The sequence below is a fragment of the Anabrus simplex genome, chromosome 1, assembly GCF_040414725.1.
Source record: "Anabrus simplex isolate iqAnaSimp1 chromosome 1, ASM4041472v1, whole genome shotgun sequence".
NCBI classification, from domain to species: domain Eukaryota; kingdom Metazoa; phylum Arthropoda; class Insecta; order Orthoptera; family Tettigoniidae; genus Anabrus; species Anabrus simplex.
The window spans coordinates 666,030,171-666,318,528 of record NC_090265.1 but is presented as its reverse complement, the minus strand read 5'-3'; the positions used below and the strand labels follow the sequence as shown (position 1 = coordinate 666,318,528).

The 288,358-nt window shown below is 41.0% G+C and overlaps 2 protein-coding genes across 2 annotated transcripts; one reads left to right on the top strand and one right to left on the bottom strand.

Annotated features, from left to right (window-relative positions):
- The first annotated feature begins 57,680 nt into the window (after nucleotides 1-57,680).
- LOC136871823 (serine protease 1) lies at nucleotides 57,681-224,305 on the top strand. Its single transcript, XM_067145444.2, has 6 exons — nucleotides 57,681-57,803; nucleotides 189,891-190,034; nucleotides 204,071-204,189; nucleotides 207,131-207,298; nucleotides 214,029-214,185; nucleotides 222,557-224,305. Exons 1-6 carry the CDS (start codon nucleotides 57,767-57,769, stop codon nucleotides 222,835-222,837), a joined length of 906 nt encoding a protein of 301 aa, XP_067001545.2. The 5' UTR covers nucleotides 57,681-57,766; the 3' UTR covers nucleotides 222,838-224,305.
- Nucleotides 224,306-239,407: 15,102 nt separating this feature from the next.
- mRpL23 (mitochondrial ribosomal protein L23) lies at nucleotides 239,408-243,783 on the bottom strand. The gene is made up of 4 exons (XM_067145430.2): nucleotides 243,610-243,783; nucleotides 243,325-243,530; nucleotides 243,096-243,169; nucleotides 239,408-239,655 (listed from the first exon to the last, which is right to left on the bottom strand). The coding sequence occupies exons 1-4, from the start codon at nucleotides 243,621-243,623 to the stop codon at nucleotides 239,500-239,502; spliced, it is 450 nt and encodes a 149-aa protein (XP_067001531.2). The 5' UTR covers nucleotides 243,624-243,783; the 3' UTR covers nucleotides 239,408-239,499.
- Nucleotides 243,784-288,358: the final 44,575 nt, after the last annotated feature.

Below are 288,358 nucleotides of genomic sequence, written 5' to 3'. Positions count from 1 at the left end.
GATTTACAAAGGCGCCCACGTTACTAATGTTGCGTTTAGGCAGATAGTCAAGGAGACGAATCTCCCAATTTCTTTTACAGGATCTTTAAAAGACAATTATCAAGAGCACTTTGCTCCAAATGTTACAGGTTTATGGCCTTCCAAAGGTATCACTCAATATTTACACAAATATATTTTACCTTTGAAAAAACGAGCCTCAATGTTCTACAGTTCTACCAAGGAGACTATGCTCCCAAATCTTTACAGCCTACTCAAGGCAACCATTAACTTTTACAATTTGGATTAGAGCGTCTTTGCTCAATAAAATTACAATTTCAGGCCTTTCTAGGCACAACCTACAAAATACAAGACCATCTTAACTACCTTTTTAAGTTTACACAGGGGTATCAAGTACCCATTCTACCGGACCTTCGTGGAAAATAACAGGTTCAATTACTGGCCCAAAAATCAAAATGTATGGAGGCAAACACTTGCGCTCCTTGAAACCAAAGATTAAAACCCTACTTGGGCTTGTGGCCCGATGATGCAGAGGCTAATCCTAAACTACCAAGATGGTCAAGAAAAGTTACAAGGCTACAGATAGAAAACGGTTACAAAAACATAGTCACCTCAAATACAAGTTGAAAGGGAACTCGAGAGGATATCGCACTCTCTATTCCCGAATATCAGTTAAGTACTCTTGATTTACTCGAACTTTTACTTGAGAAGAAAATTTTAGAAAATTTATGGTTACATTACTAAAGATTAGAACCTTCCCCTCGAGTTTAGCTGGCAGAGATATCTACAGAGTTAGAAATATGGCCATTACCTTAGCTGATGTTCTGCTCACCGACGGATGAGGCCACCGCCTCCTCTCTAAACACTCACACTCAGTAACACGAGGATAAAAAAGACCAGTTAACTCGAAAAGGTGTCAACTTTTATACCCGAGAGGAAGGTTCGAGAAGGTTCTGGGCTGAGACCAGACACACCCTCTCATTTTTATTGGACAATCGGAAAGTTACAAGAAGCCTATGATTGGCTGAAAAACAAATACACAAAATTTCTGATTGGCCAGAATCCAAAGTTGGTGGGATGAGTAAGAAGTGTTGCAAACCTTAAAGTGTCAAAAACAAAGAAAGTCAATTCAGTTCAGAAAACCTATGAACACAAAATTTCTTTAAATTTCTAGTTATTCCACTTTGCACCAGAGTGTATGACATTAGTTCTTAAATGGAGACATCTCTTTTTAAATAGTTGTTGCAAACTGTGATACACCAAAAAAAAAAAAGAGAGGGAGATCCAGTCAGTTTAGGAAACCTTAAAACAACACATTACTCCATCACTTTAGTAGTGACATCTGTTGATCAACGTCCCAACTTCTTGCACTAGTTTTTTCAATTTTTATGTGAGAGATAGCGTTCTTCAAGGCACTTCATTTAAATGCATGGGGTTGAAGTGTACCTCCCAGTATAATAATTATTATTAGAATAATACCTAAACAAAAAAACAATTAAATTAGGAATAGTGAAGAACCTAACAGTTATAATTTAACTGAGTTGAAAGTGAAAAGAGATGGCTTCAAAACAATTTTCTTAGATTACAATAACATTAACATTTTTTTTTAAATAATGAAATCTTCTTAATTTTTTAAATTTAAAATAAATTAATGTTATTTTAATCTAACAAAATCGTAAGATTTTAAAGTGGTGGAAACGTGGAACTTCCCAAACGTGCAAGTTGGAATTTGTTATATATAACAACTTCACCACAGATCAAGATGAAATTTATTACTTGTAAGAAATGAACTTGTTGAGGGCTTAAAAAATAGATGTAGAAGAACTGGGATTGATGAGGAGACAGTCGAGACTATCTGCGTGAAAAGTAAATAGAGAGATGGATAATCCACCTAGTCAGTACTATGTATTTACATTTCATATTTTGGAATATATGGTACATGTTTCGAGAAATATGTTAATTCTCTTCTTCAGCTATATAGGTTAAAATTCATATATTACATTAAGACCTACTGGCAAACTACTGGGAGACTACTGGCAGACTACTGGCAAAAATGAGTGCAATTGGACTAGACAAAAGAGCGACTGAATGGGTTGTTATATTTCTAGACAATAGATCTCAGAGAATTAGAGTAGGCGAAGCTTTATCTGACCCTGTAATAATTAAGAGGGGAATTCCTCAAGGCAGTATTATTGGACCTTTATGTTTTCTTGTATATATAAATGATATGAGTAAAGAAGTGGAATCAGAGGTAAGGCTTTTTGCAGATGATATTACTCTGTATAGAGTACCGTAATAAATAAGTTACAAGATTGTGAGCAACTGCAACGTGACCTCGATAATGTTGTGAGATGGACAGCAGGCAATGGTATGTTGATAAACGGGGTTAAAAGTCAGGTTGTGAGTTTCACAAATAGGAAAAGTCCTCTCGGTTTTAATTACTGCGTTGATGGGGTGAAAGTTCCTTTTAGGGATCATTGTAAGTATCTAGGTGTTAATATAAGGAAAGATCTTCATTGGGGTAATCACATAAATGGGATTGTAAATAAAGGGTACAGATCTCTGCATATGGTTATGAGGGTATTTAGGGGTTGTAGTAAGGATGTAAAGGAGAGAGCATATAAGTCTCTGGTAAGACCCCAACTAGAGTATAGTTCCAGTGTATGGGACCCTCACCAGGATTACCTGATTCAAGAACTGGAAAAAATCCAAAGAAAAGCAGCCCGATTTGTTCTGGGTGATTTCTGACAAAAGAGTAACGCAAAGTTTGGGCTGGAAAGAATTGGCAGAAAGAAGATGAGCTGCTTGACTAAGTGGTATGTTCCGAGCTGTCAGTGGAGAGATGGCGTGGAATGATATTAGTAGACAAATAATTTTGAGTGGCATTAATAAAAGTAGGAAAGATCACAATATGAAGATAAAATTGGAATTCAAGACGACAAAGTGGGGAAAATATTCATTTATAGGAAGGGGAGTTAGGGATTGGAATAATTTACCAAGGGAGATGTTCAATATTTTTCCAATTTCTTTGAAATCATTTAGGAAAAGGCTAGGAAAACAACAGATCGGGAATCTGCCACCTGGGCGACTGCCCTAAATGCAGATCAGGATTGATTGATTGATTGATTGATTGATTGATTGATTGATTGATTGATTGATTGATTGATTGATTGATTGATTGATTGATTGATTGATTGATTGATTGATTGATTGATTGATTGATTGATTGATTGATTGATTGATTGATTGATTGATTGATTGATTGATTGATTGATTGATTGATTGATTGATTGATTGATTGATTGATTGATTGATTGATTGATTGATTGATTGATTGATTGATTGATTGATTGATTGATTGATTGATTGATTGATTGATTGATTGATTGATTGATTGATTGATTGATTGATTGATTGATTGATTGATTGATTGATTGATTGATTGATTGATTGATTGATTGATTGATTGATTGATTGATTGATTGATTGATTGATTGATTGATTGATTGATTGATTGATTGATTGATTGATTGATTGATTGATTGATTGATTGATTGATTGATTGATTGATTGATTGATTGATTGATTGATTGATTGATTGATTGATTGATTGATTGATTGATTGATTGATTGATTGATTGATTGATTGATTGATTGATTGATTGATTGATTGATTGATTGATTGATTGATTGATTGATTGATTGATTGATTGATTGATTGATAAAATAAGTGGCCCCCACTAAGAAATCTAAAACTGTAACATATACAATATGATATATTAAAAATTGATAAATAATGGCACAGAAGTAAAGTCCATCTTCTCATCTCCTTATAAACACAACATTAGGGATATGTCTGTGTAGATAAAATGTTGAGCACTGTTGTGATATGACGTCAAATGTGTCCTTCTTAATCCAGTACCGGTACTCCCTTATTGAAATAAAATTGGATCATATTAAAAATAATATAAAATGGTGTATTTCCATGCTGTGTTGTGTTCTAGTTTTCTCAGTGCCCCCCACCTATTTCATTAGGTCTTAATGTAATATATGAAATTTAACCTATATAGCTGAAGAAATTAACGTATTTCTCAAAACATGTACTATATATTCTAAAGTCTGAAATATAAATAAATGTTTAACCCATAGTACTGACTAGGCGGATATCCCTCTCTCTATTTACTGTTTACTGTGATTAAGTCAATATGGACCCACCCCCTGGCCATTATGGTCAAGATTATTAATATCTGTGTGAAAACAACAGTGTGTGAAGATGTGGAGATTGCCCTTGTACTACTATATTTTTATATGTCAATCAATACTGATCTGCATTTAGGGCAGTCGCCCAGGTGGCAGATTCCCTATCTGTTGCTTTCCTAGCCTTTTCCGAAATGATTTCAACGAAATTGGAAATTTATTGAACATCTCCCTTGGTAAGTTATTCCAATCCTTAACTCCCCTTCCTATAAATGAATATTTGCCCCAGTTGGTCCTCTTGAATTCCAACTTTATCTTCATATTGTGATCTTTCCTACTTTTATAGACGCCATTCAAACCTATTCGTCTACTAATGTCATTCCAAGCCATCTCTCCGCCAACAGCTCGGAACATACCACTTAGTTCAACAATGATAAAGGTGTTTTAATTTATTCCACCTATTCAATACTTATATTATCACGTATAGTTGTTACATAATTAAATTAAATTCTAAATTCTAAGAATTTAATTATGTAACAACTATACGTGATAATATAAGTATTGAATAGGTGGAATAAATTAAAACACCTTTATCATTGTTGAACTGTTAAATTTTCAATACGGACCTAAAATGAGGTTTATAACATGTAACATACCACTTAGTCGAGCAGCTCTTCTTCTTTCTCTCAGTTCTTCCCTACCCAGACATTGCAATATTTTTGTAACGCTACTCTTTTGTCGGAAATCACCCAGAACAAATCGAGCTGCTTTTCTTTGGATTTTTTCCAGATCTTGAATCAGATAATCCTGGTGAGGGTCCCATACACTGGAACCATACTCTAGTTGGGGTCTTACCAGAGACTTATATGCACTCTCCTTTACATCCTTACTACAACCCCTAAACACCCTCATAACCATGTGCAGAGATCTGTACCCTTTATTTACAATCCCATTTATGTGATTACCCCAGTGAAGATCTTTCCTTATATTAACACCTAGATACTTACAATGATCCCCAAAAGGAACTTTCACCCCATCAACGCAGTAATTAAAACTGAGAGGACTTTTCCTATTTGTGAAACTCACAACCTGACTTTTAGCCCCGTTTATCAACATACCATTGCCTGCTGTCCATCTCACAATATTTTCGAGGTCACGTTGCAGTTGCTCACAATCTTGTAACTTATTTTTCACTCTATAGAGAATAACATCATCCGCAAAAAGGCTTACCTCTGATTCCACTCCTTTACTCATATCATTTATATATATAAGAAAACATAAAGGTCCGATAACACTGCCCTAAGGAACTCCCCTCTCAACTATTACAGGGTCAGACAAAGCTTCACCTACTCTAACTCTCTGAGATCTATTTTCTAGAAATATAGCAACCCATCACTCTTTTGTCTAGTCCAATTGCACTCATTTTTGCCAGTAGTCTCCCATGATCCACCCTATCAAATGCTTTAGACATGTCAATCGCGATACAGTCCATTTGACCTCCAGAATCCAAGATATCTGCTGTATCTTGCTGGAATCCTACAAGTTGAGCTTCAGTGGAATAACCTTTCCTAAAACCGAATTGCCTTCTATCGAACCAGTTATTAATTTCACAAACATGTCTAATATAATCAGAAAGAATGCCTTCCCAAAGCTTACATACAATGCATGTCAAACTTACTGGCCTGTAATTTTCAGCTTTATGTCTATCACCCTTTCCTTTATACACAGGGGCTACTATAGCAACTCTCCATTCATCTGGTATAGCTCCTCTGACCAAACAATAATTAAATAAGTACTTGTCTTTAGTATATCCCCAGAAATCTTATCAATTCCAGCCGCTTTTCTAGTTTTCAACTTTTGTATCTTATTGTAAATGTCATTGTTATCATATGTAAATTTTAATACTTCTTTAGCCTCAGTCTTCTCCTCTATCTGGACATTATCCTTGTAACCAACAATCTTCACATACTGCTGACTGAATACTTCTGCCTTATGAAAATCTTCACATACAAACTCCCCTTGCTCATTAATTATTCCTGGAATGTCCTTCTTGGAATATGTTTCTGCCTTAAAATACCCATACATACCCTTCCATTTTTCACTAAAGTTTGTATGACTGCCAATTATGCTTGCCATCATGTTATCCTTAGCTGCCTTCTTTGCTAGATTCAATTTTCTAGTAAGTTCCTTCAATTTCTCCTTAATTCCACAGCCATTTCTAACTCTATTTCTTTCCAGTCTGCACCTCCTTCTTAGTCTCTTTATTTCTCTATTATAATAAGGTGGGCCTTTACCATTCCTTACCACCCTTAAAGGTACAAACCTGTTTTCGCATTCCTCAACAATTTCTTTAAACCCATCCCAGAGTCTGTTTACATTTTTATTTACCGTTTTCCACCGATCATAGTTACTTTTTAGAAACTGCCTCATACCTGCTTTATCAGCCATATGGTACTGCCTAACAGTCCTACTTTTAAGACCTTCCTTTCTATCACATTTATTTTTAACTACCACAAAAACAGCTTCATGATCACTAATACCATCTATTACTTCAGTTACCCTATAGAGCTCATCTGGTTTTATCAGCACCACATCCAGGATATTTTTCCCTCTGGTTGGTTCCATCACTTTCTGAATCAGCTGTCCTTCCCATATTAACTTATTTGCCATTTGTTGGTCATGCTTCCTGTCGTTCGCATTTCCTTCCCAATTGACATCTGGCAAATTCAGATCTCCCGCTACAATCACATTTCTTTCCATGTCGTTTCCCACATAGCTGACTATCCTATTAAACAATTCCGAATCTGCATCAGTGCTACCCTTTCCCGATCTGTACACTCCAAATATATCAAGTTGCCTATTATCTTTAGAAATGAGCCTTACACCTAGAATTTCATGTGTCTCATCTTTAACTTTTTCGTAGCTTACAAATTCTTCTTTCACCAGAATGAAAACTCCCCCTCCCACCTTTCCTATCCTATCTCTACGATACACACTCCAGTGCCGTGAGAAAATTTCTGCATCCATTATATCATTTCTCAGCCATGATTCAACTCCTATTACAATATCTGGTGAATATATATCTATTAAATTACTTAATTCTATTCCTTTACTTACAATACTTCTACAGTTCAACACTAACAATTTTATGTCATCCCTACTTGATTTCCAGTTCGCTGTTCCCTTATCACCGCTCCCTAGGCCATCCCGTTTCCCTGAATGTACCTCCCTATTACCCTTCCAAACAAATTTCCTAACTTATACGTACCACTGCGGTTTAAATGAAGGCCATCCGAGCGCAGATCCCTTTCTCCTACCCACCCATTAGGATCTAGAAATTTCACTCCCAGTTTCCCACATACCCATAGTCTCATTTAAATCCCCAATCACCCTCCAGTCAGTATCCCTCCTACACAGTATTCCACTAATAACAATCTCCGCTTTCTTAAACTTCACCCGTGCTGCATTTACCAGATCCCACACATCTCCAACTATGTTGGTACTTATATCAGCTTGCCTTACGTTGTTGGTACCAATGTGAAACACTACCACCTTCTCCTTCCCCTCCTCCCTCTCTTCTACTTTCCTCAACATCTGCCTCAACCTAATTCCTGGATAACATTCTACCCTGGTTCCCTTTCCTCCACACACTTTCCCCACGTGTCTAACGATGGAATCCCCCATGACCAGAGCCTCAACCCTACACACCTCATTTGATCCCCTCCCCTCCTGGTCAGCCCTATCTTTCCTGATAGCTGCAGAAGCTACTTCCTCCTCCCTTTTCTCCTTCCCATGACCCTGTTCCACCTGTCTTTTCCTATCCTCTACTCTACATTTCCCTTTCCTACCTTTTCCCTTCCTCCTACTTCCACGCATCTCAGCAACAGTTCCCTGCCCCTCATCTTCCCTCTGTTGTTCTACCTGGAGTGACTCGTACCGATTTCGCACAGACACCTGTCCTGAATTCTGATCCTGAATAGAGCCCTTGGCCTGCAATCTCCTTCCCCTTAGAACATTAGACCACCTGTCTTCTACAACTCCTCCCTTTCCTTCCCCTCCCTCTTGTACACCTACTGTAACCTGTACATTGTTTGAGGGAGTCCTATCTTCCTTCCCGTCTTCTGTGAGAATCCTAATTATCTCCCTCAAACTTTCCAACTCCTCCCTCATACCCCTCAATGCCTCACCACACCCACAATAAGTACACTCGCGCTCCTTAGCCATTCTTTACGGGGGAAAATTTTTATTTAAATTAAAAAATAAAATAACTTATTTGCAAAAAAATAAATGAACGGAGGGATATATTGTCTGGGATAGTACACAACAATAAGGTAATTAATATACGACTACACTACAATACTACTTAGTCGTGCTCTATTTTTTTTATCCTACAACCCCTAACAGGATAAAAGCTGCTGTTAATTACTGAATATCGAAAGTAATACACAAGAACTACACAATTCCAAACTGCAATTAAGCCTATCCTAATTTCAACAATATTTTAGTAAGAGTTTCTACGGATACCTCTACTACACCAGTACTACACAAATATTTTACAATAATAAAATAAGCACACTAAATTCTAATAGGATATTACTCGTATACTACTGTACAGTACACTACAGTAATTTTTAAACTACTTTCAGACGTATCCTAATTACGATACCGGTACCGTACCATATGTCACTACTAAGCACAACAGAAATGAAATTTGCAAGAACTACTGTACTCAAAGATTACCAACGAAACTAAATGCTTAGACAAATTATTATTATTATTATTATTACGGTCTAATAGATATACACGAAAGATAACACACGAATATAGCAGGCAAGATATGGCACTATCTAAATGTACTGTATCTATACTACAATGTATGTACACTACACTACACTGCGTTTGGTTAAATACTTAAGTATCAAAAGGATTGCCGTACACGAAGAAAAACACGAATATAACTGGCAAGATACTATCTAATATATTATACCTTATCTTCACTACAATTCTACTGAAATGTGGTTATGTAATTATTACAGCTGGTGGATTACTATTATTTTTCCCTACTCCACGGGACGGAGAAAAAAAAAAAGTGTGTCCTTAATTAGGCCTACTGAAAAATACGAGGTTGTCTACAATAATTCCTCAAATATTTCTATCAAAACTACTACTACTCCAGGGACTTGAACTGCAATTACTGGGATATATGAACTTTATGTGTCCTCATCTCCTTTTTCTGCAGTTCTTTCTTCTCATACTGGCTTGTCATACTGTATATCCTAATATATGTTCCTTTCTATTAAAAACTATGTGCTGAAACATTGTTAGACAGCAAATTTTATGAACCACCCTACAATTAGATTTTTGTCCTTGAGCCTTGGAATATTGTATATGATAGATGATACTACATTCCTTAACAAACAAAAAAAGTTCAGCATATTTCAACACAGGTTTTTGTTTTTTTTGTTTTTTTGATAGTTGCTTGACGTTGCACCGACACAGATAGGTCTTATGGCGACGATGGGACAGGGAAGGGCTAGGAGTGGGAAGGAAGCAGCCGTGGCCTTAATTTAGGTACAGCCCCGGCATTTGCCTGGTGTGAAAATGGGGAAACCACAGAAAACCATTTTCAGGGCTACCGACAGTGGGGTTTGAACTTACTATCTCCCGAATACTGGATACTGGCCACACTTAAGCGACTGCAGCTATCAAGCTTGGTTTCAACACAGGTACCATACTATTAACAGTTAACATCAATCTATCACATATCCTCTGCATATCACAAGAAGTCGCAGCAGCTAATAGGTACAGCACAAGTAAAAGATACTGCACTAAGCTACAAACATTATTCATGATAAACAGTGCGAGTCCTATGAAAGAGATGCGTGTTAATTATTAAACTGTTCATTATGCAGTACTTACAGTAAATGTATAACTAAAGCGCAACTGCATTATCAATTTGAAACTTCACAACAGTACCTTAGTTCACAAGAATCTCCGCGGGCAGAACCAATGTTTGTTGTAAGGCCTTGAGACACATGCACGGCAGCCATGCTTAACCTCTGCACCCCTTACCCTGCATCCACGCGACTTCTTGTCAAGCAATCATCATACATGGAACAAACACATACATGACCTGGTAACCACAGCACTTTGTTTGCACAGAAAAATGGCCCAAACAGCCATACAGCATCAAAAAAGGAAGTCACGCAGCAGGAGCATCACATAACAATGGCACTTGTACATCCAGTGCTAACCATGAGTAAGGTGTTGTACGTTTAAAAACCTGGAGGCACTCTTGCATGTCTTGTGGCTAATTCTCCCATTTTCCTATTGCAGCCACTTTAAGAACCTGACTGGTTACTGGTGGATGAGGACGATTGAAAATGGTTCTTTTTAGAAAGGACCACCCTTTTCCTGTGAAGTTCATGCCTGGGCAAACATGCTGGCCAGTCCATCCTTGGTGTCCCACGTTCCCCCAGATATGCATTTACAGCTCCCACCCAATGTGGTCGAGCATTAACATCCCGGAGAGAGAATTCTTCGCCTATTGCGACTGCAAAGTACATTAGTACGGATTGTAGAATGTTGTGCAAGTTTACCTTTGCCTTCGTATTCCCTTAGATCATTGCCAGTTGTATATGACGACCAATCATGATTCCTCTCTAGCACAGGGCAGAACCTCCTAGCTGATGGTGACTCTGTGGTGAAGGACACTTTATAACACTCCCCTCCATACACAAAGAGAGTTGTCATTAGGGTGCACACCAATGCGTAACTGGTCGGTAAACAGAGTTTGCGTCCATTGATCTTGTGTCCAATTCTTGTGTGTTCTAACCCATCTGATACAACCATCCCTGTGATGTCAGAAAAGTGAAGGCACATGATATGGTCTCCAAGATTTCAATTCCCCATTGTGGAGTTGATTTTGCACTATCTGGGCACGCACAGCAATGTCTATGGCTTCTTGGAGTTCATTGTGCAGAGTGGTAGCTGTTTGTTGAGAGTGTCTCTGTGCAGATATACATATGTATGGGTTATTTTACATGGCCAGCCCCCTTGAGGTTGATCGGCTACTGAATGGGTTTCTTGGAACTTTTGCCACAACCTAGAGACAACACTTTGGTTCATGTTAACAATTTTGGCAACGTCCATTTGTTTCATGTTTCACTTCATCATTGTGATGTTTTTGATGCGATCTGCCATGGAAAGGGCATCCCGAGTCATTATACTGCCCATTAGACATGAATGAAGCACGACAAGCTTGCCTGGCAGGGACTTGTGCAACGGTGTTGTGTATGTGTTGATAGATGTTCTACAAGGATAATCACCTCTGCTCTGCCTACGTCTATATTTCTCTTCAATCGTATCTTCTTTAATCAGTTGTTTCATGCTGCATTTGTCATTTTGGAATATGTGACTGAAAGAGGTTGATTTTCTGCAATTTGTAAGGGTTAAAACCTTGCTTGATTTTCCAACATGACCTTACTGACTCAGTCTACCCATGGGATTTTTAATATACTTCTTATTCTTATTCTATGAATCTGTCTTGAGACAGTAATCAACTGGACATCCCCCATAATTCTCTGTCCTAAGAATCTTGTTTCATTGGTTCATAGCTTCTATCTTGCTTGAAATCTGTTAACATTCAAACCTTCTTCTCTCTCTTATTCCATCTATTTTTGCCTCCATCACCCCCTGTATTTCTGCATAGTAGGTATGTGACCCAACCAGGACATTTTCATCTTCCTTATCATATTCATCAGATGTCTCTTCTCTCCTACTCTTCTTAGCACCTTATCATTTCTCATTTTGGCTGTCTACTTCACTTTTTCCATTCTCCTCCCCAACCGTATTTCAAAACTAAATACTGTGTATCTTTTTTTTATTAATGTCCATGTTCCAGCTCCATATGACACCACACTCCACACAAAACCTTTGCAAACCTTTTCCTTAAATTAATAGGGTTTGCCTTACAAATCAAAAGCCCTCTCACCTTTCTGAAAGCTTCTTTTCCCATTGATACTGTGCTTCATACTTCTTCTGTACAGCTTCCATTCCATGTTAACAAACACTCCAAACATCTGAATGATTTATTTGTTCCAGTTTCTTTCTCTCTAGTGTTATATCCTCTTTTCCTACTTTCACCACTTTAGTCTTGCCAATGCTGACCTTCATTCTGAACTCTTTGCCCACTCTTTCAATATTTTCCAACATATTTTATGGTCTTTCTATTTTTACTCAAAAAAGGGAACCTGAGCTGAGGCTCTTAACAGTGCAATGTAAGGATTAAATATTGGCAGAGTTTACAAAATATTTACAATATAATAATACCTTATTTCTGAATGTGTTACAGTCTTAGAGAAGAGGAAACCCTTACAAATATATAATGCCATTGTACATTACTTGGCTTGTAAGATTTACTGCTCACTTTCTTTTGTCCATTGATTATTTATTTTTTGTTTAAATTTTGAAATTGTTGTTGCCTGTTGTATATGTTTAGGGAGAGCATTGTACACCTTCACAGAGTAGTACCATAAGGAGTTACAACCATATTTACTAGTTTTTACAAATTCAGTATGGACTCTCTCTGCTCCTTGAGCGTTATATGAGTGTATGTCAGAATTTATGATACAGATATTGTTTGTATGAACCAAATTATGCTTAATTTTATATACCATCAAGGCTAAAGTTCTATCACGTAACTTGTGGAGTGGTAGAAGTCTGCATTTCTTATACAAATAAGAAACAAGCATACCTAATAAAAGAAATAGATAGTGTGCAGAGGAAAGCAGCAAGGTTTGTAACAGGGGATTTCAGGAGAAAAAGTGGTGTATCAGAAATGTTAAAGGAACTTGGGTGTCCACGGCAAGAATCCTAACCGTCCAGACTAATCGTCTTGCCACCAGCTATCGAAGCACCTCACTCATTAGCTCCTCCGTACACAGGTTGGCAGCTCTGAGCATAGCTTCACAACATCCTTCCCGAGAAGGCCGCGAGCGTGTAAACAAACGACAGTCGTTCCGCGCGCAGCTGAATGTAGCGAGTGCTGGGCTGCGAGAAGTAAAGCATTGATCTTGGGTGGGAAACTTTAAGTAAAAGTAGGGAGAAAACTAGACTTATAGGATTATATAGAGCCTATACGGGAGAAGAAGCATGGGGAGATATCCGTGAGAGGCTTCAGTTGGAAAATAATTATATCGGCAGGACTGATCACAAATATAAAATTAGAAGAAATTTTAGCAGAAGTGATTGGGGTAAATTTTCATTCATTGGGAAGGGTGTGAAGGAGCGGAACAGTTTACCACGGGTAGTGTTTGATCCTTTTCCAAAATCTGTACAGATATTCAAGAAGAGAATAAACAGCAACAGAGAAAATAAATGAAATGTTAGAGGGCATTTGACCAGTGCAGGTTAATGTAAATAAAAAATGTGTGTGAATAAATTAATTCCATCCCCTGGTCTAAGGAGTCTGGACAACCAAAGTAGGGGACTGCCTGTAGGGGTGAAGTACAGTGGGGACTTCGAGGGCCCTGGGACCGCTACGATAGCTGTGAAGACCCTTCAGGAACTCTGAAAAAGGTGGCAAAAGGGGCTCTGGTTAAGATGCAGCAGGTCGTTATGCTACTTAGGTTCCAGAATGGGTAAAAAAAAAAAGCAATGTAAATTTTAATCTTATACCAGTTGTATAGTATCATTTGAAGTAATTCCACATACTGTATATCAGTTGACTATATTTATAAGTAGAATTTTGTAAGCAATATAAATTTATTAAGGATGAGCTGTGTGTTTAATAGAAAAAATTGTTAGCGTAAATTGTATAATATTGTATTTTGTGAAAATTTTCTTCTCTTTTTAATTTAATATTTAGTGCTTGACAATAATGTGTTTTAGTGTACCATTTGCCACCGAGGTAGACACCTCATTTGCAAATAAAGAGATTTTGATTTGATAATCCTTAGGTGTTAAGGGCGGTAAATTATAAAGGATTTTCAGTGCTCTTTTTTGTAAACAGGAAACTTTCTCAAAGAGTTCCCTATTGCAATATCCCCAAACATGAATCATATAAGTCAGGCGACTTTCAATGAGAGGTTGCATGATAAATAGATTTTAAAAACAATCAATACTGATCTGCATTTAGGGCAGTCACCCAGGTGGCAGATTCCCTATCTGTTGCTTTCCTAGCCTTTTCCGAAATGATTTCAAAGAAATTGGAAATTTATTGAACATCTCCCTTGGTAAGTTATTCCAATCCCTAACTCCCCTTCCTATAAATGAATATTTGCCCCAGTTTGTCCTCTTGAATTCCAACTTTATCTTCATATTGTGATCTTTCCTACTTTTATAGACACCATTCAAACCTATTCGTCTACTAATGTCATTCCACGCCATCTCTCCGCTGACAGCTCGGAACATACCACTTAGGCATAGATATCAAGGATAATTTAATAAAAAACCACCTATTCAATACTTTCCATTTTTTTTTAAATTTATATAAAATAGAAGTACCTATTTAAACGGTATTTTGCCTGGTTGGCTACCAAATTACAAGTAACAACTCTCATTATTGTTTCATACTGAAGATGACGTTAGGCATAGATATCAAGGATAATTTAATAAAAAACCACCTATTCAATACTTTCCATTTTTTTTTTTAAATTTATATAAAATAGAAGTACCTATTTAAACGGTATTTTGCCTGGTTGGCTACCAAATTACAAGTAACAACTCTCATTATTGTTCCGTATTGAAGATGACATTAGGCATAGATATCAAGGATATTTTAATAAAAACCACCTATTCAATACTTTCCATTTTTTTAATTTATATAAAATAGAAGTACCTATTTAAATGGTATTTTGCCTGGTTGGCTACCAAATTACAAGTAACAACTCTCATTATTGTTCCGTATTGAAGATGACGTTAGGCATAGATATCAAGGATAATTTAATAAAAAACCACCTATTCAATACTTTCCAAGTACTTGTAACATACCACTTAGTCGAGCAGCTCTTCTTCTTTCTCTCAATTCTTCCCAACCCAAACATTGCAACATTTTTGTAACGCTACTCTTTTGTCGGAAATCACCCAGAACAAATCGAGCTGCTTTTCTTTGGATTTTTTCCAGTTCTTGAATCAGGTAATCCTGGTGAGGGTCCCATACACTGGAACCATACTCTAGTTGGGGTCTTACCAGAGACTTATATGCACTCTCCTTTACATCCTTACTACAACCCCTAAACACCCTCATAACCATGTGCAGAGATCGGTACCCTTTATTTACAATCCCATTTATGTGATTACCCCAGTGAAGATCTTTCCTTATATTAACACCTAGATACTTACAATGATCCCCAAAAGGAACTTTCACCCCATCAACGCAGTAATTAAAACTGAGAGGACTTTTCCTATTTGTGAAACTCACAACCTGACTTTTAGCCCCGTTTATCAACATACCATTGCCTGCTGTCCATCTCACAATATTTTCGAGGTCACGTTGCAGTTGCTCACAATCTTGTAACTTATTTATCACTCTATAGAGAATAACATCATCCGCAAAAAGCCTTACCTCCGATTCCACCCCTTTACTCATATCATTTATATATATAAGAAAACATAAAGGTCCGATAACACTGCCCTGAGGAACTCCCCTCTCAACTATTACAGGGTCAGACAAAGCTTCACCTACTCTAACTCTCTGAGATCTATTTTCTAGAAATATAGCAACCCATTCAGTCACTCTTTTGTCTAGTCCAATTGCACTCATTTTTGCCAGTAGTCTCCCATGATCCACCCTATCAAATGCTTTAGACATGTCAATCGCGATACAGTCCATTTGACCTCCAGAATCCAAGATATCTGCTATATCTTGCTGGAATCCTACAAGTTGAGCTTCAGTGGAATAACCTTTCCTAAAACCGAATTGCCTTCTATCAAACCAGTTATTAATTTCACAAACATGTCTAATATAATCAGAAAGAATGCCTTCCCAAAGCTTACATACAATGCATGTCAAACTTACTGGCCTGTAATTTTCAGCTTTATGTCTATCACCCTTTCCTTTATACACAGGGGCTACTATAGCAACTCTCCATTCATCTGGTATAGCTCCTCTGACCAAACAATAATTAAATAAGTACTTGTCTTTAGTATATCCCCAGAAATCTTATCAATTCCAGCCGCTTTTCTAGTTTTCAACTTTTGTATCTTATTGTAAATGTCATTGTTATCATATGTAAATTTTAATACTTCTTTAGCCTCAGTCTTCTCCTCTATCTGGACATTATCCTTGTAACCAACAATCTTCACATACTGCTGACTGAATACTTCTGCCTTATGAAAATCTTCACATACAAACTCCCCTTGCTCATTAATTATTCCTGGAATGTCCTTCTTGGAACATGTTTTCTGCCTTAAAATACCCATACATACCCTTCCATTTTTCACTAAAATTTGTATGACTGCCAATTATGCTTGCTATCATGTTATCCTTAGCTGCCTTCTTTGCTAGATTCAATTTTCTAGTAAGTTCCTTCAATTTCTCCTTACTTCCACAGCCATTTCTAACTCTATTCCTTTCCAGTCTGTACCTCCTTCTTAGTCTCTTTATTTCTCTATTATAATAAGGTGGGTCTTTACCATTCCTTACCACCCTTAAAGGTACAAACCTGTTTTCGCATTCCTCAACAATTTCTTTAAACCCATCTCAGAGTCTGTTTACATTTTTATTTACCGTTTTCCACCGATCATAGTTACTTTTTAGAAACTGCCTCATACCTGCTTTATCAGCCATATGGTACTGCCTAACAGTCCTACTTTTAAGACCTACCTTTCTATCACATTTATTTTTAACTACTACAAAAACAGCTTCATGATCACTAATACCATCTATTACTTCAGTTTCCCTATAGAGCTCATCTGGTTTTATCAGCACCACATCCAAAATATTTTTCCCTCTGGTTGGTTCCATCACTTTCTGAATCAGCTGTCCTTCCCATATTAACTTATTTGCCATTTGTTGGTCATGCTTCCTGTCGTTTGCATTTCCTTCCCAATTGACATCTGGCAAATTCAGATCTCCCGCTATAATCTCATTTCTTTCCATGTCGTTTCCCACATAGCTGACTATCCTATCAAATAATTCCGAATCCACATCAGTGCTACCCTTTCCCGATCTGTACACTCCAAATATATCAAGTTGCCTATTATCTTTAGAAATGAGCCTTACACCTAGAATTTCATGTGTCTCATCTTTAACCTTTTCGTAGCTTACAAATTCTTCTTTCACCAGAATGAAAACTTCCCCTCCCACCTTTCCTATCCTATCTCTACGATACAAACTCCAGTGCCGTGAGAAAATTTCTGCATCCATTATATCATTTCTCAGCCATGATTCAACTCCTATTACAATATCTGGTAAATATATATCTATTAAATTACTTAATTCTATTCCTTTCTTTACAATACTTCTACAGTTCAACACTAACAATTTTATGTCATCCCTACTTGATTTCCAGTTCCCTGTTCCCTTATCACCGCTCCCTGGGCCATCCCGTTTCCCTGAATGTACCTCCCTATTACCCTTCCAAACAAATTTCCTAACTTATACGTACCACTGCGGTTTAAATGAAGGCCATCCGAGCGCAGATCCCTATCTCCTACCCACCCATTAGGATCTAGAAATTTCACTCCCAGTTTCCCACATACCCACTCCATAGTCTCATTTAAATCCCCAATCACCCTCCAGTCAGTATCCCTCCTACACAGTATTCCACTAATAACAATCTCCGCTTTCTTAAACTTCACCCGTGCTGCATTTACCAGATCCCACACATCTCCAACTATGTTGGTACTTATATCAGCTTGCCTTATGTTGTTGGTACCAACGTGAAACACTACCACCTTCTCCTTCCCCTCCTCCCTCTCTTCTACTTTCCTCAACATCTGCCTCAACCTAATTCCTGGATAACATTCTACCCTGGTTCCCTTTCCTCCACACACTTTCCCCACGTGTCTAACGATGGAATCCCCCATGACCAGAGCCTCAACCCTACACACCTCATTTGATCCCCTCCCCTCCTGGTCAGCCCTATCTTTCCTGATAGCTGCAGAAGCTACTTCCTCCTCCCTTTTCTCCTTCCCATGACCCTGTTCCACCTGTCTTTTCCTATCCTCTACTCTACATTTCCCTTTCCTACCTTTTCCCTTCCTCCTTCCACGCATCTCAGCAACAGTTCCCTGCCCCTCATCTTCCCTCTGTTGTTCTACCTGGAGTGACTCGTACCGATTTCGCACAGACACCTGTCCTGAATTCTGATCCTGAATAGAGCCCTTGGCCTGCAATCTCCTTCCCCTTAGAACATTAGACCACCTGTCTTCTACAACTCCTCCCTTTCCTTCCCCTCCCTCTTGTACACCTACTGTAACCTGTACATTGTCTGAGGGAGTCCTATCTTCCTTCCTGTCTTCTGTGAGAATCCTAATTATCTCCCTCAAACTTTCCAACTCCTCCCTCATACCCCTCAATGCCTCACCACACCCACAATAAGTACACTCGCGCTCCTTAGCCATTCTTTATGGGGGGAAATTTTTAAATTAAAAAGTAAAATAACTTATTTGCAAAAAAATAAATGAACGGAGGGATATATTGTCTGGGATAGTACACAACAATAAGGTAATTAATATACGACTACACTACAATACTACTTAGTCGTGCTCTATTTTTTTTATCCTACAACCCCTAACAGGATAAAAGCTGCTGTTAATTACTGAATATCGAAAGTAATACACAAGAACTACACAATTCCAAACTGCAATTAAGCCTATCCTAATTTCAACAATATTTTAGTAAGAGTTTCTACGGATACCTCTACTACACCAGTACTACACAAATATTTTACAATAATAAAATAAGCACACTAAATTCTAATAGGATATTACTCGTATACTACTGTACAGTACACTACAGTAATTTTTAAACTACTTTCAGACGTATCCTAATTACGATACCGGTACCGTACCGTATGTCACTACTAAGCACAACAGAAATGAAATTTGCAAGAACTACTGTACTCAAAGATTACCAACGAAACTAAATGCTTAGACAAATTATTATTATTATTACGGTCTCATAGATATACACGAAAGATAACACACGAATATAGCAGGCAAGATACGGCACTATCTAAATGTACTGTATCTATACTACAATGTATGTACACTACACTACACTGCGTTTGGTTAAATGCTTAAGTATCAAAAGGATTGTCGTACACGAAGAAAAACACAAATATAACTGGCAAGATACTATCTAATATATTATACCTTATCTTCACTACAATTCTACTGAAATGTGGTTATGTGATTATTACAGCTGGTGGATTACTATTATTTTCCCTACTCCATGGGACGGAGAAAAGAAAGTGTCCTTAATTGGGCCTACTGAAAAATATGAGGTTGTCTACAATAATTTCTCAAATATTTCTATCAAAACTACTACTACTACTACCCCAGGGACTTGAACTGCAATTACTGGCATATATGAACATTACGGTTGAATTTATACCTTACTCTGTGAAGCACTCCAATTGCTGGAGTAGTTCTTTTGCATATGGTTTTAACTTGCTCATTCCAGTCAAGTATTTCATCTGTTTTCAAATCTAGAAATTTAGTAAATTGTAGTCTTGGTAAAGGATGATCGAAAAATGTTAATGTAAGATCAAGAGGAGTTGCACATGAGGGCTTGTGAAAAATCATGTAATTGATCTTCCTTTTTTTAATTTTGTGTGGCTATTTCTAGCCAAGTGCAGCCCTTGTAAGGCAGACCCTCCGATGAGGATGGGCGGCATCTGCCATGTGTATGTAACTGCGTGTTATTGTGCCGGAGGCTAGTGTTATTTGTGGTGTGTGAGTTGCAGGGATGTTGGGTACAGCACAAACACCCAGCCCCCCGGGCCATTGGAATTAACCAATGAAGGTTAAAATCCCTGACCCGGCCGGAAATTGAACCCGGTACCCTCTGAACCAAAGGCCAGTATGCTGACCATTCAGCCAACGAGTCGGACGTTGGTCTTGCTAAGATTTATGGATAGTCTATTGTTTGAAAGCCAAGTTTGTAATATGCTAATGTCATACTGCACTTTACCTCAAGTTCTTTAGTAGAGAAACCAACACAAAAAACATTTGTATCATCTGCAAAAAGAGACAATTGTCCTTGTAATTTTAGGGAGCCTATATCATTCTTTAGTGGTTCTCCAACCAATACAATGTTTTCTTCCATACATTATATTTCAAGTTGGCTTAGTTGTTATGTTCCGACATAGGCCAACAGTTTACAGATACTAGTTCAACCACACCAAGAGTCAACAAAAACATTGAAACAGAAAGACCTCCAGCTCAAGATTGTTTTAACGATCACCATCTCACAGAGTCTAACTTTCATCATGCTTTTCAAGAAAAAAAAATTTAACTAACATTTCATTTTGTGTGTCCAATGTTTTTAATTCATTATATATGTCTTACTGAGGATGACCCAAATGTCGGATCGAAACATGTCTATGTCTGTATAAAGTTTCGTCTTATTCGGATGTAAACTATTATAGTATTGACTAGGAGGATATGAAAATAATTTTGTACAATTTTGTAAGAAGTTCAACCGTCAATACAGATCTAACATGAGATTCATAGTCTGGTATAGAAATTTGAATTCGGAAACCTTAGCTCAGTTGGTTTTGCAGTACCGTATATCACAATAGACATCTCCAGATTCTTACGTATAAAGGATCGTCGGCTTTCTGACAGCACATAATGAAATGTCGAGAAACTTCTCTCAGTATCAATGGATTTTAGTGTTAATACTTGAAGCAAGTGAGATCTTCCTCTTCAGAAACACTCACGTCATATTTTCTCCTTTTAATATTTCACTTTTCTTGCACAAGGTAATGGATGAATTAATGATGATTCAAATTGAGAATGGGCTGTAAAAATGTAGTCAAAAGAAGTTGAAGTCAGAAAAAAGAAGCCTTTAAGACCTAAAAAGTAGCTAAAAAGGACCAGTAATCAAAAAGGCTTAAAAAGGCAAAAAAAGAAAAGGACAAATAAAACTCACCTTTCTCTGACTCAAAATTACCCAGAATGAACATATAACTATTATGTTGGGCCTCATCTTCATACATTTGAGAAGAAAAAGGATTTTTCCTCAACTTCTGAGCCCTACTGATGACCATTAAGTAAGTAGGCAATTAATCCTTTCAATGTTTGACAGCGTAATTGTGCTGCTATAGCCTCCCAACTTATTGAGTAACATTGTTCTTAGGTTGTTAACCCTAGAACTGCAAACCATATTCCAGGGAGGTGGTGTGCTGTTTCATCAAGTGCAATCATGTCTCTGAGAGACGGTCTCTGAATTCAAATTTAGGTTTAAATTGTAAGTCACCAGATGGCATTAATGTCAAGTTGTGCTGGTTCCAGATAGTTTTATTTTTCATTTTGAAAGACAAATTATGATCATAGACAATTATTTGGCTGCAGAAGTGGAAATAGTTTCATGTTTACAATGAGGTTGCATTGAGCAAAATGGCAGCTTTGCAACAGAAAAAATGGAAAAATGGTTGTTGAGTAATGAAAAAGACAGTTTGAACTTTGCAAGTATAATGTTTTTGAGACACATTGCATGTGAAAATATCTTTTTCTAGAGTATAAAAGTTAACATATTTAAGAAACATTTTACAAAAATCGTGTTTGTGGTTAATTAAAAATAATGACAGCAATGTTTTTTATTTTTATCAAAATTATATAGATCTGTCTTTCAGCTTTATACTGATGTATGTATGATAAGGTTAAATTATGATTATGAAGTGCTCTCAGCAGTAGCGTAGCCAGGATCAAAGGCCGGTCTCCACTGATTAACATTTAGCACCAACATGTTAAATGTTAAAAGTGTTAAATGTTAACTGGTGACACCATCAGCAAGTTAAATGTTAAATGTCAAATACTGTTTCATTTAACATTGTGTCCACACTTAATAAACATGTTAAACTTAACATCCTTTGTTTATATACAGGTAGTTCATCATATCAGTTTATGGTAATACATTTAGATGGTGTCTAGTATTTTTAAATAAGGACAATGGACTCAGATGAAGAGGAATTGGCCTTTGTTATTGCCAATGTTGCAATTTAGAAAAGCAGTTTTATTAGGCACATTTCCTCCCCTCACTCTGCTCATTGCTTCAAAAGCAAACCACTTTGAAGTATAAACTTCGACCGCTCCCGACTACCGAATTTTCTGAACTTTCTGCAATTCTCGACTGTACTGGGAGCGGAGGGATGCTAGTTTTTTTTCCATTTACTCGCGGGAACAATTATAGATATTTTCGAGTTCCTGGAAACTGTCTGCTTTCTTCGCTTTATATCTGTATTCCTCTGATGAGACATCCCACAAATAAGGCCTTTCTATTATATCATTAATTAAGTCCAGATTAATCTTCTTGCTCTACTCCATTCCTGACTATACATTTTAGTATAGTGCAGAGAGAACGACACACGTGCGTGTACTGTATTTGTAGCTTATAACAAAGAGAAGGATTGTTGCGGAGTGTTGTAATTATAATCCTACTTCATGAGGAGCACGTCGTTTGCGTCGTTTAGGTTATGTGTTGGCATGGAAACATCATGGAAGTTGCCGAAGCTGCGCCGACAACGCACGAACAACGAATTGACTTGACATGTTTTCCACTTGGAGCGGAAAACACGCCAACATGTTAAAAGTGTTAACTCAACATTCTGAGTAAACATGCAAAGTCAATTGGAAGACACAATCACAATATACATGTCAACTGTAACATGTTAAATTCAACATGTTGGTGTTAAATGTTAAACAGTGGAGACCGGCCTTAATGGTTACAAAATGATGATAGAACACAATGAAGGTGCTTGTGCGTGTGTGGTGCGCTCATGCAAGACTTGCCATTATAAGGACACTGATACGAGTGAATTATGTTGATATTCAGATTGAATCTTAAATTAAAATACAGAACAAGAACAATATGATCAAGATCAACAGTTTTACAGCAAATGGTACATTCAGATTACAATCTAAAATCCAACATTCAAGACTTCTTAGAAAATTGATTCAAGAGATCTGTTGATTTTACAATTACCGGTATGTCTCTGAGAATGTTCAAAAGAGCCAACCCATTAAATCGACTTTCACTTGTTTATTGTTAGTTTCTGTTTATTTTCTTTCATAAAAATTCTATGGGTGGGGGTGGGGTGTTCTAACCCCCAGTAACCTCCTCTCCGCTACACCTCTTGCTTTCTATTCTATGCATTGTGAAAAATTACTGCAGCGTTTGAAAGATAAACCTGAAGCAGTTCTAGGGTTAAAACTGAGGTAGAACTGGAGGTAGGATAATAACATTAGTATGCCTTCAGCTTCCATGTGCAGGCATTTTCATTTTATACCATCCAGGTTGCCTGTGTGTCAATTTTGATGTTCCATTTAACTCCACCAGATGGCAGAAAAATGGCTCTCTGTCAAGCAAGCTATGATTGAGTTTTTAAGTTAATTTTGTGGGTGAACACCAAATTTAACGCCAGAGATCTTTAACACGCTGACATCAAAAACATGGATTGCCAAATTGACGTTTTCCTGCCTTTCATAGATCTGGCTCTCTTCGCCTGGTTTAAATCCACAATCATGAGATAGAATGAACAGCTAAAAGAGGGTGTCTGGTTTCCATGTCAGGAGTGGTCTAATTATTAAATGAAAAGCACACAATGTGCAAAAACAGTTTTTGTACTAATGCCATTCTTATTATTGAGGTTGTCCTCATTTTGCAGTTTTGTGCATGGTATCTTTCACAATGATCGTTGCACAGGTTACATATACAGTCTTCGTTCGGCTGGTGGAAGTTTTTGGTTTGGCAGAATCTGTGGTGAAATCCATGAGTGGCGTAACATGTAATTACGTGCCGTAGCTCGTAATTTGCTTGCTTCCACTCTTCAGTCATTATGGCGTCCGTGGAATAGAAGTCGGACCAAATAGCATTCCTTTTCTCATTTAAAGTTTGGCGTGCATTCTCGTAGGGCTTGGTGTTTGGTAGACAAAACTGTGTGTTGATTTCGTCAATGAAGTAGTCCTCCTTGGTTAGAACATATGTTAACCTTCTCAATGCCTAGTATTCTCTTGAGATATCGGGCCTTGACTTTTTCTATTGTCATCAGGTCGCTGAGTGTGAGTTTTTCCCAGGTGATGCTAATCCCATAGGTTGCTATTGGTGATATGGCTGTCTAATATGTCTAATCAGTAATGGACGTCAGACTCGAGCGACAAGCCTGTCTGTCAATACCTGTCACAACTAAACTGATCAATTTGTTTCCAGGAAAGTTAAAATACAATTATATTGATTGTTCTGGACTGCAAATGTATTGATCTAAACACTCAGTTTTTACTTCCTAGTTCTACTGTGGAATTTGTGTTAACATTTTCTTCTTTAAAAGTGGGTCCAGACACAAGGAACTGCAGCAGTATGATGGTGTATGTTGCGATGGATGCTGCCATGGACACTAGCAATTTTCGGTCTAGTGTAAAGAGACCACAAGCCGTGAACTCCAATTGAACATGGAGAAGTTGTTGGGAGAACAGTTGTAAATCATTGTTGAGAGGATAACGAACTAAAAGCTGATGTACAAGGAAAGCAGTTCGTTTAGCCTCTTTCTCAGCACTGTGACAGGATGTGGCTATTGACAACAGCGAGAACAAAGCTAGGCATAGCAACACCACCAGCATTAACAACCACCAAGCAGTGTCTTTGAAGCTATATGTGAAAACTGTCAAGAGACCATCAAAGATGTACCCAACTAATGAAAACAAGATGTATGTTAGTAACAAGAGGATCGGCAGTCCAAATGCCGAATTTATAAGGGACCCAATGTGGAATAGCATCAAATGTACGTGGCACAATACACTCACTTTACTGTTATTTTCATTGATCCAAGTGCCTGCAACATTTCTCTTACGATACGAACTCTGTAACATATCAGCATGGGGAGTAATTCGGAACTTTATATGCTCAGTAGAGTGATAATTCCTTATGCCAAAATTGAGAAGCAACTGGGAGTTTAGGAATGAATATCTGTCCTTTAATATGAAAACCCAAGTTACGTACTGACACAGAAATAGTGAATTGATAAAGAAAGCTCCACTCTGGCACAACTCTTCAAGCCTGCCTGAAGTGACTGTCTGAATGGTCGTTGTCAGTGATGTATACAAGAAAATACATACTGGAAGTACTGCACCTCCCCACCATAATTTTCTGTTGAAGGATTGATTATCATAGTTCAAAATGTTGTCTATGTGTAGAAAACTAAGAATCATGGATTCCACAACCTGCTGCTTACCAAGGAAGTACATTCCAATGGAAGCAAGAGTGACTGTATGTACAATACATGCACAGAAGAAATGAGGTATAAATTTCAGGGTATCTGTATATTTATGTACGACTACAAGGTAATACATTATGTCCAAGATGAACATGATGACCATTATGAGAAATAAAAGCACAGAATAGAAGACTAAATACCTTGAAGGCCTTACACTAGGAACTGCAACTCCACCAACATAGTCTGTAGAATATTGGAATGGAAACAAACCAAAGACTCTTGAAATGTAGTTGAGAGGTTTAAGTGCTTCAGTAAGATTCATTTTTAAATAGGAAAATAAAACTGCAACAGCTGGACCTGGCTCCTTGTTCAGAATCAATGTCTCATTTTGTTTGTGAATGGGGTGCAATAGTAATACATGTCACAATAAATGCTCTATGGAAAGCAAGAAACTACTTATGTGGATTAGATTCAATTAGAGTTTCCATTAAATATGAGTTTCAAAGAACAGAATTGTTATTAGAGAACCTTTCTCCTCCCTGAACTTCACCTAAACTTTGTGTTCCTTGGGGACAAACTTCTTTTTCTCTCTTTATAGAGGTTCTAGGTAATATTCAGACTTTCATGAGGGGTTCATTTTGTATTCTTGGCTCAGCAAAGTTCATCCATAAACAATTGTGTTAAAATAGTTGTTACAAGGTGCCTGAGAATATGAAAGTGTGCTGCTGAAAACTGTTTTCTGTACAGCAACTAGAAATATTTCCTTCCACCGAATCACATATAGCTGAAGACTGAATTATTGTAAATAACTTTTTTCTATGCTTCAATCAATATTCAATTGTGTGAATTAGCCTTTTGGCATAATTTACTTTGACCATACTAACACTGTATGTATCTACTACCGTAAATACCGGTACTAGTATACTGCAAAAAGGACTGAGCTCTGTATCATTATTGAAAATGATTCTAAACAGATTCTCATAGCAGTAACTGCAGTACCTTCCAATAGGGAAGTGATATAGTTACTAAAATTATATGTGATATATTCTCTCTATTTTAATACTGGTACACAGTATTGTACATGTTTATTACGGTATATATTCTGGATCACCTGAAATATTGTTTATCCTAATTTGAACCAGTCTTATACTGTTTTGACAAATGAGTTTTTAGTGAATTCACAACTGATTGCATTTTATATCCAGAAAATTTTGCATTTTTATGGTAATCATTTATTCAGAATTTTACTCAAGTCCTAAGTTACTTGTGTGTGCAGTTTGACAAGTTTCTCCTTAATATATATTATTAAGCTCCTTGATAGTTTTTGAGACTGAGAGACAAAATAACCTCAACAATCAAATAAATTCTGATGGGAGCCTATATGTAAACATCACAGCCATTACAGAAAGTATTTCCATCCTTCAGCCTGAAGACTTTGGTACAAAGTAATCTTTTCAACTAGATTTACAAAGAGTGCTCTAGCAACGTCCTTTCCCTTCAATATAATCTATGTCAGTTTGAATTTACTCGCATGTTCCTACTGGCTATTAAATCATAGAGTTACCAATGCTTGCTCATGTTACATGGTCACTTTGTTGTTAACACTGTTATAATTATTGTTAAAACAAAAAATGTAATTCTGTCCATGTAGAGGGAAATTTTATTCTTATTAAATGAAACATCTTATTTGTCAATATCCATTGTCATAATTGTCTAACAATGGCTATTCATAGAGGATGGCCTAGAATTCTCATTTTAATTAAGACTGAAGAGACCAAATACAAGTGTGAAAGGTATGAAACTCTCACTGTCCCATGCCGGAGTGTTTAGACATCCTGCTTTCCAAATTATTGGATTCATTTGAGTGAACTCGAAACTCCGTAACAAGAAAGTGAATTTCTATGTTTCTTTAGAACTAACCCCTACATTAGCTTAGGTATTGTACTAGCTTCTATCTTAAATGAAATTTTACTTTTTCAGAAAGTACTTTGTAATTGAGAAAACTAGTTCAGAGGGTTTGGTTTCTTTCTTATATATTTTGTATGATGATTTTTTGCCTCTATACAGTTGTATGTTCAATTACTGCCTCAGTTATATGAATTTTGGACACTGCTGTATGAAGAGCCATTAGCAAGTTCGATGAAATCAGCTTCAAAATTTCAGCAGAGAAAGTCATTTCCTCACATTAATTTCTAAAGATGCCATGCAGTCTTGTAGTCTTGTAGTCTTGTACAATATCATGGAACACTGAAGGCTTTTGGAGCAAATCTTCCTTATACATCAGTCTTCATTCCTGTAATAAGAAAGCAAAAGTGGGAAGTACAGTTCATTACAACATATGAATATTTATTTATTATTTATTTAAATGTATTTAAAATCATTTAATTTATTTAGTTGTAACTATTGTAATTATTTAAGTATTTTATTTTAGCTTGCCACTGAACAAAGCACTAATAAATAAATAATATTAATTCTATCTTTCTTAATCTAGTTACCCTCCAGGATTGGTTTTCCCCTTGGACTCAGCGAGGGATCCCACCTCTACCACTCAAGGGCAGTGTCCTGGAGCGTGAGACAGTGGGTCGGGGGATACAACTGGGGAGAATGACCAGTACATCACCCAAGTGGCCTCACCTGCTATGCTAAACAGGGGCCTTGTGGGGGATGGGAAGATTGGAAGGGATAGACAAGGAAGAGGGAAGGAAGCGGCCATGGCCTTAAATTAGGTACCAACCTGGCATTTACCTGGAGGCGAAGTGGGAAACCACGGAAAACCACTTCCAGGATGGCTGAGGTGGGAATCGAACCCACCTCTACTCATTTGATCTCCCGAGGCTGAGTGGACCCTGTTCCAGCCCTCGTACCACTTTTCAAATTTCGTGGCAGAGCCTCTGGGGGTTGGGAGCTAATCACACTAACCACTACACCACAGAGGCGGACCAGTAATTCTGTCGCAAAATAATATTTACGCACTTAATAATAATAATAATAATAATAATAATAATAATAATAATAATAATAATTTGAAAAGAAATAATTCGATCATTCGCACCGTTGTCATTGTATCAGCTGCTGAACTTAGCCAATCAGATCACTTTTGCGAGACGATGCTGCAAAATCTTCACGCGACTTAAGACCGGCTTGAAAGCCATGCCGAGAAATCAGCATGAAACATAAACACATCGTGGGTTTCAGCCAGTGTCACCATAGCGCACTTGCTATGGCGCGATCCTTTAAGCTCGGAGGTCCGTGTTCAAATCCCTCCGCTGGCGACGTTTCTTTCTTCGAATGGTCTTCACAAGCCACAGCCTCGAAAAGTCCATTTGAATTCGCCCGCGAAGCGATGCGATTGGATGACTTCAGCAGCTGATGAAATGACAACGTTGCGAGATATCGAATTATTATTTTCAAATTATTCATCAGTGAAATGAAATGGCGTATGACTTTTAGTGCCGGGAGTGTCCGAGGACATGTTCGGCTCGCCAGGTGCAGGTCTTTTGATTGATACACTTAGGCGACCTGCGCGTCGTGATGAGGATGAATGAGACGACACATACACCCAGCCCCCGTGCCAGCGAAATTAACCAATGATGGTTAAAATCCCCGACCCCGTCGGGAATCGAACCCGGGACCCCTGTGACCAGCACGCTAATCATTTAGCCATGGAACCGGACTATTCATCAGTATAAACAACCTTCTAACAGTCATATACTCTGTTAACATTCTTTCCGACCACCCCGTATATTCTTTATATTGCTGCAGTTTTAAATGGAACAATGTAATAATAATAATAATAATAATAATAATAATAATAATAATAATAATAATAATAATAATAATCTCGTTGGCTGAACGGTCAGCGTACTGGCCTTCGGTTCAGAGGGTCCCGGGTTCGATTACCGGCCGGGTCGGGGATTTTAACCTTAATTGGTTAATTCCAATGACACGAGGGCTGGGTGTATGTGTTGTCTTCATCATCATTTCATCCTCATCACGACGCGCAGGTCGCCTACGGGAGTCAATTAGAAAGACCTGCACCTGGCGAGCCGAACCCGTCCTGGGATATCCCGGCACTAAAAGCTATACGACATTTCATTTCATAATAATAATAATAATAATAATAATAATAATAATAATAATAATAATAATAATAATAATAATAATGTTATTTGCTGTACGTCCCACTAACTACTTTTACGGTTTTCGGAGACGCCGAGGAGCCGGAATTTAGTCCCGCAGGAGCACCTTCAAATATCACCGGACTGATCCTCGAACCTGCCAAGTTGGAGTCAGAAGGCCAGCACCTCAACCGTCTGAGCCACACAGCCCTGCAATGGAACATTGTGTTTCAAAGGCATCGATTACAATGAAACTTGGTAGGGTGATCAATTAACGTGTATTGACGTTATTGGTTTGATGTTCGGTTCCTGGGCTGAATGGTCAGCGTACTGGACTTCGGTTTGGAGGACTCCGGGTGCCATTCCTGGCTGGACCGAGGATTTTAACTGCGTACGGTTAATTTATCTGTGGAGACTGGGTATTTGTCTCCGTCTTAATATACTTCTCTTCGTCTACATACAAACACACTATCAACTACCGCAGAGACACGCAATAGTGAATAGATCCCTCCAAATAGGGTTGCGTCAGGAAGGCCATCCAGGCCTAAAACTGTGCGAATTCATATAGTGACGACCCCAATAAAATGGGGAAAATGTCAGGAAGAGAAAGAATAGTATTGGTTTTAGGTACCTCTGATACATTTTTACGGTTATCGGATACGCCGGGTGCTGGAAGTTTCTCCCGCAGGAGTTCTTTTAAGTGCCAATAAATCTACAAGGCCCCACACCGCTGGCTGCGCAGAAGCGTGTGACTGGGGAAGACATGTCCATGCGCGTACCGCCATGTTGCGGGCGCTCCTCAGCTTGACGCGGAGGTCGTATGGAACTCATGCTTTAACTTACATTTCGCACACATGAAAACATTCGCCTTATAAAATTAATGACAGCCTACACCGACTACCGTGTACACACGCAATAAACATGCATAATATCAAGACTGTGGTAATATTAAAATATACTTCTGTATAAAAACTGAACAATCTACACTTTGGATAGCCTATAAGTGGCGCACCTAAAAAATGAAACCTTTAGCAGACTAAATAAGAAGACTGAAAAATACACTACTACAAAAAATACACTACCGGTACCTCGAAAATGATCATGTCGCTCACTTTAAAATAAGGGTCATGTTTGTAACCGATATGTTTGAACATTGTACGCGTGGCAAGAAGGCCAGACTCAAAGGACGAAAATCACGTGGTGATCTGTCTCTTGAGAAACCTAGGATAAACAATTATTTAGCTTTATTGAAAATATGAAGACATGTTCAAAAAGCGGTCTACAAGTTAAGTATGATTACACATCGTGAGATAAAAATTACCTGTCTCTCAGTAGACTGGAGAACACATACATTAAATATTTACACTCTCCTGTACCGATAACAATAATCTTCAATATCATCAAAAAGGAAACCTGTGAAATAAAATATTTCTATGAAAGGTACATAGCTTATGATTCCTCTCAGATAAGTCATTACAGCAAATTTTACTCAATTATCTGAACAGATTGCTTAAAAAGTACATGACTGCAGAAACCTTTCTAAAACAATCAGATACATGTATTTTTTTTATTTTCTGAATATGAAATGCCTGCTCTGCGGTGCAGGGGTAGCGTGTCTACTTCTTACCCGGAGGCTCCGGGTTCAATCGCCGGCCAGGTCAGAGATTTTTACCTGGATCTTTGTGCTGGTTCGAGGTCCACTCAGCATACGTGATTACAATTGCTGAGCTATCTGACGGTGACACGCGGCTGAGAGGATTCGCCGTGCTGACCACATGACACCTCGTAATCTGGAGGCCTTCAAGCTGAGCAGCGGTCGCTTGGTAGGGCATTGCCTTTCGGCCTATTGTGCTATGGGGTTTGGTTTGGTTTGGTTTGGATATGAAATAACGTAATTGGATGAGTAGAAGTTAAATTATTATGTTTGTGTGATTTGGATTTAGGTAAATGCTGCTTGACATTCGTTACACTGATGCTAGTCTTCTATTGTGTATTTCTTAAAATGAAATTAATGTCTAGGGTTAGTTTGAGTTTCTCTGCGTGGTTTAGGCTTAAGTTTAATTTTTTATAATTTGCTTTACGTCGCACCGACACAGATAGGTCTTATGGTGACGATGGGATAGGAAAGGCCTAGGAATGCGAAGAAAGCGCCTGTGACCTTAATTAAAAGTACAGCCCCAGCATGTGCCTGGTGTGAAAATGGGAAACCACGGAAAACCATCTTCAGGGCTGCCGACAGTGGGGTTCGAACCCACTATATCCCGGATGCAAGCTCACAGCTGCGCGGTCCTAACCGCATGGTCAACTCGCTCGGTTAGGCTTAAGTAAGAATGTTTCTTAATATTACTGCTTTTACAAACTCATTCTGAATTAACATTCTCTGAGCACATAAAAATTGAAAGTGCGTTCTAATTTTTCTCTAATATGAGCACCATGATTTACTCCAGAAAGAAAATAAAATGAAATTGAAAGTAAAGCACTTACAAACAAAAAAGATTAATATCATAGTGAAAAGTTAATTTGATTAGCGTTTTGTAATGCAGACTAGGATTGACAAGATTGTAGTGAGCTTTGTTTAGACTTTATATTGTCAGATTTTTCTGGAATAGCGTATTAACAATTGTATTGTAGCAAGTGGGAAAAATTGGAGCAATTAAGACATACGATACTAATAAAGTATTTTTCAGATAATTGATAATTTGAAGCAATACCTTACCCTAATATTAGAAGGTTTTATCAAGTTGAATGAATCATATCTTACGGATTCTAGGCCCAGGTTTATCAAATTTGTAATACCGCTACACAATTTGTATGAAAAATATGTAGTCTTTTTCAGAACAGCTTTTTAAGTTCTAAACAATTATCCCCGATGGATTGGAAAAACGCAAACAAGAAAAAGAAGCCTAAATATTCTAAATTTCATGTCCATGCTTTCTCTGAATCAACCACCCTATAACCTGTTTAGTTCTCGATTATGGTAAATGAAAGTTACTTTTTAACATTTCAATTCCTACTCACATGTGAAAAGAAATACCAGATCGCTTCTGATAGCAGTCTGTACAAATGAAGGCTGCACACGAATTCACCCTCGTGAATATCTTTCCATTCCAGAGGTAATGCCTAACTTTAGGCCTAATATTGCCGATCAATTTAACTAACGTAATGTATCAGCTCCCACAGTCCTTGAAAATATTCGACAATATATTATCACTCCGTCACATATAATACCAAAACCAGATCCACTTACAGGCATGATTCAAATCGAAAACATGCAAGGGTCTGTAAACATTATCACGTGCTAGCCATGCATTCGAAGCTGAAGCGCCCGCAACATGGCGATGCGCGAAAGTGTTCAATATTCCGCTTAACATCAGCGCGCTCTGTGAGTCTAGATAAGTAATATTAAAGTCTTTGTAAATCTACCGACACGAGGCTTATATATCTGACAGTGGCGGCTCGTGAAAAAATCGTCCTACGTGCTACAAAAAACAAGCTAAATACGCTGTTTTAAATCTGCATATTGCCATGATGAACAACGCATACTTCAAACTTGGTAATAATACTACTACTAATAATAATCATAATAGAAATAATAATAATAATAATAATAATAATAATAATAATAATAATAATAATAATAATAATACAACTTTTCTCGCAATTTATTACTCAGAACAAACAAAAACAACATTAATTTGGAAGAAGATGAATTCTTCGACAACTGTCTACGAGATAAATAATTCATTGAAGAAATATTGTTTTTACTAACCTAATGGCGCAACTTACATCAGTGCAAATAGAATCGTGGGTATATAGATCCCCACTAAGAACACTAATTTAATTTCACTTTATATACACTGCAGTGGATAAATAATTTGATAAATCTTCGTATAAACTTTAGCACTAACACAATGCCAGGAAAAACACGCACCAGTAATATAACCGCGAGATTAAAAACTGCACAAAGCAACTGAAAGAGCTGCCAACTGATTCATTGAGACCTCCCCTATTAGGTTACCATAGTAAATGTCCGGCTCCATGGCTAAATGGTTAGCGCGCTGGCCTTTTTGGTCACAGGGATCCCGGGTTCGATTCCCGGCAGGGTTTGGAATTTTAACCATCATTGGGTGTGCGTGTTGTCGTCATCATCATTTCATCCTCATCACGACTCGCAGGTCGCCTACGGGTGTCAAATCAAAAGATCTGCATCTGGCGAGTCGAACATGTCCTCGGATACTTCCGGCACTAAAAGCCATACGCTATTTCATTTCACCAGAGTAAATTACATTGTAATGCGGGATAACATTTAGGGTCAATCAAAGATTCTTTGACTCACCTACGAATTCCTTATTTTTGACACAAAAGGAAGATGGATATTTTAATAAGCATGTGTGAGACAGATTGCCTCCACTTACGCTTTACTTTCGAACCCAGACGATGCTACTCTCTAGTGGCAGATTCGCTTACCACGTTCAACATAGGCACGGCCGACTGGATCCCTCGCTGCGCTCCGGGTAGCAGGAGACATCGAGTAATTCTACCCCCTTGCGGGAGAGGAAGTAACTATAAACGGGATCAGTGAAAGTTGATCCCGTTTTACGGTATACTCCGCCGGCTAGGGGGAGTGTTGCAAGCTTGGCTGCGCCTGCGTATTGCTTCCTTCAGGCTACAGGCAAGGGCTCACTTCACATGAGCACGAGCCTCGTTCCCCGGGAGAACGGCGCTAGGTGTTCGACAGATCTCGTCCTGATCTTCACAAAACACAAATTCATATCGTACTCAAAACAACGAAAAGGCACCAGGATAATTGTACTGTACATAAATAATATTCCTTACAGTTCCAAGCTACGTGCTGGAGCCCGGTAGCACGTACTGACCGGCCGCCACTGATATCTGAGTAAGTTACGTACCTTCAAATGTCACAGGACTCAGCCAGGGTCGAACCTGCGAAATCAGACTCAGGAAGCCAATGCTCTAACATTCTGAGCTTGGCATATTATTATTATTATTATTATTATTATTATTATTATTATTATTATTATTATTATTATTATTATTATGCTAGTGGCTTTACGTCGCACCGACACAGATAGGTCTTATGGTGACGATGGCATGGGAAAGGCCTAGGAGTTGGAGGGAAGCGGCTGTGACTTTAATTAAGGTACAGCCCCAGTATTTGCCTGGTGTGAAAATGGGAAACCACGGAAAACCATCTTCAGAGCTGCCGATAATGGGATTCGAACACACTATCTTCCGGATGCAAGCTCACAGCCGTGCGCCTCTAACCGCACCTCCAACTCGCCTGGTATTATTATTATTATTAATATTATTATTATTATTATTATTATTATTATTATTATTATTATTATTATTATTATTATTATTATTAAGACTTACACTTTGCGGCTGTGATGATATCGGCACTCTCTCTGCACTGCTCCAAGCGTAATGTCACCTCACAGGGGAGAACACCTCGAAATTGTTAGGCAAACAAATGTATGCTGGTGACAGCGAATGATTGATTCACAACCTTAATGTCCATGTGTTAAACTGTAACATGCGATCCCAGGAGAGTTCTAATTACGGGACTTCCACTTAATTAAACACTTGATAATTATAACGAGCTAACGTTCTGTTTTCTTTAGTTTACCGCATGTGTAACATTCAGAAACCTCTGTTGCTGTGCGAGCTTACAGGGGTAGTGGCCCAAAATAACATTTAGGCACTTAAAGTAGCGTAACATATTGTTGCAGTTTTAACTGGAACAATGAATTTGAAGGCATCGATGGAATGATCAATTAACATTAAAATAAATGAAATACATATTCATTGCTTCAGATTTCACTGTTTTCCAAAACATTATTTGAAAGTACGGTACCTATATTATAAAGATCAACTCTGCACATGAGTGTGGTATCTATCCCCTTTATCGGTAATAAACTCCTTGTAGTTCATTCTTATTTTTGAAATGTATTCCGTTCGATATCATCTGCACACATTTAAATGATGTAAGGGTTACTGAAAGTCTGGCCCCGCGGTGTAGGGGACAACGCGTCCGCCTGTCACCTGACGGCCCCGGGTTCGATTCCCGGCCAGGTCCTTAATCTTCCTTTCCTCACACACAACATTCCAGTTACACGCAGGTTCATACAACATGGTGCCAGTAGAGGCAAAAGATCCACATGGGTCGACGCCCCGAACAAATAGCTTTTTTAAAAAAGAAATGGTTACTGAAACTTAACTAAAATACTTTTCCCACTGTAACATTACAATGATAAAGGAATTAGATTTTGAAATATTTTTGCCGGAGGTGCCATTTGAAATATCACTAGATGTTGATGATCATGACAATGATAATATCAATCAATTATCATTGGTCCGCATTTAATAATAACTCTATTAATACTTGTACCACAACTGAATGTTAATTATATCTTGCTGACTTGGAATGAAATATAATGTAAAAAAGATAATAATAATAATAATAATAATAATAATAATAATAATAATAATAATAATAATAACAATTTTTACTGGAATTTGCCGGAAGTCCAGGTAAACGAGTGCTAAAGGTCACCGTAGGGTAACTCAGTTTAGAATTGGGTATCCCCTGCCTGTCGTAAGAGGCGACTAAAAGGGGGCTCTCAACATGGTAGCGTGGAGTGTCGACCACGGAGCCCTATGACAGCCTCCTCACTTTAATTTTTCCTATCCGACCTTCCTTGGTCAACTCTTGTTCATTTCCGGCCCCGACGCTATTATATTTTCAAGGCCCACGGAGTCTTTAATTTTCACGCCCTTCCTGGTCCTTCTCTTCCTTTTGCCGATACCTCCTTTTTTCGAAGTTTCGGAGCCCCTCTTTTTTCCCTCCGGTTAATGTTAATAGAGGATGGAGGCCCAGTTGTAGTTCCTCTTAAAACAATAATCATCACCACCACCTCGATCACCACCAATCTGGTTCTTCAAAAGGCCTGAGTGATGGAGGTTCGTATATGAAGATGTCTAGCTACGCGCAGAGCCTCGCCGTGCTGACATTTCAACTCATACTAGTAGTAGATGACGCGACTACTGCTGATCACGTCATTCGCTTTATGTGTGAGAATGGATTAATCAAGTTCATATAAATTTCAAACGTTCTGTTACTCAGGGAAAGGTTCCCTTTTTGATGCGTTTGTGAACTTTCCGGCTCATTCATATAATTTTTGTTTTATTTTTATCCATTTTCAAATTCCTCCATTGAATAAATATTTTTTATTTATTTTTGTCTCCATTTAATTAGTTCAGGGAAGATGAATACCTAGTTCTACATCCCCTTTAAACAAAAATAACCACCACCTCCACCTCTACCTCCACCACCACCACCACCACCACCACCACCACCACCACCACCACCACCACCACCACTCTTACATTTACGTATACTTAATCCGTGGACGAAATTGGAAAGTAAACCATAGAAAGGACAAGTAATTAGTAGCATTATTTCTTTCATGGCTTCCAGAATCTCCTGAAGATCCCCGCATATTGCACAATTTATGAGATTAAGACGTACACTATCGACTGATGTGGATGGGTCATATCTATCATTTGAAGTCGTCGGTTAATTATTACATTATGTAAATATTTTACAAATGAATAAATATTATCAACATTGTATATAGGCTACATGGCAAGAACTGGATTATAACATTTCCAGAATCATCTTGTAAACGTATGCCATTAACCTCACAATAAATTGTATAGTTAAACTTGTGTTTGCTTTACTTTTCTTCATAATGACGTACTAGGAATTAAATAAGCAGATTTTCTTTTTCTTTTTCTTTCTTTCTTTCTCTTTCTTTCTTTTTCTTTCTTTCTTTCTTTCTTTCTTTCTTTCTTTCCTTCTTTTTCCTTTTTCTTTCTTAATCTGTTTACCCCGTTTACCCGCACTTAGCAAGGAATACCACTTCTACCGCCTCAGGGGTAGTGTCCTGGAGCGTGAGACTTTGGATCGGGGGTATACAACTGGGGACGAGGACCACTACCTCGCCCAGGCGGCCTGCTATGCTGAACAGGGACCTTGTGGAGGGATCGGAAGGAATAGACAAGGAAGAGGAAAGGAAGCGGCCGTGGTCTGAAGCTAGGTACCATCCCGGCATTTGCCTGGAAGAGCAATGGGAAACCACGGGGGAAAATACTTCAAGGATGGCTGAAGAGGAAATCGACTCCCCCTCTCCCCCTTCCTCTACTCAGTTGACATCCCGAGGCTGAGTGGACCCCGTTTAAGCAGTATTTAAAAGTTAAAATGGTTATATATTTTTACCGTCACTTACGTAGAATAACATTTCAAGAGCGTGGATGGATGTATAAATTGTAACTTAAATAGTGGTACCTAATGACGTGGCAACCGTCAATAAAGGCTTCGGTTCTCACGTTGGGTAGAGGTGGTGGTTGTTACTGGCAACCATCCTCTATTAACACTAATCAGAGGGGGGGGGGGGGAAATGGAAGGGATTCGACATTTCGAAAAATGAAGGTATTGGCTAAAATAAGACAAGAGTCACGAAGGGCGTGAAATTGAAATATTCCCTAGGCCTCGTATGCTCTAATACTGTTGAGGTCGGAAAAGAACAAGAGTTGACCAAGATACATAAGATCGGATAGATGAAAGTGAGGAGCCTGGCACAGGTAAGTGGAAGCAATTCCAGGACTCAGCTAAGGGCCCCGTGGTCGCCAACCTACGCTCCCAAGTTAAGAGCCATTGGGGCCTCTTTTAGTCGCCCCTTACGACAGGCAGGAGATACCGCGGGTGTTATTCTACCGCCTCCATCCACAGGGGGATCTCAAGTTGGGAAGATACAGTCCATTTATGCCTTCAATGATACGGTAGGAAGGAAGAGAGTGAGACCCGTTGCCGGCACATAGCCTACTCATATCTAACAGCACCAAGGGGTCCTGCTCAAGACTATACCTCGCCAACCGACGGATGAATCGCTATCAACAGCGTCATATGCCCTTACTCTATATGAGCTGTGCAGAGAGTTTTGGAATCGAATCCAGACTTTTGGCATGCAATCTAATGATGAAAAATTGTACACCACCACCTCTCCTACCCTGCCGGCTAACATTCTGATGGTGAAAATTATTTCTATCAACGGGGTTCGAACCGAGTAACCACGGTGTCGGACCATATAAACTTAACATCTTAATGATCATGGCCTCCAGGTGGGCTGAATAATAATGAAAATGAAAATCCACAGCCTGTTTCCAGTCATTTCGACCGGGTCAGGAACGGAATGAATGAAGCCCCCATCTAGCGGCAAAGATAGGAATGTAATTAATGCTATTTGCTTTACGTCCCACTAACTACTCTTTTACGGTTTTCGGAGACGCCGATGTGCCGGAATTTAGTCCCGCAGGAGTTCTTTTACGTGCCAGTAAATCTACCGACACGAGGCTGACGTATTTGAGCACCTTCAAATACCACCGGACTGAGCCAGGATCGAATCTGCCAAGTTGGGGTCAGAAGGCCAGCGCCTCAACCGTCTGAGCCACTCAGCCCGGCAGATAGGAATATCTGTGGTGTAATGGTTAGTGTGATTACCTGCCACCCTCAGAGGCCCGGGTTCCATTCCCGGGTCTCCCAAGAAATTTGAAAATTTGTAGACGACTGAAACGGGGTACACTCAGCTTCCGGAGGTCAACGGAGTAGAGGGGGTTCGATTCCCGCCTCAGCCATCCTTGAAGTGGTTTTCCGTAGTTTCCCACTTATTCTCCCGTCAAGTGCCAGAATGATACCTAACTTACGGTCACGGCCGCTTCCTTCCCACTTCCTTGCCTATTGCTTCCAATCTTTCCATCACCCACAAGACCCCTGTTCAGCATAGCAGGTGAGGCCGCCTGGGCGAGGTACTGGTCTTCTTCCCTAGTTGTAACCTCGACCAAATGTGTCACGCCCAGTTGTACTTCCTCTTAAAACAATAATCACCACCACCCCCACCACCAAATATCTTAAGACACTGCCCTTGAGGCGGTAGAGTTGGGATCCCTCGCCGAGTCCGAGGGAAGGACCAACCCTGAACTGTAAACCTGAATGACGCCTTATCACGAACTACTGCAAGATTAGGAGTGACTTTTACTCTACTGACGCTATGATCAGCAGAGAATGGTCAGCTTCCAAATATGAGTTCCGTCATCTTGTTAGTAGATTTGTGGTACATGGTTTTCACCATAAAGTTTGCCGCACAACCAAGTTTCATACACCTACCGTGAACTGTGTATGCTCTCTCTGCGATAATACTTCTTCTACTTCTTCTACTTCTTTATCTGTTTACCCTCCAGGGTCGGTTTTTTCCTCGGACTCAGCGAGGGATCCCACCTCTACCGCCCCAAGGGCAGTGTCCTGGAGCTTCAGACTCTGGGTCGGGGGATACAACTGGTGAGGATAACCAGTACATCGCCCAGGCGGCCTCACCTGCTATTCTGAACAGGGGCCTTACGGGGGGATGGGAAGATTGGAAGGGATAGACAAGGAAGAGGGAAGGAAGCAGCCGTGGCCTTAAGTTAGGTACCATCCCGGTATTTGCCTGGAAGAGAAGTGGGAACCCACGGAAAACCACTTCCAGGATGTCTGAGGTGGGATTCGAACCCATCTCTACTCAGTTGACCTCCCTAGGCTGAGTGGACCCCGTTCCAGCCCTCGTATCACTTTTCAAATTCCGTGGCAGAGCCGGGAATCGAACCCGGGCCTCCGGGCGTGGCAGCTAATCACACTAACCACTACACCACAGAGGCGGACTTGTGATCGATACCATCTCGATAAGTGCCCGAAGAGGCGAAGTGCCGAAACAATTATGCGACTAGTTATTTATTCCTTATTTATTGTAGCATATGGCCATTGGCTGAAATAATGTTATTTATTTACAATAATCGTATGGCCTCAGATACGGACTGCAAGCATTGTAATTCTTCGCCATCTGGCTGCCTGCTCGTCAAATTCGACGCTCCGTTATCCTCTAAGCCTACTAGACGGCAGAGTAAACAGAATCTCTTCTCGATGTCAACGGTGAGATTTACTTAATTTTGTCCGGTGAACACCAAATATGTCACCAGACATATTATTTCACATGCTGACATTGAACGACATGAAGTGTCAAATGTTTGCCGTTCTATAAAAATTTGCCCCCTCTGCCGGGCTTCGAACCCGCAATCTTGGGATCCCAAGGCAGACACGCTACCACTGATCCACAGAGAGCGCTATGAAGGTTACAGTTCGAAAACAGAGTTATTAGGTTCGTATGTATCATTTGAATTGTATTCTATTTTAGGAATATCTATACATTAATGTGAAGTGGTTGACGTTGAGTGACGTGTATTTGGTTGACATTCTGTTGTTTTCTTTTGTTTTATTATTATCACCGCCGTCTCAATTCTATATACTGCCTGCTCTATGCTATGCGCTTAACATGCTTCTCAGCGTGAGCTCTTAGTGTCACAAACCTCCGCTAGGGGCGCCAGCTAACGCACCCAACTTATCTCCGTACCCACGTTATTCTCTTCCAGTGCGTATGCATCGAGCATTTATTTGTGTGTCTCTGGTTGTAAAATGATTAATTGTTGTGTTCCTCACTGTATATCAAAACAGGAAATCAAAATTTTTCAGGTGTGAGGATTCCTGTTATCCCCGTTATCCCTGTTATCCCTGTTATCCCTGCAAGTAAAGACTTCGAGAAAATTGTAGCCTTAATTTTAGAGATGAAGATAAAAGATAAAACTAAAAGAAAAAAATATTGAAGCCAGAGAGAGTGCATAGTCGGTCTTCGAATTATCCCCATTACCTTCAAACCAGAAAAATAGCTCCACGAAAGACCAGACAGTGACAAGGTATTTCTTCGGAAAAAATCTGTGATGAAACAAGCTCTTCAGCCGCAGGATATACAATGGATGACGAGTACGAAATTAATTTGAACAACGATTCCAACGAGTAAGAATGACAGCAGTGATCAGAAAATCAGACATTAGAGGCTCCGATCAAGAATTCTGAGACTGCGATAACAGCTGATGACTAATCATAATAAAAGACTACAGAGACAATTCGAAGACAACCCAGAAATTGATCGTCTGAATAAAATAAAGGAAGCAGGCGAACAAAGGAAAAACGACCGTTTTAAAAAATCAAATCCATAATTTTCGCAAGACAAAATACGGGCAGTCAGAACAAATCACGCGGTACTATGTGGCGTGGGGAATAGTATCCCAAACGGTTACGAATATGGCAGGACTGCTGGTCTAGTGTCAGCTCCGTCACAAAGTACTCTGGACAGGTAGCCTAAATGAAAAATGTTGATGGTGTTTGTCGGGATTTCCCAATTAGTGAAGGAGACACTTAGAGCTGAATGTAAAAGTCTTAGACCAACAGATATGAGTGTAACAGTGATCGCAGATTAAATGGCTAATTAGGTACGGCTACTCTACGACCGAACCAGTGACAAGTTCCTTTGCGTAGTCAATGTTGAAGGTGTATTTGGCACAGATATTGTAAAATCTCCTGCTCTCGCGAATAAACTGTTGTGTTTTCTTGTAATCCGACTTTCAAATAAGTTCTCTAGCGCTGCTGCCTACTTCCATTAAAGGCGTAGAGTCTACGATCTATCCCTTTTAGTTCAGAAATGATTACTGTAACGCCTTTCGGCAAAAACAATCCAGACTGTGTGCATTCCTATTCGCAAGCAGATAAAATACTTATAATGGTTGAATGATGATTTCATCGAGTACGTTAAAATAATTCGGTTGGAATCAAAACGTGAAAAACTGAAGTGTCTGATTAATGAGACGGCAGATGCTGTCTCGCGAACGGTGAAATCTATAGTGGAATGTGTGTCTTACCTATTAAAAAATCAGTTATTTAATGTTATCATTAGATGATTTTCTGGAGACGCAATAGAAGCTCTATTTAGTTCAGTGAGATTGGGTGGTGGATTTAATGACATAACGAACGCACGCACTGCATTATGTGCTATAAAACGTATCCTGAAAACTGGTCATGAACAAAGGGTCAACGAAATAGTGATAGACATTTTTTTGCGTCCACTGCTGGTAAATAAGAGAAAGAAAAGGACTGAGAAGGTGCTCCGTTACTCGTGTCGAGAAAATTCTGAAATTTGTATGTACCATGCAGCATAGGATGATCCTAATATATCTACTGTAACTGGTAAGATTTTATATATTTTACGTTTCTAAATCTTAAGCCAAGCTCAAATGTGAAATATTAGTTTCTGTATGTGCATTATCCTCTCAATTAGTAACATGTTAAGGATTATTTTTAATTTTATATTGGTGTTAGGACCAACACTCATTTAACCAACATGTGCTGTGGGTGCGGTAAGTGCTGCCATCTGCAATGTCGCTGTAAACGCAATTCTCGCCGCACAGAGCAGGCAGGATATGTGCAATAAGATTTACGCTAAAGGTTATGGTTCTTATGAATCTGATAATAAATAAAATGGAATGGAGTCGGGTACTTATTTCTACACGTATCTCTATTTTTTAACAAGCGGTGACTACCAACGTGATAGAATGCGTGTGTATTTTGATAATATTTATACACTGTGTACATAAAGATTTTACATTATGTAAAGTTTTCGTCCTTTGCGTGTATTTTAATCAAGGTTTCCTGTCAAAGAAGGGAAGAAAAGGTGAGTGGTAATGTTGATAGTGAAGTAGAAGCAACGACAGAATGTCTAACGACTTAACAAAAGTGGGAATGTTTAAAGGAAAATGAATGGCATTTAGTTGTTTTTTGCAACAGAAATAACCCCAGAGAGCCTTAACTTACTTAGGGCGTTAGGGGCTCTAATGGCTGAGCTCTTCGTGTTGGATGTAAAAATAATGGATCAGTTTACATTAGCCATTGGCCAAGATGACCGAATTTTAATAGCAGAGAGACAATGTACCGAGAAGTTCTATGAAGATTTGGGGGTTATTAAAGTCAGAAAAAATAATTCTTTCGAGTAGTGGTACAATTAGCTCACCTCTCAGTGAATTGGATGTACGGTATTAGAAGGGATGCTGTGCCAGCTTAATAATACAGAACTTCCAAATTGCCTAAAGTAGAATTAAAGATATATAGGCCTAATGGAGATCTCAGAGGGTGATTAGAATTTAATTCTCAGTTTCAGAAGAACCACAAAAATAACACCTTACATGGCAGCCTTGTTCAGTACTTAATTCAATCCATGGACGAGGATACTGAAGGATACCACGTGAGATTGTTCATAGGTAATCGCAGAAGGCAGACAATTAATTATTCCCAGGCTCTGAAACATTGCAAGAGCGGTTTGACAGAGATGATTTTCTATTGCAAGTGTATGTTAGGGAACTTCTAAAAGTGGTCATTTCAAATATTACGCAGCATGATTAACTTCCGCTTTATGTTTTATCGATTAAATTAGAATAACATTTACACTGTTTGAGTACTTTGAACCTGGTTTGTGCTAATCCAAGCACATAGTTGTTCTCTCTTGTATAATCCAGCCTGGCCGAAGAAACTGTGTGAGTATGATAGAGAAGCCCCCCGTGGATGGGGGAGGTTGAAAAACACCCACGGTACCGCTGCTGTCGTAAGAGGTGACTAAATGGGCCCCAGGGGTTCTCAACTTTGCAGCTGGGTTGGTGACCACGGAGCCCTGAGATGTGTCCTGGCATTGCTTCCACTTACTTGTCCTTGGCTCTTCACTTTCATCTATTCTATCCGACCTCCCTTGGTCAAATCTTCTTCTTTACCGACCCCGACGCTATTAAGTTGCGAGGACTAGAGAGTCTTTCATTTTCACGCCTTCCTGACCCTTGCCAATACCTTCATTTTCCGAAGGGTCGGATCCCTTTCATTTTTTCCCTCTGATTAACGTTATATAGAGAGGATGGTTGCCCAGTTGTACTTCCTCTTAAAGCAACAATCACCACCCCACCGCCACCACCACTACCTAAGGGCTCTTAACATGGGAGCGAGGGTTGGCGACCACGGGGCCCTTAGCTGAGTTCTGGAATTGCTTCCACTTACTTGTGCCAGTTTTTTTTTTTTTTTTTTTTTTACGTCGCACCGGCAAAGGTAGGTCTTATGGTGATGATGGAATAGGTAATGCCTAGGGGTGGGAAGGAAGCGGCCATGGCCTTATTTAGGGTACAGCCGGGCTTAGTGGCTCAGACGGTACAGGCGCTCGCCTTCTGAATCCGGCTTCATAGGTTCGATCCTGGCTCAATCCGATAGTATTTGAGGGTGCTCAAATACATCAGCCTCTTGTCGGTAGATTTACTGTCATGCAAAAGTGGGACGTAAAGCCAATAACATTATTATTAATTAAGGTACAGCTCTAGCATTCGCCTGGTGTGAAAATGGTAAACTACGGAAAGCTATATTCAGGGCTGTCGACAATGGGGTGCAAACCCACTATCTCCCGGTTGCAGGCTCACTGTTGCGAGCCCCAAACCGCACGGTCAACTCGCCCGGTGTGTGCCAGGCTCCTCACATTCATCTATCTTATCCGACCTCCCTTGGACAACTCTTGTTTTTTCCCACCCCGACGGTATTAGGTGTCGAGGCTTAGGGAGTCCTTTATTTTCACGGTCTTCGTGGCCCTTGTCTTTCTTTGGCCGATATCTTCATTTTTCGTAGTGCCATATCCTTTCAAGATTTTCTCTCTGATTAGTATTATACAGTGGATGGTTACCTAGTGCTTCCTCTTAAAACAAAAATCACCACCACCACCTCCCTTGGTCAAATCTTCTGACCCCAACGGTATTAGAGCATTCGAGGCCTAGGGAGTATTTCATTTTCACGCTCTTCGTGGCCCTTGTCTTTCTTTGGCCGATTCCTTCATTTTTCGAAATGTCGGATCCCTTCCATTATCTCTCTGATTAGTGTTATACAGAGGATGATTTCTCATTTATACTTCCTCTTAAAACAATAAAAACCACTACCACCACCATATCTCCCTATGTGGGTGGCGGCAGTAGAATAACTGCCATGGTATCCCCTACTCACCACGACAACCACCAATCTTCTAAATGCCTGAGTGAACGAGCTTCATATGAAGGAATCTAGGGATACGCAGAGTTTCGCCGTACTGACACTCCAACTCACACTAGTAATCGATGACACGACAAATTCCTATGTCGTCATTCGCTGCATGTGTGAGAGTGGATTTATCGAGTACCTATAAAATTCAAGTGTTCTGTTACTTAGGGAAAGGTTCCCTTTTGATGCGTATGCGACTTCTTCGCTTTATAATATAATTTCGTTTTATTTTTCTTTCTTTCTTTCTTAATCAGTTTACCCTCCAAGGGTGGCTTTTCCCACGGATTTAGCTAGGAGTCCCAACTACCGCTTCAAGGGCGGTTTCCTGGAGCGTGACACTTTGGGTCGGGAGGCACAGCTGATGAGGAGGACAAGTATTTCGCCTCACCTGCTATGCCCTCTAGGTTTCGAGGCCTAGGGAGGTTTTAATTTTCACACCATTCCTGTCCCTCGTCTTTCTTTGGCTGATAGCTTCTGATCTCTTCAAACATTTTCTCTATGATTAGTGTTATATAGAGGATGGTTGCCTAGTTGCACTTCCTCTTAAAACAATAATCACCACTACCACCACCACCAACAACTGTGGGTGGGGGCGGTAGAATAACACACATGGTATCCTCTGCCTGTCGTAAGAGGCGACAAAAGGGGGCCTAGGGGCTCTTAACTTGGGAGTGGGGGTTGGCGACCACGGGGTCCTCAGCTGAATCCTGGCATTGCTTCCACTTACTTGTGCCAGGCTCATCACTTTCATCTGGCTCCAGGGGCTCCGAACATTGGAGAGTGGGTTGGCGACCATGGGGCCCTTAGCTGACTCCTGGCGTTAGGCCCACTTACTTGTGTCAGGCTCCTCACTTCCATCTATCCTATCCGACCTCCCTTGGTCAACTCTTGTTTTTCCGACCCCGACGGTATTAGAACAATTGAAGCCTAGGTAGTCTTTCATTTTCACGCCCTTCGTGGCCCTTGTCTGCTTTTGGCCAATACCATCATTTTTCAAAGTGTCGGAACCCTTCCATTTTTCTCTTTGATTGGTATTGTATAGCTGATAGTTGCCAAGTTGTGCTTCCTGTTAAAAGAGTAATCACCGAGCTCGATAACTGCAGTCGCTTAAGTGCGGCCAGTATCCAGTAATCGGGAGATAGTGGGTTCGAGCCCCACTGTCGGCAGGCCTGAAGATGGTTTTCCGTGGTTTCCCATTTTTACACCAAGCAAATGCTGGGGCTGTACATTAATTAAGGCCACGGACGCTTCCTTCCCATTCCTAGGCCTTCCCTATCCCATCGTCGCCATAAGACCTATCTGTGTCGGTGTGACGTAGAGTAAATAGAAAAAAAAGAGTAATCACCACCAGCACCTCACTTGCTATGCTGAAGACCCTTGTGAGGTGATGGGAAGATCGGAATTGACAGACAAGGATGACGGAAGGAAACGGCCTTGGCCTTAAGTTAGGTACCATCCCAGCATTTGCCTTTGGGAGAAGTGGGAAACCACGGAAAACCACTTCGAGGATGGCTGAGGTTGGAATCGAAACCTCTCTACTCAGCTGTCCTCCCGAGGCTGAGTGGAACCCTCATACCAATTTTCAAATTTCATGGCAGAGGCGGGAATCTAACAGGGACCTCCGAGGGTGGCAGCTAATCACACTAACCACTACACCACACAGGCAAACTTTGTTTTATTTCTTAATTCGCTGTCAAATTCCTTCGTTGAATAAATAGTTGTGTTATTTTTATTTTGTTGCCATTTGCATAGCAGGATGGTTACCTAGTTGTATTTGTTCTTGAAACAAAAATCACCACCTCTATACCTCTCTTAGATTTACATATACTTAACCAGAGGACAGAGTTGAAACATAAACTACACTATTTATTCTTCTTCTTCTTCTTCTACTTTATCTGTTTACACTCCAGGGTCGGTTTTTCCCTCAGATTCAGCGAGGAATCCCACCTCTACCGCCTCAAGGACAGTGTTCTGGAGCTTCACACTCTGGGTGGGGGATACAACTGGGGAGGATGACCAGTACCTAGCCCAGGCGGCCGCACCTGCCATGCTGAACAGGGGCCTTGCATGGGATGGGAAGATTGGAGGGGATAGACAACGAAGAGGGAAGGAAGTGGCCCTGGCCTTAAGTTAGGTACCAGCCCGGCATTTGCCTGGAGGAAAAGTGGGAAACCGCGGAAAACCACTTCGAGGATGGCTGAGGTGGAAATCGAACCCACCTCTACTCAGTTGACCTCCCGAGGCTGAATGGACCCTCTTCCAGCCCACGTACCAATTTTCAAATTTCGTGGCAGAGCCGGGAATCGAACCCGGGCCTCCAGGGGTGGGAGCTAATCACACTAACCACTACATCACAGAGGCGGACTTGTGATCGATACCATCTCGATAAGTACCCGAAGATGCGAAGTGTCGAAAGAATTATGCGATTAGTTATTTATTCCTTATTTATTCTAACACATGGCCATTGGCTGCAATAAATTATATTTATTTACTGTATAATAATCGTATGGCCTCAGGTACGGACTGCAGGCATTGTAACTCTTCGCCATCTGGCTGCCTGCTCGTCAAATTCGACGCTCCGTTTTTTATCCTCTAAGCCTACTAGACGGCAGAGTAAACAGAACTTCTTCTCGACGTCTACGGCTGAGATTAATAAATTTTGTCGGTGAACACCAAATGTGTCACCAGACATATTATTTTTACATGCTGATATCGAACGACATGGAGTGTCGAATGTTTGCAGTTCTATAAAAATTTGCCCCCCTCTGCCGGGCTTCGAACCCGCAGCCTTGGGATCCCAACGCAGACACTCTACCACTGATCCACAGAGAGAGCTATGAAGATCACAGTTCGAAAACAGAGCTATTAAGTTCGTATGTATCATTTGAATTGTATTCTATTTTAGGAATTTCTATACATTAATTTGAAGTAGTTGACGTTGAGTGACGGTATTTGGTTGACATTCTGTTGTTTTCTTTTGTTTTATTATTATCAAATATGTGCAATAAGATTTACGCTAGAGGTTATGGTTCTTATAAAAATGATAATAAATAAAATGGAATGGAGTCGGGTACTTAATTCTACGATTATCTCTAATTTTAACAAGCGGTGACTACCAACGTGATAGAATGCGTGTGTATTTTGATAATATTTATACACTGTGTACATAAAGATTATACACTGACTGACAGAGCAAATGCAACACCAAGGAGGAGTGGTTCGAAAGGGATGAAAGTTGGGGAAAAAACAGAGTCGGCACGGACGAATAATTGATGTTTATTTCAAACCGATATGCAGGTTACACAATGCGCACGGCATCGACTCAGTAGGATGTAGGACCACCGCGAGCGGCGATGCACGCAGAAACACGTCGAGGTACAGAGTCAATAAGAGTGCGGATGGTGTCCTGAGGGATGGTTCTCCATTCTCTGTCAACCATTTGCCACAGTTGGTCGTCCGTGCGAGGCTGGGGCAGAGTTTGCAAACGGCGTCCAATGAGATCCCACACGTGTTCGATTGGTGAGAGATCCGGAGAGTACGCTGGCCACGGAAGCATCTGTACACCTCGTAGAGCCTGTTGGGAGATGCGAGCAGTGTGTGGGCGGGCATTATCCTGCTGAAACAGAGCATTGGGCAGCCCCTGAAGGTACGGGAGTGCCACCGGCCGCAGCACATGCTGCACGTAGCGGTGGGCATTTAACGTGCCTTGAATACGCACTAGAGGTGACGTGGAATCATACGCAATAGCGCCCCAAACCATGATGCCGCGTTGTCTAGCGGTAGGGCGCTCCACAGTTACTGCCGGATTTGACCTTTCTCCACGCCGACGCCACACTCGTCTGCGGTGACTATCACTGACAGAACAGAAGCGTGACTCATCGGAGAACACGACGTTCCGCCATTCCCTCATCCAAGTCGCTCTAGCCCGGCACCATGCCAGGCGTGCACGTCTATGCTGTGGAGTCAATGGTAGTCTTCTGAGCGGACGCCGGGAGTGCAGGCCTCCTTCAACCAATCGACGGGAAATTGTTCTGGTCGATATTGGAACAGCCAGGGTGTCTTGCACATGCTGAAGAATGGCGGTTGACGTGGCGTGCGGGGCTGCCACCGCTTGGCGGCGGATACGCCGATTCTCGCGTGCTGACGTCACTCGGGCTGCGCCTGGACCCCTCGCACGTGCCACATGTCCTTGCGCCAACCATCTTCGCCACAGGCGCTGCACCGTGGACACATCCCTATGGGTATCGGCTGCGATTTGACGAAGCGACCAACCTGCCCTTCTCAGCCCGATCACCATACCCCTCGTAAAGTCGTCTATCTGCTGGAAATGCCTCCGTTGACGGCGGCCTGGCATTCTTAGCTATACACGTGTCCTGTGGCACACGACAACACGTTCTACAATGAATGTCGGCTGAGAAATCACGGTACGAAGTGGGCCATTCGCCAACGCCGTGTCCCAGTTATCGTTCGCTACGTGCGCAGCACAGCGGCGCATTTCACATCATGAGCATACCTCAGTGACGTCAGTCTACCCTGCAATTGGCATAAAGTTCTGACCACTCCTTCTTGGTGTTGCATTTGCTCTGTCAGTCAGTGTACATTATGCAAAGTTTTCGTCATTTGCGTTTATTTTAATCAAGGTTTCTTGTCAAAGAAGGGAAGAAAAGTGAGTGTTAATGTTGATAGTGAAGTAGAAGCAACGACAGAATTTCTAACGACTTAACAAAGGTGGAATGATTAAAGGAAATGAATGGCATTTAGTTGTATTTTTGCAACAGAAATAACTTCAGAGAGCCTGATTAACTTCCACTTTATGTTTTATCGATTAAATTAGAATGTCATTTACACTGAACCTGGTTTGTGCACGTGGTTGTTCTCTCTCGTATAATCCAGCCTGGCGGAAGAAACGGTGCGAGTATGACAGAGAAGCCCCCTGTGGATGGGGGCGGTAGAATAACATCTACGGTACACCCTGCCTGTCGTAAGATGTGACTAAAATGGGCCCCAGTGGTTCTCAACTTTGGAACTGGGTTCGTGACAACGGGGCCCTGAGATGCGTCTTGGCATTGCTTCCACTTACTTGTGCCAGGCTCCTCACTTTCATGTATCCTATCCGACCTCCTTTGGTCAACTCTTATCCTTTTCCGATCCCGACGGAATTAGGTTGCGAGGACTTGGGAGTCCTTAATTTTCACGCCCTTGCTGGCCCCTGTCTTACTTTGGCCGATAACTTCATTTTCCGAAGTATCGGATCCCTTCCATTTTTTGCTCTCTGATTAGTTTTATGTAGAGGATAGTTGCCGAGTTGTACAGTACTTCCTCTTAAAACAATAATCACCACCACCACCACTATGCAGCCAATCACTGTTATCAATGGTGGCAATATGTCGTTCAGGCCCGGTTTCTCAATGTAGTTTGAACTATAAACTCTTGTTACACAATTTTAACTCTGATTTTGACTGTTAATTATGTTTCAAAAAGGGCTAGTTTTAACCCCAAGTTGTACTTTCTCTTAAAACAATACTCACCGCTATCCTGTGGGTGGGGGCGGTAGAATAACACCCACGGCATCCCCTGTATGTCGTAAGAGGCGAGTAAAAGAGGCCCGAGGGACTCTTAACTTGGGAGCATGGGTTGGCGATCATGGGGCTCTCAGCTGTGCCCTGGCATTGCTTCCGCTTCATTGTGGTGGGCTCCTCACTTTCATCTATGGTGTCCGACCTCCCTTGGTCAACTCTTGTTATTTTCCGAACCCGACGGTATTAGGTTGTGAGGACTGCGGAGTCTTTCATTTTCATGCCCTTCCTGGCCCTTGCCTTCCTTTGGCCGATACATTCATTTTCCGAATTGTCGGATCCCTTCCATTTTTTTGTCTCTGGTTAGTGTTATATACAGGATGGTTGCCTAGTTGTACTTCCTCTTAAAACAATAATCACCACCAGTGCCACTCTTAGATTTTTGTATACCTAAACCGTGGACAGCATTGAAACATAAACCACACAAAGGACAACTATGATTACTAGCATTGTTCATTTCATTGCTTTCAGAATCTGTTGTAGATTCCTGGGAACAGTTACATAACTTCTAGCGATGTGGGTATTAATTCCTATTTTAGTAAACTGTTTCCTGCGTATTACACAATTTACAAAATTAGGAGGTGCACTCGGCCTCTCAGCACTGGGTTACGTGGTTCAAATCCCGGTGAGCTCGCATCCGGGAGATAGTGGGTTCGAACCCCACTGTCGGCAGCCCTGAAGGTAGTTTTCCGTGGTTTCTCATTTTCACACCAGGCAAATGCTGGCTGGGGCTGTACCTTAATTAAGGCCACGGCAGCTTCCTTTCCATTCCTAGGCCTTTACTGTCCCATCGTCGTCATAAGACCTATCTGTGTCGCTGAGACGTAAAACAAATTTTGGGTTCGATTCCCGGCTCTGCCACGAAATTTGAAAAGTGGTACGAGGGCTGGAACGGGGTCCACTCAGCCTCGGGAGGTCAACTGAGTAGAGGTGGGTTCGGTTCCCACCTCAGCCATCCTAGAAGTGGTTTTCCGTGGTTTTTCACTTCTCCTCCAGGCAAATGCCGGGATGGTACCTAACTTACGGCCACGGCCGCTTCCTTCCCTCTTCCTTGTCTATCCCTTCCAATCTTCCAATCCCCCGCCAAGGCCCTTGTTCAGCATAGCAGGGGAAGCCGCCTGGGCGAGGTACTGGTCATACTCCCTAGTTGTATCCACCGAGCCAATGTCTCACGCTCCAGGACACTGCCCTTAAGGCGGTAGAGGTAGGATCCCTCGCTGAGTCCGAGGGAAGAAAAACAACCCTGGAGGGCAAGCAGATTAAGAAAGAAAGAAAGAAAGAAAGAAAGAAAGAAAGAAAGAAAGAAAGAAAGAAAGGATGTAAAGGAGTGGCAAGACCCCAACTAGAGTACGGTTCTAGTGTATCGGACCCTCACTAGGATTACTTGATCCGAGAACTGAAAACAGTTCAAAGAAAAGCAGCTCGATTTGTTTTGGGTGATTTCCGACAAAAGAGTAGCGTTACGAAAATGCTGCAAAGTTTGGGCTGGGAAGACTTGGGAGAAAAGAGACGAGTTGCTCGACTAAGTAGTATGTTCCGAGCTGTCAGGCGAGAGATGGCGTATAATGACATTAGTAGACGATTAAGTTTGAGTGGTATTTTTAAAAGTTGGAAACATCACAATATGAAGATAAAGTTGGACTTCAAGAGGATAAACTCGGCAATATTCGTTTTTAGGAAGGAGAGTTAGGGATTGGAATAATTTACAAAGGGGATGTTGAAAAAAAATTATTTGTAATTATTTAAAAAAAGACTATTTAGAATTGGGAATATGCCAGCTGGGCGACTGGCCAAAATGCAGATCAGTGGTGACATTGATTTAATCCAGCCTGTCCGAAGAAACGCTGAGAGCATGGCACAGAAGTCAGGTTCCCAAAACAACCTGAGAGTGTAGAATGTGGAAATAAACTCGGTTGGAATATCTTATGAAATTTGTCAAATCCAAAGTCCAAAATGAACAGCAGATACTTTTGGCCCAGAAAGTTTTTGGAAATTCGGATGTGAGAGACAAGTAAGGAAAGAAAGTACGTTCCGCAATGTCATAAAAGCAAACCAAATACAAAATGAGTACTCCAACAATTGCAGCCCTCTATAGCAGCTCAGCTGAATCTTGTGTCATTTGCGGAAAACTAATAATGATTAGCGAAATTTTCTTATAAATAAGAGCATGACCCTTGATGCAAAGAGGAGAAAGGCTTAGGGAAAGAAACGCTGTTTTGTGTGTTTGCAACCAATTACTTGTCAAAGAACTGTAAATCAAATGTATATTGTGTTGCTTGGGCTAATACGCATGTTACAGCCATGCGTCCAGAAATATACAAGACTCAGGAGAATGCAAAAAAAGGATAAGGAAGAAAGCCAATTGCACGTAACTCACACATGTATCAGTTAGGTAATACTGCAAACGCTCGTTGTTACCCTGCATGGGACCTGCAAAAAATTGGCGAGGGCTTTTTTGGATCGTGGATTTCAAAGTTTGTGCCCCCTGAAGAAAACTGCTGATGAACTAGAACTGGAATCTTATGCTGAAGGGACTGTAATTCATGTTCTGTTTGGTGGGAGTCAGACATCAGAAGTGAGTCACAAGAGGTTCAGAATTAACTTGCAAAAGCCGAGAGGAAGTTTCAGCTGTGAAGTCGAAGTAAGAAATCAGTCAAGAATTTGTCAATCCATTGCCCGCAGTTGAAGTTTCCCCACTTTGATGAGTGACCTGAGACTGAAGAAAGTTTGTATCAGTGGCATTGGTGATACGTTATGGGGATGGACTGATATGTCAACATTCTCATTGAAAATATCATCGGTTCGAACCCCACTATCGGCAGCCCTGAAGATGGTTTTCCGTGGTTTTCCATTTTCACACCAGGCGAATGCTGGGGCTGTACCTTAATTAAGGCCACGGCCGCTTCCTTCCCACTCCTAGCCCTTTCCCCTCCCATCGTCGCCATAAGACCTATCTGTGTCGGTGCGACGTAAAGCAATTAGCAATATATATATCATCCTACTTACGGTCACCGCGCTGCAATTGAGAAGAAACTGGGCTGGACTCTTGGTGGAGATCTCCATGCGAGTGGGGGCGGTAGAATAACATCCACGGTATTCCCTGTCTGTCGTAAGAGGTGAGTAAATGGGAACCCAGAAGCTCTTAACTTGGGAGTGTGAATTGGAGACGAAAGGGCCCTTAGCTGATTCCTGACATTGCGTCCACTTACTTGTGTCAGGGTCCTTAATTTAATCTATCCTATTCGACCTGCCTTGGTCAACTTTTGTTCTTCGACCCCGAAGGTATTAGACTCGCGATGCCTAGGGAGTTTTTCATTTTCACGACTTCGTGGCCCTTGTCTTTCTTTGGACGATATCTTTCAAGTTTTCGTCTGATTAATGTTATATAGAGGATGGTTGCCCGGTTGCACTTCCTTTAAAACAATAATCACCACCACCATCGCCATCAGTTTTTCCTTCTGAAAGTTCTAATGGAGTGTGGTTGCCCAGTTGTTCTTCCTCTTAAAACAACAATCACCACCACCACCGCTATCCGACTTCCCTTGATCAACTCTTGTTCTTTTCCGACCCCGACATGATTAGAGCAATTGAGGCCTAGGGAGTCTTTCCTTTTCACGCCCTTCGTGGTCTTCTTCTTCTTCTTCTTCTTCTTCTTCTTCTTCTTCTTCTTGAAAGGTGTGGTTGGACTCATGTGTTATCGTCCAGTCACGAAAACATTAATACCCTTCGTGGCCCTTGTCTTCTTTGGTCGGTACTTTCATTTTTCAAAGTGTCGGACCACTTCCATTCTTCCCTCTGATTAGTGTTAACAGAGAATGGTTGTTCAGTTTTACTTCCTCTTAAAAGATCCCCCCTGTGGGTGAAGAACGCCCACGGTATCCCCTGTCTATCGTAAGAGGCGACTGAAAGGGGCCCCAGGGGCTCTCAACTTGGGAGCGTGGGTTGGCGACACGTGAACCTTAGCTGAGTCCTGGCATTGCTTCCACCTACTTGTGCCAGGCTCCTCACTTTCATCTATCCTATCCGATCTCCCTTGGTCAATTCTTGTTCTTTTCCGACCCGGACAGCATTAGGTTTCCGAGGCCTAGGGAGTCTTTCATTTTCACGCCATTCGTGGCCCTTGACTTCTTTTGGCCGATACCTTCATTTTTCGAAGTGTCAGATCCCTTCCATTTTTCCCTCTGATTAGCGTTACATAGAGGATAGTTGCCTAGTTGCACTTCGTCTTAAAACAATAATCAGCACCACCACCTGTCGTTACATTTACTGGCATGTAAAAGAATTCCTGCGGGCAAACATTCCGGCACTCGGCGTCTCGGAAAACCGTAAAAGTCGTTAGTGGGACGTAAAGCAAAATAACATTATTATTATTATTATTATTATTATTATTATTATTATTATTATTATTATTATTAATGTCCGTCTCTGTGGTGTATTGGTTAGTATGATTAGCTGCCACTCCCGGAGGCCCGCGTTCGATTCCCGGCTCTGCCACGAAATTTGAAAAGTGGTACGAGGGCTGGAACGGGGTGCACTCAGCCTCGGGAGGTCAACTGAGTAGAGGGGGATTCGATTCCCACCTCAGCCATCCTAGAAGTGGTTTTCTGTGGTTTCCTACTTCTCCTCCAGGCAAATGCCGGGATGGTACCTAACTATAGGCCACGGCCGCTTCCTTCCCTCTTCCTTGTCTATCCCTTCCAACTTTCCCATCCCCCACAGGGCCCCTGTTTAGCATAGCAGGCGAGGCCGCCCGGGCGAGGTACTGGTCCACCTTCCCAGTTGTATCCCCGATCCAAAGTCTCACGCCCTTGAGGAATAGAGGTAGGATCCCTCGCTGAGTCCAAAGGCTCACTATAAGCTGAAGTAAGCACATTAAGAAAGAAAGCTAGAAAGAATAATAATAATTATTATTATTATTAAAAAGTGAACAAATACATAAATAATGCGTATTATATAATATATGCCTTTGCTGGCAGGATGTAGTGTTTACAGTGCACTATGTCTTCTGTTATGGGCTAGAATAAATTTGTTACTTTCATTTTCCTGTCTCAGTCTCATCCTTGGCTTTGACAATATGAAAGTGACCGAGGTATGAGCGATTCTAGTAATACCGTTCCTTATACAGCCAGTCCCTGTTATGAATGGTGTGAAAATATCACTCATAGGGTCGGTTGGTGCATGCATTTCAGTGGGCATGGCAGACTGATATGTAACAGCAACTTCTGACTCAGTGAGGAAGGCACCGGGAAACTACCTCACTCCACATTTCCCTAGTATGCCTTTTCAGTGACGCCTAGGCTGTCTATGACAGCTGTTGGTGGAGCTGTAGAGGATCAAACCAGCCTTTGGGCTGAATACCCAACATACATAAAATAGTTTAGATATGAAATTAGGAGTCCGCCTCTGTGGTGTAGTGGTTAGCGTGATTAGCTGCCACCCCCGGAGGTCCGGGTTCGATTCCCGGCTCTGCCACGAAATTTGAAAAGTGGTACGAGGGCTGGAACGGAGTCCACTCAGCCTCGGGAGGTCAACTGAGTAGAGGTGGGTTCGATTCCCACATCAGCCATCCTGGAAGTGGTTTTCCGTGGTTTCCCACTTCTCCTCCAGGCAAATGCCGGGATGGTACCTAACTTAAGGCCACGGCCACTTCCTTCCCTCTTCCTTGTCTATCCCTTCCAATCTTCCCCATCCCACGCAAGGCCCCTGTTCAGCATAGCAGGTGAGGCCGCCTGGGCGAGGTACTGGTCATTCTCCCCAGTTGTATCCCCCGACCAAGAGTCTGAAGCTCCAGGACACTGTCCTTGAGGCGGTAGAGGTGGTATCCCTCGCTGAGTCCGAGGGAAAAACCGAACCTGGAGGGTAAACAGATGATGATGATGATGATGATGATGAAATTAGGATTTTTTATTTTTTTATTTTTTCCTCTTTCATGTAAAGATTAAATTAGACTAGATGTGAAATACTGTTCCTTTCTCATTGTGAATATAATATTAGAATAGTTTAGGTATTAGGTTATTAGACTAGTTTAGATACGAAATTATGTTTTATCTACTTGTTTCTTGTAAGGATTAGATATGTAATATTATTTATTTCTCAACGTAAATATGATATTACAATAGTTTAGATATTAAGATATTAGACTGATTGAAACATAAAAAACACGTGTAAACATTTGCCACTGTAATTGGGATTAGAAATCCTGTAGTGCGCAGTAAATAAATAAATAAATAAATAAATAAATAATATCGCCCAGCCTCGTGGGATATATGAGTTTCATAAATGGGAAACAAGCATTTAGTTTAATCACCTCAGTGAAGAACGGTTGGGTTCAACGGAGTAAAAGGTCCTCCGCTGAATACGTCCTTGGCACACTTCAAGCTGGAGTAGTTCGGTGTGAGTTCCCGTCAGTGTAGCGTTGAATCTGTTGAGGTGAAGATACAGGTGGTCATGTGGAGCTCGGTGTTGTGGATCACGTGTGCGGCGGGTAAGTACGGTCTAATAATAATTAAGTTTACTTTTTCCAATTCTTTTTTTGCGGGAGTACTGCCATACAGCCTACAACATCTGTTCTTCTTGCAATGTACAAATACTAACGCCGAGTTTTCTTAACAAGTTACAAAAATTTAGACGGAATTAAAATTTAGTAAAATGCGAATGTTTATACTCCGCGAATACACATTTTATTTCAGTAAAATTTTACGTGCGTAACTCACATCAATTATCGTTTATTGTTCATATTTCTAAATTTAAAAAGGTTCGTAATAACACAGCCTGTAATTTAAAAAATTTGCACGTGAAATTTGGGAGGCCTTTTAGCGTTTGCACTGTGGATAGCTGGGATTCTTTCATTCGCTCCCCATTTCATCCCTACAATATACCAGTTTCTTCGGTTAATAATGTTGCTATACAGGACAAAAGGTGGTCGATAGGATAGGAACAAACTTGTTGTTAGGGTGAAAATGATGACGATGATGATGCTTGGTGTTTAAATGGGCCTAACATCTAGGTCATCGGCCCCTAATGGTACAACATAAGGCGAAATGTAATGAAAAATTAGAAGTCCAAATTCCTTCACTGATCAGAATTCAAAACGTGAGGACGAAGAAGGAATGGATGGAAATTAATTTAAAACAATCAGTGGATTCGACCCGCAAGGCCTCACATTTACATAAACTGACGCAAAACTATAGTATTAATGACCAAGGGACTGCTTCTATAGCATATTACTGAATCGATAATGCTTGCAGTCTAAAGGGGTCCAAAATCCAAGTCATCCGCCCCTCATAATGGTACTTATCGCTAGGAATGGTATTTGTCATGTTGCGGTACTAATCAAAACTCACAGGTAATGAAATTCGCACATGTAATACAGACCTATGTTGTTTCGCACATTGCGGCGCCATTTACAGGCAACGCAAACCTATGGCGTTCATCATAGAAGTGTACTAACCACAGGGACTCGTACTATCCCGTGGTGTTCCTCATAGAGTGGTTACTAATCATAGGCAAGCCAGAACCATGGTGTTGCCCACCCATGGTTCGCTCATATAGTGGTACTAATCACAGGTACTGTAAAAGCCGGAAGCGCACTCTCTTGCTACTAATGGCAAATCTATTTTGTACCTAACATAGTGGTACTACGCGCAAGTAAAAGCGACGCATGGTGTTCCCGCGTGGTGGTACTAATTACAAGTAGTCTCATGGTTCTAATTCGATCATCCCTTGGTCGTCCCTTTTAGTCGCCTCTTACGACAGGCAGGGGTGTATTCTTCGTCTGCGTCCCCCACCCACAGGGAGTTGTTAAGGTGAAAAGGGGGATAGATAAAAATATCCCATGGTCGGAATTAACCAATTTAACCTACATGTCATTGAATTATTTTTCTAAATGTATAACAATGAACTCTAGAATTTCTGAAATTTTCATTCAGAAAAGAAATTCGTAATCGTTACGTTTATATTTTTTTTCTCGCTTTTTGGCAGTTAATTATTTTTTAAAGTTAAATTATTTGCCAAAGAAAATAATGTAGATCCTGTTGTTCATATAAATAAAATGCACTACTGTGCAAAACTACATGCAAATACCTTTTCGTGAACTGCGGTGAAAACCATGTGTGACATGGAAATTACGAAAAATGAATAACGCACATATGACAGAATAGGAAGCAGGACATGGGTATTTTCAAAGATATGTTTAAATAGTCGATATAACTATTATTCATTCACCAGATTAAGCAGGAAAATATAGACTACTATACTCTATAAGGAAAAAAGTTTACAAAACGCAATACTTTGACACACTAAGTTGTATCTAATTTCTTTAACATTTTCAGCACATTTTATTTATGTTATGCCCTTTTAGGTATTATAGTGAAGTTAGGGCACTTGTCCCTCTCTTACACTTAACCACTGTAGTGATGCATCATTGGGAGAAAATAATGTAATATACAGTAAATAATAAATAAAATCCGCAGCTTGTCTCCAGTTTCAACCGGGTCAGGAATTAATTAATGAATGAAGCCCCCATCTAGCTGCCAGGACATGTAGTAAATAATCTGCAAATGTTATAACCATCTAATTGTATTGTTCTTTCATCTTGGCGATATCAAACATTTTACTGTCTCTTAGGCCAATGTGAGCAGTTTCTAATATTCCTTTTAATCCACTAAAATTTGTCGTGAACTCCAGTATGTCAAAATTATGTGAATAGTTTCATCAGACTCTCTTCCCAAAATATGATTCCATAAACTGTATAATGTACACCTTGATTTTTAGTTTTCAGTATGAAAATTTTGACTTTGAAATGTTAGCATCTTCAAGTAAAATGAATCGGACGAGCTCCATGTTGTTCACTTAGTTGGGGGAGAATAAGAAATAAGCTACAAAGTACCGTTGTTGTTGTTGTTTGAGTCATCAGTCCATATACTGGTTTGATGCAGCTCTCCAAGACACCCTATCCTGTGCTAACCTTTTCATTTCTAGGTAACTATTGCATCCTACATCTGCTCTAATCTGCTTGTCATATTCATACCTTGGTCTACCCGTACCGTTCTTACCACCTACACTTCCTTCAAAAACCAACTGAACAAGTCCTGGGTGTCTTAAGATGTGTCCTATCATTCTATCTCTTCTTCTCGTCAAATTTAGCCAAATCGATCTCCTCTCACCAATTCTACCGTACCATAGTAAATTTTAGAAGTGTTTGGGAATTTAGTGAATTAGTCGTCTTTCTTGCACGTTTGACGGAGCAGGATAAAACCGGTAAGATAGACTATTACATTGTTGTTTATTAGTCCTGATTTGATAAGCCAGGTAAACTTACTGGTCTGGAATCTTGTATTGTTGATATTCGGGTGTTGAACTGGCAAGGTCGTAGTGAATTTGGTAGTTTATTTTTCAGCCTCCTTAATGTACACAAAAATTGGTTCCATGTGTGGGGAAGGAGTGTGTATAGAGTCTCTGTAAGAAGTCTTGATGCGTCTTATGACACCGCCTCTGTTTGCCATCAGCGAGTCGACTGTGACGAATAGAATGTAGACACGACTTCCATTCACTCTCGATAGATTTAACCGTCTCCGTGTGTTTATCACGGTGCAGCAAATTCAATGGAAGTGTCCCCCGATGGGTAAAATTGAACTCTTGAGTGTAGATGAGTAAGCAGTAGATTGGCTGAGCTTAATTCTCATGGCTGGAAAAAACAATTTGTGCCGCTTCGTTGTCCTAGCACAAAGTTTCATGTAAGGACGGTGCGTGTGTCAGTGGTGTTAGGGCAGGTGGACTACAGTTAAGACATCGTCTACGGACAGATTTTTCTCCGCGTACTCCGGTTTTTTCCTGTCATATTTCATTCCAGCAAGGCAGCAACACTCCCCAAAATCATTTCAACTGTCAGTCATTAATCACTGCCCTCAGAGGAGTGTGACAGGCTTCGGCAGCTGGAACAATATCTATCCTCGCCGCTAGATTATAGTGATACGGTGGTTCCTGACCCGAATTTTCATATTTACCTTAATAAGGGAATATATCCATGGATTCAAAAATATTAACAGATGACTCAGAAGAGGAAAGCTGCTGTATGTGCTTTATTTCAAACTGAGCTTGACTGAGCGTGGATTGGTGATCAAGTTTGCTATTTTAAGATTTATCTTAAACTATGAAATATGTCGTTCTTCTCATTTTTCGTGACTGTCTGTTGTACACGCACTTTTTAGTGATAGATTTTTGTACTCGTTGGAGAAGTAAGAAGGGTTCCGTTAATACTGCCAACTGAATGGAAATGAAATCTGAATTGAATCGATAATATGATCGATCGATATGAATTTTCTAACCTTTATTATCTTACGCCAACAACTGTGTCACACACACAATATATAATACTATATATCATTTCCCGATGCGAAACGTGCTCCTAGCATGAATTCTATAGTTTGGCTTTGCTGTGTAAACAACAGTACTAGTACATAAAGTGTACGCCAGATGTCGCACAGCGATGACAAGCGATTCTTAGTTTGTGTTTCAAAGGTTACCAATACGAATCTCGAAGATAACCGAAGTCGACCGATTCAGCACTAGGGTGTAAATCTATCGCTAAAAAGTGCGCAGATAATACGAGAAGACCTGGATATTTAACGGTCTCTACTTCAGCTATGCTAGGATAATAATTGGAATCCAGGATACACCGCACATTGCAGCATCGAGTAGTAGGAAAATTACAGGTCGTGGGTGCAACAGAAAGGAAGTCTTATTGAATACTAATAAAATAGAATAGAGAGTATTAAACGTATACAAATTCTTCTGTGAGCAAATTGCTCGAGTCCTGTGGTTATGATAAAGATATAAACAGTCACATACAACTATTTTTCTTGCTTGTTTTCTTAAATTATTAAACAAAAATTATTTGTTATTATGAGTTGTTGGATAATAAAAGTTAAAATGCCTTTTTCAAATTCTGAGAAGTTTTAATGTGAAATAAATGAAGAATTGTAAAGCTAATTCTTGGGCATGGCCGTAACGATTGTTTCAGATATGTTCGAAAGTTATCTTCAATTATCAGAAGGGAATGTTCGAATTTTTAAAAGAGCAGATTTAGAGCGATGATAAAAGTGGACTCTTAATATTTGCCAAGAGTTCAGAGTTCATAACGTTAACTCAGGTTTACTACATTCCATACCGGTACTCATTTTCCTTATATGTAAAATGATGAAAGTCATTCGCAAACTTCAAGACAAATTCTTAAAAAGAGGTAGTACGAATCCCTGCCCCCTTTCACTGTACTGATAATTGGAGAATAAAAACGTTTCTTGACAACAGAGAAGAAGAAATGAAACCTGTAATATCGTTGTTTTGGACAATTAACTTGTTTTTACATAAATATACATCATTAAGGTGTTTGATTTAATGAGGAGTTTAATTTAAACATCTTATAATGAGAAGTTTCATCATAATAATGATTGTTGGAATGTAACTTCCCTGAAGTGGAAATTATTATTATTCAATTGGCTTTACGTTGCATCGACACATATAGTTTTTACGGTGATGATGGTAGACTATACGAAAGGGCTAGGAGTGGTAAGAAAGCGGCCGTGGCCTTAATGTTCAGCCCCAGCATTTGTGTGGCGTGAAAATAGGAAACCACGGAAAACCCATCTTCAGAGCTGCTGACAGTGGTGTTCGAGCCTACAATATCCCGAATGCAAGCGCACAGCTGCGCGCCCTAACCGCATGGCCAACTCGCTCAGTGCCCCTTTCTTAACCCTATAACATCCAGATTAATTGAAGTGTGGTACTGTGTAAAAACGCTTTTTATAAATGTATATTCTATATGATAAAAGGTGAGATGTGCGCGAAAAAATGATCTAACAGTTGGTTGAACTTGTATGTCCGGCATTTTGGCCTGAACGGTCAGCTTAGTGGCCTTCGGTTCAGAGGGTCTCGGGTTCGATTCGTGGCTGGGTCGGGAATTTTATGAGGGGGAAAAACAAACATTTATTATTGTAGAGTCTCATCCTGACGTACGGAACTGGCTCACTACAAGACTACAGTGACTGGTAACTAAAAGGAAAATTACTCGTGACAACTTTGAAAGTCAGTCCAGATGAAGTTACAAGAAAACTGCATAATATTCGTTGTCAAATGAATTCGATGGTTTCACATTTTCAGTCTAGCTCGAGCAGTCGAGGAGAGAGGTTGCGTAGCGAAGTGCGTGCTGTAAACATGGTTGGCATTGAACAGTACCGGGCCGATATTGGGAAATGGCAGGCAAGGCAGAAGAAGGAGGTCAGGAATGGATTGGTGACGGACGGATTGAAAATGAGTGAAGCGGTGCTGGTGGTGACAGTGATAGCAGTGTTACTGGTTATTGGGGGGGTGGAAGTAAACCCAGGCCCAAATACCAGTGGAAAATATAGCACAGAGGATTTGGCCGCACTCAGGGTGGTTGTAAGTGAAGTGATGCAGGAAAAGTGTCAATGGGATAAGGTGCAGGAAATAAAGGACATGATGGAGGAGCAGAGAAGGGAGATAGGGAACATGAAGAAATGGCTTGAAACGAAGTCAGAGGAATCGAGCAGGAGAGTGGTCAATAACGAGAAAGAAATTGAGTTATTGAGAGGGGAAGTGAAGCATCTGAAAGACGAGGTGATGAAGATGAAGAAAGAAGCGGAGGGGTACAGGCAGGAGAGATTGAAAAAAGCCATATTTTTATATGGAATTGAGGAAGGGGCGAGAGAGAGCAAGATTGAGCTGATATTTAAGGTGGTGGAAGCTATACGGGATGTTATGAAGGTAAACTTTAGTGAGGTAGACATTGATGATGTAGAGAGAGTTGGTAGAATCAAAGGTCGGAGGCCAATTAGGGTTACATTGTTCTCAACCCTAATGGCAGATTCTGTGTTAAGAAACAGCAAGAATTTACAAGGGCGGAAAATAGGGGTGAAAGGAGACATGGGAAGAGAAGGAAGTGAAAACGCGAAGATCTTGAATAGGCACCTTTGGAGAGCGAGGAACCAGGGGCTAAAGGCCCGAATAAGAGGTCTGAGGTTGGAGGTGACGAACGGGCGATGGGTCAGAGTTCATTCAGTTTCTAAGCTAAAGGAAATGGACGAAAACGAGAGGGCTGAGAGTGGTGAGAGGTCAAGACAAGATGGGAAGAAGAAAGAAGAAAAGAAGAGGAGGAGGGACGTGGCAGGAGAGCAGGGCATCTCGGAAGAGAATGGGCAGTGCAGCCGGGAGACAGAAGACCAAGATAGTGAAGTGGACGGTGAGAGTGGACCGCAAGAAACTGGGAGAGGAGAGTGTAGTGGTGCAGTGAGTAAGAAAGGACAAAGGGAGATGGATTCAGAAGTCCAAAATAGTGAGGGGGAGAGTGGGGGTGAGCAGCAAGAAGAGGTGAGTGCAGGGTGCAGTGGTGTAGCGAAAAAGAAAGGTCAAGAGGAGACAGATAGACAAGAAGGTAAAAAACTTATGAGTAAAGTCAGGAGTAAGAGCTTAAAAGACATATGGGGAAAAGTACGTAAAGGGATGGAGGATACAGAGGGAGAGAGGTCGATAAATACTAGAAGTAAGAATAGAGTGGGAGACCTAGAAGGGAGGGAGGGAAAGTTATAACAATTTTGGAAGATAGGATGTGTGAATATTGAAGGAGTAAGGAGCAAATTAGGAAACAAGAAAGTTAGGGAAGTAATTGAAAGTTTCGATGTTGTGGCACTCTTAGAGACGTGGTTGGAAACAGGGAGGGAGATTGCATGGAAGGGGTTTGAGATAAAATATAAATATAGAAGAAAAGAGAGGAATAAGGGACGAGCACCAGGAGGGATGATAGTTCTAATTAGGGAAGAAATTAGTGAAAGAGTAGAGGATATAGAGACCGATATGATGGAAACCATATGGCTGAGATTGAATTTGGGAGAGAGAGAGGGACGGAGGAAGAAAATAAATCTAGCTTTTGTTTACTGCCATCCTAGTAATTCAGAATATGCAAATAAATATTTTTTCGAAGAGTTATTGGTGGATATTGGTAGGATAAGGGGAATGTATCCAGGGGAGGAGGATATGTTGTTATTTGGGGATTGGAACGCGAGAATAGGAGAACAGAGCCCAATTTATAGTAAGGAGGATGGAATGTGTTTGTTAGAAAGCAGAAGGAGTGAGGACAAAATTACAAATAGTTATGGAGAGAAGCTCCTAGAGATGTGTGCTGTGGGAAACTTGTATATTCTGAATGGGTGGATAGAGGGTGACAGGACGGGGAAATTGACATATGTTACGGAGAAAGGGGGTAGTGTGATAGATATGGTTCTGAGCTCGGAAGGGATGATTGGGGAAGTTGTAAGTATGGAAATAGGAGATTGGATTGAGTCACACCATTTCCCGGTGAGGGTTATGCTGAAAAGAGAGGTAGAGAAGCGTACAATGAAGGAAAATGAGACAAAGGATAAACGAGGGAGGGGTTATAATAAGTACAAATGGACAGAGAAGGTGGGCCGGGATTGGAATAGGGTAGTAAAGGAGGAGTTACATCTTCTGAAATTTGGGTGGGAAGGGGCGTTAGAAGAGAATGATACTGAGAAAGCCTTGGAATTGTTGCTACATCCAATAAAGATGATAGCGCAGAAGGTGAAAGCTAGAAAAGGAAATAAGAAAGAGGGAGAAGAATGGTTTAATAGGGAGTGTGAAGGATTGCGGAGGAGGGTGATGGACGCTTTAGGAGAATATAGAAGGAAAGGTGGAAGCCAAGAAAGGGAGTTTTTCTGTAGATTGAGGAAGGAGTATAAAAAGAAAATTTCTGAGACAAAAAAGACGTGGTTAGAGGAACAAATGGAAGCCATAAATAATGACTGCAAGACTAACAATTTTGAGAGAGTCTGGGATAAGATTAATAGAATTATTAAGGGTGGAAGGAATATGGAGAGAACGAGTATTGAGGAAGTGCAATGGGTCAGGCACTTCGAGGAATTACTAGGAAAAAAGGGGGGTGATAGATTGAGAGGTTCGGGAGAAGAAGTAATTTGGAGTAATAGGGGAGTGGCAATTTATGACTTGGATAAAGAAATCACAAGAGAGGAAATCCGGGGAGTGATAAGCAGAGCCAGAGCGAAGTCGGCCGGGGGGTGTAATCGTATAAATAATAAGTTTTGGAAGGAAATTAGTAAAAATGAGATAATGATAGAGGGCATGGTGAAACTATTCAATAGGATATTCGAGGGAGGAAATTACCCTAGGGAATGGGAAACAGGAATTATATGCCCTATATACAAGGGAAAGGGTAGTAGGAACGATGTGAACAGTTATAGGGGTATATCTCTGCTGGATTCTCTGAGTAAAATATATACTGGGGTGCTAGCGAACAGAATAAGTGGGTGGGCGGAAGAAAATGGAATTTTGACAGATTACCAAGGGGGATTTAGGAAAAAGAAAAGAACAGTGGATAATATAATGATAGTAAAGACTATTTTAGAAAAGTATAAGAATATGAATAGAAGTACGGTTTATGTCGCAGCAATAGATTTTGAGAAAGCTTTTGATAAGGTAAATAGAGAGGCCCTACGAGAGAAATTAGGTAGGCTAGGGATTTCGGAGAAGATGTTGAGGGCAGTGGAAGGAATATACAGGGATGTCAGGTTTTGTGTAAAATTGGGAGAAGGGAGAATGAGTGGACCATTGGAGTCCAAGGTGGGTTTAAAACAAGGTTGCAAGTTATCGCCCATACTGTTTATTTTATTTATAAACGATATTTTAGAGGGGTTTGGGGCAGGAAATTGGGCTGTACCGGTAATTAATGGTGTGGAAGTGCCAGGACTGATATTTGCGGATGATGTGTTATTGATGACGTTAACTTCAGGGGCGATGAATAGGGCCTTAGAGTCAGTGATGCTATTTGCGAGGAAATGGGGATTGAAAATTAATGGAAATAAGTCTAAAATATTGATAGTACAGGTGAACAAAAGAAGAAAGATTGAAGGGAATTGGGTAATACAGGGAGAAAGATTGGAACAGGTAAGGAAGCTGGAATATCTAGGAGTTATTTTTAATGATAAAGGAACTTGGAGTGACCAGATCAAAAGAATGAAATATAGAGGCTTGGCAGCCTTAGCCTCAGTCAGAAATTTGCTACTCAAGTTCCCGGGGATCAGTTACAAAACACTGAGACTCGTGTTCAGGTCGGTAATAGTGGGGAGGGTATTATACGGAGCAGAAGTTTGGGGGCTGGATGAAAAAAGAGAGGAACTAAGAAAGATTGTTAGTAGTTTTGCTAAGTTAGTGATGGGCTTACCGAGGTGTACAGCAAATGTAGGGGCGGAATTAATGTGTGGGGAGGATTTGGAATCAGAGGGTGTGAAAAGAATAGTTAGATATTGGATGAATTTAAAAAGACAGGAAGGTGGGAGAGTTTTACAGGCTGCATATGTACAGCAATTTAAGAGCATGTATAAGGGTGGATGGTTAGAAAAAATAAAAGGGTATTTAGAGAGGATAGGATTAGGGCACCTGTGGGGGGAGGTTTGGTCAAAGACAGAAGTGAGAGGGATGAAAATACTGGAAAGGAGAATTAGGGATATCCATAGGCAGAAATTATTGGGGGAAAGCAGACTAAGAAATTCGCTGAGTGTTTTGACGAAAATAGAGGAGATAGCAGGGTTGAATATTAGATACGTCGATAGGTCAAATAGATATGGGATGATGTGGTGGCTTTTAGGTCTGCCAAGGAATAAGGGCTGGTTACAGGGCAGGGATAAGACAAGGTGTGTACTTTGTGGAGATGTGAATGATGAGTTTCACTTGCTAAGAGACTGTGAGGGAACGAGGGGGTTAAGACATGGATTATTGAGTGCCGAGCATCGGGAAATACTGGGGAGAGGGGATGAGAACGCAATACTGAGATGGATTCTTAAACAATGGGAAAAAGGGGGTGAATTGAACAGGTATTTTTGTGCGACAAAAAAGGCCTGCGAGAGTAAAATGAAGGAGAGTGAGTTAGAGGGTGGGCAGGGGAATAGGGGGGTAGAATAGTTATCTCTATAAGGGAAGGAGAGAGTAGGTTAAAATTTTAATGGTTTAGTGTATATAGGGACTGAGTATTTAGTTAGGGGAGTTAGGTAAGAGGACAGGAGGGCATGGTCTGTTTGTTTTATGATATGTCAGTAATTGTTATTCATTGTAATTTTATTAGGTTATGATGGTAACTATTTGTGAAGGCTGAAATATGGTAAATAATTTGTGAAGGCTGAGACGTGGTAAGGGTGAAGTGATATATTTATTGTGATATTTGGAGTTGACGCTGATTGGTAAGTTTTATGATATGTCAGTAATTGTTATTCACTGGAAATTTATTAGGTTATGATGGTAATTATTTGTGAAGACTGAAATGTGGCAATGGTGAAGTGGTATATTTATTGTTGATGTATATAAGAGAGAGGATAGCATGATAGTGTGGTATGAGATTGAGAGGTGGTATATGAAGCGATGTGTTGGTATTGAAGGGAGCTGTATTAGCTTTTGGTTAGGTAGGAGGTTTATTTAATGCTAACTAAGTGAGTGTTAAGAGGGACAAGAGTTTTGGATGGTAGAGATTGGAATGTGGTGTTGGTGAAGAGATGGTATATGAGTGTTTGGTATTTTAAGGTGAAGATGGCCTGGTATCTAGATACGATTAAGTTAAGATGTGTCATATTGCTGAAATGAGGTGTTGGAGAAGTGGTGGTATAAAATGGTCGCAGTTATTGAGGACTATGGTTGAAATATGGTGAGAAGCGGTGTTAAGCGGTGTTATCTTTGTAAATCTGAGATGTTGTAAATTTAGATTTAGTGGTGTATTGTGGAAGGTATATGAGGTGGATCGGGAATGGAAATTGTGGGTAAGAGGTGGTATCTGAATCCGGGAGTTTGTATGTAGATGGTTTATTTATTGCTGAATTATTTTAGATTTATCGATTGAAACAAAATGTGGTGTGGGAGAAGTGTTGGTATAGGCGAAGATGGTTTGGTAATGAGATGGTTTAATTTATTGCTGAAACTTTTGGAGTTGGAGAGATGATTGTATTAAGCGCGGGTTGGTAAATGTAGTGTATGATGGATTGAAGGGCGAGTGCGGAATGTTGGTTGTTATGGTTTGGACAGAGAGTAAGTTAGAGGACAATGAAGATGACGTATGTGCTGAATCCACAAGGACACGTAATGAGTGGTGGTTGCGATAGCAAATGTAATGCTGAGCATGGCTTGGGTTTTAAAATGAGATCAAGCATGGCTAAATAATGGGCAAGTTGCAACATGAGAGGTAGTAATGCATTGAAATAAGAGTGGTATTTAAGGTAAGTGTGGAAGGAGACCAGTGTTGAAATTTGATTGTAAGTTATTATGATTTTCTGCTGGGTTAGGATTGTGTTATTTATTGTTGTGAACGTGGAGGACTTTTGTTTGGGTTATGGCTGGTTAGAATGTAAGTGCTGACTGTCGATGTTTTGGTATTGATCGGGAGTATGTCAGGGAAAATGAATGTGACGAAAGTTGCTGTAGGCATAAGGACAAGTGATGAGTTTGCTGGATCCTCGAGCCGAGGACTGCTACAGAATTGTTATCATTTTTGTTATTATTTATTCCTATTATCTCTATTATCATTATTATATTATTATGTATTTAGTTATTATTATTATTATTATTATTATTATTATTATTATTATTATTATTATTATATTATTATTATCATTATTTTATTATTTTTATTATTATTATTTTTTATTATAATTATTAATATTGTGTCTTATTGCTTTGTGAACATGTAATGGGGCGGAAAGCCTGTTTGTTCATAAATAAATAAGTAAGTAAGATAGGTTTCACATTTTCATACCAGGCAAATGCTGGGACTGTACCTTAAGGCCACGGCTGCTTCCTTCCATCTCCTAGCCCTTTCCTGTCCCATCGTCGCCATAAGATCTATCTGTGTCGTGCGACGTTAAGCAAATTGAAAAAAAAAAACAGAAATAAGGAGTGTGAACAACACAAGATTGCAAATAGATTTAGATGACTTCGAAAAAATCGCATGGGAGGTTTTTTTTCGATTCCATGAAATTCGATAGGATATTCTGAACTTGTTACTTTCATTGAACTGTCTGTCTCATCCTTGGCTTTGACAACATGAAAGCGGCTGGTATGAGCGATGGTAGTAATGTCTTTCCTTATGCAGTCAGTACCTATTACGAATGGCACGTAAATATCGCTCATAGGGTCAGTTGATGTGTTTCAGTGGGCTTGGCAGACTGATGTGTAATGGAGTCTGTAGGCTCAGTAACGAAAGCAACGGGAATCCACCCTACTCATTTTCCTTGCACGCCTCTTCAGTGACATCTAGGCCATCGATGACCGCTGATGACTTAGTTGTTGAAGACTCAAGCGACCTTCGAGATGAATACTCACAAATATACATTCTGTATGCGTCCACTGCATTGAGACAATTCCGCGATCAGTAAGTCATATTTTTGCTTCAGTCCGATATGTCTATCTTGAATTCACAAATCAGTACTAGCTAGAGCTCTGTCTAAAGGTCACTGGTAGCTGAGCGAACTACTAGCGCTGTCCTAGGCATACTCTACGGTACCTTCGTTCTACGGAGAGTATACAGGTTGATCGGAAACAACGTGAACAGGGTATATGAGCATTAGAGATTTGGTTTTACTGATAAATAGTCCGGCTCCATGGTTAAATGATTGGCGTGCTGGCCTTTGGTCACAGGTGCCGGGTTCGATTCCCGGCAGGGTCGGGAATTTTAACCATAATTGGTTCATTCCCCTGGCATGGGGACTGGGTTTATGTATCCCTCGTGGGTGGGGGCGGTAGTATAACATCTACCTCTGCCTGTCGTAAGAGGCGACTAAAAGGGGCCTCGAGGGCTCTGAACTTTGAAGCGTGGGTTGGCGAGCATGGGGACCTTAGCTGAGTCCTGGGATTTTTCCACTTACTTGTGTCAGGCTTCTCACTTTCATCTATCCTATCCGACCTTCCTTGGTCAAGTCTTGTTCTTAAGATTCCGACGGATAGAGTGTCTTTCATTTTCACGCCCTTCGTGGCCCTTGTTTTCCTTTGGCTGGTATCTTCATTTTTCGAAGTGTCAGATCCCTTCCATTCTTTATCTCTAATTAGTGTTGTATAGAGGATGGTTGCCTAGTTGTACTTCCTCTTAATTCAATAATCACCACCACCATCCCCACCTAGGTGTATGTGCCGTCTTCTTCATCCTCATCATGGGCGTCAAATCAAAAGACCTGCACCAGGCCTCTCCGGAGGCCACACGCCATTATTATTATTATTATTATTATTATTATTATTACTGATAAATAATTTGAAAAAAATATTCGATATCTCGCGCCGTTGTCATTTTATCAGCTGATGAGGTCAGCCAATCAGATCGATTCGCGGGTGGATTCAAATGTGCTTTGCGAGGCGCTGTTGCTAAATCTGCGGGTGGCTTAAGAACAGCTTGCGAGCCATGCCGAGAAAGTATCAAACACAAACACACCATGGGTTTCACTGGCGTCACCATAGCGCACGTTAGTGCGATCCTGTCAGATCGAGGGTCCGTATTCAAATCTCTCCCCTGGGGAAGTATTCTTGAATTGTTGTTCTTACGCGGTCTTAACCCAGATGCAGATGTAGCCTCGCAAAGCCCATTTGAATTCACCCACAAAGCGACCTGGCTGATCTTCAATCAATCAATCAATCAATCAATCAATCAATCAATCAATCTTTTTTAATGTTTATGAGTATGGCTAACCCCCTAACATTCATATAGCTGGTTCATGTTTCCGACCACCCTATATAGAGTAGCATATCTAGAGAGAAACTGCTCTAGCTAGATATTTCTCTATAGCGTTCAGGTGCCTTAGAACTACCTCCTATAAACTCATCCTCTTACGTTCAATCAGCACTCTTTTAGACACTTTCATTTTTGATGTGGCATATTTGTAACAATGGGTACTGAATGACGATGTAATAATACCTCCACTCAAGAATACTATTAATTACTTCCTTATTGGAATCGTATACTTTCACCACATTGTTTCTGCAACGTGAATGTGCTTTCACGAGGAGATTTAGAAAAATAATTGGCCAAACTGACCTTCCTGTTCATGAAGTCATCCCTACCATCAATAAGCACAGGCTTCAAATTCCGTTCCCCTCCACTGCAGACCGCGCGAAGTTTGAGTAACAATGGCTTCAATGTAACAGACCAATCATTAAAAATAGGCTATGACAGCCTCCGTGGCTCAGGTGACAGCGTGTCAGCCTCTTACCGCTGGATTCCGTGGTTCAAATCCCGGTCACTCCATGTGAAATTTGTGCTGGACAAAGCAGAGGCGGGACAGGATTTTCTCCGGGTACTACGGTTTTCCCTGTCATCTTTCATTCCAGCAACACTCTCCAATAACGTTTCATTTCATCTGTCATTCATTAATCAGAGGAGTTCGACAGGCTTCGGCAGTCATCAGAATTCCTATCCTCGCCGCTAGATAGAGGCTTAATCCATTCCATTCCTGACCCGGTCGATTGACTGGAAACAGGCTGTGGATTTTCATTTTTATTATAGGCTGTGAATACGACATGGCCGCAAGATTTAGGCGTGCTAACGTCTACGTGCCGAATCTAGTGAAATGAAAAGCATGTATAGAGTGTACAAAAGTTGTTTGTAAATCACTGAATCAATTGAATGAAACACAATGTTCGGTCTGTCATTGCAATACCACGGCCGCACTGGACAAGCAAGGCATGTCACATGACGTCATGTCAGTGTCGGACGTACTATGATCATCACCTTGTTGGCGCATTTCTCTTGAACGGATGGAGATATTTCGGTTATACATTCACCATCATCTTTGGCTTGATGATCTCAATCTATGTTCGATATTTCAATTTTATGTATAAGATAGAAACGGAGGCACAAACCTCAAGATTCAACTTTCACGTGGAATTAGTTACACAGTATTGTCACAAGTAATATGATATCACCTCTCGTGGATTGTGCGTCTATTCAGGTTTCAATCAAACAACACGTCATGTAACTTAGAATCAGCGAGTCAAACTGTACCGAGCGTGCACTCGGACGGCACAACGCAAGCCATTCATGCTCACTCCAGACGTTCCCTTCGTTTACAACCTGTGATACGTATTTCCGCTCTAGTGCTGCTGTAAAATGGAGAACGAAAGTGATACCTTTAGTATGGAATTGTTTGTTGAAGAGGTAAGCAACTTGCCAGACATTTGGGACAATACAGCTGCTCCTTACAGCAACCGAATAGAACAGGAAAAAAAATCTGTTTCTATAATAGGATGAATCCATGACGCCCGATTTCGTCGACGTAAGAAACACCACAGCAATGCTTACTCTTCGAAATCAATTTCAGTACTGTATACTGACGGGTGTAGAGTGGTTGGAAATTTTGTGGTCGGTACGAACTTCAAAGAACCACGTAACTGCGGTTAAGAGTGGTCACTTGTAACCACAGCTGAACCACTTAAGAACCACCGTTTTACAGTTGCAAAGTGACACCTGTGAAGGCAGCCTTAGGCTTTCAGCATGTCGCCTCATGACCAAACTTTGTGGTGTCATATGACTCAACGATTTAAATGCATATTTCACGGAAGAGAGAATTCAGTCTCATCCGCTTAACAGACAACTCGTAAATAACGACCCATCACTTGACCCACAAAATCGCCCCTGCTTTGCTTTTCGTACCGTCAGTACTAATGAAGTTAAGGAAGAAGTTAAATCCAAAGCAAGTGGCACCGATGATATTCTTATTACTTTCATGCATAATATTATTGGCGCCATTCTACCCATTCTCACACATACTTTTAATTACTGTCTCAAAAACGGCACATTACCGGAAATTTGGAAGTACGCTCATGTAAATCCTCTTCCTAAAATCCCAGGTTCGAAACTCCTATCCTATTACCGTACCGTTTCGATTCTCCCAGCTCTTTCCAAAGCGTTAGAAACGGTTGGTACATGCTCAAATATTGGATTACCTGCACGCTCACTCTCTTCTGGACCCGCTTCAATCTGGCTTCAAGAAGGGCCATAGCACAGCAACTGCCTTACTCAAAGTGACTAAGGACAACAGACAAGCAATGGACGAAAGACAAGTGACAATACTCACACTCCTTGACAGTGCTTTTGACATGATAAACATCCAGACATTGAAGAAACTTGAATCGTTTTTCGGTAATGAGGATTTAAAATATTTCAGCGCATATCTTGTAGATCTATGCAGCGTGTTATAGCAAAGGATACTGCTTCATAGTGGCGACTGCGGAGGCAGGAACTCCCCAGGGTTCTGTTCTTGGTCCTCTTTTGTTTGTCCGTTATATTAATTACATATCCTCAGTAATAAAACATAATAGATATCACCTTTACTATGATGACTTCATAATTTACTGTCACGTTGGTATTAAAGATATATCAAATGCGATACGAGATATAAACATCGACCTGCAACAACTCAGCATGTATGCCAGTGATAACGCTGTCCTTCTCAACCCCGAAAAGACCCAAGTTATTATAATCGATACGCAGAGATTACCGAGTTTCCTGTCTAAAAACCACACTATTCATCCAGTGACTTTAAATGCAATCGTAATTTCCGTTCAGTAAATCAGTGACGAACCTTGGTATGACTCTGACTGAAACTCTTCATTGGTCTACACCAGGGCCTCTCAGGGTGCATGCGCGTGGTGCATGCACTGTGCACGGTGCAAAAGACGACTTCGCTTAGTTGACCCGAGTGCAGACACCCCACTCCTCTTTCCCTACACCTGCCTCACCCGTTCGGCCTGTCTTCGCGTTCCTCACCTTCACTGCTGTTTCTCCCCCACTGCGAAATGTTTACGTGTGGTGAGCGGAGACGCTCAGTTGTATGGGACAAGGTTACCAGTGTTATTAAAAAAACCTCTTATTTCAGTTTAGTTCGAGGGTCCCATTTCCGAAAGGCGCTGGACCAGGGTACTAAACAACTTTACAGGTGGTGCACGGCATGCTGGATATTTGTCGGCATATACTGTAGATTACGTTTGGTTTGAGTAGTGTCCTTCTCTAGCTCTTCTTTTCCTTTTTCCTTGCAATTACACCAGTAATGTCTGGAATAAGGGATCGGCTTACAGCAATTCTGAGAGCGTTCTTTAAATTACAATCAGAAATACTAGCACGCAATCTAGTTTTCGTACAAGTCAGTAGTATAATGGGAGAGTTCGGTCGCCACCTCCACCTTAGGCTCCCAGTGGCCACCTCCACCTCCACCTCAGCCAGAGGCCTCCCAGTGGCCACCTCCACCTCCACCTCAGCCAGAGGCCTCCCAGTGGCCACCTCCACCTCCACCTCAGCCAGAGGCCTCCCAGATGCCTCCTCCACCTCCCGCGGGAAATCTGAATTTGTAAACAAAGCCACGTGCTTTTTGACAGACAACAACGCATCGCTAACCTCAGTACTGCCATCTTGACGGGCCTAAACCTCAGTAGTGCCAACTTAACCTCACTAGCGCGAGGTAAACAAAGCCACGTGCTTTTTGACAGCCACGTGCTTTTTGACAGATTTGTAAACAAAGCCACGTGCTTTTTGACAGCTGTCATAGACAACAACGCATCGCAAACCTCAGTACTACCATCTTGACGGGCCTAAACCTCAGTAGTGCCAACTTAACCTAACTAGCATGAGGTAAACAAAGCCACGTGTTTTTTGACAGCCACGTGCTTTTTGACAGATTCGTAAACAAAGCCACGTGCTTTTTGACAGACAACAACGCATCGCTAACCTCAGTACTGCCATCTTGACGGGCCTAAACCTTAGTAGTACCAACTTAACCTAACTAGCATGAGGTAAACAAAGCCACGTGTTTTTTGACAGCCACGTGCTTTTTTGACAGCTGTCATCCGCCATCTTTAATCCAGAGAGCACCGTGCTGCCCTCTTTCGTTACCTGTCATCGGCAGTGCTGCCATCTTGGCGGACCTAAACCTTAGTGCTACCAACTTAACCTCACTAGCTCGAGATAAACAAATCCACATGCTTTTTGACAGCCACGTGCTTTTTTGATAGCTGTCATCCGCCATCGTTAATCTATAGAGCACAGTGCTGCCCTCTTTAGCTACTTACCTTTGAAATGTGGTGGCGGATAATTTGAAAAATGCTTTTCGACAAGCAGCCATCTTTAATCCGGAGAGAACAGTGCTGCCCTCTATGTGGTGGCAGCAAATTGAAAAATTCTACGTGCTCTTGTTTGAAAACAAACTCACGTGCTTTTTTGACAGCTGTCATCTGCCATCTTTGAGCACAGTGCTGCCCTCTTTAGTTTGAAATGTGGTGGTGGTAAATTCCACGTGCTCTTGTTTGGAAACAAAGCCATGTGCTTTTTTGACAGCTGTCATCCGCCATCTTTAATCAACAGAGCACTGTGCTACTATCATGCGGGTAATTTCATCACCTGTTATCCGCCATCTTTAATCCACAGAACACCGTGCTGCCCTCTTTATGGCTACTACCTTAAGCACGTAGTAGCGGGCAATTTGAAAAGTTCTGTTAGCTATCATCCGCCATCTTTAATCAAGAGAGCACCGTGCTGCCATCTTTAGCTAGATACCTTTGAAATGTGGTGGCGGCAAATTGAAAAATTCCACGTGCTCTTGTTTGGAAACAAACTCACGTGCTTTTTCGACAGCTACCATCCGCCATCTTTAATCAACAGAGCATAGTGCTGCCCTCTTTAGTTTGAAATGTGATGGCGGCAAATTCCACGTGCTCTTGTTTGGTAAACATAGCCATGTGCTTTTTTGACAGCTGTCATCCGCCATCTTTAATACAGAGAGCACCGTGCTGCCCTCTTTATCGTAGTAGATGTAAATTCGTCACCTGTCATCCGCAGTGCTGCCATCTTTAGCTAGATACCTTTGAAAAGTGGTGGCGGATAATTTAAAAAGAAAAATTCTACAGCAGCCCTCTCTCGACGCTAATTGCGTAAGATGGCGGCTATACATGACTCCTTAAGGGTGCTTACGCAAGATGGCTGCTATACACAGGTTCTTATGAGACGCCCTTGGGATGCTTGCGCAAGATGGTAGTTATACATGGCTCCTTATGAGATACCCTAGGGATGCTTGCGCAAGATAGCGGCTGCTCTTATGGGACGGCTTAAGGGTCCTTGGCTAGAGACTCCCTAAGGATGCTTGCGCAAGATGGCGGACACAAGATGGCGGCTATACATAACTCCTTATGAGACGCTTTAAGGGTGCTTGCGCAAGATGGTTGCTACTCTTATGAAGAATGCTAGCTTAGAGGCTAACGTGTCGTGATAGTTCGATTCATTAAATTTAGGGCTTAAATGCAAAATGTTAAATATATCGAAAACGGTGCACCGTAGAGCAAAACGGACAACATTTTTCTGCCTAATACCTCGGTTCGCAGTATGAGGAACAAGAAAATCATAGTCTAATGATGGGATCAACGGTTCGGTTCCTACTTAGGCCCTTTGGCATTTGCTCTGTTTTAGCTTGTATTGAAGCGAGTCTTCGTAACATGATCAGGTCTAGCTATGGTAGAGAGTATAACGTACCGTGCAGGTTCGATTCATTAAATTTGGAGGCTTAAATGCAAAATGTTAAATATCTCAAAAACGATGCATCGTAGAGCAAAACGGACAAAATTTTTCCGCCTAATACGTAGGTTCGTAGTATCAGGAACAAGAAAAAACATAGTCTAATGATGAGATCAACGGTTCGATTCCTACTTAAGCCCTTTGGCATTCGCAGCTATCTATTTCTTCAAGATGGTGGCTGCTCTTATGAGAAACAAGATGCCTTGAGACGTCCTAGGGATGCTTACGCAAGATGGCAGACACAAAATGGTGACTATACATAGCTCCTTATGAGACGGCCTAGGGGTGCTCGCACAAGATGGCGGCTACTCTTATGAAGAAAGCTAGCTTAGAGGCTACTGCGCAAGATAACAGCTGCTGTTATGCATGTGGTGGAGGGCAATTTGAAATTCTATGTGCTTAATCAACAGAGCACCCTGCCGCCCTCTTTAGCTGAAACGTGGTGGTGGATAATTTGAAAAATTCTTTTGACAGCTATCATCTTTAAAAACAATGGCGACTATACATAGGCTGTTAAGGTCTTATCATTCTCCTCCTCCTCCTCCTCATCCTCCCCCTCCTCCACTTCCTTCTCTACCTCCTCCTCCGCCTCTTATGTCAAGGCATAGCTTTATATCGAACAAGTTTAAACTTGCATCGCGAAGGCAAGCGCGTGCAGCGATAACATTATTGTGCATGTTTAGACTTTCGAAACATAAGAAGAGTAGAATCAAACGCTGTACTCGATACGACATGTGATCAGAACATTGATTGATGCGTTCAGAAAACAAAATAAGTGATCAAGACTAGAATCGAACAATGTACTCAATACATCATGTGTTTAGAATATGTCAGGGGATACGCTTGTTCTAAGAAGATCAGATTGAAACATAACAAGACTAGAACAGAACACTGTAATCGATGTTGTTAACTTCAACATGTGATCAGAACATTGATTGATGTGTTCAGAACACAAAATAAGTGATCATGACTAGAATCGAACACTGTACTCGATACAACATGTGATCAGAACATTGATCGATGTGTTCAGAACACGAAATAAGTGATCAAGACTAGAATCGAACACTGTACTCAATACAACATGTATTTAGAACATGTTAGGGGGTACCGTTGTTCTAAGAAGATCAGAATGAAACATAACAAGACTAGAATCGAACACTGTAATCGATGTTGTTAACCTCAAGATATGATCAGAACATTGTTTGATGTGTTCAGAGCAAAAGTACAATTTTGATGATTTGCGCAGCTAACTCGCTCGGTAAACGATGTGGCCAAAGTATAACTTCAAATTATTTACCTTCCATCATTCGTCTTGTGTGTAAAAATCAGTCGAACAAGTTATCGCTTAAACATGGCTGAAAAAAAATCGTGATAGGGTATGGAACCCAGGGGTTACATCTTATCAGAAGGGCAAAAAGGATGAAAGGACTCTTCCTCCTCCTTACCGCACATTCCTTGAAGGGCTAATGGGCTGAAGGGCTAATGGGCTGAAGGGCTAATGGGCTGTAGGGCTAAAGGGCTAATGGGCTAAAGGGCTAAAGGAGCAACAACCTCGTCGATCGCTATTAGCAAGAACGCTTGTACTTTGTTAAGTGTAGAAAATTAATCTGTATTTGTAAATGGTTTCATGTTCAGAACAAGGAATGGAAAATCCCCGAGGTGCGATGAGTTACGTTTTTCGAACTAGTGTTTGGAACACTGAACTTTTCAAGATGATAGCAGAGAGTTTAGCATGTTCTGTTGTTGTATTTTAAATTCCGCGCTACAACATGCATAAGGTGGTAGCCTTGAGGTTTACCGCCGTAAAGATGGCAAGAGTGAGGTTAACAATGTTCTGTTGTTGGATTTTAAATTCCGCGCTACAACATGCATAAGGTGACAGCCTTGAGGTTTACCGCCGTAAAGATGGCAAGAGTGAGGTTAACAATGTTCTGTTGTTGGATTTTAAATTCCGCGCTATAACATGCATAAGGTGGCAGCCTTGAGGTTTACCGCCGTAAAGATGGCAGCAGTGAGGTTAGCGACGCTCTATTGTCCTTCAAAGTGAGGTTAGGGTTCGTCAAGAAGACAGCTGTCAAAAAAGCACGTGGCTATGTTTACCAAACAAGAGCACGTGGCCGTGACGTCACGGTCACGTAATCAATCCTTAGCTCGACGTCGTTAAGAGCAGTATTAGGGTTAGCTATGCTTAAAAGTCTTGGGAACAGAGCAGCAGTATGAATTGCTATGTTTCAAAGCGTGTACACATGACCTATCGATTTTACATGCATCGACCATCGAACTAAACTTCATCCGCTAGATCGTGCTGCTATCTTAGCATAACCTATACCCATAAAATTAAAGTACAATGAATAGCCATGTTTCAAAGCGTGTACACATCACCTATCGATTTTGCACACATCGACTCTCGTACTAAACTTCTTCCGCTAGATTGTGCTGCTATCTTAGCATAACCTATACGCGTGACCTTAAGGTACAAAGAATAGCCATGTTTCAAAGCGTGTACACATTACCTATCGACTTTGCATGCAACAAATATCGTACTAAACTTCTTCCGCTAGGTTGTGCTGCTATCTTAGCATAACCTATACACATGAACTTAAAGTACAAAGAATAGCCATGTTTCAAAGCGTGTACACATTACTTATTGATTTTGCATGCATCAAATATCGTACTAAATTTATTCCGCTGGATTGTGCTGCTATCTTAGCATAACCTATACCCATGAACTTAAAGTATAATGAATAGTCATGTTTCAAATCGTGTACACATCAACTATCGAATTTGCATGTATCGACTCTCGTACTAAACTTCTGCAGGTAGATTGTGCTGCTATCTCAGCATAACTAAGACGCATGAACTTAAAGAACAAAGAAGAGCTATGTCTCAAAACGTGTACACATTACCTATCGATTTTGCAAGCATCGACTCTCGTACTAAACTTCTTCCGCTAGATTGTGCTGCTATCTTAGCGTAACCTATACGCATGACCTTAAGGTACAAAGAATAGCTATGTTTCAAAGCGTGTACACATTACCTATCGACTTTGCATGCAACAAATATCGTATTAAACTTCTTCCGCTAGGTTGTGCTGTTATCTTAGCATAACTTATACACATGAACTTAAAGTACGAAGAATAGCCATGTTTCAAAGCGTGTACACATTACTTATTGATTTTGCATTCATCGAATCTCGTACTAAATTTCTTCCGCTAGATTGTGCTGCTATCTTAGCATAACCTATACCCATGAACTTAAAGTACAATGAATAGTCATGTTTCAAAGCGTGTACGTATCAACTATCGATTTTGCATGTATCGACTCTCGTGCAAAACTTCTTCAGGTAGATTGTGCTGCTATCTTAGCATAACTAAGACGCATGAACTTAAAGTACGAAGAATAGCCTTGTTTCAAAGCGTGTACACATTACCTAATGATTTTGCAAGCATCGACTCTCGTACTAAACTTCTTCCACTAGATTGTGCTAAAATCGTGTAAGTGTGCTGCTATCTTAGCATAACCTATCGATTTTACATGCATCGACTATCGCAAGCATAACTAAGACGCATGACCTTAAAGTACAAAGAATAGCCTTGTTTCAAAGCGTGTACAGATCACCCTGAACTTCTTCCGCCAGATTGTGCTGCTATCTTAGCATAACCTATACGTATGACTTTAAGGTACAAAGAATAGCCATGTTTCAAAGCGTGTACACATTACCTATCGACTTTGCATGTATCGACTCTCGTACAAAACTTCTTCCGCTAGGTTGTGCTGCTATCTTAGCATAACTCATACACATGAACTTAAAGTACAAAGAATAGCTATGTTTCAAAGTGTGTACACATCACCTATCGATTTTGCATGCATCGAATCTCGTACTAAACTTCTTCCGCTAGATTGTGCTGGTATCTTAGCATAACTTATACCCATGAACTTAAAGTACGAAGAATAGCTATGCTTCAAAGCGTGTACACGTCACCTATCGATTTTGCATGTCTCGTACTAAACTTCTTGCGCTAGATTGTGCTGCTATCTTAGCATAACCTGTACGCATGAACTTAAAGTACAAAGAATAGCCTTGTTTCAAAGCGTTTACACATTACCTAATGATTTTGCACGAAACGACTATCATACTAAACTTTTTCCACTAGATTGTGCTAAACTCATGTAAGTGTGCTGCTATCTTAGCATAACCTATCGATTTTACATGCATCGACTATCGTACTAGACTTCTTCCGCTAGAGCATGTAGCAATCGCTTTTGTGTATCCCAAATCCATGTGCACGAACTTAAAGCATAAAGATGAGCTATGTTCTAAAGCGTGTACACATCACCTATCGATAATGTATGCATCGACTGTCGTACTAAACTTCTCCTGCCAGAGCGTACGACTATCGCTTGTGTGTGCACGAACTTAAAGCATAAAGAATAGCAATGTATAAAAATCTTGTAAACAAAGCAGCAGCATTACGTATAGTCAAGTTTAAATGCGTGCACACATCATGTATCCATGATGCACATAGTACTAAACTTATTCCATTAGAATGTACAAAGTTCGCATGTGTTTGTATTGCTATCTTAGCATAGCCTATGTGAATGAACTTAAAGCATAAAGAATAGTTATGTGTAAAAAATCTTGTGAACATAGCAGAATGTTTCCTACGTAGTTGTAGACATTAAACTTTGCCTGCTGAGGCGGCATACTACGTGACCGTGACGTCACGGCCACGTGCTCTTGTTTGGTAAACATAGCCACGTGCTTTTTTGACAGCTGTCTTCTTGACGAACCCTAACCTCACTTTGAAGGACAATAGAGCGTCGCTAACCTCACTGCTGCCATCTTTACGGCGGTAAACCTCAAGGCTGCCACCTTATGCATGTTATAGCGCGGAATTTAAAATCCAACAACAGAACATTGTTAACCTCACTCTTGCCATCTTTACGGCGGTAAACCTCAAGGCTGTCACCTTATGCATGTTGTAGCGCGGAATTTAAAATACAACAACAGAACATTGCTAAACTCTCTGCTATCATCTTGAAAAGTTCAGTGTTCCAAACACTAGTTCGAAAAACGTAACTCATCGCACCTCGGGGATTTTCCATTCCTTGTTCTGAACATGAAACCATTTACAAATACAGATTAATTTTCTACACTTAACAAAGTACAAGCGTTCTTGCTGATAGCGATCGACGAGGTTGTTGCTCCTTTAGCCCTTTAGCCCTTTAGCCCATTAGCCCTTCAGCCAATTAGCCCTTCAAGGAATGTGCGGTAAGGAGGAGGAAGAGTCCTTTCATCCTTTTTGCCCTTCTGATAAGATGTAACCCCTGGGTTCCATACCTTATCACGGTTTTTTTTTCAGCCATGTTTATGCGATAACTTGTTCGACTGATTTTTACACACAAGACGAATGATGGAAGGTAAATAATTTGAAGTTATACTTTGGTCACATCGTTTACCGAGCGAGTTAGCTGCGCAAATCATCAAAATTGTACTTTTGCTCTGAACACATCAAACAATGTTCTGATCATATCTTGAGGTTAACAACATCGATTACAGTGTTCGATTCTAGTCTTGTTATGTTTCATTCTGATCTTCTTAGAACAACGGTACCCCCTAACATGTTCTAAATACATGTTGTATTGAGTACAGTGTTCGATTCTAGTCTTGATCACTTATTTCGTGTTCTGAACACATCGATCAATGTTCTGATCACATGTTGTATCGAGTACAGTGTTTGATTCTAGTCATGATCACTTATTTTGTGTTCTGAACACATCAATCAATGTTCTGATCACATGTTGAAGTTAACAACATCGATTACAGTGTTCTGTTCTAGTCTTGTTATGTTTCAATCTGATCTTCTTAGAACAAGCGTATCCCCTGACATATTCTAAACACATGATGTATTGAGTACATTGTTCGATTCTAGTCTTGATCACTTATTTTGTTTTCTGAACGCATCAATCAATGTTCTGATCACATGTCGTATCGAGTACAGCGTTTGATTCTACTCTTCTTATGTTTGGAAAGTCTAAACATGCACAATAATGTTATCGCTGCACGCGCTTGCCTTCGCGATGCAGGTTTAAACTTGTTCGATATAAAGCTATGCCTTGACATAAGAGGCGGAGGAGGAGGTAGAGAAGGAGGTGGAGGAGGGGGGAGGATGAGGAGGAGGAGGAGGAGAATGATAAGACCTTAACAGCCTATGTATAGTCGCCATTGTTTTTAAAGATGATAGCTGTCAAAAGAATTTTTCAAATTATCCACCACCACATTTCAGCTAAAGAGGGCGGCAGGGTGCTCTGTTGATTAAGCACATAGAATTTCAAATTGCCCTCCACCACATGCATAACAGCAGCTGTTATCTTGCGCAGTAGCCTCTAAGCTAGCTTTCTTCATAAGAGTAGCCGCCATCTTGTGCGAGCACCCCTAGGCCGTCTCATAAGGAGCTATGTATAGTCACCATTTTGTGTCTGCCATCTTGCGTAAGCATCCCTAGGACGTCTCAAGGCATCTTGTTTCTCATAAGAGCAGCCACCATCTTGAAGAAATAGATAGCTGCGAATGCCAAAGGGCTTAAGTAGGAATCGAACCGTTGATCTCATCATTAGACTATGTTTTTTCTTGTTCCTGATACTACGAACCTACGTATTAGGCGGAAAAATTTTGTCCGTTTTGCTCTACGATGCATCGTTTTTGAGATATTTAACATTTTGCATTTAAGCCTCCAAATTTAATGAATCGAACCTGCACGGTACGTTATACTCTCTACCATAGCTAGACCTGATCATGTTACGAAGACTCGCTTCAATACAAGCTAAAACAGAGCAAATGCCAAAGGGCCTAAGTAGGAACCGAACCGTTGATCCCATCATTAGACTATGATTTTCTTGTTCCTCATACTGCGAACCGAGGTATTAGGCAGAAAAATGTTGTCCGTTTTGCTCTACGGTGCACCGTTTTCGATATATTTAACATTTTGCATTTAAGCCCTAAATTTAATGAATCGAACTATCACGACACGTTAGCCTCTAAGCTAGCATTCTTCATAAGAGTAGCAACCATCTTGCGCAAGCACCCTTAAAGCGTCTCATAAGGAGTTATGTATAGCCGCCATCTTGTGTCCGCCATCTTGCGCAAGCATCCTTAGGGAGTCTCTAGCCAAGGACCCTTAAGCCGTCCCATAAGAGCAGCCGCTATCTTGCGCAAGCATCCCTAGGGTATCTCATAAGGAGCCATGTATAACTACCATCTTGCGCAAGCATCCCAAGGGCGTCTCATAAGAACCTGTGTATAGCAGCCATCTTGCGTAAGCACCCTTAAGGAGTCATGTATAGCCGCCATCTTACGCAATTAGCGTCGAGAGAGGGCTGCTGTAGAATTTTTCTTTTTAAATTATCCGCCACCACTTTTCAAAGGTATCTAGCTAAAGATGGCAGCACTGCGGATGACAGGTGACGAATTTACATCTACTACGATAAAGAGGGCAGCACGGTGCTCTCTGTATTAAAGATGGCGGATGACAGCTGTCAAAAAAAGCACATGGCTATGTTTACCAAACAAGAGCACGTGGAATTTGCCGCCATCACATTTCAAACTAAAGAGGGCAGCACTATGCTCTGTTGATTAAAGATGGCGGATGGTAGCTGTCGAAAAAGCACGTGAGTTTGTTTCCAAACAAGAGCACGTGGAATTTTTCAATTTGCCGCCACCACATTTCAAAGGTATCTAGCTAAAGATGGCAGCACGGTGCTCTCTTGATTAAAGATGGCGGATGATAGCTAACAGAACTTTTCAAATTGCCCGCTACTACGTGCTTAAGGTAGTAGCCATAAAGAGGGCAGCACGGTGTTCTGTGGATTAAAGATGGCGGATAACAGGTGATGAAATTACCCGCATGATAGTAGCACAGTGCTCTGTTGATTAAAGATGGCGGATGACAGCTGTCAAAAAAGCACATGGCTTTGTTTCCAAACAAGAGCACGTGGAATTTACCACCACCACATTTCAAACTAAAGAGGGCAGCACTGTGCTCAAAGATGGCAGATGACAGCTGTCAAAAAAGCACGTGAGTTTGTTTTCAAACAAGAGCACGTAGAATTTTTCAATTTGCTGCCACCACATAGAGGGCAGCACTGTTCTCTCCGGATTAAAGATGGCTGCTTGTCGAAAAGCATTTTTCAAATTATCCGCCACCACATTTCAAAGGTAAGTAGCTAAAGAGGGCAGCACTGTGCTCTATAGATTAACGATGGCGGATGACAGCTATCAAAAAAGCACGTGGCTGTCAAAAAGCATGTGGATTTGTTTATCTCGAGCTAGTGAGGTTAAGTTGGTAGCACTAAGGTTTAGGTCCGCCAAGATGGCAGCACTGCCGATGACAGGTAACGAAAGAGGGCAGCACGGTGCTCTCTGGATTAAAGATGGCGGATGACAGCTGTCAAAAAAGCACGTGGCTGTCAAAAAGCACGTGGCTTTGTTTACCTCATGCTAGTTAGGTTAAGTTGGTACTACTAAGGTTTAGGCCCGTCAAGATGGCAGTACTGAGGTTAGCGATGCGTTGTTGTCTGTCAAAAAGCACGTGGCTTTGTTTACGAATCTGTCAAAAAGCACGTGGCTGTCAAAAAACACGTGGCTTTGTTTACCTCATGCTAGTTAGGTTAAGTTGGCACTACTGAGGTTTAGGCCCGTCAAGATGGTAGTACTGAGGTTTGCGATGCGTTGTTGTCGATGACAGCTGTCAAAAAGCACGTGGCTTTGTTTACAAATCTGTCAAAAAGCACGTGGCTGTCAAAAAGCACGTGGCTTTGTTTACCTCGCGCTAGTGAGGTTAAGTTGGCACTACTGAGGTTTAGGCCCGTCAAGATGGCAGTACTGAGGTTAGCGATGCGTTGTTGTCTGTCAAAAAGCACGTGGCTTTGTTTACAAATTCAAATTTCCCGCGGGAGGTGGAGGAGGCATCTGGGAGGCCTCTGGCTGAGGTGGAGGTGGAGGTGGCCACTGGGAGGCCTCTGGCTGAGGTGGAGGTGGAGGTGGCCACTGGGAGGCCTCTGGCTGAGGTGGAGGTGGCCACTGGGAGCCTGAGGTGGAGGTGGCGGCCGAACTCTCCCATTATACTACTCAAGTCAAAACAGGAAAACCTTTCACATATACATGTGGAACCAAGCATAGAAATAATCTTAGCTGCTTCTCGATGTAGCTTAGGAAAATCTTCCTTCGGTAAATTCTGGTAGAATTCGGGCAAAGTCTTTGTATGGAAAAACAGATCTTTTTGACGATCATCGTTTTGCAAATCTATTAATTCAAATTGCAACTCAGGAGATACACTTTCAACTGCTACCGAAAAGGGCGTTACAAACACATCAAGCATTGGCTGCAGGTCGGTAATATCCTGTAACGAGAAACACACCTTTTTAAAATAAAAGTTATGTTTTTAATATATGAAATTACTTTGGAATACAAAAAGGGACATATTTACATAAAGAGGCATTGTGGACGAATGTTTTCTAATTGCATGTTACGCTTGTACACTTAAAATCATCTACTTTTTTTACAGTTGACGGTATACCGGTACTTTACCCGGAATCGGTCGCTAAACTCGTTTTCAAGGGATTGTAGCACCTCGACGTACTTTTCAAAGCGTGCTCCTTCCCGCACAGATGCTGTCAAACAAAACCATAGTAACGTTTGAGTAAACCACTTTGTAAAACCTAGAGTATTTATTAAAGATTATTATATATATCGCTTACCTAGCTCAGGGAAGTGTTCCGTATTTTTGTCCGAAAGGTTGTGTTTGAGGAGTTGAAGTTTCTGTTGGAAAGCCTTAATCTTGCTGACCATGTCGTTTATTAGATGATTTTCTTTCTGGAGTTTCAGACTTAGATCATTTAGAAGAGCCATAATATCTGCTAAAAATCCTAAGTCAGCTGCCCATTCAGGGTCATGTAAAAGTGGCTCTGGACGTCCTTTTTCCACCAAAACTCAGCAACAGCGTGGCGTATTCGAAAAAATCGTAAAATTACCTTTCCCTTGCTTAACCACCGTACCTCTGTATTGTAGGGGATATCGGGATACTCTTCCTCAAGTGAAACCAAAAATTCTTTGAATTGGCGATGAGTGAGCCCGTGAGAACGAATATAGTTCACGATACGCACAACTACGTTCATCACGTCTTGAAGACCGATAACTTTTGCACAAAGAGCCTCTTGGTGAGCAAAACAATGAATGGATGGCAAATTCAGCATATTAAGCTTTTTCCGCAGTAAACCAGTGAACCCTTTTACTTTACCGCGCATTGCTGGCGCCCCGTCTGTTGTCACGGAAAATAGCTTTTCCCAAGTGAGTCCTATTCCTTCAGCTGCCATTTCGACCGCGTCTAAAATATCCGCACCTGTAGTAGTGTCCTTCATTGAAATCATATCTAGGAGCTCTTCCGTTACATGCAGGTCGTCGTCTACGCCACGTAAAAAAATGGCTAACTAGAATGTCTCGCTAATATCCGTTGACTCATCAAGTGCAATGGAATACGCTAAGAAGTATGGAATACGCTGCCAATTGTTCACGCAAATTCCCTGCAATGTCGCTGATTCATCGAGTTATTGTCATACTGGACAATGGTATTCTGCTGTATGCTGGAGCTAATGTAGAGTTCATTGTCTCTACTACGTCCAAGAAAATACTCTTTATTAGTGGCCCTTCCATAAACGGCTTCCCAGCTCTTGCTAGTCGTAAAGCAACTTTATAACTAGCTTTAAGAGCAGCGTCACTACACACTTCATCTTCCTCGCCCTAAATTAGATATATTAAAGAAGTGAATTAGAAATACAGATACATGTTTGAGAGGAATGTAAACATTTTTTTAAATGCAGAACCCGTAACCAAACTGAAAATGCTACAGTACTGGAACGAACCTCATTTGTGGATATAGAATGCTCTTCTTCAAGATGTTTCAACTCCCTTAATTCTTTCTCTCTGGCGTCTCCTATGATTTCACAATAATTTTCCGAATGTAGTCGTGTCTTTCAATAAACGATTTTCTTACGCACGTAATTATCGTCCCACAGATTAAGCATTTGGCGTTATCGTCATGACAGACAAAAAAATACGAAAGTTCCCAGTTCGATTGAAATGGACTTTCGGCAGTCTTTGCTTTCTTCGAAACAGGTTGCTCCATTATTATGTTGTTGCCGTGCGCTTATCCATTTCATTGATAAACACGTCGTCTACCACCAAACGCTTCGTCGCTCTCAGCACAGGACACCATCCGAGTCAAGCCGAGTTTTGCCGAGGGGGACCGATGCACAGTGCACAGAGCCTATGCACCTCGTTCTGCACGCGTGAGAGTTTCGGCGTTTGAGAGGCCCTGGTCTACACATATCGTATAAATAATACGTGCAGAAGGATGTGCGCGACGCTACACCTACTCAAACGGCATAAGGATATATTGACACAAGACGTGAGGATAAAACGTATTGAGACTCTTATACTATCAATAATTGACTATTGTGACGTGGTCCTCGTTGATGAAACTAGCGATCAAACTGTAAAACTGCAACGAGCATTGAACTCTAGACTTCGGTTTGCATTCAACTTGAGTTACGATTCTCACGTAACTCCTAGCTACAAATATCTTTCCTGGCCGAAATCCGAAGGGCGGCGAAAGTTACATATACTGGCATCAGTATATCGAACTCCAGATGCAAATTTCCCCCTATATATTTCTTCGAAATTTAATTTTCTATCCTCATTCCATAATCTTAATAGTAGATCTGGCCCTTCCCTCGTTATTCCCGTTAACCGCTCTTCTAAGTACAAATAATCCTTCGTTATGACTGGGTCGCGACTTTGGAATACACTTCCAGCTGATGTTTGGAACTATAAGACGTATACGAAATTTAAAACTGCTTGCAGAGATTTCCTTCTGAACACCGCTGACTGTTTCGTATGACTGGTGATGTATGATAGACCGAGTGGTTGGGCTATTATGGTACGTGTCTGTGATTTCGAAATTAAAATGCGCAGTGGACCCCTGCTGCTCCTCAGCATTCGTTATAAATAGGTCAGATAACCCATCTACTTGATTCATTCTTTATGTAGTTTATAACAATTCTTTCGATACAGTATTCTCTGTGCTTCAACCATTCGGCAGTATCTGGATCTTAATATTTTCAAACGATCTTGCCCTAGATAGTGGCCGTGGCTGCATGCTGGTTGAGGTAAGTAGACTACGCATTTTTTGAAGAGTTTGTCCCTGCGCTTTATTAATGGTCATACACAAGGCTAGTCGACTTGATACTTGTTCATACCTTCGCTTCTGTACCTACGTAGACTGTTTCCTCTTAGATGAATGCAAGTTATTAGGAACGTTCTGTGCTATTTGCTTTACATCGCACCGACACAGATAGGTCTTATGGCGACGATGGGACAGGAAATGGCTAGGAGTGGGAAGGAAGCGGCCGTGGCCTTAATTAAGGTACAGCCCCAGCATTTGCCTAGTGTGAAAATGGGAAACCACGGAAAACCATTTTCAGGGCTGACGACAGTGAGGTTCGAACCTACTATCTCCCGAATACTGGATACTGGCCGCACTTAAGCGACTGCAGCTATCGAGCTCGGTTGTTAAGGTTTTGAGATATACTCATTCACCCGCCTTCTCTATTCTTTTCACTCCTTAAGTGGATTTTCGAAAACAAAACAAAAAAGTGTTTATTTTTAAAGGAGGTTCCACATACCAATTTTGACGTCTGTTAACATCTTCAGTTTTTAGAGATTGCGATCTTGTTATAAGTGACAGTTCAATGTTAATATGATAACGTGTACGTTGAATTGATCCGCAAAATGATATAAACCTACTAAGGAGGCGCGCGGCTGTGAGCTTGCATCCGGGAGATAGTAGGTTCGAATCCCACTATCGGCAGCCCTGAAAATGGTTTTCCGTGGTTTCCCATTTTCACACCAGGCAAATGCTGGGGCTGTACCTTAATTAAGGCCACGGCCGCTTCCTTCCAACTCCTAAGCCTTTCCTATCCCATCGTCGCCATAAGACCTATCTGTGTCGGCGCGACGTAAAGCCCCTAGCAAAAAAAAAAAAAAAACCTACTAAGTACTGTTACAAACACCATTGTAACGTTTAACTTGAGTTTCGTACAGTATAAACCAAAAATATACATCATGAATAGTATAAACCATATATTTTTAAAGAAATTGAATCTACAAGTAGCCATGAATGAATACTACTCACTCCCAATCAAGGATAACCACCAACTGCGGGGAGTGTATTTGTTTATTGTAATAATAACTATAAAGTGGAGTTAGTCTTTTTAGTACTACAAAATATCAAAAATATCGAAATTAGCGAAATGTTAAAAGAAATAATTATAATATTATACGCATCCAATAAATATTACTTAGACCAGAAGTATCACGCTGGGCAGGAAGGCGATGAGCGCACAGTCCGCGAAACTTTTAGCGATTCGTTTTACCGGGGCGGGGGGGGGGAGGTAAGGAGGGAGCTACCCCGGTTCCGGTAATACTGCCAACTGAACGAAAGTGAAATCTGAATTGAATCGATAGTATGATTTATCTATATGAATTTTCTAAGCCTTTATTATGCAGTTTTAAGCGAACAACTGTCACACACACATTATATAACATTTCTCGATGCGAATCTTGTTCCTAGCATGAATTTTCAGCAATATCACATGCTGTTCAGCCGCCACAGTGACATTGTGGTTTCGTCACACGCCGTGTCTGTGTGTTTATACCTAGTGAATCACCCGCCTCTCTTTCTTCGTATTTATGCAACCCATAGTTGCAAATCTAACTGGGAAACATTTCCTCTGAATTCCTGTAACTTCACATCTAGGTGAATGGGCTTTAATACGTTATAAATTAATAATGAATGAATGCATAGAACGATAAAAAGATTTTTCAGAAGCTGCATTGATTGAAATATTACTGTACAAATACAGCTGCAAAGGACTCCTTCGGAGCTGAGGACGTTAAAGGGCCAATGTGTCGTGTATTCTGAGGTTCAAACCCTGTGCTAGCAAAAGATGTGTTATTTAGATCTACCAGAAACCAAGTCCAGGAAATATATATCGAGCGCAGTATATATAAAACCGGAAGGTCTTGGAACGGTCGGTATTCTTGCGATTATAGTAGTGTATTTTGTTTGAAATATCGTACCCCAATCAGCATTTCGCTGTGCATTGCAGAAGAGCTTCGTAGTCACAATCGAACGTCAATGCTCCCTTCCCTGCAAAGTGTGTTCGCGCTTTCGCTTCGCTGTGACGCAAGCTGCCCGCATTTACGTCAGGCTAGCCCGGACGCGTTGGGCTCAGCGCCCAGTAATTTCCGGACTTGGACAAATTTCTAGAGTCCTCGATACCACCTCATAAATATTCTTGAAACTACGTGAATACAATCGGTGGGCGTTCGCAGAATCTCTGGTTCCAAAAGAGTTTCATACATAGTTAAGCCCGCGACCCGTTACTGCCTAACAAGCGCCTTCTAAAACAAGTGATGCATGTTCAATTGAAAGTTGGACGATATTACCAGGTAGGACAGTAAACACGATACAAGGACGTTCTAAATTCTGTTCTATGCCAAAATACCGGGTAAGTTGGCCGTGCGGTTAGGGGCGCACAGCTGTGAGCTTGCATCCAGGAGATAGTGGGTTCTAACCCCACTGTCGGCAGCCCTGAAGATGATTTTTCGTGGTTTCCCATTTTCACACCAGGCAAATGCTGGGGCTGTACCTTAATTAAGGCCGCGGCCGCTTCCTTCCCACTCCACTCCCTGTGGGTGGGGGCGGTAGAATAACACCCACAGTATACCCATAGAGTTAGTAAATAACACACTAGAGGTAGCATTGGCGCCACCGTCTACAAGAGAATCACTGTAGCGAGCGGAGCATGTTGAAATCGCAGCTGTTTGGCAAAAAGCTCACTCCGCCGTACTCATCAATGTAAATTGGGGACTTTTAAAACTGTGTGGATGTAGATACGATTTAAATTTCTAACATGCAAACATTCTCAGATACTACAGTATACTTGCGATGCTTCTCTCCAGTAAAAACGAGAGCCCTAAAAGCAAAAATACAGGAGAAATGAGTGATAAAAGAGGACGGTGTTCAGGTGCAGTTAAGTAACACAAAATCAATTTGCTGTTCATATTAAGTCTTCTAACAAAATACGTTTAGAAGGAGGGCACGTATATTTTGCTATCTTTTGTGTAAATGGCCAGGAATTTGCTATAATGCTGCCCAATGACTGAAAATGTCCTCTCTCGTACGAAGCGGATGAGAGTTTTTAGGCCTAAAAACGTTGGCGAGATTTTGGGGTAAACTAGACAAAATATTGTCATCGCCGGTTTAGACGCTGGCTTTCTGAGCCCAAGTTGGCAGGTTCGAGCCTAACTCAGTACGGTTATACTTGAAAATGCTCAAATATGTCATCCTCTTGAAGATAAATTTACCGCCATATGAAAAAACTCCCGTAGGAAAAAATGCCGACACCTCAGCGTCTCTGAAAACCTTATAAGTAGTTAGTGGGACGTAAATCCATTATTATTATTATTATTATTATTATTATTATTATTATTATTATTATTATTATTATCGATGTTTTCTAAATGCGATTACAAGTGGAAATATGACACTCGCTTATGCTTTTAGCCTATTATGGAGTTTTTATTTAGCTTTTCGTGAAATGTATGATTTGCTTTAAGATTTAAACTTGTAAAATGTAAAATGGAAAGGGAAAGTGGTAAATTATATGATTGAAGAGAACTGAAAAAATACAATAATTTTTACAATTTGCTTTACATCGCACCGACACAGATGGGTCTTACGGCGACGATGGGATAGGAAAGGACTAGGAGTGGGAAGGAAGCGCACATGGGCTTAAATGAGGTTCAACCCCAGCATTTGCCTGGTGTGATAATGGGAAACCACGGAAAACCATCTTCAGTGCTGCCGACAGTGGGGTTTTAACCCACTATTTCTCGAAAGCAAACTTAGAGCCGCGTGGCTCTAACCGCATTGCCAACTCGCTCGGTCATTAATTTCCGTATTATGCTTGTATAGGCCTGTAGCGCTATCGCCATTTAAGGGAATAATACTCACGAAAGTAAAGGACTCAGATGTTCACACGGTGTTGCACATTTAGGCTCTAAATTTTAAAGTTTGGTAAGGTATGAACGGGGACTGCTACAGTACACGTACTATACGAAGGGAAAGCAACAAACTGTATACACAGAAAATTTATCCATTAGCTTTTAATACTATAAATACACACAGAAACTAAAAAACGGAGCACAGTTCCAGGCTATCATGTACAACTTTTCTTATTTTTTGTACCGATTTACTTTACGTTGCACCGACACACATAGGCCTAGGTCTTAAGGCGATTATGGGATAGGAAAGGGCTAAGAGTGGGAAGGAAACGACTGTGGTCTTAATTAAGGTGTAAAAATTGCAAACCATCTTCAGTGCTGCCGACAGTGGGGTTCAAGCTGACAGCTACGTGACCTAAAGCCTACAGCCACTCGCTCGGTATCATGCACATGATTTTTCTGCATATTTACTTTCAAAAGCATGGCCATTCAGCGAAAGGAAAATGTCATCCCTTATATTTCCTAAAACTTTATTTTCAGTCTTCAAGGAAAGATCCAAAGAAACTCATTCGCGCCGACAGGGGAATCAGTCGCGAAGTCAGCCCAAGTAGGCCAAAGTATTATTGTATACGCACGGAAATGAATTTCAAGGAAACATACCTGTGAAATGATACGCCACTGCCCTTTATGAACCTCTCTATGCAGCCATAAGCTGCACAGGAGACTGGCATTTTCCTTCACAGAAGTATATACTTCAATTTATCGGGAAGCTCCAGTAGTGACAGTGCCAAACAATACAGCTTTTGCCAAACAGCGCGTTCGTTCAACTTCGCACGCGACTGCAGCGCCAATGCTACCTCTAGTGTATAATATACTAACTCTATGAGTATACCCTGCCTGTCGTAAGAGGCGACTAAAAGGGGCCTCAGAACTTTGGAGCGTGGGTTGGCGACCACGAGGCCCTTAGCTGATTCCTGGCATTGCTTCCACTTACTTGTGCCAGGCTCCTCACTTTCATCTATGCTGTCCGACCTCACTTGGTCAACTCTTGTTCTTTTCCGACCCCGACGCCATTAGGTTTGCGAGGGCTAGGGAGTCTTTCATTTTCACGCCCTTCGTGGCCCTTGTCTTCCTTTGGCCGATATCTTCATTTTTCGAAGTGTTGGACCCCTTCCATATTTTCCCTCTGATTAGTGTTATATAGAGGATGGTTGCCTAGTTGTACTTCCTCTTAAAACAATAATCACCACCACCACCTTCCCACTCCTAGCCCTTTCCTATCCCATCGTCGCCATAAGACCTATCTGTGTCGGTGCGACGTCAAACCAATAGCAAAAAATAGCTATGCCAAAATGACATCAACTGATGTAGCGACGTATCTTTCACGAGGGCCTACAACAGGTTGAATAACAGCGACGAAGACATGAGTTGTTTAAAGATATCGTGGAAACGATCCAGAGGTCTGACTATTAGCTTTACAGTAACAATGGGCTTTTCCAATTTTTTTCTTCGACAACTCATCAGAGCTTGTGGTTCTAGAATGGTTCTTAACAGCCATTTAAGGATGATGACTGTATTGGGCCACACTTCTACGCTTCTCGAATTATTATAAATCCTCCACACTGCCTGCAGTTTAAATCTAGTCCAAACAACGAGAACATGGCTTATCATTCCTAGAATGTCTTGTTCGGGATTCTCAAAGACAGCTTTGGTGAGGAGAAAGCGCGCGAGTGTGTGTGTGTGTGTGTGTGTGTGTGTGTGTGTGTGTGTGTGTGTAGCTAACAACTACGTTATTCATCTTTCTTACCCCGTTCTCATAACCTTGAAGATAAGATGTGTGTACCTTGGCAATAACCTAGGCTACCGTTATATTTCTACTACAGACTCATCTTAGGAGCTAGGTCTGACATTGCTTCAACTTGTGTCAGGCTCCACAACTTTCATCTTTCCTATCAAACCTCCCTTTGTAAAATCATGGCTCAGTACACTGGTGTTTAAAGGTACTCAAATACGTCAGCCTCGTGTCGGTAGATTTACTGGCACGTAAAAAAACTCCTGCGGGACAAAATTCCGGCACCTCGGCGTCTCTGAAATGTTAATGATTAAAGAAAACATAGGGACGAATTAGCTGATAAAAGAACGGGGCTTGTACAAATTGCTTTTTTGTAATAATTTCTAGTTTTGGGCTGCTAAAATGGAATTAAAATGTAATGTTTTCTCCAAATTTTCCCTCCCCCCCTTCACCCCCCCCCTAATCGCCACCGCTTCTTAAAACAATAATCACCAACACCACCATATCTACTACCTACGGCAGAGTGTGTTGCTGTTTTTGTTCAGCTCCTCGCCTGAATGGTCTGCGTAGTGGTCTTCGGTTCTGTGTGTTCCGGGTTAGATTCCCGGTCCGGCCGGGGACTGAAGTCACGTTTGGTTAATTCCTCTAACTTGAAGGCCTGGGGGTTTGTGATCGTCCTAATACACATCTTGCCGGACTGCGTGGCTCAGACGTTAGAGCGCTGGCCTTCTGAGCCCAACTTGACAGGTTCGATCCTGGCTCAGTCCGGTGGTATTTGCAGATGCTCAAATCCGTCAGCTTCGTGTCGGTAGATATGGCACCCAAAAGAACTCCTGCGGGTTTAATTTCCGATTCCTTGGCCTTTACAAAAACCGTAACAAAAGTTAGTGGACGTAAAAACATTATTATTATTATTATTATTATTATTATTATTATCGGCCCCTGTGGTGTAGTGGTTAGTGTGATTAGCTGCCACCCCCGAAGGCCTGGGTTCGATTCCCGGGTCTGCCACGAAATTTGAAAAGTCGTACGAGGGCTGGAACGCGGTCCACTCAGCCTTGGGAAGTCAACTGAGTAGAGGGGGGGGGGGGGTCGATTCCCTTCTCAGCCATTCTCGAAGTAGTTTACCGTGGTTTCCCACGTCTCCTCCAGGTAAATGCCGGGATGGTACCTAACTTGAGGCCACGGTCGCTTCCTTCCCTCTTCTTGTCTATCCCTTCCACACACCCCCCCCTCCGCCCCAAGCCCCCTGTTCAGCATAGCAGGTGAGGTCACCTGGACAAGGTACTGGTCCTCCACCCCAGTTTTATCCCCCATCCAAAGTCTCACGTTCCAGGACACTGCCATTGAGGCGGTAGAGGTGAGATTCCTTGCTGAGTCCGAGGAAAAACCAACCCTGGGGATAAACTGATTAAGAAAGAATTATTATTATTATTATTATTATTATTATTATTATTATTATTTATTGTACATAATGACGCTGGAATTAGAATGTTAAGCTAGTAGTAAGGTCAATCTATAGTATTGTTCGCCGTAGTGTTAAGCACTGGAAATACTTAAGTTGTGTGTGAATTTGTATCTGATGCTGGATTTAGAATGTTAAACATCTGTAGTAGTAATTCTTGTAATATTTTCTTTCCATGTATTTGCTTGTTGTACTCGTGTTTGTTTGTTTGTTTGTTTGTTTGTTGTTGGGTAATTTATTTTATTGCACTACTGTAAGGGACCATTTGCCACCGGGATATTTCCCATTTGCAATGTATTTGTTAATGACAATAATAATAATAATAATAATAATAATAATAATAATGCATATTATGTGTATATATATATAATTATTATGCCTTTGCTGGCGAGATGTAGTGTTTACAGTGCACTATGTCTTCTGGTATGGGCTATATCAAATTTGTTACTTTCAATGACCTGTCTCAGTCTCATTCTTGGCTTTGACAATATGAAAGTGACTGAGGTACGAGTGATGCTAGTAATACCATTCCTTATGCAGCCAGTCCCTGTTATGTATGGTGTGAAAATATCGCTCATAGGGTCGGTTGGTGCATGCATTTCAGTGGGCTTGGCAGACTGATATGTACTGTAATAGCAACGGCTGGCTCGGTGAGGAAAGCAACGGGAAACTACCTCGCTCCTCATTTCCCTAGTACGCCTCTTCAGTGACGCCTAGGCTGTTTATGACAGCTGTTGGCGGAGCTACAGAGGATCAAACCAGCCTTCGGGCTGACTACCCAACATACATATAATTATTATTATTAATACACCATCTTCACTTACATGCAACAAATCATACTACAATCCATCACAGAAAAACGCAGTAGTCGCAGGGGTCTTCAATTATTTTGACCTGAGTCCGAGTTGATGGTAATACTGCAATAAAGCGGGTTTTAGAGTTCAACTGTTTGGTCGAATAAGACAGATACTGGTCTTGCTTACGGTGGTTGTTTACTCCAATTATTACAGGAAGAATTACTTACGGTGTATATTGGTATCAATTAGCACTAGGCTATATTTCCCTGCACTGTTTTTTTTTCAGCCAGTGGAGTGTTTACATACAAAGCTTTCACAAGCACAGTTTTATATAAATTATATTTAAATTCAGTGTGCATAAGAGCCTCCGTGGCTCAGACGGCAGCTCATCGGCCTCTTCACCGCTGGATACCGTGGTTCAAACCCCGGTCACTCCATGTGAGATTTGTGCTGGACAAAGCGGAGGCGGGACAGGTTTTTCTCCGGGTACTTCCCTGTCATCTTTAATTCCAGCAATACTCTCCATTCTCATTTCATAGCATCTATCATTCATTAATAAATTTTGGGAGTGGTGACCCCATCGTACTAATAGCCTATATCTGCTTCATTCATTCCATCCCTGACCCGGTCAATGACTGGAAAACAGGTTGTAGGTTTTAATTTTCATTCAGAGTCCATACCTACTGTACGATTCAAATATGAATATGTGTACAGCATAGTTCACCCAACCGACCTCATTAGTGAGAAGTGGCACGTCTTGTTTTGTGAAATCTTGTAAAGCTTGAAATGATCGACGTTTTACCAATGGTTCAGCAGTACTCAAGTTTTCATTAGTAATTCTGGATATGAAATTATTTTATCAAAAAATTCATGCACATGTTGACCCATAGTCAGCATATATTTTGGAAACGTGAGCAGTTATGGTAAGAATCTCTATCAAGAGGTTCCGCTGTGGGTGGGGGCGGTAGAATAACACCCACGATATCCCCTGCCTGTTCTAAGAGGGACTAAAAGAGGACCCAGGGGCTCTCAACTTGGGAGCGTTGGTTGGCGACCATGGGGCCCTTACCTGAGTCCTGGCATTGCTTGCACTTATGCAAGGCTCCTCAATTTCATCTATCCTACCCGACCACCCTTGACCAACGCTTGCTCTTTTCCGACCCCGACGGTATTAGGTTTGAGAATCTTAGGCAGTCTTTCATGTTCACGCCCTTCGCGGCCCTTGTCTTTCTTTGGCCGATACCTTCAATTTTTGAAGTATCGGATCCCTTCCATCTTTCCTATCTGATTAGTGTTATATAGAGGATGGTTGCCTAGTCGTACTTCTCTTAAAACAATAACCACCACCACCACTCTGTCAGAAGAGAGCCAAAATGACATATCCAACTTTCTCTGACCTTTCTTCTGTCATCTGCAGCTATATCATTTCCACCTGTAATTCTGCCGTGTCGGAAGTTCCACAATTCAGTTGATCTGGTACAACATTCTGTTCGAGAATCGACGGGAAATGGTTTTCCATGAATCGTTCATCAAATTCTCTTTTCAGTTGGTACAAAGAGATTTTAAAATTTTCGCAAGAAACCTTCATTATAAGATATAGAAGAAAGTTTTGGAAGATTAATTCTTTCCTCCTCCACGTCTTGAATAAAGAGATATATGTTATAGTACTCGGCACGCAAGGCTATACACTAAAAAGCAAATATCGCTGCCCTGTTCTCTTTTTTTTTAATGGCTCATCACTGCTGCCAACTCGACTAGTTACATATTGAAATCACGTGACATAACCCTTTCCCAAGTAAATCATCAATCAAGATATTCATAATTAAGTAGGTTTTCAAGCTCAGTGAGGAATTAAGGAAAACACTCTCACTTTCATCATCACTTAATTTAATGTTACGGGTTTCTACCTTTATTTTGATATACGGATTACTATAACCGTATTCTTCAGTGTTTGCCTTGTGTAAATAATTCAGTACCGGGCGAGTTGGCCGTGCGGTTAGGGGCGCGCAGATGTGAGCTTGCATCCGGGAGACAGTGGGTCGAACCCCACTGTCGACCCCCTGTGGGTGGGGGCGGTAGAATAACACCCACGGTATCCCCTGCCTGTCGTAAGAGGCGACTAAAAGGGGCCTCAGGGGCTCTGAACTTTCTAGCGTGGGTTGGCGACCACGGGGCCCTCAGCTGAGTCCTGGCATTGCTTCCACTTACTTGTGCCAGGCTCCTCGCTTTCATCTATCCTCTTCGACCTCCCTTGGTCAACTCTTGTTCTTTTCCGACCCCGACGCTATTAGGTTTGCGAGGGCTAGGGAGTCTTTTATATTCACGCTCTTCGTGGCCTTTGTCTTCTTTCGGCCGATATCTTCATTTTTCGAAATATCGGATCCCTTCCTTTTTCCCTCTGATTAGTGTTATATAGAGGATGGTTGCCAAGTTGAACTTCCTCTTAAAACAATAATCACCACCACCACAACCACCCCACTGTCGGCAGCCCTGAAGATGGTTTTCCGTGGTTTCCATTTTCTCAAGAGGCAAATGCTGGGGTTGTAACTTAATTAAGGCCACGGCCGCTTCCTTCCCACTCCTAAGCCTTTTCTATCCCATCGTCGCCATAAGAACTTTCTGTGTCGGTGCGACGTAAAACAAACTGTAAAAAAAGAAAATAATTCAGCTCCCTTCTTGAAATTTGCTATTAGCCTACTTGTCGGACTGAAATGAAACCACGCTGTAATAATACACAAGCAACCATATTTAATACAAGTACATATGCCGGAAGTCAATAAGAGTACACAAAGACTAAGTCTGTACACCGTAGCAAAGACTTGACAAGAGAAGGTTAGGTTAGGTTAGGTTGATAAAGAAATGTTCTTCCATTTCATCTGAACTGATCTTTATAGAGAAGGTAACGTCACTTTCTTTTTCGGAGCAGTTCTTGCAGATTTTTCTTGCTTCTTGAAATGAAAATCCACAGCCTGTTTCCAGTCATTCGACCGGGGTCAGGGATTGAATGAATGAAGCCTCCATCTAGCGGCGAGGATAGGAATTATGCCGGCTGCCGAAGCCCGTCGGACTCCTCTGCGGCAATGATTAATGACTGATAGATGAAATGAAATGATATGATACTGGAGAGTGTTGCTGGAATGAAAGATGACGGGGGAAAACCGGAGTCTCCGGAGAAAAACCTGTCCCGCCTCCGCTTTGTCTAGCACAAATCGGACATAGAGTGACCGGGATTTGAATCACGGAACCCAGCGGTAAGAGGCCGACGCGCTGCCGCCTGATTCACGGAGGCTCCCTTTCTTGCTTCTTATAGATCCTAATTGTATTCTATACTTAAGAATTGGACGAAATAAGACCGTATTAATAAAATGCTGCTTTCTCCAATTTAACACCAACTACGTTATTAAATACCACAATTCTACTTACCTGGTCTTGCCCAAACAGTTTTACAATCCTACGGAAAAAAGAAAATATGCTTTATATGTGTCCGACTCGTTGGCTGAATGGTCAGCGTACTGGCTTTCGGTTCAGAGGGTCCCGGGTTCGATTCCCGGCCGGGTCGGGGATTTTAACTTTCATTGGTTAATTCCAATGGCCCGGGGGCTGGGTGTTTGTGCTGTGGCCAACATCCCTGCAACTCACACACCACATACAACACTATCCTCCACCACAATAACACGCAGTTGCCTACACATGGCAGATGCCGCCCAACCTCATCGGAGGGTCTGCCTTGCAAGGGCTGCACTCGGCTAGACATAGCCACACGAAATTATTACCTGCATATGTAACACTAGTGATTTTCACAGTACAGCTTTGACAATACGTAATCTCACAAGGCACGAAAAAATGTCAGGATTACATAGTGCCAACATGCAAGATGAACAGTTACTGTAAGACATCCTGTCGGCAAGTAGGGTCCCTAAACTGTATGATTAGTGACAATGAATCACTACCCTCTGCATTAACAAGGGAGAAAGAGTAAGGTAGTACCCTTAGGAGTCGCTTATATGGCAGGCCTACTTTCCCCAAAGACGAAAATTCACTTTAACTCCTTTTTATATTATGCATGCTCCATGATGTTAAGTGAACCTATTCCTGTTCCGTAAATTAATCTTACCTTATAGACAGAGCCGGGAATCTAACGCAGGCCAGGTGAGTGGGAAGCTAAACTCTTAAAGCCTAGACTGTGGTGATGGGCATTGATCATAATTAACATGGAATCAGTTTACCGGAGTCATGTAATTGATAGGCCAGATTTTTCTTTCATCACTGGTTCCAGGCAGATGATGTAAGAGTGAAAACAGATTGTACTCAACAAATCTTATGCAAACCTGCAGGTAACCGATACAGAAGTAGGACTGGTGGAAATTGTCAGGGCTTGTATTTAAGGTGTAAAAGAAATGGGACATGAGCACATCAGAAATTAAACCATAGAGGCTTAGTCACAGACTTCCCACCAGAACAACGGGGCCCTTAGCTGAGTCCTGGTATTGCTTCCACTTGTACCAAGCTCCTCACTTCCATCTCACCCGACCTCCTTTGGCCATCCCCTGTGAGTGCGGGCATTAGAATAACATCCACCGTATCCCCCACCTGTCTTAAGAGGCGACTAAAGGGGCCACAAAGGCTCTTAACTTGGGAGCGTGGGTTGGTGAACAAGGGGCCCTCACCTTAGTCCTGGCATTTCTTCCACTTACTTGTGCTAGGCTCCTCATTTTCATCTATCGTATCCGACCTCCCTTCGTCAACTCTCGTTCTTTTCGAACCCCGACCGTATTAGAGCACTCGAGGCCTTCACTCCCGTTGTGGCCTTTGCCTTCTTTGTCCGATACCTTCATTTTTTGAAGTGTCTGGTCCCTTGCTTTTTCCTCTCTGATTAGTGTTATTAGGGGATGGTTGCCCAGTTTTACTTCCCATTAAAACAATAATCACCACCTTCACTTCCCACCAAGGCGACCGTTGTTTGAATCCTAGCCATTGCATGTGGGATTTCTGAAATTAAGTTACATCTCTGTTCAAATTCCATGTATACTAGCGGTCCCTTAGCTATACATCACGATATCAGGTCTCGAAAAACTACGCGCTAGTTGGTTTGCTTGCTGAAACAACCTTCTTTCCTCATCGTCGCCTTAAGACTCGTCTATGTCGGTGCGACGTAAAGCAAACTGTAATTCTAAAAATTAAAAAAAAAAAGCAACACTAATAACGTGCGCTCAACAAGAACTCCACTCGTAAACTAAATATTCATTCCGTTCCCTTACCGCTAACCATGCTCACTTCGCTGCCTCACCGCGCACTCTATCCCCAGTCCACCCGCGCCGCAGTATCGGCTAAAGTACCACTCAACGACCTATATTATACTACATAGACCAAGGTCTGTATACACAGGTCAGGGCACGCATGTTACTTATGGAGCCGCCGTATTGGGACTAAGTCTGGACGTTCCCCACAGTATTTCCGTGTTGGATACAGGCGAGTTTCGGATTTAAAAATGCATTGAAGAACAAAAAACTGTTAAAATTATTTTGCCTTTTGTTACCGAGTTTTCGTGGTAGTTAAGCATGAAAGAAGGTGCTGGGTGGTGAATAGGTCTCAAGCTACTAAAGAGAAATTAAATTTTAAAATTTAACAAGGTTATATTTTCTTTTCAAAATTAGGTAACAACAAATAGAACAGGTACTTAGTAGCCGAAATACAACTTGAAATGTACAATTACAGGGATTAAAGAATTTGGGCTTCGGGCCCTGAAAACACAATTCTTGAGCAACTAGCTCAACTTTACGATATACCAATTTTAACAAAAGGGGCAGAAGACCCCACTCAAACCCTGGAGCCCTTGCTCCAAATTACACAGCAAAGCCTCCTCGAGGCATACAACTCTCAGTTTTAGAAAAGAGCCACTCGCTCTTAAAGTTAAGCCTCTCCCAGGCCACACCAAACTCAACTTTCAAGTTGTCCTCAAAGGACATATACACAGGGGTAAAATACCCAACCTACTGAGGTCTATTAGGTGAGAAAAGATTAATACATGACCTCTAAAATACAACTTGAGAGGAGGCGAACTTGCACTCCTAATACACTTTGCTTTTAAAACCTAATCTGGCTCTGGGCCACTAACGCAAGGGCTAATCCCATACTACAGAGGTGACTTAGAGAAGAACACTTTACATTACATAAACGAAGAAAAGTTTGAGAAAATAAGTTCACCTCAAAACAAATGTGAGTGGGAGCTCGAGAGGGTTAGCACTCTCTATCCCAATATATAACTTTACAAGAAAAAGAAGAAAAGAGTGGTTACATTTTAGGAAAAGGTTACATGATGGAAAACGCTTCGAACCCGCCGCGAGAGTTAAACTGCCGACCTAGCAAGAAAAGAAGATATTAATAGGCCATTACCTGGTAGTAGATCGCTGCCGAGGAAAGAGGCGCTTCCCGCCTCCTGCTATGTACTTAATACACTGAAAGATGGAACAGAAGTGGCCCGGAGACCCCAAAATCAGCAGTTTATATCCTCTCGCGGAAGATTCTAGGCGTTAGGGGAAATAAAACACCCTCCCACAAAATCTTTATTGGTTCGGGAAAAGAAACCCCTACATAGAGGAAAAAGAAACACATTATTGGTGGAAAATTAATTAAAGAAATTCGGGATTGGCTAGATCCAAACTAAGGGGAAAAAGAGGGGTATACAGCCAACTTAAACAATAACAGAAAGAAATTTAACAAGAAACAAACTTTTGAAATAAAAATTTCTCCAACAAAATAGTTCTTTGATTTCGCACTAGGTTGCACTATTGTAATTCTTCAGTAGTGTCCTCTAGAAGAGAAAGTTCCCACTTCTTACTTCAAGCGAAACAAAAACACATCAAAAGTGACACAGTTCAAAAACTCAAAATTTTCCACGTGGTGACATCTTCTGAGAAAGTAGAGAATTAATAGAATAGATAAAGTTCAACCTTCCTCCAGAAGAGGAGTTTCAACTGGCGCAACTTTTAAATAAACAGAGTAGAGGTGTACCGCCCGGTACAGACCTCCCCCCCCAAAAGTTCCTCCAAGGGGTAACACAGAAGAACATAAGCTTTGTTTCCAAAATAAGGTCCAAGTTTTGATGTTGATATTAAGATTAATTGCGGAAGCATTTATAAGATTTTAGTAATTTGGTTGGTTGCAATTTCAAAATTTTGTTGTTGCCGGTGCAGTAAAGTTTTTATGTTTGTAGAATTTGTATATCTGAAGATAAACTTTTAATACTTAAAGGTGAAGAAAAATTTTGCAATGTCCACCAAATATTGTTGTTAAATTCCCAAATGTAATTATTGCTTATGGTGACTGTCCATGTAGTTGATGTAGATTGAGTCGGATGGCCAGACCGGCCGTTGCAGCTTGCGTCCAACGAAGGCCGCTCGGACCCCTCAAGTACCCTGAGATACCGCTCGCCCGCACTATGAGGGGAGCAGAGGTGTTGAAGTACGCCGCGCCCGCGGTGAACAGATACAGGCTGCGGGCATGTAGCAGGTCGTGCGCCGCACATCAGCCTTGGCCGGGAGGTGAGCTCCGGCTCGCCGTGCACATGTCGTCCTCGCTGGAGAGGAGGGGGCCCATCCCCCTCCCCAGTCGCTGCACGGCGCTGCGCGGCTGCGGGGGCGCTGAAACATTAAAGCTAGGCGGCAGAATTGTGTTGGACAATTATTTTCTTTGAGGGTACAGGCTTGTAGAGAGAGTGAGGGGCCAGCGGCGTGCAGATATTCATGGTATTCATTAAGCCACTGTGTAGAGTGGAGCAGGAGACGGGAGCGTGGTAATGGCCGTGGCAAGAACAGGATGGCAGTTTAACGGGTCGGGGCAGGTTTTACATAAGGCTTACATCTAAAACCAAAATATTACAGAAGGGGCAGAATGCCATAAAAGTGAAACTCAAAAAAAAAATATAACCTTCATATCCTTTCAAAATAATATGGAGCAAGTTAACACAGAAATTACACCGGTTTCACCTGGGACAGGTGAACTCTAAATATCCTCTCGGTGGCTGGATTACTTAGCAATAAGGTAACCGGCGTAAGAAAATCGAGAATGATACAAGGCCCATGAAATCTGGGGGCAAGCTTGCCCGCGGGAACAAAATTTTTGACCATAACCTGGTCGCCTACCTTCAAAGTGGTGGGTCTCCGTCCACGATCATACCTTTCCCTAACCTTTTCATGAGACACTTTAAGATTGGCTTTAGCCTTCTTCCAAAGATCTTTAATGTTATCCGGATCTATTGTCTCGGGTAGAATGTCATTCAAAGACCAGAGGTTAGAGAGCGGCGAGTTGGGAACAAACTTAAACATTAAAGAAGCTGGAGTAAACTTGTGAGATTCATGAACCGCCGAATTCAAAGCAAAAGCTATCCAATGCAGGGACGTGTCCCACCTAGAATGATCTTCATGATGATAGGCAATAAGTGCGGACCTGAGATTGCGGTTAACCCGTTCAGCCAGAGATGGTTGAGGGTAATAAGCAGATGTAGTTACATGAGAGATGGACAAGTCAAAACAGAATTTACGAAACAGATTTGATGTAAAAGCTTTAGCATTATCAGATACAATGTATTGGCACGGACCAAAAGAAGCAAAAATAGAATTTAGGCAAGTAATGGTGGACTGAGCGGTAGCCAGCTTAGTCGGAAATAACCAGGAAAATCTTGTAAAACCATCTACACACACAAAGATGAACTTGTTGGCATTACCCTTTGACTGGGGGAAGGGTCCCACATAATCGATATACAGGCGTTCCATGGGGCGCGACGCTTGATGAGAAGACAAAAGGCCTACTTTAGTGGACATGGTGGGTTTACTGATCAAACAAGATTTACAAGCTTTTACAAGTTCTCGAATTTCACCGTCCATACCTTTCCATATGAATTTCACGAATCTTTTCACGAGTTTTAAAGATTCCAAGATGCCCCCCCAATGGGGTCTCATGATAGTATTTGAAGATCATAGGTACAAGAACCGCTGGAACAACAACTTTCATCAACTTATCATGCCTCGAAGGGCAACATAGAACACCATTCCTCAGAACATAAGGGACAACATGTTCCCCAGAAGAAAGGGTTTCCATTATAGGAGCCAGCGTCGGATCTTCACGTTGGTATTTCACAATATCCCTAAAAAGCATGGGAGCATCTGTTAGGATGGCATTAACCTCAGATAGTATGGACTCGGAAGGTGATGAACTGTCGACAGGTTCATGGGTCTCGACGTCGTTAGAAAACATACGGCTGAGTCCATCAGCAACAACATTTTCAGTACCTCTGATATGTCGTACATCGAATTGGAATGCAGAAATACGGATGGCCCAACGGGCTATACGACCTGTACGACGCGGCCTACCTAAGACCCAGCTTAAGGCTTGATTATCTGTCTCCAGATCGAATTTGACGTGTTCCAGATAGAGACGGAACTTTTCTAAGGCGAATAAGACTGCCAAACCTTCAAGCTCATATATGGAGTACTTGGCTTCTTGAGCCGATAGAGTCCTAGATGCATAGGCGATGGGACGCCTCCCTAGTTCAGTCTCTTGAAGAAGGACTGCAGCTACAGCTGACGACGACGCGTCCGTTTGGACGATGAATTTCTTCGAGAAATCAGGCATAGCAAGTACAGGGGCATTACAGAGAGCTAATTTAAGATCTTCAAAAGCGGCTTGTTGAGAAGGTCCCCACTCGAATTTGATGCCTTTCCTACGAAGAAGGTTTAAGGGCGCCGCTCTATTAGCGAAGTTAGGAATAAACTTCCTGAAGAAATTCACCATACCAATGAATCTAGCGATACCTTTGATGTCCTTAGGAGGTTTAAAATCACGGATAGCCTGTGTTCTAGAATGATCGACTGCTACACCATCAGGTGACACAATATGCCCTAGGAATGACATAGAGGGCTTAGCAAAGGCAACCTTGGACAACTTAACAGTTAACCCAGCCTTACGAAGGCGATTGAGAACTTCTCGCAAATGATCTAGATGTTCTTCAAAGGTTTCGGAAAATACGACGACATCATCCAAGTAGTGATATAAGTACTCAAATTTGATGTCGGAAAAGACCCTATCTAGTAGCCTAGTGAGCACAGCTGCCCCCGTGGGGAGCCCGAAAGGCACGCGGTTGTATTCATATAAATTCCAGTCCGTGGCAAACGCTGTAAGATGTTTAGACTCTTCGGCAAGGGGAATTTGATTATAGGCCTGATTCAAGTCCAAGATGGTGAAGAACTTGGCCTTACGAAACCATGAAAAGCAAGAATGAAGGTCGGGAAGGGGCACAGATTGCAACACCACCTTCCGATTGAGAGCCCTGTAATCAATGACAGGCCTGAAGCCTCCTTGGGGTTTCGGGACTAGAAAAATAGGCGAAGAATACGCTGACTTAGAGGGCCTAATAATACCATCCTTCAACATCTGATCGATGATTTCTTTCAGAGCCTTCATTTTAGGTGGAGATAGCCTATACGGTGGAAAACGGACAGGAATTGAATCCGTGACCTCAATTTTGTATTCAATAAGGTCAGTAACACCAAGAGTATCAGAGAACACCTCGGGAAACGACTGACACAGTTTCCGAATACTATCAGCCTGCTCCTCAGGTAGATGTCTAAGGTCTAACAACATCTCATCCTGGGTAGGCGAAATAGATGAACATGATACAGAATTACACTTTAACAAGGGAATTCTACAATTGGACGCAAATTTGAATATGCACGACCTACTCTGGAGATCGAGCACAAGACCAGTGTGAGAAATGAAGTCCGCTCCCAATATGATGGGGCAAGACAAACGCTTGGCCACAAACAATTTGATCTTCCATGTAAACTTAAAAACCCGAATTTTGACATGTATGGAACCTAGAATTTCTAATGGAGATGAATTAGCCGAAACATATTGAACAGGAGAAGAGACATAGTCAGGGAGTTTACAAACAGATTTCAATTTGGAATACCAATCAGCCGAAATAATGGAACAAACACTGCCTGAATCTAAGAGAGCTGTTATAGGCTCGTTATTTATCTCAATCTTAAGAAAAGGAACAGGTGCGGGGGTATCCGCCGCAATCCTAAGACACTCTTTAGGGCATTCAAAAGATGAATTTGAAGGCTGGTCGTTCTCTGCATTTACAACCTGTTTACTAGGGGCTAAGTCTCGGGAAGATGGATTAGTCGGCTCAGCCGACGCCACTAGTCACTTTTTATTATTGGAATAGCTGGAATTTGCACCAGAAGTTGAGCAGGAGGGGGTGCTATTTGAGTTTGGGCAATTCTTGGCGATATGTGAGAAGGCCCCACACTTAAAACAGCCTCGTGATGACCCTACTCCATTCCTTGTCCCACTTGACTTGATCAGAGGACACTTATTCCGCAGATGGTCAGGCGACCCACAAGCATAACATTTACGGGGATTGACTGGTCGGCGAGGTACACCTTTGATTACATGTTATTAATAGTTTTACCATAACCTGCGAATTGTGAAATAATGCTAATTTATATATTTTGTCATCTATAAGCACTCTGTTTTCATATATATTGTGAGCGGTTGCAATTGCATTAAGAACAGACTATATGACAAAATTATCATAAATTTTTCAGACAGTAAGCCTAAGCATAAACAAAATAATATAATGATTATAGACCTATTATAATAATTATTAAAGCCAGTATATTTGGCTACATTTCTATTAACAGGAATAAACGCGTATATTAGAACTGCCTTCTTAGTGTAACGGTTTATGTAATTAACTGTCCGAGTTCGATTCTCGGTACTGCCGGAAATTTAACAACGATATGTGTTAGAAATGGTATATCCAGCTCACATCTATGAGGGTGTGCCTGAAAAAAAAAAGAGCCGCACCGCCACGGGATGACGACACGATTTACTGTAATATCTTTAGAACAAATGTAAATTTGAATCTTACTTAAGAAAGATCCCAAATTAAATATTTTCAAGTAGAGAAAATTGAATTACAAATATTGCTTTTGGTGGGCATAAGTCGACGTATATAATCATATAATGAAGTGTTATTTAGGTAAACCACCCTAAGAAAAAATGGAAAATACATGTAAAAGGCACTAAAACAACGAATAAACATTAACGCTGTATTAAGGCGACCCTGAATTTTACATCCATCTACTATCGCTAAAGGTGTTGTTCCATATCCTCATTGGATGTTGGGGCTGTCATCAGGGAGATCTGGTTCTTGTTCTCAGCAACTCGGAAAAGACTGGGGATTATTATTATTATTATTATTATTATTATTATTATTATTGTGCCGGGGGTACACCTTCCCCGGCCAGTTAAACTGCGCGCCTTCTATAAGACCATCTGTGTAAACCAGCTTCAACTGGGATACAACAAGATACTTTGGTCTTTAAATGTTAGATGTGTCTATCATCGGTTTAATTGCCCCATCTAGCGGGATGATCTCTAATCAGTTTATAAGGGAATGTTTATTTCTGCAGTTGGCAACCCTTAGGTTTTGAGGATTGTGTGATTATGTATCGAGGTTATCCATACTGCAGCTCGTTCCTTCTTCAATAGTAATCAACCTATCAGAAACTTGTAAATATTTTCTCTAGCCAATTAAAATTGGGGTGTGTAAAGGAATCGAGCCTATCAGTCAAGAGTTCTGGAAGCTTCCCCTTAAAAATACTATAAAAGTAGGGCACTTTAGGGCCTTGTTTTCTGCAGTGTGAGGACGTGAACCAGGAGGCAGGGGCGCTCCCTGCGTGAGGAAGGCCCAGCGACTCAAGGTAATGGCAGAATGGTGATAGCTTTTGCGAATAGTTTGAGGGGATGGTTTCAACCTCTCTTATTTAATGTACATATCCAAATTTGGTGGTTTAAATGAGAATTTTTGGCAAGTCTGAGGACTCTGTTCTATTCCCTACTGGAAAATATGTAATGTAAGGGAACAGAGTGATTACCCTCTGTGGGTTCCCATTCAACTTGACATGAGGTGACTAAAGATTCTAACCTCTACATATCTTTAATCATATTTGGCTTTAATATTTCTTATTTATTCACTCCGATTTAGCCTCTGTATCATTGGTCCATAATCCCAATTAGGGTTTTAACTATTTCTATGAGGAGGGCAAGCGTTTCGCCTCCTATCCTGCTGTTTATGTCCAGTCATATTCAACCTTTTCTTTTTACATTAAAGCCATTTAGTATGGGCAGTCATGGCCCTGTTTAGTCGGTAATTGTTTCTGGTGTTAGTTCCCTTTAGGAACAGTGAATTATGAACTGTTGCGCAATAGATAAGCCCACATCGGGGCTACTTAGTGTAAATATTTTAATTGATGACAACCGATAAGTTGTCTGGTGTAACTTACGTGCGCCATATGAAATTTATGTCTCTGCGAGGCTGGACTATATCTGGAGCGCAGACTCCCCTGTAGTGTAAAAGATAGGAGCAAATCGTGCTTTTGTAAATTTTGTACCTGCCAAGAGCAATTCAGCTCTTTTCTGTGTAAATTAACATTTGCAATTCTCAAGTTTTGTACCTGATATTCGGACTTCTAAGTCCACTATATTGTTCGAGCTGATGCGCTCATTATATGGTTGTTATTCATTCAGATTATTTATTTCTCCAAGTGTAAACTCAAGAAAGAAGGAAAGAAATAAAATTTCAAAATTTGCTGCTTTAAGTTCTGCTCCAGTTAATTCCTTGTCCACCCATTCACCTCAGGCGCCTCTTATCCCTCTGCAATCCACGGATATCCTGGAATAATAATAATAATAATAATAATAATAATAATAACAATAATAATTGTACCGGGAGGTACACCTCAATGCCGTGGATTTAAATCTGGCGCCTAAAAGAACTCCTCTGCCGGAGAAACCGTGAAATTGAAACTGGACCAACTTACAAATTTACTCATAAGATGTCACCACAGAAATTTGATGTAATTTTGTTATTGTGAAGTTTCCTGAACTGACTGCTTTTCTACTTGTTTTGGTTGTCATTTATCAAGAAATTTGGACATTCTTCCATAGATGGCATTGCTAAAAACTATGATCATGCACCCTGGTGCGAAGTGAAAGAACTTTTGATTTAAGGAAATTTTGTATTCATAAGTTTTTTTACTAAGTGATGTTCATTTATCTTTCCTTTCCGCCAGTTTTGAATTCAACCAATCAAGAATTTCTGTAATTAATTTCCTACCAATCACAGTCTTCTTCTTCGATTTTGTGTGTAACTTTAAAATCGACCAATAAATCGAGAGGGTGTGGCTGGTTTATTCGTGAAAGGTGTCTAACTTTCCCCGAGGGTTTATAAACTGCGGATTTTCACGTCTCTTGGCCAATTGATCGTCATCTAACCTAGTGTGTGTGTGTCAAGCAGGAGGCGAGAGGCGCCTCGTTTATCAGGCAGCAGTACACCGACAAGGTAATGGCCATATAACATCTTTATTTCTTGCTAGCTCCGCAGTTTAACCTGAGGGAAAGGTCCGAATCTTTAACTATGTAACCTAGTTTTCCTACAGTTGTAACTTCTGCCGGCTAATGTAAAAACTTCATAAAATCTTTAACTGTAAATCGGGGATAGAGAGTGATGTACCCTCTCGAGCTCCCCTTCATATTGGTTTGAGGTGACTACGTCTTGTAATTGGTTCTCTTCCTTTCCGTAATGTCTTAATGTATTCTTACACGAGTCACCTCCATAGTTTGGGAATAGCCCCTGTTTCATCGGCCTAGTGTCCTTTAGGTTTTAAGTGTTCGTGTCTAGGAGTACAAGTACACGCCTCCATTCAATTTGTGTTTCGGGCCATTTACTTAACCTGTTCTTTTCCGCTACGGCCCAATAGGTTGGGTACTAGATACCCCTGTTTCAAATTTGTAAGTGGTGCCTTCTTGGCAAGGGATTGTAATTTTCTAATATTGCCTGGAATAGGCATGGAAAACTGAGAGCCTGTTAGTTTTGTTTTTCAGAGTAAGATTACTGTATGCCTCTTGAAGGCTAGATGTCGTATTTTGGGAGCAAGTGCTCCATGAATTTAGGGGATTTCTGCCCTTTGAACAAATCTATGCTCGTCTGTAAGAATCTTTTTTTTTACTAGGGGCTTTACGTCGCACCGACACAGATAGGTCTTATGGCGACGATGGGATAGGAAAGGCCTAGGAGTTGGAAGGAAGCGGCCGTGGCCTTAATTAAGGTACAGCCCCAGCATTTGCCTGGTGTGAAAATGGGAAAAAACGGAAAACCATTTTCAGGGCTGCCGATAGTGGGATTCGAACCTACTATCTCCCGGATGCAAGCTCACAGCCGAACGCCTCTACGCTCACGGCCAACTCGCCCGGTCTCTGTAAGAATCGAGCTGGGAGCTCAAAAAATTTTAAAACTAGGGGCTTGAAGCCCAAGGGTGTTAAGGTTCTGAAATCTTGGATTTTCTAAATCTTGTTTCCAAAGTTCTATTTTGTACCTGAAATGTCATTGTTATCTCACTAAGTGAGAATTTGTTAACTTGTTGTTTTTCGAAAATATAACCTGCACCTTAAGTTTAAAATTCTATTCTTGACATTGTAATTGGACCCATTCATCCCGGCACCTTCTTTCACCTCTGCGTTCCACGGGTAACCCCGTAATAATAATAATAATAATAATAATAATAATAATAATAATAATAATAATAATAATAATAATAATAATAATAATAATAATACTTAAATGACTGAGATTGCCTAACCGACAAAGAATATCATACAATATAAATTTAGTATCGTCGTATCGTAATCTGTTTACCCTCCAGAGTCGGTTTTTCCCTCGGACTCTGCGAGGCATCCCACCTCTACCACCACAAGAGCATTGTGCTGGAGCTTCAGACTCTGGGTCGGGGATACAACTGGGGAGGATGACCAGTACCTCGCCCAGGCGGCCTCACCTGCTATGCTGAATAGGGGCCTTGGTGGCGGATGGGAAGATTGGAAAGAACAGGCAAGGAAGAGGGAAGGAAGCAGCCGTGGCCTTAAGTTAGGTACCATCCCAGCATTTGCCTGGAGAAGTGGGAAACCACGGAAAACCACTTCCAGGATGGCTGAGGTGGGAATCGAACCCACCTCTACTCGGTTGACCTCCCGAGGCTGAGTGGACCCCGTTCCAGCCCTCGTACCACTTTTCAAATTTTGTGGCAGAGCCGGGAATCGAACCCGGACCTCCTGGGGTGGCAGCTAATCACACTAACCACTATATCACAGAGGCGGACTATAAATTTAGTACCTAGTCTAATTACAATACAGAATAAAAAACAATTATATTGATAATGTAGAGAAAACAATACTTAGTTACAAAGAAGCAGCAGATAAATATTACTTTAATTGATTTAATTAAGTGGGTGGAGCGTAGAGGTGAAGGAGTCTATATTTATCACTAAGAATGATTTGGCCAATGTGTGAAGGTTCTTCATTTTGGTGTTGTGCATGACCTCTAGCTCTTGGTTCAGGCGTTGGAGTACTTCAGTGTTACATATTCTGTCAACCTATGATATTCTGAGCTGACGTCGATAGCACCATATCTCAAAGGATCGAAGTTTTTTGGTGGTGTTCTCTGTTATGATCCAAGTCTCGGCACCATAAATTAAGACAGAAAATACATCTTAAAGTCCCTGTTGCAGAGAAGTTTGCTCATTATCTTGAATGCTAGGGGCTTTTACGTCGCGCCGACACAGATAGGTCTTATGGCGACGATGGGATAGGAAAGGCCTAGGAGTTGGAAGGAAGCGGCCGTGGCCTTAATTAAGGTACAGCCCCAGCATTTGCCTGGTGTGAAAATAGGGAAACCACGGAAAACCATTTTCAGAGATCTTGAATGCAGTCCTTGTCTGTTCAATCCGGAACTTAATTTCAACAGTATTATTCCAGCTGTGATCAAGTGCACTGCCGAGATACTTGAAGCATTGGACTTGCTCCAGTGAAATGCCACTTATTGCCAAGTTTACAGGTTGAAATTTTAATTTTAATTATCATTCAATTTTGGTTCATGTCGTACCATTAGCGGTCGATCACCTAGATGTCAGGCCCATTCAAACAACAAGCTCATCATCACCCCATCCACCCAGTAGCCGTCATTTTAAAGTTTCATTTGGTGCTGGTATTCTATGTCTGGATTTGAGAGAGAGAGGGAGAGAAAGAGAGAGAATGTATTGTATATATTGAGAAGGATCCATAAGAAAGAACATAACACCAGTGGCTGTGGGGTATATACTCGAACCGGCCGCTGTTCCATAGCGGAGCACCTCAGGCCCGCCGGCCAAGTACGCGGGTGCTCGTTAACTTCAGTATAAATATACAGCAAATAAATTTGTACTTGACAAGACCTCTTAGCCATAGCTTAGTTAAGAAGGAAAAAAATACAAATCGGACTGCTGATTTAGCTCCCAGTAGGCCTTGAAACTTTCATAATCATACGCGTAAACAGACGCCTTGTTTCACTCCACCTCTACTTGAGGCACATTCCACCTGTTAAGAGAACCTGAAGGATGTGTTTTATATACAGTAGTATAGAGCACTGGTGAAGCCTCTGTGGTTCAGGCGGCAGCGCACCGGCCTCTCACCGCTGTTTTCCGTGGTCCAAATCCCGGTCACTCCATGTGAGATTTGTGCTGGACAAAGCGGAGGAGGGACAGGTTTTTCTCCGGGTTTTCTGCCATCTTTCATTCCAGTGACACTCTCCAATATCATTTCATTTCATCTGTCGGTCTTTAATCATTGCCCCAGCGACAGGCTTCGGCAACCGGCACAATTCCTATCCTTGCCGCCAGATGGAGTTTTAATTCATTCCATTCCTGACCCGGTCAAATGACTGGAAACAGGCTATGGATTTTTTAGTACAGAGCGCTGGTCAGTGGTAGTGTCTGCCTCTAGACCCGAAGATCAGAGTGTGGGTGATATTTTTAAGGATGGAAAGAAGTTCAATTGACACTCCACGTCGTACATCTGCATATAAAAGATCTTTGGTGACACAACTGATGTGTAGCGAGCGAGTTGGCCGTGGGGTTAGGGGCGCGCAGCTGTGAGCTTGCATCGGCGAGATAGTGGGTTCGAGCCCGACTGTCGGTGGCCCTGAAGATGGTTTTCCGTGGTTTCCCATTTCCACACCAGGCGAATGCTGGGGCTGTACTTTAAGGCCACGTCGCTTCCTTCCAATTCTTAGCCGTTTCGTATCCCATCGTCGCCATAAGATTCGTGTGTTGGCGCGACGTAAAGCATATTTTTAATAAAATTATATGTACCCGACAAAATTAATCAAAAGTCAGCCATAGATCACCTAAGAGACCTGTAGAGTAAGCTGGAATGTCAAAATAGATTCGCAGGCAGCCTAGATGGCTTGAAATAAATGGCCGACGCACGTAGCTGAGGCCTTACGTCCATCTGTGAATGGGGGGGGGGGTAGAATAATACCCACGGTATCCCTGCCTGTCGTAAGAGGCGACTAAAGGGAGCCGCCAGGAATATCGTAACTTAGAAGCGTGGGTTGGCGAACACTGAACCACTAGCTGAGTCCTGGCATTGCTTCCACGGCGAGGATAGGAATTGTGGCGGCTGCCGAAGCCTGTCGCACTCCTCTGGGGCAATGATTAATGAATGGCAGATGAAATGAAATGATATTGGAAAGTGTTGCTTGAATGAAAGATGACAGGGAAAACCGGAGTGCCCGGAGAAAAACCTGTCCCACCGCCCCTTTGTCCAGCACAAATATCACATGGAGTGACCGGGATTTGAACCACGGAACCCAGTGGTGAGAGACCAGCGCGCTGCCGACTGAGCGACGGAGGCTTAAACATAAGTACAAAAACTAAACTACCAAAAATGTGTTCGCAATTTCGTCCCCTACCAAATTTATGAAAAGTATAATTTTTTCCCCCTTTCTAACCTTTCCAAACACTCCCTATAAGGCCCATTATGTAAAAATATCTTCGTATTCTTTTTAAGGTAGTTTTTCAGCGTTGCTCGTGCGATGTTAAACGGTTTACTTGCACGTTTGTAACCCATTATCTTGTCCCTTACTGCCTTATTAGCGTTTTTCATAGCCTCCTTATTCCACCGCTTGCGTTTTCCCTTCTGAAAATAATAATAAACATAAATAACAAACAACATGAGAGATGACGAAATTACGAACATTCCCTGATTTATTATTATGGCCGCTACAGTAAGTACGTTTATTATACGGGGATTGAGATCGAATTGAGTACACTTACCGTATCGAATACGATCCGCGTTTACAGTAGTAGGCTATTTGAGTATCGTACTGAATTCGCCAGGCAACATCGACGTATACGAACGATGCAGAATTGTAGTAAAATCGATATCACCTCTTAGAATTTAAAAACGCCAAATGCAATAGAAGTCCAGGAGATAATTTTCAGTTTTGAAAGTATGTGTGGTATTCCAAATGTAATTGGTGCAATAGATGGAACGCACATTCCAATTTTACCCCCAGCAAAAGGTTATCGTGATTTTGTTAATCGCAAGGGCTGGCCGTCTTATAATATGATTGCAATTGTCGAACATTTATACAGGTAAATATATTTACTGGCTTATTATGTTTATTTCGTCAGAACAAACGTAAGTGTGTGCGCAGTCGTTTTCAATAAGATCTCAGTACGATCCGCGTTTACATGGAACTCAATCCGAACTGAGTCCCCGTTTACATGGCGTTTTCAATACGAGAAGTGTACTCAGATCGATCTGAATCCTGCATGTAAACGTACTAACTCACGCCAACCACCTCACCATAGCGATACACACCAGGAACTACACCACACGACTGAAATGCAGTCCAGTGTTTCTTACACATCAGTGCTCACTCTAGGAACAACGGGCTTTTAATTTGAATGCTGCACTAAGCTCAGCATGAAAATTAAACACTCCTTGTACACGGAAACTAAACGTGGTGCACACAACCAACTCTCACAAGACAACGGGAATTACGGGATGAGGCTACGCGTGTACACGCGGCTAAACATTAGGTACCAAGCGTGCAAACTGGAAATCCCTAGGGGGACGAAATTAGGTGCAAGGACGGAATTTTGGCCCCCCTAACTTACTGTATAATTTTAATATATATGCATTAAACCTATTTTGTCCGAAAATAGACATGCCATGGTCTCTCAAATAACCGATTCAGTCATTATAGACAGCATTAAAGATAAGCACACTTATTGCCACGTTGAAGCTATTAGCCAAGGAAAGGAAAATCTTGGATGGCATGCATGTCTTTCACACCAACCTTAGGGTTGAAGAGGAGAACAAAACGGAAATTAAATCAATGCATTATTGTTGATATAAAACACTGTAAGTTATATAACATTTCGTTTTGCATGGTGTGGCATTTTGGCATTTACGATTCGATCTGGAGAAGTACTGTACGCGAACCTTTTCTTGAGCCTGAGTTCCCTAGTGCTGAATCGGTAGACCTCGGTTATCTTCGGCATCCATATTGGCAACCTTTGAAACACAAACTATGCCTCGTTGTGAGACATCTGGCGAACACTTTACGAACTAGTACTGATGTTGTTTACACAGCAAAGCCAAACTATATAATTCATGCTAGGAACAAGATTAGCATCGAGAAATGTTATATAATGTTAAATAATGTATGTGTGACAGATGTTGGCGTAAGATAATTAATGTTTAGAAAATTCATATCGATCTATCATATTATCGATTCAATTCAGATTTCATTTCCATCCAGTTGGCAGTATAACCGGAACCGTCAGCGCTCCCTCCTTACTCCTCACCCCGAAAAAATCGGGCTTAAGGAAAGTTTCGCGTATAGTATGTGCCTCCTACATACTAGCAATTCGACCGCTGTTTTCTTGCGAAAGCATGCTATTTCCTCACCGCACAACGAGGAACGTAAACTATTCAAACGAAATTAAATTCTCCATGTAATATCTTTAGAACAAATGTAAATTTGAATCTTACTTAAGAAAGATCCCAAATTAAATATTTTCAAGCAGAGAAACTTGAGTTACAAATATTGCTTTTGGTGGGCATAAGTCGACGTATATAACCATATAATGAATTGTTGTTTAAACCACCCAAAGTGAAAATGGAAAAGACACTAAAACATAAACGAATAAACATAAACGCTGTATGAAGGCGACCCTGAAATTTACATCCGTCTACTATCGCTAACGGTGCCTGTAAATGTTCATAAATGACGGTGGGAGCATTTTGCATAATTCCTTATACCATGCTATCAAGAGTCGATAGTAGATATTAGACTCTTACAGTAACAATGTCTTAGAGGGCCGTTTGGAAAATGTCTCCACTGCGCATGACATATCATAAAGTCTACGTTCTGCTGTGTTCTCTGTACTGCAGACAAGTAACTTTCATCATGACCATGGCCTTAGGTTGAATTTTAATTAATGGTTTCCACAGCAGGTAGTAATGTTGTTTGTCTTGCAGCACGAGTTCGTGTCATTGTCTCGTAGCAGAGGTGTGCAGCTGAGGTCTCGCAAACAGTGGCCAATTTTACTACCACAGCAGAAGGAATGGAAAGACTTAGCAAGAATCCGATTTTCTTCGGAAATAACTGGACAACTTCATAAGATATCAAAACCAAACCAAACCCCGTGGCACAACAGCCCCGAAGGGTCATGGCCTACCGAGCGACCGCCGCTCAGCCCGAAGGCCTGCAAATTGTGACGTGTCATATGGTCAGCACAATGAATCCTCTCGGCCGTTATTCTTGGCTTTCTAGACCGGGGCTGCCATCTCTTACTGTCAGATTGAACTGTAATCACGTACACTGAATGGATCTCGAACTAGTCCTGAGATCCAGGTAAAAATCTCGGACCTGGCCGGGAATCGAACCCGGGGCCTCCGGATAAGAGGCAGGCACGCTACCCCTACACCGCGGGGCCGGCTATAAGATATCAAAGAATACTCTAATATTTGTTGAAAAATAAGATCGAATTAGCAATACAGCGCTGAACTGAGTAGGCCACCGCTTGCATTGGCAGAAGAATGGCGCAGCGGCAGATATCAATCTCATCCTCATCAAATTTAGCCTTTAAAACTGATTTATTATTAATAATAATAATAATAATAATAATATAAATAAACGACTACATCTACTGTAATCTGTTTGACATATTCATAACTTGGTCTACCCCTACCGTTCTTACTGCTTACACTTCCCTGAAAGTTAACTGAACTAGTCCTGAGTGTCTTACGATGTGGCTTATAATTCTATATCTTCTTCTAGTCAAAATTCGCCAACCGGACGAGTTGGCCGTGCGGTTAGTGGCGCGCAGCCTGTGAGCTTGCATCCGGGATATAGTGGGTTCGAATCCTACTGTCGGCAGCCCTGAAGATGGTTTTCCGTGGTTTTCCATTTCCATACCAGGCAAATGCTGGGGCTGTACCTTAAGGCTACGGCCGCTTCCTTCCCATTCCTAGGTCTTTCCTGTCCCATCGTCGCCACCTCTCTGTCAGTGCGACATAAAGCAATTTGTAAAAATATTACATCTACTCTCTTTAAGACATAATTCCCTAATCTAATATTTACTGCATCGGCCGACTTCGTTTGATTGTACTTTTGTTTCATATTTAATTTCGCCTTGTACTCCTTCTCAAAGACTGTCCCCCTGAGGGTGAGGGCGGAAGAATAACACCCACGGTATCCCTTGTCTGTCGTAAGATGAGACTAAAGGGAGCTTCAGGGGTTCTTAACTTGGCAGCCTGGGTCGACGACCAGGGGGCCCTTACCTAGGTCCTGGCATAGCTTCCACTTGTGCCAGGCTCCTCACTTTCATCTATCATATCCGATCTCCCTTCGTTAACTCTTGTTCTTTTCCGACCCCGACACTATTAGAGCATTCGAGGACTAGGGAGTTTTTTACTTTCACGCCCTTCGTGGCCCTTGTCTTTCTTTGGCCGATATCTTCATTTTTCGAAATGTCTGATTAGTGTTGTATAGAGAATGGTTGTCCAGTTGCACTTCCTCTTAAAATCGTAATCACCATCACCACTCTCAAAGACTGTGTCCACACCATTCAGCAATTTCTCCAGATCATCTGCAGACTCAGATGAAATATCATCGGCAAATCTAAAAGTGACTTGATTTCCTCTCCTTGGATTGTGATTCCCTTTCCAAATTCCTGTTTGAATCCCTTTGCTAGCTGTTCTATGTAGCTAAACTAGATGTAGTACCAGTTGCGAACGGGACAATCATACAGCAGGTGCAAAGTTATCTTAACTCCCAAACTACTTTCCGCCAATATTCAGACATGCTGTTTCACTCGGCACTCAGCAGTAAATCCCATATGGCGGAGATGAGATGATATTGTTGATCAATTTTATGAGCTTTCGATAATGAAGGGCTTCACAGCTAGTTTTCTTCCGACTCTGGGATATTAGAGCATCTAAAAGGCAGTCGTTACTTATTTTTTAATTTTTTTTTGCAAGTTGCTTTACGTCACTCCGACACAGGCAGGTCTTATGGCGACGATGGGACAGAAATGAGCTAGGAGTGGGAAGGAAGCGGTCGTGGCCTTAATTAGGTACAGCTCCGGCATTTGCCTTGTGAGAAAATGCGAAACCACGGAAAACCATCTTCAGGGCTGCCGACAGTGGGGTTCGAACCCACTATCTCCCGAATACTGGATACTGGCCGGAATTAAGCGACTGCATCTATCGAGTTCGGGAGTCTTTACTTATGACTCCCTCGTATCTTATTTTAGGCCTTCCCCTAAATTACCATTTCAATCAACGTGAATAAAATTATTTATAACCTACATTGTAGAACCTCATTCCCCTACTTTACATAGCCTACTGATTTTCATTAAATTCTCTCCTGCCATTTTCTTGTGATGCCTAGACAGACAGACAATTAAAGTTGAAAATTAAAAAATGCATTTCTTTGTTGCTGTAGACACGGCCGATAAAGAAATAAAATTATATTTTACATTCTGATCAATGTGTAGACAAAACTCTTATATAATAATAATAATAATAATAATAATAATAATAATAATAATAATAATAATAATAATAATTTACTGGGAGGTACGCCTCTACGCCGCGCGTTCAAAATGAGCGCCTAAAAGTACTCCTCTACTGGAGGAACCGTGAACTTGAAACTAGACCTACTTAAACCTTTACTCACAAGATGTCACCACTAAAATCTGATATAAGTTTGTTATTGTGAAGTTTCCTGTACTGTGTGCATTTCTACTTGTTTTGGTTTGCCCTTCCTCAAGAAGTTTGGACATCCTTCCATAGATATCACTGCTAAAAAACTATGATCATGCACCCTAGTGCGAAGTGAATGAACTTGATTTAAAGAAATTTTGTATTCATAAGGTTTTTTTACTAATTGATGTTCATATATTCTTGGGTTGGTAATATTTATCTTTTCTTTCCGCCAGTTTTGAATCTAGCCAATCCCTAATTTCTGTAATTAATTTTCCGCCTATCACAGGCTTCTTCCTTGATTCTGAGTGTCAGTTTTGAATTTAACCGATCAAATTCTGTGGGTGTGTCTTGATTATTCATGAATGATCTCGAACTTTCCCCGAGGGTTTATAAACTGCGGCTTTTTCTTGTCTCTTGGCCATTTGATCGTCATCTAACTAAGTGTGTGTGTCAAGCAGGAGGCGGGAGGCACCTCTTTCATCAGGCAGCAGTACTCCGACAAGGTAATGGCCACTTAACATGTTTATTTCTTGCTAGCTCTGCAGTTTAACTCGAGGGAGAAGTCCGAAACTTTAACTATGTAACCTACTATTCTGAAAATGTAACTTCTGCCGGCTTATGTAATAACTTCATAAAAATATTTAACTGTAAATCGGGGATAGAGAGTGATGTACACTCTCGAGCTCCCCTTCATATTGGTTTGAGGTGACTACGCTTTGTAAATGGTTTTCTTCCCTTCCGTAAATGTCTTAATTTGTTTTTATACGAGTCACCTCCATAGTTTGGGAATAGCCATTGTTTCATCGGCCTAGTGCCCTTTAGGTTTTAAGAATTCATATCTAGGAGTGCAAGTACACGCCTCCATTCAATTTGTGTTTCGGGCCATTTACTTAACCTGTTCTTTTCTGCAACGGCCCAATAGGTTGGGTACTAGATACCCCTGTTTAAAATTTTGTAAGTTGTGCCTTGGTGGCGAGTGATGGTAAGAACTTTTACATGCGAAAATACGGTGTGTCAATGATAACTGTCTCACCATGTTAACTACTGAGATTCAGACTGGCGATTCATGCTTGCCAGGTCGAACACGTGCAGGCTGCTTGCAAGGTCAAGAGCTATGCGCGCGCCACCCATACTGCAGCTGCCGTAGTGCAGAGTACAAACTCCGTGCGTTCGGTCTGGGTTTATGTGAGAAAAACTATACTTCTGCCAGGTTTGAACCCACTGACTGGCACTCTATCACTGTTCCCCACAGGAGCTAGGTTGTTGACTTGTAAGATTACGACGCTTTTCAATTGTGTTTATGATGCAGTTATTTCTGAGGTCACTGGGTAAACTTGTCAATGATTGAGAGTTGGTTATATTATGAACACGGGATTGTAGTAGTATTCAACCGTCACCTTATTAACTTACAGAAATGTTTCTGTACTTATCTAAGCTGCTAATGAATAGTCCGTCACCTTCAACAACTGCTTCCGAACAAACCGTATTGTATATACACTATATACCGAGTGGTACAGCTGCCCCTATTCACGCAGTTTTATGCAACCCGCAGATTATAGTCGAACCTAAAATTATTCACCTTGACTACTCACTACAATGTCTGCTCTTACAACGCTTTCCATAATTCGTTTATTCGTGTCAAGCAAATCAGCATTAATGATAAAATACCGATTGATGGTAAAGAATCGTGAACATTATGTGTCGCAGAAACGTCCTGTACAGAGAATATTATTGGTGAATGACTAGAAGTAGCAGCAACACAACAGCGCTAAACAGCAACCCGTGATAGCCGAGCTTGCTAAAAGTTAGAGGAGAGTACCGGTGTTCGTTAGTAGGCGGTTTGAGTCCTGTGTACGACGAATATTTTATTGCGTTGTTGATGTTCGTGAGAGTCGTGTTGTTGACGACAAATCTAAATCATGATCAGTTCTCATATTGCAGGTACTCAGCTATGTTTGTTTTTTAAGGAGCTCTTAAAAGAGCTATTTGCAATAAAGTGAGATTGTACCGACAGCGGTGCGATGGGCTTATGCATGGCCATTCGATTAATGAAGCAAATGTTCAAAATGACCACCTGCTTCGTTAATGCACATCTGAGCACGGTGGAGAAGAGACATTCTTGCTTGCTGCAACATATGTGGTGGAATCTGCCTGCAGGCTTCCGTGATGAGCCGCCGTAAATGATTCGGGCTCTCAGGCTCCTGCTCGTAGACTCTTTCCTTTAAATAAACCCAGAGGAAGAAGTCGAGTGGAGTAAGGTCAGGTGATCTAGCCGGTCATGTGACCGGACCCCCTCGTCCAATCCATCGTCCAGGATATGTCCTATGCAAGTGGTTCCGTACTGCCAACGACCAGTGTGGGGGAGCTCCATCCTGCTGGAACCACATACGTAACCGTGTCATAAGGGGCACATCCTCCAAAAAGAGTGGGAGGTACTCACGAAGAAACTCTAGATAGCGTCGTCCCGTGAGGTTTCCTTCGAAGAAATATGGTCCAATTATCTTGTCACCTAGTATCCCGCACCACACGTTGACGCCCCATTGTACCTGAAATCGAGCTCCTTTGATCCAGTGAGGATTTTCAACGCTCCAGTAATGGAAGTTGTGACTATTAACAGTTCCGTTGTTGTGAAATCTGGATTCATCACTAAAGAGAATGTCCATTAAGAAATTCGCATCAGCGTCAACTCTTTGTAATATCCATTGCGAAAATTCTATCCGTTTTGGAAAGTCATCTCCGTGAAGTTCCTGGTGCAGCTGTTGATGGAAAGGTTGGAATTTATGGCGGTGCAATATTCGCAGTACAGATACATGACTGATGTTCAGTTCATTTCCTATGGCCCGTGAGCTTGTGTGCGGGTTGTATGCAATTGCATTTTGAACAGCTTCGTCGTTATTTCCAGACGTCACGTTATTTCCAGCATCCCGAACGGGGAGTAATGTATGAAATGACCCCGTTGCACGCAACCGTCTTTCAACACGTCGAAATGTATCTGCAGTTGGCAGCCTTCGTCCAGGAAATCGTTCTTGATACAAGCGTCTGGCTTCCCGTGCATTTTGCCTTGCTTCTCCATAAAGTAGTACCATATTCACATAATCATCCCGTGAATACATAATGTTTGCTTTCGTGCTAACCGTACAGTACGTGCTCACACGTTGCTGCTAGGATTACGATATGCTGTTTCATGTGCCCTACGTATGAAGTGTAGACCGCTGTTAGTTGGTCTTCGAGTCGAACGTGCGCAGTTGCTTGGTTGAATGGGTGGGTCAGAATGTTGACAACACGTGCACTGCGCTTCGTTCCCTGTAGTCGTTTGCCATATGGAAGTCGCATGTTAGTATTCCTTTCGTATGTATGCTTTCTTTGTAAAGGTGGCAAATTACTTTTGAGACTTAAGAACGTTAAATATTTATTACGAATGGCTTTACAAGTATAATATAAAAATAAAATTGAAAAGCTCGTAACTAGATTCGAACTCTAAATGCCTGCTAGCATATCGTATGCTCGCTGCGATTGGTGCCATGTAGCCACTGCAGGCGACAAAGAATTGGTCTCGTAGCTCTGTACTAATGGAATTACCTAGGCTATCGCTTCGATACTGATCGTTGATGTTAAAAGTTCTGAACTCGAATGTGCAAACACCACAGTGAACTAAAGAATCGCGTCTCTCTTACGCCCAGATAGTTGCAACCATTTTCTACGCGTTACTTGGTTGAATGAGTCCAGCGTTATGTTTCAGGTGGTATTCACAATCGGTGCGTATGTGGCGATATTTATGATACCTGTTTATTATAACTTCCGTAGAAGAATATCGGAAACTTCAGAAAGGTCTTCGTAAACGATGCCTAGGCGAATACGAAATGACATTAAAAATGCATGACTCAAGAATGGTTAGAACCCTTCCTGCTTCAAGTAACCTATCGAGGTACGTCTTCCATACGTAATTCCGCGCAGCTATTTGCAACGTACAAGCGCCATCCTTGTAACTCTGTATTCACGAGGAGAGCGGAAGTTCCCGCTTCGACAAGTTACTGATGAGTTACAGCCTTATGGTCCCGTTTTATGCCTTTTTTGATCGCTCTAACGGTAGTAATTACATGGCGTAAGCTATCACATCTGCTGTACAGCATTTGCGTGCCACAGATTTTAAACTACAGTGCAAAACACGTTTCTATCAATTTCGATGTGATGAGACTGTACAAACTGGTGGTGCATTGACATGTCTGTAATTGGTCTTACCCTATCACGTTTTCTATGATACCACGACCGCCCTTTCTATCAAAAGAAAATGGCCTCTTGGACCAATCAGGTGCGCAATTCTCTACCGACAGCTATAGGCGTGTTTATGGTTTTTACAGTATTGTAACATTTCGTAAAAATTAGTAGAGTATTGGACACCGCTCTACATAAAATGGTACAGTGTTTTTGAGATAGACCTCACTTACTGCCTCTTGTACCATTTTTCCATTGTGCGGAGAAGTCTACATCGGGTTAACTGCACATAACATTGCTGTAAGGTGTTGCGCAAGATGGGACTAAGAGGCATTTACGTCCTAGATGGTTGCATATATTCGGGAAAAAATAGGGGCAGCTGTACCACCCGGTATACGCATGATATAAAGTGATTTGATAGAAACTGAGAATGTTCTTGTAGAACGAAACATGTCATTCTTTGTTTAACAGTGTGTATTTTGTACAGGTATATAATAGTATTATATAATTAGTATTTTCGACAAATTGAAAAGTTTGAAAGTCACATTGTCGACACTGGAAAAATATGGCTTTCTTCTTAAGGGCACATGTCTGTAAAGACCACAGTAAAGTAGCAGAAATACTTATTCCAGGTGGTCAAAAATTATCATGTGCAATGAATGGACATTGTAAATTATTAGTTTACTAGTTACTGGCTATAATTTATTCATGGTTAACTTTTTATAACAGTGTATTCCTTGCGACGTTTTTTAAGGGTGCAAATTCACTCCAAGCTGTCCAAAGGGTAAACTCGGAGATAGTAAAACTAATATTCTAAAAAAAAAAAAAAAAAACACTTTTACAGGAGAGCAATACAAAGTAAAAAGTATATAAGTCCAGTATCTTAGTAAATGCTAATGATAGACCAATGCCATTTGGCACACTCTTTTAATGTGCAATTGTCTTAATCATGAACTGCAATCATGAATTTAGCTCTTATTTTTGAAAAATAGGCCATGAAATGTTCTTACAAAGAAACTATTTGACCAAATATCATGATTGTAGTCTATTTTGTACTTGCATGCTGTAGGTAGTAGCTGTAAAAATATTATTCCTGTCACAGGAGTAGTTTCTAAGTTTACCCTTCTGACATCCTGGGGTAAATTTGCAACCTTAAAAGCATCGCAAGGAATCTGTAATTAAAAAACCAAGAAGTATAGCCAGTAAGTAATCATCAGGGCTAGGATTTTGATGACATGTCAGTTGGTTCACAATAGGCATTGCTAACTTGTACAGGAATTCTGATCATAGTTCCCATATTGTAGAAATGCTAATGAATTTAGGTAACTTTTGCCCTTTTTGCCATTTTGTATTTTTAGGTAATTTTCTAAAATTGTATGCCATTATTTGGTCATTTTATGAAATTTATTAGACTATATTACACTTTTTGAGTCATTTTCTTACATGTTGGATGATTTTGAAGCATTATCGCGTGTGGTATTGGATATTATCGCAATTTTAAGTGAGGCTGAATACGGAGACTTGAGAATCTTCACAACACTTTGTCAATCTGGGGAATAAGAAACTTTGTTTAGCACTTACTTCTTGGAAATATCCACATTCCAGGAGAAACACCTCCAACTGGTGAAGTCTTCCTCGTGAAAAGTCGAGAGATTGTTTTCTGAAGACGCGGAACAAAATTCTCTGCGAAACGTAGAGTTTCAACTTTTTCTTCTTGGTATGGCAAAAGCCCAAAATCATATGTCTATAACATAAATACAGGTTATACGAAATCGATTAGAAAATTGATTGTAAAATTTTATTTAAAATGTATGTAATTTTTTAAAGTTTTCGGATCATTTTACTGGATTTTTGCTGTCATTTTATAGATCAGTTTTTAAACATTTTTAGGTCATCAAAATACTGGCCGTGGTAATAAGCTAATACAATCTACAATGTTCATTCATCGCAAGTTTTTGTCCACCTAGAATAAGTATTTCTGTCCAAATTATGATGGCAAAAATAACGAATTTCCTCTACTTTACTGTGGTCTTCTTAGACATGTGCCCTTAACAAACAAACAAACAAACAAACAAACAAACAAACAACTTAAACGTCATCTAGCTGAACACTGGCTGAGCACTGTTTACGAAATGAAACACTGAAACATTGTGCGTAACTTACAACGTTTAGGTAGACAATGTCTAAGGCTTAAAACTAGTGACCGTTTCTGCAATCGGCCATGTCTTCTATTTGGCCCCAGTAAATGATCGTATCGTTACTTTTCTTGAAACAACCGCACCTTTCATTACGTAAAGGGAAAATACTTTATAAAACCAAATGTCAGTATGCTAATCGTAGGAGACAAGGAAAATAAGTGAAATAGCTTCAATGTCTTGCTCGCTCTCAAGGCTGTGCGAAACTCTGGATGAATATCAATAATTCCAGGTGTATTGTTCCTACTTAGTTCCTCATAAAAATTTCGCTAAACATTTTCCTCCATTCCTATCTCATGAAGTAATTCTTCCCTTCCCGGTACATGATCGTATAGCTCAATTCCTTGATATAACTGATCTGTATTCTTTCCATTATTTCCGTCTTATGTTTCCCTTGAGGAAGGCTTGTATTCATCAAGGTTACAATGGAGAACTGGCTCCTCAAAACTGTCGATCTGAGTAACCACTATTATTATTATTATTATTATTATTATTATTATTATTATTATTATTATTATTATTATTATTATTATTATTATTATTATTATTATTATTATTAAAGGCCTCCATGGCTCTGGCGGCAGCACGCCGTCCTCTCACCGCTGGATTTCGTGGTTCAAATCCTGGTCACTCCATGTGAGATTTGTGCTGAACAAAGCGGAAGCGGGGACAGGATTTTCCTCCGGGTACTGCTGTTTTCCCTGTCGTCTTTCATTCCAGCAACACTAACCAATATAATTTCATTTCATCTGTCAGTCGCTAATCATTGTCCCAAGAGAGTGGGACAGGCTTCGGCAGCCGGCACAATTCCTCTACTCGCCGCTAAATTGGGGATTTATTCAATCATTCATTCATCATTGACCCGGTCGAATGTCTGGAAACAGGTTGTGGATGTTCATTTATTATTATTATTATTATTATTATTATTATTATTATTATTATTATTATTATTATTATTATTATTATTATTATTATATCCGACTCGTTGGCTGTATGGTCAGCGTACTGGCCTTCGGTTCAGAGGGTCCCGGGTTCGATTCCCGGCCGGGTCGGGGATTTTAACCTTCATTGGTTAATTCCAATGGCCCGGGGGCTGGGTGTTTGTGCTGTCCCCAACATCCCTGCAACTCACACACCACACATAACACTATCCTCCACCACAATAACACGCAGTTACCTACACATGGCAGATGCCGCCCACCCTCATCGGTGGGTCTGTCTTACAAGGGCTGCACTCGACTAGTAATAGCAACACGAAATTATTATTATTATTATTATTATTATTATTATTATTATTATTATTATTATTATTATTATTATTATTATTACAAACTTCTACACCTGCAAGCGTTTACTATGCAAGCCTGATGAATTATCTAAACACCTGCACAAATGCATATAATTTGAAAACTTGTTTTATGGCCTCATTTGTCCAACTCCTTGGCTGAATGGTCAGAGTTGAAACCTTCGGTTCAGACGGTCCCGGGTTCGATTCCCTGCCGGATCGGGAATTTTAATCGCGTGTGATTGTCTTCTGACTCGGGGACTGGGTGTTTGTGTTTGTCCCAACGTTCTCCTATTTATATTCATGCAACTTAACACGCCACACCACCAGCCACCAAAGCAGCACGCAATAGTGATTACCTCCCTCCTTATAGGGTTGGCGTCAGGAACGGCATCCGGCCGTAATGAAGGGCCATATCCACATGTGCGAAGCAGTCGCACCTGGTATCCCACAAGTGTGGATTTAGTAGTATTTGTTCAAGTTCTACGGCCTCATTTAATTCCAACCTCCTTATATTCAAGGCATTAAAAACATAGTCTAACCAATGCCACCTTGGATTTCCTCTGCTTCTTCTACTCTCAATGGCGAGGCCATTATATTCCCCATTCGCCTAAAATAACCCCGCCACCGAAGCCAGTTTATACCCACAGCGAATTCATTCACAACTTATGCCTATTGCTCACGGTAAAATGTTTCGTAAAATTTGTTGTACAATTAATTTTATAAAAATTTGGTGAAAACAAGTTGTGTTGCTCACGGTAAAATGATTTTATAAAATCCGTCGAAACATCAGGATGGCCATCTATGAACCTACTTTTGAACTAAGATGTGTATGTGCTGCTATCTATCAATAAACTTTTAAACCAAGAATCAGCTGTTCAACTTACAATGTGTTTGAGAGTATGGCTCCAACAAACAAAGCAAAAGTTGCTGCTTTAGCTGCAATTATATGTTGTACAGTGGTAAAAAAGAAGAAAAGAAATGCCAGGAAATGCTGGACTCGGGACTGGATCAAAAGAAGAGAAGGTAGAGGATTGCTGTTCTTGGTCGAAAATTAGTTGACGTTAGAAGACCAGTATTCATATAGGAATTCGGCGATTGTATTTTTTGCCTCTCTTCTTGCGTTTCTGCTGTGGTAAAGTGGCATTTTAACTTCGTACAAACAAGGATATTTCTGGTATTCGTCAGTAAAACACTAACAGCTTCCTTAGTCCACCCGGATCCTGCCATTTTAGAAAGAAGTGTTTGTTTACTATAGAGCTTCGCAATCTTCTCACAACGTAGCGCCAGCATCATCGTGATGTCAGCTTCGCTGATTGGTTCGTTTCGTAAAATTAATTTTACGGAATAGAACATGTCCTATTTAATGAAATGTTTTATCAACGGTTTTATAAAACTTGAATTTGACCGTGAGCAACATAAATTTTATAAAATTAAATTATTGTACAATCAATTTGACAGGAAATTTTACCGTGAGCAACAGGCATTAGCCTTTCTCTCTGCATCGCAAGCATCCTCCTGCTCTTGTTTCCTCCTGTTTGTAACGTCAATCATTCTCGCTACTTTCACATACTTTCACTCTTATGAATAATAATATCCTCAGTCCAAATAACTTTCACTCCCGGACAACGAGGTCTGTCTGAAAACAGATCGGTGAAAAAATAATTTTACCGGGCGAGTTGCCCGTGCGGTTAGAGGCGCGCGGCTGTGAGGTTGCATCCGGGAGATAGTGGGTTCGAATCCCACTGTCGGCAGCCCTGAATATGGTTTTCCGTGGTTTCCCATTTTTACGCCAGGCAAATGCTGGGGTTGTACCTTAAGACCACGGCCGCTTCCTTCAAACTCCGAGGCCTTTCCTATCCCATCGTCGCCATAAAACCTACCTGTAGCAGTGCGACGTAAAGCCACTAGGAAAAAAAAAACAGAATTTGTCAGAGACTCTTTTTTCTTTCTTTCTTTCTTAATCTGTTTATTGTCCAGGGTTGGCTTTTCCCTCGGACTTAGCGAGGGATCCCACCTCTACCGCCTCAAGGGCAGTGTCGTGGAGCTTCAGACATCGGATCGGGGGATACAACTGGGGAGAATGATCAGTACCTCGCCCAGGTGGCCTGAACAGGGGCCTTGTGGGGGATGGGAAGATTGGAATGGATAGACAAGGAAGAGGGAAGGAAGCGGCCGTGGCCTTAAGTTAGGTACCATCCCGGCATTTGCCTGGAGGAGAAGTGGGAAACCACGGAAAACCACTTCCAGGATGGCTGAGGTGGGAATCGAACCCACCTCTACTCAGTTGACCTCCCGAGGCTGAGTGGACCCCGTTCCAGCCCTCGTACCACTTTTCAAATTTCGTGGCAGAGCCGGGAATCGAACCCGGGCCTCCGGGGGTGGCAGCTAATCACACTAACCACTACACCACAGAGGCGGACGACTCTTTTTTTCTTTCATAATGTCGTTGATGGCAACTGCGAGCACACTGCACTACTATCGGCGTCTCACGAGAAATCGCGGCAACTTGTAGGCATGAGTAACAGATACTACACTAATCGTAAGCTACAAACCTTAGTCGTGATAAACAGTGCGAGCTCTATGAATGAGATGCGTGTTAATTATTAAACTGTTCATTATGCAGAGTAAATGTGTAACTAAAGCACAATTGCGCTACCAATTTGAAACTTCGCAGCAGCACCTTATAGTTCATCTCTTTTGAGTTTCGACTTGACATTTGAGCACTGCCTTTTGCCGGAGGCTAAGTGAATTAATAAACAGCCAATCATAGGCAGCCGATTGCTCCGATAGAAAGCGTTACACTCTAGTTCCGGTTATCAGTGTTGTCGATCTATTGCTTACTGCAACCACGTGCTATCGGCTGTGTTGTATTATGCGCGGCCATTCTTGACGAAGCGCCAACAATGGCGCCTAAAAATAATGCGTTGATTGAGTGCTTGAAGGAGTACAATATTTCGGTTAGCGATGACATGAGGAAGGGAGGATCTCATGCATGTTGTGAAACAAAACAAGCCCTAGTACCCAGTTTACGTGGTGGTTGAAATGGCCAGGAGGCATGGGCATAAAGTTGTTCGCCTTCCACCATACCTTTACCATTTTAACGCCATAGAATTGATTTGGACCCGATTGAAGGACTATGTAGCTGCAAATAACAGACTCTCAACAGTTTCGGAAGTTGAAAGACTTCTTTGGGAAGCCGTAGGCCGTGCAAGTACAGGTTGTGAGACACAATCCGAAATAAGTGAAGCTTGGGAGAGGGGCTGCCTGGCCGAGGCGGTAAAGGCGTACTCGGTTCGCCCGGAAGGACGTGGGTTCGAATCCCCGTCAGGAAGTCGTAAAATTTAAGAAACGAGATTTCCACTTCCGGAGGTGCATATGGCCCTGAGGTTCTCATCCTACACCAAAAATGAATACCAGGTTAACTCCTGGGGGCAAAGGCGGCCGGGTGTAGAGCTAACCACTCCACCCCATCATGTGCCGAGGTTAACAATGGTGGAAGCCTTTACCTCCCACTCCTCCAAGGGCCGTCCTGGCCTATACGGAGGTGACTTTGCTTTAGGGAGAGGGAGAGTATCACAGACGATTTTGTTGAAGACGTTGTATTGTCTTTGGGGTCAAGCGAAAGTGAAACCTCAACAAACGATGACAACGCCGATAGTAACTCAGAAATGAGTGGTATATTCCCTTTGCAGGATTTTTTTCCTTCCTTATGAGGAATTGAAACGATTAACAACGCGAGCTGTTCTAGATGGTGAGTAGAGATTTTATTTTCTTGCGTTTTACCTGAGATGGTGAGTAGAGATTTTATTTTCTTGCGTTTTATCTGTTCGAGCATTGATCTTTTATCTTATAGCCTTATACTAAATAGTATGTATTATTGATAATATTACGTTAGTTATGCAAGTTGCTGTTGTTGTTTCAGCCATTAGTCCATATACTGGTTTGATGCAGCTCTCCGTGCCACCCTATCCTGTGCTAAGCTTTTCATTTCTACGTAACTATTGCATCCCACATCTCTTCTAATCTGCTTGTCATATTCATACCTTGGTCTACCCCTACCGTTCTTACCACCTACACTTCCTTCAAAAACCAACTGAACAAGTCCTGGGTGTCTTAAGATGTGTCCTATCATTCTATCTCTTCTTCTCGTCAAATTTAGCCAAATCGAACTCCTCTCACCAATTCGATTCAGTATCTCTTCATTCGTGATTCGATCTATCCATCTCACCTTCAGCATTCTTCTGTAACACCACATTTCAGAAACTTCCATTCTCTTTCTTTCTGAGCTAGTTATCGTCCATGTTTCACTTCCATACAATGCCACGCTCCAGATGTAAGTCTTCAGAAACTTCTTTCTAATTCCTATATCAATGTTTGAAGTGAGCAAATTTCTTTTCTGAAGAAAGCTCTTCCTTGCTTGTGCTAGTCTGCATTTTATGTCCTCCTTACTTCTGCCATCGTTAGTTATTTCACTACCCAAGTAACAACATCTACGTCCTTTAAGACTTCATTTTCTAATCTAATATTACCTGCATCAGCTGCCTTCGTTCGACTGCACTCCATTACTTTTGTTTGGACATATTTATTTTCATCTTGTACTACTTATCCAAGACTTTGTCCATACCATTCAGCAACTTCTCGAGATCTTCTGCAGTCTCAGATAAAATATATCATCGACAAATCTCAAGGTTTTTGATTGCCTCTCCCTGGATTGTGATTCCCTTTCCAAATTCCTCTTTGATTTCCTTTACTGTCTGTTCTATGTAAACAATGAAATGGAGGGGAGACAGACTTCCGCCTTGCCTCACTCCTTTCTGGATTGCTGCTTCTTTTTCAAAGCCCTCGATTCTTATCACTGCAGACTGATTTTTATACAGATGGTAGATAATTATTCGTTCTCGGTGTCTGATCCTAATCACCTTCAGAATGTTAAATAGCTTGGTCCAATCAACATTATCGAATGCATTTTCTAGATCTACAAACACCATGCACGCGGGCTTGTCCTTAATTCGATCCTCTAAGATCAGGCGTAAAGTCAGGATTGCTTAACGTGTTCCTACAGGGCCGATGACCTTCGATGTTAGGCCCCTTAAAACAACAAGCAACAAGCGTGTTCCTACAGTTCTTCTGAAGCCAAATTGATCTTCTCCCAACTCAGCTTCAAGCTGTCTTTTCATTCTTCTGTAAATAATACGTGTTAAAATTTTGAAGGCATGAGATACTAAACTAATGGTACGGTAGTTTTCACACTTATCAGCACCGGCTTTCTTGGGAATAGGTATATAACAACATTCTACCAAAAATAGGATGGCACTTCTCCTGTCTCATACCTTACACACTAAATGAAATAACCTTGCCATGCTGGTTTCTCCTAAGGCATTCAGTAATTCAGAGGGAATGTCCTTAATTCCAGGTGACTTGTTCCTATTTAGGTCTCTCACAGCTCTGTCAAATTTGATCTCAGAATTGGGTCTCCCATTTCATCAGCATAAACAGCCTTTTCTTGTTCTAGAACCAAATCATCTACGTCTTTACCTTGATACAACTGTTGGATATGTTCCTGCCATCTTTCTGCTTTGTCTTCTTTCCCTAGAAGTGGCTTTCTATCTGAGCTCTTAATATTAATACATCTAGGTTTCCTTTCTCGAAAGGTTTCCTTGATTGTTCGTATGCAGCATCTACCTTTCCTAGGACCATACAACCTTCAACATACTTGCACTTCTCCTTCAGTCATTCATCCTTAGCTACCTTGCACTTTCTATCCACTTCATTCTTTAATCGCCTGTATTCTTTTCGTCTTTCATCAATCAGGTCTATTATCTCCTGAGTTATCCAGTGATTCTGAGTTGATCTTTTCTTCCCTCCTAACATTTCTTCAGCAGCCCTACTGACTTCATTTTTCAACTATCCACTCTTTCTCTATTGTTTCCTTCAGCCTCTTCATTTAGTCCTTGTGCAACATGTTCCTTGAAACAATCCCTCACACTCTTTTCTTTCAACTTGTCTAGATCCCATCTTCTTACATTCCTTTCTTTCTTCAATTTCTTCAACTTCAGATGGCATTTCATGACCTACAAGTTGCGGCCAGAGTCTACGTCTGCTCCTGGGAAAGTTTTGCATTTCAACACTTGGTTTCTGAATCTCTGCCTAATCATAATGAAGTCTATTTGATACCTCCCAATGCCTCCAGGTCTTGCAGAATTCAACCAGCCGACTTCCTCTTTCGTTCCTTTGTCCCAATCCGAATTCTTCGACTGCATTAGCTTCTCTTCCTTGGCCTACCACTGCATTCCAGTCTCCCCTCAAGTTAGATTCTCGTCACCTTTTACGTATTGGATTAAATCTTCTATGTCTTCATATATTCTTTCCATCGCCCCCTCTCATGTAGCCCCCACCAGGAGATCCGAATGGGGGACTGTTTTTCCTCCGGAATATTTTACCCGCGAGGAAGCCATCATCAGTACGTCATTCATACAGAGAGAGCTGCATGTGCTCGGGAGTTAGTCACGACTTTCAGCCGTGTAGCAGTATCAACACAGCTAAGCCATGTTGAGTATTATTACAAGGCCATATCAATCAATCATCTAGACTGCCGCCATTCCAACTTCCGAAAGACTGCTACTCCCCTTGCGATGAACCATTCGTTAGTCTGGTCTCTCAACAGATACCGATCCGATATGATTGCACCTGCGGCTCGGATGTCTGATTCATTGGGACGCGCAAGCCTGCCCACCGCGGCAAGGTCACATGGTTCGCAGAGGAGGGCATGTTGCTACAAAGAATAATTGATTCTGGACTTATTTTCGAGTAGATATTTCCGTTCGTGTTGTGTTTGTGAATCAGCTGTTTGTACTCGTAACAATTTGGCACCAATGTCTGGCTTCCTGTTAACTGTGAAGTGGAAACTCATAGAAACGGAACTATAGTTCACAAGAATCACGGCGGACGGAACCGATGTTTGCTGTCAGGCCTTGAGACTTGAGATTGACGCATGCGCAGCAGCCATGTTTACCCTCCGCACCCCTTACCGCGCATGCACGTGTCTTCTCGTCAGACGACCATAGTGCTTTACTAGACCTTGATGGTTTCATATCATTCCATTCTTTGATATGACTGTTCTTTATTTTTATTATTATTATTATTATTATTATTATTATTATTAATAATCCAGGGTTTCCGTGGATCACAGAGGGATAAGAGGCGCCTGGGGAGAATGGGTGGACAAGGAATTAACTAGAGTAGGCCTATAACTTAACACAACAGATTTTGAAATTTTATTTCTTTCCTTTTTTCTAGTTTAAAAAATTATAAATAGAACATCTGAGTGAATAACAATAATATTAATGAGCTCGTCATCTCTAGCAACAACAAGAACTTAAAGGTCCGAATGTCAGGAACAAAAATTACAATTGTTAACTGTTTAGTTGATTTACATCGAAAAGAGCCTTATTGCTCTTGACAGGAACACTATTTTACAAAGAGCATGTTTTGTTCCGATCATTTATACGACATATGATTCTGCGCTCCTAAATGTACCATAGTCCATCCTCGCAGAGGCATCCGTTTCTTATGGCGCACTTAAGTTACACCTGACAACCAATAGGTTGTCATCAATTAAGTTATTCACAACAAGTAGCCCCGATGTGGCCTTATCTATTGCTCAACAGTTCATAAGTCACTGTTCCTAAAAGGAACTAACATCAGAAATAATTACCGAATAAACAGGGACATAATTGCCCATACTAAATGGCTTTAATGTAAAAAGAAAAGGTTCAACATGACTAGCCATAAACAACAGTCTAGGAGGCGAACTATTTGACCTACTTCTAGAAATAGCTAAAACCATAAGTGGGCTTATAGCACAATGATACAGAGGCTAAACCTATTCTACACCGGGATGACTAAATAAGAAATATTAAAGCCAAACATGATTAAAGAAATTAATAGGTTTCGAAAACTGTAGACACCCCTTGTCGAGTTGAATGGGAACCGACAGAGGGTAATCACTCTTTGTTCCCTTACATTACATATTTCACAGTAGGGAATAGGATAGAGTCCTCAGACTGGCCGAAAATCCTACATTTAAACCACCAAATTTGGAAATTTACATTAAATAAAAGACTGAAACCTTCCCCTCAACCTATGCGCAGGAGCTATCACATAGCCATGAAAATACTGCCATTAACTTGAGTTGTTGGGCTTTCCTCACGCAGGCAGCGCCCCTGCGTCCTGGTTCATTCAATTCACCCTCCTTACACTGGAGTAATTCAGACCATACGGCCCTAAAGCGCCCTGCTTTTACAGTATTTTTAAGGGTAAGTAGCTATGTGCCGACATCTAGTTTCACCAACTCCCTACATCGCACCTCCGCAAGAATAGACACAACTAAAAAATGAACGTTTTTCAGAAAACAAATGTAAAAGATTCAAAAACCATATCAAATCAAGGATATTATTATTATTATTATTTTCATTTTTTTTTTTTTTTTTTTTTGCTATTTGCTTTACGTCGCACCGACAAAGATATGTCTTACGGCGACGATGGGATAGGAAAGGCCTAGGAATTGGAAGGAAGCGGCCGTGACCTTAAGTAAGGTACAGCCCCGGCATTTGCCTGGTGTGAAAATGGGAAACCAAAGAAAACCATCTTCAGGGCTGCCGACAGTGAAGCTCGAACCCACAATCTCCCGATTACTGGATACTGGCCGCACTTAAGCGACCGCAGCTATCGAGCTCGGTGGATATTGTTTTATCAGACTCTTTCTACATTATAAAATGTAGCATATATTAAATCATATTTTCACAGTGTTTCAGTGAATTAAATTACACCAAAGAAGTGTCAATATTCTTGAGTGACGATGTTCAGCAGGCTATACTAAAGTGGTATAACGGCAGTTGTGATTTTTCGCAGGAACGAAAAGAGTTACATTTATGACAGTTTTCAAGATCGAAATAGTGATTATTTTTGCATATGGTGCATGCCAAACAAAAAATTAATGTTTTTGAGTTGTGCTCCTATTCTTACGGTGGTGCGATGTCACTACAAACGCAGACACGTAAGTCATCCATGGGCGCAAAATGGAAAGACCTGCACTAGGCCTCACCAGAAGCCACACAATTATTATTATTATTATTATTATTATTATTATTATTATTATTATTATTATTATTTTATTTAATCAGTTTGCCGTCCAGGGTTGGTTTTTCCCTCGGACTCGGCGAGGGATCCAACCTCTATCGCCTCAAGGGCAGTGTCCTGGAGCTTGAGCCGTTTGGTCGGGGGATACAACTGGGAAACGGGACCAGTACCTTACCCAAGTGGCCTCACCTGCTATGCTGAACAGGGACCTTGCGGAGAATGGGAAGATTAGAAGGGATAGGCAAGGAAGAGGGAAGGAAACAGCCGTGACCTTAAGATAGGTACCATCCCAACATTTGCGTGGAGAAGAAATAGGAAATCACGGGAAACCACTTCGAGGAGGGCTGAGGTGGGAATCGCACCTCCTTGACTCAGTTGACCTCCCGAGGCTGAGGGGACCCCGTTCAGTTTTGACCGTTTTGGTTTTACTCCATCCGAAACCGTATCCGGGTGACCTCTTGCGATTTCAATTAATGTTAGTGGACGAACATCGAAATTGTTCAGAGATGTGTTTATATGACAAAGTATTATACGGAGTGTTGAATGGAAGTGTTTCGCCCTCTCTGTCGCGTTCGAATTGACGATCCCGGCTCGGGGAACTGACGCTCTACCACTAATTCAGATACCTACCATAATGTCAAGGAATGTTGCCTAAGGCAGCTGAGAGATTGGCCTGTGCAATTCTGTTAATGAATTATTAATTAGTATATGTTTACCAATTCTGTGGAAAGTTCCATCTTGACAAGTTGGCATTGTTTTCCGCAGTCTTGAAGGTTACAGCTGGTCCTGCTGACACGGATAGCCAGATTCGGATCTGTGACCATGGAAACAGGTTTTCATCTTGTGGTTCAGAGACAAACATTCTTATTCGCTTGTTAACGAACACGTAAAACATTGTAGAAGTCTTGCAACATCGTGTTACAAGATATTTGGGTCAAGTTAATGCTTATAGGAGTCAAAGTTCTTCAAGCTACAGTAAATTAATGATATTTTAACCAATTCTTTATTATTATTATTATTATTCTTGTTTCATTTCGGCCAACTAAGGACCACGTCATTTCAACTGTTTCCCTTGAGCTTTAATGTTGGCCCAGTACTTCTTCATTCGTATACGGTGTTGCTCCTTTCGCTCTTCCGTCCATGCCTTTCCAGTTTTCATCTTCGGCTTTGGTAGGAATCTCTGATGTTCTTTGAGTTTTTTCTTAAGTGGGACACGCTCCTGGATATCTTCAAATGAGATCCCAATCTCCTGCAGATCTTTCTGTACCTCACTGATCCATGCCCCCTTTGCTTTTTTCTTTTGGAGGAAAGTGAAAATGCGGTTGGTTAACCGTGTTGAATTAATTCGGGCCATGTGTCCATAAAAAGTAATCCTCCTTTTTCGCATCACATCAGTTATTTTCTCCACATGCGAGTACAACTCCTGGTTGTGCCGTCTCCTAAACTCGCCGTTGTCTTTGATTGGACCTAAGATTTTTCTCAATCTTTCTTTCCTTGGCCTCCAATTTCTCCATCACGCCTTTTTTGTCATGGCGAGACATTCCGCTGCATATAGAGCCTCTGGCCGGATAACAGTGCAAAAGTGTTTGATTTTTGCATTCAGAGATATAGATCTTTTGTTATAGACATTTTTAGACAGATGGTAAGCCATTTCCATTTTATTCATGCGTGAAAAAAGGGCTTCTTTTTCGGACAAGTTAGGTTCTATCCATTCACCAAGATACTTAAATTTATTATTATTATTATTATTATTATTATTATTATTATTATTATTATTGTACCGCTTTTCCAACACCTGTGGATTCGCGGGATGCCCTTCCTGACGCCAACCCTATATGGAGGGATGTAATCACTATTGCGTGTTTCTGTGGTGGTTGGTAGTGTAGTATGTTGTCTGAATATGAAGAGGAAAGTGTTGGGACAAACACAAACACCCAGTCCCCGAGCCAGAAGAATTAATCAGACGCGATTAAAATCCCCGACCCGGCCGACAATCAAACCCGGGACATCTGAACCGAAGGCCTCAACGCTGAACATTCGGCCAAGGAGTAGGACATTATTATTATTATTATTATTATTATTATTATTATTATTATTATTATTATTATTATTATTATTATTATTTAATCCGTTTACCCTCCAGGATTGGTTTTTTCACCGGACTCAGCGAGGGATCGCACCTTTACCGCCTCAAGGGCAGCGTCCTGGAGCACATCTGGTCGGGGGATACACCTTGGAAAGAGGACCTCGCCTGCTTTGCTTGGCTTTGTGGAGGATGGTACGATTGAAAGGGATGGGCGAAAAACGGGGAAGGAAGCGACCGTGGCCTTAAGTTAGGTACTATCCCGGCATTTGCCAGGGGCAGAATTGGGAAACCACCGAAAACCACTTCGAGGATGGTTGAGGTGTAAATCAAACCCTCCCTCTACTTAGTTGACCTCCCTAGGCTAAGTGGATCCCATTCCAGTCCTCGTAACACTTTTCAAATATTGTGGCAAAGCCGGGAATTGAACTCGGGCCTCCAGGGATGCCAGCTAATTACACTAACCACTACACCACACAGGAAGACCGCTTATTGTTTAAGAAAGAAATTACTTCCGTTACGAATACTTTTTTTAAATTCATTACTAAATTATGAAGATTAATACTACGATATCCCCAATGCTCATGTAAGAGAGATCTTTGGCGTCGAACTAAAATCTCAACAACAAAAATTCGCGGTGCGTGCTTGCGATTGAATAGGTATGTGATGTGGAGTAACTTGGACGTAGGGGTAAAGCGAGGTATGCAATGTCAGCATAACATGGAGACTCAAGAAACGATGCTTTAAGTCAAGAAAGGCGCATGGGCGATCACTGGCTACAAGGACGACGCCGTAGACGAGGTATGTCAAACTGATCATATGAGGAGCGCCGGAACAAAAGCCGATAAATCAATTTTTGTTATTACAGAAAGCAATAAAATGTAATCCCTGAGTGGCTGCACACATTATGAAAAGAAGAAACACACCATTATAATAGTATCACGCAACATTATTCAGGGAGTGCCATTATCAAATTGCTCTTTCCATTACCCAGATATTAAACGGGTGAAAAGAGAGATGTCGTGTTTTGATCCGACAGCTTGGAGTTATCGGAATGTGCTCCGACCGCATGGGATATATCGGGTTTTGAGTCGATAGCATATGATGACCATTTGTAGTGCACTGCAACAATGCGATACTATCGCATGTGGCACATACAGTAGCTGTAGCCTATCGACCATGATCATGTGCTGCCAGTCCTGTGAGGCTAACACCCAACCGACCGACACATAAGTTGAGTATATGATTGTGGTATGGTGGGGATGTGTGGCAGTGAATGATATTAACGTAGTAATAATAATAATAATAATAATAATAATAATAATAATAATAATGATGATGATGATGATGATAATAATAATATTTGTTTTACGTCCGACTAACTACTCTTTTACGGTTTTCGGAGACGCCGAGGTGCCGGAATTTTGTCCCGCGCGAGTTCTTTTACGTGCCAGTAAATCTACCGACACGAGGCTGACGTATTTGAGCACCGGACTGAGCCAGTATCGAACCTGCCAAGTTGGGGTCAGAAGGCCAGCGCCTCAACCGTCTGAGCCACTCAGCCCGGCTGATATTAACGTAGGCGTGCGACGAACTACAAGACGAGAAAGTAAAACAGCAGTGGAACGAGCCAATCGGTGTGTACGGTAGATTAGTATCGTAGTCTACTGTAGTATTGGGGTGTGTTGCGTTGATGGGTTGTAAGGGTTGCTTGTTTGTAGATACCGGGATGCTGATCATCTGGGATTAAACTTTGTAGTGCCTTGCAAGCATAATTCAGCGAAGTTACAATGTTCAAACCAAGCTCGATAGCTGTAGTCGCTTAAGTGCGGCCAGTATCCAGTATTCGGGAAATAGTGGGTTCGAACCCCACTGTCGGCAGCCCTGAAGATGGTTTTCCGTGGTTTCCCATTTTCACACCTGGCAAATGCTGGGGCTGTACCTTAACTAAGGCCACGGCCACTTCCTTCCCACTCCTAGCCCCTTCCTGTCCCATCGTCGCCATAAGACCTATCTGTGCCAGTGCGACGTAAAAAGAAACTTGTAAAAAAAACAATGTTCAAGAATATCAAGGACGTATCTTATTCGAAATAGGCACAGGTTTTATAAACATAAATCAAAGGTGACACAGGACGTGTTCCTTGCTTGTTTAATTGCACCACATGCACGACGACGAGGAAGTAGAGTATCAGCAGGACAGGAAAGGAGAGGACGTACATTTAGTACCAATTGTTCACATAACGGATGAAGCACACAATAATACTATGGTTGTCTGACGAGAAGTCACGTGCATGCAGGGTAAGGGGTGCGGAGGGTAAATATGGCTGCTGCGCCAATCTCAAGTCTCAAGGCCTGACAATAAACATGGCTTCCGTCCTAGGTGAATTTTGTGAACCAAAGTGCTGCTGTGAAGTTTCACATTGGCAGTGCAATTGCGCTTTGGTTACACATTGACTGGAAGTATTGCATAATGAACAGTTTAATGATGAACAGTTTAATGATGAACAGGCATTCAGAGAACTCGCACTGTTTATCGCGACTAATGTTTGCAGCTTAGTGTAGTATCTGTTTCTCGTGCCGAACCTACAAGCTGCCGCGAGTTCTCGTCAGACTCAGATAGTAGACCTGTACGTAAAGAACTGTTTATGAAGATGTTTTCTGTCAAAGAGGATAGGGCGCATGCAATAGTTAAGACAGTGTTTGAGGGACGGATTCCTAAACAAGGACGAGGTGGGAACCGGAAGTCTGTCAAATCAGCTGCAAAGAAGGCAAAATTGAGAGAATTTTTAGGTAAATTTCCGGCAATCGAGAGCTACTATAACAGTCGTAAATCCTAACGTATATATCTAACTTGCGAGATAAATCAAAGGAAACTACAGAACTATACACTGACTTAGCAAATGTCATGGGATAGTCACCTAATATCGTATGGGACCTCCTTTGGCCCTGCGAACTGCAGTGAGACGCCGTAGAAGTGAGTCGACAAGTCTCTGGCAGTCCTTTGGACGCAGCTGACACCAAATCGTTTGCAGAGCGGCCGCCAATGCTGGTCTGTTCATGGGTGCAGGATCCATGGCACGGAGCCTGCGTTCCAGGACATCCCAGATATGCTCGATAGGGTTCATATCGGGGCTCCTGGGTGGCCATGGCAGTCGTTGGACCTCCGCTGCATGTTCCTGGAACCATTCCCGGGCGACGTGGGAGCGATGTGGCGGCGCGTCCGTCTGGGCGCTGGAAGGCCAAAAATGGGTGGAGATGGTCTCCGGGCAGCTCAACATACCGCGTACAATTCAGAGTCTCTTCCAGAACAACTAGGGGGCCCATTCCATACCAGGAAAATGCACCCCAGACCATAAGAGACACCAGCGCTCTGGACCACACCTTCCAGGTAGGCGGGATCCATCGCTTCATGTGGTCTGCGCCACACACGATACCTCCAATCGGCATGGTGCAGTTGAAATCGTGATTCGTCCGACCATATCACGTTACGCCGTTGTTCCAGTGTCCATCCCTGGTGACTGGCGACAAATGCGCGTCGTTGTTCCCGATGACGTTAGGTTAACAGTGGCACCCGTGTGCGGCGCCGGCTCCCATACCCCATAGAGCCCATGTTCCTACGGATTGTCCACTGAGAGACGTGTCTAGCACGGCCTGTGTTGAATTGAGCCGTGATTTGTTGCACGGTTGCCCGTCCATCACTATTAACAATCCGTCTCAGATTTCGCGGGTCACGGTCATCGAGGGTGGCTGGACGGCCGGTCGTTCGTCTGCTGTGGATGGTGACACCCGCATTCAACCATTCACGATACACCCTGGACACGGTTGATCGTGTGAAGCCGAATTCACGCACCACTTCCGAAAATCGCACTTCTCATCCGTCGGGCACCGAGCACCGTACCCCGTTCGAACGGTGTCAGCTCACGACGTATATAGTGTACTGCTTACTGGACTACTCCAGGGCGGTTGGATAGAAGTCCGATAACTCCAAACAGTTGAATCAAAGCCAGACATCTCCATATTTTTGCACGGAATGGCCTGGTTGTTGTATAAACATCCACTGAAGGACAGTAACGTACTGCATCGGACGTTCTTTTTCTGTACTTTGGTTCCCTACCACATACAGCAATTGTGCAACCACTTGGTTAAGCGTCGTTTTCCTGGCCTCACGTGTTTCCCAGGAGTTACCAGTTTTTGATTCAATCGCACATTTCCGTTGACGATGAAAGCGCTGTGTCCTGTGTTTTGATCAAAATAATCGTGTGACAACATGCATTTCTCCCATATCTTATCCGTGCATCTCAAACACGCGAATACAGCTAAAGTGGATTTATCGCTTTTTTGTTCCGGCGCTCCTCATATGTAAAGGGTCACTTCAACTGATATATTTAGCTCCAAGGGCTTCACACTAAAATAAGACTAAATATTAGGTTTTTTGCGCTTCTTTTACAGGACTTTAATATTGGATATATCATCGCTGTTCAGGCAAAAAGTTATAACTCACAAAGCTCTTCCTATCCACTATTTTCCTTAAGACTTGTCACGCCTCCCAGCCACATATGGATATACAGTCTATCAGAACAATTTTCGTTGTGTTCATTTTCGTATGCTAATGTATCAAGGAAAATTAACTTTAAGTACATTATACTGTAGGGGTGAGTAAATAAGACATGAAAATGCAAACATACATTCCTAGGGTGCGGCACGGTAATGTTCATTTTCCTTCATACGTAAGCAAAGGAAAATGAACACAACGAATGTTGTTCTGATGGCCTAAATATCCATATGTGGCTGGAAGGCGTGACCAGTCTTAAGGAAAATGAAAATGAAATGGCGTATGGCTTTTAGTGCCGGGAGTGTTCGAGGACAAGTTCGCCTCGCCAGATTCAGGGTTTTAGATTTGACACCCAAAGGCGACCTGCGCATAGTGATGAGGCTGAAATGATGATGAAGACGACACATGCAACCAGCCCCCGTGCCAGTGAAATTAACCAATTATGGTTAAAATTCCCGACCCTGCCGGGAATCGAACCCGGGGCCCCTGTGACCAAGGGCCAGCACACTAATCATTTAGCTATGAAGCCATGCCTTAAATTCGTTAAAATTCAGCCATAGGTGAAAGAAAGATCCAGTTTTACTAGAGTAAAACGGAACGTCAAAACTGACTAATAGGCGGCCGAACAGTGGCGTATCCTGGAATCTCCACTGAGGCATGCAACTAGTAACCATGCAGTTAACACAATGTATTAAGTAAATTTCAATTCTACTCACCCTGATTACATGTAGGTGAACTCGAGCCAAACAGTTTTACTGTACGTTTCTGGACTGAACGTGCGTACACAATTCTTGTTTTCTGCTTTTAAATTTACGAGGGTCTACCTCTGTGGTGTAGTGGTTAATGTGATTAGCTACCACCCCCGGAGGTCCGGATTCGATTCCCGGCTCTGCCACGAAATTTGAAAAGTGGTACGAGGGCTGGAACGAAGTCCACTCAGCCTCGGCAGGTCAACTGAGTAGAGGTGGGTTCGATTCCAACCTCAGCCATTCTGGAAGTGGTTTTCCGTGGTTTCCCACTTCTCCTCCAGGCAAATGCCGGGATGGTACCTAACTTCAGGCCACGGCCGCTTCCTTCCCTCTTCCTTGTCTATCCCTTCCAGGCCCCTGTTCGGCATAGCAGGTGAGGCCGCCTGAGCGAGGTAATGGTCGTCCTCCCCAGTTGTATCCCCAGACGCAGAGTCTGAAGCTCCAGGACACTGCCCTTGAGGCAGTAGAGGTGGGATCCCTCGCTGAGTCCGAGGGAAAAGCCAACCCTGGAGGGTAAGCAGCAGAAGAAGAAGAAGAAGAAGAAGAAGAAGAAGAAAATTTACGAGGGAAGATAGAGGTCTCCCGGCTTTAACTATTTGAATCTTGTCATCAAACAAACGGCCATTAAATGGCTTTTCAAACTGATTTACAATTATATCCGTTTTAGACTCATCCATCGTTAATACCATATGTGCGCAAAATATAATGAAACACAGAAAACGACGAATAGCACAGGAACAGCACACACAGAATGAACTCACTGATCAGCAAAACACACAATGAATTAACTCACTAGTTACCCACAACTGAAGCACTGGAGGTAAGTCACCCCAGTGTCATTGGTCAGTTTCGTCACGTTGAGTTCTCGCTGGGGGGTAATCTGTGGGTCCCGTTCGTCGACTTTCTCCAAGTTGCTAACAGATGGCAGAGGGTAGCACGGGTATGGGGTGACAAATTCTGACAAATTTTCAATTGCAGCGACATCGTTCGGAGGGTTTCAGAACTACGCCTGCCACCGAATGCAATTTTAAGATTGAATGCCTTACATCCTTGACTCCTCCATTTGCTGTCTCTTTCTTCGTAGAGTGGAGTAGACGGCGAGACTACACCAGCACCACACGTAGTCAAGCACCGGAACGAGTACCTTTTGAACTTCTGAGAGATGAAATCGTTAATATCTGACTTGAAACAACCTAAAATCGTACATCAGACAGTTCTTTGTGTTATCATAACGCATGCAATGAATGCCTTGTATTCAAGGAGAATACGCCCCTGCGGCCGAAGGACGTCAAATTTTAAAAATTGCCTGCACATGGTTGCTATGATGATGATGATGATGATGATGATGATGATGATGATGATGATGATGATGATGATGATTATTATTTTATTACTTTCATTATTTTTATTATTATTTTATTATTATTATTTTATTATTATTATTATTATTATGACAGTCAGGAAATCGAGTAGAATTACGTGTAACAAATACCTTCTTAGTAATCTTTACTTGTAATCGTTATTTTTTGAAATGTAATTGTTATTCTTAATTTACTTATTCAGTCCGCCTCTGTGGTATGCAGTAGTAGTTAGTGTGATTAGCTGCCACCTCCGGAGGTCCGGGTTAGATTCCCGGCTCTGCCACGAAATTCGAAAAGTGGTACGAGGGCTGGAACGGGGTCCACGCAGCCTCAGGAGGTCAATTGAGTAGAGGGGGAATTCGATTCCCTCTTCAGCCATCCTGGAAGTGGTTTTCCACGGTACCTAACTTAAGGTCACGGCCTCTTCCTTCCCTCTTCCTTGTCTATCCCTTCTAATCCCCCCCCCCCTATAGGCCCCTTGTTCAGCATAGCATGAGAGGCTGCCTGGACGAGGTACTGGTCCTCCTCTCCAGTTGTATCACCCCGACCCAAAGTTCCGTGTTCCGTGTTCTCCCTTACTATACTGAAAGACATGACAGTGGCGCACCTGAAGGCCTGACCTTAAACATCGAGCGGCAGGATTGAAACTACAAAAGTTGCATGTTAAAATTTTGATAGAAATACTGAAACTAAATAATAATGTTTGCTTTGTTCTACAACGGAAGTTGAATGTTAATACTGATAATAATTAATGAAACTCAATGATTTCATTTTGTCCGAATCCTTGGCTGAATGACCAGCGTTGACGCCTCCGGTACAGAAAGCGCCGGATTCGATTCCCAGCTGGATCGGTGTTTTCATTCGCGTCTAATTAGTTCTTCTGGCTTGTATACTGGGTGTTTGTGTTTTGTTCAACACGTTTTTCTTCATATTCAGACAAGACACTACACTTCCACCCACCACAGAAACGTGCAACAGTGATTACTAGCCTCGGATTTTTACGTGCTTAAATGTTATTTTAGCTGCCTAAAATGGACTCTCAAATAGGTTCTAAAATATTTATAGGCAGTCTCAACTTTACGTATTTCAATAGGCATCAGTTAAAAACTATTCTGGTTTTGCTAAATTGATAATAACTCGTTAGGGAAAAATATAAAGCAAGTTTCACTCACTGTGAACTTCACAGCATATAATTTTACCATCCGATGTGAAATGAGGGAATTCATGTAGCCAGTTTTTAATTAAAGACGAATTGGAAGCTTAAACTTTTGGCACAATTCATAGTGTACTGTATAATGCACAGCTACACTCAATTTCAAGGCCGTCCCGCTAGGTGCGCTGGCAATCAATGTCTTGCGATATCTCGCAAAGTGTCACGTATTCTCTGTACTCTATTTGCTCTCATGCCGATCTTAAGCCACATGCAGATTCAGCAACACCGCCTCGTAAAGTCCATTTGAATTCGCACTCGAAGCGATCTGATTGGCTAACTTCAGCAGCTGATGAAATGACAACTGTGTGAGATATAGATTTTTTTTCAAAATATTTAACAGAATGGCCAGCCCTGTAACGCTCATATATCCGGTTCACATTATTTCAAACCACCGTGTATATCAGCAGGGTTGAAAAGCTCCTATGAGGAATATTAGTACCACAAGAATACCTGACTATATAGACCAGCGGTGTTATAGTTGTGACTGTCTTTGTAAAAGTGCACAGACGCGTGATCATCTGCATCATTAATCGGAAAGATAATAAAGATCGTCGAAGTAAGAACAAAAATCTGCAGTGAGAATGAAGAGAAGAGAGTCTAAATGATGGAGAGTCCCTACGCTTCGGATGTTCTAAGATTATCGAACCGGAAGACATAGCCTACAGTGTCCAAAGGCTTAAAAACTGATAACAGTAACATAAAGACTTGCTGTTATCTGCCTGTCGGTGGGGGCGGTAAAATAACACCCATGCTATCCCATGGCTGACATAAGACTGGACTAAACGGGGGCCCAGGGGCGACCACGGGGCCCTCAGGCGAGTCCAGACATTGCTTCCACTTGTGCCAGGCTCCTCTCTTTCATTAATTCTATCCGACCTCCCTTGATCAACTGTTGTTGTTTTTTTTTCAACCCCAACGGTATTAGAGCATTCGAGGTCAAGGGAGACTTTAACGCCTTCGTAGCCTTTTTCTTTCCTTGGCCGATACTTTCGTTTTTCAAAGTGTCGGATCTCTTCCATTTTTCCCTCTGAAAAGTGTTAATAGATGATGGTTGCCCAGTTGTACTTCCTCTTAAAACAATAACAACCACCACCACCACCACCACCCCACTTCTGTTATTACTGGTGTACTATCCTTGTCAACGACTGATAGGCCTTTGGTAACACCAAGTGACACTTTCAGCGGAACCTGTTAACTCTTCACCGCATCAATGTCCGGCTCTATGGCTAAATGGTTAGTGGGTCCCGGGTTCGATTCCCGGCCACGTCGGGGATTTTAAGATCAGTTGTGTGTGCGTGACTTCTTCAACATTAGAAAACATCATAGGTACGGCCCATCCTCATAGACGTGCAGTTCGCCTAAACAACGTCAAACTCGAAAGACCTGCACCACTCCTTCGGAGACCACACACAATTATTATTTCCTCACCAATGAAAATGAAAATCCACAGCCTGTTTCCAGTTGCAATATTTCAGCGTCAACAAGGAGCTTACAGGAATGGAATAAATGAAGCCCCATCTAGCGGCAAGGATAGGAACTGTGCCAGCTGCCGAAGCCTGTCGCACTCCTCTGGGGCAATGATTGACTGAGAGATGAAATTATATTGGAGAGTGTTGCTTCAATGAAAGATGACAGGGAGAAAAACCAGTCCCGTCTCCGCTTTGTCCAGCACAAAACTCACATGGAGTGACTTGGATTTGAACTACGGAACCCAGCTGTGAGAGCCGGCGTGCTGCCACCTGAGCACGGAGGCTCTACTCACCGCACCAATAAGCTGCCTTACTTTGTTTAATTCTCGAATAGCTGTGATCCAGCAACATGCAGATGTTTGCACGTCGACTCCATGTACTGACGACTACTAATATTAAAATATTTTCATTCCTCCCCTCAAAGGGGAGGCGGATCTCTTAGACCGTGACGCCGTCTCTCAGGCCGGGAGATACGTTACGGTGAAGGAGATGCTCGGTGAAGGTGAGGGGGTTGTCAGATGTGGCCTATACTAGGAACTGTCCCGGCATTCGCCTTAGTGCAGGAGAATGGAAAACCACGGAAAACCATTTTCAGGTCAGCCGTCCAGCCCTGTCTCGTCTCCCGACTACAGAGGCGTAGAGCCACGGTAGAGTTGTGGCCTCCCCTCCTCTGCTCGGTTGATCGGTCTGAGTGCAGAACTGTTGGACCAAGGACCAGCCGTGGCCACTTACGGGCCGAGATCCACTCTGCATCTACCGACTACTCCATGTGGAGAATATGTTGCAATATTTCTGGGTGAATGTGGAGCTTATAGTGGTGTTAGCAGCAACTGTTACTTGTCTGTCGTATCCACTTAGATACTGGTTAACACAAGCGTGTGGCAATAAATCATTCTTCAGAAGTCGGTAGGTGACGTGGACCTGGATGGTTTGATATGCCACTTTTTAACTAGGATGGTGCGTGATTAATGGTTGGCGTGTGCTGGCTCCTCTTCAATTCATCTCCACTAAATGACGTCACTGAAGTTCACTCACGCGCAAAGAAAACTCCCGACATGAGACTGACATATTTGATCACTTTCATATACCACCGAACTGAGCCAGGACACAATCCGCTAACTTGAGTTCTGAAAGCCAGCGCTCTGCTGTCTTAGCTACTAAGTCCGGGAGATAAAACTGAAGAGACTCCGCTAAGGTACCTGTGGTTGCCACCCCACACTCCCAAGTTAAGAGCCCGTGCGTTCTCCATTTTAGTCTGCTCTTAATAATAATAATAATAATAATAATAATAATAATAATAATAATAGAGTTGGCCGTGCGGTTAGGGGCGCGCGGCTGTGAGCTTGCATCCGGGAGATATTGGATTCGAATCCCACTTTCGGCAGCCCTGAAGATGGTTTTCCGTCGTTTCCCACTTTCACACCAGGCAAATGAAGGGGCTGTACCTTAATGAAGGCCACGCCCGATTCCTTCCAACTCCTTGGCCTTTCCTATCGCATCGTTGCCATAAGACCTATCTGTGTCGGTGCGACGTAAAGCAATTAGAAATAATGATAATAATAATTGTATCGGGTGGTACACCTCTACGCCGCACGTTTAAATCTTGCGCCAATTAGAACTCCTCTACTGGAGAAACACTGAACTTGGAACTAGACCAACTTAAATTTTTCCTCTGAAGATGTCACTGTGTGAATTTCTATTTGTTTTTGTTTACTATTTATCGAGAAATGTGGACATTCTCTCATAGATGTCTCTACTAAAAAACTATGATCATGCACCCTGGTGCGAAGTGAAGGAACTTTATTTGAAGAAATTTTGTATTCATAAGTTTTTTCTTTACTAAATTTTGTTCATTCATTCTTGGGTTGGCAATGGTTTATCTTTTCCTTCCGCCAGTTTCGAAGTTAACCAATCAATAATTTCTGTAATTAATTTTCAGCCAATCCCGTATTTCTTCTTCGATTTTGTGTGTACCTTTTGATGTTAACCAATAAAACTCTGTGGGTGTGTCTTGATCATTCATGAAAGGTCTCGAACGTTCCCCGAAGGTATAAAACCTGCTGATTTTCTTGTCTCTCGGCCACTTGTTTAACATCTAACCCTGTGTATGGACGTGTAGCAGGAGGCGGGAGGTGCCTCTTTCTTCAGGCAGCTGTTCTTCAGTAAGATAATGGCCGCTTACCATCTTTATTTCTTGCTAGCTCAGCAGTTTAACCCGCGGGAAAGGTCCGAAACCTTTACCGTGTAACCCATCTTTACAAATATGTAAATTTCTACCAGTTTATGTATAAACTTAAGTAAATTGGTAACCATAATTCGGGGATAGAGAGTGATTTACCCTCTCGAGCTCCTCTTCATATTGGTTTGAGGTGACTACGTTTTGGTAACTGATTTTCTTCTTTTCCTCAATGTTTTAAATTTCTTCCTTATACGAGTCACCTCCATAGTTTGAGAATAGCCCCTGTTTCATCGGCCTAGTGCCTTTTAGGTTTTAAAATGTGTATTTAGGAGTGCAAGTATACGCCTCCATTTTTGGTATTCCGGGCCATTTACTTAACCTGTTCTTTTCCTGCTAAGGCCCAGTAAATTGGGTACAAAGATACCCCGTGTCATTGTTGTAAGTAAGTCGTGCCTTGATATTGCCTTGAATAGGCGTGAAAAACCGAGAACGTGTTAGCTCATTTCCAGTGTGTAATAGTGCTTCTGGGAGGCTTGAGGTTCAAAGTTGGGAGCAAGTGCTCCAGGTATTAGGGGTTTTCTGCCGTTCGGTAAATGTGTTTGTGAGCTGGGAGCTCAGGAAATGTAAAGGGAGGGCTTGAAGCCCAGGTTCTGTTTATACCACCAATCTTATCTTTCTTCTTAATTTTTGCTACTTGTACCTAATCGCATTGTTTCTTGTTGTTCAAAAAAAGAGAAGAGAAAAAATATAACCTTATTACAGTTTTAAATTAACTTTGATTTTGGTAGTTAGGCCCATTCACCCCGGCACCTTCTTTCACCTTTGCTGATCCACTAAACCTCGGTAATAATAATAATAATAATAATAATAATAATAATAATAATAATAATAATAATAATAATAATAATAATAATGTTTTACGTCCACTAACTACTTTTGACGGTTTTCGGAGATGCTGAGGTGCTGAAATTTCGTCCCGCAGGAGGTTTTTACGTGCCAGAAAATCTATCTAGTTCTAGACTAGTCGGCTCAAACAGGGAGGTAGAATAACAAACACACAAAAATTGACGGTGAATTGGATTCGTGATACGGTTCCGTGAAGCTGTAAGTTTGCATTCATGAAATGGCGGGTTTGAACCCTACCATTAGCTACCCTGCAGTTGTTCTTTATCGTTTCTCATTTTCACACCAGGCAAATTTTGAGGCTGTGTCTAAATTAACCCCACGGCCCCTTCCCTTCCCTTCCCTTCCCTTCCCTTCCCTTCCCTTCCCTTCCCTATCCCACTATCGGTGAAAACGTTAAACCATTAGCAAAAATTTGATTGTACGTCCAACCTTTGTACCGTTGGGTAGGGTACGAAGTAAGATTAATCTCCGCAGCAAGTTTTTACGAGCGGATGCCCTTCCTGAAGTCAACCTCATCAGAAAATGAAAAATGAAAATTCATAGCCTGTTTCCAGTCATTAGACCGGGTCAGGAATGGAATGAATGAAGCCCCCATCTAGCGGCGGGGATAGGAATTGTGCCGGCTGACGAAGCCTGTCGAACTCCTCTGGGGCGATGATTGATGACTGATAGATGAAATGAAAGTATATTGGAGAGTGTTGCTCGAATGAAAGATGGCAGGGAAAACCGGAGTACCCAGAGAAAAACATGTCCCGCCTCCGCTTTGTCCAGCAAAAATCTCACATGGAGTGACCGGGACTTGAACCACGGAACCCGGCGATGAGAGGCCGGCGCACTGTTACCTGATCTACGGAGACTGCTTCATCAGAGGAACTGAGATGAAATTAATTACTTGGTATATGGTAGTAGGAAACCCGGTGCCTGCACATAGCCTACTCCTATCGAATAGCACCAAGGCTTTACGTCTCCATCCGACGGACGAATCACCATCAACAGAACCAGATGCCCTCACTCCATATGAGCACTGAGGACAGGTTTGGAATTTAATCCAGGCTTTTAGCACACAATCTAGTGATTAGAAATATCACCACCTCCCCTACCCTGCCAACCAACATGTTGATGGTGAAAATATTTTCGACCAACGGAACTCGAACCAGCTAACCACGGTGTCAGACCGTTTAGACTTCAACGCCTTAACGATCATGGCCACCAGGCGGGCAAACCATTAACAAAAAGAAGGAAAAAGCAACTGAACCACGTCACATTCCTCACCCAAAAAACGAAAGAAAGGAGTCAGACATCCTGAAAATTATAAGAAGAATTATAATCCCCCCACCCAAAAAAAAAAAATATTCACGGAGAAGAGTTCACAGACTATGGAGGGAAAGTGAGACGAGCAAAACGAGTTCGATCACCCTGCAGGTATGATAATTTTATTATGACAGTTTATGACGAACATGGATCTACGTGGAATTCGCTAACTTAAGTGATGTCAGCATTGAGTAACTCTTGTCACACACGTACAAGGTTAATACTTGGGAAGCTCATTCTGTTGTTATTGAGGTCTGGTGGGCATACGCCAATTATTGACAGAACAAGTTTGTTCCTTGGGAACGCTTTAACTATTTTTGGTTACACAACGAATTCTCAAGGTACAATGGAAGGGCTGGGCAGGTTCCAGGTCAAGGATGTTCAAGGCTTACACACAATTTCCTTTCGTCCACGTTTATGGCTCGTCCATAATATTTTGGTATGTTTACACTCTTAGGATAGTGTGTAGCTCAGACAATTGGTTCGGTCCCTGCTCAATCAGGTAATAATTCGAGAGATGTTGGCTTCCAATACCACCTTTGGCAGGCCTGAAGACGATTCTTCGTTGTTTCCCGTTTTCGCCCAGACAAATGCTGGGGCTGTACTTGAGTTGAGAACACACCTGATACAAGCCTTTCTCCATCCTTCATCGCCGAAAACCTTCGATGTGGCAGTGAGACCGATAAACCACCAGCAGAAAAAGAACCGGTGGTAATTGAAAAGTGTTCAAAACCGGAATCATCGTGTCGCTATATTTAGTGGCTTGTAAATGAACTCCTACAGAACACAATTTCGGGACCTCGGCATCTACGAAAACTATAAAGGTACCGATAGTTCATCACAATCATCATCATCATCATTATCGTAATCATCATCGGTTCCTTCTGCGTGAAGCGCATAGGGTAGCAAGCTTCCGCCAACGAGTTCTGTTCGAAGCAGCATTCTCGATATCGCCCCACCTGATAATTATTCGTAGGTCTTCTTTGAACGTTTGACGCCATGTTTTGCGTGTTCTGCCCGTCTTCCGCCTACCTCCTGGTGCTCCCATCACACAGCGTGTGATCACAGGTACGTTTTCCTTGAAGCGATTCCAGCAATAATCTCTCCGCGATAGTCACTTAGCGATCATAAAGAACTCTTCTTCTGAGTTTTTATAGTATCATTTTCCTACACGCGATGATCGTTGGTCGCTAGCGTCGATCGTGAGCGACTGTAGACGCCTGCTTTAGGAGCAGTCGTATTCGCAGGCGTTGGCGTTCATTTGTGAATTCAGCATGTTCTCCCTTCGCCAGTCGCAGAGTGCAAGAAGCGTTGGAAAAAACATCAAGGATAGGCATGACCAAAAGTGACGGAGAAGACCGCAACAGGGTCTGGGGTTGAACGTTAGAAGAAAATAAAGAAAATCATTGCAGTTAGCAGAGGAACGGTCATTCCTTCAGTCTGCAGGTAGTTAGCGGAAGAATATCTCCATCCCGAACTTCTCAGAGTATACTGCTATAGAAGACATCGGGGAAAAGAAAGGGGAAACGGATGTTCCCCAAATTTCCGATTTTGTTGAGCCGAATAATAATAAAGAGTACGCCTACTACCACTGTAAAGGGCGACCAAAATGTCCGTTAACATTTGACAAAGCAATACAGTACTTCACGGAATATTGGAGGTAGAGAGGTAATAACTGACACACATTTTTGGCATGACATGGGGTTTTATTGACACAAACATAAAGTAAACAAAACTTCACTAACAGTGCCTTTTCTGGTAACGTCAACATGCCGCGACTGCAGGCGCATCTGACGCCCTCTCTCACGACAGCTCCTTTTATACTGTACACGGGTCTCATGCGGTATCAGTGAGGTGTTGCTGTCCAGCACCATCTGTTGGCCTGTTTGTGCACTCTTTGTTGATGTCAATAAAACCTCATGTCATGTCAATGTGTGTCAATTATTACCTCTCTACCTCCAATATTCCGTGAAGTATTGCCTCGTCAAATGTCAACGGCCTTTTTGGGTCACCTGTACATTCTACTCCTCGTTTCTTGCTTTGATCATCTTATGCACTCCTTTGCTGGGAGAACGCATCTATTCGGCAGTCGCATCATCATATTCTTCCTCTATTAGTAAATGCGCCAGAATAATTTTCTTCAAGCTCATCATAAAATTCACGAAGCCAACGACTGTATAAACTAATTATCTACTGATAAACTTCTACAATAGCCGCGAAAGGAGCATGCAGGAAAACACCTCAGTGTTTTGTGCCAGCGATGATCACTGAGCGAGTATCGCTGCAGTCGCTTCTAGGAAAACGTTCCATTACAGCAGGGTCGCTCAGGGTGCATGCACTGTGCACGGTGCAAAATATGACTTCGCTTGGTTGCCCAGAGTGCAGACCCCCACTCCTCGATTTGGAGCAATAGCGCTGGCTCTCTCTTTCACCACGCCTGTCTCGCTCGCTCCCCCTGTCTCCCTCTTCCACACTTGTTCCGCAGTGCTCCAAATCCGAGCCGAGTTGAGCCGAGCTCAGCCAAGTAGCCCAGAGACGAAGCGTTGGTCCGAGCCGAGCCTAGTGGAACCGATACACAGTGGACGGAGCTCTTGTGCTTCCATTTGCACGCGTGCGACTTGGGGCGTTTGAGAGGCCCTGCATTAGAGTATCGGTTGTCTGTTAAGCGAAGAATATGACCGGCTACGCGCATTCCAGTACCACCTTTAGCAGTCCTGAAGATGATTTTCCATGGTTTCCCATTTTTACCCAGAGAAATACTGGGGATGAGGAACTCTTGAAGAACGAATTGAGGGTATCACCAATATCTCTAAATTTCCTGGAGCAACTCAGACGCAACATTTCCTCATTGATGACTCGGTCGCCCGACGTGGACAACGTAGGTGGAATGCGTAGTTTCCGTGCCGTCTGCTCCGTAATTTTCAATTTTTCACTGGTATAAATCGCTATTAGCAGAGGAACATAAAATCTATTTTTTTCTCCTTCGTTTTGGCCGACTATGGACCACGTTAATTCGAATTCAGCCTCATCTGTTTCTTGGCTTTAATCCTTTCACTCTGCAATATCCTCATTTCTTCTGTCCAAGGCACTTGGGTACGGGATCTAACTTGTTCTTTAAACTTCTTGGTGGCTTTGATCCTCGATTTGTAAACATACCTGTTGCTGATTCCCATTTCTTCCAGGTCCTTCTTCACCACCTAATACCAGCGCATCGTAGTTTCCCTGATCTCAAAACAAACATCTTATCTGACTGCTCAATCTTCCCAGGTTCATTCTATAGACATGTCCGAAGGACATGGCTCTCCTTTTCCGGATGGTATCCGCGATATTTTCCATCTTGAGATATGCTTGGTTATTCATTTATTTATTTATTTATTTATTTATTTATTTATTTATTTATTTATTTATTAGCCGAAATGCTTGATGTTAAATGAGGTGGTGATTTTGCTTTTAATGGATTATTATTATTATTATTATTATTATTATTATTTTTCACGTCGCACCGATGTAGACAGGTCTTATGGCGACGATGAGATAGGACAGGGCTGTGCTAGGACTGGAAAGGAAGTGGTCGTGGTCTCAATTTAGGTGTGAAAATGGGAAACCACGGAAAACCATCTTTAGGGCTGTCAACAGTGGGGTTCGAACCTTTTCTCTCTCTCTCTCTCTCTCTCCCGAATGAAAGCTCAGAGTTATGTGACCCAAACCGTGTAGCAAACTCCCTCAGTAGTCGGGGATTTAAGTTCTTGGATATGTCTGTAACCTGTCGGGCTGAGTGGGTCAGACGGTTGAGGCGCTAGCCTTCTGACGCCAACTTGGCAGGCTCGATCCTAGCTCAGTCCGGTGGTATTTGAAGGTGCTCGAAAACGTCATCCTGTGTCGGTAGATTTACTGGCATTGAAAAGAACTCCTGCGGGACTAAATTCCGGCACCTCGACGTCTCCGAAAACTGAAAGTAGTTATTGGTACGTAAAAGCAATAACATTTATTATTCTCAGTAACCGAGCAGATACGCTACCTCTTTCACCAAGGGGTTGGCTTTATATCCGATCGAAATTCGGTTACACTCAGTAACGTGATCCCCATATTAAGCTACTGTATATTCGGTAGAGTTCTGCCGCGGTTGATCAGTCTGTGCCTAGCCGAATAATTGAGGAGGACTTAAGTTGATAGCAGTGGAGGCTGCGGCTTCACCTCTTAAGTCAGGCTTGCTCAACACAGAACCACTTTCTTACCTCATATAGTAGTTCAACGACCGACCGTTCTTCCTCCACACACGAGGCTAAAAATATTGAGACACAGGAGGCAGGAAATTCAGCCTCTTACTTCAACTCTGAATGGAAAGGGAGAACGGGAAAGAGCGATGAACTACTTTCGACCTTGTAATCCGTCAGAGAATGTTAGACATCGAACAGTGGCTGTCACCTGTAGTTGGTGTGTGTGACCTAGCTGTTACGTAAGTGTGTTTAACTGGGAAAGATCTGTGTTAATAGCTTTCCTCTTTTTAATTTAAAAGTAATGTTATAGCTGGAGAGCGCCTCAAGGAACGATTCAGTAATTATTTTCACTCCCTTTGCTATGAAGGCTCACAAATTGAACTGATCACGGACGACAAGTTCCTAGTGGTCCAATTACTCACTGTTCTTATCTCCTAATTCAATACGATCGTACTTTTTGTATTTTACAACGCATGTAAACTGCATTGTTTTAATGTAAACAGTAACTACTGGGAACATGCAAGGATATTTCCGAAATTTCATGTCTTTTTGGAACGTTTGATGTAAGCCTATTTGTGAATACAAATAATATGTCATACAACATAAACATTTAATTTATACAACAGCTTAGATATTATTATGAACTTCAATTAGCAGTCTACTGTGAGCTGGAATAGCAGTTTGATGGCGTACCTTTTAGTTTGTTATTCAGATGATTGCGTATGCAAATATCATCATCATCATCATCATCATCATCATCTGTTTACCCTCCAGGTTCGGCTTTTCCCTCGGACTCAGCGAGGGTTCCCACCTCTACCGCCTCAAGGGCAGTGTCCTGGAGCTTAAGACTCTTGGTCGGGGGATACAACTGGGGAGAATGACCAGTACCTCGCCCAGGCGGCCTCACCTGCTATGCTGAACAGGGGCCTTGTGGAGGGATGGGAAGATTGGAAGGGATAGACAAGGAAGAGGGAAGGAAGCGGCCGTGACCTTAAGTTATGTACCATCCCGGCATTCGCCTGGAGGAGAAGTGGGAAACCACGGAAAACCACTTCGAGGATGGATGAGGTGGGAATCGAACCCACCTCTACTCAGTTGACCTCCCGAGACTGAGTGGACCCCGTTCCAGCCCTCGTACCACTTTTCAAATTTTCGTGACAGAGCCGGGAATCGAACCCGGACCTCCGCGGGTGGCAGCTAATCACGCTAACCACTACACCACAGAGGCGAACATGCAAATATCACCTAGTAGTAATTCTGTGAGAATCCTAATTATCTCCCTCAAACTCTCCAACTCCTCCCTCATACCCCTCAATGCTTCGCCACACCCACAGTTCCTGCACTTGCACTCCTTAGCCATTCTTCACGGAAAAATATAATAATAATAATAATAATAATAATAATAATAATAATAATAATAATAATAATAATAATGTATGTCCTATCACATCCCCGTATATCTTATGCAGTACTATTTACAGATAAATATTCAGAATTCACGAAACTCAGGCAATATATCAACTCTCGATCCACGTCTGTGGTGTAGTGGTTAGTGTGATTAGCTGCCACCCCCGGAGGCCCAGGTTCGATTCCAGGTTCTGCCATGAAATTTGAAAAGTGATGCGAGGACTGGAACCGGGTCCACTCAGCTTCGGGAGGTCAACTGAGTAGAGGGGGTGGGGGGTTAGATTCCTACCTCAGCCGTCCTGGGAAGTGGTTTTCCGTGGTTTCCCACTTCTTCTCCAGGCAAATGCTGGGATTGTACCTAACTTAAGGTCTCGGTCGCTTCCTTCCCTCTTCCAATCTTTCCATCCCCTAAAAGGCCCCTGTTCAGCACAGCAGTTGAGGCTGCCTAGGCAAGGTGCTGGTCCTCCTTCCCAGTTTTATCCCCGACCAAATGTCTCACGCTCCCGAAGGCGGTAGAGGTGGGATCCTCGCCGAGTCCGGGGGGGGGGAACAACCCTGGAGGGTAAAGGGATTATATAAATAAATAATAAAATATCAGTTCTCGCGAAATAATGCCGGACTTCCCCCGAGATATGCACATTTCTGTGTACGTGCCTGTGGACATGACTTCATGTTGACAGTCCCTTTTAAGGAAGCAATCATCGACCGAAGAACATGGCTTAATTTTGACAGCCGTTTTGATGCTTGCGATTGATGCTTGTTGTTTAAAGGGGCCTAACATCTAAGTCATCGGCCCCGACAGCCGTTTTAATGAACTTAATATTAACATAGAAACAACAATAAATTCCTTAGTTCACTACCCCTTTCCTCGTCTTTAGTCGTAAGGTGTTATCAGTCTTAATAGAGGCCATCGTGCCGGAATTGTTCCACAAAGGAGTTCGTTAACGTTATACTTGCATTTAAGTTTCCGTTATTTTCAATTTATAGCGTAGCTGCAAAGGGTAGCTAGTGACATACAGTACATGAATGTGTAATTACGTTTTTTTGTCACGTATAAAGTTAGGACTCTTTTACATTATACTATTTCTCAATTTGTACAGTCAGCTTCAATACACGTACAGTGCGGTATATACTTGAAAGTTAAATACAATTAATTCATGTAGTAGTTTAAGAAGACAGGTTACTTAAAGGTTGTAGGTATTTTTTTGTAAAACTTTAAGTTTACCTCAGTGTAACAACGATCTTTTCTTCAGGAGACACACAGATCCTAAAGTTTGATTCTCTGAGGATTAATGGAGTTTTTCCAGGATGTAATAAAAACTCAAAGGCATCATTCGGAAATGCCGAAATAACTTTTCCGGTTGTTTGAGTAGATCAGGATACGTTTAATAACAGGGCATACAGTACGTCTGAGGGATCCAACAGTGCGATCTCTCTCTCTCTCTCTCGGTCCCTCAGTTCTGAGGATCGTGATCTCCGAGGAGGCTACTGGTCAGTTGTCTCAATTTCTTGCAATCCTCGGCTAGGTGTGCTACTATAAAGATGTTCAACCCAGTTATATTCTTGATAATGTTCGACCATCGAGTGGGAACTCGTCCGCGATCTCTCTTGCCGGAAACATGATCAAGAATGATCAGTTTTCCTATGCTGTCGTTCCCACGTCGCATGGTGTGTCCAAAGAATTGTAAAAATCCTTTGTTTACATATTGATGATCATCTTATCTGAAGTTGAGCTGGTTTTTAATGAAAACATTGGTGAGAATTGCTGTCCAAGATATACGTAACATTCTTCGCCCGCACAACATTTCAGAAGTTGTCGGCTCCATAGAGGAAAACTGAAAATACCAGACTGGATACTACTCTCATTTTCAGTGGTACCGAGATAGAGCGATCCTTTCATAAATGAGACAAATTCGTAATTACATTTTTGGCCATAGCTGTTCTTCTCTTAATATCAGGAGCACAGCTACCAGACTGAAAAATCTGAACCAAGAGTGCAATAGTGTTTTCTTATTTCCTTTGTTTGGAAAAATTGGTACGTGATAGAGGGGAAACTCAAGTTCATCTGTCCTATATTAAGAAGTTTACTAAAAACAGCTTGGGCAAATCCGTCCGTCCGATTTGCTGGACCGATTTGCTTCACTTCTGTTTTATTCTCTGTAGAATTACCTGCCGGTGAATCATGAGACATTGGTAGGTCTCTAAGTTCAACCAACTTTGAATAATAATAAAATCAAATCGTTAAAAGGATCACTTCAGTAATTGCTGGCAAAGACTTACCCTAACCCGCAATACATTCTGTACTTAGTAGGTTGCTAAGCGACTAGGTCTTCCATTAATATTCTGATATACACTGTTTGACAAAAAAGTTAAGCACCCAGAAGGAGTGGTCCAATATCATCCCGTTTCGGTATACATGCATGCCACTGATGTGTGAGTAAATGATTAGATTTACAAGGATCTGTATGCGTAGAACGCCCACAAGAGTGCATTCGTGATGGCACCGTCCTGTTGTTAATAACTTGTTACCAGTCAACTGCTGAGAGTTAGACAGTTAAGACGTGCAGTGAGGACTACGTAGAGTACGAAGCACCCGCGATGCCTCGCAGACGCGTTGGACAGCCTATCCACCAACTGACAGCATTTGACAAAGGACTCTTTGTGGGACTGCATGAGGCTGGTTGGTCGTATTGTGCAATTGCCAGGCATGTGGGCCATTCAGATGTTACAGTGGCCCGACGTTGGACTCAATGGGTACATGAGGGCACCCAATCACGTCGTGCAGGTTCAGGTCGACCATGAAACACCACCCCGAGGGAGGACCATCCTATGGTGCGCTAAGCATTGTGGGAACCCATAACTGGGCACCCGCCAGCCGCGATCATGTACTGGCGACTCAACAACCTCCTGTGAGTTCCCGCACAGTGTCTCGACGACTCGCATCCGTCGGACTGGGATGCTACCGCCCCATGCGTCGGTTGCCATTGACACCAGAACACCAACGCCTGCGTTTGGAGTGGTGCCTTGTCCAGGAGGCACGGACAGAGGACGACTGGCGTCGCATAATGTTCAGTGATGAGTCCCACTTCCCCATAACCTCTGATGACTATCATGTACGAGTTTGGTGGCGTCACGGGCAGACGGCAGATCCAGCCCATATTGTGGAAAGACACGCAGGCGTAATCTCTGTCGTCAAGGTGTGGGGAGCCATAGGATATGCGTTCAGGTCACCTCTAATAGTGCTTCGGCAGACTTTGACGGCACAGCGATACTTCAGACATTCTGCGTCAGCACGTCCTACCTTTATGACACAGCGCCCTGGGGCAGTGTTCCAACAAGATAATGCACGTCCACACACAGCACGTGTATCTATGGACTTCCTAGAGCATGTTGAGGTCCTCCCGTGGCCTCCAAGATCCCCGGATCTCTCCATTATTGAATACGTGTGGAATAACATTGGAAGGGGACTCCACCACAGTACCGACCTGCGGGATTTGGAGAGACAGCTGCAACAACTGTGGTCGAACTTGCCTCAGGAGAGCATCCAAAGGCTGTCTGACACCATTCTGAACCGCATAAGGGCATGCATTGCGGCCAGGAGGGGGGGAGGGGGTGCGACACCCTACTGACCTGGCGCCAAAACTCCACCTGTACATTCCAACAGTCTTGTCTCTTTCATCCCTTGTTGTAATCGTTCAATAAAGGCACATGGTTTTTCATCATAAGTTATGTGATTCTCGTCCTTAGTAATGTCATTGCATTCAGCCATGTTTGATTACTACTTGTGAAGACATTTCTCTGATCAGGGAAGAATTCTATTCTCTGCTAGATACTCTCTGTTTCTCTGACCTTCCCTAGCTTCTTAGTATATTCAACAGATGGCAGAACGTTCCTAATAACTTACATTCTGATAAGAGAAAACAATTGACGTATGCACAGACGGGAAGGTATGTATGACCATTAACAAAGAGCAGGGACAAACTCTTGAAAAAGTGGGTGTCTACTTACCCGAACCAATATTCAGCCACGGCCAATTGTATGTTGCACTGTCTCGGACAAGATCGTTTGAAAATGTTAAGATCCAGATGAATGAATGGCGTATGGCTTTTAGTGCCGGGAGTGTCCGAGGACAAGTTCGGCTCGCCAGTTGCAGGTCTTTTTATTTGACTCCCGTAGGCGACCTGCGCATCGTGATGAGTATGAAATAATGAAGATGACACATACACCCAGCCCCCGTGCCAGCGAAATTAACCAATGATGGTTAAAATTCCCGACCCTTCCGGGAATCGAACCCGGGACTCCTGTGACCAAAGGCCAGCACGCTAACCATTTAGCCATAGAGCCGGACAAGATCCAGATACGCTCGAATGGTCGAAACAGAGAGAATATTGTATGGAAAGAAGTGTTATAAACTACATTACGAATTTAATTGTTAATTTCGTGTGGCTATTTCTAGCCGAGTGCAGCCCTTGTAAGGCAGACCCTCCAATGGGGGTGGGCGGCATCTGTCGTGTGTAGGTAACTGCGTGTTGTTGTGGTAGAGGGTAGTGTTTTGTGTGGTGTGTGAGTTGCAGGGATGTTGGTGACAGCACGAACACCCAGCCCCCGGGCCATTGGAATTAACCAATGATGGTTAAAATCCCGACCCGGCCGGGAATCGAACCCGGGACCCTCTGAACCGAAGGCCAGTACGCTGACCATTCAGCCAACTAGTCGGACACATTACGAATGAATCAGTTATTATGTACCGGTGTTAAATATTCATAAAACTATTGAAAATGACGGGCATAACAGTATGATTTTGACAGGCGTATCAAGACGATTTATCTGACCTACGTATAAGGAATAGTGCGGAGCAGCGCTGGTTCACTAGCATTTGAATTAAATACGACTGACCATAGCCATGAAAAGCTCCGTCACAACTAATATGAACGAGCATGGACAATACATTGCGAAGAAGGCTCCAATACTGCAAGGGACTCGGAGCACCTGAAGGTGAAAGTCCTCAACGCATCACTGCACAGTGGCTGAATGTGAAATAGGACGTCTTTCTCTTCGCTTATATCGTACAGAAACGGAGAAGATTTGAATTAAAATTACTACTTTACAATATATTATTTAGCCAGGCTGAGCCGCACAGAAAAGTTGTGAGTTTTTACTAAAATCTGTAGTGACGTTAAGATCGGAGCACTGAATTTGACCGAAAATTGGCGGGTGCGATCCCAGATCAGTCCGGTGGTATCTGAAGGTGCTAAAATACGTCAGCCTCGTGTCTGTAAATTTCCTGGCACGTAAAAAACTCATGTGGGACAAAATTCTAGTGCCTCGAGTCTCCTAAAACAATGAAAGTAGTTCCCGGAACGTAAAATCGGCTATCATTGTATTACAAATTAAAGAACACAAGGTACCTGAGTGGGACAATATACAAGAAACAAATACAATACAATACAAATAGCAGGAATTGATATAGCTATAACACTTAAGGGGGGAGACCCAGCTTAACAAAGGGAAAAAAATAGGTTGAATATTTTTTAATTTTTTAATTTTTAATAATTTTAATATTTTAAAATAAGATATTCAGAATTTCCTGCCTTTTTAACAGTATATCACTGTTTCCCTTATAAATTCCAAGTTTACAAGAATTTTCGTACTTTTCCTTTCTTAAAGTGTGTATCAAAACTCCAGCTACAAAATGAACCTCAATCATTAACATAGACTGTGATTTGGATTTTTGTCGCGATTTTATTCCGAGCACCAGAAAATAATAGTTGTTTTCAATAAAAATGTTATATAAAATCGAATTTAAATCCTATTGATCTGAACGAGGTACAGATTGTAGTACAACATTATGGGAGGAAACTCTGAAAAAATCATAATTATCCGTGAATCAGTGAGAGAGTTTTGAAGGAAACCGTGATATATTGTTAAAAAGGAGGGAAATTTTGAACATTTTATTTTAAAATGTTATAATTAGAATTTTGACATTATTGAAGTTGCTTCTGGTTTCTCTTAAGCATGTCAATCCTTGGATATGTGCAGCATTTGTCAACAACGTTTGTAGCATATATAACAATCGAAAGAATGGCCTATTTTCCCCGTGTTGAGCTAGGTCTCCCGCCTTAAATACTGTAATGTATAACAATAATAATTACTAAATAGAAACCAATAAAACGTAATGAGAAATAAACACCATGAAAGAGAGAAGAAAAATCAAATGAATCAGACAGGTTTTATAAAGGCTCCCAGGTTTAGTTATACAGTGGAACCTCGATATCTCGAATCACATCGAGAGATAAATTTTATTTCGAGTTATCGAAATTTCGAGATATAGAGAATAGCATTTTTGAGCATGTATAGCACTTATTTGAATTATATCTATCTACGGGTTTATACTGAATACATTATTGTTAACAGTACTTGTTGATATACGTGCCTTTGCTGGTAGACCCTAGTATTTACAGTGCACTATGTCTTCTGGTATAGGCTAGAGCAATTTTGTTACTTTCATTGACCTGTGTCTATCTTATACTTGGCTTTGACAAAATGAAAGTGACTGAGGTATGAGCGATGCTAGTAATGCCATTCCTTATACAGCCAGTCCCTGTTATGAATGGTGTGAAACTATTGCTCATAGGGTCGGTTGGTGCATGCATTTCAGTAGGCTTGGCAGACTGATGTGTAATAGCAACTTCTGGCTCAGTGAGGAAAGCAACAGGAAACTACCTCACTCCTCATTTCCCTAGCACGCCTCTTCAGTGATGCCTAGGCCATCTATGACAGCTGATGGCGGAGCTATTGTGGATCCAACCAGCCTTCGGGCTGATGACTAAACACCACACATGAATATACAAACAAAATTTTCGACATCACTTTAATTATAACACTTATTATAGTAACTTTTTTAGAATATAATATACAGTGCGTACAGTAGTGAAAGAAGAAACATACCTCTGTTAACAGCTTTGGAAAAAATCCGTTTGGCCCTTCTCTTCGTTACCGTTAACCTTTTCTCCCTTCACGTTGAAACTTCTCGTCAATACCACGCAGCCGAGATTCGTAAATAGAGCTTGTCATCCGCGACTTCGGGAGTTGCTTTTTTACGTGACCGGTAATTAATTCACACCTGAGAAACAGCAAGGCTTCGCCGATATTCCGATCACTAAGTTTTAGTTTTTCGCTTCCCGTCATATTAGCTCCCGCCATTACTGTAACCCTTTCTTTACTTGTTAACTGTTCCTCACAAACCACAAATGCCATATTGCACAGTTAATATTGCACACAATTCGAGTTACAGAGTATTTTTTGCTTCAAGGGAGGAAATGTTTGCTTCGAGAAATCGAGAAATTCGTGTAATAGAGAAATAAATACACGTGAAGAATAGGACAAACGGCCGGGAAATTTAAGTTACTTCGAGATACTGAAAACTCGAGATTCCAGTAGTAGAGGTTCGAGATACTGAGGTTCGACTGTACTGTATTATATTTACTAGCAGTTACCCGCGGCTTCGCTCGCTTGGATTTCGTAATTTCATAAAAAGTAATCGTTCCTCGGTACTTTCCAAAGACATCATCTGAAAATCCCTAAAGTATAAAATTTCACCGAAAAAAATGAGTTTCGTTTACCCCAGAAACTCTTTGTAATCCACTTTTATGGTATTACCTTTTGAGGCTAAGATGTACATGTGACATGGGAGAAACAGTCTTCTCTCAACTTAGAAAAAAAAAAAAAAAAAAAAAAGCATGTTTCTTTATTTCCACGTCTGTAACATCTTCAGTTTTTGAGATACAAGTATCCCCTTAAAAATTCACCCCCCCCCCCCAAAGTGGATTTTCCGCAAATATAAAGTACATGTTTCTTTATTTTTAAAGGACATTCAAAATACCAAGTTTCATGCCTGTAACATGTTAAGTTTTGACACATACTGTAGATATACCGGTACTAATTTAAAAACATTTACCCGCTGTTTCATATCTTTCCAGCTTTTAAGTGAATTTTCCTTTTTTTTAAGTGTTCCTTTATTTTTAAAGGAAATTTCAAAATACAAGTTTTCACGTCTGTAACATCTTAAGTTTTTGAGATATAAGTATCCTTATAAAAATAATGAATCTTTTTCACTTCTTTCCACCCCCTCCCCCTTAATGTCAATTTCAGAAAAACAAAGTTATGTGTTTCTTTATTCTTAAAGGAGATTCAAAATACCAACTTTCACGTCTGTAACACATTCCGTTGCCGAGATAAAAGTATCCTCATAAACATAATTCAACTCCTTTACTTAATTGTACCCATTCCACTAAGTTGATTTTCCGAAAACAAAAAAATGCGTGTTTCTTGATAAAGAAAAGTTATCCCCTTCTGAGGCAACAAAGAGCACCAAATTGCCATTTCACGACTTCTTAGTTTTTGGCGGATGTTTCTTGGATTTAGAAGGTCGCTGTCTTTATTGGAGAATCTGTCAATATACAGGATATCAAAAACACTGTACGATTCTATGCTACAATAAATTTGAATAGTTTTTACAAATTGTCTTCATACATGCAGGGGGAGCGAAGTTAGTTAGTTGGTTGGTTGGTTGGTTGGTTGGTTGGTTGGTTGGTTGGTTATGCCTTGTGGAGGGGATGGGAAGATTGGAAGGGATAGGCAAAAAAGAGGGAAGGAAGCGGCCGTGGCCTCAAGTTAGGCACCATCCGACATTTGCCTGGAGAAGAAGCGGAAAACTACGGAAAATCACTTCGAGGGTGGCTGAGATGGGAATCGAACCTCCTCTACTCAATTGACCTCCCGAGGCTGAGTTGACCCCGTTCCAGTCCTCGTAACACTCTTTAAATTTCGTGGCAGAGCCGGTAATCGAATCCAGGCCTCCAGGGGTGCCAGCTAATCACACTAACCACTACACCACAGAGGCGGACGAGCACAGTAATTGCCGGTACAACAAAAAAGATTGCTACATGAATGATCATACAATGTTCTTTACAATTAATTTTAGTCTTGTAAGAGTTGATACTCTTGACCTCGCATGGGCCCTGTAATAAATTATCCTAGGCAGCTCTTGGCTATGCTAATCCGAGCCGCATCTCGACGGTCCCCATCGGACATTGTCCTAGGGGCACTGTGCTCTTGGAATTTACAACGCCCGTGAGGTAGAACTACGTAACTCGGGACAGCGACCCTGGTGATGGATCGAGTGACGTTCTGCAGCGAAACTGGGAAGTAGAGAGCGAGTATCTTGTTGCAGAAGGATCTTGTGTCCATGCAAAAAAAAAAAAAAAAAAAAAAAGGGCAAGGCTAGAAAAATGTGAGTTGTTTTTTTTTTCTTGCAGTATTACCGTACCTGGGGTTAACGCTGGAAATGAGGATAGAGAGAGAGAGAGAGAGAGAGAGAGAGAGAGAGATAACTTTGTTGCAGGAAGATCGCGTCCAAGCGGAAGCAAAAAAAGAATTGCAAAGCTAGGAAAATGTGTGTGTGGTTTTCCTTTTCTTGCAATATTATAACTGGGGCTAACGCTGGGAAGCAATTGTCCGTTATATATGTTAGGTACCACCTGGCAGTCGCTCTGAGCTAAAATTGAGGAAAAAGCACTATCTGAGAATGGGGATGTTAACCAATTTACCGGGCGAGTTGGCCGTGCGTGTAGAGGCGCGCGGCTGTGAGCTTGCATCCGGGAGATAGTAGGTTCGAATTCCACTATCGGCAGCCCTGAAAATGGTTTTCCGTGGTTTCCCATTTTCACACCAGGCAAATGCTGGGGCTGTACCTTAATTAAGGCCACGGCCGCTTCCTTCCAATTCCTAGGCCTTTCCTATCCCATCGTCGCCATAAGACCTATCTGTGTCGGTGCGACGTAAAGCCCCTAGCAAAAAAAAAAAAAAAAAAAAAAGTTGACCAATTTATCGTCTCGCCTGAGGCTGAGTACTCCGTCACAGGCCTTCCAAACAGTATTAGATCAAAACTGGGCGAATTGACAGGAGGTACTTCTGCCTACAGAACAATCAGGCACCACAGATCTGCATTTTGACTGTCGTCCAGGTGGCAGATTCCATATCAGTCTGGTTTTTTCTTCAATGATTTCAAAGGAGTTGAAAGTTTATCGAACATTTCCCTTGGTAAATTATTCCAGTCCCGAACTACTCTTCCTGTAAGCAAGTATTTGCCCCAGTTTGTCCTCTTGAATTCCAATTTTATCTCTTCTCCTTCTTTTAAAAACACCATTCTAGCGTATCCGTCTACTAATACAGTATAATTCCAAGTCTTCTCACCTCTGACAGATCAGAATGTACACCTTAGTCGAGTAGCTCGTCTCCTTATTCCCAAGTCTTCCCATCACAAAGTTTGCAAAATTTTCGTAACACTACCCTGTTGCAGGAAATTATACAGAACAAATGGTGCTACATTCCTCTGGTTCTCGAATGAAGTAATTCTGGTGAGGGGTCCCGCATTCTGGAACCTTATTCTAATTTAGGTCTTACCAGTGATCCCCCTGTGGGTAGGGGTGGTAGAATAACATCCGTGGTATTCCCTGTCTGTCGTAAGAGTCCTGCAATTGTTTCCACTTACTTGTACCAGGCTCCTCACTTCCATCTATCCTATCTGACGTCCCTTGGTCAACCCTTGTTCTCGACGATATTAGACCATTCGAGGACTAGGGAGTCTTTCATTTTCAAGCCCTTCATAGCCCTAGTCTTTCTTCGGCCGATATCTTCAATTTCAAAGTGTCGAATCCCTTCCAATTATTTTCTCTTTGATTAGTCTTAATAGAGGGTGGTTATCTAGTTGCATTTATTCTTTCGACACTAGCCACCACCACCACTCTTACCAGTGATTTAAACACCCTCTCCTTTACAATCTTACCGCAACCCTTAAATACCCTCATAATCATATTGGTTCGATGCATAATTTCGTGCGGTTCTTATATTTTATATTATTTTACTGTTACTGTTACGCACTGTAACTCACAATAATTCAGTGATGTATTCACCTCCACTCTCCATAACCTTCTGACGACGTTCAGGTTGAATACCTCGCCTGTAGAACTGTTTTAGTTTCAACTGGAAGAAATCTGTTAGCCATTGGTCAAGAGAAGCTTTGTCAGGAAACACCCCTGAATGTGGTTAGAAAGAGAGCGGAAAAGATGAAAATCTGAGGGAGCAAGGTTAGGGTAATACGGAGGATGAGAAAGAGGTTCCCAGCCAAATTCTGCAATCACACCTTCGGTCAATTGCGCTGTATGCGGACGATAGTTATCATGGAGCAATAATACCAGTTGTTGTCTTTGTCTTTTGTTGTCAATGGAAACGGCAAGCCGTCTTAGCTAGTCATTATACACATCAGGGGTAATCGTTAAGTTTTTCGGAAAAAGTTAATAGTGAAGAATGCCATACTTGTTTCACCAAACATCAACATGATTTTCTGTGGGTAGGCACTATCCTTGGCGCAGGGAGTTGCCTTTTTGATGGGCTGAGCCACTCTTTCCTCTTCATGTTGACATACAGGCACAATTTCTCGTCGCTGGTGACGATGTTCGAAAGGAATGCTTCGTGCCTATCACAAGCCAACCGGTGCCGGGCAAGCAATGACGAACATATGTTTACTCCTTGATTATTTTTACTGTCACTTAGCACATGTGGTACCCATATACCCAATTCTGTACCTTACCCACTGAATGCAAATCGCATACAATAGTTGACTGATCACATTCAAAAACTTGCGCTATTTCCCGTGTTGTTTGACGAGGATTCGCATGACGCAACTCTTTCAAGCGATTTTTGTCAAAATCTGAAGGTCTTCCAGAACGTGAATCATCAGACAGGTCAAACTGTCCTGCTTGACAGAGGGAAAATGATTTCTGTGCTGTTCTTTCAGCAATTGCTTCATTTCTGTACACTTCACAAATTTGTTCTCGCAGCTTCTGCTGCACTGGATCCTCGGTTCAACTCAAAGAAATGCTCACTTTTCTCAACTTGACATTCCATATCCGTTCGTCTGAAATATACACACATAATACGTTCACAATCAAGAAAATCCGTGTTTCACAACACACAAACTCCAAACTCAATTAAAACAACGGAATAATTAATCCCTTCACGCCGCATTGTTGCCAACCTAAAAGTATACCGCACGAAATTATGCACCGACCCTATATGAAGAGATCTGCAATCTTAATTTAAAACCTCGTTAATGGGATTAATCCAATAATGATCTTTCCTTATATTAACACCTAGGCACTTAAAGTGGTCCCATGAGTGCTTTCACCTTTCACTCCATTAACACCATAATTAAAAGCGGGAAGACTTACAGCTTGATTTTTCGTCCCGTTAACCATTGTCTGCTGTCTCAAAACTTTCTCGAGGTCCTTTCTCAGTCTCTCTCAATCCTCTTACTTATCCGCAGAATGAAATTGCAATTCCTTACTCATGAAATCTACTGTATATAATTACAGGGGAACCTTGATATCTCGAATTACATCGGGAGCTAAATTTTATTTCGAGTTATTGAAATTTAGAGATGTTTAGCACATAATTGAATCATATGTATTCACGGGTTTATACTGAATACATTATTTTTAGCAGTTCTTCAAAATATACAAACTAACCCTATTTTACATCACTTTAATTATAACACTATAGTAATTTTTTAGAATACAGCACATAGTACATACAGTAGTGAGACAAGAAACATACCTCGGTTAGTACCTTTGGAAAAAATGCGTTAGTCTCTTCTCTTTGCTATTGTTAACCTTTCCTCCCACATTGGAACTTCTCCTCAATACCACTCAGCCGATATTCGTAAATGGAGCTTGTCATCCGCGACTTCGGGGGTTGCTTTCGTACGTGACCGGTAATTAATTCACACCAGAGAAACAGCGAGGCTTCGCCGATATTTTGATCACTAGAAGTTTTAGTTTTTTCGCTTCCCGTCATATTAGCTCCCAGCATCACTGTAACCCTTTCTTTACTTGTTAACTGTTCCTCACAAACCACAAATGCCGTATTTCGCAGTTAATGTTGCACAAAATTCGAGTTAGAGTATTTTTTGCTTCAAGGGAGGAAATGTTTGCTTCGAGAAATCGAGAAATTCGTGTAACCGAACCGTGAAGAATAGTGTTCCGGGGATACCCGTGGAGTGCAGAGGTGATGAAAGAAGGTGCGGGCTTGAATGGGTCTAACTACAGTCTCAAAATTAATTTAAAACTTTAACAAAGGTTATATTTCTTTAGAATTTCAAAAATCAACAAATAACAACATAACAGGTACAATTAGCTATTTTGAAACAAATCAAGGAAAATACAATATTAGAGAATTCAACAGGTCCAGGGCTTCAAGCCCCTCGCTTTACAATTCTTGAGCTCCCAGCTCAAACTTACAATTCAAAAAAGAACAACTTTAGTAAAGGGCAGAAATCCCCTAATTCACGGAGCACTTGCTCCCTAAATACAGTATCTGGCCTTCCAGGAGCACTCTTTACAGTTACAAAACTTCAAAAAGAGCTAACAGGCTCTCCGTTTTCTTTCAGCCTCCTCGAGGCAACATCAAAAATCTTATACTCTCTGGCCTTCCATGGCCCAACTTACAATTTGAAACAGGGGTATCTTGTACCCAAACTATAGGGCCTTTGCGGAAAAGAACAGGTTAAGTAAACGGCCCGAAACACCAACTGAATGGAGGCGTATACTTGCACTCCTAGATATGAACACTGAAACATTCTAAGGGGCTCTAGGCCGATGAAACAAGAGCTATTTCCAAACTACTGAGGTGACTCGTATAGAAATTATTTTAACATATCACAGGTAGAAAACCGTTACAAAACGAAGTCACCTCAAACCAAGGTGAAGGGGAGCTCGAGAGGGAACATCGCATTCTATCCCCAACTTACAGTTAAAGATTTTATGAAAGTTTTACATTAGCCGGAAGAGAGTTACATTTTAGAAAAGCTGGTTACATAACTAAAGAGTCGGACCTTTCCCTCGGGTTAAACTGCGGAGGTAGCAAGAAAGAATAAAGTTATGTGGCCATTACCTTGTAGATGTTCTAGCTGCCGACGAAAGAGGCCGCCCGCCTCCCGCTTAACACACACACTCAGATAGACGTCGATCAATTGGCCAAGAAACGAGAAAATCCACAGTTTATAAACCCTCGGGGAAGGTTCGAGATCATTCAAGACAAAACTAGCCACACCCTCTCAATTTTATTGGATGAATTTCAAAGTTACACTTAGAATCGAACAAGAAGCCTGTGATAGGTTGAAAATTAAATGCAGAAATTAGGGATTGGCTAGATTCAAAACTGGCGGAAAGAAAAAGGAAATATTGCCAACCTAAAAATAAATGAACATAAATCAGTTACAAAAACCTAGAAATACGAAACTTCTTTAAATTATAACTTCATACAACTCGCACCAGGGTGCATGATCATAGTTTTTAGTGGTCCAAACTTCTTGATGAATGTCAAACAAAACTAGGAGAAATTCAGTCAGTGTAGGAAATTTTACAATAACAAAATTACTCAATATTTTAGTGGTGACATCTTCTGATTAAAGTTCCAAGTTGGTGTAGTTTAAGTTTCACCATTTCACCAATAGAGGAGTTTATTTAGGCGCTAGTTTTGAATGCGCGGCGTTGAGGTGTACCTCCCGGTACAGACCTCCCCTTCCACCCCAAAATGTCCTTCCTTGGGGTGACACAGAAGAATTTTGAGAAAGCATTTTCAGCTGAAGAGAAAAAGAAATTTCTAAGGTTTTTTTTTGAAGTTGATAGGTAGAAACTAGTTTAACTCCAGCTTTAGTGTGTCCTTGTTGTCGTAGAGTATTAACAACATATTGATAGTTTTTACGGCAAGACCTGCCGCCGCTGCCGATACCCAGGTGAAGGTCGCCCGGACCCCCCGAGTACTCTCAGATACACCTCTCCCGGTACTATGAGAGGGGTAGTCGTGGTGGTGGTCGCCGCAGATTAGAAGTATACGTACAGTCCCCAGATCAGTTGGCGGTAGGGGCACCGCACTTCAACCTTTGCCGGGAGATGGACTCCGGCGCACCGTTCACAAGGAGCCTTCACGAGAGTGGAGTAGGCCCGTACCCCACTTCTCTTGCAGTACGGCGGCGAACGGCTGAGGGGGCACTGAAACAGTAAGATCTCGGTGACAGAGAAGTGTTGTTGCAGACCTGAGAGTACGATCTTTATTGGCGTTACAGAGGGGCGGGCGGCGTGGAAGGTTCTTGAATGCCAATAGTGCGGAGATGCAGGAGACGGGGGCTTGGTAATGGCCACTAAGGAATGACAGCAGGAAAACCAGAGGGGAAGATCGTACATACAGATCATATATCAAATTTAATAACATAATAGGGGCAAAAAGCCTCGAATAATAATAAAAATATATAACAGGGCTGGCCACAACGAGTCAGTCTTGTGCGGCTCTTGACACCAACCTTAGAGTTAAATTAAATGATATAATTAATGGAATCTAACGACATCTCGCGGCTGGCGTCAGTCAGTAGCAGTGATGTGCCGCAGTAGCGGCGATTGAGAATTAAAAGTACGGGGGCAAAAAAAAATGTATATAGACAAAATGTATCCGGGTTTGGGGTATATATCGGACCGGGGGGGGGGCATATACATCAAAACTAAAATAAATAAAAACGCTACAAAAGGGTAAGTTTTTTTAATACTCTCTGAGCGAATTTTCACAGAGGGGTAAAGGTTAACACTTTACCAACTTAAGTGCGGTAATACAGTTTTTCTTTGAGATTTTGATTCAATACTAGACTATAAAACTTCCACCAAAGGAACAATGTTACACACGTATTACAATTAAATAGAAGTACGGCGTGATTATACAACTAAAAATCATTTAGTATTTGACTACACACTAAGTAACTAGCAGACACTAAAGAGACTGCCAGACTTACGAAATCGCGACAAACGGGTGAATCATACCTCATTGTTCATGACCTTGCTACCCTTCCATACGGCAAATGCAATATCTCCACTACTTGCTGCGGTGCTGTACAAATCGGTTAGCCGGGACGAACGAAATTTTGTGCGCATTTCTGCTAATAAATAATTAGAGGAAATAAAGGAAAGAATTAGTTGAAAGACAAGAGGGCTTGTATAAATTGTTTTTTTTTTAATACTTCATATAACTCCCAGTTTCATCCGACCGAAACGGAATAAAATGTAATGTTTTCTCCACAACGTGGGGGGGGGGGCAGTTGCCCCACCTCGCCCCCCTAATCGCCGCTACTCATGTGCGGCTTAACGTTATTAGTGCTGTAGGTCAGTGGTAAGACATGGGAGGTGGAGATAGGTCCGGCGCCTTCCCTTTGGTAGTAGTTTGAGCGGGAGAGTGTGTCAGTGAGCCAGTGTCGTGAGGTGAATCCAGTCGCGTTCACGTATAGGCAGTAGCGAGTGTTAATACTTTTCTGTGTGCTGTTGTGTGCTGTTTCAGTACAGTATCGACACTCGCTACTGCCTATACGTGAACGCGACTGGCTTCCCCTCACGACACTGGCTCACTGACACACACTCCCGCTCAAAAGCAATATCTTCCTTGTAAAGATATTTCTGAATTGGCCCAGACTGTATTTGGCTTTCATAGCAAGTCGAAGCTTTTTGGGAAAAACCTTCAGACTAAAACATTTTCTCACTTCAAATGTTTGAAGAAAATTACTGAAAGCCTTCCTGACGTTCAGGTGGAAACTGAAGATTACATGAGTAAAATGTCTGGCCTTGCTGAAGAAACCAATGGCAGATTTAATGATTTGAGATCATTCCTGGAAAATCCTTTTTCTGTTGATGTTGTGAGCGATGGCTGCCCTGTTTCATCACCAACAACAAAGGATACAGCAGCTGTAGAGTTGAAGCTACAAGAACTGAAAGAGGACGAAGGATTAAAAGGACTCAAACGAAGTGGCACTTCTACCATAGAATTTTGGAAGAATGCTCCAGAAGAAAAATACGCACTAACAAAACAGTGTGCCAAAAGACTATTCTCAATCTTTGGGGCTACTTATGTGTGTGAATCACTGTACTCAACGATTAAATTCATTAAATCTACATAACGATCTGAACGAACTGATGAACATTTAAGTGAAATTGTGCGAACTGCGCTTACCAATTACCAGCCAGATTTATAAAACTAACAGCAAAAATGAACACTCAGAAAAATCACTTCTCAAAAGTAAAATCTCGTTCCTTGATGTGTACCTGAAAAATAATGTTCTGTGTAGTGTAGAAAAATAAATGTTTCTTCATTTGTTATAAAATGAAAAACGTGTCTTCATTTTATAAACCATTTCTTAAACATGCTCCCAATTTTTTGTCTCCTAAATTTGCGGCACCCAGAAGTAAGGTTAGTGATCAATGAAAGATAACAGGGAAAGCCGGAGTCCCCGGAGAAAAACCTGTCCCACCTCCGCTTTGTCCAGCACAAATCTCACATGGAGTCACCGGGGTTTGAACCACGATATCCAGCGGTGAGAGGCTGACGCGCTGCCGTCTGAACCACGGAGGCACTGCACTCCTAGATATGAACACTAAAACAACCTAAGGGGCTCTAGGCCGATGAAACAGGGGCTATTCCCAAACTACTGAGGTGACTCGTATAGAAATTACTTTAACATATCACAGGTAGAAAACCGTTACAAAACGGTCACCTCAAACCAAGATGAAGCGGAGCTCGAGAGGGAACATCACTCTCTATCCCCGATTTACAGTTAAAGATTTTATTAAAGTTTTACATTAGCCGGAAGAAAGTTACTTTTTAGAAAAGCTGGTTACATAACTAAAGAGTCGGACCTTTCCCTCGGGTTAAACTGTGGAGGTAGCAAGAAAGAATAAAGTTATGTAGCCATTATCTTGTAGATGTTCTAGCTGCCGGCGAAAGAGGCCACCCGCCTCCCGCTTAACACACACACTCAGATAGACGTCGATCAACTGTCCAAGAAACGAGAAAATTCGCAGTTTATAAACTCTCAGGGAAGGTTCGAGATCATTCAAGACAAAACTAGCCACACACTCTCAATTTTATTGGATGAATTTCAAAGTTACACTTAGAATTGAACAAGAAGCCTGTGATAGGTTGAAAATTAAATACAGAAATTAGGGCTTGGTTAGATTCAAAACTGGCGGAAAGAAAAATGAAATATTGCCAACCCAAAAATAAATGAACATCAGTTACAAAAACCTAGGAATACAAAACTTCTTTAAAGTATAACTTCTTACAACTCGCACCAGGGTGCATGATCATAGTTTTTAGTGGTGTCCTCTGTGAAAACTAGGAGAAATTCAGTCAGTGTAGGAAACTTTACAATAACAAAATTACTCAATATTTTAGTGGTGACTTTTTCTGATTAAAGTTCCAAGTTGGTGTAGTTTCAGTTTCACCGTTTCACCAATAGAGGAGTTTATTTAGGCGCTAGTTTTGCGTGGCGTTGAGGTGTACCTCCCGGTACAAATAGGACAGGTGGCCGGGAAATTTAAATTATTTCGAAATACTGAAAATTCGAGTAATGGAGGTTCGAGGTATCGAGGTTCGACTATAATAATAATAATAATAAAGCATAAAGCATTTTGATAGCTTATTTACTTATGAGAAATAGCTTTACCTTTATGATTGTAATTCGGCTCACGTTGACTTGTTTGTCGGACAGATTTATTACCTCTTCAGTGATGTGGCTGGCTTTTTTTCACGTTCAATCCATCAACGTCCGTGTTTGCTTGTAGACATGAAGGCAACCTTCATCCATTGCATTAAAGAGTCTCGTACCGTACATTGTTCATTGAATTAAGTGTTGGAAAGTTTGCCTACTACTAAATAATGTTTTGGTGTTGTTCTGAGGAATGTATGCCATTATATTGTTTCGTCAATCCACTTCCGAAACAAATGTCAAGCGTTAGTACTTTTTGCAACTTGCTTTACATCGCACCGACACAGATGTCTTATGGCGACGATAAGATAGGAAAGGGCTAAGAGTGGGAAGGAATCGACAGTGGCCTGGTGCGAAAATGGGGAAACCACGAAAAACCATCTTCGGGGCTGGTGACAGTCGGGTTCGAAGACGCTCTCCTCCGAACGCAATTTGACAGCTACGTGACCCAAACCGCGCATCTACTCGCTCGGTCAACCGTTAGTATTTAGTTCTCTGATTATTTACAGTAGTTGTTCATTACAACTAGGGCTCAAAAATTGAAGACCTGTACATTGCCTAAAAAGACCTATAATTAGCCTAAAAGATCTATAAAAAGACCTATAAAATGCCCTATAAAAGACCTATAAAATACCTAAAAAAAGACCTATCAAACGCCCTATGAAAGACCTATATGAAAATGCCTTAAAAGATCTATCAAATACCCTATAAAAAGACCTATAAATTGCCTAAAAAACCTATATTAAAACCTAAAAAGACCTATATAAAATACCTAAAAAGACCTATCAAATGCCCTATAAAAATACCTATAAATTGTCTAAAAAGACCTATATAAAGATCTAAAAATTTTCACAGAAAAAAAGGACCCAAAACTGGCAAAAAGTACGTTAAAATGCGATCCAAATTAATTCATAATTTTAGTTTAAATTGCATATTTAATGCAACAGCCTGGTGGTACGCAACATACAGTGCAAAAGTATATGAGTGAAATTATCCTTCCTTCAGACATTATGTATTTTTAGATTAACATATTTTTTTTAAAAAAAAGAATGTACTTGCAGAATTTAGAATGAAGTGCTTTTCCACCTAAAATGAATTCAGGAAACCCACAATGGACATTTTGGAGAAAGAAATTGAAATTAGTATAACTGAAATAATATTTGGCTTAACTAGAGTTCCAGAAATTGGAATTCGTAAACCTTCAATTGGCTTTGAAGTATATCACAACAGTCATCTCCAGGTTGTTACGTGTAAAGGATCGTCGGATTTCAGACAGCACGTTGCGAAACATCGAGAAACGTCTCTCCACGTCAACGGATGTTAAGGGTTCATGCTTGAAGCAAGTGAGATCTTCCTCTTCAAAACCACTCGCATCAAAATTTTCTCCCTTCAATATTTCACTTGTTTTGCAGATAATTTGATACCCCCAGTTTTTTATTCAAGCATTAGTTTGATTTTCATTTCATTTCGTTTTCATTTCATTTTCTCTCTTACTACAGAAAAGATGTTTAAGAGATGATAGATAAACTACTGATGATTTCGAAGTGAGAATGAACTGTACAAATGTAGTCAAAAGAAGTTCAAGTTACAAAAAAAAAGTCATTAAGGCCTATAAAAAGGGCTAAAAAGGACCTATAAGCCGAAAAGCTCCAAAAAAAAAAAAAAAAGGCAAAACAGGACAAATAAAACCCACCTTTTTTCTGGCCAACAATGACCAAGAATGAACATAAATTAGGTTCACCACGAACCTGCTACGCAGGCGTAGCAGGGGGAGAGGTGATACTCCCACGTGGCGCGTCCCAGGTGGCGGATAGGGGGATCCTAACCGGCTTGCCGGCGGACTTGAGGGAAATAAAATACCTCTCGCGGACCAAACACACACCCCCTGTGGGTGGGGGAGGCAGACGAGTAGTGCACCCACGGTGTCCCCTGCCTGTCGTGAGAGGCGACTGGGAGGGGCGACCGAGGGATGTTTAAACTGGAACCATGAAACAGCTTTTGATTCGTGCCATCACGCGGGCAACACCATGGGTTGCCTGTGCTTGCGAGCTGTGCCACTGTGTTCGGTGCGAAATGGGTTTGTGATTGGTGGCAGCAGAGAGTTGGTTCCCCTGTGGGTTTCCAGAACCCATGTGAGCAACACCGCGGGTCTGGGCGTAGCCTGAGAGTTGTACCACTATATGAGCGACACCGTGGGTCTGCGTTGCCTTTGATTGGTGTTCACTGTGTGAGGAACACCACGGGGCCCGTGGGACCGGCACCCGTGCCTAGTACACCTAGGTGAGGAGGCTCATTGGTTTGCGTTGGCTGTGAGTGGCGCCATTGTGTGAGAAGCACCATAGGTCTGCGTTACCTGTGCGAAGTACAATACTTGTGAGTAGTACCATCTTGCGTGGAACACCGTGAGTTTCGCTACTTTTGATTAGTACTCCAACATGACAAATACCATGGTTCTACTTTACTCGCGACATGTACCATTCTGTGGGGCCTTAGACATGGATTTTGCACCCCTATAAACATCAAGCATCATTGTGCTTTCTGAATGGTCCCTTGGTAAGTAATCAATTATTTATGATCTTTGTTTGAGTCTGATCCACTGTACTTTTTTTTTGTTGGGTTCATGTCCATCCATTCATTCTTCATAACATTTTTTAAAATTTTGGTCAGTGGATGAATTTGAAATTTTGTTCTTTCATTTCGTACCATTAGGGGCCGATGAGCTCGATGTTAGGCCCCTTTAAACAACAAGCATCATCATCATCAAATTAGGTTCGGCCTCGTCTTCGGACATTCGAGAAAAAAGGATTTTTCCTCAACTTCTGAGTCCTAATTATAACTTAAGCTTTCACTGTCTGAAATTACATTATTTTTGGACTACACCACATGGAAGAAATTATTCAAAATTTGTCCATATAAGATATTTTCGTCTTCCATGTGTGAAGAATGTGTGCTGAGAGTTTGGATTACTTTTTACATCTTGTACACTATATTATTTTCAAGTAGTATTTTTTCGATCGGCCTATCTCGATCTTTATCAGGATAATACTGACGAATGAAATAGCACTAGTCAAATTGTTGAATAATCCAACAGATAAGTCGCCATTAGCAGATCATGCCTTGTCACCCTGCTACGCCGTCCCATTGAATCGCGGATGCGCTGATGTATCCCTGGAGTATCGCGTATACATGTATGAAACCTAAAGGAGAGCATTTTGAATATTTCGTATAAGAAAGCGTTTAATGTGGTATACTGGTACGTTCTGTTCCTATGTGTTTCCCATTATTAATGTAGCCTAATAAATAGAGTTGTAGAAATTGAATTCTAACATGGAAATAGACAGCATGTAATAATAAGATATTTTCTTCCTTCATGTGTGAGGAATGTGTGCTGAGAGTTTGGACTACTTTGTTACACCCTGTATATTATTTTCAAGTAGGATGAATGCACAAGATGTGACAACGGTAGCTGACGTTATAGGTATGACGCTATCTCAAGATGGCCGCCAAGTAAGGGTATGTTTTTGTCAGTCGAAAGTAGCTTTACTGCGCGCTGTAGCAGAGGCAAGCAAGACGTAATGTGATTTGCCTCGATGAGATCTATCAGAAAATACACCCAAAAAATGCAACCGTAAATAAATAAAATATTGAAGGTTTTGTAGTAAGCAGTTTGGCCTATGCTGACGACTTGGTCTTAATGGCAGACTGTGCCGAAAGCCTGCAGTCTAATATCTTGGAACTTGAAAATAGGTGCAATGAGTATGGTATGAAAATTAGCCTCTCGAAGACTAAATTGATGTCAGTAGGTAAGAAATTCAACAGAATCGAATGTCAGATTGGTGATACAAAGCTAGAACAGGTCGATAATTTCAAGTATTTAGGTTGTGTGTTCTCCCAGGATGGTAATACAGTAAGTGAGATTGAATCAAGGTGTAGTAAAGCTAATGCAGTGAGCTCGCAGTTGCGATCAGCACTATTCTGTAAGAAGGAAGTCAGCTCCCAGACGAAACTATCTTTACATCGGTCTGTTTTCAGACCAATTTTGCTTTACGGGAGCGAAAGCTGGGTGGACTCAGGATATATTATTCATAAATTAGAAGTAACAGACATGAAAGTAGCGAGAATGATTGCTGGTACAAACAGGTGGGAACAATGGCAGGAGGGTACTCGGAATGAGGAGATAAAGGCTAATTTAGGAATGAACTCGATGGATGAAGCTGTATGCATAAACCGGCTTCGGTGGTGGGGTCATGTGAGGCGAATGGAGGAGGATAGGTTACCTAGGAGAATAATGGACTCTGTTAATGGAGGGTAAGAGAAGTAGAGGGAGACCAAGACGACGATGGTTAGACTCGGTTTCTAACGATTTAAAGATAAGAGGTATAGAACTAAATGAGGACTAGTTGCCAATCGAGGATTGTGGCGACGTTTAGTAAATTCTCAGAGGCTTGCAGACTGAACGCTGAAAGGCATAACAGTCTATAATGATTATGTATGTATGTATTGTGATTAAAACTTGACGAAGTTTGGCATATTTCACCAAAAGAGTTAAAGTATAAGCAGGCGCGGTACGTTCTATGGTTCGGTGGTTCAGTGAAAAAACTAATAATTCTTAGTAAAATGGTTTATCAAGAGCCTATTCCTTCACCTAACTCTGTATATTCGCGCACGTAGCGATAATTTTGACATAAACGCTCCGTCGCTGTACGGAATCGGCCAAGAGGTTCAATTTCTAAAGTGACGGTGCTGGGCTGTGGGTCGTAAGGAGGGCGCGCTGGTGCGTGGCTATGGAAGAAAGGAGGGGAGGCCGAGACCGAGAACATAGCCCAGGTATCGCTGCAGAAAGGACCAGTGACAGACACGAGGGACATCGGGCAGCTCCGAAATTAGCTTTCTCAGAGCGTGCAGTTAAGAGTCCGACTCGTTGGCTGAATGGCCAGCGTACTCGCCTTCGGTTCAGAGGATCCCGGGTTCGATTCCCGGCCGGGTCGGGGATTTTAATCGCTTCTGATTAATTCTTCTGCCTCGGGGACTGAATATTTGTGTCCATTCCAACACTGATCACACAACTATACTATCAACCACCACAGAAACACGCAATAGTGATTACATCCCTCAATATAGGATTGGCGTCAGGAAGGGTCCCGGGTTCGATTCCCGGCCGGGTCGGGGATTTTAACCTTAATTGGTTAATTCCCATGGCACGGGGCTGGGTGTATGTGTTGTCTTCATCATAATGTCATCCTCATCACGACGCGCAGGTCGCCTACGGGAGTCAAATAGAAAGACCTGCACCTGGCGAGCCGAACCCGTCCTGGAATATCCCGGCACTAAAAGCCATACGACTTTTCATTACCTCCGCTAGAAATACGTGCTACCGAGCTCGATAGCTGCAGTCGCTTAAGTGCGGCCAGTATCCAGTATTCGGGATATAGTGGGTTCGAGCAGACTGTCAGCAGACCGGAAGATGGTTTACCGTGGTTTCACATTTTCACACCAGGCAAATGCTGCCAACGGCCATACCATGATGAATACACCGGTCGCCATAAGACCTATCTGTGTCGGTGCGACGTAAAGCAACTTGCAATATATATATTCGTACTTGCTGTGTTTTCTGCATTTTACTCTGCCAGGCACATCTACAATCCTTGTTGCTCTATTCTGAAAATGAACATAGCATTAGTTTGGTGATCTTCAAACACCTATCAGAGATATGAAAACAGGTACTCAGTTTGTACAACCCTGTCTCAGAGAACACGCTGTCGCCATGTAGTTACACTATGTGCGTAAGTTTTATTTTGCCAGAGTATGTGAAGGTAGTTATTATGAGTAATCATCGACCTGTTAAATACCCTCCACGTATGTCTCTCGAAGGAGATGTTGTTGCTCAACACACATTCTTGTCAAACCGATTAATTCGTAACGCAGCGGTCGAGTGTTCGTTCAAATGGTATATAATCTGTTGCTGGGAGGCATATAATATCAAACTAGCGTCATATCGTTCATAACAAGGGCGTCCATACTCGGGGGTAAAGGGGACGCCCCCTCCCTCGCTCTCAGGGAGATTGAGGCGTTTATCTTTCAAGAAAATGATTTAAAAGTCGGTATTACGTAGAAGTGGTAGCCGATACCGTGGGTGATATTCTACGATGGAATACAAGTCGTCATTCATCTTCCAAAATATTAAAAATACTACATACCCCCAGGTCTAGCCCCTCCCCCCCCTCCCCTACAAGCTATCCTATGGGCGCCCTTGGTTCATAAAGAATTTTGCAAAAGTAAATACTGGTGATTTTGTATGAGGCATTATACTAATGAACTTAGTGTACAAGACATTGTTACGAATAAAACTCCGTCTGTTTCATTACTGGAATTTATCACAGGATGACCCAATAAATGCGCACACACACACACACACACACTTCTAATCAGCTATGAATTGCCACACTAATTACAAGTCTATTTACAAGTCTTTCTTCCTTACGGCCCAGCAGGCGGTCCAGTCCGTTGCTATTCCTGTGGACTGTTATTCCTTACTCTCACTTCCCGAAGTCCAGTCACCTCATACATCAGCTATGTGTAGACCGCTTGATTTGAACACAGGACTACGGGCCACTCAACACACGATGTCTGTTCGTTGGTTCGACTCCAGGGACAGGCCAGTAATTCACATATTCACATGCAGTGAACAATCAAACAGCAACAGCTCAACAGTATTCAACAGCAGGACGATACTCACAACAGTGAATATTAACACAGATCCATTTACCCTCACACTCACGGTAGCAGCTTCCCTCGCTGACTCACGACTATCCTCAGCCCACAGAAACACACAGTACAGTCAGATAGTATACAGTCTTCCGTTCCGTCGTGTCCAGCCCATCTACGCACTGGATTATCCGACACCACAACCACAGATCCTGGTTCAGACCTCGGTGGGACATTAGCGACATCTAACACCTCTGTCACCCTCAGCCCAGCCACCGAATCCCAATGAACTCCAACACACGGAATCTCACACTGACTCCACCACGGAGCCCAGTACTGACTCCCGAGTCCAGCACCAACACTGGCTCCACCACGGAGCCCGACGCTGACCGACCATCCGCGGCTAGTCTTTCTTTTTATAGTTCGGGTGATGGGAATCAGAGCATTCGCGATGTGGCTAGAGGCACAACATTCTCGTTGAATCTCTACGAAACTCACAGGTAAGCCAACCGACGAAAACAATACACCGAAAGGCCGGCCCAACAAGTCGGCTGGGAGATCCCCGGTCGTCTGAGCTACTAGCCCTTACCTGGAAGTACCGAAAGGGACTACCACAGGGTGTGAGGAAAAGTGCGAACACGGAAATATACGAACACATCATTAAAGCGGATATTCGCGCACACTAGGAATTATTACTTCCTGACTAGGGTTTCCCAGGTCTTGGAAAATATTTCGTTGCCGAAAATTTGCGAACACTATCTTCGAAAAAAAAGAAACCAGACATGTAATGTAAGCGACCCTGTAAATAAAACAATCATTAATCCATACAACTTACTGAAACTGATTTCCATCACACTTTCCACAAAATGATAATTATCACCTTACCATTTGGGCGTGTTTAAAATCAACCTTCATAGGCTTCGTAATTTTTTCATAGATTTGTAGTTTAAAATCGGCTTTTATAGGTTTCGTCATGTTTACATACGTAGGTATTTACACTTGCGGGTGACCGTAATTTAGTCCAATTTCTGAATATGAGAAATGGCTTTTATGCAGGACCTAATATCTCTTCATATACTTTTATAGTTTTCTCAGTCCTGACGTCCAGTTTCAAGTATTTCCTCTTTCTCTTCTTCCCTTTAAGATGTATTTCTAACCTCATGCACGTGTAATTTGTGTGTTCCGCTTCCTCCTTCAAGTATTCCACCAGTGGCGTCTCCTAACTTCTGATTTAGGGGATGTAACTGAAAAAAAAAATTGCAAACATCAACGCAAACATGCCGCCATTTCAAACATATTTTTCAACAGAAAACAACAAACAAGGCCAACAGAAAAGTAATTTAAGATCTCACATCCACTAATCTAATAGTCGGTTTCATAAATATTTCTGTTGAAATGACGAACATACAACTTAGGATTTAAGTTGTGTAGTTACATTCAGAGTTGGACGCGGTTGTCCTTCATTTATAATTCTGCTTTTCTCCGTAAAATGGTTCTCTAATAATCGATCGATTACCGGTACTCAATTGTTAGAATTCAATTCGGATTACACGGTAGAAACGCGTAACCCTGGCGCTCCTATATCCATGCCTGCTGAACTACTCTCTGATCGGTGTGATGTCATTTCAAAATTGCATCATTCACGCATTTTCTTTGTTTGGTATTAACACTATAAGCACACGAAACTGAATCATTTATATTACAACAACACATTTGTCAAGTATCATCATTTATAGCACAAGAAAAGAATCACTCACAAGTAAGAACTCCTGTACTTCACGAAATAGCAAATAAATCCCGGCCACACGCGATAACTTACAGGATTCCCCCTTGCACCGCCCTCTTGACGGATGTGACTGTTCGTTAAGCATTCCAACCCCACGAAAGAGATCAACAACCAACAAGGTTCTAATGCATGTTCTGCCATCTCTGGAGTAGTTCGGCAGTTAGTACCAGTCACTATGCAGCCGCGCTTGTTTCATCCATCTCTTAGTATCGATAACTCTGCGTTTGAATTTAAATTAAAATATGAACAACGGGGCGAGTTGGCCGTGCGGTTAGGTTGTGCAGCTGTGAGCTTGCCTCCGGGAGATAGTGGGTTCGAAGCCCACTGTCGGCAGCCCTGAAGATGGTTTTCTGTGGTTTCCCATTTTCACACGGGGCAAATGCTGGGGCTGTACCTTAATTTAAGGCCACGGCCGCTTTCTTTCCACTCCTAGGCCTTTCCTGTCCCATCGTCACCATGAGACCTATCTGTGTTGGTGCCACGTAAAGCAAACAGAAAAAAATGAACAATGAATATTTATTTTTCGTGAAAATACAGGGGATGTAACACATCAATCGTATGTATGGGAAATTCGGCACTGCATTCCACCAGCATGTTGACTCTGGGGTGGGGGTTTCCAACGATAGTATTTAATTTGTGGTGCCATCCTTCTACAGCATTCGTGGTTCTGTGTCTCTTACCATAGCAACTCCACATTTCAATGGGGCTCTCTTCATTTTGTAGCCATGTATCCACAAAGAAGTCGAAAAACTCGAAGAGTTTTTTGTTGTCGGGATCTTCCGCATGAATCTGGAGCCATCCGCCATCTACGTCCTCCGGTTTCAAAAATGCCAGTGACGCACACATGGTGATGTGAAGCCTTAACTCTTCATTCTGACGGTATTGCTCTTGTAGAATCAGACTTTGAATTTTTCTCCAGAAGTATTACTTCATATGGAAGTGGCACCCACTCACTTGAGTTGAGGGAAAAACTTGATGCAGCTGCCTCAAAATTGACATTGACTTTACTGGGACACCACTGTTACTTCTTAATTACGAAGGAACAGGTGAATGTAAGTTTCTTCTTATTACGGAGTAGGGCAAATACCACAGGGAACACATTTGTTTTGTCAGGCCGGCCTCCTAGGTCTGCGTGAACAGTGTAGAGTTGTGCAAACTGTTTGCTGCAGCACAAGAATGTACCATCCATAGAACATTGTGTAGATGTTTTAAAAACTTTCCTTTCCTTTGTCTCCACAGAAACTAGGATTCTTTCTTCTAGTCCGTCATCTACAAGGAGAAAACTGCCATTTTCAAGATTTCTTCATTGAGAATGTCACCACGTTCTTTTGGATCTTAATTTCCACGCTTGTTACTCCGCTGATTTCGCAAGGTCCTCTTCAACGATTCTGCGTGGCGAATTTTCGTCAAAAAATCATAAACTGAAACGACCATATTGATTAATCAAAAAAATCTTAAGTACCGGTATATCATTTAAGTACATATTAAAAAATTGAAGCATATAGTCTCATTCTTATTTTTTCTCATTTCTGACCTTACGATGCATTAAAAAACAATTTTGTAGGGCATAACACGCTCTATAATTTTTGCGCAGTCAAAATTTGCATTTAAGTGCCACCTAAAGCTAAAAATCACAAACACTTTTCGTCAAGAGAGTAGAAGAGTTCCAAGATTTTTCTCCGGATATACAGCCTATGCCAAATAATAGTACACTATATTAGTAGTAAATATATGAATTTTAGTAAATATACATGTTATAACTGAACATGTTTGAGTTACAGCAGGGCCTCTCAGGGTGCATGCACCGGTGCTTTGCACCGTACAAGGTGCAAAATAATACTTCGCTAGGTTGACCAGAGTGCAGACCACCACTCCTCGACTTTGAGCAATAGCGCCGTCTCTCTCTTTCCCTACAACTGTCTCACTCGCTCCGTCTGTCTCCTCCTTCCTCACTTGCTCTGCAGAGCTCCACCATTCGAGCCGAGCTTAGCCGAGATGCCCGGAGACAAAACGCTGGTCCGAATCAAGCCGAGTCAGACCGGTGCACAGTGCAAAAGACCTCTGCACCTCGGTTTGCACAAGTGAGATTTTGGGCGTTTTTCATTTTTTATGTTAGTGAGCTACAGCATTCAAACTCTCCTTCAATCCTTGACACCAGTGCAATACATCTCTGACGGAAAACTGTTCCTGTGTTTCAGTGTTTGGTGTCCATCAGGTGGATAGCATCGCCCATGGACACGAGGCTCCAGTTATCCCTTGGCAGGCTGCCATCTACAAAAAGGGGCATGGCAACTTCCCCATCTGTGGGGGAACTCTAGTCGGTGAAGATCTTGTTATATCGAGTAAGTATTCAAATGATACGATAACCATCGCTTTGATTCCATGCAATCGTTTTGGAAGGTTTAACTCCTTCCTGAAATGTAGGATTAGGCACGTTATGTGGGAGGGAGTGTGTACGTCTATTGTAAGTGGTAGAAAGCACTGTATACATACAAGTAGCAGCCTCTGTGGGTCAGTGGTAAAGTGTCGGCCTCCGAATCCCAAGATAGTGGGTTCAAACCCGGCAGAGGTAGTCGGATTTTCGAAGGGTGGGAGAAAGTCTATTCGACACTCCATATCGTACGATGTCGGCATGGAAAAGATCTCTGGTGACACACATTTGGTGTTAACCCGACAAAATTCATTAAATCTCAGCTACAGACGCCCAAGAGAGTTTCGGCTTACCCGGTCTGCTTGTCAATTTCGACGTTCCGTTTTACTCCAGGCCTATTTGATTGCAGACAGCCAGATGGCGTCAAGTTAAAATGTCTGCACTCGGTAGCTGAGGTCATACGACGATTATTATTATTATTATTATTATTATTATTATTATTATTATTATTATTACATACAAGTAATTCAATACAACAGTTGACGCTGCTGCCTACGGTCTGTTTAAGCCTGGGGTGAACTATCTCATTTCAGGTGAAGACTGGATGCCATGTAAGCGCATACACTAAGGGTACAACCTTACTTTTATTTATTTGTTTGTTTATTAGCTGAGGCACCTGAGCTAAAGCTCACTGTGGTGCAGGGCATTCTAATATTACCATGGCTACAGAGTATTTATAAAGTAAATTAATACATTCCAGTAATAAAAGTATGTTGCATCAAATCAGTTTATAATAATTTTGGTTACACGAATAGATCTAAGTACAACATATCACACATAAGTGACGTTAGTTTCATAAAATATTAATATATGTGTATGTTTTGTTTTATATAAGTGAATTGTTTCATAATGATACACTGTAAGAGTAAACATGCAGACACACCAACTACTAAATATACAAGAAGGAAAATGTCAAAGTCAGTTTCAAAATATATTAAATCTACATTTTTTCTACTTAAGATAATTCTTTAACTTCTTTTTGAACATTTTTATTGAAGAGGCATTCTTTATATCTTCCGGCAGTTTACTGTAGAGACTAACAGAATAATGCCATACGGAATTACTTCCATATTTATTTGAATGGATAACAGTGCAGTGGATATTATTAGCATTTCTTGCATTATAATTGTGAATTACTGAATTTGTTTTACATGATGTACTTGAGTGTGCCAAATTACGAATAATTTTATATATCATAACAATTCATAACCAATGAAGATTTCTGTTGTAGGCTATCAAGTGAGAGAACTTTCATAGTCTGTACAATTGTTCTGTAGGAGTTAACGGAGGCAATTTAAAAAGTACTTTCAATGCTCTTTTATGCAGTATAACAACTCTAATGAATTATTCTTTAGTACAACATGCCCATATATGGATCATATAAGTAATATGGCTCTCAATTAGCACTTGGAAAACACTTTTCAATAAATCATGACAAAACTTTGTATTTCAGTCTATTTAGAATGCCAGTAGCTGGGATCAGTTTGTAACTGATAGATTCAACATGATTCTTCCACGCTACGAACCTGCTACGCAGGCGTAGCAGGGGGAGAGGTGATACTCCCACGTGGCGCGTCCCAGGTGGCGGATAGGGGGGTCCTAACCGGCTTGCCGGCGGACTTGAGGGAAATAAAATACCTCTCGCGGACCAAACACACTACCCCCTGCGGGTGGGGGACGCACATGTGGAGTGCACCCGCGGTGTCCCCTGCCTGTCGTAGGAGGCGACTGGGGGGGGGGGGGGCGACCGGGGGCTGACTGAATTAGAACCATGAAACTGATTTTGAATCGTACCATCACGCGGGGAGCACCATGGGTTGCCTGTACTTGCGAGTAGTGCCACTGAATTCGGTACGAAGTAGGTTTGTGATTGGTAGCAGTAAAAGCCTGGTCTGGTGGATTCCAGTACCCGTGCGTCGTACCCATGTGTGCAACACCGCGGGTCTGGGCGTAGCCTGTGAGTTGTACCACTATGTGAGCAGCACCGTTGGTCTGCGTTGCCTGTGATTGGTACCCACTATGTGAGGAACACCACGGGAATACCGGCGCCCGTGTTTAGTGCACCTTCTCGGTTTGCGTTGACTCTGAGTTGGGCCATTGTGTGAGACACACCATGGGTCTGCGTTGCTTGTGCGTATTGCAATACTTGTGAGTAGTACCATCTTTTGTGGAACACCGTGAGTCTTCGCTCCTTCCTGATTAATACCCCAACATGACACATACCATGGTTCTATTTTACTCGTGACATGTACAATTCTGTGGGGCCTTAGACGTGGATTTTGCACCCCCTTTAGACACCAAGCATCATTGTGCTTTATAAGTGGTTCCTTGGTCGGTAATAATGTCATTTTCGATCTGTATTGCGTCCGATCCACTGGTTTTTGTTTGTTTGTTTTGTGTTTTGTTGAGTTCCTGTCCATCCATTCATTCTTCATGCCATATTTTATTTTTCTTTTGGTCAGTGGATGCCTTTGCAATTTTTGTTCTTTCATTTCGTACCATTAGGGGCCGATGACCTTCGATGTTAGGCCCCTTAAAACAACAAGATTCATCATCATCATCGATTCTTCCACGTTAGTGATTCGTCAATAATTAGTCCAAGAAATTTAGCAGCCTTTACTCGAGGTATTAATTGCCCAAAAAACGTCAAATGTAAATCTAAAAGATAATTATTTGTAGCTTTATGAAATAAAATATAATTGGTTTTTGGCAGATTGATTGTAAATCGATTTTTACAGAACCATATTTCAATTAAATTTGCATCATGCTGCATATTTTATTCAAGTTCTTGAATGTTATCATTGGTATAGAATATATTGGTGCCATCTGCAAAAAGTGATAACCTACCTCTGAGATGTAAGTTACCAATATCGTTAATAAAAATAAGAAAAAGTAACGGTCCTAACACTGAGCCCTGTGGCACTCCGACTGAGATAGTTTGGTAATTATTGTTGGTGTTCATACAATTCACAAATTGCTCCCTGTGAGACAGTCTATAAACAAGTCTAGCGCAATACCCCTTAAGCCAGCTGCTTCCAATTTATTGATTAAAATACCACAATCAAGTGTATCAAAAGCTTTTTTTTTATCTATAAATATGCCCGATGCTAATTGATATAAACCTAAAGTTTCTTGTAATTTAATGACAATATCTTCAACAGCATTGTAAGTGCTTGAATTTTGTAAAAATCCGTATTTTTATAAAATAAATTATTTTTATCTAGAAATTTCAATAATCTATCTTTAATTATATTCTCCAACATTTTTAGCAGAATAGAAGTGGTAGAGATAGGCCTATAATTATTAAGTTCAGTTTTGTCCTCTCCTTTTATAGATAGGCAAGACCTTGGTATTTTTAAGTCTTTTAGGGACTTTACCCTCTTGTATAGATTTATTGATTATGTCAATTTCTTAATTGTATTTTTACTAATACCATAGCAGTCTTCACTACGATTATTTTTAAATTTTCCTATTACATTAGCAACTTCATTTTCATTGGTTGGACTCAAAAACAAAGAATTACTAGATCCACTCCCTAAATTAGGAGGATCATTGAATTGGATATTGCTGGCCATATCTTTCGCTATACTAGTAAAATATTCATTGAATGTTGTAGAAATTTCTTTTGGATTTGTAACTGTTGTACGGTATCATTTTATCTTTTATCACTTTATCTTTCTCACGAATTAATACTAAAGGTAGTGATTTATAGTTATTTTATAACTGTTAGGTTCTATTCAGTGTCTCTAACCACACAGTTTAGAGACCCTCGTGACTTGCGAGATTCTTATTGCCACTGCCGTATTGTCAAAATCACTAGGGTTAGGCCTACATTTGCGGGTAGGCCTATAGGTAAAGCAACGGCATATTTTTTTCTGTAGGATTATAAATCTGTTTGGGTAATACCAGGTAAGTAGATTGTTCCAATAATGCATTTAATAACGTAGTTGGTGTTAAATGACGAACGCATCATTTTAATAATACGGTCTTATTTTGTCCAATTCGTATGTATAGAATTCAATTAGGATGCATAATAAGCAAGAAAAATCTGCAAGAACTCCTCCGAAAAAGGAAACAACGTTACCTCTTCTATAAAGATCAGTTCAGTTAAAGTGGAAGGAAATTTCTTAATCAACCTAACTTACCCTAAACTGTCTTGTCACGAGTTTGGCACCGTACGGTTTGCAGACTTAGCCTTCGTGTATTCTTATTGACTTACGGCATATGCACGTGTAATATATTTACTTGTGTGTATTATAACAGCGTGGTTTCACTTCAGTCTGACAAGTAAGAGCAAATTTCAAGAAAGGAGCTGAATTATTTACACAAGTCAAACACCGAAGAATACGTAGGCCTACACCAAAATAAAGGCAGGAATATGGAACATTAAATTGAGGGAGAGAGAGTGTGTGTGCGTGTGTATTTCCTTAATTCCTCATTGAGCTTGAAAACCGATTTAATTATGAATATCTTGATCGATCATTTGCTTGGGTATGGGAACCTCCATTATTGATACGTACACTGAGGTTAGTTCGTTGGTGGTGATGTCTCGTGATTTCAAGCTGGCAGCAGTGATGATCTATTTAAAACATGAGAGAATAGGGTGGCGATATGTGCTTTTTAGTGTATAACCAATAGTCTTACGTGAGGAGTAGTTTAGTACAGGGGCGGCTTTTCAGGTGAAGTAGGTGAAGTGCCACTTCACCATTAATTTTTTCCAGAATGAATTTTTTAAAAATTTATTTTTCTGATGACATTTTTTTGGTTTTACGGAAAGAAAATGTTTTTTATACGGCGTTTGGAGCACCAAGAACTTGCATCACTTGTTGAGAATCAGGAGAACTCACGAAAGCGCCGGCTGTCGGCCACCCACAGTACGGCGCGTGAGCTTGAGTGAAAATGAGAGATTCAGCAACCGGCTCTACCTCCCAAGTGCCGCTTGGCCTTGGCGGTTGCCATGACAACCGTGACGTCACCCCGCGTACTTTACTCATAGCGAAATATGCAAGTGAAGTTGCGGGAAGATCGGAATGTTTCGTCTTCCCTGCGTCATCCTGTGTGAAGTACAAGTACTTCGCATCGTGGTTCATTCGTAGTGTTGTGTTGTTTTATTTAAACATGTATCCTGTTTATGACATAGCGTGTATTTTATTAGAAATACCATTTTCACATTGGAGAAACGAAGATCAGAATGAAGTTCTACGTTTTGGTCGCTCTACTGAATCACTGTAACTTTGTGCTACAAAAGAAGTGAAACATTCCGGTAAATCTTACAATCTTAGTTTCAAATGATTGTGGTTGAAGGAATTTCCATGGTTGTGCTCCTCTCCAGCTCTACAGAAGTTGTTTTGTTGGCCCTGCTTGCCTTTTAGCAATAAAAATAACGTTTGGAATAAAGAAGGATTTTCAGCCCGTTAGTTCTTTACATAAGCACTCAGACTCTGGAGAACATATAAAATGCCAGCTGGATTTGAAGACTTTGGAAAGAAACCAAAATACGATCTCTGATGCCCTGAAGAAAAATACTACACTGTATATTGTACAGTTCAATGAAAATATATGTTTAAATAGGCTTTTCCTTTAGTTGGCAATATAACTTTTTCGGTTTCTAGCGTTAGTAAACAGCTCTGCGTCGTAAATGAAAACACGACAAAATGTCCAGCTCTTCCCGAGGGTGCCGCGCTTCCGTAATTGTTAGTCTCCCGGTCAGATCTTATCTGTACTTTGCATTGTAGAGCAAAGGCAGCCACGTGGTTGCCGCGCCATGACGTTACACAGCGCTCCAGTCTGTATACATTTTTGGTCATTTGCTGGAGCCTCCGCCAGTCACAGGTACGAGGTACGAGTACAAAACAACCAAAAACAACACGTAGTTCCTAAATCTGTCGCTCGAAACAGAACGGGTTATAGTTCTTCACCGTACTTTTCAGCCACGAGCCGCCACTGGTTTAGTAGTGTATACAGTAGAGTAAAAGATTCAGCTAGTGTTTATGCGTCATGAGCAATGCGTACCGTATTACCCGGTTTGACAAATAGGTCTGATAAAATATTAAGTGCGAGAAACATAGAATACCATGCACTTGTTCTTTTTTTTAAGCGACTATACACAAGTGTGCCCAAAAAACAGGATTGATAGCCGCTGTTTTTGTGGTGGTTGTAGTAGTGTGTGTACTGTAACCGTTATTAGTGGGTTAAGCTTTAGATAGATCTTTGGGTCTTCAAATAAGTTACTATCCAGCATCTTCCTAGAGTATGAAACAAAGTGGAAAAAAATCACACTCGGACCATACAGGTTTCGATGAAACTTAGTTGAATGATCAACTAACATCTCCTAAATTTTTATGGCAATTATTTTTTCCACAAAAGCTATTGTTATAATTACTGAAAAATACCTGGGTGGGTTTAAAGCAGTGAAATATAGGCCCACCGATGATTCTATTTTTAATTTGCATAAAGCAAATTATAATGAAAATGGTGTGTGTGTGTGTGTGTGTGTGTGTGTGTGTGTGTGTGTGTGTGTGTGTCTGAAGCCATCTGTTTTCACTTTCGACTCAGTTAATTTATAACTGTTAGGTCCTTCAGTCACACGAAACTAATTTTCAATAAAATTTATAAACAATCTGAAGAAGAAAACATACGGTAACAGAATTAGTCTATACCTGAAAAAGAAACACCTTAAAGTAGATCTACATATTTCATTCTTGAAAGAAAATAATCACTTTAAATTTTAATCCTAAAATCTCTGCTAGAGTGGAGAGCAGTGAGGATTTCATTAAAATAAGTTCCAATAGTAGAACGAGGACTTAATTAAGATTAGTTCCAAAATTCAAGTTTTTAAGGATTTGTGTATGTACTGTATGTTGAGTGATCATCCCGGAGGCTGGCTTGGACCTCAAAAGCTCCGCCATCAGCCATCATAGGCGGCCCAAGTGTCAATGAAGAAGCGTACTAGAAGTGAGGTACTTTCCCGTCGCTTTCCTCACTGAGCCAAAAGTTGCTACTACATTTCAGTCTGCCAAGCCCACTGAAATGCCCGCACCAACCGACCCTATGAGCATCGCTCATACCTTGGTCACTTTCATGTTGTCAAAGCCAAGGATGAGACTGATGTGAGACAGGTCAATGAAAGTAACAACTTTGTTTTAGGCCACACCAGAAGGCATAGTGCACTCACCGTAAACATAAAGCCTCGCCAGCAAAAATAGAAATAAACAGATGTTACGTCTGGTCAACACTACTTTATGGAGTAGAGACCTGGACTGTGAACAGATTCGAAGCCTTTGAAATGTGGTTACATAGGAGAATGCTCCGAACAGCCTGGACAGATTTTGTGACCAATAATGAAGTGTTAAGGAGAGGTAGAGTTGAGCGTGTACTGGCAAACATCAACAAAGCCAGGAAAACAGCTTATTTAGTCCACGTTTTATGAGGTAGAAAGTACGGGCTTCTACACTTCATGTTACTAGACAAGCGAGGAGCTAGTAGACCACCGATAGCATAGCTCCGAAACATCAAAGACTGGACTTGCATCATCAACACCACCGAACAACTCTTCAAGTTAACTAAAACAAACAGGGGTGCTTCCTCCATGGTGAACGCCAATGTCTGGGGGACCGGATATGGCACAAGATGATGATGATGATGATGATACCGGGTGGGCAAAATAAAACACACGGTATTGACCCCTGTTAATGAACATCACAGAAGATGCTGGACATGGCCTCATCTGAAGAAATGAAAAACTGAGGATCCAAAAGTCCTGACTCCACTCAGAAACCACCGGCAGAACTCAACTCACTCGAAAGTTCGTCTGGACGCTTGAACGCATGAGCAATAGTAAATTTGTAAGGATACAGATTCAGGTCCTTTTTGATAATGTTTCAACACGACGCTCTCTTAATTCCCGCTTGCACAGATATACGACGTTGAGATTTCGTCGCACTTCGTTTCAGGCTTTCTCATTCACTTGAGCAATATTTTCCGGTGTTCGAATTCTTTTCGGATAGTTACGGTTTTTATTCGCTACAGAGCCCCCCGTTTCGCACAATTTTGCCACGAACTTTTGCATTGCAGACTTTGCCAAAACAGTTCCAGTCTTAAACTCTTGCCTAACAGTTCCGCACAGGTTTACCACGAATCGTGCTTCACAGAACACTCGACAATGAACATACGCTGTTTTATCGTGAGCACCATTCTGTGTTGCATTCAACTGGCACTAAACACGTCTGCTCCTTTCATTCACTCACACGTAATGACACTGCGACCTACAAGGAACAGAGCACGCGGGAGATCCACGCGCGCAGACATGTGACAGCGACCGATTGGTGCATCGAAATCACGGTTTCCAGCATTTCCTGCGTTGGACAGTTCTCCCATTCATTAAAAAGGGTCAATTCCGCGTCAGTCTTATAAATATGTTCCGTGTCAGTTTTACTTTGCCCACTCTGTACAAACATCTACCATACAGGCTAGGCAGCTGGTCTAAAATGAAATAAAAATAAAATAAAGTACATTCCGCAGATAACACTGGGCTTATATTAGCCAGATTCACATTATAACATATATATACTGATTTCATAAGTGCAAAATAAGGAAAGTGTATTGTAATGCTGTCGTAGTCTTCTAATGTTAACCTGAATGGTTCGTTACCTTGGGTTCGTCCCACCCTGAACTAAAGTAGCCTTTGAGTACAGTGCAAGCCCAAGGACGACAAACCTGTTAAGAAAGTGAACCCTGCCCCTGCAGTCCCACGAGTTGCAACAGTCTTCTGGCATGTCAACATGTATGATACAGAGTCTCAGGCATGCAGGCTAGTATCTGGCGCATATCCAAACAAATCCAGACATGCAATTATTATAAACAGACCTAGTCAACAATCTTCTTCAAAACCTTCGCGGTTTTTTTTTGTATGTAGTGTGTAATTTTTTTTTTATTTTTTTTTTATTTACTACGCAGTAGTGTTCGAATCAAAGGATGAAAGGCGGATGAATTTCCCTCATATTTTCTCCTTCATTATTCCTGATATCTCTATATAAAAAGCGATGTCCTAACTGATTGTTAATCAACGCCCAGGCAAAACTGTTAGACAAAAAGAAATGAAATTTTGAGGATACATTTATATTAGTCTACGTGTTCACCAGTGCGGTGCTAAAAAGCTCGCTCCCCCCCCCCCCAGCAATAATTAAAAAGGGTCCCCTCGTTTTCTGATAAGGAAAGTTAAAAGTTTATTTCCTAGTACAATGCTGTATATTATTACAATGAACAGCAATGAACGGTGATGATGATGATGTTACACAATTTGGTTTTCAAATCCGAAGGAATTAAAATAACACGCTTATATGATACGAACACAACACACACACACACACACACACACACACACACACACACACACACACACACACACACACAGGCACGCGAAATGCATATTCCAATTATTATAGTAACCAAACACGCTGACCATCACACTATTAAGAAATAATCTTCTTCCTAGGAGCAAATAATTTACAACTCAACCGTCCGTCGTAAGCCTACTTAGCTACACTAACTGCCAAGGCTCGAAACTTCAGTATTTAGAGTTTAGATAAGGAGGATGTCTTTGTTATTGCAACTTCGCTGACTACTGGGTTCTCAGAACCGGCTAATTACTTTAAAAGCCTTGTTGATTGTTGTGAGTGGCAGCAAGGGATGGTTATGTTTGGAACAGGTTGGGAAACCCATATTCTTTCAGAAATAACTACCGGTACCGTAGCTCTGCACTACGACAGCCCAAATTTGGAATCTCTCTGTAATACAAATAATACTGTGTTGTGTGTTGAAACTTGATCAATACCGGTAGGGGCTACGTAACTTTTCAGCTACTGAATTAAGAAACAGACATGGCCCTTATCGCTGCCACTGCACTAGATAAAACTGCACAAACAACTATACTCCTGCTACCCTTCTTCACAGCATATACTACACGCTGCTGCACAAGTCTTCACTACTTGCTGTGGTGCAGTATGAATCGGTTAGTCGCAAGGTCCTAGTGGTTAGCCACAACGAACGATATTTTGTGCGTATTTCTGCTAAGTATTTTTCTTAATATTGAAGTAAATTAAAGGAAAGAATTAGCTGATAAGAAAACAGGGTTTGTACTAACTGCTTTATCCTATTCCTAGTTTAAGGGGGCTAAAATGGAATAACATGTGTTTTCTTCAGGCCGGCACCGTGGTTTTGTAGGTGGGTGTAGGGGTAGCGTGCCTGCCTCTTACCCGGAGGGCCCGGGTTCGATTCACGGACAGGTCAGGGATTTTTGCCTGGACCTGAGGGCTGGTTCGAGGTCCACTCAGCCTACATGATTAGAATTGAGGAGCTATCAGACGGTGAGATAGCGGCCCCGGTCTAGAAAGCAAAGAATAACAGCCGAGAGGATTCGTCGCGCTGACCACACGACACCTCATAATCTGCAGGCCTTCGGGCTGAGCAGCGTTCGCTTGGTAGTCTAAGGCCCTTGAAGGGCTGTAGTGCCATGGGTTTTGGTTTGTATTATCCAGAATTAAAAATCATTTAGTATTATCCACACACTAACGAAGTAACAGACGCTAGATTAGAACTATACATTGATGAGTGAGACTGCCAGACTGATGCATTTGTGTTTATAAAAAAATTATCATGAACATGAATGTTATTTATTTCAGTGATGTACTTACTTTATTTTAATATAATTTAAAGAGACCTAGCATAGCTATACTGCCAGTCTTTATTTTGGTACAATTGCAGGTAAACATTCCCTTTTCTGTTAACAGCACACTGAATGTATTTCTTTGCTTCGTAATCCATTTACCCTCCAGGGTTGGTTTTTCCCTCACTCAGAAAGGGATTCCACTTCTACCGCCTCAAGGGCAGTGTTTCGGAGCATAAGACTTTGGGTCGGGGGGATACAACTGGGAAGGAGGAGCAGTAATTCGCCCAGGTGGCCTCACCTGCTACTATCTGTGTTTGACAAGAAGTTGCAGCAGTTCGCAGGTATGGCACGAGTAACAGGTACTACACTAAGCTACAAACTTTAGTCGTGATGGAGAGTGAGAGTTCTCTGAAACAGATGCATGTTCATTATCAACCTGTTCATTATGCAGTAAATGTGAAAGTAAAACACAGACTGCCGTGCCACTTCGAAACATCACAACAGCACCATAATTCGAAAGAGTCACCGCGGACTGAACAGATGTTTATCAGGCCTTGAGACTTCAGATGGCACATGCGCAGCAGCAATGTTTACCCCTCGCACTCCTTACTGCACATCCAAGCGACTTCTTTTCCGACAACCATAGTATGCTGAACAGGAGCCTTGGGGGGAGATGGGAAGATTGGAAGGGATAGGGAAGGGATAGACAAGGAAGAGGGAAGGAAGCGACTGTGGCTTAATTTAGGTACCATCCCAGCATTTGCCTGGATGAGAAGTGGCAAATCACAGAAAACCACTTTGACGATGGCTGAGATGGGAATCAAAATCCCTCTGTTAAATTGACCTCCCGTGGCTGAGTGCACCCTGTTCCAGTCCTCGTACCACTTCTTAAATTTCGTGGCAGAAACGGAAATTGAGCCCGAGCCTCCAGAGGGTGGCAGCTAATCACACTAACTACTACACCACAGAGGCAGACTGAATGTATTTCTGTTCATTTCATTTCTTCTTCATGTTCTTAAAATTCTTCTTTAAATCTTGTGCATTTTCATATGGGTTGAACTCACTGTTTCTTCATTGCTTCCTCCAACATTACAGCTGTCCTTGACAGTTTGCCATGACACACTTAGCTACCGAGGTTCTGCACACAAGTTTGAGAACAGACGTGAAAAATTCATGTCAAAAAGGACTGATATGAAAATGGAAAGTACAGTCATGTCCCAGAGATGTGTGAATGAACCTTTTACTCTGCCATCTAGTAGGCCTACAGTAAAATGGAATGTTGAAATTGACGAGCAAGCAGCCAGACGGCGTCAAATTAGAATGGTTGCACACTGTAGCTGAGGCCATATGATTTAGTCCCACCCAGGGTGTGAAATTGCAGGGGAAGGAGAAGGGAGGATCCCCCCATCCCCACCAACGATTTTATCTCAAAGGTTCCTCTCCACTAAAATTGTCTGGGGGATTCTTTCATTGTAAAATAATGAGGAAAATCTAGAACACATAATATATTATTGAAATGAATGTCCTTTACTGTGCATATTTCCAAAAAAACATCAGCAATAATATGCATAATACAGAAATAATAGAGCAATAAACCAACGTATCAATGGCAGCCTATTGTTCATGTTTCACTCTGGTAAGTCCATCTGAAACCCGGGCAAAAATATAACTTATTTCAAGCTCTCCTCTGTTGTCATAGCTCCTTGTAGCTTGAGCTTACACCACTCCTGTACTTCTTGGAGAGTGTGTGTTCCTGATAAGTAGCCAATAGGACAATATTCACCTAAGCAGTGTAGAAACAAATAACTTTTTAATGTTTATCATTCTTGTTATAACAGCGGAATTCAAACAAGATAATTTAAAATTTACATTTTTCTGGGGGCAGGGTAATATACTTACTGGGGAATTATATACCTACTCTCCTGCTGGGTACTGCCTGAAATAAACACTAGTAGTTAAGCCCTAAGATCCTTCTCCAACCCCACCCCTGATCATTTCTTTCCAATTTCACGAACTATTATGGTTTTTGGAGAAGTCAAGGTGCAGAAATATCGTCCCGCAGGACTTCCTCAAATTGCCACTATATTTATCACGAAGCTGACTTACACCGATCTGAAGAAAAAGATGTACCCCATAAACGAGCCATTACAGTGGGACTCAAGTGGGTACAGGGATACGATGTGGTAGTATTAAGAAATCAAAATATTGTACCTTAACCAAGCATTTATGGAGGGTAACAATGACTTGCAGGATACACAAAACATAATACGGTGTTGGCTCACCCGAAGCACTGAGAAAGGCGGCGATATGGTCGGGCAAAGAGGCATACAGACGTCGAATGTTCTTCTGAGAAAAATCCTCCCACAGCTACTGCAAATGACTCTACAAATCTGCCATAGTTGCCGTACAATCTGGTCCCAAACATTCACGAGGGGCAGGAAGAACGTCTGAACATACCGCTTAGTTGCAAGCCTTCCCATCTCAAATCTTGCTGCTTTCTTTTGGATTTTTTCTAGTTTTTGAATCAATCCTGGTGAGGGTTCCCTACACTGCAAATAAAAATATAGATAAAACAACTGATAGGGAATTTGCCACCTGTGCGGTAGCCTTAAATGCAGATTAGTGGTGATTGAATTGAGTATACTCTCAATTTGGATCTGACCAGTTACTTAAAAGGGCCATAACAAGAGAAGAAAACTATTCTCTAGGCCTACAATCATCAAACTAGTAACAGAACAGGGTCTGATCATGGAAAATCAACTGAAAAATAAGTGAGCACCCGGTGAATCTCACCTTGAGAGCATTGAGTCGTGACTTAGAGCCTGGCATTGGTTCGGTTTCACATACTTGTCAGTCTCCTCAGTTTAATCCCTCTCGTTTGACCTCCCTTGACCAACTCTTATTCTCTTCCAACCTCACCCTAGAGTCACGGGACCTAGAAGGTCGTTGATTTTCATACCATTCATGGCTCTTCCTTTCCTTTACTTGCCTTTTGCTGATGCTTCCTTTTTGTGTGATTATACTTGATCTCTATCACCAAGCAAATTGACTACACAGTTTGAATTATGTAGCTGAGAGTTAGCATTCTGGAAATAGTGGCTTTAAACTACACTGTTGGCAGTACTGAATATGGTTTCCTACTTTCACATCACCTTAATTATGGTCACGGTCGCTTCCTTCCCAGTCCTAGCCCTTTCTTATCCCTTCATCCCCATAAGACCTCTCTGTGTCAGAGCAACGTAAAGCAAATAGAAAAAAAGACTTATTAAATTTCATTTTAGGTGCTGCCTGTTTTTCTGATGGTGATGGAAGCAAAGATGATGTGAAAGACTTCATTATCATACTTGGAAAAAGAAAGAGCAATAAAACTGTCACAGAAGATACAGCTCAAGAACGACAGGTGAGATTGTAATGGGAAAAAAAAAAATCAAGGCATTTTTAAAAAATATTTTGAAATTGTGTTTTTAACAATACTGTAGCCTGGTAGCAAGTATGTCTTACTACAGACTATTTTAATGGCCTTGCATTGCTTAATGTATTGTCTCAATATTCCTGTAGTTCATATCTCTGTTTAGTTGCATGCACTAAGGGTATCAGAATTCTCAATCGATTGAAGGATTGATTCTAAAAACCAGACAAGTCCAAACCTGTAAATTTTTCAGGAAATGTTAAATATGATGTAGCATAGAAATAAAATTACTTGCAATTCAGACTCATGTTTGTCTATCCCAAACATTTGGGGTGAGTGGATGCAGTCTTTTTCTAATGGATATTAATCTTCTTTTTTTTTTTTTTTTTTTTTTTTTAATGTACAGTACTTGTAAATGTGAAAAGGACAGAAATACCCAAGTTTTAGACTAGTTTCATACATTTATTTCTTGAACTACTTATCTGACACTTTGGTTTTGGCTTGCAGTCTAGTGAGATTGAATAAACCTTCATCAGTCCTATATTTTATTTCTATGTCCTCTGGCCATCAACATGGTGGGGTACAGTCCAAATAAATATTGAGCAAAGTGGGAGCTATCACACAGCCTTGTTTCATGCCTGCTGTGATTTTAAAGTTCTCTCCAGGATTACTGTGGACAAGACCACGCATCAGTCTAAGAATGTTAATGTACTTCAGGGGGCAGCCTATCTTAGCTAGGATCTAGGATCATCCAGATGGCATCTCTTTTAACAGAGTCAAAGGTTTTGACTAGATCTATGAATGCCATGTATGTAAGACATTGTTTTTCTTTGCACTCCTCTTGTACATGTCTAACACAGAAAATCATATGTGGTACTGCGATTGGGCCAAACTCCAATATGCAGATTACAATCCTTTAAATCTGTTTGAGTTTGCAAGAACAGCAATCTTAAACACATTTGATGAAGTATACACAAGCATTGGTCTAAGCCTCAATATCCAGAAGAGACAGATCCTTCACTGACCTGCAGCTAACTCCATCACTATTTGCCCTACAACCACAGTCCAAAGAGAATTTCTGTGCAACATTGAACACTTTCCGTACCTTGGTAGCCATTTCCCTGCAAATGCAAATATTGAAGCTGAAATCCAACACTGTCTCAAATGTGCTAGCATGGCTTTCGGTTGCCTTCGGGTAAGAGTCTTTGTTAATCACAGTATCAGCGTTCAGACCAAGCTTTATGTGTACCAAATTATTGTTACACCATCTCTTATGTATGGGTGCAAAGCATGGACTACCTGCAAAAGACGCATACGATGCCTGGAAAAATATCTCCAGCGCTGCCTGAGAAGAATCCTGAGAGTGAAATGGCAAGTTTGGCACATTATTCTGTTTTTTATTTATTCATTCTGACACCAATATGAATTTGCCAAAGGACACATAGTAGCTCACACTTGTTTGAGAAAAAATGATTCGATTACTGGTTTCGAAAAGAAATATCAATGTATTGAATATGAACATTTTTTTATGCTATTGCCACTGAGAATTTTATTATCGTGGTAACAATTTTGTCTTGAATATTTCGGTCCAGCCTGTACGATTGCTGCCATTCGAAAACATTTCTGGGGATGGTCCCTCTAGCACCCGCAAGCAGTCCTCTTACTCATGTGTTTTTGACACTGCAGGCTTTCTGGAAGTAGGGTATTGTTGATGGCATATATATTCTGGTCTTCTTTATCTACGTCATCTGGCTGGGGAAAACAGTCTTCAAACCTTAACGTAGGGTCAATAATTTCTGCTTTTTGTCTCAGATTGATGGCAATTATATCAATACGACGGTTACTTCTACCTTTTGCTACACAGTGAACTTCTTTATGAACTTCAAGGCTTTTTTCTTTGAGACTGCTCACTGATAAAGATGTCACGGTGTTATGACACTTGATGCAAAGTAACTCTCCCTGAGGGCAGCTCCTGAGTACATGGGATAGTATTTCAGTGCCTGCAATGGCCTGTGCTATACAACGTCCAGGTAGACTGCGCATAATTTTTAGCATGTCTCTCCATTCCGAGGATGATAGCCCATTGCATTCATCAACCATGAGTTGGCAGATGGTACTTCAGCAAATAATGGAACACGCCTCCCTTTGTGCAGGTAGTTACTCCAAGCAGAAGCAAACTCCACTAGTATTGAAGCCATGATAATCAAGCACCAACTCCGTTCGACAGGCTGCATTATTTGTATGCCTGAATTCAGTCTGCCAAAACTAATTCTGTATTTCCAGCTACAGGATTGTCAAACACAACACAGAGGACCACAGAAATGGTACAAAGAGACACTGAAAACCTACATGAAGAAATGTTAAATTAAAACAGACAACTGGGAAGCTACTGCACTTGATCGTTCAGTATGGTGTCGTGTGTGGAAGGTGCTCAGTGCTTTGAGCAATGACGTCGGAATAAAGAAACTGACAAGCATAATGCTAGGAAACAACAAGAACTTCTGAAGGAAAACAACACTACACAGCCAGCCGAAATATGTCAACAATGCACAAAGAATCTGCAGCCACCTCCCCTCTCTCTCTCTCTCTCTCTCTCTCTTTGAATGCTACTCCCACAAGGAACTGCATTTGACAAAGACTTGTCACAGTTACCTCCAATGAAACTTCCAAACTATACCATCTGTTTCTTAGCGGAGTGGCACGGAACTTCTTGTAGAAGCCAACAAATTTCACTGCTATGTATTTCAAGACATGACTGCTACCGGAAGAATTGAGAATAATTACATAGTACTATTTGAGTATGGTACCTGCAGGTGTTACAATCTAAAAAATTATATTTTTGACTTCTGTTTCATTGGAATCAACCATTCAGTTACATTCTTTCTATTCAATTTATATAATCTGTAAAGATAATTTGTTTAATTGTTCCTAGGTAAAGGAGGTGATTCTCTCAGAGAGATTCAAGGGCAATGTACTTTCATCTTCATCTAACATTGCCCTTGTGCATCTCTCATCGAAGGTGTCTATCAATGATGCTGTGAAAACCATTAACCTAAACCTCAACCAAGATGATCTTGACCTGGAGGGCAAGCAAGGGCAGGTAAGTCTCTCTTCTTGCATCCTATTTAGGAATCATTTTGGAAATACAGTTGGAAAAGTAGAGGATAGTGTAGTCAGTACAGTATTCGTGAAAAGTTGCCAGACAGATGGAGGAGAATCGTGCCAAAATTAAGACTGTAAGAATGAAACCGAACAGACAATAAATAAACCTACAATGTATATATGAGAAATTTCTAGCAGTAGCTTGTTGATGAACAATGTAGTCTATATGTTGCTGTTTTCTGCTTCAGAATTTGTCACTTTGGAGTTGAACTTCCTTATTAAGAGTGTAAAGAGGGCATTAAGCTATTACTGTGACGTGGTGTTTTGATAGGGTGAACAACTCTAAATTTTCAAATGGAGGACAGACTCTGGATAAAAGGACTTTTCATCAAAATGGAAGACAAATGGAATTTTGAAATACAAAGTTTAGTATTACATATGTTATACCCTAATTGTTATGTTGATGCAGATGCTGAAGTTGTAGCTATCTTATGCTGATACTTATCGAGTGACAGCAAAGATGAATTGTTTTCTTGTAATAAATAATTGTAAAACTCTCCACATGGCATGTTTTTAAAGTTGTACCTCACTGTTAATACCCTTAACCCTGACAGTAACACGTCTAAAATATCGCTTTAGTTACACCACACGTTTCGAAGACGTGTCACTTAAAGCCTATTATTTAAAGTTACATTAAAGTTACCAGATGGAATGAACAAGGAATAGAGTTGGTGGAGGGGATAACTCTCCCCTACTTAAGAGGAATAGATGGCATTCATTCACACAACACGTCAGAAAAACGTATGGTGTTACTGTCAGGGTTAACCGACTAGGTCAGCAAATGGTTTATTTCTTCTGACCACTGTGTATTAATTAACAAAAATACTCGTTCAATAATGCATTGCAACCTGGAATAGCAAAATAAAAAAATTTAAGCAGCTCACTAAAAGTTTCACTGTCAGGGCTACACTTGAAACACTCACACCACTGCTTATCTAATGTTGTATGTTCATCAATTTCGGAACTCCTATAGGTCATTGCAAAGTTCAGAACCGTCTATCTCCACACCTTTTAGATTGCAAATACTCGAGACAAGGAAGATCGTCTTCAAACAACGTCTTTCATATTATGAAGCTTCATCCAATGGAAACACTTAAATTCTTCCGTCATAGGGTTTGTCCACTTTAATAGATACTGAATGCACATTTCATAAAAACCAACCTGTTTTACAAATGTAATGTATTCTCTTTCAAAGCCATTTTCAGTGAGGGATTTCAGAAACTGTTTGGCTTTAAAAGGCATAAATTAATTTTTCATCCTATCATAAAACCTTAACTTTGGTGAATACCCATCTCAGTTTATCTTTAAGCCGGGGAGGTAGGGAGAACATGAATGGACTGGTGCACTTGAGATTGCATTTCAAGATTTCATCACGGACTAAATCGGAGCACATGCGCATTGAATAACCAAGTGAGTAAATTACTTATTCTGGCAGGGGTATCCAGAATATGGACTGAGACAGGGGAAGTTAAACAAAAATAGCTTTACAACAGAGAAAACAATAGGAAACTGAATAACTAAGAATACAGTCAGTTCTGAACAGCTGATAGACCTAGTCATTATTTTTATGATGCCAGGTATCTTCTTCAAATACAGCACCACAGATTTTCTGTAGGATGTTGTGCTATACAAGATTTTTATATGTTAATCCACTCCAGCAGGCTGGGTATGAGAATTAACAAGCCATCTCATGATCCAAGGCTTGTTTTGCTATTGTTGGAAGTAATCCCTCTTTTTCTATTCTGCTGACTTGCGAGGTCTAACACACAATTCCAGTCTAATTTATCCATTATTGGAAATTATAAATCCCATGAAATTATGAATTTACTCATTCAGCACAAATATCTAAAGTTCCCTATGAGAATTGATATCTGTATCATTTGATGGCCTAGCAGGTATAGATTTTTGTAAGAGACAAAGTTTCTCATAGTGCATTAGAACTGCCCAAGACCCCAAGTAGCCTGTGCAGTGGCCTCCACTATGTGCACTAGCTATGCGTCTTGGTAGGTGTGCTAGTTAACAACTGATCAGCCCAAATGAAGAACACAGATGAGGTCTTTCTATGGGGAAGAATTCCATTGGTAGTCTCCTACTTATCTATAAGGCAGCAGAGCATCATCCTCCAACTGTACTGTTCTGAAGATCTCCTCCACCAAAGCTGCCATTATGGATTTGACTGTAATTCTAATAACTTACAGGCTACCAGCTTTAACAGCTGGACCAAGGCATTTTAAAGAGGTGTTACTCGCCTTTGGTCCTGATTTGTGATGGCCAAAGCCTGGCCTCCCATATCCTCAGACCCAAAGCCAACATTGGTGGGGAATAAAAAAGGAATTGGCGGTAGGCAGTCACTTGTAACAGCTGCAGAATTTTGAGGGTTTCATAGACTTACTTATTAAAAATAAAAGATAAATATTATAAGGATAATAAATTTTACTCAGTAGAATGTAGTACACTTGGAATGTGGGTAATAACTCTGTGTAGTATGGGTCTGAGATAGGAGAAATAAGACATAATTTAAGAATTCAGAAGTAATATTATGAGTAAAAGTAAGATCAATAAATGAATTACCCAAATCCTTCACCATTCACTTTTCTTGTTTCAACTCTTTCTTTTGCATGCTTTTGCCAAATCCTAATCAAATCTTTCTTTTTCATTATTAAATTTGTTATTCTACACAACTGACCATGATGTATTCATGACAGCTAACCTCCAACTGAGCAGGCGAATCAACACAGCACCATCTTATAACAGAGTATGCGTGTCATGTAACATATTTAGCACAAATTTTGCCTTGATTTGAAACACTATTGCATGAAAACTACATTTCATATTTTCAAATTTCTGTTTGAAACAGGTAGCCTCCTCTTTTATCTATCATTTGAGACATTAAACGTAATCATAAGTTAAAACACTTCTTTCTACCAAAACACATGAAGCGTCTTAAAATTTTTCTTTCCATGTACCTGTTGTCGAGGAACGTAAGTCTATGTTAATAAAATGACATCACTGTATTGAGTTCCAGTACCGGTACTTTCATTATGGCCAGTATCAGTATACTTCTCTTTAAACAAAATGTACACTGACAACTTGTCAGCAAAAGTGGAAATTAGCCAAGTACCATTTCTGGATCTAACATTGATATAAGTGGGAAAGTTAATAATATCTAGAATTATTTAATGAAATATTCAAAAATATAGTATAATTTTTACCAACAGAGTCTAAGTCTAGATCTTGCATCAGACTTGAAGATCAGTTGCTTGGTGAGGTGTATTTTAAACTAACACGAAGAGTGTAATTTTCATAACTTGTACACCCAAAGAGTCCTGTTCCAGTTGGAACCATCTTTTTACACAAGAACATCGGTGGAATGTTCAAGAAATTGGATAGCCCAGTTCTTGGATTTGTGCTATGATCTTCAATGGCTCAAACAGTGAACGCCACTCAAATTACCAAAGTAATTTTCCTCATGGAAAATAGCATTTCCTTGTGATTTTCAGCAATTCCGTTCTTCATAAACAGTATGTACCATGGGAATTTTTCAAGACATTGTTACTTCTCTTCTTTTAACCCAGTTAAAAGGCTGCCATATGGGCTACAGTAAGTTGATCATTGAAGAAAAGCTTTGAGAAAACATCCTAAATGAAACTATTTGAAAATTCGAATTGCGTGACCCCTAGAGGGCCAAGCAGGGTACATTTTGTCCCTGTGACATTTTTTAAATACATTTATGAGCATAATGAATTCTGTGTGTCAATATTTTTAATAGGTTACTTTAAACAATTCTGGATGACAGTTCAGATATTCTATTCTGATAATAATTTTTCTTCTGGGGTCAAAAATGTGTCCTACTTGGCACTCTATGAACTTTCTTAATATGTTTAATGTGGAGGGTATTTCTTTATTTCTATATGTTTAACAACATTCTGAAATGAAAATTATATGCAAGAAAACAGAAAGTTGCCGGACTGAGTGGCTCAGGCGGTTGAGATGCCAACTTTCTGATGTCAACTTGGCTCAGTCTGGTGGTATTTGAAGGTGCTCAAATATGTCAGCCTCATGTGGGTAGTTTAATCAGCACATAAAAGAACTCCTGCAGGTCTAAATTCTGGCACCTCAGCATCCTTGAAAACCATAAAAGTAGTTAGTGGGATTTAAAAACAGTAACATTATAGTTAAACAGAAAGGTACTTTAAAGTGTTTTAAAAGAGAACCAAACTGAAATGTACCAATGCAGTAGTTAGTGAGTGTTTGCCTGTAGTAAGATTTTTCTTTATTTATTTACTTGTTCAACTTTTAACACATTTTGTTTAATTGCATTAATACATTAAATGTAACTGTAGAAATGACTTTGTGACTGTTTAAAAAGTGTAGTGATTATAAAATACAAATATAAGTAAAAATAACTTGGGGTCCATAATGAACTCCACCTGGCACTCGGCGCATGTGAAAATGCTTGGCACCGAGTGAGTTGGGCATGTGGTTAGGTGAGAGAGGCATAGTGGTACAAGTTAAGAATAAGAATGGGGAGAACTGTGCTGATAAGAGGACGTTAAGATATGCATATGCACAAGCTCTTCACAGGTCTGAGATTCTTGGCCACCCCTGCTGTCTCTTTTCTCCTCTTAGCCTCATTTCTTGTGTTCATCCTGAATTATCTCTATCGCAATTTTCCCACAATATTGACTACCTGTGGAAGAGTGAACATGCTCTCCTTATCATCATCATCATCATCATCATCATCATCATCATCAATGTCCCACTCCATTCGCCCGGATGTGGTTATGCTCCCCTTAATAAGAAGTGAATTCAGTTATCAAAAATGTGTACTCACCCCCTGTGCGTGGGGGACGCAGGCAAAGAATATACCCACGGTATCCCCTGTTGTAACAGTCGACTGAAAGGGGCCCCAGGAGCTTTCAACTTGTGAGCGTAGGTTGGCGACAGAGGGGCCTTTAGATGAGTCTGGAATTGCTTCCACTTACTTGTGGCAGACTTCTCACTTTCATCTATCCTGTCCAACCTCCCTTGATCAACTCTTGCTCTTTTCTGACTCCGACAGTAGTAAAGTAAAAATGAAGAAACAATGTTAGGTTTACGGTCCACCCAATCAATACACATCACTTTACAAGTGAAAACTATTTAATATAAAAGCATATTAAACATATTTTGGGACATGTTTTCATCTCTATTTGAGACTTCTTCAGCCATAAAATCACGTGGTAGATTACAAAACTCATTGTTCAGAAATTGAAAAAAATAGAAGAATCCAATGCCTTTTTAAGAACTATTTGAGATATGCTAAAGATATAATATACATTTTTTTTACACAAAATTTTCTTCACTTTTTTGCAAAACCGTTTGTTGTCTTCAATGTTAAAATTTGAAATATGACGTGCCAGCCATAATGTCTCGTAATGGAATACAATGTTCATTGTTGAATAAGGAAGATAGTTTTCACTTGTAAAGTAATGTGCATCGATTGGGTGGACCATAAACCTAACACGGTTTCTTAATTTTAACTGTATCAATATGGATCTATATGATGAAGTTCGTAAATTGTACTGGTAGTAGAGTATTCGAAGACTGGAGAGTCTTTCATTTTCACACCTTTCATGGCTCTTGTCTTTCTTTGTCCAGTACTTCATTTTTTTGAAATGTCGGATCTCTTCCATTTTCTTTCTCTCTGACCCCCTGTGGATGGGGGATGCAGACGAAGAATACACGCACAGTATTCCCTGCATGTCGTACAAGGCGACTAAAAGGTGCGATGAAGGGATGATGGAATTGGAACCATGAGATTACTTGTGATTAGTACCATTAAGTGAGAAACACCATGGGTTGATGTTACTTACAATTAGTACCATTATGTTAGGAACACCATTGGTCTGGGTGTTTCCTGTGATTAGTACTATAGTGTGCATTCCACTGAGGCGGGGGAGCAGGTGCTCAGCACACGGACTGGCCTCCATACGGGAGGAGCTGCCATGTGCCATACTGAATTGTGTTGGTTCCTCTGTGTTCAGAATGGGTCTGCGTTCCCTATGAGTAGTACCAGTATACGCAGAACACCATGGGTCTGTGTTACCTGTGGGTGGTGCCATTATGTGTGACATACCATGGGTCTACATTACCTGTGATTAATACCACTAAAGGAGGAACACCATGGTTCTCCTTTACCGATGATTAGTGCAGTTATGAGGGGCCGGTGACCTGGATTTTGGACCCTTTGGGCATTGTGAATTAGATCCACTGATTGTTTTGATTCCATGGTAATTTTTTCATCATCATTCGTTTTAGATTTTAGTCAGTGGATACATGTTTGAAGTTTTAGTTACGGTTTCACCTCTTACCATTAGGGGTCGATGACCTAGCTGTCAGGCCATTTAAACAACAATCATCATCATCAAAAGTGTGATCCCTGTTGATGTTAAATGTCAATTAAGGCTTTCATGGTTGGAGATCACTGAGCCCAAATTGTACATTCTGGGCAAAACACTGCACATGCCATTTGCCTAATAACCCAAAAGCAGATTTAATTGTGATTTCTTGAAGCTGCAGCTGTAAAAGCCTTAACTGGCATTAAATACATTACTTATGCATTTCTTTTCAGAATGATTTAATAAAGAATGTGTGGTAACAATATTTGTGTTTCAATGTTTCTCAAGATTGCAGGCTGGGGTCTCACAGAAGCAGGACGTCAGAGTGAGGAACTGAGAGTGGTCAACCTACCTTATATGAACTTCTCGACATGTTACGATTCTGTACCGAACATATTCCGTCCAAAGCTCACGTATGACAAGATCTGTGCAGGAACTCTTGATGGTAAGTCTCTATAAAATGGTAAGAAGCTTTGAAAACTATATCTGCTTCCTTACATTAGCAAAACTAACATGAGAAACCTAACCCTCCTCTCCAGCTTTGACAAGCTTTGTATATTGCTTAACCCGGCACGGGGCGCAAGATTGCTAGGAATGGAAGCAGACAGATGGTGAAATAAATGAAGAAAATCACCTTTATAGTACAATCTTAGATTTAATTGGTTAAATAAAGCTTTCTGTATTTATTTTCATGAGAATTATTGTAGCCTTACAATATTTTAGTTGCAAATGTAGGGTATTCTACCTTGTTTAATCAGTATCATGAACATCTTTCACGCGTGACTTTTCTACACATTTCTGCCAATTTGAGATTGGTATAATCCACAATTTGTTTCATAGTGTCTTCAGGGAAAAATAAATGTCATGCTTCCATTGCTCAATTTACATTTCATGTTTGTCCTCTGGCACCTCATGAGATTCTTATGCCTAGTTTTGTGTTATGTTTCTGCAGTGTACATCCCACACGGTACCATCTTTCCCTGTGTGTATGGGTTTGTTCGTACCACTTGGTCAGAATTTGCAATAGCAGGTCCCATTTCAATTCTGGAAAAATCACTTGCCATTTTGTTCAATTCGTTCAACATTGTCACTGCAACTGTCAATTATATCATCTAAATCTTTACCTGCCACCGGGCTGAGTGGTGGCTCAGACGGTTGAGGCGTTGGCCTTCTGTCCCCAACTTGGCAGGTTCGATCCTGGCTCAGTCCGATGGTATTTGAAGGTGCTCAAATACGTCAGCCGCGTGTCGGCAAATTTACTGGCACGTAAAAGAACTCCCGTACGACTAAATTTCTGCACCTCGGTGTCTCCGAAAACCATAAAAGTAGTTAGTGGGTTGTAAAGCCAATAACATTCTTTACCTGCTTCTTTCTCCCTGTTCATCTCCTTTTCCACTTTATCTATCCATTGTAACAGTTTCCATGCATTCTCGTCACCCATGCTTCAATATATTCAAATATAGTAGATATATTTACAGTATTCAACAATTCCAAAAATACTAATGTAACAAGGTGCAAGATGAGGGAAAATCTCGCTGAACTGCAAGGATGACAACAATGCACTGCAAACGACTGTAATGAGCCTTCATCAACAAGGAACAGTTGCAGACTGATGTGGAAAATAATTAACTTGGAATACCTAGAAGGATAGACACGTGCACAAAACCACTGCACAGTGAAACATGATAAAATCAAGGAATGAGGGATTCCCTCGCCACACGCCCATTGCTGGGTTAATAATAATAATGATAAAAATAGTTTAATGGTTTTAAAATGTTTACAATAATGTAGAAAGACAAAATGTTTGTTAAAATTTGAAATTACTGGAAAACAATGGTAGAAACAAGGTATGTTAAATGCTGTAGTTGAAAGGAGATCCAAGTGGGTAATATACGATTTCAAATTGAAGCTGAACTAAGAAGCACGGCGATCATATTTCTGAAGCTTTGGAATGGAAAGTTTATCAAAACATTTCTTTAATGAGGTTCCATGAAAGCAAGTAATTTATTCTGATATTTTTAATATTGCAACTGCAATATCTAAGTGCTAATGGTTAAATTTAGTCATATCAAAATTTTAGTCACTTCAAACAACTGTTAATTTTAGTCAACACTGAATTAATCATTTAAGTTAAAAATCTTTTTTTTTTTTACTCAACAGCCAGAAATTCTACAATATTAAAAATTGGAATGATGAAATAATGATATGCTCTATCTTGTAAACCATAACTTAAGACATAAATCAAGATATGTGGGAAAAAGTCATTGAAATATGAGAAAAGGTGGAGATGAAGAACTCATTTCCTTGCTCTTTCAACAAAATTATGTATACACAATAAAAGGGTCATCAAACTTAACATACCCATTTTTTATCAAACTGATGTAAAGTAATATATATTTTATATTTTTAAAAATGTTAAAATAACTGAACTGTCCCAGCAAATCAACCCGCTAAGAAGTGAACTGTCAGCTTTACTGTTTATAGTTGTGATAATTGATGACAGAATAAAGAACTTAACCCATTTATGCCCAAATTATTTTTTTCTTGTGATATTGATAACTTGTATATATAAACACTTAGTATGACCCATTATTCATGTAGAAATGAACAAAACCATATTTACTTGCTTAGAACCCATATAAACACATGGGTCGTTAACGACCCGCTAAGCACTTGCTCGAGAAACAAGGAGAGATGATATTCTGAACATCAACCTTAGCAACAATTTATTTTTACAGACTTACAGTGTACGTACCTTTAGAAATTAGTTTTATAATGATAAAAAAAGCAATAATTGTCATTGTTCTGTTTAATTATAATAATATTTAGTACCCAAAACACGTAACTTCAGATTCCATAAATGACAGTGGAACGGAGTCGTTCTTCTTCGTGGTAAGGGTATATATCCACTCAGAAAAAGTATGCTGAGGAAAGAGGCATAACCAACGATCTATTTCAATTTTTGAAGAACTGTATCTGCTTCGAGAAATGCACCCAAAAAATCTATAGGGTATGATCGGATCGTAAAATTTCTTTTACCTGGATGACTAACATTGGACGAAAAAGAGGGTGGGAATATCATATCAACTATTTCTCAATTGAAAGAGTAAGATTTAGCTGTCCCATTAGTACAATTTGTGTCTAAGTCACTACGGTCAACTTGTTCATTTTCCGGAAGCGGTTCAGGTTCATCACTGAATTCGGGAGGAAGTTATGAATTGAAGTTACTGTTTATTGGTACCTGCATCACTAACTCTGCTGGAGCTTGAAGCTGAGCACGATTTAGTCTGTCAGGATCTGAACAATCTTCATCACCAGAGTCAGCATCTGTTTCTTCTCCGTCTTCATGCAGCCCAGTAAAGATATCAACATCTGAGTCGGGGATATCTGAAGGATCGGCCGCTTCGAGGTCATACTGAATTTCTGCAACTATTACTGGCTATACTCTGCAATATATTACAGAGCAATTAGGGATCTTAAGACTAATTATGTAAGGTTTCAGCTAAATATATGGTCGTTAATTGAGCGAATGTGGAAGTCAGTGATAGTTCTCGGGTAACTGCCCAGCGGGTCGTTAGCGACCCACACTAGGTTCTTTTGAAAATATCGGAAATTCTAAGCAACTTATGCGGATATCAAATTATGTATGTATAGTATTCAAGTTTTAAATAGTAAATACTGCAATGAATAACCTGCCAATGAGAATAGTTGTCAATTCTACTTACGTTCTTCTCCCGCGTGCAGAGGGCTGACAATCCATCTTTCTTCTACTGGCTCTAGATCAAGAATAATGTCAACAATGAATCAAATTCTCGCCCAAACGTATGACGAAACATATAATGGTTAACTTAATCGATCTTACAAGTGTCAAGAATGTGATAGCTTAAAGAAAGGTAGCATAATTTGATGGGTCGAAAACGACCCACCTGGACATAAATAGGTTAAGTATCGTGATTGTTTTAAAGGGACATAACAGATAATTGTCCACTCAAACAATACTATTGCAATTTGAGGCAAGGATGACGAAAGAAGTTGAAGAGCAGCTTGATGCATTAAGTAGGAGAGTTGAAGAAAGCATTACAATTCTGATAATAGGAAAGAGAGAAGAAGAAAGAAAATACAAAACTTCTGAAATTGTAGTTGTATTAAGGGAGTGAATTACCAGAGCATTTGACAGGAAATCGATCAGAGAATTTGACTTGCAGTATTTTCTGTTAACAAATACGGAATCTACTATGGAACAAAGAAAGGCGAGGTAAATCAGCGATACTCAGACAGAACCTGATATGCCAACAAATATCATTTTGGGTTTTAATGCAATATGGTACATTTTGCAACAAAGAGTATGATGGTGCCCATAGAATAAGCTGTTCTCAAAATAAAGATTATTATATGTTCACTACATAGACATGAGGCAACAGAGTAATTTGTTCCCTGAACTTGCTGTATAAATAAGAATAAAACTTCTTTCTTCTTTTTCATTACATTTAAAAACGCATGCCACTTCAATTTTATAGGTCATTGAAATACAATATGAATTACAGCAAGCTCTCCAACTTTTAAAAGCACCTCCTGAAAAATCAAGTCCTTTGTAACCCAGAAATAATATACAGCAAAACCTTCAATTACGAGCAACTTGGTCTGCAAGTGTTTTGCAAGATGAGCAAAATTTTGTAATGATTTCTAACTTGACAGACGAGCAAGGTTTTGCACTACGAATAGTACTGATCTGATGATTGTCACCTTACCATAACTGAGTTGTTTCCCCCTCCCCACTTCCTCCAGCTGTGGGATTGTGGGTAATCTTCTCTCATGCTAGAGTTCAGTTACTGCAAGGATCATGTAAGAGTTAGTGTGTCTCGCTTGCATTGTCCTACACTCTTTGGCATTGTATCAATGAGCTAAAATATAATACACAGAGTGGCTATAACAGCTCAATTAGCTCTTCGGGCAGAAGCAAGCAACACTACGGCCATCATGATTACAAAGTACCAGCTATATTTAGTTAATATTTAGTTAATGACAGACATGTGCTGCCCAAGGCATCACCGACAATTTAGAATAGTTCTTCTCATCTATACATAATAAGGGAGGAAACAGAAATAATCCCAATGCAGAGCAATTCAGATCAGTATACAGGAAGTGTTTATTGGGACAGATTGACTCATTGACCACTGCAAATTTTAAACCATCAGTAAGTGATGTGCTTCTCTTATCTATATGAGGTGCGGCAATTAAATAACGAGACTGCGCCCCTCCTACTCTGTGGTCGCACGGTGGGAGGTTGATATAGATGTTGATTCCCATAGGGAATCTGAAACCAGGAATGAGTTAGCTGGAAAATTTATAATGTCCAATAACGGACCATTTATATCGGTGGGAGGTTGTCGTTGGAATGTAGTTGACCTTGATCCTTCCTGAGCAAGCACACTTCGTTTCATCATTCTACCTGCTTTAGTTTGCTTTTGAGACTTGGTTCTAGCGGACGCTGTTGTGTAGTCATGCCGCGATCATGGTGGACATAAAACTCGAGCAGCGCATTAACCTGAAATTCCTAGTGAAATTAAAGAAATCACCCATGGAATGTTTTCAAATGTTAAAGGAGGTGTTTGGTGACAATGCTATGTTACGTGCATGAGTGTTTGAGTGGCACAAATGGTTTTCTGAAGGTCGGGAAGAGGTTAAAGATGATGAACGTCCCGGACGACCTGTGACAGTCAGAAGTGAAGGAAACGTCCAGAAAGTCAACAAAATTGTGCGGCAAGACCGATGTCAATACTATAAAGAAGTCCTAATCAAGCTAAGGGAAAGAGTAAGGAAGAAAAGACCAGATGCATGGAAGAATGGCTCATGGATTCTTCACCAAGACAACGCACCAGCCCACAACGCCCTGTCTGTGAAGCAGTTTTTAGCTTACAGTTCTTTCTGAAGACAGCACCTCTACTGGTCATTATCACTCTGCTACAAATTATGAGTCACTCACAAAGTACTCTGAAAATGTTGAGTACATAGCAGGAAATGTCACCCATGAGGTGGAAAGAAAATTAAATGCTACGACTGTCTGAAGGTTATGTTTGCATTCTGAAGAGAAGAAAATGAACTTATTGCCTAGAAAGATGTAAAATATAGTCTCTTCATGTCATAACGTTGTAAAATTGGTCCATGGCTGAAAAGTGTTCAGAAAAAAAGTCAGTGTCGTGAAAATAACCTAAAAAAAAGAAATTTGTTTATTGTAAATTTTATTTCCAGTCTATGTTACAAAAAGGTTTACGTAAAAAGGTTGCCTATGAAATGAATGATAATTCAAGAGTGTGTGTAATTTTCTTTGCTGTTTAGATATGTATCCTAATCCATAATCTTGTACTGTAACCCTACACACTTCTGTATGTTGATAAATAAAGGAGATGTATGGATATCTCCACATCTTTGTGATTAAGTAATAACTGATTTAATCATTTTCAACAATATATTGCTTCAAGAAAAACACAAGGACTCAATGTGTTCCAGATTAATAATTTCTTCACGGCCCCATTTAAACTATTTGTTTTGAACATCTTAACAACCATTATCAGGTTGTTTTGCCTGTAATTTGTACATAATCTTTTGAATATTTTAAAACATTGTTAATTTGTATGATGCAACCTGCACACAATTGGAACATTCCTATCAAGTTTTTAAATTAGTCTATTTTCATTATTTCAGAAGACTAGTGTCAAGTAAAAATTCAACAATTTTAATGTGGACTGAAGTGAGTTTAACAATGTATTTATACCATAAAACGGGGTAACTTCGGCCACTTTTTTGTGTATTTTTTAAAATAAAATGTGAAATATTCCCTCTAATTTTCTGAAAAATATAATATAAATTCTGCCATGTTTGCTCTTCATTTTTAAATATGAACATAATTCTAATTGTTATTCAGTAATGAATAATGATTATCGAAAGAGTGGCCGGAGTTACCCCATGTTTTGGGGTAACTTCGGCCGCCATGAAAATAATTCAAGAAAAGAAGTTTTCTTCGATGTAGTGTTACTTCAGTCTCTGTGAATGTTTTTAAAAAACCTGCAAAATGCCCAGTATCAACAATCACAATCAAACAAATTAAAACGATTTATGGTGAAACAGATGTATAGTGATCAAATTCACTTTTTCCCCAAAGAAACTATTTTATTTAACCTAAGTGTACAAGCATTGTATGATATTAAAAATTACATGTTACATTGCATAAATATTTGTAATGGTACAAAAGATAATAAATAAAAGGTACGGAAATCATAGAGCCCAATTGTATGGAGAGAAAAAGGCGGTCGGAAAAGAAGCAATCTTGTAGACTATCCTCATAATACACCGTCTTCAAAATTAGAAAATATCTGGGCCATTACTCAAGCTGTTAAATGTGTATCATCCATGTCAACTGATATCCGTCTATTTATCATTGAAAATGGAAACTGTCTTTCCCCTACCTGTTGGGATAAACTTCCCCATTTATTGTTATTGTGCCTCTATTAATCTCTTGTAAAGTGTTCTTGAAGTAAACAGGATTGTAACTACAATATCCGTGGCCGCGTAATGTTTTCCTGTACATTCTTGTCATGGCCGAAGTTACCCCGGAAGAGGACAACTTTTATCACTAAACTATTCCCTGAAGAACCTATTTGAATAAAATGCATCAAATAGTGTTAATCACTTACCAGACAAACTTACATTTTGATTCCATAAACCACTGGAATGGAGAATCAAATGCTGGGGCTAGAGAACAGTTTGTTTTCTGCTGTTACCAGAGAAGACAATAGTAGCGGCTGTGAAAAAAATCGATTGACTCAACAATGAGCCTGCCAAAGTAATTTAGACTACTGAGTGTTGATAGAGCATTCTATTGTATGTGCATTTTAGGTGTTGCATGTAGTTCATCTTTTCCCATATAGGAGACAGGAGAAAATAAGTGTTGCTATTCGTCAGTGGCCAAAGTTACCCCACTTTACGGTACGTTTAGCTCAGGGTTTACAAATGCCATTTTATTTAATGGTTGTGCCCTTATTTTAGCTGAAAATGACAGTCATAGGTCAAAACTAGTCCTATTCATATAAAATAAGTATTAATTAGGTGGAATGAAACATCAAGTTACAAACTAAGATTGTTAAAAGTACCCTCTCTCACTGAGGGAAGTTTCTGGCAAATTGGGTTGTTACACTTGGCAAGTTCCGCTTGTGAGTGGCTGAGAAGGTGGAGCACTGGCCTGTTGACCACAACTTGGCAGGTTTGATACCGGCTCTGTTCGGGTGCTGAAATATATCAGCCTTTGCCAGCCCCACAGTGTAGGGGTAGTGTGCCTGCCTCTTACCCGGAGGTCCTGGGTTCGATTCCTGGCCAGGTCAGGGATTTTTACCTGTATCTGAGGGCTGGTTCGAGGTCCACTCAGCCTACGTGATTACAATTGAGGAGCTATCTGATGGTGAGATGGCAGCCCTGGTCTAGAAAGCCAAGAATAATGGTCAAGAGAATCCATCGTGCTGACCACACGACACCTTGTAATTTGCAGGCCTTCGGGCTAAGCAGCGGTCACTTGGTAGGCCATGGCCCTTCGGGCCTGTTGAGCCATGGGGTTTGGTTTGGTTCATGTCTAGATTTACTGGCACATAAAATAATTCCTATGGGGCAAAATTTTGGCACCTCAGTGTCTCTGAAAACTCTAAACATTAAAAAAAGTTAGTGGGATGTAAAACTAATAACATTATTATTGTTCTTTGATAATACCTTAATGTTTAAAATGAGAAACTTATAAAGAGGAATATGACTAATCAGACTTGTTATTCCAGGAGCCTTTGTTTGCACGGGGGATTTTGGTAGCGGCTGGACTGTAACTGGATCGGACGGACAACAATATCTTCGAGCAGTACTGAGCGATGCACAAACGTGGGCCTCTTTCAAGGGACAATGCAAGGAAGGAGTTGCTGCACTGACTAGCATCGCAGCCCATCGAGACTGGCTGCGTTCCCACCTGTCAGAATCGCATTCATCATCCTTGTCATCAGCAGCAATGCTGAACATTGAGCTGTTTCTGCTAACAGTGTTGGGGATCATGTGTAATCTACCATGAATGATGGGAGTACCAAAGACATTTATGTATTTTAGCAAAAGGCAGCAAATGTGGACATAATTTGTTTCCAAAGTGCAGTAAGAAGTTGAGTCCATTATGGATTGTAAATATTTTCACTTTAGGTCATGCAGCTTAGGATAGTGTTTTGACTTTTAAGCTGTGTACAAGGTTGAGAAAATAAGTTTGGAGACAGGCTCAGAACTGCAACCAACATGTTAACAATGCAGTTAAGGTGTGTTCCAGTTGCTGGCAATTGTCATGTTTCCACATGAGAAACAAGCAGGACTTGTATTTTATTGGATTTCATTTTACATACTTATTTTGTTGCTTTGAAAATGATCAATATTCAGTGTTCATACCTTTATCCTAAACATATTGTGAACATTTTTCTAAATAATGCAGTGAATCTAAGACTTCCTTCAGACAGATTAGTAATACGTTAAATAACAGTGAAATAAAAGGGAAGATGAAGCTGTTAAGAAATAGAGTTCCTCTGCTATAAATATCTCCATATCTTTTTATGATTTTATGTCCTCTTCAGCTCACTTGGTAATTTTTATCTCGAAATAATTTTCCCTTTTATTTACTGATTTATGTAAGCTGACATCTGCAGTAATCATCTAGCACAGTTTCTGTTTGGAATATAACTCTCTCCATCGTTTCCTGTCATTCCACCAGCTCCCTGTTGACACTGTCTCCTCAACACAGTCCTTCAGTCATTTGTCCCTCGGCCTCTTGCCATCCACTTCCATTTCGTGCAATCTTGTGGGTATCTTAAGAGTCCTCCATTTTCTGGATATGTATGTCCCATCTTTGTTGACATTCCTAAATCCTCTCTAGTTAGGATCTATCTTTCTGAACGTCCTCAGTCACATTGCTCAATCTGCAAGTCCTATATTACTCCTGACAAATTTTATTTCACTAACCTGCTCTCTATTAATATCGCTTCCTTTCATCAATCAAGTATTCAATGCATAGATTAGAACTGAAATATAATAGTTATATGTTGGCAGATAGTTATAGCATTCAATTTCTTAACTGCTTCATCTTCCCTTTTATTTCACTGTTATGTATCATTGTTGCTCACTTTGAAGAAATGTGTACCTATATCTAGTGTTTTATTATAACTAGTTAAGTCAAACGTGAATCATTATTTGATGTGTATTCAATACAATTGAAGGATTTCAGAGGAATAACTTCGTCTACTTTTGTACTTGTACGTATTACTAGTCAGTAATGTAGATGTACTCAGTGAAGATGAAAATAGATACGTATTACTCTACTGTGCATTTTCTCTTAGTTTAATATGGCTCTTAATGTATTTCTTGAATATGTATAGATATTTGGCTACAATATGTATATTCTTTATATTATGTATTCAGTATACATATTATAATCTACATTTGATGTAAATTCATACAAAAAGAAAGTTGGAAACTAATATGCAGTGATAAATATACATTGTTCTGCAAATTTTAAATTGTGCTACTAACATACTGTGATATCCTTCAAAATCAATTTCATACCTTTATCCTAAACATATTGTGAAAATTTTTCTAAATATGCAGTGAATCTAAGAATTCCTTCAGACAGATTAGTAATACGTTAAATAACTCCGTAGTTTTAAACACGAACAGCGACAAACTTAACCATTTATTCTTTCAGAGACAGTTTATACAGGGTGGTCGGAAACATGAACTGGATAGATGAGCGTTAGAGGGTTGGTCGTACTGATAAAATAATTCTATATCTTGCGCTGTTGTCATTTTATCAGCTGCTATAGTTAGCCAATCAGATCGCTTCACGGGCGACTTCAGATGGACTTTGCAAGGCCTTGTTGCAAAATCTGCACGTGGCTTACGACCGGCTTGAGAGCGCCAATAGAAGAAATAAACTTCTCCAGGAGAGAAGCCCATTTGAATTCGCCCATGAAGCGATCTGATTGGCTAACTTCAGTAGGTGATAAAAAATGAAAATGGCATGAGAGATTGATGTAATTTTTTCAAATTACTTATCAGTATGAGGTTGATTTCCTAGTACCATAGACCTACCATATATAGGCTATTATTACAATGGGGTCGCCACTCGCAAAGGCATTTTATACCTACTGCCAGATGTTATTCTAGGCTGCTTCACTGGAGTACAGACGCTAAATTGTAGGGTCCACCTATCTGCCACCCAGGGACACGCCCTCTAGGGGTTAACAGGCTCCCCTGAGGGGGGCAAAAGAATGGTTTACGAATAAGACCAGACTAAGACAGGGGAGTGTGCTGTCACCTCTTTCATTTATTATGGTCATGGATGAAATTGTAAAGGAAACAAAGGAAACCTATGGAAATAGAGATGAAGACACTGTTAAATGCAGATGATGATGTGATCTGATGAAGTGCACTAAGAACTAGATGTACTGAAAGAAAAACTTCAGAAGTATGGCATGAAAATCAGTACAGAGAAAAGCAAGACTATGGTGATGTTGAGAGGGGAAAGGCAAGGAAAGGGCACTGTGAAAATTGGAAGTCAGTCTGGAAATTGTGGACAGCTTTAAAGACCTAGGAAGTGAATTAATGTAAAATGCTAGGGTGGACATGGGGATTAGCAGGAGGGTACAGCAGAGTAATGCATTCTACCAAAGTGTAAGAAAACTTGTTTGGAGCAAAGAAGTACCAAGGAAAAGTAAAGAGATAATGTACAAAATGTACTATGAACCCATACTGACTTATGCAGCTGAGACTTGGACTTTGACTAGCAGGTAAGAGAGTAGAATTCAAGCCAGTGAGATGAAATTCCTAAGAAGTATGAGAGGAAAGACAAGGAAAACTGAGTGAGAAATGAAGATGTTAGGAAGGAAGTTGAGGTAGGAAAGCTAAATGAGAGAGTTGAAAAGAATAAACTAAGGACATGTAAAGAGGATGGAGGAGAATAGAATTCAAAGTCAGATGCTGGAGGCAAAGTACGAGCGCAAGAGAACAAGAGTAAGACCTAGAACAAATGGATTGAATCAGCGAAGAGCGGCATAAGAAGACAAAATTTTGACACGACAAGATCGTGGAAGGAAAGAGGAAGATGGAGAGGTGCCATAAATACCCCGACCCGGCAGGAGCTGGATAAGGGGAAATTATTATTATTATTATTATTATTATTATTATTATTATTATTATTATTATTATCAGTATGACCAAAGCTCTAATGCACATATACTCGGTTCACGTTGTTCCCGAATACCCTGTATATACAAGATAGGTTACTCTAGTTTATTTATTGTAGGACTATCTCAAAGTCCACGGAGCAAACAGTACCATTCTTCACATCCTCCCCACCCTGGTCGACCTGTAATGGAATGACCAGCTGGATGAGCTGTGTAAACTGATGACCATCAGCCGTGCATAGTATCGCTGTCCTTACTTCACAATCCCATCCCGGACACAATTCTTCGATGAGTGCTCTGCCCCACATGCGATGAGGGTGTACGTCTTCTTGAAGAAGCACTAACTCTCCTGCCCGCAGTTGCACTCCTGCCCGAGTAGCTTGTCGAACCCAATGATAGTTCCTTAGCTCAAACAGATATTCCTTTGTCCATCTTTTCAGGAAGTCTTGAGTAGCTTGTTGTTGCAGTCTGTATTCCTGTTTCAAGTTTGTATGGAGGAGCAGATCTTGCCCAAAGGGAATGCTAGTTGGTCATCATCCAAGCAGAAAGTGAGAAGGTGTCAAGGTGACCGAGTATTCTTATAGCAGGGGGCGTGAATATATGGTCACTTCTACACAAGTCGGAATGATGTTCATAGTTTCATGACACACTTGTCTGCGTCCCAAGACCTTTCTAATGCAGCACTTTACTGTGCCAGCCATACACTCCCATCAAGCTGCACATGGAGGGATTAACTTCCAGTGACTTGTTCATGGCAAAATATGGAGATGTTTTCCTGTCCTCAAAGATGGCACGAACTACATGGAGTTCTTTATTGGCAGCATGGAAGGTAGTTGCATTGTCAAAGTAGACAGTATGACGGACACCTCTGAAACGTGAGGAGAAATTTATCCACAGCCATAAAAGAAGGGCAGCAAGGTTTGGATAAGAAGGGATATGGACGGAAAAGAGTTCTACAATTTAATTTAAGACAAGCAAGAAAGTCGAATCTATGAGCATTTATAAGAGGAAACCGCTTGGATGTGAGAGGAGATAACTGGGCGAGAATGTGGACGGTCAGTAATCTGGATGATATGTTCAAAGAACAAACTAAGCAGTTTGGTTCATCAGCAGGAGTGCCTGGTGTAGGAGTGATGACACGAGGGATTTCCTAGTCTACATGCAGTGCTGGTGTTGATAACCCTGGACAGGTGATTCAACGGTCTATGCCAGATCTTCCAGCAGAGTCAAAGAACAATGTGAGGAATAACAAAGCAAGCCGGATGTCAACAGCAGGTCCACATGGAGCAATTGAGTATACTGTAGTTCCAGGCATAAGTCAGAGAGTCTAAAAGGCTTTTTTTTTTCCTTTTTTTCAGAAGAAGGGGATGGGTTCAGGTAGTAGAGTAAAAATCACAAAGGAGCTATCTGAGGAGGACATTATTTGCTCTCCTGAGGGGAGTATAATGGAAGTAGAATGGCAATGAAAGTCTTTTGTCTATTTGTAATGTGGTGTGATATACGGAATGTTTAGCAGTGTCAATGTACTCTTCACACGTTGCGATGTCTGTTTTGAATTCATCGTCTGATAAAAGATCCTCAACGGTGTCGTCTAATTTCACAAGCTTGTTCAGGCTTTGCTGGAGTCTTCCCTGATAATACCGATAATCACTTATCGGTGTTGTGTTGTCAAAAGTGTTAACTGCTGTAATAAATCGTGTGACATGTTCTCTATCTGGTACAATTGCGTTTCAGGTTATGAAGTTGTTTGGTTAAATCCATCATGGTTTCATTACACTATTATTAACAAATATGAGCTACTTACAATATTATACAGTAGAACCTCTATTTAACGATTTTACAGGACCTTAAATCGAGGTTTCAATAGAAAGCACACCTTTCCCAGAGATCTTTGCCTGTTATTAACATAAATTGTACTATCATACATCATTTACACAAGACAGCGATAAAACAAGGAGATATCTACCCTACACACTGAACTGTAGTTGCAACTTTGTACGGTTTGTGCTGAAGATTACTCTTGTGTTAAACTACCCCTGCTATCTAAGCAAGAGATGTGTATTGCACTATAACTAGCTTTGGCTCAAATTGTTCTTTGAAAATAAAGAAATTTAATCAAATAAATGCATGCTTGGATATGCCCTAACAAATTTTTTGTTTACACTATCATCAGATGAGACCTATGCTATTTGCTGAACCCAACTGAATAATTGCTGAAGGCACATACATAAGGAAATGTGGTTGCTAGATGATGCATCATTATCTCATACATGCATCTTCATTGTACACTGTTACGCCTTTTAGCATTCAGTCTGCAAGCCTCTGTGAATTAACTAAGTGATTCCATAATCCTCTATTTATATATTTTATTTATTCCTGACTTAAATTTGTGGCGAAGTTACGGCTCAGGGCCCTCTCTTACACTTAACCACTATAAACAATAAAATTTAAAAATAAAAAAGTAAGACATAGAAATTCTAAAAAGAAATAATATTACGGACAGATAATTTTAAGACTAAGTTAAGACTAAGTTAGGTAATAATAATAATAATAATAATAATAATAATAATAATAATAATAATAATAATAATAATAATAATAATAATAATAATAATAATAATAACTGAAGAAAACCCATTTGCACAACATACACACAATGACTCGCACAACTCAGCTCTGTAACTTCTTTTAACACTGACTGGCAAAAATTATGGATCAGTTGAATTTTCAAATAAAAAAGCATGTTAAATTGTGAAACACTTGTTTTGATTTTTTTCATGAAAATAATCAGTGTAAATAATTTTTAAAAGTTTCACAATTTAACATGCTTTTTCCATAGAAAATTCAAGTGATCCATTAATTTTGCCAGTCAGTATAGTTGCACACCTCTTAAAACTTCGTCTCCCTCTACGTCTCTTAGTCGGTCAAGAAATTGTTTTCAATGTTATTAAGGAATATGTTTGCTATTATTCTCGATAATGGTGAGCTCATGGTTAACCGTTCCTTTCGACAGATTTTTGTCGGTGGATGCAAAACCACTTCAGTCTTACGGGTGTTCTTATAACGTTATACATGATTTTCCATAAAAGTCAGGAAAGATACCAAACTCGCACAAAAACACATTAAAATTGGTGTGAAACAGCAATCGGCTTGTTTAAACATTTTCGTGGATGGTTTTTAAGCAGCTGCTTCCTCATTAGCATGTAAATTCTAATTCCAATGGTCTGAACACGCATATTCAGTTTCATTCTTAAAAATTGTAATATCATCCAGAGGCTTGTGGCAAACATTTCCATTTTTTTACTTCAAATTGCATCACCTAACCTAGGTTTACTGCACACGTATTATGAAAACATATTTCAAGCTCCCTGTAGAATAATGATAACCTTTTCACTATAAATTTACATGGCAACAGCCTTTCAGAAATTTCTTACAAAATTGTACAAAACTATTTTAATCCTCCTAGTCAATACTATATATTTTTACATCCAATTAAGATGAAAGTTCACACATAAATAGACATGTTTCAACCCGGCATTGAGTCATCCTCGGTAAGACATGTAAGATGCATTAAAAATATAGCAAACACACAAAATGAAATGTTAGTTAAAAAGTACACTGACTGACAGAGCAAATGCAACGCCAAGAAGGAGTGGTTCGAAAGGGATGAAAGTTGGGGAAAAAACAGAGACGGCACGGACGAATAATTGATGTTTATTTCAAACCGATATGCAGGTTACACAATGCGCACGGCATCGACTCAGTGGGATGTAGGACCACCGCGAGCGGCGATGCACGCAGAAACACGTCGAGGTACAGAGTCAATAAGAGTGCGGATGGTGTCCTGAGGGATGGTTCTCCATTCTCTGTCAACCAATTGCCACAGTTGGTCGTCCGTACGAGGCTGGGGCAGAGTTTGCAAACGGCGTCCACAGATCCCACACGTGTTCGATTGGTGAGAGATCCGGAGAGTACGCTGGCCACGGAAGCATCTGTACACCTCGTAGAGCCTGTTGGGAGATGCGAGCAGTGTGTGGGCGGGCATTATCCTGCTGAAACAGAGCATTGGGCAGCCCCTGAAGGTACGGGAGTGCCACCGGCCGCAGCATGTGCTGCACGTAGCGGTGGGCATTTAACGTGCCTTGAATACTCTCTAGAGGTGACGTGGAATCATACGCAATAGCGCCCCAAACCATGATGCCGCGTTGTCTAGCGGTAGGGCGCTCCACAGTTACTGCCGGATTTGACCTTTCTCCACACCGACGCCACACTCGTCTGCGGTGACTATCACTGACAGAACAGAAGCGTGACTCATCGGAGAACACGACGTTCCGCCATTCCCTCATCCAAGTCGCTCTAGCCCGGCACCATGCCAGGCGTGCACGTCTATGCTGTGGAGTCAATGGTAGTCTTCTGAGCGGACGCCGGGAGTGCAGGCCTCCTTCAACCAATCGACGGGAAATTGTTCTGGTCGATATTGGAACAGCCAGGGTGTCTTGCACATGCTGAAGAATGGCGGTTGACATGGCGTGCGGGGCTGCCACCGCTTGGCGGCGGATGCGCCGATCTCGCGTGCTGACATCACTCGGGCTGCGCCTGGACCCCTCGCACGTGCCACATGTCCCTGCGCCAACCATCTTCGCCACAGGCGCTTCACTGTGGACACATCCCTATGGGTATTGGCTGCGATTTGACGAAGCGACCAACCTGCCCTTCTTAGCCCGATCACCATACCCCTCGTAAAGTTGTCTGTCTGCTGGAAATGCCTCCGTTGACGGCGGCCTGGCATTCTTAGCTATACACGTGTCCTGTGGCACACGACAAGACGTTCTACAATGACTGTCGGCTGAGAAATCACGGTACGAAGTGGGCCATTCGCCAACGCCGTGTCCCATTTATCGTTCGCTACGTGCGCAGCACAGCGGCGCATTTCACATCATGAGCATACCTCAGTGACGTCAGTCTACCCTGCAATTGGCATAAAGTTCTGACCACTCCTTCTTGGTGTTGCATTTGCTCTGTCAGTCAGTGTATTTTAAAACATGATGAAAGTTAAAAAAAACTGTGAAATGTTGATGGTTAAACAGTCTTAAGCTGGAAGCCTTTCTGTTTCAATGCTTTTTGTTCTTTGGTGTGGTTCAACTGGTATCTGTATACTGTTGGCTTAGATGTTGTGTTCTGACCTGGACTGATATACATAAGCATTACTGAAGTTGAACCGTCTGATTTTAGTCTGTAAAATGGATAATACAAATCGAATTAAGGTTGAAAAGTGGTGACTATCGGGAACAACATTTAGATTAAGTTATGAAGAACAAAAATTAACTTATGTTACATCGCTATCTTTAATGACGAGACCAGGCGGACTGTAGACGCCGATATAACTTACATAACACAAGTTATCCTTGCTGCTGCTGTGGAGTCCATTCCCCTCCTTCTCAGGGACTCCTCGCCAAAAACTCGTTCCTTGGTGGAACAAAGAAATTGCAGCAGCTATCAAAGAACGCTGTCGCGCTCATAAACGTTATAGTAGGCAGCCTACTGTGGCCAACTTGGGAACATTTAAACAACTCCGTGTTAAGGCGCGAGTTCTTATTCGTCAAAGTAAGAAAGCTTCGTGGGAGAGATATGTATCATCTATGACATCACATACTCCATCTCAAGTGTGGACTAAACTTCGACGTATTTTGGGTATCCAAGGTTCATCTTCTGTACCGGGAATTTCCATTGCAGGCAGTATCGTCACTGAACCACTCTCAATTGCTAACCATCTAGCAAGTCATTTCGCGGATGTGTCTGGCTCCGGGAATTACTACCATGATTTCCTTGCTCTGAGGCGGGAGGCAGAACGTCATCACCTCAGTTTTGCCACTCAAGCTTCAGAGGACTATAATGTGCCCTTTACGGAGTGGGAACTCTGCAGCGCCTTGGCGCTTTGCAAGGACACGTCCCCCGAGCCAGACAATGTCCATAACCAGATGTTGAAACACCTTAGTGAAGACAGTCTATTATATCTCCTTCGAGTGTTCAACCAAATCTGGATAGAGGGTGAGTTTCCATCTCAGTGGCGGGAGGGCATAGTCATTCCTGTCCTCAAGCCTGACAAAAATCCCAAGTATGCAGGAAGTATGTCTCACAAATTGCTTGTGTAAGCTATTTGAGAGGATGGTAAATTGCAGACTTGTGTGGTGTCTGGAGAAACGCAGACTTTTTTTCAGAGTACCAATGTGGTACTGACACCCTGGTACACCTGGAGAGTTCTATCCAGGATGCCTTTCTCCGCAAACAGCATTTGGTGGCTGTTTTCTTTGACTTAGAAAAGGCCTATGACACCACATGGCGATATGGTATCCTTTCAGTCCTGCATCAAGAGAGATTACGAGGTCACTTGCCGGTATTTACTGCAAATTTTTTGTCCCTCCGTCTATTCCGTGTCCGAGTTGGGAGGGCATATTCGCAATACCATGTTCAAGAAAATGGGGTCCCACAGGGATTGGTCCTTAGTGTCACTCTGTTTGCGATTGCCATAAACGGTATTGTCGCTGCTGCTGGTCCAGCAGTAATACCGTCGCTATATGTGGACGATTTTGCTCTCCACTATAGCTCGCGTAATATGGCAGTCGCTATTAGGGGAGTGGAACAATGGGCCTTAGAACATAGCTTTCGGTTTTCCCTCACAAAGTCCTCTGTTGTCCACTTTTGTCGGCAACGTACTCTTCACCCACAACCTGAGCTTTATTTAAGAAATGTTGTTCTTCGTGTTGTTGACACTTAAAATTGAAATAATAAATAGAGGTTCAACCTATTCAATACCAAAGAATAAGAAATGCAGTGATTACATTCTTATTTAACAATAAGTAGAAGTGGTACCGGTATCGACCCTAGTCCAGGTCATCATCAGCCAATTAAAACATGAAAAACAATGCATAGGAAAAAGAAAATAAAAGATCAAGTTCACTCCGGATCAGTAGAAGGGGCAATATAAAAAATGACGGGGGTAGATTCTATAGGGCACATATTTTATCCCAGCTAGACTACGGCAGTGCAGCATATGGTTCAGCAAGACCAAGCATCCTTGCGAAGCTGAACAGCATCCACCACAGCAGGGTTAGGTTGGCGATGGGAGCTTCTCGTACAAACCCCATTGCTAGCCTGCTCACCGAGTTTGGTGTGCCGCCTTTACACCTGAGGCGCTAGCAAATGTTTCTATCATATGCTACCACTTTGCAACAGATGCCACTTCACCCAAGCTATCCTTGCATATTCAACAATGGAAACAGTTGGCTATACGCTGCTTGTCCTCGAACAACGCGGCCGGTTGGAATACGCTTGGATAGCAATCACAGATTGTTTCAGTACCTTCGGTTCCTTGCCTTGTCAGACAACCAAGTGGGGTAACTCTGTGGATAGTACGACGACCTGAAATAACCCTGGATCTGCACACTGGCCTGATGGAAAACAATGACCCTTCGTTTTATCGGACGCTCTTCCTGTCCGTTGTTGGCCTGTATCCAGGTTCAGTCGTTGTTTACACGGATGGTTCGAGAACAGACACGAAAGTGGGCTGCACGTTCGTTGTCGATAGTGATAGGTTTCTTTTTTGTCTCCCGGAAACTTGTAGCGTGTACACAATAGAGCTCTATGCCATCTGTAAAGCTCTGCGGTACGCACTGTCCGATGAGCGCAGACACTTTCTTCTATGTACTGACTCCTTTAGCTCGCTACAGTCTATGGATACCTGTTTCCTTCGGCACCCTCTGGTGCAGCGGATCCAGGACCTGCTGGCTGGGTGTTCAGATGCCGGCACCAGAATCATGTTTCTGTGGCTCCCAAGCCACATGAGTGTAGGGGGAAACAAGTTAGCAGATAAGGCTGCCCAGGAGGCAGTAACACTGCCCCCATTGCCTTACAAGATTCCAGCAAGTGATATTCGCTCTCAGCTGACACATCTGGTTATGTCCCATTGGGAGATGGAGTGGCAGGGCACTCCTCTTCCAAATAAGCTGAGAGCGATAAATGGTACAACGACAAAGAAGGTATGGAGGACTTCCCTTCGGCTTCTCGGAGGGAAGCAGTGGTATTATGTCGTCTTCGGATCGGCCACGGTATCCTGACACACTCCCATCTATTGAAAGGAGAACCCCCTCTGGTGTGTACTTGCGGCAATCATCTTACTGTGGTACACAACCTTACGGAGTGCGTGGACCTGGTCGGTCTGCGCCGTAGCCTAAAACTCCCAAGTACCATCTCCCTCATCCTGTGCGATGACGAGCACTCAGCAGACCTCGCCATCCTTTTTTTGTCTTAGTACATTTGTGTCAACTGCGCTTCTATCCCTTCGACTCTATTTTAGTTCATTTTTGCATATTTTAATGTGTGATTTTAATTTCTGACATGAATTGTGTATATATATATATATATATATATATATACTAGCTGATGTACCCGTACTTCGCTATGGAATTCTACATTGCATACGGAATTCTAGTGTACACGTTGTGAGCAAGATTGTATTAAATTGCATAGCTCCTAACGTTACCCTAGAAACGCGACGAGGAAATCACCAAACATCTTTTCTCATATGAAGAGTGTTAGAGAATTTTCACTGTAATGGTAGACCCGCTTGCATACTATCAGCCACAATCAAGTTGGGGAGTTTTCATTATAATGGTACACACTCACTCTCCACTGCCTTTTTACGATTAAAAGCAATGCTTTCATATGAAGTACTCGATCAAATGACACACCACACATTTTCTCACTTTTAACGAACAGGACTACACTGCTGATCTAACAGTCCAAAGTTCCAGAGCTGGAATGACCAAGCCGCAGACAGCCGTAACTTGTGAACACTCTTCGTCCTTTTTCAGTGGAGAGAAGATCGAATAGTGGAGACTCCCAGGGCAAAAACTATGCCCTTTTACTAATCTGTTTCCTAGGAGTAACTGATGAGTCGGAAAATATCAATTCACTACACTGGCGGCGAAAAAATCTATCTGACGTAGAGGCAAATTTTTCCTCCAAGCCAGAGGAGAAACCCCCTCTTCACTGATAATTTGTAATAAAATTAATGTAGAATGTAATAAAAGTGAAGAGGAAGAAGCTTTTCTTAAGAAACGTCTCTTTTCAGGGTTGAATTTTGAGTTATTTAGTGAATTGTGGTGCTATAATTTGGAATAGGCCTAAATTGTTATTCTAGACCCGGTCATACTACTACTACTACTACTACTACTACTACTATGTCAGTTTCTGCCTTAAGTATGCACACTGCTCATTCAAAACAGCATGTCAGAGTAGGGATCGAATAACTGGAATACCGTACTCTGAAGAACCAGTGTGTTACGTACCAGCTGTATCAGAAAATGTATGAACCAGAGGAATGGCATGCTAAAGAAGAAGGTTTTCTAACTCCCTGGCTATTTCCCACCAATATTCAGTCAGGCTATTATACTCGGTACGCAGCAGTAATCCCATCTATCAGAGTTGAGAGGCAGCATAAGAGACAAATAATATCACAACAAACAATGATCAATGTAATGTTATTTTTGATCAATGCTATGCTCTTTCGATATTGTAGACCTTCACATTTGGTTCTCTTCCGATTCTGAAATACTACTCATCATAGTCGGTATGATAAAACTGAATAAAACACAAATGATCAGAAATTGTATTCTCTGTAACTTTTGTTATGTAGTACTTTTCGATAGGACCAAAAACATAGGTATTTAGAAATTAAATTTTAGGCGCCTTCCCCTAAACTACAATTTTATCCAAGGTGAATAAAATTGTTTATAGCTTAGACTGTAGTTTCTTATTCCCCAACTCTATATACAGATTTTCAGTAAATTCTGTTAACCCATTTTCTCGTGGCTCGGCGTCGATCTGGACTTTGCAACAAAACTACAAATTCATGAATATCTGTTATCATAGTCGGTAAAGTAAAAATGTATAAGACATAAATGGTCGGAAATTTAATTCTATAGAACTTTCATTAGTAGTATTTATCAGTACGACCACTAATAATGTAAATATTTGAGAATTAAATTTTAGGCCTTCCCCTCAACTACCATTTCATTCAGCGAGAATAAAATTATTTACAGCCTAGATTATAGTGGCTCATTCTCTGTATACCAGTTTTCAATGAGATAGGGCCACTAATGATGTAAATATTTAAGAATTAAATTTTAAGCCTTCCACTAAACATTTTCACTCAGCGTGAATAAAATTATTTATAGCCTAGATTGTAGCGACTTATTCTCCGACTTTGCATACCAATATTTATTAAGATAGGACAACTAATATAATAAATATCTGAAAATTAAATTTCAGGCCTTCCCCTAAACTACCATTTCTATCAGCGTGAATAAAATTATTTATGGCTTAGATTGTAGCAACCGCCCCTTTAAACAACAAGCATCATCATCATCAACCATAAGGTGTTTACCATGTCACTAATGTTGTTGGTTAATGAGTGCTTAGTTTCTCGTAAGCTTTCTGAGATAAGAGTTCAGTAATTGTGCTGTTGGAGCACCATTTTCGCAAAGGAAACTCTGCACGACTGAGAATCTGTTGTAACTCGATTTGCAGCTCCAGCAGGGCTTCTTCTAAGGTATCTGCTCCAGAAAGACAGTCAACACAGAAGTTGAGGATTGCGGCCGCTCTCGGGAATTCAGACGCTTCTTCGACTGCTAATTGCTGGAGACATCTTGTGGAGAGAAATGATGCTGCAGACAATCCGTATGTGACAAGTGTTAAGAGCATAAGTTTTTAGATTATCTTGAGGATGTTCTCTCCATACGGACAATTGGCTCGTACATCTCCTCCAGATCAATGTCTGCTGACTGAGATACTGAAGATTCGAATTCCATTCCGCTTCATTCTTCTGCCTGTTTATATTCAATTGCCAGCTTCATCGGTAACACACTGCACTTCTTCGTATACGTCTAGATTTTAAAGACTAAGTGAATCGGCAGTCATGGTTCTGATTGAATTATGGTGTTTGATTTGAAGTACTCATTATTCCCGGCTTTCTACTTTTTATTTATTTAGTGGGGCCAGTCATTATTTTCACTATCACTAGGTGCCCAGGAAGCACCTGTTTCATCTCTGTGAAACATTCAAAGCATTACCCATTTTTATGAGAATACTCGTGAAAACTGCAAGTTGTTGTCTATGTCATTGGCCTTTGTTAATTCTTTTAACTCATTGGCATACTTTGCCATCTGCCAGGCGGCCGCGCATGCAGTAACCATTCATACACAGACGCCCGGCAGTCAGTCTGCTGAGAGGTAAGATTTCTGCAACTAGTTTAAGCCTTCTGTCCATAGATGGCATGACATGCAGTATACTGTCTGTAAGCTGAGAATCTGCTCTCTTTGTTGAAGTTGGAATGAACATCACAGATTGCATCACGCAGCAGGCAATCGCTCTCCATGTAGGGTAATCATCAGCAGAAATGGCCCACCCTAATAAACATTGTATTACAAGGAATAACAGAACGTATGGGATAGTCAGAGTGAATTGGGCAGTGATATAGTTTTAGAAAATTATACAATTTTATTTACTAGCAGTGAAAATTAGAGCAGCATAACAAACAATTTCACATGACAGTGATAACGTATTAGAAAGTGATGATAATTAAGTCCATCCTGCCTACAAAAAGACAAAGGAAGGTGGCTGGGAATGGAGTAAAACAGGTGATAAATTATCCAATTATGATTTTATATGAAATTCTGGAATAAAACCCATCATAAACAGGACCGTCCTTTCAGATCCCTCCCCTCTACATATTTCTCAACATGTGATTCACAACTCTTTATGGGATGAGATAGCTACGGAAGGAAGCAGTTTTGCTGATCAGTTATTCACAGAAAAAAATCCCAACTAACCCTGTATGAGTTCAATAGGAATATTTCACAAGACTTATAACCCTAAACCATGCTATGACTGTGTTGAAAGCAACACTGGCAAAAGAAGTGTAATGAGAAGACTGTGAAAGTATTTGGTGGCTTTGCATTTCCAGGAGTGTTTTAGGATGTTTCACAGCATTAAAACTTACAAACTGTTCTTCTGGGTGCTGAACTTCGTCACATAAAACAAGGGCATAATTAAAATTCAGTACGTTGCAGATTATATGTAACTTATAAATCTTAGTAATGTAAAACAGTATCTTATGCATGAAAAAATGGTATACATGCGCATCCTCAGTACATTAAAATGAGTATGTCAATAGGTTAAGAGTTACTTTGGTGAGAAATTATGGAAGAGGTGCAAAAGAAATATTTTGTATGTTGATTCTGCTGCAGTCAACTATAGGGTGAAATCCTCAGACTGGCCAGGAATTGAACACAGGATCCCTTGGATCAAAAGCTAGCATTCTAACCTGTCAGCCACAGAGCCAGAATTACTATACAATGATGGATGATAATAATAATAATAATAATAATAATAATAATAATAATAATAATAATAATAATAATAATAATAATAATAATAATGTTGAGGTGAGTAGCTCAGACAGTGGAGCACCAAGTCTTCTGAGCCCAAGTTGGCACATTTGAACTCAGCTCAATCCAGCAAGCCTCACTCCAGTGGTTTTACCGGCATATAAGCAGAACTCCTACGGAACAAAATTGCACCATCTCCTCCAGAACCAACCATAAACGTAGTTAATAGGACGTAAAACCAATAATTTTTTTTACATTTTTTCTTTACGTCTCACTGACACATGCAGGTCTTATAGCGATGATGAGATAGAAAGGCCTAGGAGTGGGAAGGAAGCGACCGTGGCTTTAAGGTACAGCCCCAGCATTTGCCCAGTGTGAAAATGGGAAAACATGGAAAACTATCTTCAGGGCTGCCAACAGTGGGGTTCGAACCCACTATCTCCCAAATGCAAGCCGACAGCTACATGTCCCAAACTGTGCAGCCACTTGGTGGTGGTAATAATAATAATACCTTCAGTACTATGTGCAGGTATTCTATTAGATGCTATCTAGGCTATCTGCATGTCAAATTTGAACTTCCTGCTTTAACTCTATCAGAAGGCAAAGAAACAGATCTCTGTGGGTTGATCTGTCAGATTTTTAATTAATTTTGTTGGATAAATCGTATGAGATGGAGTGTTGAATGGACTTCATTCCACCCTTCAAAAATCAGACTGTCTCTGTCAAGTTTGAACCTGTGATCTTAGGAGCTGGAGGCCAGCACTCTGCTACTGATCCACACAGGGAGCTAGAATAAAAGGTAGAAAACTAAAAAATAAACCTAGAAGATATACTTACATCACACAAAGTTAAGATGGCAGTATCATGATCATTTTTCAAATCTTGATGCATATATGTTAATCTGTTCAAAGACTGGATGTAGCTTATACATACTCGATGAACAATAGCAAACTTCCTGTATGGAATAAATATGCTAATATTTAAAAAAATGTTTATTCTAAAGCTCCTTTCTCAAGTACAACAAATATACACACTCATCATTGCAACATAAAGGTACTAGTAACATTGTGATCAAAAAGAGAACCACCCAGGAGAACCAGGATCCTTTTTATTCTTTTCTAAATAAGTCCGGAATCCTTTCTTTGCCTCTTCCAGTGACTTCTTGTCATCTTCTACCTTCTTATTCTCAGGGAACAAGTCTGGAAACTTGAACTCGACATCACGAGGCTGCAACAAAGAGAAAGAAACATTCGTCTTTACTAAAAGCACAGCAGTTTGAGAATCTTCAGGCTACAAGATCTGTGGCATATATACAGTTAAGGGCAATCCTCTGAAATCATCACAGAGCAGAAAACAAACATATTCTAAAATATACGTGGCCACCGACTTCTCACAACGGCACTCTGGTTCGAAATCCAGCCAACTGAATGTGATACTTAAAATTTTTAAAAAAAATCATGCCACAGTGTTCTGCAATCTGTGTAAAACAAGCTATGGGCTGATGACCTAGATATTAGGCCAGTTTAAACAACAAGCAACAAAACATGCTATGAACTCATGGCTATGATCACAAAATGAACAGTCACATTAAAGTAAAAAAATTGCATATTTTCTATAAATTGCCCACAATTCTAATGGTGTGGTGTTTTTTTTGCACAGCAGATATCCTCATTTCACATAAGAGGATTAAATAGAGAAATTTAGAATGAGTTCAAGCTCATTAAAAATCGTATGCCAGCTCAACTTGTAGGATTCCAGCAAGATATGGAAGATATTTTAGATTCAGGAGGTCAAATGGACTGTATCGCTACTGACTTATCGAAGGCTTTTGATCTAGGGTAGATCATGGGAGATGAAAAAGAGGCCTATTGGACTAGACAAAAGAGTGGTTGAATGGGTGGCTACATTTCTAGAAAACAGTACTCAAGAGAATTAAGAGTAGGTGAAGTGTTATCTGATACTGTAATGATTAAGAGGGAATCCCACAGGACAGTATTATTGGACCTTGTTTACTTATATACACTGCTGTGCAAAACTTACGGACGGAAGTAACATTCGATCACAGCCAAGTAACATAACTTGATGAAACTTAAACCATACATAGGAAGAACTGCTACAGTATGGTACGGTAGGCAACTGAAAGTAATATGCGATGGGACAAACAGAAATGACACTTTTATACAGACACAACAAAGTCACTGTGACTCATGATGGTCCCCTGGACATGGTTCTTAAAAGGGCGTGTAACCACCATGGACAGTGATGCATGCTCTGCAACGTGTTCCCATGATGGCCACAAGATTGGTAAAGAGTTCTTATCAATCAATACTTATCTACATTTAGGGCAGTTGCCCAGGTGGCAGATATCCTATCTGTTGTTTTCCTAGCCTTTTCTTAAATGATTTCAAAGAAATTGGAAATTTATTGTACATCTCCTTTGGTAAGTTATTCCAATCCCTAACTCATCTTCCTATAAATGAATATTTGGCCCAAGTTGTCCTATTGAATTCCAACTTTATCTTCATATTGTGATCTTTCCTACTTTTAAAGACACCGCTCAAAGTTATTAATCTACTAATGTCATTCCACGCCATCTCTCCGCTGACAGCTCGGAACATAACACTTATTACATGTAATAAATTTAAAATATATTAAGCTAGCAGCTGGGTAACACACCATGGAGGAATATCATGTGATGAATGGCAAGACACTTTAAAGATGACGGCCAATGATGCAGCAGTTCTATCCGTACCAGGTAGATCTTGGGGACAATAATAGTTGTCAGCACTGCCACCACAACATCAAAACCCTTTATCTCCCATGATGACATCTAGTACCTAACTCGACACCTAATACAACAGACTATCATTGCTCAGAGATTACCGTCAAATAAAATGGCTATAATTTATTTATATTTATTTTATCTCCATTTCATGTGAACATAAGTAAGACATCCCATTTGAACTTTAAAACATGTTCAACTAATTCATTCCAAATGTGACCACAATGTTCCTACACATCAATATATACAGGGTCTTTTTTATGGCTTGCTCCGTGTGTCAGGGGAACATGCACGGAAGGCGATAGCCGGGTGACTCATTTGCCGAGAGATGTATTGCTCTGAGTGGTACTGCGGAATCAGCTAAAAAAAAGACCCTGTTTTATTGTAGGCCTAAACAATTAGTTTTTAAGAATAGTTTTAATTTAACATCCACTTCAGAGCTCTGTCCTAGATTATATAATTTACAGCTGATGATGCCTGCAATGACAAGTGAAACATGTACCATTATATGCTTAAACTTTAATATAATGATTGTATCATAGTGGTAAAGACTTCAAAGTATTGAATAGGTGGTTCTCAATAAATTAATTGTAAAAATGTTTATATATTGAATTTCAATAGGTCAAAATGAAAATAGTCACTTGTAAAGGAGTAGTGTTACGAAAATGTTGCAAACCTTCGGCTGGGAAGGCTTGGGAGTAAGGAGATAAGATGCTCGAATAAGTGATATGTTGAGAAGAATATAAATATTTGAGCTGTCAGTGGAGACATGGCGTGGAATGACATTAATAGATGAATACGCTTGAACTGAGCTTTTACAAGAGGAAAACGTTATGAAGATAAAGTTGTAATTCAAAAGGACAAATTGGGGTTAATATTCGTTACAGGATGAGAAGTAAGTGATTGGAATAATTTATCAAGGGAAATGTTCGTTAAACTTTCAAGTTCTATGAAAATGTTCAAGAAAAGGCTAGGTAAACAACTGATAGGTAATCTGCCACCTGGGTGACAGCCCTAAATGCACGTCATTGATTGTTTCATTGATTGATAGCAACAATTGACTCCAAAAACTTTGCATAACATCTGCTGTTAGCTTATTAAATGCCAAAGATGGTTTCCTGGATTTGAGGAAAATAAGACAAACACTCCAAGATCAGAAATACCAAAACAGGTGTCATGGTGTCAGCTCCTTTAGAATGTTGGTCTTATTTAAGGAACATCCTCCAGCTAGCAGCTAGGTAACACACCATGGAGGATTATTATGTGGTGAATGGCAAGACACTTTAAAGATGATGGCCAATGATGCAGCAGTTCAATCCATACCAGGCAGATCTTGGGGACAATAACAGTTGTCAGCACTGCCACCACAAGATCAAAACCCTTTATCTTAGGATATTGCTCCCATGATGACATCTAGCACCTAACTCAACACCACACAAAACAGACTAACATTGCTCAGAGATTACCGTACAAGAAAATGGCTATAATGTGCATGAAGAAGTAATCCACGGCTTTTTGAATGGGAGTAGAGTAGACGCAGGATCAATGTTATACCCATCACAGACGAAGTTGTACTGTTCAGTTAGAATCGGACGCTAATCAGCCATGAGGAAAAGAATATATGAACCGACTAACCTTTTACCTAAATGAATACGGCCTTCAGAATATCACTGTAATAGGCATGCTGGTTGGAACAAAAGGAACAATTCTCAAGGTTTAAGAGAAATTCTGTGAAAGGTTCAATCTCCCTCTATCAATGACGAAGAATATTGTCCTGTCAAACTTGAAAGTCTCTATTTCAATTATGTGACACCATCTCTACAACTACAGGAAAGTGTTCATTTGTTACTGAATAACTTGTCCTATCTTATTCCAGTACACTTACCAAAGTCACATATGCCACTTTGTAGTCATCATCTTTTACCACATAGCCTTTGCCCGGGTCACGACGGGTGGTTCCTGCAACAATAACTTATATATTAAGAGATAATTTTCGTAGGCACCTATAAAAGTGAAATTTTGTAAAATAATGGTAAAACTAATGACTATGAAGGCAACAACATATTATTAGCCCTACGCACATTAAAAAAAGAACGTAGTTAGCACTGTATTACCCATGACAATTCTTGTAGATACATGTACAACGGGAATATTATAAATTTTCTCCAAATAGTTTTTAACATCCATACGGGTCATTTCATTACTAACAATGAAATGGACAATGTTAGGTGGTTGACTGACAGGACATCGTACAAGCTTCATCCAAAAGTTTGGAAGGAACACTCGCAATTGGGGATTTCCACGCTGATACGCTGGATACCTGCAAAACAAATAATTATTTCGTAAGGCTCGCTATCACTTAACCTCACTTCGTCAGGCAGTGCAGGTAAAAACAATACCATCTCGTCGACATCCTTTTCCCTGGGTATCAACTCTCAGAGTTATTACTATCTACTTTCAAAATCACGAATAAGGTATGGCAGTGATTACTGCACTTCCATATCACGAAAATATAAATATAACGCTACCGGTACACATGAAAAACACTAACAAGAAAAGCACCATACTAGAGATGGGCACTATCGACTGATAACTATCGAACTAGTCGATAGTTTAAACTATCGTAATAGTCGACTACTTTAAAAAACAAGTCGATTGAATTCAGTCGCAGTCTCCGCAAATACAGTAGAGACAATCCGCGACACTGAGCGAGATATCGAGGGACAGCTATTTGGAGCTCACTCTACCGGATAGACCTGAACAGTACTGATTCTCTCATAAGAGCACGTGTATTTTTGTGTGAAGTTTTTGGTGTTATGTGTTTTCAGTGAGTTGATATAATTAAGTAGTAGCGTGTGTCATTCCTTGATATCTCCTCTCAACATGAGGGGAAAGGTATGTGCTGTGTTTGGCTGCAGTAATTACGAAGTAGAGAAAAATGGGCGGTCGTTCTTCAGGTTCCCTCGTGACAAGAACATGTAAGTAATATTGTGTTTGCATATATATTCTTCCAGTGACAGAGATTTTTATAGTACTTCATAATCTCCTGACCTGCTCGACCCATATTTTAACTGGCATAAAATGTAATACGCATATTTTATTGTATAGTGCAGCAGTTAACCTACAATACTGATGTGTTGTTGTAGGTGTGATCTGTGGGTTTTGAAATGTCACAGAAGTGATTTGGATAAGGTGTACAAGAAAGAAGGGACGTTACGCTTATATAAGAATTATAAGATCTGTTCAGATCATTTCCAGGCCAGCGACTTTAAAAATCCTCGACTATACAGCCAAGGGTATGTTACATTTTTACTCTAATTGTACGTAAATATTCCTCAAAGCATCACTATCGACAACATTTTCATACTTTTCTTTCTTTAATCCCTCTTCTCAGATTAAAGCCGGAAATATATAGATTTTCTTTCTGTTAGTAGGCTTCATGTTAAGAGGAAAATTGTCCAGCTTTTAAATGTTAATTCATTGCATCATGTGTATAAGGAATGTGCCGATATTTTTATTGACAAGTGTCTTAATGTGATCATACAATGTTTTTAAATGAGAAAAAAAAGACAAATTCAACCGTAAAAGTTCAGGCAGGAATGCTAAAGCTAAAAAAGTAATGCATAAATGAAAGATCAAGCCATTTCACAGCAGCCCATTTCATATCTTGTTTATGTGTCTAATTTCAGTGTTTGAATAGTAACCTTTTAAATAATTTTTCATTCATTTATCCAGAATTGCTTTAGCAACTTCGAAGTTAATATCTCAATACCACTTTCTTTCTAGACGAAATTTATTTATACATTTCCATTGATATTTGAATTTAACGCGATTTGTTCAGGTCAAGTCACTAGGAGCGCCACCGTCGACTTGTCTCCCATTTTAGCAAGGCGAAATCCGTAAGTGTCGCGTATTGTCTCTACTGTATTTGGTCTCCGTCACGGATCTCTCCACGATTTGCTCTCCAGTCAGCACAAAACAAGTCGACTGAATTCAGTCGCATTGCCGTGACAGCGACGCGGAAGCGAATGAAACTATCGGTTTATGGTTACTTCGGAAATGTAGTTAATATTTATGTTAACTTCAGAGGTACAGTACCTACTTGATACAGCGATTTTCTCTTGTCGTTTATGTGCTCTTTGTTTCGTTGTATACATGTTTACATTAATTACGTTATTCATAAATAAGGCATAACTATAATACCAATCTAGAAAATACGGTAGTAGCGTAGTAGTGTGTTTGGCTGTTCTCATATACATCCAGATTGTGTACTACAGCAACAAGTTTTACATATTATTGTTACCATTGTTCGGTAATAGAGCCTCATTGTCGTCTTTGTACGTTTCACTGTCAAGTTAGCACCAAGAAAGGCCATTCGTATGATGTTGGCTCATATATGGGCATCTATCTATTTATTAGCCCCGTGTAGGGACGAATGCGTAAATCGGATTTTAACCTGCGCAACTGTGAGTTCCTCAATAGTGTGATTAAGTCCGGAATTCGGGAATGCACCCAAGGTTCAGTACTATTGTGGCATTTGACAGGAATGAACGTAGAAAACCCCACGGAAAACTACATTAAAGTTACGGTATCCGTTGTCAGTGAATGGAATACGAACCTGAGATCTACGAGTGGAGCAACTTCTTATTCGAATGTGGAGCGGAGTGGACTTCTCAGCTGCGAACGTGGGTCCCTTTGAATAAAGTTTGTAAGTCACTCAATATAACATTAATTTTGTTCTAATGGGTGTCTATACAGGTGATTTCTAATTATTGGTAGATTGCGTTAAAATAAGTCGAATTCGTAAAAGTACGACACTCCACTTTTGATACGGAGAGTTTCGACTGGAAACATTCGAATGTTTTTCATGGAACGATTGACTACTTGGTTATATCAAATACAGTAGAGACAATACACGACACTTACGGATTTCGCCTTGCCAAAATGGGAGACAATTCGACGGTGGCGCTCCTAGTGACTTGACCTGAACAAATCGCGTTAAATTCAAATAACAATGGAAATGTATATACGGAAATGGATAAATAAATTACGTCTAGAAAGAAAGTGGTATTGAGATATTAACTTCGAAGTTGCTAAAGCAATTCTGGATAAATGAATGAAGAATTATTTAAAAGGTTATTATTCAAAGACTGAAATTAGACATATAAACAAGGTGTGAAATGGACTGCTGTGAAATGGCTTGATCTTTCATTTATGCATTACTTTTTTAGCTTTAGCATACCTGCCTGAAATCTTACGATTGGATTTGTCTTTTTTCCGCATTTAAAAACATTGTATCATTACATTAAGACATTTGTCAATAAAAATATCGGCACATTCCTTGCACATATGATGCAATGAATTAACATTTAATAGCTGGACAATTTTCCTCTTAACATGAAGCCGACTAACAGAAAGAAAATCTATAAATTTCCGGCTTTAATCCGAGAAGAGGGATAAAAGAAAGAAAAGTTTGAAAATGTTGTCGATAGTGATGCTTTGAGAAATATTTACGTACAATTAGAGTAAAAATGTAACATACCCTTGGCTGTATAGTCGAGGATTTTTGAAGTTGCTGGCCTGGAAATGCTCTGAACAGATCTTATAATTCTTATACAAGCGTAACGTCCCTTTTTTCTTGTACACTTCATCCAAATCGCTTCTGTGACATTTCAAAACCCACAGATCACACCTACAAAAACACATCGGTATTGAAGGTTAACTGCTGCACTATACAATAAAATATGCGTATTATATTTTAAGCCCGTTAAAACATGGGTCGAGCAGGTCAGAAGATTATGAAGTACTATAAAAATCTCTGTCACTGGAAGAATATATATGCAAACACAATATTACTTACATGTTCTTGTCACGAGGGAACCTGAAGAACGACCGCGCTTTTTTCTCTACTTCGTAATTACTGCAGCCAAACACAGCACATACCTTTCCCCTCATGTTGAGAGGAGATATCAAGGAATGACACACGCTACTATTTAATTATGTCAACTCACTGAAAACGCATAAATAACATCAAAAACTTCACACAAAAATACACGTGCTCTTATGAGAGAATCAGTACCGTTCAGGTCTATCCGCTAGAGTGAGCTCCAATAGCTGTCCCTCGATATCTCGCTCAGTGTCGCGTATTGTCTCTACTGTATTTGGTTATATGAATACTTTTATTCGACTGAAATCATTCGACTATTCAGTCTTCTAGTCAGGAAGTAATGAATACTTTCGTTCGACTGAAAACATTCGACTATTCAGTCGATAGTTCGAAGGGACTATCGCTAGATTAGTCGATAGTGGTTTTCAGTCGATAGTGCCCATCTCTACACCATACAAAGCTTTTGTATTGTGTTGGGGACCTGACTGTACTAAAAGAGTACTCGATCGTACCGCTAGATGGGGGTGTTACAAATCCAAAGTTGATTATAGCAGGCGACGGTCATAGCCTAGTAGATTGAGAATACCTTACTCCCTTTTTGTAGATACATGTCTGTCTGTTTGGTCATCAGCCCAGAGGCTGGTTGAATCCTCAAATAGCACCACCAAATGAGGCTATAAGCTATCGGGAAACCACAAAAACCGATGGCAGAACCCAAATGAGGCGTACTAGGCAAGATGAGGAGTGAGGTAGTTTGCCATTGCTTTCTTCACTGGACCAGAATGTGCCACTGCAGAATGACTGATCCACTGACATATAGATCTAGACTGGCAATGAGCAGCAGGATTCTGAAGTAAGAAGCGTGCGGCCGCGGCCATCTTACGTCACTACACTACCCCATAGCATTAATGTAAAATAGTAAGAGAAAAAAGAATATTGGACAAGTAATTGAAATAATTAAAAACACATCGAAATAATAACAACACTGATTAATTAGACCTATTAGGTCCTTCATTTTACTGTTAAAGAAAGAAACAATATCAATTTACGAATACTTAAAAATAGCAAACCTGTTTTAGACCGATCTATGGTCAAATCTGTTTCCATTCCGCTCTCTTACAGCACGATTTACACGTGTTTTCAGGTTTGTTTGTTCAACCCTTGTTCCGTTTTTGTACAGGGTCGGATATGAAGTGAGATGAATTTGTCGTGGCGAGTTTTTATGACCGGATGACCTTCCTGACGTCAGCCTCAACAGAGGAGTTAATGAGATGAAATGAATGACGTGATATATGACAGTAGGAAGGAAGAGGGTGAAATCCGATGTCGGTATATAGCCTTCTCCTGTCGAATAGCACCAAGGGGTCTGCTCGAGGGTTATCTTCCCCATCCGACGGACGAATCACCATCAACAGCGTCATATGCCCTCACTCCATTTGAACACTGCGGAGTGGTTTGAAATTTAATCCAGGCTTTTGGCACGCAATCTAATTATTGGATATTGTATACCACCACCTCCCCTACCTTGCCAGCCAACATTCTGGTAGTGAATTATTTTTCGACCAATGGGGCCCGAACTGGCTAACCACAGTGTCAAGACTGTTTAGACTTCAATGCTACCAGGTGGGCTCTGACACGTATTTTCAGGTACAGTAATGAATTTACAGTCCTTTGAGTTTAGATCTAAAGCATGTGAGCTAAAACTTGAAAATTAAAAAAAAAGCAGTGTTTCATACAACTTAGCTGTGACTTCATTAGGTATGTTCCCTTTCATGACTGATTTTTCGATTACATGTGTTCTCTCCGAAATACGTATACCGAAATACGAAATACGTATTACCGTTAATAAAGTATTATTATAATAATTATTATTATTAGTAGTAGTAAGATTGCACACATGAACATCTTTCGTAGGAACATGCAGATTACCTCCATTCTTGAAAGAAATGAATGGATAAGGCTTTTCTAACAATGATGATTACTGTTATTTATTTTACGTCTCACTAACTACTTCTGTTTTCGGAGACGCCGAGGTGGCAGAATTTTTGCCCCGCAGTTCTTTTACGTGCCAGTAAATATACCGACACGAGACTGGCGTGTTTGAATACCTTCAAATACCACTGGACTGAGCCAGGATCGAACCTGGCAAGTTGGGGTCAGAAGGACAGCGTCTCAACAGTCTGAGCCACTCAGCCCAGCTAAGGATTTTCTTTTTTTACAATAGCTTCCTTGCAAGTATCACACGGTAGATAATAACTGACTAACGTCTTTACCACCAAATCCTGAGATATATTCAATAATAGTCTGTGATAATATACCTAACATCTGTTTTGATTGTTACAAGCTTACCAATCTTTCCACTCTAATTTTAGCAGTAATTTTGAAATCTTGACAATGTATCTTTAAAGAATATAAGAGATCGAGGCCACTATTATTCCATTACTAATACCACCAATACAAAAACTTAAGTTATAACCCAATGTTGGGTATTATTATTATTATAAGGTCCTAGCCGCACTCCATCACGGGGGGCTAACGCCGACAAATATATACCAGAAGGAAGTGAATTGTTCATCTTTAATAGTAAATAAAATTGTATTAATTAGGCAACAGGTGTACATGAGCACATGTACGCCGCTTACCGCTGTATTGAAACTCGTATTCCTTCCTTATTCTTTCTTCGTAAATAGCAAAAAACTCACCCAAACACTACTCAGGTATTCACCATTCTGCCACACAGTAGTTTGCCGAAGCATTAACGTGAAATGTGCATTAAAACAACATAAAACAAAACTGCGCGTAACACAGTAACATGCATGTTTCCAGTGGCTCTGTAGTGACGTAAGATGGCGGTGGCCACAAGCTTCCGGCTTCACTTGCACCAATGCAACGAGATAGGGCGCTGTCAGTCTGTTTACTATGTGTCTGTGGCCTGATCCTATGAGCAACACCTTTCATAACACTCAGACACTAGTTGTGCTCCAAATGTCATTACTCAGCACCACCCATACCCCAGCAGCTTCCATATTGTCACACCCATGGATGAAACTGGGACTTCGGTGGAAGCCAGGGGGATGTATTCCGGCTTCCCGCGCATTTGGTGGCAAACGAGTCACGTCTAACGTGACGTCACTGGGAAGATACAGTGAGCTTTGAACTCGCCACTCGCTTTGAAGTCTTGGTTGTAATGTGGGAGGAGAGTCTCCCATTTCACCGGTAATTTATCAACTACGAGATCGCATCGCTCATATCCTTACCCTATATGATACGCGTTTTGCAGTGGAACGCTAGAAGTCTTTTTCATAAAAAACATGAACTTCAACTGTTAATTCAGGAAACATGTGCTAACATCATTATAATACAAGAAACGTGGTTTTATGCAAACACCCTTTTTCATCTTCCTGATTTTCGAGTCGAACGCCTTGATACTAATGGAAGTGAAGGCCTTGCCATTTTTATTCATAAGTCTATTCCATATGTCCCCTTTCCTCTGACGCATTGCATTCCAAATACTCTTGCTTTAGGTATTATCGTGCGAAATATATATTTCATCAATGTGTATTGTCCTCCTGATGTTTATATCTCTACCTCTCACTGGTCCCACTTCCTTACCCAATTTGATTCCATAGACAATGTTTTTCTCTTTGGTGATTTTAATTGTTCCCATACTGCCTGGGGTAGTTCTAAAGATACATCTAAAGGGACAAATTTTCTTACGGCAACTCAATCCCATCACTTTACCCTTTTAAATGACGGGTCCCCAACTCGACTCACCCCTCCTGGTTCACCCCCTAGTTCTGTTGATCTTTCGCTCTGCCATGACCACATGACTCCTAATACCGTGTGGCATATACTCAGTGACACTCATCTGAGTGATCATTTCCCTATTATTATTTCTTTTGGTGTTTGTAAACCACCCTTTTCCTCATCCCCACCCTCTCAGCTCAGTAATATTCGGTCTTTCCGAAATTTTGATAAACAATCGTATTGTAGTTTCCTTCACACCCATTTCCTTCAATACACGCCCAATACCTTAGACTATCCTACCCTTCTACGCATTCTCTCCTCATATGTTGAGACTTTCCATCCATTCAAATTTATCCCCTCCCTCTGCCCCCGTCCTTATCAGAAAATACATTGGTGGGACGACGAATGTCACAAGTTAATACTGCGGCGAACAGTTTTATTTAAATTGTATCGTAAGAATATGACACTAGCTAATTATTTAACATTGAAACGTCATAATGCATGTATCAAACGCATATTTAATGCAAAGAGACGCGAGTCTTGGAAGGCGTTCATCTCCTCCCTTAATCATCGCGTATCTGCAACATCCCTTTGGAACGCCATTCGCGCACTTACCCGTGTTACTTCTTTACACCCTGCGCATGCGATTATTCTGCCTAATGTCCTTCTTTCTTTTCTATATACTATAACACCTGACTTCACAATTCCGCCTCCCTTTTCTTCTTTCCGTCCCATATCCCCCCAATTTTCTGTTTTACTTCAACCCATCCAACTGTCCGAATTACAGTCCGTTTTACAAGTAGTTCGTAGTTCATCTCCTGGTCCTGATAGTATCACTTACACTATGCTCCGACTTTTACCCCATACCGGTCTTCTTGTCTTACTTTCTCTTTTTAATAATATCCTTCTCACCTTACAGGTACCGGCACAGTGGAACAACTTTCATTTAGTCCCAATTCTTAAACCTGGAAAAGATCCCTCTTCTCCTTTAAGTTATCGTGGCATTGTTTTAAGTTCCTGTGTTAGGAAACTCTTTCAAAAAATTCTACTACGGCGTCTTCTCTGGGTTATGGAGAAACATCAGATCCTTCCTAAATATCAGTATGCCTTTTTTAAAGGACGTAGCACACAAGATCCACTCAATATTTTGTTGACTGATCTCCTACTAGCTAGACATCGTAAACATAGCACTATTACTGTTTTTCTTGATATTCAAGGAGCTTATGATTCCGTTCCTTTACATCTATTATGGTCGTGCCTTGATTCGCTTGGCTTTCCCTCTGCTTTTATTTCTCTATTAGAACGCCTATATACTTCTCGCACTCTCATTCTCAAATCCCCCTACCCCCCGTTTCCAGGAAGACACGTTTCGCATGGAGTCCCACAGGGTGATATACTAAGCGGTATCCTCTTTGCGCTTTATATGCGAGATTTAGAACGTATAATTACAAAGAACGCACGAGTTTTAGCTTACGCAGACGACTATATTTTATACGTATCACATGATAGTGTTGATGTGTGTAGGAGAAAAATAGAATGTGTCCTTCATGAGGTTGCTCTCTGGTTACATGAACATGGTTTCTCACTCTCGCCTTCCAAATGTGCTGCAATCCTATTTACCCATACTCGCGCACCTAACCGTTCTCCTCTCCTTCTTGATCGTCTTACTATCCCCTTTGTTAATCAGCATCCCTACTTTGGAGTCATATTGGACCACAAATTATCATGGACTCCTTATGTGGTCTCTCTTCAACGTAAAACTGATCGTTTTATTTCTATATTACGTACGATCACCCGTCGAAGTTGGGGCGCTGACCCCGTTACAGCTATTCTCCTTTACAGAGCAACTATTCGATCCTTACTAGATTATTGTGCTCTTTTTATCGACACCGCTTCTGCTACTACCCTTGCACGTTTAAATACAATACAATACCGCGCACTACGTGTCTGTTTAGGAGCACTTAAAACTACACCAACCAATGCCTTATTAATAGAAGCCGGTGAACAGCCTTTAAAGATTCGGCGACAGACTATAGCCGCTAAGTATGTCCTCAAACATTTTACTGTCACACGGTCTCAGCTTATCCCCAAGCTACGACTTTTACATTCTTATTATTCTTCCAAATCTCCCCGTGGAAACCGTGTCCCTGCATTATATACCGCATTTCGTTCTCTTATACCAAGAGAAGATGAGCTCCTCCGTTTACCCACATTGCCTTTATACTCTATCCCTTATGACAGTCAGTCCTTTTGTCCTCAAGTAATTATATCTTCTTCTGAATCATTTTCTTGTCTAACACATTCTACTCCTCTTTCCCCTCTTGCAACTAAACGTATTCGACTTTCCCTCTACATAAGGGAAGTAAGCATTTTTACTGACGGATCAAAATCAGCACACGGCGTTGGAGCAGCCTTTTATATCCCCCAACCATATACTCTCTCTGAGTTTTCCCTCCCTTCTGCCTTTTCTGTTTTTACCGCCGAATTGTTTGCTATTCGACAAGCCCTCATTACCATCAGGTCACATGCTTATGATAAGGTTACGATTTTCACGGATGCACAAAATGTTCTGCATGCCTTATGCTCGCCTCTCTCTTCCCCTAATTGGTACTTATATAGCGTTAAGTATCTCTTATATAACCTTACTCGTTCTGGTGTTTATATAACTCTAGTTTGGGTTCCCAGTCACTCTGGTATCATGGGGAATGAGACTGCTGATCAGGCAGCTAAACGAGCATCACAACAATCCCCCTCTCTTTTTCTTGCGATCCCCCCTTCTGATCTCATTCATGAAGTGCGGGATATAGTATATCAACATTGGCAGTCCGATTGGAATGAAACGTCACGAGAAAAGGGATGTTTTTATCATCAATTACAACCTGTTATTCCTCTTAAACCGTGGTTTTATTATGGTACGTACTCTCGACGCCATATCACATCTATTATACGTCTACGTTTTAATCATGCCCTTACTCCCCAATATAAAAATCGTTTTCATCTTCCTCCCCCAACTTCCTGTGCTTGTGGCTTGTCTGATACTGACAGTAATCATCTTCTGTTACAATGTCCTGCTTTTGATGTTCCCCGCCAGCGCTTCCTATCCTCTTTGCTTAACATGGGCATCCCTTTCCCCACAAGTATTTCGTGTTTATTATCCTCTCTAACTCCTACTCTTGTGAACAGCATAAATCAGTTTCTTGATGAAGCACATATTATATTATAATCCTCTGACAGTCTCTTTATGCTCTCTCTTCCATTGCAAAATGTTTATCATAATTTTGGTAGGATATAAATCTCTTTACCCTCTGTCTATATGTTATCATCGTTTCTTGTGTGACTCCTATGGAATGTTTTTTTTTCTTTTTTTTTCTATCAATTACTTTTTAAAGTACAATACGAGTGATACATGTGTCAGTGTTAAGTAATTAATGTTTTCGTGACTGGACGATAACACATGAGTCCAACCACACCTTTCAAGAAGAAGAAGAAGAAGAAGAAGAAGAAGAAGAAGTCTTGGTTGTGTTGAGGTTATGGTCGATAAATAGTAAAGTCTATGTTATAAAATCTAACTTGCCGGTGTAAACACTTCGTTTCTTATTTGACAGGCGATTGGTTGCTTTAGTGTTCTACGTATTTAAGTAAAATGAGTAAAAATAGAACTAACTGCGCCGTTGTTCTGTGTAATAACATTGGTTATAAAACTGAGGTCAAAGTTTACCATCGATTCCCAAAAAATGAGGCACTCCAAAATACATGGGTAGCTCGGTGCAAGAGAATGGACAAGATAAATATTAATAATGCAAGAATATGTTCAGAACATTTTCTTTCGGATGATTATGAACGAGACTTGAAAAATGAATTACTGGGTCTCCCAATACGGAAGATATTGAAAACGGACGCTGTTCCATCCTAGAAAATACCGAATTAGCATGGGAATAAAACTGAGGTCCGCCTCTGTGGTTTAGTGGTTAGCGTGATTAACTGCCAGCCCCGGAGGCCCGGGTTCGATTCCCGGCTCTGCCACGAAATTTGAAAAGTGGTACGAGGAATGGGACGGGGTCCACTCAGCCTCGGGAGGTCAACTGAGTAGAGGTGTGTACCATTCTCACCTCAGCCGTCCTCGAAGTGGTTTTCCGTAGTTTCCAACTTCTCCTCCAGGCAAATGCCGGGATGGTACTTAACACAAAGCCACGGCCGCTTCCTTCCCTCTTCCTTACCTGTCCCTTGCAATCTTCTCATCCCTCCACAAGGCCCCTGTTCAGCATAGCAAGTGAGGCCACCTGGGCGAGGTACTGGGCATTCTCCCCAGTTGTATCCCCCTGCCCTCGAGGACACTGTCCTTGAGGCGATAGAGGTGGGATCCCTCGCTGAGTCCGAGGGAAAAGCCAAATCTGGAGGGTAAAGGGATTAAAAAGAAGAAGACGAATAAAACTAAGGCTAGTGCAGTGAGTCATATTCACTTTCCTTAATCTCGGCTTTTATTTTGATGTTTTTAAATTTAAAATTACATTTCAGATTTGAAATGCTTGTTATTAATAGTAACATATACCGGGCGCGTTGGCCGTGCGGTTGAGGGCCGCGCAGCTGTGAGCTTGCATCAGGGAGATAGTGGGTTCGAATCCCACTGTCGGCAGCCGTGAAGATGGTTTTCCGTGATTTCCCATTTTCACACCAGGCAAATGCTGGGGCTGTACCTTAATTAAGGCCACGGCCACTTCCTTCCCACTCCTAGCCCTTTCCTATTCCATCGTCGCCATAAGACATATCTGTGTCGGTGCGACGTAAAGCGAATTGTAAAAAAAAAAAGTACCATACTCAGAAACCACAATACCTTTCTTTTCTGTTTAGGTTATCAATCAATCAATACTGATCTGCATTTAGGGCAGTCGCCCAGGTGGCAGATTCCCTATTTGTTGTTATTCTAGCCTTTTCCTAAATGATTTCAAAGAAATTGGAAATTTATTGAACATCTCCCTTGGTAAGTTATTCCAGTCCCTAACTCCCCTTCCTATAAATGAATATTTGCCCCAGTTTGCCCTCTTGAATTTCAACTTTATCTTCATATTGTGATCATTCCTACTTTTATAAACGCCTTTCAAACTTATTCGTCTACTAATGTCATTCCACGCCATCTCTCCGCTGATAGCTCGGAACATACCACTTAGTCGAGCAGCTCTTCTTCTTTCTCTCAATTCTTCCCAACCCAAACATTGCAACATTTTTGTAACGCTACTCTTTTGTCGGAAATCACCCAGAACAAATCGAGCTGCTTTTCTTTGGATTTTTTCCAGTTCTTGAATCAGGTAATCCTGGTGAGGGTCCCATACACTGGAACCATACTCTAGTTGGGGTCTTACCAGAGACTTATATGCCCTCTCCTTTACATCCTTACTACAACCCCTAAACACCCTCATAAGCATGTGCAGAGATCTGTACCCTTTATTTACAATCCCATTTATGTGATTACCCCAATGAAGATCTTTCCTTATATTAACACCTAGATACTTACAATGATCCCCAAAAGGAACTTTCATCCCATCAACGCAGTAATTAAAACTGAGAGGACTTTTCCTATTTGTGAAACTCACAACCTGACTTTTAACCCCGTTTATCAACATACCATTGCCTGCTGTCCATCTCACAACATTTTCGAGGTCATGTTGCAGTTGCTCACAATCTTGTAACTTATTTATCACTCTATAGAGAATAACATCATCCGCAAAAAGTCTTACCTCCGATTCCACTCCTTTACATATATCATTTATATATATAAGAAAACATAAAGGTCCGATAATACTGCCTTGAGGAATTCCCCTCTTAATTATTACAGGGTCAGTTAAAGCTTCACCTACTCTAATTCTCTGAGATCTATTTTCTAGAAATATAGCAACCCATTCAGTCACTCTTTTGTCTAGTCCAATTGCACTCATTTTTGCCAGTAGTCTCCCATGATCTACCCTATCAAATGCTTTAGACAGGTCAATCGCGATACAGTCCATTTGACCTCCTGAATCCAAGATATCTGCTATATCTTGCTGGAATCCTATAAGTTGAGCTTCAGTGGAATAACCTTTCCTAAAACCGAATTGCCTTCTATCGAACCAGTTATTAATTTCACAAACATGTCTAATATAATCAGAAAGAATGCCTTCCCAAAGCTTACATACAATGCATGTAAAACTTACTGGCCTGTAATTTTCAGCTTTATGTCTATCACCCTTACCTTTATACACAGGGGCTACTATAGCAAATCTCCATTCACCTGGTATAGCTCCTCCGACCAAACAATAATCAAATAAGTACTTCAGATATGGTACTATATCCCAACCCATTGTCTTTAGTATATCCCCAGAAATCTGATCAATTCCAGTCGCTTTTCTAGTTTTCAACTTTTGTATCTTATTGAAAATGTCATTGTTATCATATGTAAATTTTATTACTTCTTTGGCTTTAGTCTCCTCCTCTATCTCGACATTATCCTTGTAACCAACAATCTTTACATACTGCTGACTGAATACTTCTGCCTTTTGAAGATCGTCACATACACACTCCCCTTGTTCATTAATTATTCCTGGAATGTCCTTCTTGGAACCTGTTTCTGCCTTAAAATACCTATACATACCCTTCCATTTTTCACTAAAATTCGTATGACTGCCAATTATGCTTGCCATCATGTTATCCTTAGCTGCCTTCTTTGCTAGATTCAATTTTCTAGTAAGTTCCTTCAATTTCTCCTTACTTCCACAGCCATTTCTAACTCTATTTCTTTCCAGTCTGCACCTCCTTCTTAGTCTCTTTATTTCTCTATTATAATAAGGTGGATCTTTACGATTCCTTACCACCCTTAATGGTACAAACCTGTTTTCGCATTCCTCAACAATTTCTTTAAACGGAGGGAGAACACCGCAGTGATACGAGATAAATTAGGAAAAGGACCGCAACAGTATTAGACTCCTTATCTCCGAAGAAACTGAAACTAGACCATGCAACCAACACAAAAACCCCTCCTGTTCCAGATATATTAATGAAAGACCAGAAATTAAGTATATTCTAGACAAACATCATTAATAAATGATGTATTCGTTGTTTTGAACTCAAGGGTCCCTAACGACGAAAAATCTCCCCTTAAAAGTGGTTATGGCCTCAAACATCGAAGTAAAAAAAAAACACTTTAAAAATATTTTTTGACATTTGCTCGAGTATGCGGCTGGGGAAAAGAAGCAGTCTCCTTCCGTTCCAGAAAGGGTTTTTAATATCCATAAACTCCCTTATTGGACTCTTTGGAGATGTGAAAGGCATTAGGGCAAAGTACATTTTGACTTCCATACTGAATCAGACTGTCTGGAAAATTATTTTTCTAGACTTCGGGGTCTTGGTATATTTTTTAACAATCTCACTCCTTTCGAAGTGAAGAACAGAATGCGACTCTTAATACTAACTGGGAACGCGAACGACATGCCTCTATCTCGTGGAGCCTCTGTTGCTCAGGACAGAAGTCAACTTTCTACATTTTCTGACCCTCTGACACCTGACGAAGGAACTGAAGAAGAATTCCAGAATTTCCTTTCCAGCGAACTTTGCATCGAAGTGACTGACAACCCGTTCGATGTTTTGAATTTTGATAGAAGTGAAGAAAACTTGCTAATTGATACTGACCTAAGCAGTTTAACGATTCCCAATGAAGATGTAACAGACGATGCTTTAAAATACTTGGCAGGTTACGTCGCCTACAAGTGTAAAAACATTGACAGTTCGTTGGGAACAAAAACGATATATATCGTCTTGATCCGATACTATCCTCTGAACAAGACCGGATCTCTATCATTCCACTTCTTCTTCCCCTGAGTGGTTGACTACGACAATGGAGTTTGAAATTATTTTTGCTTCTTTCCACGGGCACTGTATTTCAAGGTGCTACAAAGTAATGGAAACATTAACATCAACTATACACTCGAAATTTTCCGAAGTCGATAGGAAAATCATTGCCTCGTATGGAAGGACAAGGACTTTCATTCGTATGAGACATTTGAACAAAAAGGCCAAATGGGAAGCAATGAAGAAGAATGCAGTAAAGAAGAACCCGCTCTGGGTTGTATCTCCTTAACAGCCATAAATTACATTTCCTGCCTTAACATAAAAAAAATAAGCTTTAGCCGGTGACAGTGTCGCTAACTTCAACTTTTGAAGGATATTTAAAACCTACCGTGGCAAAAACAGCCCACTGAGCGCCGTAGCCTGCTAATAAGTCGTGGTAGCCTGCAGATAGTGGAAGGATAGCCTTGCGAAATCCACATCCGTCTTGTCCGATAAAGAAGAAAAATGTTAAAAACAATTTTAAGAACTACCTACTCATTGTAATATGATTATTAACAAAAAAACATGCCCAACTAAGGCTTACGAGGCTGGCACATACATTATGCACTATAATTTGCCCTACGATAAATATTTTCTATTTTTCTCTCATTCATTAAACATATTCATGATTTACATATATGTTCCAAGTCAAGAAAGAAAAACATTCCAGTTTGAAAGCGCAAAAGAAACGATAAATATTACTTTGCATTCAGCATTTAATGCAGGGCCTCTCAAACGCCCAAAATCTCACGCGTGCAGAGCGAGGCGCAAGAGCTCCGTGCACTGTGCATCGGTGTCGCTCGGTGCCGCTCGGTATGGCTCGGATCAACGCTTCGTCTCTGGGCTACTCGGCTATGCTCGGCTCTACTCGGCTATACTCGGCTCAACTCAGCCCGGATTTGGAGCGCTACGGCGCAAGTGGGGGAGAGGGAGACAGGCGGAGCGAGCGAGACAGGCGTGAGGAAAGAGAGAGTTAGCGCTATTGCTCCAAATCGAGGAGTGGGGGTCTGCACTCTGGTCAACCAAGCCAAGTCGTCTTTTGCACCGTGCACAGTGCATGCACCACGCGCATGCACCCTGAGAGGCCCTGATTTAATGCAAGGCAAGAGAATATTACAGACCGCAGATGTGTTCTTCCCGATGACGTCACAAGCCGCTGACCAATGGCAGCACATATGCCCGGAATGACCTACCTGTTGAGTATTCTAAGTTCCTTGGGTGGAAGCTACACTTTGCTCTGGCCTGTACCAAGAGACGGATACAAAAATACTGCATCCATCAAGAAATGGCAACACGCGGAAGATACATGTACAATGGAAATATTAATAGTTTTTAACATCCATACGGCTTTGACAGAAGCCATGCTTTTGCCAGAAAAAAACCGACCCGGTTGTGTTGGTCATTATGGCCCCTCGATTCATTGTTATGTTACCGGGCGAGTTGGCCGTGCGCGTAGAGGCGTGGTTTCCCATTTTCACACCAGGCAAATGCTGGGGCTGTACCTTAATTAAGGCCACGGCCGCTTCCTTCCAACTCCTAGGCCTTTCCTATCCCATCGTCGCCATAAGACCTATCTGTGTCGGTGCAACGTAAAGCCCATAGCACTGTTATGTTCTGTCAGCACCTCCTACAGGCGAGTTTCGGATATTTAAAAAAAATGGATTTAAGAACACAAAAGCTGTTGAAAGAAGTATTTTGCCTTTGATTACATGTAATTAATAATTTTCCTATAACCTGCGAATGGTGAAATAATGTTCAGATATATATTTTGTCATCTATAAGAAATCGGTTTTCGTATAATGTGAACAGTTGCAATGGCATTAAAAACAAACTATATGACAAAATTATCATAATACATGTTTCAGCCAAGAGGCCTAATTTGGGGTACCCAAGCATGAACAAAGTAATACAATGATCAAAGAAGTATGAACGGTTAAAATTAAATAATTACATACGGTATAGGTTAAGACCTAACAGAACATTATTACAAATATTGCAGCCAGCAATTCAAGCTACATTCCTAGCAACAGAAATACATACATATATTAGCAAACTGCCTTCGTAGCGTAGCAGTTAGTGTTATTATCTGCCGTCTTCGAAGCCCGAGTTCAGTTCGCGGTACTACCGGAAATTTAAGAATGGCAGGAGGGCTGGTATGTGGTCGAAATGGTACATGCAACCCACATCCATTGCGGGCGTGGCTGGAAAAAGAAAGAGCCGCACCACCTCCGGATGAGGACACTAGCTTACTGTTATGATAGTGATATACAATTTATTACAATTCGCTTTATGTCACACCGACACAAATAGGTTTTATGGCGGCGATGGGATAGGAAAGGGCTAAGAGTGGGAAGAAAGTGACCGTGGCCTTAATTAAGGTAGCCTACATCCCCAGCTTCTACCTAGTGTGAAAATGGGAAACCACGGAAAACCATCATCAGGGCTGCCGACAGTGGAGCTCGAACCCACTATCTCCCGAATGCTATCTGATAGCTACGTGACCCAAGCCCCACAGTTACTTGCTCAGTGATATACATTTCATATAATAATAATTACTAATAATAATAATAATAATAATAATAATAATAATAATAATTTAATAAGTTATGCAACTTTTACATCCTTCTTCTTCTTCATCTTGTTTTGTTTCAGCCAACTAAGGACCACGTCATTTCAACCGTTTCCTTTTGAGCTTTAATGTTGGTCCAGTATACTTTCATTCGTCGACGGCGTTGCTTCTTTCGCTCTTTCGTCCATGCCTTTCCAGTTTTCAGCTTCGGCTTTGGTTGGAATCTCTGATGTTCTTGGAGTTCTTCCTAAGTGGGTCTCGCTCCTAGATATCTTCAAATGAGATCCCAATCTCCCGCAGATTTTTCTATCTCATGAACCATGCTCCTTTTGCCTTTTTGTCTTGGAGGAAAGTGAAAATGCGGTTGGTTAACCGAGACTTCATTCGGGCCATGTGTCCATAAAAAAATCCCCCTTTCTCGCATCACGTCGGTTATTTTCTAAACATGCGAGCACAACTCTTGGTTGTGCCGTCTTCTAAACTCGCCATTGTCTTTGACTGGACCTAAGATTTTCCTCAAAATCTTCCTTTCCTTAGCCTGCAATTTCAACATCATGCCGTTTTTTGTTCATGGCGAGATATTTTGCTGCATATAGAGCCTCTGGCCGGATGACAGTGCAATAGTGTTTGATTTTTGCATTCAGAGATCTTTTGTTATAGATATTATTAGTCAGATGGTAAGCCATTGCAATTTTATTCATGCGTGATGCAAAGGCTTCTTTTTCAGACATGTTAGGTTCTATCCATTCACCAAGATATTTAAAAATGTTCAACCTGTCTTGCTTTGCCGTGAGTCCCTTCTAGCTCACTTGGCTCCAGTTTGATGTTTGTAATGAATTTCGTCTTCTCAGAGGAGATCTGGAGGCCCGCTTTTGCAGCTTGTGTTTGAAGCTGGTTGATCTGTTTCGTGACCACATCCAAGGAATCAGTGAAAACTGCAAGATCGTCTGCAAATGCTAGACAGTCCATTGAAAGGGTTTTGTGGCCTAGTCTGACTCCGCTTTCGACTCCCTCATATAACTCAGTTCTCTGCGCCATTCACGGATCACTTTCTCAAGAACGCAGTTGAACAACAGAGGTGAAAGACCATCTCCCTGCCTAAATCCTGTCCGTATTTCAAAGGCATCTGAAGTCTCTCCTCTGAACTTCACTTTTGAGATGGTGTTGATGAGAGTCTGTTGGATGATCGCTCTTGTTTTACCGTCCAAGCCAAATTCCATTAAGATCTGAATTAAGGTAGTTCTGTCAATTGAATCATGGGCCTTCTTACAGTCAATGAACGTTACTACGAAAGGCTTGCTTCTTAACACATTGCTGACCGGAAGCTTGAGCTTGTTACATACCCCGTGGACCGGACATTTTTCTACTAAGCATACTAGGGTGCACTTGATTATAAAAATGTACATAAATATTAAACCAGTCAATATATTATCTTTAAAGTTGGTATGGGTACTCTCCAATGCCCCTAGTAGTAGTCGATCTGCCTTTACAAAACTATCTTCAGCGTCAATTCCTAACACATCATTAATGTTTACATCGTTGTCGTCGTCAGAATCACTTGAATAAATAAGTACACTAGGTAAATTACGGCCTATAGAGGCTTGAATATCACTCTCATATTCAGTTTCGACTAATTCATTAGACTATTTCCATTTGAACGATCATCGGCATATAATTCTTCTAAAATATCGTCGTCAGCTAACACCGTATTCCGCGGGCGCTCAATCTTGTCATTGACTGAACCGGCAGAAAGAAAGCCGACGTTTCGAAACTAAATCAAAGAATAAAAGAGGCCGTAAATAAAAGAAAAGTGGCAGATATACATCTACGATTCATTCTACTCAATGTGCACGTCCGAAATAGTTCAAGATATGGTCAAGAGATGTCATAGGAAGACCGAAAACAATGTCGCGAATAAAACCGAGATTTCTCGGGGCCTGTCACCTACCGCTGGCGAGCGTACTACGAGATTTTTCGGGGCCCGCCACCCATGTGTTAAGTAGTAGGGCTAGGCGGGTTCCAGGACAATAGGAGATGACTCAGCATTTCCCACGAGGTCATTCACCCCGGCCAAAGTCATTGACCCCATGACGTCATGAGCACGTGACCGTGACGTCACATTGTTTACAAACAAGGCCACGTGCTAGGCCACGTGCTTTTGACAGCTGTCATCTCGACGGACCCTAATCTCACTTTTATAGAAAAGAGAACGTCGCTAACCTCACTGCTGCCATCTTAACCGCGTGGGAGCGCGGAATTTAAAATCCACGTGCTTTTGACAGCTGCTGTCAAGATGACAGCTGCCATCTTCTCAGGTTCTAACTACGTGGGCGCAGAATTTAAACAAGAGAACGTCGCTAACTTCACTGCTGCTGTCTCAGGCCCTAACCTCACTGCTTCCATCTTAACAACGTGGCGCGCGGAATTTAAATTCCACGTGCTTTTGTCAGGTCCTAGCCACGTGGGCGCGGAATTTAAACAAGAGAACGTCGTTAATCTCACTGCTGCCATCTTGACAGACCCTAACCTCACTGCTGCCATCTTAACTACATGGGGCGCGCGGAATTTATATAGCTGTCAAGATGAAAGCTGGCATTTTCACAGGTCCTAACCACGTGCACTAGTTTGGCGCGGTTTTTGAACAAGTGAACGTCGCTAAGCTCACTGCTGACATCTTGACAAACCCTAACCTCACTGTTGCCATCATAACCACGTGGGCGCGGAATTTAAACAGCTGTCAAGCTATCCTGACAGGTCCTAACCACGTGCACTTGTTTGGCGCGGAATTTTGAACGTGGCTAACCTCACTGCTGCCATCTTGAGAGGTCCTTTCCTCACTGCTTCCATCTTAACCATGTGGGAGCAGAATTTAAACAGCTGTCAAGCTGCCATATTGACAGGTCCTAACCACGTGCGCTTGTTTGGTGCGGGTTTTGAACAAGTGAACGTCTTTAACCTTACTGCTACCATTTTAACTACGTGAGCGCAGAATTTAAACAGCTGTCATTTTGCCATCTTGACAGGTCCTAACTACGTACACTTGTTTTGGTGCAGAATTTTTGAACGTACTTTGTTACCAAGGTTACTCTCTAGTAAACTTAAGCCTTTATACAGGGTATAAGAGTGAATTCGTCTTTAGTCTCTGAAATACTGTGATAGAGAGCAGAGTGCTTTATTCCATCATGACAAGAACATTAATAGTTGATGTACAAGGCTTTAAAGTAAATGGCAACAAATTTGTGTTCAAAGAGGTGGCTGTGTTGGATTGCACTGTGTTATGGGCGCCAAAACTCGTCAGTTTAGTATTTAGCCCATCTTTCCGTTATTGTTTTCAAACAGATGAAGACAAAAAACTGAATCAATGGATTGAAAAAATAGGACTGAAGTAGGAAGAAAAATGAATACCTTCTCGCTTTTTATCATTAATCATGAATGCTCATTTGTCAAGAGCAGATCTTGTTTTTTTAAAGGGTTGTGAAAAGGAGGATTGGTTGCATGAGTATCTACCATCAACGCTTGAAATTATCGACATGCATGAATTAGAATGTCCATCATTTAAAACTCTTTACGCCGGGCTGAGTGGCTCAGACGATTGAGACGCTGGCCTTCTGACTCCAACTTGGTAGCTTTGATCCTGGCTCAGTCCGGTAGTATTTGAAGGTGCTCAAATAAGACAGCCTCGTGTTGGTAGATTTACTGGCACGTAAAAGAACTCCTGCGGGACTAAATTCCGGCACCTAGGCGTCTCCGAAAACCGTAAACGTAGTTGGTGGGACGTAAAGCAAATAACATTGTTATTATTTATTAAAACTCTTTACAAGGAGCATAGTGGAGAAACAATTAAACAGTCTTTACGACATATGTGCATGTTTTTTGATTGGTTTTGTTGCGGTGCATGTCGGAAGGTAAACAACATAATATGTAAAGAAACGTTTGTAGAGTAAAGACATCATGTCATTTCTATCTGATACTATTTTTTGCGCACTGTAGGCCTATCACCAACAATAAGAAGGGTTAACTATTCTCACTCAGCACACACAATAATACACCTGCACTCTTTTTTGCACTGATTGACGAACAATTCATTTTATGTATGATTATTTATTGTATGCCTTTTGTATGTGGCAAAGTTAGGGCTCACGGCCCCTCTACGCTTAACCTCAACATGCAGTTCATAGTCACATAATTTGAAAAATAACACTGTATACAGTCTCTAAAAACTACCTAAATTGATGGAGCGAAATAGTCTTATAATAGTTGTTTTGTTAATGATTAATATTATCTACATTACTGGTTCCTAACAATAGCTCTAAATCATACATGCACTCATTCACTCATTTTAGGTTGAGAACCAAGAAACTACAGTATATTTGTAGCATGGCAAGGTAGTGGTAATTACCTACATTGTCAAGGGACTATATGCTAAATTTGGCTGAAAGTTAGAGCTGCGGGTGGTAGGATGTAGAGTTGAATACAGCAGCACGTGATCTCTGAACTCTTGTTGGCAGGTTCTAGTTGTGAAGTTGTAAATGAAACCAGGGGTGGCTCCACAGGGTGTGTGTGTGGCGGGGAGGGGGGTTAGAGTTTAAAATAAAGGAGAGCATCAGTATGTAGGGTGATATGATAATATAAAACCAAACCCAAAACCCCAAACCCCATGGCACTACAGCCCTTGAAGAGCCGTGGCCTACCAAGTGACCGCTCCTCAGCCCGAAGGCCCGCAGATTAGGAGGTGTAGTGTGGTCAGCACGACGAATCCTATCAGCCGTTATTCATGGCTTTCTAGACCGGGGTCACCATCTCACCGTCAGATAGCTCCTCCATTCTAATCACGTAGGCCGAGTGGACCTCGAACCAGCCCTCAGGTCTAGGTAAAAATCCCTGACCTGGGCGGGAATCAAACCCGGTGCCTCCGGGTAAGAGGCAAGCATGCTACCCCTACACCACGGGGCCGGCGATATGATAATATAAGTACAAGTAATCACTATGACCTGTAATGAATGTACAATTTACTTACTATAGGACACAGACTGAAGCATTACAAAATGAAATGACAACTCTTATGCTAACATCACTGACAAATTGACCTTGAGAGAGAAAGAGAGAGAGAGCGGGAGAGAGGAGGGTGAATATGTTCAAAGTCCCAACCCCCTGGGGTCTATTTAATTTTATGATCACGCACAGGCTTGAGTTTACAAAAATATCTGTTGTGAAACTCTCTTAGTCCCTAAGCAGATTTTCAAAATGCCGCCCCTCTCATGACATAGCAGGCCCTAGCTTGTAGTATCTCCCTGCTCGTCTTTACCCCCTGACGGTCCTATGGTATTTCTTGTTTCTAGGAAGGGACAGCTTATTCCTAGTGTGCTGACTTCTTACCAAAGTGACCACGGATTGCAGAGCATGCGAGGTTAGTTTCATGTCTTTAGCGTTGCACTAACTACTGCAGCTTTTGTCGACAATGAGACAAGAGCAGGCCATTACTGGGAAGGTGGTGACAGTGGCCTTAATGGCATGAATATGGGAACGATGGAAAAGCATTTTAGGAGTGCCAACGATGAGCCTCGAACCTACCTTCTCCCGAAAGCAGGAGCATGCAAATTTTTGAACCGGAAAGTCGCGTCTTTGGTTCGGATTTCACATAAAACTATTGGTCCGGTGACTTATGATCACAAGATTTGGCATCATATAAAACTGAAAACTCACCTACTTTCACCATTTATTTCCATTATGATTTTTTATTTCTTATTTTCTTATGTTCGAGACACTAAATGGCTAATACAGCTCAAGATTTAGTATAGAATACAGATTCAATACAACTGAACGTGGAGGGTCACTGACCTTGAGGGCGACCTCAAACACACTGGCTGGATAGGGTGAGAGATGACATGCGGCTCACCAAACTCGTCCCTCGGGACGCTATGGAGCGATTGAAGTGGAGGAAACATTGCAAGAAGGCAGACCCCACATAAATGGGAAAATGCAAAGAAGATGATGATAATAAATTCAAATTTAAATATGTCTATTTTCTGTAAATACAAAAGTTTTAAGGGTGCTGTCAAAAATTGTTTAAACGTTTTGAAATAATCCAAAACATTTTTGTAGGTTTCTCATATTGGAAGGAAATTCTTATTAACCTTTGAGTATATTTTTACCAGTATCGTTTCATAGGTAGGTTTAAATTTTAAGCCTCACTAACAGTAGCAATTCAGCTTAATAGTACTGAAGAAGTTCAACTAACCCTACTATGTATTGCCTAAGAAAAATGTTAATGAATGTAATAATGAAATGTGATTACAGTCTGGTGGTCCCTTTATGTCTAAACCGGTAAGATATCAGTCTTTAATGCAGGAACTTGGTTGGTTCAAACCTGTTGATTGTAAGTAATATTTGTACTGGATAAAGCGGAGATCAGACAGGCTTTCAGCGGGATCTTAATTTTCTCCATATTCCTTTAATTCTAGAGATGTATTCATTAATTATCCCCTTGGTGGTGCATAACAAGCCAGCCCAGGAGGCACATTCCTCTTCCTCGATGTTAGTTGAGATTTCCTCACCCAACCTGGTACTTCTTTAGATCAATGATAGTGTGTCCGCCACTGGATCCTAAGATCGTGGGTTCTAAACCGGCAGTAGTAGTCCATATCTCTTCTTCATCATCATCTTCTTCCTGCTACTCTTTCCATCTTTAGTGGGGTCTGCCTCCTTTCATTTCTCCCTCCATTTTGCCTTGTTTTCAGCGTCCGTAGGATCAACACCTACAGCTTTCATGTCCTCCCTCAGACAGTCCATGCACCACTTAAAGGTTACTGGCCAAGTGAACATACCACCTCAATTTTTCCTCTCTCTCATTTTGTCGGGAATTGCGGGAACTCCAAAGAGTATTCCTGACTATTAGTTCTTAGTGCAGTCTAGTCACGTGATTCCCAGCGTCCATCTACACACGCACATCACCGTTACATACAGCAGACAAACATTCCACTCCATACAGTACAGTATAACTGGGAGAACGACTGTGTGGTATATCTTAGATATAAGACACAGGGGGATCTTGCAGTCACAAAGGACACTGCCCATGACCTGGCACTACTTCAGCCAGGCTTTAACTCCTGCCCAAGCATTTACAAGTGTGTCACCATCAGCTGTCATGTGGGAGCCAAGATAAAGGAACGCAGATGTATTTCGGTAGTGGAACGTCATCGACCAATATAATAAAATAATGTTATTGGCTTTATGTCCCACTAACAACTTTTACAGTTTTCGGAGACGCCGAGGTGCCAGAATTTAGTCCCGCAGGAGTTCTTTTACGTGCCATTAAATCTACCAACACAAGGCTGGCATATTTGAGCACCTTCAAATACCACTGGACTGAGCAAGGATTGAACCTGCAAAGTTGGAGTCAGAAGGCCAGCGCCTCAACCATCTGAGCCACTCAGCCCAGCATCGACCAATATTGTCCCGGGTGCTGCATTTGAGGTACTCTGTTTTTGCAAGGTTTAGCTGTAATCCAAATGTTTTCAGTCTTATTTTCCACTGGGTAACCAATTCATTGAGCCTCTTTCATGAGTCGCTAGCCAGCATAATATCATATGCATAGAGAAGCGTCCATCGATGGGGTGTTTGCAGGTCCGAGATTACTGCTTCCACGCACAGGTTGAACATAAGTGGAGACAAGGTGGATCCTTGATGAAATCCTACTCAAATGTCAAATGGTGCTGTGATGCCAGCTGCACAGTGGACAAAACTTATAGAGTTGTGGTATAAGACCTAAATCCAACGGACATACTAGTTTTCTGGGACGTCACTGGTACGAAGCGAATACCAGATCAGTTCATGGGGGCACAGTCACATGCCTTTTCTAAATCTAAAAAGATCATACAGACCATTCTTCTCTTCCCTGTGTCTCTCTGCCAGCAACCAGACAGCACAGATAGCATCTTTTGTTCTGTGGCCTTTAACAAAGTCACATTTGTTTGATGACAGAGTACTGATGCTTCTGGGCGTGCATCAATCATACGATCAAGATTTTCTAAAAGTACTGGAGAGTCTAAGAAATGCCTAATGGTCTAGACTCGTAGAAGGAAAAATCCTGACATTCACCTCCCCGTGGTAGAGAGAGGGCAACGTTTCCTGGAGCAGCAAGCGGCTAACGGATGCAGGGACCGAGAATCTCCCGGGATAAGGAGATCCTCTTTTACCAAGAATCAACAAACTCCTCAGAGGTTGGATGAGCGGATAGAAGGAAGGGCACTCTCTTGCCCGTGGGATGAGAAATTATCCCAAAAGGCAGATGGGCTACAGGTTGGCAACCGGCATGAGGATGCAGAAAGCAACGAGGAACTACTGCATTAAAGATCTGCAGATATCCTCCAGTAACACATCATGGCTGTGTTCAAAACAAATGTTTCCGGAGATAGTCTCCCATTCGGATCTCCTGTGGGGGGGAGGGGGGGGAAAGGCAGTTTTGAACAAAGGTGTGACCGAGAAGAATTCTTTCAGTGAGGGTACTAAGATATGAACATGGAATGTACGGACACTGGCACAAGCAGGAAAAGTTAACAATGCAATCCAGGAAATGAAAAGAATGGGGATTAAGATCATGGTTGTGAGTGAAATGCGATGGCCAGGATCAGATTATTGTAACATTGATAAACACCGAATGAATTATTCTGGAACATCTGATGGACAGTTCCACTTTGGTGTGGGGCTTATAATATCTAAATCACTTGCAGTATGTGTTACTAATTTTGTTGCAATCTGAGAGACTCATGTTAATTCAAATAAATGCCAGACCTGCACAAGTGAATATCATCCAAGTGTATGCTCCAACTACACATGAGAGTGATGATGAAGTAGCAGAACTATACTCCCAGATTGCGGGTGTCGTGAAATAATTAGCAAAACTGGGGGATTTCAATGCCAAAATTGAGAGAGGTTCTGACGGTGACTTCATAGGTGCATATGGTCTTGGTGAAAGAAATGAAAGAGGGGAACAGCTTAGTACATTTGTTGGAGAACATGAATTTGTGATAAATACATTATTTACCCTGCCATCCAGAGGTCTGTATCCCTGGAAGTCTGAGTGACTCGCCTGAACATATTGTTAAAAACTAGATTGACTAAATCCTGGTAAACCAAAGATACAGCAACAGTTGTACTTCAGTGGAAACATACCCTGGCACTGGTATTTACTCAGATCATAATCTTTTAGTTGGTGTTTTTAAAATTAGGTTGAAGAAAACTTTAACGAAAGTGATTACAAAATATGATTTACAAAAACTTAAACAACCCTCCACAAGAGATCAAGTTGAACTGCAACTAAATAACTTACTAAGCACTGTACTTAATAATTCATGCACTGAAGTGAAAATTGAAAGATTAGAATACAATATGGAATTAATTTATCTTTAATTAACGTCTTTATCTTTAATTAACATCTGCGTACAAATTTTGTCAAAAAGAAGACCTGGATGACTGATGAGATCCTAATTAACGGAGAGGTGTTGGGAATCGAATGCAGGATGCCTTAAGAAGACAAATTAAATAAAGATTATACTTCCTCACAAACGAAGAATGATATCAATTTTACGAACAGTTTCAATAATGCAGCCGGTGTATGTTAAGAGTACAGAAGCTATAATTGTACATGGTAACAATCAAAACCAACAATATCTACTTAAGATCCGTCACCGCACTCGGTAGGACCGGCTTTCTTTCTATATCCACCGGGCGAGTTGGCCGTACGGTTAGGGGCGCACAGCTGTGCGCTTGCATCCGGGAGATAGTGGGTTCAAACACCACTATCGGCAGCCCTAAAGATGGTTTTCTGTGGTTTCCCATTTTCACACCAGGCAAATGCTGGGGCTGTACCTTAATTAAGGCCACGGCCGCTTCTTCCCACTCTCAGCCCTTCCCTTTCCCATCGTCGCCATAAGACATACGGTGCGACGTAAAGCAAATTCTAAATAAAAAATAAAACATCTTTTCACAACCCCTTCCAAGGAAAAGTTGTATCCACACTACTGACCTGAAATTATTTTGTGGGTATGCCACTGCATCCACTCACCATTTAAGGTACAAGGTAAGTCCGAAGTCACTCAGACTTCCAGGGATACAGACCTCTGGATGGCAGGGTAAATAATGTATTTATCACAAATTCATGTTCTCCAACAAATGTACTAAGCTGTTCCCCTCTTTCATTTCTTTCACCAAGACCATATGCACCTATGAAGTCACCGTCAGAACCTCTCTCAATTTTGGCATTGAAATCCCCCAGTTTTGCTAATTATTTCACGACACCCCCAATCTGGGAGTATAGTTCTGCTACTTCATCATCACTCTCATGTGTAGTTGGAGCATACACTTGGATGATACTCACTTGTGCAGGTCTGGCATTTATTTGAATTAACATGAGTCTCTCAGATTGCAACAAAATTAGTAACACATACTGCAAGTGATTTAGATGTTATAAGCCCCACACCAAAGTGGAACTGTCCATCAGATGTTCCAGAATAATTCACTCGGTGTTTATCAATGTTACAATAATCTGATCCTGGCCATCGCATTTCACTCACAACCATGATCTTAATCCCCATTCTTTCATTTCCTGGATTGCATTGTTAACTTTTCCTGCTTGTGCCAGTGTCCGTACATTCCATGTTCATATCTTAATACCCTCACTGAAAGAAATCTTCTCGGTCACACCTTTGTTCAAAACTGCCCTTCCCCCCCTCCCCCCCCCCCACAGGAGATCCGAATGGGAGACTATCTCCGGAAACATTTGTTTTGAACACAGCCATGATGTGTTACTGGAGGATATCTGCAGATCTTTAATGCAGTAGTTCCTCGTTGCTTTCTGCATCCTCATGCCGGTTGCCGAAGAATGGTTGGATACTCTAAATACGCCACCATAAATGATGCGGTTCTGGTTCAAAAGTGTAAGGAAAGGTAAGGGACGGGATCTAGTGTTTTAAGTAGAATCCGTATCAATAGAATGTGACTTCCCATTTTAAAAATGTTTCATGTATCGATTGCGATTCAAGCCTGGGCCGTCCTGATGAGAAGATAGAACCATTGGAACTGAGTTATCACGGCCGCCAATTACAAAATAGTTACCCGCACTTTTGATGGTGCCATTTGAGGTTCCTATCAGTCCCCGGGCATTTGACAAAATATATAGGCCTACCTATCGAACTTAGGCTCGACTCCGCGATTGTCTTGCTACTGTAAAAAATAAATAAAAACTTTTTCATAACTTACCGAGGATGCACAGTGTTGGCTTCTCAGTGACAAAGCGGTCCCTCTTCAAAAAAAGTTACTTATATGGTACAACATGAGGAACTAACGTGCAGCTCACAATCCTGTCACAGTCTGCCCAACGCTGAAAGTTAAACACAGCACACCTCTCAACCACGGTACAACCCGAGGATCCCTAGGACATTGTTGTTTCCTGGAACCGATATGCTAAAGCTGACACGATGTTGTAAGCTTGCAACTGTTTCTGGACGTGCCCCCCCCCCCCCCCCGTTATCTCGGTGGTCACGTTTCTGCCCCCTACCGAGTAATCCCTTGCTAATTGCCCCTTTTTTCATGTCTTGACATTTGTCAACACACGGTTACATTCTCAATACTGAGCCCTCTACAGGGAAATATCCCCGCGCATCACAATCCTAAGTGTCTTCCTTTCATTCAAGCAGTACAAATATGGAGAATTATGTATGGCCCTATTGAGCCCTGCTAGTAGATTCTTGTCGTTACGTTAACTTAACATTTCGGCGTACGTTTTTAAGTTGTTCGTCCCGTACGTAAAAAAGGCTGATCCTCGCTCTAGTTTCAGGAAATATTTTTTTTGGGGGGGGGCCTCCCCACTGCCCCCCCCCCCACCTCTTGGCTACGCCAGTGGCAAATCGTAACACTGATGAATATAAAAACATTAATCAAGAGATCAGGAATAAAATAAAAGAAGCAAAGGAACATGATATTCACGAAAAATGTGCTGAAATAGAAGCGTTACAACTAAAACATGACGGTTTCGACATTCATCGTAAAGTTAGGGAGGTGACAGGAAAATTCAAAACAAGGACAGCAAACAAGCTGGTAGACAGTGAAGGAAAAGTCATAGTCGACTTAGAAGAAATCAAACATAGATGGAAGGGATATATAGAACAACTGTTTCTGGACAACCAACCAGAGCCTCCACAGAGCCTCCTGTGAAACAGGACCAAGTATTCTAGCAGAGGAAGTATGAACAGCAATAAAGATAATTAAAGAAGGCAAAGCCTCAGGCCCAGACAACATCAATGCAGAATTTTTTACACTTTTTAATGAGGACAATGTGAAGTGGCTGACTGTAATGTTCAATGACATCTACGATTCTGGCAACATTCCTTATGAGTGGCTAAAATCAGAATTTATTGTATTCCCTAAAACAACCAGAGCTAAGTTATGTGGCGTTATAGTTATATGGGCTTAAGAGCCATTTGTTGAAACTTTTTCTGAAGGTTATTCACAGACGAATATACAAACTCTGCGAAGATCAAGTTTCACCTACACAGTTTGGTTTCCGAATTGCAGTTGGCACACGGGAAGCTCTATTTAGCATTCAGGTACTATTTCAGTGATGTAGAAACATAAGTTGTGATATTTATGCAATTTTATTGACTATCAGAAGGCCTTTGATAGAGTGCAACATCACAAGATGATTGAAATATTAAGAAGTATTGATCTAGATCAGGGCCATCCAAACAGCGCTCCCCGAGCGCTAGCGTTCTGGCCGCTCTCTAAGCCAGTGCTCCGAGCGCTTCGGGGGAAGGTAGTTTTGGTAGTGGTGGGAGAAGCTTGGCTGGCTGAACGAGCAGCCGATCCCTCAGTCGCTAGTCTAGTCCAATGCGCTTTGTTGACGGCGTGTAACTAAATCAGTTTCGCAGTTGTCATGACTGAACATCATACAAAAAAGGAGTGGTGAAGAAGCAGCAGCCTTTAAACCAGAATGGGAAATTTAATTTTTCTGTGCAGGTTATAAATGGCATGCCAAATGTTTAGTGTACCGCCGAGATTTAATGTGTTTAAAAAACACAATTTGGAACGGCACTACAGTGCCAGCCACAGTGATGATTACGGTGATTTGACAGACGCCAGTTGCTAATCGAAGTTGGAAGAATTGAAAGAAAATTTCAAGCAGCACTATTCTGTAGGTATTATTGTTTTAATTTGAAAATGCCCGTTTACAAACAGGAATGAAGAAATGATTGAATTATCTGAAGAACACTAAAATTGTGACTTGCCACATTTTTGTCTGACAGGAGATAGAGGAAAGTGAGGTCGGTGGAGCAAGGTACAAATATTCGCTGCGAAACGCCAAAGCTGGGAAACCCTTCACGGAAGGGAATGTAATCAAGGAGTGCCTAATGGACGTGGCGGCATGTATTTGTCCTACGGAGCTAAATGAGAAATTTGACAAAATCTCTCTTTCTCCTCAAACTGTTGCTCGCAGAATAGACGATATGGCCGTTGATATGGAACAGCAATTAATGGAGAAGGCAGCAAATGTTGTATCCTTTTCCATCGCCCTCGGTGAATCAACCGACATTGCGGACACAGCTCAGCTCGTTATTTTCATTCGAGGTGTGGATGACGATCTTCGGGTCACCGAGGATTTCCTAGACTTGGTAGCTCACAAAGACACCGCTACCGGTTTCGATATTTTCCAAGGTGTGGAGGATATTTTCGAGTCAATGGGATTAACATGGGAGCGGTTGCCGAGCGTAATGACGGATGGAGCTCCTGCTTTACGTGGTCTACGCACGGGGTTCCTCCGCTATGTAAAATTAAAAATGGCTGAGAGGGGCAGTACCCTAATGGCGGCGATCCATTGCTTGATATAGCAAGAGGCAATCTGTGCAAAAGTTGCCAAGCTTAATTAAACACGTAATGGGAACAGATGTACGAATGGTAAATTTTCTTCACTCCCATGGACTCACGCACCGTCAATTCAAAGGGTTCTTGGATGACATTGAAGCGAAGTATCCGAATATCCCGTACCACGCAGAAATAAGATAGCTGAGCGAGGAGAAGGTGCTTCAACGTGTTTTTTGCTTGTGGAACGCAATAGATACCTTTTGTGACATGAAAGGGCGGCCCGAAGTTCTTTTGTGTGATCCTAAGTGGGTGGCGGACTTGGCACTTCTAGTGACATTACTGCCCATCTGAATACTTTGAACACATCGCTTCAGGGCGAAAAGCACAAAATCTGCGATTTGGTGGAAAAAAATTCAAGCGTTCAAAAGAAAATTGATTTTGTGGGAAAACCAGTTGCGTGAAAGGAACACGGACATTCTTTATGGCTTGAAACAGCGAAAGAAGGTGTCGACTTTGATGAGTAGGTCTACTTGCAGGTAATTCGTCAATTACAAGAAGAGTTTGAAAAGAAATTTTCAGAATTATCAGAACTCCAAGCGGTGTTAGATTTATTTGTTCGACCATTTTATCTTAGTACAGACAGTGTTCCACAACTATTTCAATTAGACTTGATTGAACTGCAATGAAATGTTCGTCTTAGACCGCTTTCTAATGTCACAAAGTTTAGAGGAATTCTACAGCGGCTTTCCGCAAGAATACCCCCTTTTGTATAAAACATGCATGTAAAGTTCTGTCAATGTTCGGTAAACGTACATTTGTGATCGTTTCTTTTCGGTTCTTAAGTTTAGCAAAAGTAAACATCGTGCAGCGATAAGCGATAGAAACTTGCGCAATTGTTTAAGAAAAGCTGTGTTCAGAAATATTGTACCCAATTTGGAGAAGATTGTTTGCTCCAAAGTTGAAAGCTCGTAAAAACGAGTGAGCAAAAGTCACTCAAGGTCTGTACTATCTGTACGTATTGGTAAAATTTTGTTGGATTTTCCTCTCAGAGATGTTCAAATTTCAGTTTTTAATAAATCACACTATTCTTTACTTAACACTTGATTTCGTTTCCTGCCTATTCCATACATCAGAGTACCTTTAATTAAAAAAAATTTTGCTAGTTGTTTTACGTCGCACCGACACAGATTGGTCTTATGGCGACGATTGGACAGGAAAGGGCTAGGAGGGGGAAGGAAGCGGCCGTGGCTTTAATTAAGGTACAACCCCAGCATTTGCCAGGTTTGACAATGGGACCATTTTCAGGGCTGCTGACAGTTGGGTTCGAACCTACTATCTCCCGAATACTGGATACTGACCGCACTTCATCGACTGCAACTATCGAGCTCGGTCTTTCGGTTTGTAGATGTGGTATATTTGTTATGGCAAGACGGCCTTATCAATATGATATCAACGAACCCACAAAAGCCGTCGGCCGCATGACTGTATGTACGTATCTAGACAGGCGCGGTCCGAACATCGTCTGTCTCAGGTCTCCTCGCTGCCACATTGTAGTGATGGTAGGAGAAGGAGCGCTAGTCTGACTGCCCAGTGCTCCCAGGGCGCAGGCGCGCTCTCGGAGTGCAATTGCTGGATGGCCCTGGTCTAGATGATAAGGATCTAAGAATCATTGTCAACTTATACTGGAATCAGACTGCTTCTGTTAGACCGAGAGAGGAAAATATGGAAGAAGCACATATCCAATGGGGTGTACAACAGGGTTGTATAATGTCTCCATTGCTATTTAACATCTATTCAGAATATATCTTCAGGGAAGCACTGGATGATATACAAATAGGAGTGCTTTTAAAGGGACAATGGATAAACAACATTCGATATGGGGATGACACTGTAATTTTTGAAGATAGTTTAGAAAGTTTACAATATCCCATTGAAAGAGTAGCATTCTCTAGCCGTGAATACGGCCTTAACATTAACATAAAGAAAACCAAAATTATGGTCATAAGTAAAAACTTTATCCCTGTACGCAATCTAGTAATTGACCATAAACCCGTTGAACGAGTCCGGAAATATATTTATCTCGGCACCATCGGTCATGATCAATGGGATACTTCGGTTGAAGTAGCTAGGACTGTGTTCAACAAAATGGGAAAACTGTTTAAGTCATAACTTAACACTAGTTACAAAAGTGATACTCGTTCACTGCTATGTATTTTCTGTTTTCTATTACAGTGTTGAACATGGACTTAACAAAGTTGCTCAGTAAAATATTAGAGACCTTTGAAATGTGGCTATACCAAAGGATGCTAAGAGTGTCATGGACAGATCATGTCACAAATGCAGAGATCCTTTGAAGAATGAGAAAAGATAGGGTAGTACTGACCACTGTAAAAATGAGAAAGCTACAATACCTCGGTCACATCATGAGAAACAGAAGCAGGTAGGCCTACCATCTACTGCAAGAAATCCTGCAAGGAAAGATACCTGGAAAGAGAGGTATTGGCAGGAGACAAATCTCCTGGCTAGAAAACCTCAGACTGAACTCTCAGGACATCGGCAGAGTTACTCCAGGCAGCTCACAACAGAGAAGACACAGCCAAGATGGTTGCCGACATCCGGAATGGATAGGGACTAGAAGCAGAAGAAAGCAAAGGAGAGGAGACGAATTGGGCAATAGTTATCACAGATAGTAACATCACCCTTGCCTTTCCAGATTAGCATAGTGATACTGGTCTCCCAGATGGATGGCATGCCGTAGTCTACAATAAATTTGTTGAAGAATTGCTAGAAGCTCAGCTCCGCATTGCCCATCTCCTTCCAAACTTCAACAGGGATGTCATCAGGTCCAGTTGCTTTGCTACTTTTCATTGCATGGATAGCAGCTGCAACCTCGGCAGGCATTGTGGGTAGACCTGCACTCTGCACTGGATTCGCTGTGGGGATAGTTGGATATGGGAATTCCTCGTTACAAATGACAATGAAGTGTTCACTCCAGTATCTAAAAAAATCCGCTGGGTTTCAAAAGAGCTGTTCACGTTCGTTCTTGATGTGGATGACAGACCAATATCTTCATCAATGATGCAATGACAAGATTCGGTTATCCTATGGATAGCATCGACTCCTCCGGGGTAATCTAATTGTTCATAGAAGTCACTAAAGTAGTTGTCCTTGGCGGTTGCTACTGTTTGTTTGGCAACAGATTTCAGTTCCATATAGCAGACCAGATCGATTGGTGATCATCTTGGAATTTACTGCACACTGGACCTTGTCATTCCACCAGCAGACCTGCTTGACCACAAAACACTTTCCTGGTTTTGTCAGTCCTACTATTCCATTAGCACCTGATTAAACTTGTGCAGCGATCACACCCAATGTGTCCTTCACAAGGCAGTCAGTATTCAGGAGGAGAAAGATGGTGTCCATTAGCACTGTTGCTTTGACATGAATCTTCCATCACTTGACGTGTTCTGTGGCAGTGACAAGTCGGACAGGTTGGCAAAGGTGAAGCTGAAATTAAAGAACCATGAGTCTGTGCTGGGGAGCAATGTTGTCTGATGGTATAACTTTACAGTCCATGACTAGCCTCGGATCCTTCCTCAGGTCAATTCAATAATTGATTTGTGACGAGCGCTGCTATATGTGATAATGCAGAACAGGCTTTTCTTGAAGAACGTATTTACTTTTGCCAAGTCGCATTCCGAGGTGCGTTCACCAGCTTCGTTACACATGCCAAACCAGAATCCACCATGCTCTCATCCAAAACCATCCCTTGAGTAACCAACATGGCTGTTGATGTCTCCAAATGTATCTTGTTCCTCTAATGGGCATCGTTCGCGTGGTGCACAACAAGAGACGATGCGTACTATTGTTGGCTCAATGACATCTTGGATATCAATCAAGCAATCGTAAACACAGTCTACATAGGCGATGTTAGCTCGCAATCTCTCGGAAATAGCAACTGACGTGCCATTTTGGCAGGATGTTTTGCTATAGTATAAGAGCTTAATTCCTTCATCAATATAACAGGTTTTCGCATCTTTCCATTTTGTCTACCTGTCGTTGCCAGAGTGATTCAGCCAACTCGTGGCTGCATCCAGTCATTGTCCCATTGTTGATAGTCACAAATTAGGAAATTTGGCCTCGCTTCTTTAACCTGCTCCGGATCTGGCAGGCAGCTCTTGCATATTTCTCATACCAATCAGGCAACATTGGATTGCTGAAGGCTATTAAAGGATAATTAAAAATCTTCACCATTCCATATTGTACGATATCAGTACATCAAATATCTCTGGTGGTGCATTGGGTTTCTACCAGACAAAATTAAAAACTCAGACATAGATCACCCAACAGACTTTTGGTTCAATATTGCGATCTGTCAGAGTAAAACAGAACACTGAAATTGGCATGCTGGCTGCCTAGATGGCATCACCTTGATAAACTGGCACCTGGTGGCTGAGGCATTTCAATTATTGTTCTATTTTATATTTGCCACTAGGGCTAATACATCTGTTTGCAAATAAAGCACATTGATTGACTTCTTCTTCTTCTTGATAAGTTTCTGCTTATGCAGGTCGTTCATTGATTGACTAATTAATTGATTTACTTACTGGTGTCTAGAAGCACTTTCAAAGTGCAAGGTTAATTATATTCTGGGATTGCTCCGAACCCCTCCTCCTGCCAAATTTTCATACCCACTAGGGCTGATGGTCAACGTCCCTACACCAAACTGCTTCCTGGATCCACCCCTGAATGAAACAGCGTTATTTGTTGTAAAATGGAAATGGGAGAACGTTCTGCCAATAACTGTTCACAAAAGTGCTTGTATTTGTAACATAGTACTAGTATATTTATGATCATAGTTGCACACCTTCACATTCTATTATAGGTGTAGTACTCACACTATAAATATGAAATAATGATCTTTAGTTTCAATTCATGTTAAGAACCATTCAATTTCACAGGTACCGGTATGTTCATTAAATGCTTTCAGCTTCCTCTCAACGATTGTCGAGGCAGCAATAAGAGAGGCTCCTCCTACCACCCTAATATTCCCTTCACACCAACCTGATCTCATAATCATTTTATACTGCAGTGTCCTTAGGGTCTTACAACTTGTAACCCAGAACTTCTACCTGAATCTGGCATTATTTAATTATTATTATTTTAAATGTTATTTATCCTGTCTAACCTTCTCTGAATAGAGAAACAGGGGGTTTTGGTTTCTGGCCATGTTGAGGATTTTAACTACTTCTGATTATTTTTTTTTACTTTTTTATAATTTGCTGTATACAAACAAAAACGATATGACTGGTCCACCTCAGTCAATACAATGTCTTAAAGGAAAACTTTAAGAAAAATCCTACAGCAGGTACATGCATGATTTTTCTTTTGTCACTTTATGTATTGACCAAGGTGAACCAATTGTATAATTTTCTTTTACTATGCAGTCAGTAAGGAACAACCCAAACATAAGATTCTTATATTGCTATTTGCTTTATGCTGCACTGACACAGATAGGTCTTATGGCAACAATAGTATAAGAGTAGGGAGGAAACGACTGTGGCTTTAATTACTGCGTAGCCCTAGTATTTGCCTGCTGTGAAAATGGAAAACCACAGTAACTATTTTCAGACTGACATTGGGGTTCGAACTCAATATCTCCCAAATTCAAGCTGGCAGCTACGTGATTCAAACCATGTAGCCACTTGATCTGTACTCTTCTGATCTGGGGACTGGAGCGTTGGGGCTAAAGGGCAAGATGGCTACTATATATCACTCCTATAAGGGTAGCTAGTACAGGGCTATTGGAATAGATGGCTGCTATACATTGGACTCATCGTTAGGGTCTTACAACTTGTAACGTAGGATCTCTAGCTGAGTTTTCATTACAGCATATTTTTATATTTTATGGTCTCTTTTCTTTGTTAACATAACACTTTTTGGTGAATGGGATAGGAAAGAACTAGGACTGGGAAGAAGTGGCCATGGTCCTAGGGTGGCCTGGTGTGAAAATGGGAGAACCATAGAAAATGATTTTCAGCGCTGCCAATGCTGGGTTGCGAACCCATCATCTACTGAATGCAAGCTGGCGTGTCTAATGCGAGGGATAAACATTTTTTTAATCTATACCTGCATATAGAAGATTCCAAATACAGTAGGAGTCCTGTTTATTTTGACCAAGTGGGGTAGAGTATGATCTGGATGACACATAAGCTGGATAGTCCAGAAAATCAATTCTCAAAAGAAAAGTCTTCTTTGCTTTGGCTACATTACATTTTATGTCCTACTTCTGCCATCATTCATTACTGCACTGCCCAAATAACAATCTTCAGCAACTACCTTTAGATTTAATTTCCTAATATAAATCAGTAATTCCCGCATCAGCCTTCTGTTCAGAGGATGCTGGGTCCGATTCCCGGCCAGGTTGGGGTTTCCTTAATCATGTCCAATTAATTCTTCCAGCTCAGAGATGGATTGTATTTGTCCCAACACTCTCCTCTTCATATTCAGATAACACATCACACTACCAACCATCACAGAAACATCAGTAGTGATTACATCCCTCCACATAGGGTTGACATCAGGAAGGGCATCTAGCTGTAAAACAAAGCCAAATCCATATGTGCGACATAGTTCGCACCCACGATCCCACAGGTGTGGGAAAAGTGGTAGTAGAAGAAGTATTTTCTGCATCACTTAGATTCATTTGACTGTATTCCCTTACTTTTGTTTCAGAATTGGGTGTTTTTATTGTGTACAATTTTCTTTTTTTGAAGACTGTATCCATGTTATATGCCAATTTCACCAGATTCTTTTGCAAGCTAATGGAATGATAATACTTCTGGCGGCTGCTTGCCATCAGACCGCAAGAGCAGCAGACTTGGCTAACAGAGCTGCAGTCAGTACATTGACTGAGGTTTTATAATGATGTATATTGGTAAGAGGAAACCAAGAATAGCAGCTGAGAGGATTTGTCATGCCAACCACATGACACCTCGTAATCTGCAGGCCTTCAGGCTGAGCAGCGGTCGCTTGGTAGGCCAAGACCCTTCAGGGCTGTTGCACCATAGGTTTTTTTGTTTTTTTGGTATACTGATAAGAGAAGACCTGTATGGTGTCATGTTCTGAGTGGACAGAAGCTGTTAAAATGCCATTTAATATACAGTACTGCTCATTAATTTCAATACACCCTGGTATTTAAGATTTACAACACAAATCAAATGTTAATTTTCACAAAAGATAATTATATTAACTTACACATAATACAATCACAAACATTATATTTTACTTTCATCAAAGTATCCTCCTTTGGATTTAATGACTGCCTCACAAACTCGAGGCATGCTGTCAATCAATTTTTGTAGGTATCGTGAATCTATATGATTCCACACATCCTTAACAATATACCAGAGATGTTCCTTGCTGGATAAATTAACTTCCCTGATACGTCTGTCCACTTCATCCCAGACAATTTCAATGGGATTACAATCGGGGCGTTGGGACGGCCATACCATATATTTCAGTACTTTCTGTTTTTCTTTTGATGCAATGTAGTTCGTACAGTATGCCGACCGATGTTTTGGGTCATTGCCCTGTTGTAAGGTGAACCCTTTCCATATTAAGCGCAATCCACGTAGTATTGCATGATACTGGAGTATGCGGTGGTACTGCTTCTGATCCATACTGTACCCTTGAAAATTGATAATTAGGCTGTATGGGAAGAATATTTATTATCGGGGTGGAACAATGCATTAATTTATCATTCAGGAAGGAGATTTCAACTCTGCACTCTCTCCGCTCGCCAGCGGCAGAACAGGTTTTTTCCGACGAGCCGGCAGCAGTCTTGGGTTTTTTGTGTCTTGTTCTAGACCCCAGCTGTGTAACACGTGACTACAGGTTTACCAGGCCAAGGGCGATCAATATTTTGATAACTGATACGTCATGATATTTCATCAATTGGATTGGAAGGTTAGCTCGATCGCAAGATTTCAACCAATGGGATTCAACTAACAGACACACCTACGTCTTACAGAAATAAATACCCGTGTATCTGGGGAAATTTGCTCTCTTTATTCCTTACTTTTCTTCGCTTCGCTGACTTTAGCTGTTTTACCTGGCTAATTGCTTCTTGCAAGAACTTGTCTTCGTAAAATAAAATTGCCTGTACTACTGGGAGACGACCTACACAACGTTGGAAATTATAGGCATCCATTTGACGAAAGATGGCAATATTTCTGCTTCTGAGGAAATTTTAAATTGTAATATTTGTTTAAAACGTCGCAGTTCAGATTTCATTAATAATCTGAGGGACAGTAAGTACGTAGAACTGTGCCATCATAAAGAATCGAGTGTGTGTTTGGAATTATTACTAAAACAAATTTATTAGTTTCAGCTTTTTACCAGAAGACGGAAGATCGCAAGCAGTCCTGAATTATTTCGAAGGATGGAACCTCAACGTTACGAAGGAATCGATAACTGTTCCAAGTCTTCATCTGCTGCAGCCATGAATAACTAAAATGTGAGGCATCATTCAGCCAAGGGGAGAGTATTACTCGAGATGAAACCTGATCCATTTTAACTGATCGTCAGCCAAGTCCAGAAGCCATGTCCATTACAGATAAGATTTCAAACTATTTTTTCTGTTCATCTGTTGTAATAATATTGTAGACGTAGTCCTTGTTTAGATATTGGCGATAATTTCTACTAGTCTTTGTAGTTAGAAATTTCATTCTTCTTTCATTGGTGTTGGTAGAATTTGATGTGTGAGAGAGTGTATTTGGGACCTGTAATTTGTCTTACTTGAGTGCGTGCTTCGTGACATGTTCTCACTGTCCCAGAATTAACATAGGAGAGTGATAAAATTATTTGACCCACGCGTTAATAATTATTAATTTATTAAATAATTTTCAAATAATTTTGGAATTATTTGGGACAGAATATCGACGTGTTCTGTAAATTTAGGATTTTCCCTTGATGATATTTGTGGTTTATCATAGATTCGAGATAGGATAGAGTCATCTATTATTTCATTAAGCTATAGCCTACGATGACGCGACCGCGCGCGCATAATAATAATAATAATAATAATAATAATAATAATAATAATAATAATAATAATAATAATAATAATAATAATAATAATATTGACGTTGTTACCGTCTAAAGGAATATGTAAGGGTCATGAGTATAATTATTACTGTGCTTACGAGTGATTAATATGTGCCCTATTTGAAGTAGATGTAAGCCAGGAATATGGTCGTGACTTGAAGGTTCACATTTTTACATTTGCTGATATTTTGGATTTTGAGACTTGTAAATGGATTTTATGATAGGATTTTATTTGTGTGTCCGTTACATGAGTCGATTAAGGAAGAGAGTATGTCTTTGAACATAACTTCTTCTTGGGAAGCACATATTGGTCGATGTTTTGAGAGAATAGGAGAATAATAATATTGAAGTCGTGACTCATAGACCGCATACGCGAATGCTTATTTATCTGAGACTGTCGGCAAATTTAAGGAATAATTAGTGATGATTTCTATTGTAAAATTCTCCTGGAACATCGTTGTGAATTCTATTTCATTGGAAAGTGATAATCCTGATACCATCACAAGTCAAATGATCGTAATGGTAGTCCTTATATGACACCGTCATCGGAAAAAATTCTCAAATTTTAAATAATTACAAAAATAAAAATCAAGGGCTAGGTTTCGTTAAATTTATTTGATAATATTGCCGTGGACCTAAGCTTGAATGTGAGATGGATGAATGGATGATATTTTGTAAATATGATTTTTCATGGTGATATTTCCTCATGATATGTGTACGCAATAAGCGTAAATTTCTTCGATTTTTTGATGTTTTGCGGTGAGCCTATTTGACTCAGTTATAAATCTTTAAGCGATTTTATGGTGAAATAAGATATATTAGGATCTTGTGCTTCGAGGAAAATGTTTAAGCAAGGATCATGTCAATGAACTAAGCTCACAAAGTGTAAAAAGAGTAACCTAATACATCGTAAATTTTAAGCATTTTATTGTGAGTTGTGCACAACATTGAGTCGATTTATACAAGATTAAAAATATAATATGTTGGATGAAGGATTTTAAACTAATTTAATTAAGTAATTTAAAGTATAAATAACTTATCAGAATAATATTTAATCAAAAGAAATGATTATTTGATTTTTGCTGTGAGGTGAAAGTTTCATTGATTTATGAGTAAATAGCAAAAATATTGTCAATTCAATTAATGATTTAAAAATCAGGTTTTTGATATATTGAGATAGGATTTTCTCAAATAAGGAGATAATTAATTTTCTAATGCGATTTAGTAAAATTCAGTTTCATATTTTTGCAGACTGTAATTTGGTGAAGAATTTCGGATAAATTCCAGCAGGGAAGAATTAATTATTTTATTCCAAGATTTTAAAATAATATATGGTTTTTGGAAAGTGCTACTAATTTTTTAATAAATGTTAAAACCCGTTTTTTAGTGTTTTTCATTTGTCGTCAGTCCTTAGATTATCCGTGTCCTCAAAACTTTTGCGTTGCCGTTTAGCGAACGTTCCGCTCCCTGGGACTTTCGCTCAGCGGCTGAGCTACCCGGTAAAACGGGGGCAATACATCCTTCTATTCTCACAATGTCGCCAACTCTATCTCCGCCAAAACATCCACAAACCATAATAGAACCTCAACCGTGTTTAACTGTAGGTAGAACACACTGCTAGGCTACCCTTCCCCCTACAAATCGGCGAACAAATATTCTCCTTTTGGTTCCAAAAATCTCGAACTTCGATTCATCGGTGAATAACACCTTCGTCCACTCTTCCGATGTCCAATTACGATGTTTTCTAGCCCATTCAAGTCTCTTCTATTTATTCATGGGCCTTAGAAGGTGTTTCCTTGCTGTGACACATCATTTCAAGCCGGCTTCTATCAGTCTCCTTTTTACTGTTGCAACAGATATTGTTGTCGTGTTCATTTCTACCAATTCTGCACGAATTTGGGGCGCTGTTTTGAATCTATTTCTCTTACTGGTAATTCTGATATATTTATTATCGCTTTTAGTTGTTTTACGAGGTCGTCATGGTCGTGGAATGTCTTTATTGCTGCCTGTTGTCTTCTGGCGGTGGTGGGTGTATTGCACTTCCCCTAAAGACACACTACACTGTTTCGAAATTTGGCGAACAGATAAACCTGTTTGGCTAAGTGCTACAATTGCAGCAAATTTTTCTCTAGATATTTCCACTTGTGGAGCCATACTAGCCATGTGCACACTTCAACTGTCACGAAGGAACTGACATGCAGGAACCACATGTTATGTATCGTGGCAATGCTTGCCCTTCGCTGCAGATATCACATCACTACAGGGAAAAACACAGGTACACCAAATGCGGCGTCCGTCGGCCAATAGGTAAACAAACATATCCGATAGGTACATAACGTTTATGTACACAACATTGCGTGTTGGATACTGAACCCTTGGACTTACCATTCCATCGTTGGTCGGCCACAGCTGCTACAGCAGAGCAATATTGAACTCTTAAATCTTGGGTCGTTGCGGGGAGAAATTCGGTCACGATCTTAACCAAACGATGGGGTTCACAAGAGAGCCTAACTACTTGAAATGAGGAGCATTTATGTGCTTACTAAATGTTATTAAATTCGAAATGGCACGACAACATTATTATTTTATATAAATCATTGAAATAAAAAAAATTATAAATTATTTATTATTGAATGTTTTAAACGCAGTCACATTGCATAGCGTTGCTTTATTTCTCACAATATCGAAGAGTTGCTTCGGGGAAAGTAATAAATTAGTGGACAGCGAAACTAAAAGATGAAAAAGGAAAAACCTGAAAACCGGGCACCTATTACTCCAAACGAGAACTGAGAATTAATCCACACGATCCATCGAAAATCTGACTTTCAACAAGTAGAACGCCTGATTTCCTCTCAGTTAAGGTTATCCACCAGTCGAATACCCTTACGGATACGGAACACCCGCCGAATGGACCCTTAATCGAACCAAATTGACTATCAGTTGCTTTGGATAGGTTGCGAAATATTGTGGGAAAGCATGGTGTTCACTACGAGTTAACAGCAGCATTCACAATTGAAATAAAATTCCACCATGTATTTGTCATTCATGACACCCTTAAGTGATAAAATAATCCCGATGCTAAACGTGCATCACCCAAACAGCTGTTCAGAAGGAACCAACAACACCATGATCCGCGAGGATCTTACGTTACGTCGTTCTGAAGGAACAAAACTGCGAAATGCAGGAAACACTTATTCATCACATATTTAGAAGAAATGCCAAACACTGAAGTTAATTAAAAAGTGGTAAATCACTTGAAAAATATTATCAAACCGATTTTCAGGTTAGAAATGGTTACGTTACGCTTAATAAAATTACCAGTCCACATTGAAAAATACAACAAACTTAAGAATTCCTTCCTTCTTAACAATGACTATCATTACAGATCCATCTAATTGTTTGTCCCAACCCACTACCTACAAAGTTATCACTTGATCAAATTCAAAATACGTATAAAATGCCAGAACGACAAAATTGAAAATAAAAATAATATTACTGGCTGACGAATCGAAACCGCATTCGCAACTCAAGTCTCACACTAATACATTGAGTGTCAATATGCACACTATCAAAGAAAAAATGAACACCAGAACGCCAAATACTTAGTTCCGTAAAATAAAATAAAATATCGAAGTTATTTGAACTTAACACGCATGGAGAACTGTAGTAAAATGTTCAATCCCCATTAGCTCGATATCCAATGTTGGACAACCCTTATTATGCACGCCGTCAGGGGTCCCGTAATCTTAGGTCAACACCTTCCAGCTGTTGAGGGCTGCGAGCAAGTTTGGCCTCATTATTATCAAGCTAACTCTCTTCATATTTCGTATTTTACTGTAGATGCTACCATCACCCAGGTCACTTCGCAAAACATCTAATCTGAGACTTGAGTATGTACAGCTGACATCCCAGACCTATCGTCGGGCTTACTTAATGTCTGTACACCCTAACACTAATCTCTATGTACACAATACCTTCCTAATTCTATCGTCGTGCGTGAACTAGGACGTCTCATCATCAGTATACTCCTAGGATAACATGTGACGTCCTAATTCTATTGTCGGGCGGACATTGGGGCGTATACGCTTCCCCTGGCACATCAGGTGAACTAGCAATTTCAAACAAACCA

What these genes read in the sequence shown, in the direction of transcription:
- LOC136871823 (XM_067145444.2), top strand. Translation starts at nt 57,767, where the DNA reads ATGTGGAGCTCGGTGTTGTGGATCACGTGTGCGGCGG. An exon ending in TGAAGATCTTGTTATATCGA is followed by an intron (nt 190,035 to 204,070) that starts GTAAGTATTCAA and finishes ATTTCATTTTAG; the next exon opens with GTGCTGCCTGTTTTTCTGAT. An exon ending in ATACAGCTCAAGAACGACAG is followed by an intron (nt 204,190 to 207,130) that starts GTGAGATTGTAA and finishes AATTGTTCCTAG; the next exon opens with GTAAAGGAGGTGATTCTCTC.
- mRpL23 (XM_067145430.2), bottom strand. An exon ending in ATCTACAAGAATTGTCATGG is followed by an intron (nt 243,170 to 243,324) that starts GTAATACAGTGC and finishes TTATTGTTGCAG; the next exon opens with GAACCACCCGTCGTGACCCG. An exon ending in AAGTGGCATATGTGACTTTG is followed by an intron (nt 239,656 to 243,095) that starts GTAAGTGTACTG and finishes TCTTTGTTGCAG; the next exon opens with CCTCGTGATGTCGAGTTCAA.